Source organism: Maylandia zebra, unplaced genomic scaffold (assembly GCF_041146795.1).
Source record: "Maylandia zebra isolate NMK-2024a unplaced genomic scaffold, Mzebra_GT3a scaffold11, whole genome shotgun sequence".
Lineage (NCBI taxonomy): Eukaryota > Metazoa > Chordata > Actinopteri > Cichliformes > Cichlidae > Maylandia > Maylandia zebra.
The window spans coordinates 6,349,927-6,638,284 of NW_027490041.1; the positions used below are offsets into that span (position 1 = coordinate 6,349,927).

A 288,358-nucleotide genomic window follows, 5' to 3' on the forward strand; every position below is an offset into this window, starting at 1 on the left:
CTTAGCATTAATTCCTCACTTTGTTGTTACCCAACGGAAAAGAGTATTAGTATTAGCTACTATCATTTTTAATAAGTAAGAGAAAACAGTATTAGCAGTAGCGCATAATGCTAATTCACGTCAACGTAGTATTAGTTAATAATGGCAGCCTACTTAGCATTAACTGCTCAGTAATATAATGCTAATTCGCATCAAATTAGCATTAGCTGCTCAAGTTGTTATAAGGAAAAAGAGAAAACGGTATTAGTATTAGCTGCTAATAATTATTCACCCCTAATTAGAGTTAGCCCCTAATGGCAGTCTACTTAGCATTAACTCCTGACATTGTTATAATGCAGGGGAAAAGAGTTACCATTATCGGATAATGCTAATTCTCATCAAATTAGCATTAGTTAATAACGGTAGACTTCATATCATTAGCTGCTGTCATTCTTACAAAGCAAACAGTATGAGCATTAGCTGTTAATCCTTTTTCATCTAAAATTAGAATTAGCCACTAATGGCGTATTGTTAAAAAGTAAGAAAAAACATTGTTAGCATAAGCGGATAATGCTAATTCATCTCAAATTAGTATTAGCTAATAATGGCACCTGCTTAGCATTAGCTGGTCACATTGTTATAAGGCAAGAAAATATGGTATTAGCATTAGCTGCCAATTTCTATTTACCTAAAATTAGCATTAGCCACTAATGGTAGCCTATAGCAAAAACTCCTTAATGCTAAATGAAGTTAATTAATGCTAAGTAGGTTTAACTGAAATTAAAGTAGTGTTAGCATTAGCTGCTGATATTGTTAAAAGGTAAGATAAAACATTGCTAGCAGCAGCGGATAATGCTAACACACATAATAATTAGCATTACCTAATAATGGCAGCCTTCTTAGCATTAGCTGCTCATATTGTTATAATGCAAGGGAAAAGAGTTGGCAAAAACAGTGTTAGCATTAGTGGATAATGCTAATTCACCTAAATAAGCATTAGCTAATAATGGCTACGTACTTAGCATTACCTACTAATATTGATATAAAGCAAGAAAATATGGTATTAGCATTAGCTTCTAATGCTTTCTCATCTAAAATTAGAATTAGCCACTAATGGCATCCTATTTAGCATTAACTCTTCACATCGCAAGGGAAAAATTAGAATTCAATAAAAAAAAAAAGTGTTCACATTAGCTACTTGTATTGTTAAAAAGTAAGAAAAAACATTGTTAGCATAAGGGGATAATGCTAATTCACCTCAAATTAGTATTAGCTAATAACGGCAACCTACATAGCATTAGCTGGTCACATTGTTATAAAGCAAGAAAATATGGTATTAGCATTATCTGCCAATTCCTATTCACCTAAAATTAGCATTACCTGCTAATGGCAGTCTACTTAGCATTAACTCCTCACTAATGTGATGCTAATTCACATTAAATTAGCTTTAGCATTAGCTGCTAGCATCAGCCTACCTAGCACTAGCTGCTCACATTGTTAAAAGGGAAGAGAATACGATATTAGCATTAGCTGGTAATATTTATTCACCCCTAATTAGAATTAGCCACTAATGGCAGCATACTTAGCGTTAACTCCTCACATTGTTGTAATGCAAATGAGGCTAACTTGCATTAAATTAGACTGCTGTTATTAGCTAATGCTATTTAGCAGTAGCTGCTCACATTGTTATAAAGCAAAGGAAAACGATATGAGCATTAGGTTCTAATGTGTATTTGCCTTAAATTAGACGTAGGTGCTAATGGCAGCCTACTTAGCATTAGCAGCTCAGATGTTGTAATGCTAGGAAAAAGAGTGTTAGCATTAGCCGTTCACATTGTTATAAAGTTAAGGGAAATAGTGTTAGCATTAGCTACTCACATTGTTAAAAAAAGTAAGTGTTAGCATTAGTGCATAATGCTAATTCATGTCAAATTAGCATTAGTTAATAACGGCAGCCTATTTAGCATTAGCAGATAATGTTGACCTTGGCCCACTGGAAAAGTTAAGAACTCAAGATTTAGGAGTGTTTCTCGATAGCTCTTTCTCGTTTGAGAAACAAATGAATTCTGTTATTAAAACCAGCTGTAAGGTTTATATTGTTGATTGATGCTTAGAAATATTTACTCATATATGCTTAGAGTTGTATAATCGATTGCATAATGATAGAGGTTTGATCCTGAGTAGTCTGTAAAGACTCTGTGTGCCTTCCAGAGTGCTCTGGCATGCACACACCACTTGGGGCCATGAGAGAGGTCGTACCCTCTCTTACTGATTTATGGTGTAGGACAGGGGTCTCAAACTCAATTTAGCTGGGGGCCGCTGCAGGCAGAGTCTGGGTGAGGCTGGGCCGCATTAGGTTTTCCACAAGAAAGGCATGGTTAAAAAATTCCAATCTTCTCAAATCTCTTTATTTTTATTTTTTAACACAAAATATGAAAAATAAATAAACAAATTAAGAATTAATAAGAAAATAAATCAATCTGTAATACATAAATAAAATAATAATAAGATATTTTTAGTCAGTGAACTTGTGTGTTTCTTTCAGTCTTCTATATCTGCTGTATTTAGATTGAAATGTCTGTATTAACAGTTCTATAACCTTCTTCTGAACATGAATGGAACACTGTAGAAAATGAACTGTTCTTCTGAACATGGCTTCTCTTGCCTACTCCTTGCTGCTAGAGACCTGGCAGCGTTTCCTCTCGCATAGCCGAGCCAGATTTGGCCTGAGGGAGGAAGCAGTTGCGACCCTCAGTATGTCTTGAAGATGATCATCCGTAAGTCTGGACCTGTACTTGGACTTATTGAAGTTCAAAGTGGAGAAGAGCTTTTGGCACAAGTATGTGCTACCAAAAAGGCACATGGTCCGCTTGAACATTCGGGAAAGCCGAGGGAAACTAGGGCTCAAGTCTCTCAAAAATTGTCCAAGCTTGTCTGCTTTTCCACTCACCTCCCTGAACGTTGCTTTGAGTTCAGAGTTGCACTGCAGCTCAATGAGCTCCATTTGAAGCACAGAATCTTGCACATCAAAGGAGAAGGGGTCCGCAAAAATGTGAAAGGTGGCTCTGTGTGTCTTGAAGTCAGCAAATCTGTGATCAAATTCCTCCTGTAGCCTCAAAATGACATCAACATACTCGTCAGCACTGAATGGTGTGCCTGCATCCACGAGTGCCTTGCATGCTGGGAAATGGCAAAGGTTTGTCTGAGAGAGCTGAGCTTTCCAGAGCGCCAGTTTTGTGGAGAATGCTCTCACGTTGTCATAGGCAGCACTGACAAGTTGCCCCTGGCCTTGTAACGTCTTGTTCAGTACATTAAGCTCATGTGTCATATCAACAAGAAAAGCTGAGTCCATGAGCCATTTGGGATCAGTTAGCACAGGAACACTAACTCCATCCTTCTCCATGAAGGCTTCACTTCTGCTCTCAACTCAAAAAGTCTCTTTAATACATTTCCCCTGCTGAGCCAACGTACCTCAGTGAAGTCGAGCACATCCCCATATTCTGACTCCATTTCCTCTAAAAAAGCTCAGAACCTTCGGTGCTTTAAGCCCCTGGATCTGATTTGGTTGATGCATTTCACAACAATAGACATCACATTGTCAAACTTCAGGCATTTGCTGCAAAGGACCTGCTGATGGATGATGCAGTGCAGAGCAATGGCCTCCTCCACGCCTTCCTCTTCCAGTTTGTTTTGTGCCACCAGTCCATGTTTCCTCCCTGTCATTGATGGCGCTCCATCTGTTGTTATTCCAACAAACCTCTTCCATGGCAAACCAACATTCTCAATGGCATCACACAGCTTGTAAATATCTGCTGAGCGGTGGTCTGGCCATGCATTGGAATTACTGTGAGCAGCTCCTCCATCACTTCAAAACTGTCATCAACACCACGGACATACATTGGGAGCTGGGCAGTGTCGGTGATGTCTGTGGTCTCATCAAGAGCGACTGAGTATACACTGAAACATTTGGCTTTCTCACACAGTTGGTCATAAATGTCACTTGACAGGTCAGAAATGCGATCTGCTGCGGTGTTGGCAGAAAGGCTGATGTTGCTAAACTGACCTTTCTTTCCCGGACAGACTATATTTGCAGCCTGCAATATGCACTTTTAGACAAATGCACCTTCTGTGAATGGCTTCCCTGCTTTAGCAATCATCTCACTAACCACGTGGCTCCGACTGCTGCATTATTCTCTTTGGTTGCTTTCTTGGAGAAATCTTGCTGCCTCAGTAGATCTGTTTTAAGACTGGCAACCCGGTTCGCTCTCTCGTCTCCCTGGTATTTTGCATCCAGCTCAGCATGTCTAGTTGTGTAATGACGTTTCAAATTGTATTCCTTGTGCAGCGCAACTTTCTGTGTGCAAATAAGACAGGTCGGGGTGCCCCTGTGCTCAACAAAGAAATATTGCATTTCCCACTTTTCCTGAAATTGTCGGTGCTCATCACCAACCTTTCTCTTCACCGCAGGCTTTGAAAAAGACATGTTTGGGGCTATGTGACATTTATAATTCTACTTGGTGTCACTGTCGCATTGAAGTTTCAATCAAGCGTTTAGCCGACGGACGGGGAACGTCTCAACGCGTAGAGAACGTCATTTCTGCTTCTTTTTCTTGCAACCGTAGCACGGCGATCGGCAGATAAAAAGCCGGTAGCAGTCTCCTTTGTTTTTACGCTCGATGTTCATGTCTTTCATGACGACACGAACACCGTGGCGTTTGCAGATGGTAGAAAGTGCAGGGATAGCGAGCGCAAAAAAGGCGACTGCTCACGGCGCCGGGCTGTTGTTACAGGAGAAAGAAGCGGAAATGACACCGTGACATATAACAAATAACATCAGCTGTTTCTGATGTTAGTTGTTTTGACTGCTTTTACATTATATTGAAATATATGTAATGTTCATGTTTGCTGCAATGCAAACGCAGTGATGCAAATAAAAACATGGAGCCACAAATTACGGTGCGACCCTATAATTAGTCCAGGTTACCGGGGACTGTTGTTGCCGATGAACAGGTGTCGCTATGTGACTGCAGACTAAATTGGGCTGCATTGAGTTCATGACTTTTCTTTTATCCCGCCGCCTACGCATCACTGTGAGAGTTAATATGAGATCTCTCTCTGTGGAAAAATAACTTTAAATCCCACTGACGTGTGTATAAATCTATATACGTATAATGTCCCGCTGGGCAGCAACTTAAAAAAACAACTTTTTTTGAAGTGTTGTGAACGCAGCGCGCTGGGGCGAATGTCGGCGTTTGCCCAATAGAAAGGAGGAAGCCAGCCAGGCACAGGAAAGAAAGAAACACTCCAGGGCAACGCTGCTGGAACTTTGACTCATTGAGAAATGTTTCCCTGCTTGCATCAAGCCCGGCTGGTGTCCCCTGAGATCCATATCCCACCCTGATTGGTGGGTTAATTCAGCTCCGCCCACAACACTGTAAAGTGTCATACATTATCAAACTAACATTACATTTTCATATTAAGGTGGGGCCAAAAACTATCGTCCTGCGGGCCGCAATTGGCCCGCGGGCCGCGAGTTTGAGACCCCTGGTGTAGGAGGACACCTACTCTGTGTCTGGTTAAGTATAAGAGCCCTTTGTTAGGGGGACCGCTGGACTCTTAGCACCAGCTTTGGGGTCACAGGGTCACATCTGGAACACACACACACACACACACACACACACACACACACACACACACACACACACTATGCACAGACTGGTACTCTTTGTTCATACCTGTGTAAGACGTCATAATGAACTTGTGCATATTCATGTAAGCTCAATAAAGAGCAGTGTTACGAGGGAGCAGACGAGAGCGACTGAGGTCAAGTGAAGGAACGGCGCTGTCACAGTTCTCTCCCTCATCAATTGTCTGCTTCCAGCGGTGGGTCTGTGCTAGACGACCCATCACCAGCTTTTTCCACTGGTTACCAGTACGTGGTAGAATCCACTTCCAGATCTGGTTGTCTTTAAATCTGTGAATGGATTGGCTCCATCTTATCTCTCTTTAACAAAAGAATCCAAGTGGAGCCCTCAGGTCTGCAGATAAGCAGCTTCTGACCAGAACTAGACGTAAAAACAGAGGTGAGCTTTATCGATGGCTGCAGCCAAACTCTGGAACAGTCGCCCTTCACATCAGGTCGTCACCAACACTGGACATTTTTAAAAGCCGGTTGGAAACACATTTGTACTCTGTAGCTTTCAATCCTGACCAGTCTTTATAGTCATTACTGTGTATGTTTCCTATTTTCTCTCTACTCTGTGCAGCACTTTGGCTCAAGCTGTTTTTAAATGTGCTGATAAATAAATGTAGATTTCTTTGAATAAAACAGTGGAGCCGAGCTTTGAGCTCAGTGTGTAACAGTGTGTGTGTGAGAGCCATGTAATGTCCATGTGTGCATGCTGACTGTGCTGCTCTGACCCCCCTCCTCCTTTCAGGGTGGAGCCTGCTGGAGTCCGATGGTTGAGACCAGGTCTGAGGAAGTGTAAGTGTGTTTTTAATGGGATTCATGAAAACAAAGCAGCACACATTCAACCATCTTCATCATGTCAGGAGTCATCATCAAAGTGTCAATCAATGAACAGATGATGGATCAATAACTGCAGCTGGATTGTGTTTGTTCTCTCCATCAGATTCCTGTCAACTCACAATCGACACAAACACAGTGAACACAGAGCTCCAACTGTCTGACAACAACAGGAAGGTGACACGTGTGGAGGAGGTTCAGTCATATCCTGATCATCCAGACAGATTTGATGTTTATCAGCTGCTGTGTAGAAATGGTCTGACTGGTCGCTGTTACTGGGAGGTCGAGTGGAGAGGAACAGTTTTTATATCAGTGAGTTACAGAAGCATCAGAAGGAAAGGATACAGTGCTGACTGTGAGTTTGGATTCAATGATCAGTCCTGGAGTCTGAGCTGCTATGATGATGGTCCTCGTTCTGTCTGGCACAATAACAGAGTAACATACATCTCCTCCTCCTCCTCCTCCTCCTCTGTCTCTAACAGAGCAGCAGTGTATGTGGACTGTCCTGCTGGCACTCTGTCCTTCTACAGAGTCTCCTCTGACACTCTGATCCACCTCCACACCTTCAACACCACATTCACTCAAACTCTTTATCCTGGGTTTTGGTTCTGGTATCCTGGTTCCTCAGTGTCCCTGTGCTGAGTGGAGTGTAAAGAGTGTCTCCTGTTACAGAAACACTCTGACTGTTGAACAGATAGTTCAGTCTGTACATGTCTGTCTCTTTCACTCACAAACACGTTTTCAGATTCATGGATTCAATCAGTTGATGTTTGAAACTCTTCTAAATGATTCCTTGTAAACTTCTTCAGTCACAAACAAACAGGAAGTGATGTCACATGTGTTCCTGTCCACACAGCAGAATGAGTCTATTGCTGACAGTGATGTACAAACAGAGTGAGCATTTCTGAGGCCCAAAATAAACTGAGTAGTTCACTGAATGAACAATGGACTGTGAGCTCAGTTCCTTCATCATTAGTATGGATTATATATGTATATGTATTATATTAGTATCATATATATCAGGTGCTGCTGCTTTCAGTCATTGTGCAAATGTGCTGTTTGTAAGCTTGTAAAGCTGCAGTCAGCTGAGACTGAAGAAGTCACCTGATCAGTGAGCAAACGTTTCTGAAAACGTCCAGATGAACAGAATCAACCTTTTGGGATCAGCCAGCAATGCAGCATCATTGTTGTTCAGCTTCAGAGGTTTGCAGGAATGAACTGATGACCAGAAACGGCTGCAAAGTCCAAGAAAATACCAGCTGGAGTTCAGCTGCATTTGAAGAAGTCAAAGAAAAGTAAGGATGGCAAAGGGCGACGTTTTCTTCCAAAGAGCTGCAAACATGGTCGACGCCTCATTAGAAGAATCATCTGGACATTTGTGAGGAACTCTAACCAAGAAAGCAACGTCACACAGATCCAACAGACAGTTTCCATGACTGCAAGTGTTGAGTGGAAAAATGCTACATTGCATTATTGCATCCTCTCACCACAGGAGGCGCTGTTGGCACCACTGATTGCTGATCAGCTGTTCTCTGATGATCTGATTGATACTGTGAATAACGGGACTCACTGAACTCTGTGACACAGTGAAGATTACAGAGTTTAACTTCACCCTTTAAGACTGACCACAGAACCAAGTCCGCCAGAGCTTTTGTTATATTTTTACATGCTGTGGAGCCATTTGTGGGAGCATTTCAAGTTGCTATACATCAATACAACTGTTATAGCCCTAATTTTAATAATATGTATGCATTAAGTCCATAGTAACTACATAAACTGCAAAAAAAGCCTCTGCTCATCCATCTCTGTGTGTATCAGGATACATTTGGTTCATAATACACAGAAAAATCAGAGTTATTACCTGTAATAAATGTGAAAGATTCCTGCAGTGATAACCAGGCAGGACTGAAACACATCCAAGCTGTCGCCACGGTAACAGCACCGCCCATCCACAGGTGAGGGGAGGAGCAAAAAGAGGGACTTTGACCATTTTATACTAAAAACACTCAACTAATGTTTCTAATATGAAACAAATAAGCCCACATTAATGTGAGCGTTTATTAAATAATAATAATGATGATTTCCTCCTGATCTCATTTCCACAGCAGAGAAAACTGTGGTGTATATTGAGGTGGAGGGTGTGGTCTGTGGCTCAGGTGTAGAGTGAGGGTGGGGTGCACCACAGCAGCATGCTGGGACTGCTGAGGGTGGAGGAGGGAGTGATGATGACATCAGAGCTGCAGCACAGAGACCAGTGAACACACAGTCTGTTCATCTTTGCATAGATACAATATACAGCACAATATTGAATGACAGACACGCTGTGGGAGCTTCCACAGATACACTGACGTCAGCATCCAGAGTCCTCCTGCTGCTCCCCCCTCAGAGCCCCGTGATCAGCACCAACACATTCAGTTAGATGACAGAGTCCAGCTGCAGCTAGAATCAGCTCCCCTCTGTGAACAACAGCACAGCGTCAGTGTTTCACACTCAGTGAAAGGAGGAAACAGCAGAAGAACACCATGTGTGCTACGTTTCCCAGGACACACTACAAACTGCACAAATACAGAGCAGCACGTGGAAGGACCTGCAGCTGCATTTACAGAGCTGCAGACAGCGTGATGTCCTGTATGGACAGGTGGAAGGAACCAAGTCCTCAGCTGGAACACTCGTGTTTGTCCACAGACAGGAAACACAGCAGGAAACTTCCTCACAGAAGTGCAGCTCATGGATAACACACTTCCTGTCAGTCAGAATGAGGCTGCAGCCAAACACAGAAAGGTGTTTTTGTCCAGATGAGCCCAGAGAAGAAACACGAGTGTTCACAGACATCAGAAGCTCAGAGAGGTGAAACATGAGGTTGGAGTCCTCGTCAGCATCCAGAAGAGCTGCTGTGAAACCCTGAGTACTCATGACAGACTCTGATGGCACAAACACATCATGATTCAAACAGAAAGACAAACATGGAGCTCCTGATCCTCCTGCATGAGAACAAGCTGACATGAGCGCTGTGTCTGAGAGTGTCTCCCTGTCACAGTGACAATAACACAGCTGCTGCTCACAGTCATTAAACTGACCTGAGGTCAGCTGTGCTCCTTACATATGAACCATGTGACCTCACATCAGTGCTGTGGATGACTGTAGTCATAGAAGAGTAGAGCTGTAGCAGGTGGTGTGAGGAGGAGGTGGTGTATTCTAGTTAACGCAGTACTGAAACACTCCAGCAGAGGGCGCTGTTAAGTCCTTATTGTAACACAGTTACTGTGTGCAGTTAGACTTCATACATAATCTGCACTTATTTCCATCAGACATGCTGTCAGGAAATGATTGGTTTCTATTGATTCTACTTCCTGTTGACTCGTTTGATGACAGTGAAACAATCACAGCTGATTGTGTGATGATGTAAACTGTCACTGTTACATTCAGTGTGTGTGACATAATGTTAGTGCAGGCTGATAACAGCCTGGTTCTGTTAGAAACACATGAACGTGTCCATAGATCAGTGTGTGTTTAACATGAGAGCTTCAGCCCTGCTGATGTGTTAAATAAAGACATGCAGGAAAACTGATGAGACTCTGAAATAACTCTTTATATTTATAATGTAACTCTGCATCAAAAGAACAACAAAGGATCCCAGACAGGTTTCTGTGAACAAAGACCATTCTGATGTTTCTGTGTTTCTAACACTTTGACATTATTAGTAAACAGACTGCAGTGAGCAGCATTTATAAAGAGCTTCTATATAAAGATATGACAGCTGTTTGACAAGTTTATCACTCTGTGTTTGGACCTGATCAGTCCAGCTGTTTACTTGAAACATGTTCATTTACCTGTTCTGTTATATTCATGTTCTTGTCTCTGTTGAAAACACATTTTAATGTCCCTCACATTTTTCTCCCAGATGAATAAATATAAAAATGACACAAACTGACTGCAGCTACTTTTTGTCCTTTCTGTCAAAAACCTTCATGTGACTCATGAGAGACACGTTTCAGCTGTTTGTGACAGATCAGAGGCCAACAAGTCATTTATAACACTTTCCATCATTGTTTAAAGTTCTCAGTGTTTCTGTGTTGCTGCGTATAGGATCTCCCAGCATCATCACTGTGCTGTCCAATCATTGTGTGCGAGGTTACCCTTATAGTGCGATGTGTGTTTGCACAAAGAGAAGCATGTGTGTCAAATAGAAATAAGCACAGAACAGAAACAGCTGCTCGTTTCTTCTGTTTAGAGTCAAGTTAGTGTTTTGTGTCTTTGTTTGAGGCCTGATGTCGAGCAGAGGTGTGTGTAACTGCACTGCTCTGTTATATGTGTGAAGTGTGTGCTTCTCTTCAGCATCATCTTTGTCACTGCTGATTCCTTTGTGTCATCATGTGTTGAGAAGAGAGAACAGTTATAACGGAGGAGCAAAAGGAAGCCCTGAAATCTGCATCAACAAGGAAGTGTTGGCTCACCAGTGATCCCAGCAGAGCCACTGGTTTGGCTCCAGTTGTTCTAGATTCAATGATGTTGTTGCTACAGATACATGTCAGCATCTTTATTGAATTTTATATGAAGCAGAAATGGTGTCATTAGGAGAAGAAGAGGAGAACAAGTCCGGCGAGGAGGCAGCAGCTCTTAAAGATGAAACAGCAGCTCAGCCCTGAGCTCAGAGAGCTGCACATGAAAAAGCTCCTCAAGCAGATCCTGTCAGAGGTTTGTCATCAACAGGAGGAACTGTTCACATCATAGGATGAAGATGCTGTCAGCTGGATGAAGAAGGTTATTTAATGCAAACGTTCACACTGAAGTCAAATTGTTGTCGTGTTGAACAGATTCATGTACTGATCGTCTCCAGAATGTTAGAAGAGCTTCAATGAATCATTAGAAACAACTTACAGCTGCACAGCTGTGTCAAACACATCTGTGTGTCATTGTGGGATTGTTGTGTTTCTACATGTGACACACGTCTAAAACATGCACACAATCTGAACACAAACAGGGACTCATGTGTTCCCACAGCCAGATGCTGAGAGCCATTTCCTTGTAGTCCTGTGTCTACATACATGAACCATTAGATGTTATTGGAATGATTGTCAGCTCTGATAGTTTCATGTGTGTTTAGCTGGACGCTGTTTGATCCTCGACATGTTTAAAGGTGTCCAGTCCTGAGACACTGGGGCTGGAAACAGCTGTGATGTCATTGGACTGTCACACAGACAGAAGTGCATGAAGTGAGCAGCCGAGGAGCCGCTGATGTTTTGGATTCAACAGCATTTGAAAGGTCGACACAGACACATTTGCACACAGAAAGCTGAATCTGTCATATGCCACAGTGAACTCACTGTTCAGTGTTTTTCAGGAAGCTTCTTAACTGCCTCTGCTGCCAAACAAGCAGCTGATGTCCTCGAGAAGAAGCTGAAGAAGTCTTCAACAACAAATACAGGAAGTGGACTTTCAAATACTAGATTCACTTTAGACTCACAGAGAAATGACTCAACCAGCTGTGTTTGACTATATGAAAGGTCAGTGTGTGTCTGCACACAAACTGTTGTGTTGGACTGTTATTCAGTTGTCTGCTGAATGTTTTCAAATGTCTGCATCTCAGCTGTGATGAGGCTGGGGGTCATGGGAGGCCACCGTAGCAGCCTCTTCAACATCATGACATCATCATAAATGCTGCTGGACTGTCTGATGGGCTGACGGTGAAAAAGCCGTCGGGAAGGAAACAGAAGACATTTCAGAGGCTGCAGCAGATTTCTTTGATTCGGGGCCTTTTTCAGCTTTATTGGACAGAGCAGTGAAGATAAGTGACAGCAAAGCAGAGAGAAAGGGGGCGTGGCCCGGGTCAAAGCCAGGCCAGCTGCTCTCCACCTCGTGGTCACCTGCTCATCCTAGTGAGCTCCACCAGCAGCCCTTTCACACACTTTACACTGTCAAACACTGTGTGTGGACCTCAGCTAACAACAGGCTACATTTAAGTCTGGACTACATGCTTTTATATTGTTTTTATTCCATCAGCAGCTCAACATCATGAGCAGCTTTGACATAAAGACATCAAACTCAAGCTGACTTTAAACTACTTTTAATACAGGGGCTCAAAAACAACAACATCTTTATTATATATCAGGACACAAAGTCATTTCATCTCAAAGGGAAACAGCTTTATTTGGAATAACCAGCACTATCAACTGGTTTGGGATCTCCACCAGTTTCATGTCTTTGCAGCTTCTCCAACAAAGTTCCTGTAAAATCAGCATGTTTGTCTTTATTGGTTTGATAGTGATTGATTATTCAGTCCCAATCTGCTGTCATCGAAAGAACAAAATGATGTTTCTATGAGTCACAAAGCTCCAGATGTTGTCGGCTTCACAAAGAAAACAAAGAACTTAAACACAAAGTGTTTGGAGCCAAAATGTTCCCAAGCTGCTCTTTTTGAAATGGCAGAGGTACAGTGGTGTCTAACAGCACACTGTGGAAGGCAAACATGTTATTGTTGGATGAAACTTCATGAATCCTTTGTAGATTTGAGCTGTTGGAGCCTTTCTTTTCTCTTCAGGTGTACAGATGCTGAGGAGGCAGGTGAAGCAGGTGGAGCTGTTGTGATGCTGGCAGAGGGTGTGTCTTAGTAACTCTGTGAGGCAGAACTGGATCCAACATTGTGGATGTGTTGATGTTGGAGCCATTAAGAGTCTCTGGCCACACTGTAGGATTTCCCTTTGATCCACTGTGGGGGCATTTTGGAGTCTGTCAGTGAAACTCTTCATGTTTGTGTTTGACTCCAGTTTATAGAAACAGAGAAATGTGTCATGCTTTTGTTCGGCCTCCACAAATACACACATTTGTTCATTGGTTGGACTTTTTGGAAGGAGACACATTGAAAACCATGTTAATAAGATCTTGTTGTTTCCTGTGGATCCGACACAGAGAGTGGACTTCAGACAGAAAGCGTGGAAGAGATTTTAGAGGCCGTGTGTGGCAACAGGAAGTTTCTGTGTGTTTGCTGATCTTACATGTGGAAAACAACACGTGATGTTTGTGAAGTCCTACAATGATCATTGTTCTCACAGCATTTTGAGTGGGAACAGTTCAAACTGGGAGTAGTGGGAGTTATTTACTGATTGAAACAAGCTGAATGTTTCTGTGACGATGAAGATCAGCAGCTCAGCTGATCAATGAACTGACATCTATCAGTCGTTTCATGAGATGAAGTCATCAGCAGACATTTGTTCTGACTGTGTGATGAATGTCAGAAGGTCAGGGCTCTGCTTTAGTCACTGCTTGATGATCATTGGCTCATTGTTGAATCCAGGGCCCAGTCTGACCTCTGACCTTTGCTGCAGGTCTTCTGTGTTATCTCCACTTTCATGTCTGATCTTCTGCTGTATCGTCCAAAATAAACATCTGGATCATTTCCAACACTTCAGCAGATCTTTAGTTTGGGCAGTGCAGCACAGAATAACACATATTGTACTATACTGCCCACTTCCTGATCTTATTGGATCTGTGTGTGAGGTTGGTGAAGGAAACACATGTTTACTGAGTGAGTCGCTGCCATTAGGAACTAGTTTTTATATCACAGCCTGGAAATCACACAGGACCATTTCTGCAAGTGAAAAGTCGTCATTGGAGGAAAATGATTGTGTAGTTTGTGCGACTGAAGAATTGTCCCAACTACATGTGCTGCTGACCCTTGACCGTTCCTTTAGGTGCACAGAGGAGTCTGTGGGAACATCCAGAACTGAGGCATCTTGTGTACAAACGTGTTCAGACCAGATGTCAAATGATGTCAGATGTCATCCGTGAATGGATGCAACTGTGGATCGTTCCAATAAAATGAGGCAGTTTTGTAAGTACAAGCCCACTACAACCCATCATCAACATTTTAAATTACATTATACATCTTCACTGATATAAAGCACCACTATTTTAACCTGATTCACTTTTTCCACCCTAACAGTTCATTCCTCAAATCAAACAAGATATTTGACCCTAAAAAAATGCATCAAGAAATAATTTTGTAATAAAATATTTATTCTTCAACTTTTACAAGTGAAATCAAACAAGTGTGTTTAAGAGTGAAACCAGAGTGGAAGCTGCTCATATAGAGTCCAACCCAGGCTAAAGTAAGCTGAGTAGAGCAGCACCATCAAAGTGTCGGCTCTCTGAACACGGTGCAAGATCGCCATCTGCAGGACTAAACTAGTTTTTCTCGCCCTCCTCGTCAACATCAAGATGATGTCATCGTACAGCAACTGATTCCCTGACTGTCTGGAACAAAGCATTTACATTAAAAAAGACATTTACAGAAAATACAAACACCAACAACACATCTCATCATCACATGATATTTTATTATTTATTATATTATATATTTTTATTGTACCATCAACATCAACAAATACCAGCATATTTTCTTTGAGATTGAGTAGAGTGAACCTTTCCCTTGGTTCACTTCCTGCTCGCAGCATCAGCTGACCTCTGACTTCCTGGTTAAGGTCTCTCAGCGTTGACTGGAATATCAAATCGGACTCACACCATGTTCTTGTAATGTGGTCATGTCTGTCAGCTGTTTGAAGAGCATCTCTGGCCTAAACACAATAGGAAGAACAACAACACGGCAAAAAAAAACAACACATTTCCATATTAGATGAAGGACACCGTAACTGGAAATGGTAACATTCATCTGATGCTGCTTTGGATTTATCTTCTGTTTTAGACCAACTTTGATCACTTCGAGCCATCTTAAGTCCGTTTGTTCTAACTTCTCACTAACATCTCGTATGATTTCAGATCCCTGCTGTTCCCCAGCTGCCCTGTAGGTTTGTGCTTTGACCTCCAGAGGGCGACAAATCAGCACAGACAGAGAGCTCCATTCAAACTTTGCTGCCATCAGGAATAATTCTTCAAATATAATCATCAGTGTTTGAGCAGTTATGATATCAGGGACAATCTAGACATGTGTGACAATACTGAACATGTCACATGACACACCTCAAACATCATGTGATCCACTCTCAGTCTGCACTTTCATTCATGACTTCAACAGGTTGAAATGAGCTTTGAAGAAACATTCAGTGAAATGAATCTTTCATCACAGGATTCATGTGAGCAGCAGATGAACTTTACAAAGAATCAGTGGATTTATCTTCTGTTTTAGATCAACTTTGATCACTTCGAGCCATCTTAAGTCCGTTTGTTCTTCTCACTCACTAACGTCTCATATGATTTCAGATCCCTGCTGTTCCCCAGCTGCCCTGTAGGTGGCCTCAGTGTGTCTCACACCATTTACAGATGATTACAGGTCGTTTACAGTTCAAACAGGTCCAACATAAGAAATATGTAGAAAATATTCTGGCTATAACAGTTTGGGTCAAAGTGCAGATGTTCCAGATGTTCTGAGTCTGTCTGTGTTTCATGTTAACATGTAGATGTTGGACCAAAGTGAAGCTTTTTGATGTGACAGCAGGAATGTGAAGTGTAACTCTGAGCTGTAGGAAATGAAACTAAACGGACTTTTTCTCCTTTATTTATAGGAAAGTGTAGGAGAGCAACAGATGAACAAGCGTTACTGTAACAGGAAACATCAGAGGACCTTTATGTTCATCATCATCACTGTTTCCTTGTTCTGTCACAAACACACAACACTTCCTGCTCTCTCTCTGATGGATCTGATTGGCTGTTTCATTCACAGGAGGTCAGGGCATCACACAAACAGCTTTAACTGCACAACGACACACTTTAAATCATCTGCAGACAAACCTGTGTGTTTGATTTATGAAGAAATAATAAAGACGTGTGTACAGCTGTCCATGAAGCAGCTTCTCACACAAACTCTGACACTTCAGCCACTTTAATTCCTGCAAAGCTGCGTAATAAAGAGCTGTGACTGCTATGAGCTGCTGATGATGACTGCATGAAGCTCTCAGCCGAAGCTTCTTTCATTTATTTTAATGTTAATGTCGCCTTTTTAAGTCTGTGTGAGGATTTTAATGACACACATTAAAGCAGCTTCTTTGATTAGAACCAAATTCATGTTGATTTTCAGCCTGAAATGATAAAAACTTTAATAATTCTGTTTATAATCATCAACCTGGAGACTAATGAAAAGTATAATAGTGAAAAAAAGCCTTTATTATTTGAGTAATGCCTGAATCTGCTCAGAGACGGAGACAACACAGAGGTGTTGATGACAGTTTGACATTAACTGAATTAAAAACAAAGTGCTCTTATTGTGAAAATCTGCCTCCTACTTCTTTAAATCATTTTTATGTATTTTTTAACCTCACAGTGAAACATTGAGGCATTAATCTGACACAGTTTGATCAGCAGCTGTGTTTTCACTGACGTTTCACTTTGATTTGTTCAGACTGAGCAGAGAGGATCGGTTCTCTGTGTGCGCACTGCTGAGAAACACAAGCTCATTTCTGCTGTTTCATGAAAAGTGTTATGGAGGAACAAGAAGTTCAGCCTCTAAACTCTCAGCGTGAGGACTGAGTGAAGAGTTTCAGAGCAGAGAGTTTTGGCTCACAGCTTTTAGCGTCTACACAAAGAGACGATTACGCACTTGATCTGAGAACATCTCCACCTCCTACAAACAAACTCTCCTACGAGCAGCTGTCACAACCACAACAGGCAGAAGACTGGATTTCTTCAGGTCAGATTTCATGCAGTTTGCATAAATTGTGTGTCACAGACTTTGTAGTTCACATTTGTGTGACTCGTTTAAATCTTCTCCTCCTGAAAGTGAAACTCTTACAAACACATAAGGACACAAAAATCCTCGTGTCCACAGCTTTCAGTCCCAAACTGACTCTGAGCCTCGTCAGTAAACCCATCAGCTTTTTACCATCTAAAGAAGTATTTGTGCTGCTGCAGACGTTAGTAAATCTGACCCGAAATGTTCTTTTTTCTTTAAACTCACAGGCTGCTCTCCTTTAAATGACCTGCAGGAATCAGCAGGGTCAGAACATGTGTGTGTGGCAGAGTCTGAGCAGAAACCTGCTGCAGGTTGATCAAACTAAAGTCATATTAAGGAGCTACTGGCACAGAATTAAAGTTATAAATGAAGTTTACAGAACACTGTTTGCCTTTGATTCTCTAAGCACAGATAAATGAACACCATTGGACTTTATCAGAAATGAATGAAATATCACTGGGATCAGGTGTAAAGTGACACGTGGAAGACTGGGTTTGTTTTTTAATACTTAAAGTTATCAAACAGAAACAACAGAAGTCCAAATGTTGCACTTGAATACAGAGAGAAGAGAAATGATGGAGGAATCATTTAGTTCCACTCAGAAATATGAACGTCAGGTTAATCAGACGATGGACTGAAGAACAATCAGAGTGTTTCCATATAGAAACATCTGTTTGTTCTTAATCACTCACTCAAAAAAGAGAAACTGGATGCCTGTTACATTTACAGGAGTTTGAAGAAAACATGTTTCTGAAATGAACATAATTAAATCATACAGGGAGTGCAGAATTATTAGGCAAGTTGTATCTTTGAGGAATAATGTTATTATTGAACAACAACCATGTTCTCAATGAACCCAAAAAACTCATTAATATCAAAGCTGAATGTTTTTGGAAGTAGTTTTTAGTTTGTTTTTAGTTTTAGCTATTTTAGGGGGATATCTGTGTGTGCAGGTGACTATTACTGTGCAGAATTATTAGGCAACTTAACAAAAAACAAATATATACCCATTTCAATGATTTATTTTTACCAGTGAAACCAATATAACATCTCCACATTCACAAATATACATTTCTGACATTCAAAAACAAAACAAAAACAAATCAGCCACCAATATAGCCACCTTTCTTTGCAAGGACACTCAAAAGCCTGCCATCCATGGATCCTGTCAATGTTTTGATCTGTTCACCATCAACATTGTGTGCAGCAGCAACCACAGCCTCCCAGACACTGTTCAGAGAGGTGTACTGTTTTCCCTCCTTGTAAATCTCACATTTGATGATGGACCACAGGTTCTCAATGGGGTTCAGATCAGGTGAACAAGGAGGCCATGTCATTAGTTTTTCTTCTTTTATACCCTTTCTTGCCAGCCACGCTGTGGAGTACTTGGACGCGTGTGATGGAGCATTGTCCTGCATGAAAATCATGTTTTTCTTGAAGGATGCAGACTTCTTCCTGTACCACTGCTTGAAGAAGGTGTCTTCCAGAAACTGGCAGTAGGACTGGGAGTTGAGCTTGACTCCATCCTCAACCCGAAAAGGCCCCACAAGCTCATCTTTGATGATACCAGCCCAAACCAGTACTCCACCTCCACCTTGCTGGCGTCTGAGTGGGACTGGAGCTCTCTGCCCTTTACCAATCCAGCCACGGGCCCATCCATCTGGCCCATCAAGACTCACTCTCATTTCATCAGTCCATAAAACCATAGAAAAACCAGTCTTGAGATATTTCTTGGCCCAGTCTTGACGTTTCAGCTTGTGTGTCTTGTTCAGTGGTGGTCGTCTTTCAGCCTTTCTTACCTTGGCCATGTCTCTGAGTATTGCACACCTTGTGCTTTTGGGCACTCCAGTGATGTTGCAGCTCCAAAATATGGCCAAACTGGTGGCAAGTGGCATCTTGGCAGCTGCACACTTGACTTTTCTCAGTTCATGGGCAGTTATTTTGCGCCTTGGTTTTTCCACACGCTTCTTGCGACCCTGTTGACTATTTTGAATGAAACACTTGATTGTTCGATGATCACGCTTCAGAAGCTTTGCAATTTTGAGACTGCTGCATCCCTCTGCAAGATATCTCACTATTTTTTACTTTTCTGAGCCTGTCAAGTCCTTCTTTTGACCCATTTTGCCAAAGGAAAGGACGTTGCCTAATAATTATGCACACCTGATATAGGGTGTTGATGTCATTAGACCACACCCCTTCTCATTACAGAGATGCACATCACCTAATATGCTTAATTGGTAGTAGGCTTTCGAGCCTATACAGCTTGGAGTAAGACAACATGCATGAAGAGGATGAAGTGGACAAAATACTCATTTGCCTAATAATTCTGCACTCCCTGTATACGATCCGCATGAAACTTAACTACTTAACACGTCTCAGTTCTTATTGAGATGATGTGATACAGTCTAGTAAGAGTGGTTAGCTGCCAGATGACTCACAATTACACAAGATCAGGTGAGATTTCAGACCGAGGGAAAATCACTGGGGTGATCGCAGGAAGAGGCAGAAAAGCACAGACGTGCTGGACCTCACAGTCATTTGGAAAAGGTAAGAATGAATCTGTCTTCATTCATCTACATGGAAATATATCACCAACAAACAAACCAATAATACAACCAAATCACTCCCAGTTCAAGACTTTGGTTATTTACAACATTTGAAACATACTGTGTAGCTCAGTCGAAACAGCCCAAGGCCAAGTGAAAGTGCTGAGAGGGAAAAGATCATGATTAACGATTTATTTAAACTCATAACTGGGGGCAGCAGCTGAGCTTTGTGAGCTGCAGCTTAAAACATGTAACCATGCTTTCAGTGTTGCAAATTTCCTGTTACTAGCTAGGTCAAATCCAAATTTAGTGTGCAGGTCATAAGATCATATAGAGGCAAAATCCTGATACATCATGAATCATTTTTACGTTTTAGTTGTAATAATTATATATTTCTTGTTCATTTTAGTTCTCATGTGGTCAAAAAGTCTAAGTCAAAATTCTCAGCATTTTCAAATTACCGTATTTTCACGACCATAAGGCGCACTTAAAAGTCTTAGATTTTCTTCAAAAAGTGCGGCGCGCCCTATAGCGCAGTGCGCCCTATGTGTTGTAAGGAGGACGTAGTAGAGAACACCATGAGAACGTTAAAGGGTGAAGTGTGGGCGTTGATCGTATATACCGGGACAATCGCACATACCTGTATAAAAGAACAGGTATGTGCATTATGCAGGACATCGTTGTTTTAACAACCCTGAAAATGGCAAAGAGACACGCTTACGAAGCACAGTTTAAACTGAAGGCCATCAGCTACGCGGAGGAACATGGAAATCGAGCAGCGGCGAGAGAATTTAAGATTAATGAATCGATGGTTTGCAAGTGGAGGAAGCTGGAAAACAAGCTCCGACAGGTCAAGAAGACGCAGCTGAGTTTCCGCGGACATAAGGCGATCATCGAGCAAAGAGCGAGCGGGAGAAGCAGTTTCGACGGTCACCATTCGGCTAAAAGCAGTTTCACTTTCACTTTTTATGAAACGGTGCCATTTTTTCATCCGGACCAGGACTACGATAGCGCAGCAACTTCCAGCGGATTATAAGGAAAAGCTGGCCGTCTTCCGCTCCTACTGCAGCAAACACATCGGCGACAAACACATCCAGCCACATCACAAACATGGACGAGGTCCCGCTCACTTTTGACATCCCGGTGAGTCACACTGTGGAGAAGAAGGGGACCAGCACGGTAGCGATACGCACAACGGGGTATGAAAAGTCTTCTTTTACTGTTGTGCTTGGCTGCCATGCTAATGGACAGAAACTGCCGCCTATGGTGATTTTTAAGCGAAAGACTTTGCCTAAAGAGAAGTTTCCAGCAGAAATCATCATTAAGGCAAATGAAAAGGGCTGGATGGATGAGGAAATGATGAAAGAGTGGCTGAGGGAGGTGTATGTAAGGAGACCAGGTGGTTTTTTCCACGCATCACCATCGCTGTTGATCTGTGACTCTATGCGTGCCCATCTCACAGCCGATGTGAAAAAACTTGTGAAGCAAATGAACTGTGAGCTTGCTGTCATTCCGGGAGGCCTGACAAAGGAACTCCAACCACTGGACATCGGTGTGAACCGCCCGTTCAAAGTAAGGCTGCGAGCGGCCTGGGAACGATGGATGACCGGTGGAGACCACAGTTTCACCAAGAGTGGAAGGCAGCGCCGGGAGAGTTACGCCACAATTTGCCAATGGATTGTAGATGCTTGGGCTAACATGTCTGCTGGCACTGTTGTTCGAGCTTTCGCAAAAGCCGGCATCGTTTCCGAGGAGCCGCACGGCACGGAAAGTGACTCTGACGGTGAAGACAGTGAACCTGGCATGTTTGATGGAGATTTAGCGCAGCTGTTCAATTCAGACACAGAGGATGAGGACTTCCATGGGTTTGATTGATGATAAAAATGTGAGTACCAAACTTTGTTTTGCTCCTGCTTTATTTTTAAATACGCACACTTGTATGCTTGTGTGTTGTTGATGATGACGATTACCGGCAATAAAAATGTGAGTAAGGTACCGAATTCAGGTTTGCTCCCGCTTTATTTTTAAATACGCATACGGTACTTGTATGCGCCCTATGATCCAGTGCGCCTTATGTGTGTGTTAAATACAGTAAGGGCACACATAACTGAGACTGCGCCTTTTAGCACAGTGCGCCTTATGGTCGTGAAAATACGGTAGAGCTTCTTAATTTCTATAGATAATTTTAATATTCTACTGCTCAGAAATAATTTACAATTTCCAGCTGTGAATTCCATCTTATTTACAGTTTTTAACATTATATACTAGATGGGACTTGATGAAATGACCAATATAGATATATGCCCAGTAGCAGAATATCTTGTAATTATGTTTTACTCCCCTCTGGTGGCCAAATTAAACACGAGGCGATCGTGGCTCAAGAGTTGGCAGTTCGTCTTGTAATCGGAAGGTTGCCGGTTCGAGCCCGGCTCGGACAGTCTCGGTTGTTGTGTCCTTGGGCGAGACACTTCACCTACCGGTGTTGGCCAGAAGGGCCGATGGCGCGATATGGCAGCCTCGCTTATGTAAGTGCGCCCCAGGGCATCTGACAAGGATGCCTCCTTAATGATTTATTTTTAACTTAAATCACTGCAAATATTTGAGAATATTTTATCATTAACGATGCCATGATTGATTCTGTTAGATCTTTATTGACAGAATGTGTTTGGAAAGGAAAATCCCTTCACATGTTTTCCGCAGCAATAGCACTTATGTTAACTCTGAGTCTGAATAAAGTGCACAAACAGATTAGAAAAAATCGCTCTTATGAATCGGGTGTGCCAAGACTCCATTGTTTTACAGTCTGCAGCTTTCAGAAAAACACAATAGCTTTGATTGAAAGAATCTTGGAGTCCAAAGATTCCAAAGGACTGAACATTTCAGTTCACCCAGGTCACTTTCAACAGACAACCTCCTTATCCCAGCAGTGACCGGACATTTTGTTAAGAATACCAATAGGAATTCTTGATATGTTTGTCATTAATTCATGCAGTCATAAGCAGTCATGCATGACTTCAGCATGACTTAACTATATGATTTGCATTCTTAATATAAAGTGTTAATATTTCTCCATCCAGGGGAAAAGTTTGGGAAAACCATGGACAGGTCACCAGTCTATCACAGGGCAAACACAGAGATAACCATTCATACTCACATTCACAACCACAGGCAACTTAGAATAGCCAGTTAACTTATCACATATGTTTTTGGACAGAGGGAAGAAGAAGAAGCCAGAGTATCAAGAGAAAACATAGCTGCTTCACAGAGTAAGGCCCCAGCAGAGCAGTGGAGCACAGAGCACCTTTGTTTTTATAGACGGCAATTTCATTTTTATCAGTGTAGGAGGAACATAGGCATGCACACATGCACACGAAGGTGACATGATGTCCAGTAATAGAAATAGTTTCACATGACTGTATACCAGAGATTATTGGTGTCTGTAAGGCATTTAAATGTGCACCATTGTGTAACCAAGGGCTGAAGAAGATCACTAACTTGTAAATTTGGTTGTGAATGAAGCTGTTGAAACTGTGGAAAACCCCAAGGACAAAAAAAGTACATAATGGGAAGTTGACACTAAAAGTGATCTGTTAGGTAACTTTCTCGTACAACTAAACCCGCTTGTACAGATTTAATAACCTACCTTCTTTGAGTCATTTTCCTAAATGTGCTACTGCATGGTAGCCAACACTGGTAAACTACAGAGACACCTAATGCTAATTACTACTAAGTGGTCAGATTAGTTATGACAGAAGCAGAGATGAGGAAACGTAGTCAACGTTTTTCTAACACTGCTGTTACATAATATTAACCATGTCTTCAGTATTAAAACTAGATTCATGTTTGTCCCAGTGAAGGTCCTAAATATTCAGAGAGTAAGGCCAAATGACATGTATGTGGTCATTTAGGCTGGAAGACTTTTGTGTAACTTTAGTATGTAGATTTGTTTCATTTCACAAACTTATTTAATTTAGTGTTACAGAAACTTCACACTGTCATTTTCTAGCCTAATATTGTAGTTATTTTGGACCATTGTAACTTTCCATTTCTACAACCTTCAGCTGCTTAATTTTGTTTCTTCTTTTTAAATTCATTAAAGATGGGGTATAATCATTCCACCCTGGAAAAAGAAAAATGTAAAGAAATCATTAAAAACTCCAAATTACCACGATATTCATGCCCATTCATGCTGATGAGTTTAAATTTCAGACCACAACCATACCTCTTTGTCATGACTGTTGTCATGTTGTCATGTTTTGGAAAGCAGGACCCAATTGCAGGACCTTCTGAGTTGGCAACAATGAGTTTATTTACAGTCAAATAAAGAACAAGCAGTGCAAACAGTCCACGGTGTCTTATTTCTTCCTTGTCGATTTCCCAGAGCTCCCATGCACTGAATCCTTCCTGTGGTCCTTGGTGACCAACACTTTGAGAACAGATTCGCCTTGGAGTGCTGCAGTTACTGACTGTGTCCCCCAACAACCCAGCATTGACTGAAGCTCAGCTCAGCCACTCAGTTAAGCCTCTTTTGTGGTTCAGTGTTTAATGTTTAAACTGTTTATGGCTGCAGAGACGCCCACAGTCAGGCTGTTGTTGTGGAAGTTTTCCATTAAACAAAGCCTGAAGATGAGCGGTGAGCGGTAGCTAACATTCTTTAATCAAACACAAAGAAAAACCCAGCTTGTGAAGAGCCTGCATGATCGCAGGGCAGACAGGCAGCAGAGTCTCACCAGCCTAGCATGGCTCTCAGTTAAATACCTCCTTCAGAAACAAAAGGCAGTACACAGCTGTTTCACACCTTAAGGTTCACACTCCCTTGCTACCTCCCAGAGTCCTCGAAGAGACAAAAGACTCTTCCTGTGGAGTCGTCTGCTTCCCCCAACTTCCTTACTAGACCCCCACCATCTGTCTAACTGTATGAGTGTGAGACATGTTAAAATCCAGTGGCACCAAGGCATCATACAATAAAATAATGTGATTAATACATAAATAAAAGAAATTCCAATACACTGTCTACTGTTGAATTGTTATATACAGTGCAGCAGCTGACCGTTGACCTGAGAGCTTCAGACTCATTGCTGGTGTGAAGTGTTTAATGCTTATCTATTGAAGCTTGCAGACACACCCACATTATCTTATTCTTTCTCAGGGTTGTTTAGAGTGTTGGAGCAGAAACCTGCTGCAGGTTAATTATTGATCAAATTAATATCACATAAGGTGCAGCAGCTGACCTTTGACCTGTGAGCTTCAGAGTCTTTGCTGGTGTGAAGTGTTTAGTGTGACTTCAGCCTGCAGACACAGAGGACTGATGACGGAGAAGAAGCAGAGGATTTTCTCTGTTTCTACACAGACCTGGTCCAGACAGCAGAGAGCTGCAGAGTGAAGACGTTCATTGGAAGAAGCTGAGTAAGTTCAACGTCCTCTTTGAATCCTGGATCAGGAAGTGAAGCCGGTGAATGTTTGGTGTTTAAATAAGGTTTCTGTCTTTGACTCAGTCTGCTGTCACTTTGGTTTAGAGAGAAAAACAGGTTTCAGATTAACTGGTGTTCCTGCTGCTCCAGCACTAAAGGACAGTATAGGTGACCGCGCTGATGCCTGTTCATAATTTACCAAAGCTAATTGATTGATTGATGCCATGCCAGCGCCATCTTACCCTTCGGACCATACATACATTACACCAGGGGTGTCAAACTCAAATACACAAATACACACCCTCTGTGACTGGCTACACCCGACCTGTACACCACCCTCTGTGACTGGCAACGCTCGACCTGCACCCTCCACCCTCTGTGACTGGCTACACTCGTCCTGCACCCTCCACCCTCTGTGACTGGCTACACTCGACCTGCACCCTCCACCCTCTGTGACTGGCAACACTCGACCTGCACCCTTCACCCTCCACCCTCTGTAACTGGCTACACTCGTCCTGCACCCTCCACCCTCTGTGACTGGCTACACTCGACCTGCACCCTCCACCCTCTGTGACTGGCTACAGGACTGTTTGACTGGCAGACAAACACTGGCGTCCCACAGGGTTGCGTCCTCAGCCCCATCCTCTACACCCTGGTCACTCATTACTGTGTCACCTCCAACAAAGACAACATCATTTTGAAGTTCACGGATGACACTGCAGTGATCGGTCGCATCACTGGAGAGGACGACGTGGCTTATAGGAGAGAGGAGGCTGGTCTGGTGTCACGGTGTGAGGACAACAACCTCACCCTCAACACTGATAAGACAAAGGAGATGATAGTGGACACGAGGAAGAAGAAGAGGCCTCACCAGCCGCTGTTTACCCGGGAGCGTGAAGTGGAGAGGGTGAGCAGCAGTACCTGGGCGTCCACATCAGTGAGGACCTCACCTGGACACTGAACACCACACAGCTGGTCAAGAAGGCTCAGCAGCTGCTGTATTTCCTGAGGAGGCTGAGGAAATTTGGTATGTTGGCCAAGATCCTCAGCAGGTTCTACAGCTGCACTGTGGAGAGCAGCCTGACCAGCTGCATCACCTGTGTGTCCGTGTTTAGTGTCCAGGTGTGGAGTGGAGCTTGTTGTTGGTGTGTGAAGAAACTGTAAGTTTGCTTTGTTTCCTCCTTTAACAGTTTGTCTTTAGGAACTTTACTGTTTGTTCAGCTCGTGTTTGATTTCTTCACACAACAAACTGTGTGTGTTTGTATTTCCGGTCTCTCCATTAAAGTCAGTGTGTAATGTTTCCTGGCTAACATCAGCTGTGTGCAGCTTAGTTCAGCACAAATCTGCCGCTCCATAGTTCACGGTAACGGACTCACAGCTGGACCAACGAGGCCGAGTGTGTCCGCCACTCTGAGCTACGTTCGTGTTTGTGTACTTGTAGTTTGTACTTTGAGTTCACGCAGAGCCCACAGAGGACGCAGCGTACGTGATGACGTCACAGCCCTTTACCTCCTTTACTGTCACTGTGATTAATATTTACACACGAGACACCTGCAGAGCTCTGACGCTGAGCTAGCACACAGCATGCTAACGCTAAGCTAACACTAAGCTAAAGCTAAGCTAACACTAAGCTAACACTAAGAGTTCTTACAGACACGAGTTAAAAAGCTGCTTTTAGTGTGTGATCAGAGTCCAGGACTGAGAGCAGCAGCAGAGCTGATGGATGATGAATTACTGGATGGAAGAAGCTTCTCATTAGCAGTGAATCAGTGTGTGTGCAGTTCTCTGCAAACTCAGCAGGAAGAATTAGTGTGAAGCTTTAACTCTGCTGATCCTCTTTGAATCCTGGATCAGCTGAAATGTTTAAAATGTTGTTCACACGTGTTGGACTGACTGAAGCTTCCAGTCACAGTGACTCAGTGTGTGTCAGTGAATGCATCGTGTGTGCTTCAGGCTCCATCTAGTGGACTGATAGCAGAGCAGCTGATGGCAGCTTCCTCTGCCTCACACTGCTGTCTGACTGCATCCAGCTGACACTGAGATGAAGCAGGAAAGAAGCAGCTGATATTTGGACAGCACACATGATGAAAGGAGGATTTCAGCTGATGTGCACATGAATGATTTGTGTTTCCTCTGCAGGTAGAAAGTGTGTGTGAGCTGAATTGAGCAGCATGGATCAGTGTGAGGACAGAGAGGAGGGAGTCCCTCCCTCTAAAAGCACTCTGTGTGGGGAACATGAGAGCCAGACCAAAGCTCAGAGGTGAGATGACCATCTCTAACTGTCCATGACTCTTCTCCATGTCACAGCTCAGCACTCACATCACTGCTCCATCATTATTCACAGGAAGAAACAAGGAACTAAACGTAAACATGAACCTGAAGCCAGCTGTGTGTCCTTAAGGAGTGACTGGTCTAAAGGTGAAAGTAACTCAGTCAAAGATGTCATTAAGAGATTTGAGCAAAGACAGTCACCTGAGAAAAGGTAAGCTAACCCCAATAATATCAGCTGATATGTGATGAGAATTTTACTGAAGATTTATAACTTTTTCAGGATCCATCAGAGACTCAAACCTGGACCTCGACCCAGCTCTGTGTCCTTAAAGAGTGACGGGTCTAAACATCACCCCATTGAATTTAAAGTCCAGCCTGTGTCTGCTGCAGAGAGGTGAGCTGTTAGTAACATGAACTCTTTGATTAAACTGCTTGATGTTGTTGGATATAAACTACAAACACGTCGTTCCCTCAGTCCCATTTAAACTGTCTTTTAAAACAAGCCTTTGGTTTCTAAACAACTGAAAACCCACTTCAGCAAACAGGAAGTGATCAGAGCGTCCGTCCACTTCCTGTCAGGCCCTGCAAACATTTCATATTGAAGAAAAGTCGTTGATATCTCACATTTTTACTCCACCACATTCAACCATTTTGACATTTTACAGCATGAAACTCTTGTCACATGACTCCTGTTATGTTATAGAGTCATGTGACCACCAGGGAGGGATTTGTATGGATGAAACACATTCAAATCAATCTGATTCATCAATGGAAACATTTTTGGTGTAAATGCAGCAACACTGAAAACGCTGAAGATAAAAACACAACAGATGAAATATGAACAAATCGAGGCTTTGAATACACGTGTGTGTGTTTGAGACACAGAGATAAATGGATTGTGTGTCTGTCCTATTGCTGCGTGAGGGTTTTATTGTAGATTTTGTGCGTGTACACTTTTGACCACGAAGGTGTTGAAAGGGCGTAAAACAGTTGGAGGCACCAGAGTGAACACTAGTGCTGTCAGTAGATTAAAAATGACTAATTAATGACACAATCTTCTGTCATTAATCCTGATTAATCACAATTACTTGATCAATAGCTGCAGTTACATTTTTCCAACTTTATATTTAAGCCTGTAACAGACGTTTACACCATATAATGAAGTCAATGCAGAATAAACACAAAGAATGTTAAACGCTTCAATTCAAAGAGACTTTGAATAGTTTTCAGTCTTTAACTCAGCTTCTCTGCTGTAAATACAACTTTGTAACAAACATATATACTAAAAGCTAAGTGTGCACTAATATATAATAATATATAATCTATATTACTGCTGTTAATGAAAATGTTTAATCAGACTCATCACAGGGTTACTGTGGATTCATTTGGATTAATCACCATTAAACATCATTTTTAATGTAAACGAATCAAAGTTCATTTCATGAGCAAACAGACTCGAGAGAAAAGGGCAAATTTACACACTTAACATGTTTATTGAACATGTAAACATTGATTAACCTCCTGAATGAGCCGACCCCCCCAGGGACAGTCCTGCATGCTAATGATGGGCTCTGCTCTGTACCTGCAGGATTCTGTCAGCCACAAACTCCTCAGCTGATCCTGAATCTGAGCCCATCTGTCAAACAATCATTTTCTTCACAGGTCTGTGGAGGTGGCACTGATCCTGCAGCAGTCTAACACTCTCTGTCACTCTTCTTCAAGTCTTTGACACGAGGAACCAAAACTATGTTATTAACAACACTAACAGGTCTGCAGTTTGTCCACTTGGCAGTTGTGTCATCAGTGCTTTGCATCGTTGTGATATTTTAAGCTGGAAGTGCTTCGGTGAAAAGAAAATTCCTTCTGTCACGATGTGCAGAATCCTTCATGTTGGTCGGCTGGTCCGTCTTGTTATTTTTTTAATGCTCAAACTTTCCATCGAGAGGTCAGTGTGTGTTTGTCATCTTCCATATTGAGCTGATTGGTTCAGCTGCCGTCACTAACAGATGATCTGCACGTGTGCAAAGGTAACTCTACTCGGACAAACTGCCCGAAGTGCGTTGATAGAAACATTTCAGGGATTTTGAGTCGTTCTGCTCTCCAGATGTGTCGTGTTAAAGGTTTTTATCATGTTAATCATGATAACAGATGAACCCCTAACCCTACATGTTAATTTTGACAGCACTGGTAAATCCTTTTTAATGTTCTTCTGTCAGATCATTGATTAGACTCGACTCCAAATACGAGACTCAGAAAACTCAAATGAAAACTCAAATCAAAGCAATGAGAAAAGGACTTCTTGTGTTAGAATGAAAACATATGGAAGTGGTCAGGTTTCAAACACTCGATGAATCTACTGCACAGTTACATTCAGGGACCTTTGGCCTGCTGAGAGCATTAGTTGATGGTTCATCACAGTTTTCTCAAAGTTTCCTCTGAGCTTCTGCAGCATCATCACTTCCATCACTGATGAAAGAAAGTTCATAGAAAACAGAAAATATATCTTCAGAATCTGAGAGTTTAAAACTTGACAGGCTTGATTCAGATGAAGTTATTTGAGCAGAAACTCCTGGATCTTTATCCTGTGTTGATCTAATCCTTCATGGTTCCTCCACAGAGTGGAGCAGCAGAGCTCAGAGGGTCCCAGTGGTCAGTCTGCCCAGCAGCATCAAACACAGCTGGACTCCATATTTATGGTCTGTACATGTACAACAACTACTGTTACATCTGTTCTGTTCACAGTCATCTCCATGCTGCTCTTTGTAGACCAGTGGATCGTCAGTGTGTCCAACATGGATCTGATGTTTGGCTCCATGATTTCAGTCTGATTGGCTCATTCATAAATATTCTGTTCCAGCTGCTGGAGGACAACATCATCACTTTTGTGAAGAACGAGCTGAAGAAGATCCAGAAGGTTCTGAGTCCAGATTACCCAGAATGCTTAGAGAGTCAGAGGAGCAGCAGCAGAAAGGCATTTGTGAAGATCACAGTGGACTTTCTGAGGAGAATGAAGCAGGAGGAGCTGGCTGACCGTCTGCAGAGCAGTAAGAGGATTTATCTAAAGATTTAAGCTGCTGGATAAATGAACATTTTCCAGAGATGGAAGATGGAGCAACATGTTTTAAAGATTAGTTCTTTTTGGAATTGAGTGTTTATTTTTCTTCTCATTCAGAGCTTCAAGCTGCAGTTTGTCATCGTAACCTTAAATCCACCCTGAAGAAGAAGTTCCAGTGTGTGTTTGAGGGCATCGCTAAAGCAGGAAACCCAACCCTCCTGAATCAGATCTACACAGAGCTCTACATCACAGAGGGAGGGACTGCAGAGGTCAATGATGAACATGAGGTCAGACAGATTGAAACAGCATCCAGGAAACCAGACAGACCAGAAACAACCATCAGACAAGAAGACATCTTTAAAGCCTCACCTGGAAGAGATGAACCAATCAGAACAGTGCTGACAAAGGGAGTGGCTGGCATTGGGAAAACAGTCTTAACACAGAAATACAGCCTGGACTGGGCTGAAGACAAAGCCAACCAGGACATCCAGTTCATATTTCCATTCACTTTCAGAGAGCTGAATGTGCTGAAAGAGGAAAAGTTCAGCTTGGTGGGACTTGTTCATCACTTCTTTACTGAAACCAAAGAAGCAGGAATCTACAGCTTTGAAGACTTCCAGGTTGTGTTCATCTTTGATGGTCTGGATGAGTGTCGACTTCCTCTGGACTTCCACAAAACTACAATCCTAACTGACCCTAGAAAGTCCACCTCAGTGGATGTGCTGCTGATAAACCTCATCAGGGGGAAACTGCTTCCCTCTGCTCGCCTCTGGATAACCACACGACCTGCAGCAGCCAATCAGATCCCTCCTGACTGTGTTGGCATGGTGACAGAGGTCAGAGGGTTCACTGACCCACAGAAGGAGGAGTACTTCAGGAAGAGATTCAGAGATAAGAAGCAGGCCAGCAGCATCATCTCCCACATCAAGAAAGCTCGAAGCCTCCACATCATGTGCCACATCCCAGTCTTCTGCTGGATCACTGCTACAGTTCTGGAGGATGTGCTGGAAACCAGAGAGGGAGGACAGCTGCCCAATACCCTGACTGAGATGTACATCCACTTCCTGGTGGTTCAGGCCAAAGTGAAGAAGGTCAAGTATGATGGAGGAGCTGAGACAGATCCACACTGGAGTCCAGAGAGCAGGAAGATGATGGAGTCTCTGGGAAAACTGGCTTTTGATCAGCTGCAGAAAGGAAACCTGATCTTCTATGAATCAGACCTGACAGAGTGTGGCATCGATATCAGAGCAGCCTCAGTGTACTCAGGAGTGTTCACACAGATCTTTAAAGAGGAGAGAGGACTGTACCAGGACAAGGTGTTCTGCTTCATCCATCTGAGTGTTCAGGAGTTTCTGGCTGCTCTTCATGTCCATCTGACCTTCATCAACTCTGGACTCAATCTGCTGGAAGAACAACAAACAACCTCTACATGGTCTAAACTATTTAACAAACCAAACCTACAATCTCTCCACCAGAGTGCTGTGAACAAGGCCCTACAGAGTCCAAATGGACACCTGGACTTGTTCCTCCGCTTCCTCCTGGGTCTTTCACTGCAGACCAATCAGACTCTCCTACGAGGTCTGCTGACACAGACAGGAAGTAGCTCACAGACCAATCAGGAAACAGTTCAGTACATCAAGGAGAAGCTCAGTGAGAATCTGTCTGCAGAGAAAAGCATCAATCTGTTCCACTGTCTGAATGAACTGAATGATCGTTCTCTAGTGGAGGAGATCCAACAGTCCCTGAGATCAGGAAGTCTCTCCACAGGCAAACTGTCTCCTGCTCAGTGGTCAGCTCTGGTCTTCATCTTACTGTCATCAGAAGAAGATCTGGATGTGTTTGACCTGAAGAAATACTCTGCTTCAGAGGAGGCTCTTCTGAGGCTGCTGCCAGTGGTCAAAGCCTCCAACAAAGCTCTGTGAGTACATTTGTACTCATGTCTTTACTTTTAACATCCAACTGTGTCAGTAATTTATTTCACCAGGTTTTCTGTCTTTGTATGAATTTGTATCCTAAAGTTTTGGGATTTCTCCAATACAACTGTGACCTCTTTGATGCCTCCAGAACTCGAGACGCTGGATTCACCATAAACTCTGATCATCACTGCTGCTGTTATGTTATCAGTCTTTGTTTAAACACTTAGGCTGCATGTGCCTGATGTTGTGATACTTTATATTCACATGCATGCTCCTAGATACATTTCTACTGCAGGTCTATTTTAGTCACAAATGTTGGTGAAACACTTGCTTTTACATGCATGGTGGGTCCTGCATTAAAGAAAGCATTTGAATTACTCAGTGAATCCTGGCAGCCAGAGAAACATCCTTAGTTCCACTTTAAATTAAACTCTGCTTCGGTCTTCCACAGTGTGTTTGTTGTTTCTTTGTTGTTGTTGGCCTGCTCTCTCCTCTCACTCCAATCTGGTTGCAGCAGATGTTTGTCCCTCCCTGAACCTGCAGACTTGGGTGCAGCACCTCAGTTCATCTTCAGTCTGAAACCAGCTGTTGTAGCTATATCCCCTCAAGCACACCTTCCCTGGTCATCTCTGCTGTGGTTGCTATAAAATTTAATCTTGATTAAAAAAAAAAGAACAAAAACCTCAAGTCAGACTTGATGCCATTTGTTGGCAGCATGGTGCCTGTTTGTCTTTGATGATAAACTGCAGCACAGTCTAAAGCAAACCTTCGGACTTTATTGACTTTATGCATGTATATATTCTTCCTGTTCACCTTGGACACACAACAGCTCTCTGTTTGTTGTGATTGGATCTAGAACAGCCAACATATCCTAATCTAGATGATTTCTAAGGTGGTATCTGGGACGAAAAGTTAAAATCAGCTTGGATGGCCTGTACTGTATGATGGCCTTGGTTGCACCACATTGATGGCCATGCAGGGTGGTTCACTCCTTGGGCAAGAAGACCGAGGAGTGAGCCACCCTTGGTCAAAGCTTGGCCATTCAAGCTCACTGTTTTCCCCTTGTTGGTTGATGATAGTATTTTTTTTACCTGACTTATAGTCATCATTGTCTTCAAATTAACTCACACACTGCTGACTGCTGTAGCTTACCTGGCTGAGCAGGTGACCCATGTACTGAAGGTTAGAGTCGTGACTCCAGGGCCTGGTTTGAGTCTGCCCAAGACCATTTCCTGTGTGTTATTCTCCTCACTTCTCCCTCCCTTCCTGTCTTCTTTGTCCTGTACAGTGAAGACAAAAGGCCTCAAGTTGTGAAAACTCTTCCCCTTCATCATCTTCCATCTCTCTCATCTAAAATCTCCAGTATTCTCTGAGTAGAGAATCTTTTCACAATCTTGAATGATAAGGATCCAAGTGGGTAAAGTTATTTATTTGTTGTGTTCCTATTTGCAGCTGGGATAGATTAAGAAAACCTATCGGCTGCCCAAATTACATCCAGTTTAGAAGACAAACATTGAGTGAAGCGTTTGTTTCATCATCCTTCACAACTCATCAACCAGGTGTCACAAACTGCAGCAGGACAGTACAAAGCATGTCATACTGGATGGCTGCAACAACCAGAGTTTTACCTACCTTTGGTATTTCGTGACAGCATGAGCGTAATATTTACTGAACAGAGTCGTCTTCTGTAATCTTTTCAGATTCAGAACACTGTATTTAATTTCAAGGGGCAATTAGGATACTGAGCTTTCCAACCGTACATACAATACACAAACATCACATTGGGGAGACGGGTCAGGCTAGGTAGCTGGCCGGTCAGCCGCTAGAGCAGCGACCCGGAACCGAACAGCAGAAAATGCACAACATCAGGAAAGATGAGGAGAAAAAAGAACTCCTCCCAGACTGAGCTTCAACAGGGAGATCAGTTTGAGAACAGACAAAAAAAATGACCTTAGCGCAGAGCACATGAAAACTCTTAATGCGCCATAGAAACACATGACAAGCAACAGGGATGGGTAAAAGGTGAGAGACAGCCGGTGTAGACAGCGCACCCGGGCCTGCAGCATTTGCGCTGGTCCCCTCGACCCACCGTCTGCACCGGGAGGGGATAAGCATGCTTAGGATGGGAAGGAACAGTCTAAACACCGTCTGTTATCAGGGTGAGATTTGTTCAGCTCCAGCCTTGAGACCACAGCTCGTGCCGGTATGTTACCCGCATGAGCTGATGGTGGCTTTCTTTGGTGCGAACAACTGCATGTCAATTTCACAGCTGATCTAACAGTCCGTCACTCGTCTCTCAATCTCCCGTTGGAGAGCCACGAGCTTCTCCGAGAGGTTATCGGTTTTGCGCTCAAAGAGCAAAGTCTGTGAACTCACGGCCGCCATGAGCTTCTTCAAGATCTTATCCGTGCTGCGTTCAATGAGCCCATTTTGAGAAGTCACGACCCGTCCCATTGTTTCAGTCACAGCGGGCAGCCTTGTGGGGGTTTGAACAGCTGATTCCACTTTCTTTAATCTTCAATAAGCCAGTACCAAGCCAGCTCAGATCAGCAAGAACCCTTTGCTGCTGTGAATGTCCGTGCTGCTATATTTCAGGATCAGGCTCTAAATGTACAAATGGATCTGAGAAGATTTCCAATCATGTTTCTACTAGATTTACAGTTTGTTTTCATGTCTTCTGACTCAGATGGTGGAGCAGGTGGAGCTTGCAAGGAGTAAGTGCTGCTATAGAAGAAGAGTTGTGTTTTAATGAAGCTATTTAGTTAACCAATAATTGTATTGCATGCTGGCATTAAAAATGTTTCATTTGACTGATTTAATTGTTTGTTTGTTTGTTTTCTTCCAGACTGAGTGGCTGTAACCTCTCAGAGAGAAGCTGTGATGCTCTGTCCTCAGTTCTCAACTCCCAGTCCTCTAGTCTGAAAGAGCTGGACCTGAGTAACAATGACCTGCGGGATTCAGGGGTGAAGCTTCTGTCTGCTGCACTGCAGAGTCCACATTGTACACTGGAAACTCTCAGGTCAGGATCCAAACATATCATTAAATGATATTATTGTACAAACAACCAAGCTTTATAGAATTGGCAGGTGAACTTTTCTTTATCTTTGGATTGCTTAGGAGATTCTTAATTACTGTCTGAACATTTTTTACAGTCACATATTTTGTTTTAATGGTCAAACAGAATTATTGTTCAGTTCAATGAGCAGGTAGCTGTGAGAGTCATAATAATGAGGTATATTTGTATTAAAGATGACTAAACTTGAACAGTAGCTGTGAGTTACTTTGTTTACTCATGTGTGCTGATGTTGTGAGTAATTTAAAGCTGAAGTAAACTTGTAATGAGTTTAATAGAGTTTCTGAAGTAAGTGTACTTGGAGACATTTATGTGTTTACTAAAGTCCAGGAGCAGGAGGCTGTGTGTAGCATAGAGGAACCCAGACCTCAGCTTTGTCTCCTGGTTTCTGTTGCTGCAGTTACAGTTTCCCCTCATCGTTCCTTCAACAGTCTCCTCACTGTAACAAATCAAAGTGTTACTGTATAGATTCACGTCTGAATGTTGCCATGTGCTATTAAAACTGAAAGCGATGTTTCATACACCCACGTGGTTCAGTCACACAGTAACTGATGGTAAATAATGTTTGTGTTGAGCACATCGTACAGGTCAGCTGCTCCACACAGATCTCAGGTTTACATGCTGGAACAGTTTGTGATCATGAAGGATAAACCTCACTTCCTCTTTGTTTCATACAGATGTGACATGAACAATAACACATTCATGAAATCCTTTTAGGAACACAAACACTATTGTAGCTGGAGAATATATTTGAATGTAGGATAATGTAGGGGATCATAAACAACAGTAATAACTAACCACCACCTCACCATTTGGGTTGGTAGCTGCATGTTGATTGATGAAGTCATTTTCTTCTTCCTCCATTTCTACCTTATTAACATCAGATTAAAAGCTGCACAGAGACAGGCACTGGACATGTTTAGCCTAGCTTAGTACAAGGACTGGACATGGGGGAAACGGCTCTCATCACTGGATCAAAACATGAAAACAAATCTGAAGTAAAGTTTTGTTGAAGTGAACTGTGGTGGTGCCCAATGTTCCCTCTAAGCTGCGCTCGTGCAACTGCGCGCTGCTGGCACGTCTCTGCACACAGAAAATCTGTGTTGCACACAAAAAAAAAAAATCAAATCTCAATTGAAATAAAAATTAAATCTTCAACAATTCTGTTCTGCAGTGTTAGTCAGTGACTGGCTGCTCCCATATGGGATTAGAACGATGCCACCTTATCCCATAGTCCAGCCAATCACGCGATTCACATTCGTATATACGCAGATAATCAACGTCGCTGACAGGCTATGACAGCGTCCTTATGTGCCGACACCGGTGTTATAGCAAGCAAAGTGGCTGATGATGAGGTGAAGCCACATTAATGACAACGTATACAACCATTGGAGATGTGAGCAGGACAGACGGAGCAACTGAGGGAAAAAGTGTGGACTTTATACCAGTTTTTAAATTGTGTTGATCGGCCACGTAAAACCAGAGTTATGATAAAATATCTGCAATGTTTGGTTTTCTTCCTGAATAGTATTGTTGTTTATAACAACGATAGTATTCAGTATTTATTGCAACAAACTCTGTTGTTTGCAAAACTCAGTTACTTTTTTGAAGAAGTAACTATATAATTAATTGCTCAACATTGGTCATTATATCCTGTATGTTGCAGACAGAGTTACAGACTCTCTCCCAGACCACAGACTCATAATACAAGTCAGAGCTTTATAAAAATAGAAAAAATAAAGTTGTGTTTTCAAAATTGGAGTTCAAGTTATTTTTACTTCCAATAGTGTTAACATGCTACAGGTCATGAACAAGGTTGTTTTTAATTTTCATTGTAAGTGGGCTAAAGCAGTTAATTAAAAGTAGCCTAACATAAATGTAAATGCTGTAATTTGATTACTTTAATAAACCATGTAACTTGGATGGATAAGATGCTGGCGTGACCACAGTGCACACGTCTGCTGTTGCTCACAGAGGTCCAAGGGACGCTCAGGGAGTTTGTGTGTTCGCTCAGACACATGAAACATTAGAGGGAACATTGGCGGTGACTGGCAGGGAAAAGGGGAATGATAAGACTTACTGTAAATATAATTATGTATGTATGTATTGAAAAAGGAACAACTAAAATGTTCCAGCTGAAAAATGAAATCAGTTTCAGTTTATGAGCTCTGTTTGTTTTCTTTACAATTCCAACCTTTTATTTTGAAATGAGCTGCTCGTTCCTGTTTAGAGTTGATGAGCTGATGTGGGTGAGAGGACTCAGGCAGCCTGACAGAGTTGATGTCCAGGTCTTCCCTGCTTGTCCTGATATACATAAACATGAGTATCCTTGCAGGTCAGATCTCATCAGTCACACCTGGTAGTGCAGCTCTCCTCTAGATTGTAGTGCTTGTAAAACTAGGATGATTTTAGGAGCCTGGACCGCAGATCTAAGGGAAGATATGACTTGGAAAGACTAAACCAACCTATTAGAAGTGTTCGCACTAACATAGATAAATACTCAGATTTACACCTTTAGTGTCTCACAAAGGGTTGAAAAGTGAATGTGCACAGAGAGGTTGGTGGTGAGACGGGCACTTCCAGCACTGTAGATGTGATCCAGCTCAGTGTTCATGGAAATAATCCGGAGAGCAGGATTCCTTGATGAATGTCACATTTTCTTAAAGTTATAATCCACAGGGAAGACTGTGAAACTGTCGATCTGATATCTACTCAACCAATCAGGTGTTTACATGCCCTTCACTGATCTCCAGCCCCACCTTATTATCAGTTTCTCTCTCTTTTACATCTGAATTATCTTCACTTCACATTTCAGTCAGTTCAGATTTCATTAGCACGTTCACTTTAGCATAATCCATTTTAATCCAAACACCTTTCTCTTTAAACTCTGTTTGTCAGTCACAGTATATCCAGTACAATCCTCTTTTTCACTGCGTCACACACATTCAGAGATCAGAGTGTCCTGTGTGTGCTCTCATTCACTCACACTCACTCTCATATGGCTGAAGTCTGTTTGTACACAGGCTGTCAGCTGGCCTGAGTTAGGCCTGTCTCTAAAATCATTATTTTATTACTTTTATTCTGATTCATCAAAGCCAAACTCAAACATATTTATATTTACTGATTATGTTCTCATCAGTAATTAACAGTCAGTACATTCAGATATGAATCATAATTCAGTGTTTAACATATTATCACAGATGGACTGCACAGGAGATCTCCTTTATGAAGAAACTGTGAAAGTTTGTCCAACAGTGGGAAACATTTCAGAGAACATCTCAGAGAATATCTGTGAAGCAGAAACTAAACATAATAATAGAAGAAAAGCCAAATAATGATCCAAATCCTGCTCTGAGACTATCAGACAGTAAAGGCTTCCAAAGACTGCTCACCTCTCAGACTTACTTAAAGATGCTGGTGCTGTCCACAGATCAGCTGACCTGCTGGGTCTCCATGATCAGCTTTGTTTCTTGGAGATAAAGGCTGAAGCCTTTAGAGCTTCAGTTCTCCAGAGCAGCAGGATGTCTGAGGTCCGCAGAAACACAAAAACACAGCAGCTAAAAATAATTGTTCAAAGAAAACGAGGTGGGAGCTGCTGATTCCTGAGCTTTGATACTGGATTAGCTTCAGTAGTTATTCCAATCACTGCTGTAGGAGCTACATTTAGTCACAGCTGACTGTCTTCTTTGAACAATCACAATGACTACTGTTCTAAAAAACAAGCACACAAAGAACCAATGAGAGTGTAGAACATGATAAAGAGCTCCTGTGATGGTGGCAAAGAAATGAGCAGCAGACGGCCGTCTACATGTTGTAGTGGTTTACAGTCACCAGGGGGCGCCGTCACGGCCACGCAGTCAGTGGGCTGCTCTGCTTGTGCTGTTGTTGGTGAAGCTGAAGTGAAAGCGAATGTTAAAACAATGAAAAGTGTCCACTGCAGCCTCCATCTGAGCTTGTCATGTTCTTCTTCTTTGGTCCTTCGTGTTTGTGCTGAACACTGCTGTCGCTCTCTTCCCTGTTCCCGCCCACTTTCTAACCAATCAGCATTGGAGCGTGCACAGCGTCGTCCACACTGAGCTTTGTTGTGAGCGCATGGACTCGTCTGCAGAACATTTGTATGGGCTCAAAATGTGGTCATAAAGATTTTGTACTTGTAAATCAGGATTTGTATGTGTAAAAAGAATTTGTGTGTGTGTAAAAAAGATTTGTATGTGTAAAAAGAATTTGTGTGTGCGTGAAAAAAATTTGTATGTGTAAAAAGATTTGTGTGTGCGTGAAAAAAATTTGTGTGTGTGTGTAAAAAAGATTTGTGTGTGGACTTAGCCAAAAAAAAACCCTGCAAGTTACAGGTACGAATTTTGACCCTATTTTTCTTCCTTTCATCTGATTGGTCAATGTCATGTCAATCACAAATGTAACTATCCAATCAGAGAACAGATGGGTTTGGCTGTCGGAGGGGCACTTTTTTGACCTGACGTTCCCGTCACAAGTGTCTTCTAAGTGAAGCTACCAGGTTCAGGTCCAGCTCTGTTTATCTGGAGCTGCAGTAAATGATCCGTCCTCACAAAGCAACACAGACACCAGATATGCAAACACAGCATCATACAACACAACCAAGAGATCCAAAGAATTATCTCTGCATTTCTGTGGCTGATGCTGCTGGAACGAAGCTGTTTGAAACCTTGTTGTTCTGCACTTTGGGACCTGAAGAGAAACCTGAACCTCTGTGCAGAGGGTTCAACTCTGAGGATTCCTGTTCAGTTTTGTTATTTCACACGGCAAAACTTGACAACTTTATGATAAATGTACGACTTCAATTTGAAAAATTCATTTTTTTCTCTTGTTTGTTTGAAGCTGCTTCCTGTTGGCTTCAGCTGTTTGGAGTTTCCATTTTCTAAACTTCTACATTCTGAACCTTCTTCAGCTCTGAACAGATGATGAAACACTGAATGATTTCAAGCTCACACTTTGTCTAATAAACTTACATCTTTCAATTTTTTATTCAGATTGAAGGACTGTGATTTGTCAGAGATCAGCTGTGATTATCTGGCAGCAGCGCTGAAGTCCAACCCCTCGTATCCCAGAGTGCTGGACCTGAGTGTAGACTGCAACAACCTGCAGGATTCAGGAGTGAAGCAGCTGTGTGTTCTTCTGGAGAATCCACGATGTCGATTTGAAACTCTGAGGTCAGTCACATGTTTTAGTTGTGCTGAGATGAATATGATGTGAAAGTTGTGCTGACACTGTGGATCAGTAGGCCCACACACCTCTATACAGGAAGTCTGGTTCTACTCTTTGTAGAACTTCTGATCCCTGATCCTCTGAGTCTGACTCAGTAAATAATGCAGAGTTCTGAGCTGATGTGGGTGAGAGGACTCAGGCAGCCTGACAGAGTTGATGTCCAGGTCTTCCCTGCTTGTCCTGATATACATAAACATGAGTATCCTTGCAGGTCAGATCTCATCAGTCACACCTGTTAGTGCAGCTCTCCTCTAGATTGTAGTGCTTGTTAAACTAGGATGATTTTAGGAGCCTGGACCGCAGATCTAAGGGAAGATATGACTTGGAAAGACTAAACCAACCTATTAGAGGTGTTCGCACTGACATAGATAAATACTCAGATTTACACCTTTAGTGTCTCACAAAGGGTTGAAAAGTGAATGTGCACAGAGAGGTTGGTGGTGAGACGGGCACTTCCAGCACTGTAGATGTGATCCAGCTCAGTGTTCATGGAAATAATCCGGAGAGCAGGATTCCTTGATGAATGTCACATCTTCTTAAAGTTATAATCCACAGGGAAAACTGTGAAACTGTCGATCTGATATCTACTCAACCAATCAGGTGTTTACATGCCCTTCACTGATCTCCAGCCCCACCTTATTATCAGTTTCTCTCTTTTACATCTGAATTATCTTCACTTCATATTTCAGTCAGTTCAGATTTCATTAGCACGTTCACTTTAGCATAATCCATTTTAATCCAAACACCTTTCTCTTTAAACTCTGTTTGTCAGTCACAGTATATCCAGTACAATCCTCTTTTTCACTGCGTCACACACATTCAGAGATCAGAGTGTCCTGTGTGTGCTCTCATTCACTCACACTCACTCTCATATGGCTGAAGTCTGTTTGTACACAGGCTGTCAGCTGGCCTGAGTTCGGCCTGTCTCTAAAATCATTATTTTATTACTTTTATTCTGATTCATCAAAGCCAAACTCAAACATATTTATATTTACTGATTATGTTCTCATCAGTAATTAACAGTCAGTACATTCAGATATGAATCATAATTCAGTGTTTAACATATTATCACAGATGGACTGCACAGGAGATCTCCTTTATGAAGAAACTGTGAAAGTTTGTCCAACAGTGGGAAACATTTCAGAGAACATCTCAGAGAATATCTGTGAAGCAGAAACTAAACATAATAATAGAAGAAAAGCCAAATAATGATCCAAATCCTGCTCTGAGACTATCAGACAGTAAAGGCTTCCAAAGACTGCTCACCTCTCAGACTTACTTAAAGATGCTGGTGCTGTCCACAGATCAGCTGACCTGCTGGGTCTCCATGATCAGCTTTGTTTCTTGGAGATAAAGGCTGAAGCCTTTAGAGCTTCAGTTCTCCAGAGCAGCAGGATGTCTGAGGTCCGCAGAAACACAAAAACACAGCAGCTAAAAATAGTTGTTCAAAGAAAACGAGGTGGGAGCTGCTGATTCCTGAGCTTTGATACTGGATTAGCTTCAGTAGTTATTCCAATCACTGCTGTAGGAGCTACATTTAGTCACAGCTGACTGTCTTCTTTGAACAATCACAATGACTACTGTTGTAAAAAACAAGCACACAAAGAACCAATGAGAGTGTAGAACAGGATAAAGAGCTCCTGTGATGGTGGCAAAGAAATGAGCAGCAGACGGCCGTCTACATGTTGTAGTGGTTTACAGTCACCAGGGGGCGCCGTCACGGCCACGCAGTCAGTGGGCTGCTCTGCTTGTGCTGTTGTTGGTGAAGCTGAAGTGAAAGCAAATGTTAAAACAATGAAAAGTGTCCACTGCAGCCTCCATCTGAGCTTGTCATGTTCTTCTTCTTTGATCCTTCGTGTTTGTGCTGAACACTGCTGTCGCTCTCTTCCCTGTTCCCGCCCACTTTCTAACCAATCAGCATTGGAGCGTGCACAGCGTCGTCCACACTGAGCTTTGTTGTGAGCGCATGGACTCATCTGCAGAACATTTGTATGGGCTCAAAATGTGGTCATAAATATTTTGTACTTGTAAATCAGGATTTGTATGTGTAAAAAGAATTTGTGTGTGCGTGAAAAAAATTTGTATGTGTAAAAAAGATTTGTGTGTGCGTGAAAAAAACTTTGTATGTGTAAAAAAGATTTGTGTGTGTGTGTAAAAAAGATTTGTGTGTGTGTAAAAAAGATTTGTGTGTGGACTTAGCCAAAAAAAAACCCCTGCAAGTTACAAGTACGAATTTTGACCCTATTTGACCCTATTTTTCATTCACTCACACTCACTCTCATATGGCTGAAGTCTGTTTGTACACAGGCTAATCTGGGACTCTCCACCATTTGACCCTAGAAATAAAGAAGCTTCTTGGATGAGAGGTGAAAGGCGAAACGTCTTCAAAAAACTTAAAGAAGTCCAGATGCCTTTTTTTCTAAGCTCTTTAGATGACTGCGAACCTTCACAAACGCCTCATCAGTGGGACTCTCAGAGCTACCAGCCCTTTGCTACAATCACAAAGCTCTTCATTGAAATCAATGATATCAAAGCTGGAATCAAGCTATAGCCATATACACTGGTAAAGACTTCTTATCTCGAAATAATATACTGAAGTGGCAATGCAGAAATTGAAAATAGGCGGACGTGCTACCTATGCTATTAGTAGAATGGACATTGGCCTGCTGGCTAAGGAAGGCCCTGTCTCACATAGAGGTGAGAGAGGCCCCCCTCGAAGCCCCCTCTTTTATCGGGGCTTACTTAGGGTCATATCGGGGACCACACAGTTGGAAGTCTTTTTTTTTTTTTTCTTTGACCAAATAAAGCTTATTTGTGTAGCTGTTGTTTTATACAGCTTTAATGTTAATATTAATGTTTGCTTATGTATGTTTAGGGAGTGGTCTGATGGTACATGTCGTTGTTACATTAATAATATTCAAATAGTAAGGGTATGCTTAAAGATAAGGTAAAAATCATATCATATAATGTAAATGGCCTGTCGAATCCAATTAAACGTAATAAAATTTTAACTAAAATGAAGAAAGAACAAGTACAAATAGTGTATCTACAGGAAACCCATCTAGACTGTAAGGAGCATGAAAAACTGAAAAGAATGGGTTATACAACAGTTTCTCCTCTTCCTATAAAACTGGACGAAGGAGAGGAGTGGCTATCCTGTTATCAAGCAAATTACTCTTTGAAAAAATATCTGAGATAAGTGACAAAGAGGGACGTTATATTTTGGTAAGGGGAAACATTGAGGGGAACCCAGTCACGTTGTTAAATATATATGCACCCCCTGGAAGCGATATTTATTTCTTTAAGAAAATTATAGATGTGATGGTAACAGAGACAGTAGGTTTCCTAATTTGCGGAGGAGATTTAATTATACATCTACAACCAAAGCTAGATATTTCCAATAGAAAAGCACAGAATACTAAAACATTAATTAAGAATATAAATACATTGATGAAGGAGGTGGGACTAATTGATATATGGAGAGACTTGCATCCCTACCAAAGGGATTATACTTATTTTTCCTCACCGCACTCGTTATACACAAGAATAGTGTGCTGGCATTAGGCATTTTCTGTTCTGCAGCAGTTTGCCCTCTTGTGGTTGTTTTTGTGTAATTTTTTTACTCTGTAAGATCTAGCCAGAGGCAGTTTCACCTCCGTTAATCTGTTGCCATCCATGCCTTCACAAGTTGATAAACGGCATCATCTGTGAGTAATATTGTTTGTTATCACTGAGACAACTTGTGTGCATTATTATTTGTTGTGAAGGCGTGATATAGTTTGTAGTTAGAATTTAATTTGAATATGTATATAACCTAAGCTAGTAAGGTTAAGCTAGCTCACTTGCCATGTGGTTTCTTTAACGTTTTGATCATGAGTGTGATTTCATTTGATGTTTTATTCGGGCACTCACTAAGCAGATAAATATTGCGTTCATATTTTTGAATATGTGTTTGTTATACTGTATGTTGATGCAACATTTTTATTGGTTTATTTCTGGTTTTGTCAACAGTTTCACACTTTTTCCTTATTAAATCATCCAACTCAACACATTGGCCTGTTCCCTGGATTTTGATTAGGAGAGTGTTTAGCTGTCTGTATAGCTGAGTCTACGTTCACGAGGACAACGCTTAGTGAGGACAGAACAAATAGATTATTTCATAACTTTTGGGAAAAATAAAGATAAAATAAGCACTTGTGCAATTGGAGCAATAGAGTTAAGCGATCATGCACCAGTATACCTGTCTGTTGATTTAAACGTGCAACCAAAACTCAATAATTGGAAATTAAATTCAAGCTTACTGAATGATCCTCACTTTAAAGGACAAATTAAGAAAGAGATTCACTTCTATATGGAAACTAATGACAATGGTGAGGTGTCTCGTCCTATACTGTGGGATGCCTTAAAAGCTGTCCTGAGAGGGAAAATTATAGCAATATCCTCTTATAAGAAAAAGATGAGAAATAAGAAATTAGAAGAGCTACAAAATAAGAATTAGAGAAAAGGCATGAAAGAAAAACATCTCAGGATATATTGGAGGAAATTAGGAAAACAAGAAATGAAATAAATGATTTGACCACATATGAAATTTAAAAAAAATTAATGTTTCTTAAACAAAGGTATTATGAGGGAGGATCAAAAGCAAAGAATGTATTAGCCTGGAAACTAAAAAAGAAAATAGCAGATAATACAGTTCACAAAATTAAACATCCAGTGACAAAACTAATAAAAAATAAACCAATAGAAGTTCAGAGTGCATTTGAAACATTTTATAAGACTCTGTATGCTAATAACACAGAGAGTAGTATAGTTGAAATTAACAGTTTTTTAGATTCTCTTGATTTACCAGTACTGAATGAAGAACAGAATAAAACTTTGATTGAAGATATAACAGAAAAGGAACTAAGAATAGCAATAAGTAAAGTTAAAATAAATAAATCTCCAGGATCAGATGGATATACGGCAGAATGGTACAAGGAGCTAAAAGAAGAATTAATACCAGTGATGCTTCTAACAATGAATTGGATCCTAAAGAAGGCTCAAGTACCTTCTAGCTGGAAAGAAGCAATTATCTCTGCCATCCCAAAAGAAAACAAGGATAAATTAGAATGTGCGTCATATAGACCAATATCTGTTCTTAATACAGATTACAAGCTGTTTACATCTATCATGGCTCGACGATTAGAAAAGTTCTTACCTAATCTAATTCATAATGATCAAACAGGTTTTATTCGAGAGCGCCAAATACAAGATAATGTACGACGGACATTACAAATTATTAATCATATTCAAAAGAATAAAATAGAAGCAATGGTAATCAGTATCGATGCAGAAAAATCATTCGATTCAGTTAATTGGAACTTTCTTTACCGAGTCTTGCATACATTTGGCTTTCACGAATATATAATTAAGACAATACAGGCACTTTATGATAACCCTACGGCAAGGATTAAAATTAATGGCTACCTATCAAATAGTATTAAGCTGCAAAGAGGAACAAGGCAGGGCTGTGCGTGCTCACCATTATTATTTGCGTTATATCTGGAACCATTGGCTCAATATATAAGACAAAATAAAGAAGTAGAAGGTATTAATATCCATGAAAAGGAGCATAAATTAGCCTGCTATGCAGATAATATTTTAATATTTTTGGGTCAACCATCAAACTCTTTACCTAAATTAATGCAATCATTTGAATACTTTGGTCGACTATCTGGATATAGGGTTAATATGAGTGAAACACAATTGCTTAAGTACAACTATATTCCATCAGAAGAAATTAAAAATAAGTATCAATTAGCATGGCAAACAGAGTACTTTAAATATCTAGGAGTCATAATACCTAAGGATCTTACAGAACTATTAGAACGAAATTATTTACCAATACAAAAAAAAATTAAGGAACATATAGCGAGATGGAATCTAATTCCATATTTAAGTTTATATTCGAGAATAGACTCAATTAAAATTAATATTCTTCCTAAATTATTATATTTATTTCAAACATTACCAATAGAAATTAACCAGAAACAGTTTAATGAATGGGATAAAATTTTGTCAAGATACATATGGCAAGGAAAAAGGCCCCGAATTAGATTTAAAACCCTACAACTTAACAAAGGAAAAGGGGGTGGGGCTTACCTTCTCTTAGGGAATATTATTGGGCAGCACAATTAAGGCCTATGATATGCTGATGTAATCCTTCATATGACGCTCAATGGAAAGTTATTGAGGAGAGTCTGACCTCCATCCCCATACAAGCTATTATAGCAGACAGAAGCTTGCAAAATTTAATAAAAACTATTGAAAATCCATGGATCAAGTTGACTTTTAAAATTTGGGAAACAGTAATAAAAGAATATAAACTAGAAGAGGATATAGCAGTTCTTAAGTGGTGTGCATATGACACACATTTTGCTCCAAATAAATTGGACACCAGATTCAAAGATTGGACATATAAAGGATTAACAGCTTTATGTATGGTAATGGAGGAAGGCAGACTAATTAGTTTTTGCTTTTGCATTAGATTTTGACTTTGTTAACTACTAGAAGACTAGAGGAAAAATTAGTTACATTAATGGAAACAAAAACACACTCCCTATATTTATTTATTTATTTTTCTTTCCTTTTTCTTTTTCCTTATGTATTTTTTATTTATGTTGTTTCCTGTTTTGCTTCTTTTTCTTTTCTTCTTCTTCTTTCATTCTTATTGTATGGATATTTTAGTTGTTTAAATATAGAAAAAAAGAAAAAAATATATGTACTGAAAGATAGCTGAAGTTGATGGTATTGTATAGTGATTCTAAAATGTTAATAAAAAAAAAAGCTGGAATCCAATGAGTCCAAGTCTTCTGCTGATTCAGCATCACATTCATCTTTGCTCCTTGTTCTGCATCCCCACCATGGACTTCATTCCTTTCCAAGCCAGCCTTGAGTGTCCTTTATTCAGCTCATCCTCTGCTTTACTTTTACACCTGATTTTAGCTGCTTTTCTTCTCTCCCTCATAACAAGACAGCTTCTTCTGCCTGAGAACATGTTGGAGTGATTTACTAATCCAGGGCTGATTTTGGGGGAAAATAGTTCCTGTTTTCAAAGTAATCCCCATTTTTCCCAGAATGAAATGTAAGTAGAAATAAATAGAATAGAATTAGAATAGAATTCAACTTTATTGTCATTGCACATGCACAGGTACAGGGCAACGAAATGCAGTTTGCATCCATCCAGAAGTGCTTTAGTGATATAGATATATTACAATATATATTAGCAATAGTATAGATATGTAAGTATATTACAGAAATGGGTCTATTATGGTATGTTATAATGTACACGGTATGAAGTATGTTGTGAATATTCTATAACTAAGTATGTACAGGCTGTAGTGAGTACAAGCTATGTACAGGCTATGAACAGGATATAAATATGAAAAACTATACAGAATATGAAATAAATAACTTTACAGAAATTTGAGATGTACAGCTATAAAGTGATCTAAGTGAGAACATGAGCCTTTAAAAAGGCTCTTCTGAGGCTGCTGCCAGTGGTCAAAGCCTCCAACAAAGCTCTGTAAGTACATATGTGATCATAGCTTTAGTTTTTAAATGTTTATTCTAGTTAACACAGATCAGGTGGAACAACTCAAATAAAATATCAAAAATATTAAGTGGTCATCGGTACTCAGTTTGTTCAATACTGAATACAATGGAGCACAAATTGTCCACGTTTCTGAAATATTTCTGGGTGTAACTGTCACCAAAGTGCAATTTAGACCTGGCCTGTGGTTGTTATCTAAGTGATAATCATCAATTCTACTAAAACAAATACAAAATAAAGAAATTTGACACATTCTGTTGATATCAAAAGCACACTGAACAATTCAGTGTTGTTTTACTGCTGTTCTCTCTTCACTTCTTCTCCTCTGATTCTCTCCACATGTTGCTCTGCATCAGTGCTCAGTTTCCTGACAAAACAAGATGAAATATTGCTAAATATAATAGTATCTCATTACGCTTCAACAGAAGTGTTTTATTTTTGTAATTGTTTATCTGTTATTTTTCAGACTGAGTCACTGTGACCTGTCAGAGAGAAGCTGTGAAGCTCTGGCCTCAGGTCTCAGCTCTCAGACCTCTAATCTGAGACAGCTGGACCTGAGTAACATTAACCTGAAGGATTCAGGCGTGAAGCTTCTGTCTGAAGGACTGAAGAGTCCACGCTGTACACTGGAAACTCTCAGGTGAGATCAAGCATTTTTCTTTCATCAACTGACAGAATTAGCAGATTAATAATAAGGCAGCCCTCTAATAAGAGGAGAAGTGGAGGTGTTTTGAAGGGCAACGTACTCTTATGTTAACAAGACAGGAAGTAGTTCCTGGGAACTGCTTCCTTTGTTATTGTCTAAGTAGAAACATGATGGTGAAACAGTGATGAGTTTGCAGAGGTGAATCCACAGCACACAACACAACAATGCTGTTGCGTGCTGAAAGCAGACTTCTCACAGATTCTGAGGCTGCAGGTTTCATCACTGTCCAACCAAAATTCACTGAACCAGCAGTAAATGAACGTCCAAAACTACACTTCATGTTTAAAAAACAGATGATCAGGGGGATTTGTGTTTACATCTTTTTTGTGTGATCTGTTCACCTGCTGTTTCAGCTGTTTGGTGGTTGTTGAGATGGTTTTGTGAACTTTTAGCTGAGATTCTGACGTTTCTGTAGATACCACACATGTCTAATTACTTTGTACAGCATGAATGGCCATAACGAGGTTTTTAACAGTAAGAAAAGTTGTAAAACTTCAGAAAATATAGTTAAAAGTCCAAAACCTTCTACGTCTGGTGGCTTGTGGTAAGGAGCAGATCAAACGAGTAAAGAATTACGTTATAATTATAAATGGCTTCAACAGCACATTCAGGTCTGTGAGACTCATTCAGACACTGAGCCGTGGCTCTGTGCTACATGCACATATTTCTGCATCTCTGCCATTCAGACACACTTTATATATAGTTTGTTTTATGTAGTATTCAATACTGAACTGTACATTTAGTCTTTTTAAAGGCAGAAAGTTTTATTCAGTGTTTTCATAAAAGCCTTATTTCTATCCATTTACTGCTATTAGGAAGAACACGTGAGGTTTAAGACCTGGACCAGTTTGAAACCTTTTGTCCTCCACAATGGAAAATGGGTGGAAATAAAAATGGGTCTCACTTTAGCCAGCTCCTAATTTTATCAGTTCTGCTCTCAGCGTCTCCTGTATATCTCCTGTATAAATGTTGCACTCAGCTTTGTGGTCTCCAATATCACTGAAATGCAGCCAGATGCTGCTCATTTTGCCTTTTCACTCTTTCCTGACACGCTTGCATTTCAGTACAGCTCCCATTTCTCTGTGTACTGGTCTCTACCACTACCCTTGCTGTCTATGGGACATGTCCTCTTTCACATAATGGTATGATCCCAGTCTGTCTCTTAAAGTGTTTGGCCACATGGTTTGCTCATCAGTAGTGCATTGTGTACTTATTTTAATAGTCCTGCAGTATGAGAAGTGCAACATTCAGTGTGCAGAAACAGATCAGGTGCTTTCTAACAGCAGTGTTCCCTTTAACACAGCAGCAGTTCAAATATTTCTGTCAGTCTGAGCTGAAACATGAATCTAATCAAATATCAAATCAAAGTTCTTTGCCTCTGCCAGGACGTTAACATTTGATCTAGTTTTTTACAAAGTTCCCTCAGCGTCCAGAGCCACCAACATACCTTTGATCAACAGCAAGTGAACATTTATAAATGTGTGTTTGCAGAACAGGAAGCAGCAGAACTATTGTTCTGTTATCAGGCAGCAGCACAAACGCTCATCAGCTCATTTACTGTGCAGGACTTTGAGTGTGTGAAGTGTGTGTTTGTGCTGGATTTCCTTTGGAGAATCTCAGTCAGAAACCAGACAAAGAAAAACTCTTTCAACAGTCCAGGTTGAGTTGACAACATGAACTGCATTTATCTTCCTCTGACTGACATGTTCTTCCTCCTCTGCACCGAGCCAGCTGCTAAGACTCACAAGCTCATTGACATTTTCTGATGATAAAGAAACTCTCTTCTTCTGCACAATATGAGCAGCAACAGAGAAGAAGCTTTCACAGGTACAGATGTTGCAGCTGTGGCCAAGTACATGTGCTGCATGTTGGAGCAGCACTCTAATGGACAGGCCTCTGTACTGATGGTGGGCTCTGCTCTGTATCCACCACACTGTTCTCAGCTGAGTCTTCCTCCTGTTCACAATCACACTCTGATCAAGCATGTTCATGTTGTAACGCCGTGGCTTTCATAGCCTCTCCTTTTTCTACAGCTCATGTGTTCTTCTTGTGATGCTGCGTCTTGAGGCTCATACATGCCGTCATTTGTTGATCCTAAGAACGTTCCTCAGACCGACTTCTTCAACAACAGATAACTTTAGTTGTATCAACACTGCCTCCTGGAACAGTTTAAAATGAACATGTCAAAGATCTGTACCTGTCTCCATGTTTCTGTCCCCGCCCCTTTCTTTCTGTCCTGGGTCATGTGAGCGCTGCAGTAGTATTAGGCCCACCCTCAATGCTCCCATTGGCTGAGACGCATAATGACGCCCATTTCAAGCCAGCACTGATCAACATCCCTCCTGTGACCCATGGCTTTTATATTCAGAGCCAGTGAGCACTTTCACAATAATCATGATTTTAAAAACTGTGATTAAAATAATTGCTGACGTTAATCAGTTAATGAGTTAACGAGATAATAACAGGTTAAGTTGCCCTAATAATTAGACTTTGGTGACAAACTGATGTGATCTCCATGTTTCCTTTGTTGGACTGTGGGCGAGTGTCAGAACTGAATGTACTGAGTAACATGTAGAGTTTAAACATGTGTCAGTTCCAGTTTTAGAGCTCTAAAGTGCAGCTATCATGTTAGGAATATGTTAGGAATAGACAGGAACACTGAGCACACTGAGGTCAAATCTTTATTTTACCACTCGCTGCATTCTTGATGTTCATGAATTCAGCAGGTTCATGATTGTCTGCAGCATTAATCTCATATTTCCATTAAAGTGTTGAATTTGACTGTTTGATGTTCTTTATGATCTCTGGCACCAGTTCATCTGTAGGCTGAGCTCAGTCCATCCATTTAGTGAAATGATGTTTAAAGGTCTCCTTGTTCTGTGAGCGTGCACAGATCCTGAAGCAGAAAGCCTGGGTTACAGAGAAATGATCATCACTGTGATGATGCTCATCGTCTCTGACTGGGATTTGAGGTTTTGTCAAAGCAGCAAAGAAAGCCTGGCTATGTTGGACTGGGTGTGGCAGCAGCTCCCAGTTTGAGTTCAGGAGACAGACGCCCTCTCTACTTTGAAGATCAGCTTCAAACTTTCCTTTTTAATAAAGCTTATAGTTCGAGCTGGATCAGGTGACCCTGAACCATCCCTTAGTTATGCTGCTATAGGCTCAGGCTGTTGGTGGACTTCCCATGATGCTCTGCTTTCTTCTCCCCTCTTTTCACTCCTGATGCTTTTATATGTCACTACTGCATGTCCTTAACTTTTGTCTCTCTGTTTTGTTCTTGTCTCTCTGAGCTCATCTCTTCTCTTTCCCCTCACCCTGCAACCAGTCATGGTAGATGCTCCTCCTGGAGCCTGTTTTCACTGGGAGGATCTTTGTGTCAAAGGGAGATCTTCTTCCCACCATCACCAAGTGCTGCTCACACTGGTGGCGGTTACCTTACACTGTTAAACAGCTTCAGATGACTGTTGTTGTCTGTTGGGTATTGTCACTTATAAATAAAGTTACATTGAATGGATGTAAATGGATAGATGTTATTGTGACAAAGAGAAAACAACTGTTGACAGATAGATTGTTGTTTTGTGTGTCTGCAGTCTGTCAGGCTGTCTGATCACAGAGGAAGGCTGTACTTCTCTGGCCTCCGCTCTGACCTCCAACCCCTCCCATCTGAGAGAGCTGGACCTGAGCTACAATCATCCAGGTCCCTCAGGAATGAAGCTGCTGTCGGCTGGACTGAAGGATCCAGGCTGGAGACTGGACACTCTCAGGTATGGAGAGAAAATCTGATAGAGGAGGAAGAGCTGGAAACATTTCCCGTGTCTTTCACTCACTTCCTGTTTGTTTCCTGCAGATGACACATGAACAATCACACATGCAGGAATATTTTCAGGGACAGACACACTAGTCTAGCTGGATAGTTCATGGATATTTATGTAGGGGTCTCCAAGGAGTCTGTTTGCAGGAACATTTAGGTCACAGGTGTACCTGATATAGATACCAGTGTACCTAATAAAGTGTCAGCTAACATTTGGAAATGGAAGCTTAAATAATGACAAACTGTACATTCACAGCTGAATTCACAATAAATTTGTTCTGAAGTGCACATTTTTCTGTTATTGTTCTCAAACAACAGAATGAGAATGAAATATTGATTCTAACAGGGCCCATAAACAGCATTAGCTTAGCAGCATTAGCTTATCAGAGTTTCTATCATGGTCACAGAAATCTTTAGCAGAGAAAAGTGGCCTACTTAGCAATAGCTGCTCAAGTTGTATAAAGAAAGGGAAAACAGTATTAGCATTAGCTGCTAATGGCAGCTTACTTAGCATAAACTCTTCACATCTTTATAATGCAAGGGAAAGGAGTCACTCATGGAAGCCTATTTAGCATTAACGTCTCACATCATTATAAAACAAGAGAAAAGGGTATTAGCATAAGCTACTAATGCTTATTCACCTCAAATTAGCTTTAGCTGCTAATGGTAGCCTACTTAGCATTAACTCCTCACTAATATAATGCTAATTCATATCAAATTAGCATTAGCTGCTCATATTGTTATAAGGAAAGAGAAAACAATATTAGCATTAGCTACTAATAGTTATTCAGCCCTAATTAGAATAAGCCTCTAAAAGCAGCCTACTTAGCATTAACTCCTCACATCGTTGTTACCCAACGGGAAAGAGTATTAGTATTAGCTACTATCATTTTTAATAAGTAAGAGAAAACAGTGTTAGCATTATTGAATAATGCTAATTCACACTAAATTAGAATTACCTATTTACAAGAGCGTACTTAGAATTAGCTGCTCACATTGTTAAAAAGTAAGGGAAAACAGTATTAGTATTAGCACATAATGCTAATTCACGTCAAAGTAGCATTAGTTAATAATGGCAGCCTACTTAGCATTAACTGCTCACTAATATAATGCTAATTCACATCAAATTAGCATTAGCTGCTCACATTGTTAAAAGGGAAAACAATAATAGCATTAGCTGCTAATAATTATTCACCTAATTAGAGTTAGCCCCTAATGGCAGCCTAGTTAGCATTAACTCCTGACATCGTTATAATGCAGGGGAAAAGGGTTACCATTATCGGATAATGCTAATTTACATCAAATTAACAATAGTTAATAATGGTAGACTTCGTATCACTAGCTGCTGTCATTCTTACAAAGCAAAGGAAAACAATATGAGCATTAGCTGCTAATGCTTTTTCATCTAAAATTAGCATTAGCCACTAATGGCAGCCTACTTAGCATTAACTCCTCACTAATATAATGCTAATTCACGTCAAATTAGCATTAGCTGCTAGCATCAGCCTACCTAGCACTAGCTGTTCACATTGTTAAAAAGGAAGAGAAAACGATATTAGCATTAGCTACTAATAATTATTCACCCCTAATTAGAATTAGCCGCTAATGGCAGTATACTTAGCATTAACTCCTCACATTGTTATAATGTAAGGGAAAAGAATTAGCATTATCTAATAATGTTGACCTTGGCCCACTGGAAAAGTTCAGAACTAAAGATTTAGGAGTGTTTCTCGATAGCTCTTTCTCATTTGAGAAACAAATAAATTCTGTTATTAAAACCAGCTGTAAGGTTTATATTGTTGATTGTCATTTATGCTTAGAAATATTTACTCATATATGCTTAGAGTTGTATAATCGATTGCATAATGATAGAGGATTGATCCTTAGTAGTGTGTAAAGACTCTGTGTGCCTTCCAGAGTGCTCTGGCATGCACACACCACTTGGGGCCATGAGAGAGGTCGTACCCTCTCTTACTGATTTATGGTGTAGGACAGGGGTCTCAAACTCAATTTAGCTGGGGGCCGCTGCAGGCAGAGTCTGGGTGAGGCTGGGCCGCATTAGGTTTTCTACAAGAAAGGCATGGTTAAAAAATTCCAATCTTCTCAAATCTCTTTATTTTTATTTTTTAACACAAAATATGAAAAATAAATAAACAAATTAAGAATTAATAAGAAAATAAATCAATCTGTAATACATAAATAAAATAATAATAAGATGTTTTTAGTCAGTGAACTTGTGTGTATCTTTCAGTCTTCTATATCTGCTGTATTTAGATTGAAATGTCTGTATTAACAGTTCTATAACCTTCTTCTGAACATGAATGGAACACTGTAGAAAATGAACTGTTCTTCTGAACATGGCTTCTCTTGCCTACTCCTTGCTGCTAGAGACTAGAGATGGCACGATACCACTTTTTTATGTCCGATACCGATACCAATATCATAAATTTGGATATCTGCCGATACCGATATGAATCCGATATAGTGTTTTTTAATCAACAAAACTGTTTTTTAAAATATCTTGCTGCATTTTGTATAAGTTCATACTCAAGTTTAAAACAACAACTACACTAAAGCTATTCTGTTATACCTGTATACAAAAAAAACATTTCATAGTTCAGCAATACTGATCAATCTAATAAACTTAGACCTACACCATCCTCCCTATTCTGGTATTTTAAAGAGTACTTAGCGTAAATATTAAGCAACCTAACTAATAGGGTTCCAACTCCCAGCAACAACAAAAATAAATAAATAAAAAATAGGGAACCACCCCTCACGCTCCACCTCATGATGCTTAATCGAAGTAATCAACCTTAATTTGATGCAGTGTGAAAAAAAATGCACAGAAATCAATTACTTTTCAAGAAATATTAAATAGATTCAACATCTTTCTTCAACAAAATTGCAGACTGCACAGATGGTACCTTCCCAAAGGAAAAAGTACTATAGCTTACTAGGGTATATATATTAGACTTAATAGTCACTATATACAGTAATTGACTTCTATTCCTTTTACATCAAATTAAAACTATGGGTGTCAGATAATTATTTATTAAAAGCTCGACATTTGAAATGAGAATAAGAAAGAAAAGTATGTCTTTGTGCCCCCTTTTCCCTGTTAATGCCCTATCGGCCCCCCTGGCTAAGCTTTGCTAGATCCGCCCCTGCACAGTTACCAGCCGTCAGCTACGTAGAAAAAGATCCTGGTGTAGAAAGTAATATTAAATAAATTGTAACAGCAGCTTATCAAGTTTAAACGTGCTGCTGTTGTTCAGCCGCTGGTTTCCTCTTTCTGGTGCAAAGTGGACCAAAAACAAACAAGAGAGACGGACTCGCGACAGAAAAGCCGATCAGCTGATCATTAAGCAGTTTCATGATTGAAGTAGCAGCCGGAGAGCGAGAGGCAGTCGCTTGTTAAGCTTAACGTGGGAATGCTTTACAAACATTCAGAGATGGACTTACACACTTGCTTTACTTCTCTCGGGATAACTTTGTCGGAGATGAAATGCCGGGTTGCTAGCGAAGCTCCACATGCTATCCAGACCACCGACAGGTCCCGCATGCCACAGCCGCTCTATCACGTGATGCATACTGCTCCGACGTGCTAACGTTCTGAGGTGAGTTACGGCGTGTTGCAACTTTTGTGAGGTGCTTTCGTGATATTTAATGGATCGGATTACATTTTTTATTTTTCTCCGATATCCGATCCAGTAATTTAGGTCAGTATCGGACCGATACCGATACGTAATATCGGATCGGTCCATCTCTACTAGAGACCTGGCAGCGTTTCCTCTCGCATAGCCGAGCCAGATTTGGCCTGAGGGAGGAAGCAGTTGCGGCCCTCAGTATGTCTTGAAGATGATCATCCGTAAGTCTGGACCTGTACTTGGACTTATTGAAGTTCAAAGTGGAGAAGAGCTTTTGGCACAAGTATGTGCTACCAAAAAGGCACATGGTCCGCTTGAACATTCGGGAAAGCCGAGGGAAACTAGGGCTCAATTCTCTCAAAAATTGTCCAAGCTTGTCTGCTTTTCCACTCACCTCCCTGAACTTTGCTTTGAGTTCAGAGTTGCACTGCAGCTCAATGAGCTCCATTTGAAGCACAGAAGGGGCATCTTGCACATCAAAGGAGAAGGGGTCCGCAAAAATGTGAAAGGTGGCTCTGTGTGTCTTGAAGTCAGCAAATCTGTGATCAAATTCCTCCTGTAGCCTCAAAATGGCATCAACATACTCGTCAGCACTGAATGGTGTGCCTGCATCCACGAGTGCCTTGCATGCTGGGAAATGGCAAAGGTTTGTCTGAGAGAGCTGAGCTTTCCAGAGCGCCAGTTTTGTGGAGAATGCTCTCACATTGTCATAGGCAGCACTGACAAGTTGCCCCTGGCCTTGTAACGTCTTGTTCAGTACATTAAGCTCATGTGTCATATCAACAAGAAAAGCTGAGTCCATGAGCCATTTGGGATCAGTTAGCACAGGAACACTAACTCCATCCTTCTCCATGAAGGCTTCACTTCTGCTCTCAACTCAAAAAGTCTCTTTAATACATTTCCCCTGCTGAGCCAACGTACCTCAGTGAAGTCGAGCACATCCCCATATTCTGACTCCATTTCCTCTAAAAAAGCACAGAACCTTCGGTGCTTTAAGCCCCTGGATCTGATTTGGTTGATGCATTTCACAACAATAGACATCACATTGTCAAACTTCAGGCATTTGCTGCAAAGGACCTGCTGATGGATGATGCAGTGCAGAGCAATGGCCTCCTCCACGCCTTCCTCTTCCAGTTTGTTTTGTGCCACCAGTCCATTTTTCCTCCCTGTCATTGATGGCGCTCCATCTGTTGTTATTCCAACAAACCTCTTCCATGGCAAACCAACATTCTCAATGGCATCACACAGCTTGTAAATATCTGCTGAGCGGTGGTCTGGCCATGCATTGGAATTACTGTGAGCAGCTCCTCCATCACTTCAAAACTGTCATCAACACCACGGACATACATTGGGAGCTGGGCAGTGTCGGTGATGTCTGTGGTCTCATCAAGAGCGACTGAGTATACACTGAAACATTTGGCTTTCTCACACAGTTGGTCATAAATGTCACTTGACAGGTCAGAAATGCGATCTGCTGCGGTGTTGGCAGAAAGGCTGATGTTGCTAAACTGACCTTTCTTTCCCGGACAGACTATATTTGCAGCCTGCAATATGCACTTTTAGACAAATGCACCTTCTGTGAATGGCTTCCCTGCTTTAGCAATCATCTCACTAACCACGTGGCTCCGACTGCTGCATTATTCTCTTTGGTTGCTTTCTTGGAGAAATCTTGCTGCCTCAGTAGATCTGTTTTAAGACTGGCAACCCGGTTCGCTCTCTCGTCTCCCTGGTATTTTGCATCCAGCTCAGCATGTCTAGTTGTGTAATGACGTTTCAAATTGTATTCCTTGTGCAGCGCAACTTTCTCTGTGCAAATAAGACAGGTCGGGGTGCCCCTGTGCTCAACAAAGAAATATTGCATTTCCCACTTCCTGAAATTGTCGGTGCTCATCACCAACCTTTCTCTTCACCGCAGGCTTTGAAAAAGACATGTTTGGGGCTATGTGACATTTATAATTCTACTTGGTGTCACTGTCGCATTGAAGTTTCAATCAAGCGTTTAGCCGACGGACGGGGAACGTCTCAACGCGTAGAGAACGTCATTTCTGCTTCTTTTTCTTGCAACCGTAGCACGGCGATCGGCAGATAAAAAGCCGGTAGCAGTTGTTACGAAATCAGTTTTACCCCGGTTCTTTTTATTCCTCGAGCATCCAGAGATGGCACCGGACTCAGTAGTCATTTTTACAAAATCTTTATTCGTCTTTATTCATCTTCATTTAAGCATGCACTTCTAGAAGGGAAGATGAGGCCGGTGTCCCTCTGCAAAAATCTTCACCCCTTTGTTAGTTACAGCCAGCTTTATAGAAGTGACCCCCTACGGTGTGCTGCAAACTCTGTCTGTGTCTATGTGCACGAGCACGTGAATGCCTACATGTGCACGTTCCCACGTGTCTATGTGAGTGTAAAGTGTCATACATTATCAAACTAACATTACATTTTCATATTAAGGTGGGGCCAAAAACTATCGTCCTGTGGGCCACAATTGGCCCGCGGGCCGCGAGTTTGAGACCCCTGGTGTAGGAGGACACCTACTCTGTGTCTGGTTAAGTATAAGAGCCCTTTGTTAGGGGGACCGCTGGACTCTTAGCACCAGCTTTGGGGTCACAGGGTCACATCTGGAACACACACACACACAGACACACACACACACAGACACACACACACACAGACACACACACACACACACACAGACACACACACACACAGACACACACACACACACACACACACACACACACACACACTATGCACAGACTGGTACTCTTTGTTCATACCTGTGTAAGACGTCATAATGAACTTGTGCATATTCATGTAAGCTCAATAAAGAGCAGTGTTACGAGGGAGCAGACGAGAGCGACTGAGGTCAAGTGAAGGAACGGCGCTGTCACAGTTCTCTCCCTCATCAATTGTCTGGTTCCAGCGGTGGGTCTGTGCTAGACGACCCATCACCAGCTTTTTCCACTGGTTACCAGTACGTGGTAGAATCCACTTCCAGATCTGGTTGTCTTTAAATCTGTGAATGGATTGGCTCCATCTTATCTCTCTTTAACAAAAGAATCCAAGTGGAGCCCTCAGGTCTGCAGATAAGCAGCTTCTGACCAGAACTAGACGTAAAAACAGAGGTGAGCTTTATCGATGGCTGCAGCCAAACTCTGGAACAGTCGCCCTTCACATCAGGTCGTCACCAACACTGGACATTTTTAAAAGCCGGTTGGAAACACATTTGTACTCTGTAGCTTTCAATCCTGACCAGTCTTTATAGTCATTACTGTGTATGTTTCCTATTTTCTCTCTACTCTGTGCAGCACTTTGGCTCAAGCTGTTTTTAAATGTGCTGATAAATAAATGTAGATTTCTTTGAATAAAACAGTGGAGCCGAGCTTTGAGCTCAGTGTGTAACAGTGTGTGTGTGAGAGCCATGTAATGTCCATGTGTGCATGCTGACTGTGCTGCTCTGACCCCCCTCCTCCTTTCAGGGTGGAGCCTGCTGGAGTCCGATGGTTGAGACCAGGTCTGAGGAAGTGTAAGTGTGTTTTTAATGGGATTCATGAAAACAAAGCAGCACACATTCAACCATCTTCATCATGTCAGGAGTCATCATCAAAGTGTCAATCAATGAACAGATGATGGATCAATAACTGCAGCTGGATTGTGTTTGTTCTCTCCATCAGATTCCTGTCAACTCACAATCGACACAAACACAGTGAACACAAACCTCCAACTGTCTGACAACAACAAGAAGGTGACACGTGTGAGGAAGGTTCAGTCATATCCTGATCATCCAGACAGATTTGATGTTTGGGAACAGCTGCTGTGTAGAAATGGTCTGACTGGTCGCTGTTACTGGGAGGTCGAGTGGAGAGGAAACGTTTATATATCAGTGAGTTACAGAAGCATCAGAAGGAAAGGAGGCAGTGATGACTGTGTGTTTGGAGGAAATGATCAGTCCTGGAGTCTGGAGTGCACTGATGATGGTCCTCAGTCTGTCTGTCACAATAACAGCTACACATCCATCTCCTCCTCCTCCTCCTCCTCTGTCTCTAACAGAGCAGCAGTGTATGTGGACTGTCCTGCTGGCACTCTGTCCTTCTACAGAGTCTCCTCTGACACTCTGATCCACCTCCACACCTTCAACACCACATTCACTCAAACTCTTTATCCTGGGTTTTGGTTCTGGTCTCCTGGTTCCTCAGTGTCCCTGTGCTGATCCAACAGACAGTTTCCATGACTGCACGTGTTGAGTGGAAAAATGCTACATTGCATTATTGCATCCTCTCACCACAGGAGGCGCTGTTGGCACCACTGATTGCTGATCAGCTGTTCTCTGATGATCTGATTGATACTGTGAATAACGGGACTCACTGAACTCTGTGACACAGTGAAGATTACAGAGTTTAACTTCACCCTTTAAGACTGACCACAGAACCAAGTCCGCCAGAGCTTTTGTTATATTTTTACATGCTGTGGAGCCATTTGTGGGAGCATTTCAAGTTGCTATACATCAATACAACTGTTATAGCCCTAATTTTAATAATATGTATGCATTAAGTCCATAGTAACTACATAAACTGCAAAAAAAACCTCTGCTCATCCATCTCTGTGTGTATCAGGATACATTTGGTTCATAATACACAGAAAAATCAGAGTTATTACCTGTAATAAATGTGAAAGATTCCTGCAGTGATAACCAGGCAGGACTGAAACACATCCAAGCTGTCACCACGGTAACAGCACCGCCCATCCACAGGTGAGGGGAGGAGCAAAAAGAGGGACTTTGACCATTTTATACTAAAAACACTCAACTAATGTTTCTAATATGAAACAAATAAGCCCACATTAATGTGAGCGTTTATTAAATAATAATAATGATGATTTCCTCCTGATCTCATTTCCACAGCAGAGAAAACTGTGGTGTATATTGAGGTGGAGGGTGTGGTCTGTGGCTCAGGTGTAGAGTGAGGGTGGGGTGCACCACAGCAGCATGCTGGGACTGCTGAGGGTGGAGGAGGGAGTGATGATGACATCAGAGCTGCAGCACAGAGACCAGTGAACACACAGTCTGTTCATCTTTGCATAGATACAATATACAGCACAATATTGAATGACAGACACGCTGTGGGAGCTTCCACAGATACACTGACGTCAGCATCCAGAGTCCTCCTGCTGCTCCCCCCTCAGAGCCCCGTGATCAGCACCAACACATTCAGTTAGATGACAGAGTCCAGCTGCAGCTAGAATCAGCTCCCCTCTGTGAACAACAGCACAGCGTCAGTGTTTCACACTCAGTGAAAGGAGGAAACAGCAGAAGAACACCATGTGTGCTACGTTTCCCAGGACACACTACAAACTGCACAAATACAGAGCAGCACGTGGAAGGACCTGGAGCTGCATTTACAGAGCTGCAGACAGCGTGATGTCCTGTATGGACAGGTGGAAGGAACCAAGTCCTCAGCTGGAACACTCGTGTTTGTCCACAGACAGGAAACACAGCAGGAAACTTCCTCACAGAAGTGCAGCTCATGGATAACACACTTCCTGTCAGTCAGAATGAGGCTGCAGCCAAACACAGAAAGGTGTTTTTGTCCAGATGAGCCCAGAGAAGAAACACGAGTGTTCACAGACATCAGAAGCTCAGAGAGGTGAAACATGAGGTTGGAGTCCTCGTCAGCATCCAGAAGAGCTGCTGTGAAACCCTGAGTACTCATGACAGACTCTGATGGCACAAACACATCATGATTCAAACAGAAAGACAAACATGGAGCTCCTGATCCTCCTGCATGAGAACAAGCTGACATGAGCGCTGTGTCTGAGAGTGTCTCCCTGTCACAGTGACAATAACACAGCTGCTGCTCACAGTCATTAAACTGACCTGAGGTCAGCTGTGCTCCTTACATATGAACCATGTGACCTCACATCAGTGCTGTGGATGACTGTAGTCATAGAAGAGTAGAGCTGTAGCAGGTGGTGTGAGGAGGAGGTGGTGTATTCTAGTTAACGCAGTACTGAAACACTCCAGCAGAGGGCGCTGTTAAGTCCTTATTGTAACACAGTTACTGTGTGCAGTTAGACTTCATACATAATCTGCACTTATTTCCATCAGACATGCTGTCAGGAAATGATTGGTTTCTATTGATTCTACTTCCTGTTGACTCGTTTGATGACAGTGAAACAATCACAGCTGATTGTGTGATGATGTAAACTGTCACTGTTACATTCAGTGTGTGTGACATAATGTTAGTGCAGGCTGATAACAGCCTGGTTCTGTTAGAAACACATGAACGTGTCCATAGATCAGTGTGTGTTTAACATGAGAGCTTCAGCCCTGCTGATGTGTTAAATAAAGACATGCAGGAAAACTGATGAGACTCTGAAATAACTCTTTATATTTATAATGTAACTCTGCATCAAAAGAACAACAAAGGATCCCAGACAGGTTTCTGTGAACAAAGACCATTCTGATGTTTCTGTGTTTCTAACACTTTGACATTATTAGTAAACAGACTGCAGTGAGCAGCATTTATAAAGAGCTTCTATATAAAGATATGACAGCTGTTTGACAAGTTTATCACTCTGTGTTTGGACCTGATCAGTCCAGCTGTTTACTTGAAACATGTTCATTTACCTGTTCTGTTATATTCATGTTCTTGTCTCTGTTGAAAACACATTTTAATGTCCCTCAGATTTTTCTCCCAGATGAATAAATATAAAAATGACACAAACTGACTGCAGCTACTTTTTGTCCTTTCTGTCAAAAACCTTCATGTGACTCATGAGAGACACGTTTCAGCTGTTTGTGACAGATCAGAGGCCAACAAGTCATTTATAACACTTTCCATCATTGTTTAAAGTTCTCAGTGTTTCTGTGTTGCTGCGTATAGGATCTCCCAGCATCATCACTGTGCTGTCCAATCATTGTGTGCGAGGTTACCCTTATAGTGCGATGTGTGTTTGCACAAAGAGAAGCATGTGTGTCAAATATAAATAAGCACAGAACAGAAACAGCTGCTCGTTTCTTCTGTTTAGAGTCAAGTTAGTGTTTTGTGTCTTTGTTTGAGGCCTGATGTCGAGCAGAGGTGTGTGTAACTGCACTGGTCTGTTATATGTGTGAAGTGTGTGCTTCTCTTCAGCATCATCTTTGTCACTGCTGATTCCTTTGTGTCATCATGTGTTGAGAAGAGAGAACAGTTATAACGGAGGAGCAAAAGGAAGCCCTGAAATCTGCATCAACAAGGAAGTGTTGGCTCACCAGTGATCCCAGCAGAGCCACTGGTTTGGCTCCAGTTGTTCTAGATTCAATGATGTTGTTGCTACAGATACATGTCAGCATCTTTATTGAATTTAATATGAAGCAGAAATGGTGTCATTAGGAGAAGAAGAGGAGAACAAGTCCGGCGAGGAGGCAGCAGCTCTTAAAGATGAAACAGCAGCTCAGCCCTGAGCTCAGAGAGCTGCACATGAAAAAGCTCCTCAAGCAGATCCTGTCAGAGGTTTGTCATCAACAGGAGGAGCTGTTCACATCATAGGATGAAGATGCTGTCAGCTGGATGAAGAAGGTTATTTAATGCAAACGTTCACACTGAAGTCAAATTGTTGTCGTGTTGAACAGATTCATGTACTGATCGTCTCCAGAATGTTAGAAGAGCTTCAATGAATCATTAGAAACAACTTACAGCTGCACAGCTGTGTCAAACACATCTGTGTGTCATTGTGGGATTGTTGTGTTTCTACATGTGACACACGTCTAAAACATGCACACAATCTGAACACAAACAGGGACTCATGTGTTCCCACAGCCAGATGCTGAGAGCCATTTCCTTGTAGTCCTGTGTCTACATACATGAACCATTAGATGTTATTGGAATGATTGTCAGCTCTGATAGTTTCATGTGTGTTTAGCTGGACGCTGTTTGATCCTCGACATGTTTAAAGGTGTCCAGTCCTGAGACACTGGGGCTGGAAACAGCTGTGATGTCATTGGACTGTCACACAGACAGAAGTGCATGAAGTGAGCAGCCGAGGAGCCGCTGATGTTTTGGATTCAACAGCATTTGAAAGGTCGACACAGACACATTTGCACACAGAAAGCTGAATCTGTCATATGCCACAGTGAACTCACTGTTCAGTGTTTTTCAGGAAGCTTCTTAACTGCCTCTGCTGCCAAACAAGCAGCTGATGTCCTTGAGAAGAAGCTGAAGAAGTCTTCAACAACAAATACAGGAAGTGGACTTTCAAATACTAGATTCACTTTAGACTCACAGAGAAATGACTCAACCAGCTGTGTTTGACTATATGAAAGGTCAGTGTGTGTCTGCACACAGACTGTTGTGTTGGACTGTTATTCAGTTGTCTGCTGAATGTTTTCAAATGTCTGCATCTCAGCTGTGATGAGGCTGGGGGTCATGGGAGGCCACCGTAGCAGCCTCTTCAACATCATGACATCATCATAAATGCTGCTGGACTGTCTGATGGGCTGACGGTGAAAAAGCCGTCGGGAAGGAAACAGAAGACATTTCAGAGGCTGCAGCAGATTTCTTTGATTCGGGGCCTTTTTCAGCTTTATTGGACAGAGCAGTGAAGATAAGTGACAGCAAAGCAGAGAGAAAGGGGGCGTGGCCCGGGTCAAAGCCAGGCCAGCTGCTCTCCACCTCGTGGTCACCTGCTCATCCTAGTGAGCTCCACCAGCAGCCCTTTCACACACTTTACACTGTCAAACACTGTGTGTGGACCTCAGCTAACAACAGGCTACATTTAAGTCTGGACTACATGCTTTTATATTGTTTTTATTCCATCAGCAGCTCAACATCATGAGCAGCTTTGACATAAAGACATCAAACTCAAGCTGACTTTAAACTACTTTTAATACAGGGGCTCAAAAACAACAACATCTTTATTATATATCAGGACAGAAAGTCGTTTCATCTAAAAGGGAAACAGCTTTATTTGGAATAACCAGCACTATCAACTGGTTTGGGATCTCCACCAGTTTCATGTCTTTGCATCTTCTCCAACAAAGTTCCTGTAAAATCAGCATGTTTGTCTTTATTGGTTTGATAGTGATTGATTATTCAGTCCCAATCTGCTGTCATCTAAAGAACAAAATGATGTTTCTATGAGTCACAAAGCTCCAGATGTTGTCGGCTTCACAAAGAAAACAAAGAACTTAAACACAAAGTGTTTGGAGCCAAAATGTTCCCAAGCTGCTCTTTTTGAAATGGCAGAGGTACAGTGGTGTCTAACAGCACACTGTGGAAGGCAAACATGTTATTGTTGGATGAAACTTCATGAATCCTTTGTAGATTTGAGCTGTTGGAGCCTTTCTTTTCTCTTCAGGTGTACAGATGCTGAGGAGGCAGGTGAAGCAGGTGGAGCTGTTGTGATGCTGGCAGAGGGTGTGTCTTAGTAACTCTGTGAGGCAGAACTGGATCCAACATTGTGGATGTGTTGATGTTGGAGCCATTAAGAGTCTCTGGCCACACTGTAGGATTTCCCTTTGATCCACTGTGGGGGCATTTTGGAGTCTGTCAGTGAAACTCTTCATGTTTGTGTTTGACTCCAGTTTATAGAAACAGAGAAATGTGTCATGCTTTTGTTCGGCCTCCACAAATACACACATTTGTTCATTGGTTGGACTTTTTGGAAGGAGACACATTGAAAACCATGTTAATAAGATCTTGTTGTTTCCTGTGGATCCGACACAGAGAGTGGACTTCAGACAGAAAGCGTGGAAGAGATTTTAGAGGCCGTGTGTGGCAACAGGAAGTTTCTGTGTGTTTGCTGATCTTACATGTGGAAAACAACACGTGATGTTTGTGAAGTTCTACAATGATCATTGTTCTCACAGCATTTTGAGTGGGAACAGTTCAAACTGGGAGTAGTGGGAGTTATTTACTGATTGAAACAAGCTGAATGTTTCTGTGACGATGAAGATCAGCAGCTCAGCTGATCAATGAACTGACATCTATCAGTCGTTTCATGAGATGAAGTCATCAGCAGACATTTGTTCTGACTGTGTGATGAATGTCAGAACGTCAGGGCTCTGCTTTAGTCACTGCTTGATGATCATTGGCTCATTGTTGAATCCAGGGCCCAGTCTGACCTCTGACCTTTGCTGCAGGTCTTCTGTGTTATCTTTCATGTCTGATCTTCTGCTGTATCGTCCAAAATAAACATCTGGATCATTTCCAACACTTCAGCAGATCTTTAGTTTGGGCAGTGCAGCACAGAATAACACATATTGTACTATACTGCCCACTTCCTGATCTTATTGGATCTGTGTGTGAGGTTGGTGAAGGAAACACATGTTTACTGAGTGAGTCGCTGCCATTAGGAACTAGTTTTTATATCACAGCCTGGAAATCACACAGGACCATTTCTGCAAGTGAAAAGTCGTCATTGGAGGAAAATCATTGTGTAGTTTGTGCGACTGAAGAATTGTCCCAACTACATGTGCTGCTGACCCTTGACCTTTTCTTTAGGTGCACAGAGGAGTCTGTGGGAACATCCAGAACTGAGGCATCTTGTGTACAAACGTGTTCAGACCAGATGTCAAATGATGTCAGATGTCATCCGTGAATGGATGCAACTGTGGATCGTTCCAATAAAATGAGGCAGTTTTGTAAGTACAAGCCCACTACAACCCATCATCAACATTTTAAATTACATTATACATCTTCACTGATATAAAGCACCACTATTTTAACCTGATTCACTTTTTCCACCCTAACAGTTCATTCCTCAAATCAAACAAGATATTTGACCCTAAAAAAATGCATCAACAAACAATTTTGTAATAAAATATTTATTCTTCAGCTTTTACAAGTGAAATCAAACAAGTGTGTTTAAGAGTGAAACCAGAGTGGAAGCTGCTCATACAGAGTCCAACCCAGGCTAAAGTAAGCTGAGTAGAGCAGCACCATCAAAGTGTCGGCTCTCTGAACACGGTGCAAGATCGCCATCTGCAGGACAAAACTAGTTTTTCTCGCCCTCCTCGTCAACATCAAGATGATGTCATCGTACAGCAACTGATTCCCTGTCCGTCTGGAACAAAGCATTTACATTAAAAAGACATTTACAGAAAATACAAACACCAACAACACATCTCATCATCACATGATATTTTATTATTTATTATATTATATATTTTTATTGTACCATCAACATCAACAAATACCAGCATATTTTCTTTGAGATTGAGTAGAGTGGACCTTTCCCTTGGTTCACTTCCTGCTCGCAGCATCAGCTGACCTCTGACTTCCTGGTTAAGGTCTCTCAGCGTTGACTGGAATATCAAATCGGACTCACACCATGTTCTTGTAATGTGGTCATGTCTGTCCGCTGTTTGAAGAGCATCTCTGGCCTAAACACAATAGGAAGAACAACAACACGGCAAAAAAAAACAACACATTTCCATATTAGATGAAGGGCACCGTAACTGGAAATGGTAACATTCATCTGATGCTGCTTTGGATTTATCTTCTGTTTTAGACCAACTTTGATCACTTCGAGCCATCTTAAGTCCGTTTGTTCTTCTCACTCACTAACATCTCGTATGATTTCAGATCCCTGCTGTTCCCCAGCTGCCCTGTAGGTTTGTGCTTTGACCTCCAGAGGGCGACAAATCAGCACAGACAGAGAGCTCCATTCAAACTTTGCTGCCATCAGGAATAATTCTTCAAATATAATCATCAGTGTTTGAGCAGTTATGATATCAGGGACAATCTAGACATGTGTGACAATACTGAACATGTCACATGACACACCTCAAACATCATGTGATCCACTCTCAGTCTGCACTTTCATTCATGACTTCAACAGGTTGAAATGAGCTTTGAAGAAACATTCAGTGAAATAAATCTTTCATGGATTCATGTGAGCAGCAGATGAACTTTACAAAGAATCAGTGGATTTATCTTCTGTTTTAGATCAACTTTGATCACTTCGAGCCATCTTAAGTCCGTTTGTTCTTCTCACTCACTAACGTCTCGTATGATTTCAGATCCCTGCTGTTCCCCAGCTGCCCTGTAGGTGGCCTCAGTGTGTCTCACACCATTTACAGATGATTACAGGTCGTTTACAGTTCAAACAGGTCCAACATAAGAAATATGCAGAAAATATCCTGCTATAACAGTTTGGGTCAAAGTGCAGATGTTCCAGATGTTCTGAGTCTGTCTGTGTTTCATGTTAACATGTAGATGTTGGACCAAAGTGAAGCTTTTTGATGTGACAGCAGGAATGTGAAGTGTAACTCTGAGCTGTAGGAAATGAAACTAAACGGACTTTTCCTCCTTTATTTATAGGAAAGTGTAGGAGAGCAACAGATGAACAAGCGTTACTGTAACAGGAAACATCAGAGGACCTTTATGTTCATCATCATCACTGTTTCCTTGTTCTGTCACAAACACACACTTCCTGCTCTCTCTCTGATGGATCTGATTGGCTGTTTCATTCACAGGAGGTCAGGGCGTCACACAAACAGCTTTAACTGCACAACGACACACTTTAAATCATCTGCAGACAAACCTGTGTGTTTGATTTATGAAGAAATAATAAAGACGTGTGTACAGCTGTCCATGAAGCAGCTTCTCACACAAACTCTGACACTTCAGCCACTTTAATTCCTGCAAAGCTGCGTAATAAAGAGCTGTGACTGCTATGAGCTGCTGATGATGACTGCATGAAGCTCTCAGCTGAAGCTTCTTTCATTTATTTTAATGTTAATGTCGCCTTTTTAAGTCTGTGTGAGGATTTTAATGACACACATTAAAGGAGCTTCTTTGATTAAAACCAAATTCATGTTGATTTTCAGCCTGAAATGATAAAAACTTTAATAATTCTGTTTATAATCATCAACCTGGAGACTAATGAAAAGTATAATAGTGAAAAAAAAAGCCTTTATTATTTGAGTAATGCCTGAATCTGCTCAGAGACGGAGACAACACAGAGGTGTTGATGACAGTTTGACATTAACTGAATTAAAAACAAAGTGCTCTTATTGTGAAAATCTGCCTCCTACTTCTTTAAATCATTTTTATGTATTTTTTAACCTCACAGTGAAACATTGAGGCATTAATCTGACACAGTTTGATCAGCAGCTGTGTTTTCACTGATGTTTCACTTTGATTTGTTCAGACTGAGCAGAGAGGATCGGTTCTCTGTGTGCGCACTGCTGAGAAACACAAGCTCATTTCTGCTGTTTCATGAAAAGTGTTATGGAGGAACAAGAAGTTCAGCCTCTAAACTCTCAGCGTGAGGACTGAGTGAAGAGTTTCAGAGCAGAGAGTTTTGGCTCACAGCTTTTAGCGTCTACACAAAGAGACGATTACGCACTTGATCTGAGAACATCTCCACCTCCTACAAACAAACTCTCCTACGAGCAGCTGTCACAACCACAACAGGCAGAAGACTGGATCCTGCTGCAGGTTAATGATTGATCTAAAGGCAGCTGACCTTTGAGCAGGAACTTGTGAGTCTTTTATTGTGTTTAATGCTCACAGTGCTGAAGCCTGCAGACACACCCACATCATATTATTTGTTCTCAGGGTTGTTCGGCGTGGTGGAGTGGGAACAGAAACTTTCTGCAGGTTAATTATTGATCAAACTAAAGTCATATTAAGGAGCTACTGGCACGGAGTCAGAGCAGAGCTCAGAAATCTGAAATATATCAAAGTATATTAAAGTTAGAGTTTAGAGAACACTGTTTGGTTAGCTGCCTCAAAGGCAGATGACTCTCAATATCACAAGATCAGGTGAAATTTCAGACCAAGGGAAAATCACTGGGATTATCTGTGAAGAGGCAGAAAAGCATAGACCTCGTCTACCTTATAGACATTTTGAAAAGGTAAGAGTGAATCTGTCTTCATTCATCTACATGGAAACATAAAACCAAAAAACAAACCAATACAACAAAATCACACCCAGTAGGGCTGGGCGATATAAACAATAAACGACAGAATCGATTAAATTTGGTCAACGATAGAGATTTTGACTATACCGCTCTATCGCGACAGCGCATGTGATGATGTCATCAAACTGCACCTGTTTTGGTCGAAAGCATCGCAGCGGTTAAAACCATTATCCTCTGCAATTATGCTGGGTGACAGTCACAGCAAAGAGATGAAGCACTTTTGAAACGCGGGGAAAGCCAAAAACTGCGCTTCCTCCACTTCCGTAACATTGATTCAATAATGTTGAATTCTCTGCAGCTGCTCTATTCCCATGTTGTGGCAGTATATTAATAACTAGCCTCGTATTGTGGATGAATGATCTCAGTTGTTCTCGTGACTGAAGTTTGGCCCGTGTACAGCATCCTGCTATGCGACTGCATTTGTCCCTGACCACCAGAATCACTCACGTTAACTTTTATCGAGTGGAAAAAGAGTTGGGGTTCATCCTCCAGCTTCACTGTGCTAATGTTATGCTAACATAGCTGTGTCGCTAGCAATCACGTAGCACAACATTATATACCAGGTAGTCCAACTTCAGTAACCCTGCAAACGCCACTGCTGTTTAGTTTTCTGTCTTCATTTATGTTGGAAGTGGTAGCAGAGCTGTTTGAATTAGTTTCAAAAATCTCAGTCAGAACATGGTATGAAATGTTTAGGTGTAAACTAGCGCGCTAACTTCCTGTTAACTTCTAACTCCGTTAAATTTAATAAATTCTGTTTTCATGGATATTAAACTTAATTGTTACATCTGCTAAAGCAGCAACGCTGATGATTTTATTAAAGATGAAAGAATTTAGACTGTTTTTAACTCTCAGTGTTCGTTTGACTTTGGGACCTGAAGCTGTCGGAGTTTTGGACCCAGATTACTTCGCGAAGCTCCTCACTACGGCAGCCGTAATGCTCTGACGATCCATCAAGCAGTGCGGCTTACCAAAGTTGTGCTAAAACATTTTTAACAGATTTCTGCAGCCAAAATCGGTTCGAGGTCACGAAGCACAACCAGAATTCATACATAAGGCACACTCTTGACTTTTGAGAAAATTAAAGGATTGTAAGTCTGCCTTATAGTGTGGAAAATACGTTATACAGAAGAAAAGAATATATCGCGATATATATCGTTACCGCACATGCTTCAAATTATACCGCGATATGGATTTTAGGCCATATTGCCCAGCCCTAACTCCCAATTTATTTACAACATTTGAAACATACAGTGTAGCTCCGTCAAAACACTCCAAGGCCAAGTGAAAGTGCTGAGAGGGAAAAGATCATGATTAATGATTTATTTAAACTCATAACTGGGTGCAGCAGCTGAGCTTTGACCTGTGAGCTGCAGCTCAAGCTTCTTTTATGGTTCAGTGTTTAATGTGTAAACTGTTTATCACTGCAGAGACGCCTACAGGCTATCTACTGTTCAAAAGTGAATTGTTATACACAGTGCAGCAGCTGACCGTTGACCTGTGAGCTTCAGCCTCTTTGCTGGTGTGAAGTGTTTAATGTGACGCAGTCTGCAGACACAGACGACTGCTGACGGAGAAGAAGCAGAGGATTTTCTCTGTTTCTACACAGACCTGGTCCAGACAGCAGAGAGCTGCAGAGTGAAGACGTTCATTGGAAGAAGCTGAGTAAGTTCAACGTCCTCTTTGAATCCTGGATCAGGAAGTGAATATTTGGTGTTTAAATAAGGTTTCTGTCTTTGACTCAGTCTGCTGTCACTTTTTAGAGAGAAAAGGAGATTTTAGATTAACTGGTGTTCCTGCTGCTCCAGCATTAAAGCACAGTATAGGTGACTGCGCTGATGCCTGTTTATAATTTCACCAAAGCTAATAAACTGTTGGCTAAATTTTCTTGTTTTCAGATGTAAACAGAGGTGAGAGGAGCAGATAATAAGGATTAAATATTATGCTGAATAACTCAATTCTGCTAGTCTGTGACGTAACTCCCAGCAGCATCGCCTCATTTCTTTGACCTTGACCTAGCTAAGCTAACATGAGTTAGCTTAGCTAGCAGAGCAGCTATCTCTGCTGTCTGTCATGTGACCGAGTCAAGTGTGTGTAGTAGACTTGTTAGCATAGCTAGCAGGCTGAAAGAAGCTAGCAAACTGTGTGAACACTTTGTAAGAGGTGAGCAGTGAAGGATAAGGAGCTCCTCCAAATGCTGATAATGCACTTAACCTGAATTTACTGCTTGTTACATTATATGTGATGTTCAGTCAAAAACAATTACTTAAATTAACATTATTATTAGTAGTAGTATTAGTATTAGTATTTGTTTATTATTCATGACATGGCTCCCTACTGTAGTGGTTTGAACAACTGATCTGTGGTTATTGTGTCCCTGCAAATTCAACAATGCGCCTCAATGCAAAGCATCAAACAAATATTTTTATTATCAAGTCCTACTGGATGAATCACCGTAGCTCTGACAGTGAAGCACACTCATTTTTATTGGTAGTCACCTTGTAAGCAATGTTCCCTCTAAGCTGCGCACTGTTGGCACGGTCTCTGCGCAGAGAAAATCTGTATTGAGCACACAAAAAGAATTCTAACCTGAATTGAAATTAAAGTAAATATGTGCCGGTGTTTTAGCAAAGCGGCTGATGTGGAGTGAAGCCACGTTAATGACAACGTGTACAACCATTGGAGATGTGAGCAGGACAGACGAACAACTGATGGAAACAGTGTGGACTTTATACCAGTTTTTAAATTGTGTTGATCGACCACGTAAAACCAGAGTTATGATAAAAATATCTGCAATGTTTGGTTTTCTTCCTGAATACTGTCGTTGTTTATATTTACTGCAGGAAGAAACGGTAAAAACTGCGTTTTATAAGGAAAACGCTCGAAAGCCTGTGAGCAAAAGCAATACCAACCCCCAGCCTTTCCTATTGGTCGAAAAATGTACCATGTCGACCAATCAAAACATGGCATTTAGTTGTTAAGAAACGGAGTGACGGCGGTGTTTTGAGATGTGAGAGATTTGAGACGTTTAGAGCAAATCTTGTGTAGTTAGTGTGTAGTTAGTGTGTAGTGTAGTCAATAGTGTTGTTGTGTGTGTCAGAACAATGAGGCGACTGCTGAGTGTTACAGGTGTTACAGCAGTGACACATCTGCTGCTGTCAGGCCTGCAGGTATCAGGCTGTTGTTCTCCTTCATCTCATAGAGGACAGGAATTATTTTTTGGAGCGGCACAAATAATTTGTGTGGCATCAGATTTGATGCAGAACAGCTGATTGTTCTGTAAATAGTTTGAAATGTTTATTTTAAAAAAAACACCTTGGCTGTAGTTTTTTGCAGTAAACAGCTGCAAAAAACTCTGTTTGCAAAACTCAGTTACTTTTTTGAAGAAGTAACTATATAATTAACTGCCCAACATTGGTCATTATTTACTGTATGTTGCAGACAGAGTTACAGACTCTCTCCCAGACCACAGACTCATAATACAAGTCAGAGCTTTATTTAAAGAAAGTTGTGTTTTCAAAATTGAAGTTCAAGTTATTTTTCCTTCCAATAGTGTTAACATGCTGCAGGTCATGAACAAGATTTTCTTTTTTAACTTTCATTGTAAGTGGGCTAAAGCAGTTAATTAAAAGTAGTTTAACAGAAATGTAAATGCTGTAAATTGATTATTTTAATAAACATGTAACTTGGATGGATTCGACGCTGGCGTGACCACAGTGCACACGTCTAATGTCGCTCACAGTGGATCGCTCAGGGAGGTTGTGTGTTCGCTCAGACAAGTGAAACATTAGAGGGAACATTGCTTGTAAGTGCAAGCTTTAAACTCTCATGGATGAGTAAAACTCATTAGAAACACTGGCGAGCAGTGAGTGAATAACAGGTCTGACAGCAGCAGCAGGGACGGTGCTGTCATAGTTTAATGTGGAGTCTGTTTGAACTCAAACACTGAAGAGCAAAGAAAAGAACTTTAATGGTTCTGGGTCCCTTTGACCAAGCACTTTGCATTTTTTGTATTATGGTTTATGGTTCTGGTTCATTTACAGTCTTATTTATGCTTCTTTGAGTTTCTTATACTTCCTGTTTAGTTCCTTGATGATTAGATTCCCTCTGTGTCTCTGTGTGTCTCTGTGTGTGTTTGTGTGTGTTTGTGTGTGTTTGTGTGAGGCCTGGTGCTCCATTCTATATTTCCTCAGCCTGTCATGTCTCTCTTGTCTCCTCTTTCCCTCGCTCACTCTCGTCTGCCTTTCCTCCACTCCTCTGTCAAGCTCACGTGTCAGTGTTGTGTTCCTTTGTTTGCTGTTTTATTGTGAAAGTCTTGCATTCTTTGTTCAGTGTGTTTCATTTTTCCTGTGAAGGTTCTCAGTCATCCAGGTCATCATAGTTTAAGGAGCTTGGAAAGAAAAGCATCTGGACTTCTATAAGTTGCTTGAAGATGTTTCGCCGTTATATTTGGGTCCTACCCTGTCTGCATTATGCAGCTAGTTCAAGACCAACATTTTTCTAGTTTCCCAAACAGTGAATCAGTGTGTGTCAGTGAATGCATCGTGTGTGCTTCAGGCTCCATCTAGTGGACTGATAGCAGAGCAGCTGATGGCAGCTTCCTCTGCCTCACACTGCTGTCTGACTGCATCCAGCTGACACTGAGATGAAGCAGGAAAGAAGCAGCTGATATTTGGACAGCACACATGATGAAAGGAGGATTTCAGCTGATGTGCACATGAATGATTTGTGTTTCCTCTGCAGGTAGAAAGTGTGTGTGAGCTGATGTGAATTGAGCAGCATGGATCAGTGTGAGGACAGAGAGGAGGGAGTCCCTCCCTCTAAAAGCACTCTGTGTGGGGAACATGAGAGCCAGACCAAAGCTCAGAGGTGAGATGACCATCTCTAACTGTCCATGACTCTTCTCCATGTCACAGCTCAGCACTCACATCACTGCTGCATCATTATTCACAGGAACCAGCCTGGACCTCCACCCAGCTCTGTGTCCTTACAGAGTGACGCGTCTAAAGATCGTCCCATTTATTTTAAATCCCAGCCTGTGTCTGCTGCAGAGAGGTGAGCTGTTAGCAACATGAACTCTTTGATGTCAGTTTATCTGATTTAAATGAACTGTTTGATGTTTCCTGGTCTCTAAACTGCATCTCAAAGGAAGTCACTGAACCTTTATTCCTTATTTCTATCAAACATGTCCAACATTTAAACTCCTGCTGCTCACAGTGGGACCATCAATAGTCCTGCACAGTGTAAATGACCCCTGGGTGGCGCTCTGTTCTTACACTGTGAAACACTACTTTGGAGTTTCCTTCTGCTCATTCTCAAAACACATTTTTCTTCTCTGACAGGATCCATGGGAGACCTGCTGGGCCTGAACCTGGACCCAGCTGTGTGTCCTTAAGGAGTGACCGGTCTAAAGGTCGTCTCGTTGATTTTAAAGTCCAGCCTGTGTCTGCTGCAGAGAGGTGAGCTGTTAGTAACATGAACTCTTTGATTTAACTGCTTGATGTTGTTGGATATAAACTACAAACACGTCGTTCCCTCAGTCCCATTTAAACTGTCTTTTAAAACAAGCCTTTGGTTTCTAAACAACTGAAAACCCACTTCAGCAAACAGGAAGTGATCAGAGCGTCCGTCCACTTCCTGTCAGGCCCTGCAAACATTTCATATTGAAGAAAAGTAGTTGACATCTCACATTTTTACTCCACCACATTCAACCATTGTGACATTTTACAGCATGAAACTCTTGTCACATGACTCCTGTTATGTTATAGAGTCATGTGACCACCAGGGAGGGATTTGTATGGATGAAACACATTCAAATCAATCTGATTCATCAATGGAAACATTTTTGGTGTAAATGCAGCAACACTGAAAATGCTGAAGATAAAAACACAACAGATGAAATATGAACAAATCGAGGCTTTGAATACACGTGTGTGTGTTTGAGACACAGAGATAAATGGATTGTGTGTCTGTCCTATTGCTGCGTGAGGGTTTTATTGTAGATTTTGTGCGTGTACACTTTTGACCACGAAGGTGTTGAAAGGGCGTAAAACAGTTGGAGGCACAAGAGTGAACACTAGTGCTGTCAGTAGATTAAAAATGACTAATTAATGACACAATCTTCTGTCATTAATCCTGATTAATCACAATTACTTGATCAATAGCTGCAGTTACATTTTTCCAACTTTATATTTAAGCCTGTAACAGACGTTTACACCATATAATGAAGTCAATGCAGAATAAACACAAAGAATGTTAAACGCTTCAATTCAAAGAGACTTTGAATAGTTTTCAGTCTTTAACTCAGCTTCTCTGCTGTAAATACAACTTTGTAACAAACATATATACTAAAAGCTAAGTGTGCACTAATATATAATAATATATAATCTATATTACTGCTGTTAATGAAAATGTTTAATCAGACTCATCACAGGGTTACTGTGGATTCATTTGGATTAATCACCATTAAACATCATTTTTAATGTAAACGAATCAAAGTTCATTTCATGAGCAAACAGACTCGAGAGAAAAGGGCAAATTTACACACTTAACATGTTTATTGAACATGTAAACATTGATTAACCTCCTGAATGAGCCGACCCCCCCAGGGACAGTCCTGCATGCTAATGATGGGCTCTGCTCTGTACCTGCAGGATTCTGTCAGCCACAAACTCCTCAGCTGATCCTGAATCTGAGCCCATCTGTCAAACCATCATTTTCTTCACAGGTCTGTGGAGGTGGCACTGATCCTGCAGCAGTCTAACACTCTCTGTCACTCTTCTTCAAGTCTTTGACACGAGGAACCAAAACTATGTTATTAACAACACTAACAGGTCTGCAGTTTGTCCACTTGGCAGTTGTGTCATCAGTACTTTGCATTGTTGTGATATTTTAAGCTGGAAGTGCTTCGGTGAAAAGAAAATTCCTTCTGTCACAATGTGCAGAATCCTTCATGTTGGTCGGCTGGTCCGTCTTGTTATTTTTTTAATGCTCAAACTTTCCATCGGGAGGTCAGTGTGTGTTTGTCATCTTCCATATTGAGCTGATTGGTTCAGCTGCCGTCACTAACAGATGTGCTGCACATCTGCACGTGTGCAAAGGTAACTCTACTCGGACAAACTGCTCGAAGTGCGTTGATAGAAACATTTCAGGGATGTTGAGTCGTTCTGCTCTCCAGATGTGTCGTGTTAAAGGTTTTTATCATGTTAATCATGATAACAGATGAACCCCTAACCCTAACCCTACATGTTAATTTTGACAGCACTGGTAACTCCTTTTTAATGTTCTTCTGTCAGATCATTGATTAGACTCGACTCCAAATACGAGACTCAGAAAACTCAAATGAAAACTCAAATCAAAGCAATGAGAAAAGGACTTCTTGTGTTAGAATGAAAACATATGGAAGTGGTCAGGTTTCAAACACTCGATGAATCTACTGCACAGTTACATTCAGGGACCTTTGGCCTCCTGAGAGCATTAGTTGATGGTTCATCACAGTTTTCTCAAAGTTTCCTCTGAGCTTCTGCAGCATCATCACTTCCATCATTGATGAAAGAAAGTTCATAGAAAACAGAAAATATATCTTCAGAATCTGAGAGTCTAAAACTTGACAGACTTGATTCAGATGAAGTTATTTGAGCAGAAACTCCTGGATCGTTATCCTGTGTTGATCTAATCCTTCATGGTTCCTCCACAGAGTGGAGCAGCAGAGCTCAGAGGTTCCCAGTGGTCAGTCTGCCCAGCAGCATCAAACACAGCTGGACTCCATATTTATGGTCTGTACATGTACAACAACTACTTTATTATTAATAATAATGCATTTATTTATAGGTCCCTTTCAGAACACCAAGGACTCTGTGGACTAAATGACCAAAAGAAACAAACTTTGAAATCAGACGGTGCAAATGTGATCACAGGGAAACGTTTTAAACATCGAGGCTTTAAACAAAAACCAAAGTGAAACAGTTTGTAGTCGAGATCAGTGGGAATGAAGCTGAATAACTGTTTCTTCAATAACTTTGAGCTCTTAAAAAAACAAAAACTAGCTGAAAGTCTGGCTGCTCTTATGAAAAGTACAGAGAAATTATGGGTCGCTCAACACTTGTGCACAATATAGGAGTTTAAATAAATCTGAAGAATAACTCAAAGTCCTACAATCATACTGATAAAGTCATCTACAGCTAACTATCCAAGTGGATTTGTTTAAGACAGCTCCATCTGCTGGTGGCCCTCTGCAGGTGCATGAAAGGGGCGTGTTTATAGTGAAAGTAGTAGAGAAAGTAAACCCCACGGGAAGGAGGAGGACTCTCAGCAGCTTCCAGCTCATATTCAGACATTTGACTTCTCACTGAAAGCAGCAAGTTTGAGTGTCTGTACCTTAGTTAGAAGAGATAACATGTCAGTAGTAATTAGAGTTGATTGAGCAATGCTGTCCTTATAATGTAGTTTATGATTTTTATACATCTTTTTATGGACAAGTCCAGTTTTTCTGTAGAGCCTCTCAAGTTGGTGACAGCAGCAGTGGAAGTTCACGTGTAAACCAGAGCAGCAAATCAGGTCCAAATGTGTTGTTCACAGTGAGTGGGATCATCATTGGCTGCTATGTTAACCTCCTGCAGCAGGATGTCTTTGGTCAGAGAATGGATAGATCACTAAGTCATTGTTGAGTTTAGGGAGACAGTAGACAGTTGGAGGAGGTTCAGCCAGTTGACACACAGTAGATAAAATAACTGAAGGCAGGAGCAGACACCTGTATGACTTTCCACCTCTCACATAGATTATTTCCCTGGGCAGCGCCACAGGGCTGGTAGATGTAAACAAAGCTGGAGGAGAGGATTGATTCATCTGAGAAAAGTCACAGAGTTGTGTCTTGATGCTCAATCATCCAGGTACGTAAATCCCAAAAAGCTTGATTCTGTTCATCTGGATGTTTTCAGTGGGAGAAACGTTTCATCATCATCAGGTGACTTCTTCAGTCTCAGCTGACTGCAGGTTTCAATCTTATAAACAGGACATTTGTATGACTGAAACCAGCCCACTGAAGGAACAATGGGCTGGGAGGTCAGTTCATTGATCATTGGTACGCATATTGTCAGGACCATTGATCAATGGTTGTTGATCAATGGTCATGAGTCCAGTTCACAGAGAGCTGGGGAATGGCTGCAATCACAGCATGTAAGATGGTGACAGTTGTACCCTTAGGCCCCTCCTCCATTCAGAGATGGTCTTTCCTTTTCACATAAATGGCCTCCTTGACTCCGCCCTCAAACCAGCGTTCACATTTACTCAGGACCTTCTTGATGTGAAGTTCTTCTGCTTCGCTGGCTGCTGTGTCTGTGGGGATGGTGTTTGTTCTGTGTTGTAGTGTCCTGATGACGCCCAGTTTGTGCTCCAGTGGATGATGAGAGTCAAACCTTAAATACTGATCTGTATGCGTAAACAGAGTGAACCTTTAAGACCAGTTGTCTGTACGATCAACTCAGTCACCTGAAACATCTCCAAGTTTCTGGCTTTGATCATCAACCTGTTGGTAGTTCAGCTCTGAACACCAGTGAAATGTTTCTCCCACTGAAATCGCTGCATTCATATGAACAGCATCAACGTTTTGGGATCGTGGAGTTGTGGACAAAGTCTCAGTTAATCAGATAAAGTCAAACCTATAATTGGTAAAGAGTTCGCGGATGATATGCCCCTTGATCGTAAAGAAGTGGATGTTGTGTGGACTAAAGTTCAGAGTGGTGGGTCATTCATAAATATTCTGTTCCAGCTGCTGGAGGACAACATCATCACTTTTGTGAAGAACGAGCTGAAGAAGATCCAGAAGGCTCTGAATCCAAATAAGCCCCAGTGCTTGGAGTTTCAGAGGGAGGATGATGAGCAGAGGAGAAACAGCAGAGAGGCATTTGTGAAGATCACAGTGGACTTCCTGAGGAGAATGAAGCAGGAGGAGCTGGCTGACCGTCTGCAGAGACGTAAGAGGATTTATCTAAAGATTTAAGCTGCTGGATAAATGAGAGACTTGTGACACCAGTGTGTTCAGTCATTTCTCAGTGGGTCAGAAATTGTCATCAGCATTTTGTAAAATATGATTGTTAAAGTTGTATTTTTATTATTATTATTCATAACTTCCAGCTGCTGTTTGTCATCGTAACCTTAAATCCACCCTGAAGAAGAAGTTCCAGTGTGTGTTTGAGGGCATCGCTAAAGCAGGAAACCCAACCCTCCTGAATCAGATCTACACAGAGCTCTACATCACAGAGGGAGGGACTGCAGAGGTCAATGATGAACATGAGGTCAGACAGATTGAAACAGCATCCAGGAAACCAGACAGACCAGAAACAACCATCAGACAAGAAGACATCTTTAAAGACTCACCTGGAAGAGATGAACCAATCAGAACAGTGCTGACAAAGGGAGTGGCTGGCATTGGGAAAACAGTCTTAACACAGAAATACAGCCTGGACTGGGCTGAAGACAAAGCCAACCAGGACATCCAGTTCATATTTCCATTCACTTTCAGAGAGCTGAATGTGCTGAAAGAGGAAAAGTTCAGCTTGGTGGGACTTGTTCATCACTTCTTTACTGAAACCAAAGAAGCAGGAATCTGCAGCTTTGAAGACTTCCAGGTTGTGTTCATCTTTGATGGTCTGGATGAGTGTCGACTTCCTCTGGACTTCCACAAAACTACAATCCTAACTGACCCTAGAAAGTCCACCTCAGTGGATGTGCTGCTGATAAACCTCATCAGGGGGAAACTGCTTCCCTCTGCTCGCCTCTGGATAACCACACGACCTGCAGCAGCCAATCAGATCCCTCCTGACTGTGTTGGCATGGTGACAGAGGTCAGAGGGTTCACTGACCCACAGAAGGAGGAGTACTTCAGGAAGAGATTCAGAGATGAGGAGCAGGCCAGCAGCATCATCTCCCACATCAAGACATCACGAAGCCTCCACATCATGTGTCACATCCCAGTCTTCTGCTGGATCACTGCTACAGTTCTGGAGGATGTGCTGGAAACCAGAGAGGGAGGACAGCTGCCCAAGACCCTGACTGAGATGTACATCCACTTCCTGGTGGTTCAGGCCAAAGTGAAGAAGGTCAAGTATGATGGAGGAACTGAGACAGATCCACACTGGAATAAAAAGAACAGGAAGATGATTAAGTCTCTGGGAAAACTGGCTTTTGATCAGCTGGAGAAAGGAAACCTGATCTTCTATGAATCAGATCTGACAGAGTGTGGCATCGATATCAGAGCAGCCTCAGTGTACTCAGGAGTGTTCACACAGATCTTTAAAGAGGAGAGAGGACTGTACCAGGACAAGGTGTTCTGCTTCATCCATCTGAGTGTTCAGGAGTTGCTGGCTGCTCTTCATGTCCATCTGACCTTCAGCAACTCTGGACTCAATCTGCTGGAACAACAACAAACAACATCCAAGAAGTCTGAAACAGGAGAATCTGCAAAGAAACACTTCTACCAGAGTGCTGTGGACAAGGCCTTACAGAGTCCAAATGGACACCTGGACTTGTTCCTCCGCTTCCTCCTGGGTCTTTCCCTGCAGACCAATCAGACTCTCCTACGAGCCCTGATGACACAGACAGGAAGTAGCTCACTGACCAATCAGGAAACAGTCCAGTACATCAAGAAGAAGCTCAGTGAGAATCTGTCTGCAGAGAAAAGCATCAATCTGATCCACTGTCTGAATGAACTGAATGATCGTTCTCTAGTGGAGGAGATCCAACAATACAGGACTTCAGGAAGTCTCTCCACAGGTAAACTGTCTCCTGCTCAGTGCTCAGCTCTGACCTTCATCTTACTGTCATCAGAAGAAGATCTGGATGAGTTTGACTTCAAGAAATACTCTGCTTCAGAGGAGGCTCTTCTGAGAATGCTGCCAGTGGTCAAAGCCTCCAACAAAGCTCTGTGAGTAAATCTGTTGTCATCGCTTCATTGTTAAAATCATGGGAAATAAATCAGAAATGCTGAGTTCAAAGAGCACTGTAACATTTTTTTAAAATAGTAAATTAAATGATCATCAGTCACTCGGTAAATATATAGTAGTTTTAATGTTTCACTCCAGCATTTCTAAAACACACTTTGTTCTGTAACTCTTATCAAAGGACAATCCAGACCCAGCCTATAAGAACATGAGCTCTGATGCTTCAGCCCCTCTGACAGGTTTATTATCCTCAGCTTGTTCACTTGTCTCCAACTCCAGGAGTTTGGTTGTTTTATTCTAAAGCACAAACTTAACCTGCCAGACTTCACCTACATCTTTTTCTGATGTTCATAATTTAAGTTCAAGTTTGTATCTCACTTTCAGTGCACACCCTCCCTTTTTAAATATAAATCTCTGCTGTGCTGTCATGTTTTCATCCTGTATGGAGGGAGAAACTCGGTCTTCATTACTGAAATTGCCTCTAAGGTCGTGTTTCTTGTCAGTAACCATATGTAACTGTAAGGCTTCCATAACCAGTGTTATCACAGAATTACAGTGGGTTCACTCTGGGTCCTCTACAGTTTCCTCCCACTGTCCACAGACATGCAGTTAGGTTACCTGGTGATCTAAACTTCATGCAGGTGTGAGTGAGAGTGGTTGTCTGTCCCTCTGTGGGTTTAGTGGAAGAGACTGGATGGATCTCTGCTTTGTCTTTGATATATGCTGACAGCAAACATTCTCCATGAAGTCTGCATTTCAGCTCATCTCCTTTATACACACCTTTAACAGGAAGAGTTTTATACAGCTAGTGTTTAAAATCAAGTGTTATTCACAATACACAGGTAATGAGCATGATTATTGAATTACTAAAATTTTCTAAAATAATTGTTTTAGTTAATATTGTATGACAGTGTACACAGAATTATTAGCTCAGTAGGCAGAGTGGTCGCCCCATGATCATAAGGTCAGGGGTCGAATCCACCGAATAGCTACCTTGTGGTACCCCTGAGCAAGGTACCATCAAGGTACCAATCATGTGCACTGGACTGGTAGCACTCATAGTCTCATAGGTTTAAATAAATTTTAAAAAAAAAGGGTTCAACATATAAACAAATTTAATTTGATCACATATATTGTTTGTTTTTTTTTGTTTTTGTTTTTTCCCTTTCTCTCTCAGACTGAGCAGCTGTAACGTCTCAGAGAAAGGCTGTGAAAATCTGTTGTCAGTGGTCAGCTCCCAGTCCTGTAGTCTGAGAGAGCTGGACCTGAGTACCAACAGCCTGAAGGCTTCAGCAGTAAAGCTTCTGTCTGCTGCAGTGGAGAGTCCACATGCCAAACTGAATGTTCTGAGGTCAGATCAATTTGTATTCTGTTTAGTTCTGTTTGTTTATGTGTTTGATGTTTGTTTTTGTTTATGTCTTTATCCAGTTATCCTTGTTTCATAGCATTTTTATTCATTTCAAAGTTAAACAGAAGTTTTACTAACCTGCTCAGCACAAGTCAATAAGCTATTGCACCTTGATTACACTTTAACAACAATCTTTATTCATGTTTTTATCTTCAGACTTAACATCTGTGAACTCTCAGAGGAAAACTGTGAAGCTCTGTCCTCAGTTCTCAGCTCGCAGTCCTCTAGTCTGACAGAGCTGGACCTGAGTATCAGAATGCTACAGGATTCAGGAGTGAAGCTTCTGTCTGCTGGACTACAACGTTTAAACTGTAAACTGAATACTCTGAGGTCAGATCAGAAAACATTTAGTTTTTAGAATTATTAATTAAAGTTCATACATATGATGTTGTATCTTAGTATGTTTATGTTTCCTTTAAAAAATAGAAAGTCAACATTTAATGTTGTGAAATGTATTAACAAACTCTACATGAGTACTTGTTTTATAGATTGTCTTTTATTTTTCAGACTGGGTGGCTGTAACCTGTCAGAGAGAAGCTGTGAAGCTCTGTCCTCAGTCCTCAGCTCCCAGTCCTCCAGTCTGAGAGAGCTGGACCTGAGTAACTCTGACCTGCAGGATTCAGGAGTGAAGCTTCTGTCCGCTGGACTAAAGAGTTCACAGTGTGCAGTGGAAACTCTCAGGTCAGGATTCAAACTTTTCCACAGATGATCATTTGAAATGTGAATTATATTATTGTATAAACAGGTAACTTTTACAGCTGTCAAGTGAACTTTTATTTACATTTGAGTGGATAATTGGACTCTGAATTACTAAAAGTTGTTATAGTCATGTCTTTGTTTATTTAAAAAAATACTTCATGTACTGCCTAATTTAAAGATTTATGCACCTTAGGGCCCATAATATATATATTTGATTTCTTTGTGAATGAAATTAGGAGGATATTGGCGACTGCTGATTGGCTCGCTGTTTGTTTTTTATTCACAGTACTTAATTTTAAAGGCTGATTTCTCAAAATGAGATGTTTATCTTTTCTTCTACAACACGTGGAGCCACCAAATCTTCTTGCTTGATTTATTCATTACAGTTTGATTTAAAGAATATTAGACTCGTAACATAATAAATATATTTATTTCACTTCTTCTTGAGAGAAAGAAAGGGATGACTGGGTGAGCTCCAGTGGTTCATCCCAGCAGAGAGAGCGGCACACTGGGCTGCAAATGATCACAGTAGTAATGGCCATAGTTTGATAAAACAGGCAGTCTTACCCTGTAGATAATACAGGGTTCTGGTGCCGATGTGGGGGAGGGGAGTCGCCCGGTACTAACTACATACTACTAACTACCTCATCCAGATGTCTTCCCTACTAAACCTGATAAGAAGTAACTGCAGTAGCCTTATAGGTCAAATCAGTTTCACCTGTTAAAGTTAGCTCCACTATTAATTAGGGGTGGGGGAAAAAATCGATACTGTGTAGTATCGTGATATTTTGTTTGCTAATAATGTATCGATACAGGGACAGCAGAAATCGATATTTTGTTACAAACAATTTTTTCTCTGAAGTCAACATGCTCTGGAGTCAGAGCATGTTGACTTCAGAGCATGTTGATCCTTTTTCTGAGCAACAATCCTGACATTCCTTCACTGTCCAAATGTGTTTAACTTTTTTTTTGGCAGCAATAAACATGACAGTTTACTTATTTTAATTTAAGACATGTTTAATTTTAATTAAGTTTGAAACTTTTTTATTTAATGTAAAATTATATATTTTTTTAAATTTACTTTCAAATTCTTCAGTTGCTGAAGGGGCTGCATAGTTTTCATAAATTGCATAGTTCAGAATAGCTATAATTGTACCAGATGGTTGCATTCAGTTAAGTTGGACTAGACTGTAATACAAACCGTTCAGTTTGTCAACAATAAAACTGACTGAAATGAGAGAAAGACTGAGTGTGAGACTTTGATATTAGATAAAATGAATATTGATAAAGTTTACCTTTATGTGCAGAATTTAAATATCGCAAAATATTTTAAAAAATCGCAATAATATCGTATCGTGCGTTAAGTATTGTGATAATATCGTATCGCGAGTTGTATGGTGATTCCCACCTCTACTATTAATGGTGTCACTTGTTATTTCTGGGATGAGTTTAGTAGCCTGAACAGCTGCTTAAAGGAAAGTAATTAAATAATAAAAATAACCTAAGTCCGGGGGAACCTGCAAGAGCTGTTTGCACAAAGAATAATGCTCAGACTTTGAGGTTTTATCGTTTTACACAAGGTTTAAAAATGAATGTCCACAATTGAATTGCAGAAATTGTTATTGAGCTAATACTGATGTAGTTGTTATCTTTGGTAAGGAGAGGTTGGAGGAAGGATGAGCACAGTCAGGCCTAAAGATGCTCTTAATAATAATAATGGATTGCATTTATATAGCGCTTTTCGAGACCCTCAAAGACCCTTTACAATCCCACTACAGGGAGTGCAGAATTATTAGGCAAGTTGTATTTTTGAGGAATAATTTTATTATTGAACAACAACCATGTTCTCAATGAACCCAAAAAACTCATTAATATCAAAGCTGAATGTTTTTGGAAGTAGTTTTTAGTTTGTTTTTAGTTTTAGCTATTTTAGGGGGATATCTGTGTGTGCAGGTGACTATTACTGTGCAGAATTATTAGGCAACTTAACAAAAAACAAATATATACCCATTTCAATTATTTATTTTTACCAGTGACACCAATATAACATCTCCACATTCACAAATATACATTTCTGACATTCAAAAACAAAACAAAAACAAATCAGCGACCAATATAGCCACCTTTCTTTGCAAGGACACTCAAAAGCCTGCCATCCATGGATTCTGTCAGTGTTTTGATCTGTTCACCATCAACATTGCGTGCAGCAGCAACCACAGCCTCCCAGACACTGTTCAGAGAGGTGTACTGTTTTCCCTCCTTGTAAATCTCACATTTGATGATGGACCACAGGTTCTCAATGGGGTTCAGATCAGGTGAACAAGGAGGCCATGTCATTAGTTTTTCTTCTTTTATACCCTTTCTTGCCAGCCACGCTGTGGAGTACTTGGACGCGTGTGATGGAGCATTGTCCTGCATGAAAATCATGTTTTTCTTGAAGGATGCAGACTTCTTCCTGTACCACTGCTTGAAGAAGGTGTCTTCCAGAAACTGGCAGTAGGACTGGGAGTTGAGCTTGACTCCATCCTCAACCCGAAAAGGCCCCACAAGCTCATCTTTGATGATACCAGCCCAAACCAGTACTCCACCTCCACCTTGCTGGCGTCTGAGTGGGACTGGAGCTCTCTGCCCTTTACCAATCCAGCCACGGGCCCATCCATCTGGCCCATCAAGACTCACTCTCATTTCATCAGTCCATAAAACCTTAGAAAAACCAGTCTTGAGATATTTCTTGGCCCAGTCTTGACGTTTCAACTTGTGTGTCTTGTTCAGTGGTGGTCGTCTTTCAGCCTTTCTTACCTTGGCCATGTCTCTGAGTATTGCACACCTTGTGCTCTTGGGCACTCCAGTGATGTTGCAGCTCCAAAATATGGCCAAACTGGTGGCAAGTGGCATCTTGGCAGCTGCACGCTTGACTTTTCTCAGTTCATGGGCAGTTATTTTGCGCCTTGGTTTTTCCACACGCTTCTTGCGACCCTGTTGACTATTTTGAATGAAACGCTTGATTGTTCGATGATCACGCTTCAGAAGCTTTGCAATTTTGAGACTGCTGCATCCCTCTGCAAGATATCTCACTGTTTTTGACTTTTCTGAGCCTGTCAAGTCCTTCTTTTGACCCATTTTGCCAAAGGAAAGGACGTTGCCTAATAATTATGCACACCTGATATAGGGTGTTGATGTCATTAGACCACACCCCTTCTCATTACAGAGATGCACATCACCTAATATGCTTAATTGGTAGTAGGCTTTCGAGCCTATACAGCTTGGAGTAAGACAACATGCATGAAGAGGATGATGTGGACAAAATACTCATTTGCCTAATAATTCTGCACTCCCTGTATTCATTCACTCTCACATTCACACACTGGTGGAGGTAAGCTACAGTTGTAGTGGTAGGTTAGGTTTTGCCCAAGGACAAAATGACCAAGACAGAGAGAGCTGGCTCATCAGACAGACAAGCTCATCTTGTAACCTACTGGTTCGCTGGTCAGCACACCAGCTGACTAGCGAACCGGCTATCTAGCACACCAGCTAACTAGCACACCGGCTAAATAGCAAATCAGCTAACTAGCAGACCAGCTAACGGCAGCCACAAGCTGAAGGACGATTAAATGTAGTGGAGATATCAGAGATGACACTGGTGTGTCCGATTCACTCTTTAGCACTCTGGTCACTCCGGTGTGTCAGCCAGAACACCACTGAAGGCCAAATGATCCCAGCATGTGGAATAAAGAGCTTAAGGTTTGGTTTGAGACACTTTATTCTTTCACTGATTGATTCTTGCGGCTGTGATCATGTGTGTGGTTTCTTACAAAAAGGAAGTACACAATACAAATACATGACAAATAAGATGAATAGATAAGTTACATATCCAGTTATATGTACGTACATCAGTATAGCTAATATAACCATATATAAGGTCAAAGATCACAGTACTATAATGCAGTAATGTTAAACACAAAGGTGTATATCTACATAAATCTGTCCTATCAGTGATCAGGGTACTGTAGTATACTTCCACTACATAAACTATAGAAACTAAACGACATTAGTGTGACTTTAAGTTACCATCAGTACAGACGAACTGATGGTAGCTGTACAAAATAAAGGCATTGCAATTATTGTGAAGGGCTTCCGGTTAAACTAAGATCAGCTGATCACCTCATAACAAATTGTTTGCTATAGAACGCAGCTCCCACTCTTCATTAATATCATGTACTGTAACTCCCAAGTAACCATGGTTACCCAGCCACGCCCAGTAGTCTCCAGAGAGACCAACAGCTGGTGCACGTTGTAACGCCGTGGCTTTCATAGTCTCTCCTTTTTCTACAGCTCATGTGTTCTTCTTGTGATGGTGCGTCTTGAGGGAGGCTCATACATGCCGTCATTTGTTGATCCTAAGAACGTTCCTCAGACCGACTTCTTCAACAACACTAATCGGCCTGCAGTTTGTAGCTACTCACTTCACTGTGGTGTTTGTTAGCTTGTCTTTCTTTGGTTTTATCCTGACTCCTCCCACAAGCTGATCCTACGTAGTCTGCCCAAGCCTCCCACCTCTGTTTGTTTGGGTGGTTTGTTTGCTGCCATCAACAGCGTGTAATGCATTTAAGTGATACTTCAGACATGAAGTACTGCGACAATAAAAAACTCAACTTTGCTTAAAAATAACTTTAGTTGTATCAACACTGCCCTCTGGAATAATTAGACTTTGGTGACAAACTGATGTGATCTCCATGTTTCCTTTGTTGGACTGTGGGCGAGTGTCAGAACTGAATGTACTGAGTAACATGTGGAGTTTAAATATGTGTCAGTTCCAGTTTTAGAGCTCTAAAGTGCAGCTATCATGTTAGGAATATGTTAGGAATAGACAGGAACACTGAGCACACTGAGGTCAAATCTTTATTTATCCAGTTCATCTGTAGGCTGAGCTCAGTCCATCCATTTAGTGAAATGATGTTTAAAGGTCTCCTTGTTCTGTGAGCGTGCACAGATCCTGAAGCAGAAAGCCTGGGTTAACAGAGAAATGATCATCACTGTGATGATGCTCACCATCTCTGACTGGGATTTGAGGTTTTGTCAAAGCAGCAAAGAAAGCCTGGCTATGTTGGACTGGGTGTGGAAGCAGCTCCCAGTTTGAGTTCAGGAGACAGACACCCTCTCTACTTTGACGATCAGCTTCAAACTTTCCTTTTTGATAAAACTTATAGTTAGAGCTGGATCAGGTGACCCTGAACCATCACTTAGTTATGCTGCTATAGAGATGGATAACAGATGGATTGTTGTTTTGTGTGTCTGCAGTCTGTCAGGCTGTCTGATCACAGAGGAAGGCTGTACTTCTCTGGCCTCAGCTCTGACCTCCAACCCCTCCCATCTGAGAGAGCTGGACCTGAGCTACAATCATCCAGGTCCCTCAGGAATGAAGCTTCTGTCGGCTGGACTGAAGGATCCAGGCTGGAGACTGGACACTCTCAGGTATGGAGAGAATGTCTGATATAGGAGGAAGAGCTGGAATCATTTCCTGTGTCTTTCACTCACTTCCTGTTTGTTTCCTGCAGATGAGACATGAACAATCACACATGCAGGAATATTTTCAGGGACAGACACACTAGTCTAGCTGGATAGTACATGGATATTTATGTAGGGGGTCTTCAAGGAGTCTGTTTGCAGGAACATTAATGATAACTGATAAGTCATGTTGAGAGTTTCATTAAAAGTACAGTTAGGTAATATTTGGACAGAGACAACATTTTGTAACTTTAGATACAAGTATCAGCCATGTGTGTGTTTCCCATGCTGTATGTCCACAGTCACAGTGACAGTCAGTGACACTGACAGAAGGATGAAACAAGGCTGTGAATCATTTCAGTCTGTGTGTGTGACAAAGAGGCAGACAGGAGCAGCTAACATTTGGAAATGGAAGCTTACTGGAAACACTACATTCACAGCTGAATTCACAATAGATTTGTTCTCAAGTGCACATTTAGCAGCTAATGCTAATACTGTTTTCCCTTTGCTTTCTACAGCAGCTATTGCTAAGTAGGCCACTTTGCTCCGCTAAGGATTTGTGTGACCATGATGGAGACTCTGATAAGCTAATGCTGCTAAGCTAATGCTGTTTATGGGCCCTGTTAGAATCAATATTTCATTCTCATTCTGTTGTTTGAGAACAATATTAACGTTTCACATCATTATAACACAAGAGAAAAGGGTATTGGCATTAGCTACTAGTGCTTATTCACCTCAAATTACCTTTAGCTGCTAATGGCAGCCTACTTAGCATTAACTCCTCACTAATATAATGCTAATTTACATCAAATTAGCATTAACTGCTCATATTGTTATAAGGAAAGAGAAAACGGTATTAGCATTTGCTGCTAATAATTATTCACCCCTAATTAGAATAAGCCGCTAAAAGCAGCCAACTTAGCATTAATTCCTCACTTTGTTGTTACCCAACGGAAAAGAGTATTAGTATTAGCTACTATCATTTTTAATAAGTAAGAGAAAACAGTATTAGCAGTAGCGCATAATGCTAATTCACGTCAACGTAGTATTAGTTAATAATGGCAGCCTACTTAGCATTAACTGCTCACTAATATAATGCTAATTCGCATCAAATTAGCATTAGCTGCTCAAGTTGTTATAAGGAAAAAGAGAAAACGGTATTAGTATTAGCTGCTAATAATTATTCACCCCTAATTAGAGTTAGCCCCTAATGGCAGTCTACTTAGCATTAACTCCTGACATTGTTATAATGCAGGGGAAAAGAGTTACCATTATCGGATAATGCTAATTCTCATCAAATTAGCATTAGTTAATAACGGTAGACTTCATATCATTAGCTGCTGTCATTCTTACAAAGCAAACAGTATGAGCATTAGCTGTTAATCCTTTTTCATCTAAAATTAGAATTAGCCACTAATGGCGTATTGTTAAAAAGTAAGAAAAAACATTGTTAGCATAAGCGGATAATGCTAATTCATCTCAAATTAGTATTAGCTAATAATGGCACCTGCTTAGCATTAGCTGGTCACATTGTTATAAGGCAAGAAAATATGGTATTAGCATTAGCTGCCAATTTCTATTTACCTAAAATTAGCATTAGCCACTAATGGTAGCCTATAGCAAAAACTTCTTAATGCTAAATGAAGTTAATTAATGCTAAGTAGGTTTAACTGAAATTAAAGTAGTGTTAGCATTAGCTGCTGATATTGTTAAAAGGTAAGATAAAACATTGCTAGCAGCAGCGGATAATGCTAACACACATAATAATTAGCATTACCTAATAATGGCAGCCTTCTTAGCATTAGCTGCTCATATTGTTATAATGCAAGGGAAAAGAGTTGGCAAAAACAGTGTTAGCATTAGTGGATAATGCTAATTCACCTAAATTAGCATTAGCTAATAATGGCTACGTACTTAGCATTACCTACTAATATTGATATAAAGCAAGAAAATATGGTATTAGCATTAGCTTCTAATGCTTTCTCATCTAAAATTAGAATTAGCCACTAATGGCATCCTATTTAGCATTAACTCTTCACATCGCAAGGGAAAAATTAGAATTCAATAAAAAAAAAAAAAAAGTGTTCACATTAGCTACTTGTATTGTTAAAAAGTAAGAAAAAACATTGTTAGCATAAGGGGATAATGCTAATTCACCTCAAATTAGTATTAGCTAACAACGGCAACCTACATAGCATTAGCTGGTCACATTGTTATAAAGCAAGAAAATATGGTATTAGCATTATCTGCCAATTCCTATTCACCTAAAATTAGCATTACCTGCTAATGGCAGTCTACTTAGCATTAACTCCTCACTAATGTGATGCTAATTCACATTAAATTAGCTTTAGCATTAGCTGCTAGCATCAGCCTACCTAGCACTAGCTGCTCACATTGTTAAAAGGGAAGAGAATACGATATTAGCATTAGCTGGTAATATTTATTCACCCCTAATTAGAATTAGCCACTAATGGCAGCATACTTAGCGTTAACTCCTCACATCGTTGTAATGCAAATGAGGCTAACTTGCATTAAATTAGACTGCTGTTATTAGTTAATGCTATTTAGCAGTAGCTGCTCACATTGTTATAAAGCAAAGGAAAACGATATGAGCATTAGGTTCTAATGCGTATTTGCCTTAAATTAGACGTAGGTGCTAATGGCAGCCTACTTAGCATTAGCAGCTCAGATGTTATAATGCTAGGAAAAAGAGTGTTAGCATTAGCCGTTCACATTGTTATAAAGTTAAGGGAAATAGTGTTAGCATTAGCTACTCACATTTTTAAAAAAAGAGTAAGTGTTAGCATTAGTGCATGATGCTAATTCATGTCAAATTAGCATTAGTTAATAACGGCAGCCTATTTAGCATTAACAGATAATGTTGACCTTGGCCCACTGGAAAAGTTAAGAACTAAAGATTTAGGAGTGTTTCTCGATAGCTCTTTCTCGTTTGAGAAACAAATGAATTCTGTTATTAAAACCAGCTGTAAGGTTTATATTGTTGATTGATGCTTAGAAATATTTACTCATATATGCTTAGAGTTGTATAATCGATTGCATGATGATAGAGGTTTGATCCTGAGTAGTCTGTAAAGACTCTGTGTGCCTTCCAGAGTGCTCTGGCATGCACACACCACTTGGGGCCATGAGAGAGGTCGTACCCTCTCTTACTGATTTATGGTGTAGGACAGGGGTCTCAAACTCAATTTAGCTGGGGGCCGCTGCAGGCAGAGTCTGGGTGAGGCTGGGCCGCATTAGGTTTTCCACAAGAAAGGCATGGTTAAAAAATTCCAATCTTCTCAAATCTCTTTATTTTTATTTTTTAATACAAAATATGAAAAATGAATAAACAAATTAAGAATTAATAAGAAAAAAAATCAATCTGTAATACATAAATAAAATAATAATAAGATATTTTTAGTCAGTGAACTTGTGTGTTTCTTTCAGTCTTCTATATCTGCTGTATTTAGATTGAAATGTCTGTATTAACAGTTCTATAACCTTCTTCTGAACATGAATGGAACACTGTAGAAAATGAACTGTTCTTCTGAACATGGCTTCTCTTGCCTACTCCTTGCTGCTAGAGACCTGGCAGCGTTTCCTCTCACATAGCCGAGCCAGATTTGGCCTGAGGGAGGAAGCAGTTGCGACCCTCAGTATGTCTTGAAGATGATCATCCGTAAGTCTGGACCTGTACTTGGACTTATTGAAGTTCAAAGTGGAGAAGAGCTTTTGGCACAAGTATGTGCTACCAAAAAGGCACATGGTCCGCTTGAACATTCGGGAAAGCCGAGGGAAACTAGGGCTCAATCCTCTCAAAAATTGTCCAAGCTTGTCTGCTTTTCCACTCACCTCCCTGAACTTTGCTTTGAGTTCAGAGTTGCACTGCAGCTCAATGAGCTCCATTTGAAGCACAGAAGGGGCATCTTGCACATCAAAGGAGAAGGGGTCCGCAAAAATGTGAAAGGTGGCTCTGTGTGTCTTGAAGTCAGCAAATCTGTGATCAAATTCCTCCTGTAGCCTCAAAATGACATCAACATACTCGTCAGCACTGAATGGTGTGCCTGCATCCACGAGTGCCTTGCATGCTGGGAAATGGCAAAGGTTTGTCTGAGAGAGCTGAGCTTTCCAGAGCGCCAGTTTTGTGGAGAATGCTCTCACGTTGTCATAGGCAGCACTGACAAGTTGCCCCTGGCCTTGTAACGTCTTGTTCAGTACATTAAGCTCATGTGTCATATCAACAAGAAAAGCTGAGTCCATGAGCCATTTGGGATCAGTTAGCACAGGAACACTAACTCCATCCTTCTCCATGAAGGCTTCACTTCTGCTCTCAACTCAAAAAGTCTCTTTAATACATTTCCCCTGCTGAGCCAACGTACCTCAGTGAAGTCGAGCACATCCCCATATTCTGACTCCATTTCCTCTAAAAAAGCACAGAACCTTCGGTGCTTTAAGCCCCTGGATCTGATTTGGTTGATGCATTTCACAACAATAGACATCACATTGTCAAACTTCAGGCATTTGCTGCAAAGGACCTGCTGATGGATGATGCAGTGCAGAGCAATGGCCTCCTCCACGCCTTCCTCTTCCAGTTTGTTTTGTGCCACCAGTCCATTTTCCCTCCCTGTCATTGATGGCGCTCCATCTGTTGTTATTCCAACAAACCTCTTCCATGGCAAACCAACATTCTCAATGGCATCACACAGCTTGTAAATATCTGCTGAGCGGTGGTCTGGCCATGCATTGGAATTACTGTGAGCAGCTCCTCCATCACTTCAAAACTGTCATCAACACCACGGACATACATTGGGAGCTGGGCAGTGTCGGTGATGTCTGTGGTCTCATCAAGAGCGACTGAGTATACACTGAAACATTTGGCTTTCTCACACAGTTGGTCATAAATGTCACTTGACAGGTCAGAAATGCGATCTGCTGCGGTGTTGGCAGAAAGGCTGATGTTGCTAAACTGACCTTTCTTTCCCGGACAGACTATATTTGCAGCCTGCAATATGCACTTTTAGACAAATGCACCTTCTGTGAATGGCTTCCCTGCTTTAGCAATCATCTCACTAACCACGTGGCTCCGACTGCTGCATTATTCTCTTTGGTTGCTTTCTTGGAGAAATCTTGCTGCCTCAGTAGATCTGTTTTAAGACTGGCAACCCGGTTCGCTCTCTCGTCTCCCTGGTATTTTGCATCCAGCTCAGCATGTCTAGTTGTGTAATGACGTTTCAAATTGTATTCCTTGTGCAGCGCAACTTTCTCTGTGCAAATAAGACAGGTCGGGGTGCCCCTGTGCTCAACAAAGAAATATTGCATTTCCCACTTTTCCTGAAATTGTCGGTGCTCATCACCAACCTTTCTCTTCACCGCAGGCTTTGAAAAAGACATGTTTGGGGCTATGTGACATTTATAATTCTACTTGGTGTCACTGTCGCATTGAAGTTTCAATCAAGCGTTTAGCCGACGGACGGGGAACGTCTCAACGCGTAGAGAACGTCATTTCTGCTTCTTTTTCTTGCAACCGTAGCACGGCGATCGGCAGATAAAAAGCCGGTAGCAGTCTCCTTTGTTTTTACGCTCGATGTTCATGTCTTTCATGACGACACGAACACCGTGGCGTTTGCAGATGGTAGAAAGTGCAGGGATAGCGAGCGCAAAACAGGCGACTGCTCACGGCGCCGGGCTGTTGTTACAGGAGAAAGAAGCGGAAATGACACCGTGACATATAACAAATAACATCAGCTGTTTCTGATGTTAGTTGTTTTGACTGCTTTTACATTATATTGAAATATATGTAATGTTCATGTTTGCTGCAATGCAAACGCAGTGATGCAAATAAAAACATGGAGCCACAAATTACGGTGCGACCCTATAATTAGTCCGGGTTACCGGGGACTGTTGTTGCCGATGAACAGGTGTCGCTATGTGACTGCAGACTAAATTGGGCTGCATTGAGTTCATGACTTTTCTTTTATCCCGCCGCCTACGCATCACTGTGAGAGTTAATATGAGATCTCTCTCTGTGGAAAAATAACTTTAAATCCCACTGACGTGTGTATAAATCTATATACGTATAATGTCCCGCTGGGCAGCAACTTAAAAAAACAACTTTTTTTGAAGTGTTGTGAACGCAGCGCGCTGGGGCGAATGTCGGCGTTTGCCCAATAGAAAGGAGGAAGCCAGCCAGGCACAGGAAAGAAAGAAACACTCCAGGGCAACGCTGCTGGAACTTTGACTCATTGAGAAATGTTTCCCTGCTTGCATCAAGCCCGGCTGGTGTCCCCTGAGATCCATATCCCACCCTGATTGGTGGGTTAATTCAGCTCCGCCCACAACACTGTAAAGTGTCATACATTATCAAACTAACATTACATTTTCATATTAAGGTGGGGCCAAAAACTATCGTCCTGCGGGCCGCAATTGGCCCGCGGGCCGCGAGTTTGAGACCCCTGGTGTAGGAGGACACCTACTCTGTGTCTGGTTAAGTATAAGAGCCCTTTGTTAGGGGGACCGCTGGACTCTTAGCACCAGCTTTGGGGTCACAGGGTCACATCTGGAACACACACACACACACACACACACACAGACACACACACAGACACACACACACACAGACACACACACAGACACACACACACAGACACACACACACAGACACACACAGACACACACACACACAGACACACACACACAGACACACACACAGACACACACACACACAGACACACACACACACAGACACACACACAGACACACACACACAGACACACACACACACACACACACACACACAGACACACACACAGACACACACACACACACAGACACAGACACACACACACACACACACACACACACAGACACACACACACACACAGACACACACACACAGACACACACACACAGACACACACACACAGACACACACACACACACAGACACAGACACACACACACACACAGACACACACACACACACAGACACACACACACACACACAGACACACACACACACACACTATGCACAGACTGGTACTCTTTGTTCATACCTGTGTAAGACGTCATAATGAACTTGTGCATATTCATGTAAGCTCAATAAAGAGCAGTGTTACGAGGGAGCAGACGAGAGCGACTGAGGTCAAGTGAAGGAACGGCGCTGTCACAGTTCTCTCCCTCATCAATTGTCTGCTTCCAGCGGTGGGTCTGTGCTAGACGACCCATCACCAGCTTTTTCCACTGGTTACCAGTACGTGGTAGAATCCACTTCCAGATCTGGTTGTCTTTAAATCTGTGAATGGATTGGCTCCATCTTATCTCTCTTTAACAAAAGAATCCAAGTGGAGCCCTCAGGTCTGCAGATAAGCAGCTTCTGACCAGAACTAGACGTAAAAACAGAGGTGAGCTTTATCGATGGCTGCAGCCAAACTCTGGAACAGTCGCCCTTCACATCAGGTCGTCACCAACACTGGACATTTTTAAAAGCCGGTTGGAAACACATTTGTACTCTGTAGCTTTCAATCCTGACCAGTCTTTATAGTCATTACTGTGTATGTTTCCTATTTTCTCTCTACTCTGTGCAGCACTTTGGCTCAAGCTGTTTTTAAATGTGCTGATAAATAAATGTAGATTTCTTTGAATAAAACAGTGGAGCCGAGCTTTGAGCTCAGTGTGTAACAGTGTGTGTGTGAGAGCCATGTAATGTCCATGTGTGCATGCTGACTGTGCTGCTCTGACCCCCCTCCTCCTTTCAGGGTGGAGCCTGCTGGAGTCCGATGGTTGAGACCAGGTCTGAGGAAGTGTAAGTGTGTTTTTAATGGGATTCATGAAAACAAAGCAGCACACATTCAACCATCTTCATCATGTCAGGAGTCATCATCAAAGTGTCAATCAATGAACAGATGATGGATCAATAACTGCAGCTGGATTGTGTTTGTTCTCTCCATCAGATTCCTGTCAACTCACAATCGACACAAACACAGTGAACACAAAGCTCCAACTGTCTGACAACAACAGGAAGGTGACACGTGTGGAGGAGGTTCAGTCATATCCTGATCATCCAGACAGATTTGATGTTTATCCTCAGCTGCTGTGTAGAAATGGTCTGACTGGTCGCTGTTACTGGGAGGTCGAGTGGAGAGGAAGAGTTGATATATCAGTGAGTTACAGAAGCATCAGAAGGAAAGGAGGCAGTGATGACTGTGTGTTTGGATTCAATGATCAGTCCTGGAGTCTGTACTGCTCTGATGATGGTCCTGATTCTGTCTGGCACAATAGCAGATCAACACCCATCTCCTCCTCCTCCTCCTCCTCCTCCTCTGTCTCTAACAGAGCAGCAGTGTATGTGGACTGTCCTGCTGGCACTCTGTCCTTCTACAGAGTCTCCTCTGACACTCTGATCCACCTCCACACCTTCAACACCACATTCACTCAAACTCTTTATCCTGGGTTTAGGTTCTATCCTGGTGCCTCAGTGTCCCTGTGCTGAGTGGAGTGTAAAGAGTGTCTCCTGTTACAGAAACACTCTGACTGTTGAACAGATAGTTCAGTCTGTACATGTCTGTCTCTTTCACTCACAAACACGTTTTCAGATTCATGGATTCAATCAGTTGATGTTTGAAACTCTTCTAAATGATTCCTTGTAAACTTCTTCCTCTTCAGTCACAAACAAACAGGAAGTGATGTCACATGTGTTCCTGTCCACACAGCAGAATGAGTCTATTGCTGACAGTGATGTACAAACAGAGTGAGCATTTCTGAGGCCCAAAATAAACTGAGTAGTTCACTGAATGAACAATGGACTGTGAGCTCAGTTCCTTCATCATTAGTATGGATTATATATGTATATGTATTATATTAGTATCATATATATCAGGTGCTGCTGCTTTCAGTCATTGTGCAAATGTGCTGTTTGTAAGCTTGTAAAGCTGCAGTCAGCTGAGACTGAAGAAGTCACCTGATCAGTGAGCAAACGTTTCTGAAAACGTCCAGATGAACAGAATCAACCTTTGGGATAATCTGTTCCACACATCCATGTTTCACTTACTGCATTATATTTCCTCATTGCTGTGCACACAGGCCTGTGGCTTATAACCAACTCCAAGTTCAGACTCAGAGGCTGCTGAAGCTGTTTTCTGGAACAGAGACGTGTTGGATATAAAACCAACTCTTCTTTATGTGTCAGCACTGAGGAAAGGAGCAGCTTCGTTTCTAAGTGTATGAAGGACTGTAGCAGTGTGTGTGTGAGCTTTATTTCACAGACAGAACCATGTCAAAAACACAACTTCAGGTAAAAACAATACAAAATCAAAGAGTCTGATCAGAAGGATTAAACAGAGGAGTGTGGGACTGTTTTTAACAGACAGCAGGTTAAGCCAGGCTGGAGGAGTAAACTGAGCCTCGGTGTGAGCAGCAGTGTGTTTGACAGGAAGCTGAGATAAACAGTCTGGAGCCCATTTAGTGCTTCATATGAAAGTGTGAGGATTTGAAAGCAAATCTAAAATCAAGCAGGAGTCAGTGTGAGAATGATTTGTGCTTTTCCTCAGTCAGATGCTGGGAGTTTCAGTTCATCCATGTTCAGCGTGCTGTGCTTTGTGTAACAGGAGAATATGACAGTATAAATCAAGTCTTCATGTCACTGAAAGCCTCCACAGTCTGCTATGGAGGTGCATCAGTTTGGATTTACAAGAAGAACATTTCTTAAACCTGCCACAAGATGGCGCTCCAACAGAAGGGATGTCCACAGTGTAACACAGACACACACATACTGTGTGAATGTGTGAGTGAATGGGCTTTCAACACAAGGCTTCCTCTGCTACCTTTAATGACATAATTAGCTAACAAGAACAAACTGTTAATTACCACCAAAGAACGGCTCCAGATTTTAGCTGCTGACCATTTTGTGAAACGTTGATTACATCAGCTTATTGTTGATTTTTCAACCTTAATATCAGCTGCTTTAAAGGAGCCTCGTTCTCTGGCAGTAACACTTTTCTTCACTAGATGCAGTGCAGGCACAGTCTGTGTTTCTAAACTACACACTAATGTTCATTGTTGTGCAGCTAAATCCTCCCTCTGGATGGGAAGAATCCCTGTCAGGCTTCAAACACCTGGCTTGGTGTTCTGGAGCTAATGTGTCACCTGTGAGGACTCTGAGATGAACACACAGCAGACACTTCAGTTCTCCGTCTGTGTGTCCTCAGTTTCCCAGCATGCCTTGGCTGTGGTGGTGGAGGTGAATGAGGGGGAACATGCTGCTCTGTCAGCACTCAGGTTTCATACCTGGTGATCTCAGAGGACAAAGCGGCGTTACAGCAGCGCACGTTGATGAGACCTGATGCTCTGAACAGTTCAGACTTCAGCCTCACTCTGAGAAAACAAACGACTGACTGTCAGCAGCAACTACACCTGCTCCATCAGTGACGGAGAGAAGGACTGAGACTGAGAGACATACAGCTGCAGGTCAAAGGTCAGAAACGCCCGCTCTTTGTACGGGTCAGGAGTTAGTACTGCAGAGGTCAGAGGTCAGCTTGCTGACAAACCATTTGAAACAGTTTGGAGCTAAAAGCACAACAGCAGAGGAAAGAAGAGACACTGCAGAGATGATGCAAAATATTGTGTTTTGTTCTCAGCTGTCAAAAAGTGTAACACACGTGTTCCAGCACAGCCTTTGTGTACTTTCACTTCTCCATACTGTCCATTGGAAATCCTGTTTGTTCCTTTTTGATTTCAGTCCATGTGTCCAAAGCAAACTTCTGTCCCACACTTTCTCTGCTGACTCTTCACCGATGCTCAGATGATCTCAGATGATTTCACCAGAACTCATCAAAATTCGGGCTCCACAGAAACCCAGACGTCACTAAACAAGCGTAACAAGCAAAGTGAAAACTGGTCGTTCAGCTTTATTGACCAAAGATAAGCTCACATGTCACCTCATGACACAGACACTTATTTCCACAGCATGCACGAGGACTGACAATAAGTGTCTATAAAGCCACTTCTATCTGCCACACCTGTGCTTCTGTCATGGTTGCTCTCCTCTCACTCTGTCATTTATCCACAGTCTGCCTCCCTCTGCTCCGTCAGCTGACGTCCTCTCTACACCACCTGCTGTGTTTTATCCTGCAAAAACACATTTAAGAAGCGTTGCACCGAGTAACGGGAGGAACTGCTATAAAATCCATTTAAAGGAGGTGGTGCTGAGTGCTGTGACTGGGGTCCCACCACTGACATCACGGGTGGAGGACATGTTGGAAAACTGCTACAAAGTGCTGTGCAGCCAGCAGAGCTTACAGTCTGTCCTGTGTGTCATACAGGCTCTCACACTTAGTGTTTCTGTGACACATTGAAGAGAAGTTTGTGTTGTTCACAGTTGTGCTTGTACTGAGTGACAGCTGACATGACCTAACAGGAATAATGTGTCTGTGCTGAATGAGAAGTAACACACAATGAAGTCTTGATGCATCTCAATCATCCAGGAAAGTGAGTCTGTTGCTTCTGTTCATCTGGACGCAGCGTTTTGTGGGAGAAACGTGTCGTCATCATCAGGTGACGTCTTCAGTCTCAGCTGCAGGTTTCAGTCTTACAAACAGGACATTTGCATAAAGACTGAAAGCAGCTGCAGGAACGATGGGCTGGGAGCTCCGTTCCTTCATCTTAATTATGCAGATTCTCAGGACCATTGATCAACAACCACTGATCCATGTCCATGAGTCCCATTCACAGAGATGTGGGAATGGCTGCAGTCACAGCATGTAAGATGGAAATAAATGAGAAGTATTTAGCTGAAGTGGATTTGATTTATGTTACTTCTTTTTTAACTTGTAGTTCTACATTGGAAGATTATTGTGATATTGAAATATAAAAATACATTTATATTCTATTATTTTCTCAAAATAAGCGTCACACTCGTGGAAGCCGGTGTAGCCGCCGAAACGCCTGCATTTATGGAGACTTTCAGCCCCAGGTAGGCCAGTTATGGATCTTGGATCCACATTATGTCAGCAGCTGTTCTCCACCGTGAACTGTGTTCAAACAAACACGCTCACGCCTCACAGACGACAGCTTACAGTCTGTAGAGATAAAGTGACTTCGTACAGCCCCGTCTTCAGTCTTGTGGAGATGATCTCGACGCTTTGGTGGATGTTACTAGCTCCTGTGCAGTATTTTGTAAAGACATGATTATACCCCGTAAGCGCGTTAAAATTTACGCTAACAATAAGCCATGGGTCACTAAAAGTGTCAAATCCTGTTTAAGGAAAAAGAGACAGGCCTTTAAAGAGGGGCTGTTACCGATTTTCAGACAGCTACCAAGGAAATGAAAATCGAGATCTTGAAAGCAAAACAGACAAAAACCTTCTTGAAAGCAAATTTGCTGCAAAAACTTTTGGGTCTGCCTGGACTTGTATGAAAACCATAGCAGGGTTTCAAAATCCCCAGAGCAGCAGTCAGGTCATTTTAGATGTTTTAATTCAGACAGAGATTTTCAAATGCTTTAAACATGTTTTATGCTCGTTTTAGTTCTTCTGATTTCAGCGAGGATATTTGGGAACTGAAACAGAAACTGAGAGATACTCAGCACTTTATCATTGAACTCAGCGATGTTAAAAAGGCCTTTCATACAGTCAATGTGAACAAGAGCCAGGTCCTGATAATATTAGTGGCCGCCTAATTAAATCTTGTGCTGATGAACTCAGGCCTATATTTCAGGTTATTTTTAACAAATCCTTGCAAACACAACATGTGCCCTCTCTTTGCAAAGAAGCAGTCGTGGTTCCTGTCCCTAAATCTAAACGACTTCAGGCCTGTTGCCTCACTTCAGTTGTCATGAAAGTCTTTGAAAAAATCATCAGAAATGTGATTATGAAGAGACTGAAGGTCAGCTGGATCCAATGCAGTTTGCATACAGGCCCAACAGAGGAGTGGAGGACGCACTTTTGACTTTACTAAATCTGATTCTTAAACATGTAGAGAGTAAAGGGACTTTTGCAAGACTTCTTTTCATTGATTTTTCTTCGGCTTTTAATACAACACAGCCCCATATTTTAATTAAAAGACTTTTAGAACAGTTTGAAATCAGGAAAAACCTGCTGGGCTGGATTTTAGATTTTCTAACTGACAGGTCACAAAGAGTGAGAATAAATGGGGTTCTGTCTGACCCAGTGTTCTCCTCCACAGGTTCTCCTCAAGGCTGCGTCCTATCGCCCTTATTATTCACTCTCTATACAAACATGTGTCAGGGCAGACATGAAAACAGGGTCATTATTAAATATGCAGATGACTCTGTTATTGTCAGCTTACTGAAAGAGGGTGAAACTAACCACGGCCCAGTCATTGATGACTTTGTTCAGTGGTGGGAGGAGTCTTATCTCCAGCTGAACTTATCTAAAACAAAAGACATGGTTGTTGATTTTAGGAAACAACAAAATGGGCACGGAGTCACTTTAATTAAAGGTCAGAAAATAGAGCAAGTACAATCATATAAATATCTTGGGACCATAATCAATGAAAAACTGAACTTTGATCAAAATTGCAAATCAGTTTGTAAAAAGGGTCACCAGCACCTTTATTGCCTTAGGAAACTTGTTCATTTCCACATTGACCAAAACATTTTAACTTTGTTTATCGTTCTTTTATTGAGTCTGTTTTATCCTTTTGTTTGGTGGCATGGTTCGGTCAGACCTCTGTCACAGAGAAAAACTCTCTGAATCAGATAGTGAGATGGTCCAGTCGTCTGATAGCTGAGCCACAGTCTTGTTTAGCCTCCCTGTACTCTGAGCAGGTACAGAGGATGGCTTTATCAATCCTTAAAAATGGTTCCCATCCTCTAAGGGGTGAATTTCAGCTTCTTCCCTCAGGACGGAGGTTTCTATTTCCGAGATGCAGGACAAAACGTTATAAAAACAGCTTTGTCCCCGTTGCTGTCACTGAATTAAATAAGAACTGTTTTTGATTCGAAATATTAAAGTATGTGTCACAGTGAGTTTTATATATTTACTAGGTATGTGTGTTTTTAAAGGGATGTCAAATGCTGCCATTTTTCTGTAAAGCAAATTTACCTTGCCTTTGGGTATAAATAAAGTTACCTTACCTGCAGATGCTGTGCGCAGAGGTTCAGGAGCAGAAGTCCCGTTGTAAACATATCACGGCAGACCCGACGATGTTTGCATGAACGCGCTTTTTTTAAAAGTCAGGTCAAGGCTCCAAAAGCCCAAAGGCGATATAACAGTTTGTGTTTGCTACATGGATCATTGTAGTTCAGCTTTCCTTTGTTATATTTCTTTAAGAGCTCAAAATGTGTTCATTACATAAATCAAATGTAATTTTCTCTGTAGCACTTCATGGATTTCATAAGCAACACACTGTAGTTGTTCACACAAAGCATAAAGGTAAAAACAATATACACAGTGTTATCTTCATTTTAGATGTCACAAAGTATTTGCGGCTCCCAGTGTTTTCCCGAACCCTGACCCTTTGCGTGGAAACCGGGTCCAAAAGTCTCTTTGGGTGTTAAAGGTTGCTGACCCCTGCACTAGGCCCAACTGACACATATATTTGATTCCAAATACAAAAAATAATGTGTAACCTGCTGGAAGAATGTAGGAGGTTGAGACAGGATCTCAACACTTGGTGTCTGCAACAAAAGACAACAATATGTGGGCCGATCGTGGCTCAAGAGTTGGCAGCTCGTCTTGTAATCGGAAGGTTGCCGGTTCGAGCCCCGGCTTGGACAGTCTCGGTCGTTGTGTCCTTGGGCAAAAAAGCACTTTGGGGTCCTTAGGGACGAGTAAAGCGCTCTACAAATACAGGCCATGTAATGGCAGAAACATTCTCTAGTGTAAATCCTGACTAGTTCATTAACTACAGATCAGTTTCAGTGAACATTATTCACAGAGGGATCTGAGTTCCTTATACCAGACTCTACAGAAACTGTAACACTGTACAGCTCTGCGACTCAACAATATGACAACAATGTAACACACACTAGAATCATCAAATAAAGCCCCACTAACCACTAGAACTAGAACTAACTAACTAGCACTGGACACTTGCATATTAGAGATTTCTACCACCATAGGAGGCGAGATATCATCCTTGAACCAGAGCATCCAGCCCTCAATTTCGGACATAAAAAGCGACGTGGCCAGGCATGATAACACTTTGACTGAACTGCAGGACTGTGCCTCGAACCACTCTGACACCATCGCCACTCTCCAGGCCACTGTGGAGCGTTTGTCTGCGGAGGTAAAGAAGTTAGATGAGAGATGTGGAGCTCTTGAGGCACTCCAGGAGGAATAATTTAAGAACTGCAGGAATACCAGAAGGCACAGAGGGACCCAAGATGACTGAGTTGGTTCACACCTGTTGGCGGAGGCGCTATCTCTCGAGGAGAAGCCACTCATCGATCGAGCACATAGAGCGAATCGCCAGCGTCCCAAACAAAGTCATCTTCCTCGGCCCATCATCTTGAGATTGCACTACTACCACATTGGTGAGGAAATTCTGCTGAAAGCTGCAGAGAACAAGAACCTGATGTATAAGGGTTTTTAAAATAAACATCCTCCCAGATTTCCCTCCCTCTGTTGGAAACGCAGAGCCGCATTTGCAAATATGAGAGGAAGACTACGTGGGATGACCGGCGTCAGGTACAGACTGCTATACCCTGCAAAGCTGTTAGTGACCCATGGTGATGTGAGGAAAAGCTTTAGCGATCCCAAAGAGACCGTAGACTACGCGGAGAAGCACCTCTCCCACCCACCTTCAAATGTATTAAAAGCAAGGATATATCTATATGTCTAACGCTGACACAGCACTGTGTTTCTTCTTTTCCCTTTATATTCCATGTAAAGGTGAATATGGAGCGTTTATGGAGCTCGTTTATTGACCAGCTGTCAGTTAGAAGGTAAGAGTTACTAGGTTAACAGAGGTTAGCAGTAACAGTACGGGGAAGTATATTGTGTTGTTCTTTTGTTGGTTTTTATTTTATCGTACTTTACTTTGTTATTTTGATTTTACCTGTTGTGAGTGCTTCCCGTAATTCTCCTTTTTCTTGCGCCGCTGCGGCCAGAGTTCACAACATTACATATTTTTGTATCTATAAACAGGAAGCTGACACTCTCCAGACTTTATCAAAGGTGTGAGCGTCACAGCAGAGGCCTTTGTGTCAACGTAGCTGAAGACAAAACACAGAAACACATGAAGGAGATTTTCCTGGCCTGGATTTTATACAAATATTCTGCAGTACATCAAAAATGAAAGAAAACCATTAGTCAACATATGAACATCACCTCTGAAGTTACAGAGCTTTGATTGGAGACACAGCTGAGCGTTTTGCATTTTGCATAATTAATTACATAATTAATTATGTAACCATAATTAAATGGTTACATCATCTTTAAAGTCCCCAGAGATCAGGAAAAGGGCCTGAGGGTGCTGTGTTTGGAGTCTGCTGGTTACAGTGTGCAGGACCTCACAGGCTGCTGCAGCGTTAGCAGAGGGCGGGACATACACAGCTATCATAATCACGTGTGTAAACTCTCGTGGTAGATAGTACGGTCTCATGCTAACCGCTAGCAGCTCAATGTCCTTACAGCGTAGCGTCTCTTTGATAGAGAAATGCCCAGAGTTACACCATCTATCGTTCACAAACACAGCCAGACCCCCTCCTCCCTTCTTACCACTCTCCGCTGTTCTGTCATAAGAGGCTCAGCAGCTAAAGCAGCACACCTGGGTCTCCCAGCCTATTAAAAGCAGCCCTTTGCTTCACCTGCTTCACTAAACATTATTATTTTAAGCAGAGTGGTGTGATTTATGTAGGCATTGCTGTGTGACAGGATGACTTTTCTTGCACACCCACCAAATGAGGGCGCACATGCTTCCACGCCCACTGGTGACTGCACACATCCTTTCAAGGAAGCATTTCATTCATCCCTAACAAATGGAAGAAAACACTGTGCAGCGTGTTCAGGTTTGAACGTGGCCCTGGCCTCTCTCTGCATCCACCTGGCACATGCAACACACATCCACTCCCTGCTGAACTGCTTGTATTTGATGTGTTGAAGTTTTGGTAAAGTTTGAATAAATTCCACTTTATTTATAGGAACATTTCATCTGTGGACTCCTGCTTCCCCTCTCCTTGAGCCAGTTTGTGACGGGAACATGACATAAGAAAACTCATTTATCCCTTTTTGATTCTGTGTATCTGGCGCTCATCCAGTGAGTTCACACTTGGCAGAAACAGACTGAATTTGTCTGGAGAACTTTGGCTTCAGCCAAGTTAGATAAACACACTGTGTCTCTGTCAAAACAGCAGTGTAGTTGTGGCACCCCTGTGAGGGAATGATCACATGAATATTATTTTGTGTAAAACACTCATGTAACGGGACATTTTTCATTGCTATATGTATTTATTTTCAGTTTCTTTAAGAGGATAGAAAATCCATGTAACAGGGATTCATTTTATGTTAGAAAGCAGTGAGGGCGGAACTTTGGTGCTTGCTCCGGGGTTTCGGGGTGCAGTAAGTGGAGCCCACCTTCCGCTGCTTCCTCAGACACGTTCTGGAGGAAAGCAGAGACGCATCGTGTCTTCCTTACTCTGCTCTTCACCTGCTTTTACAGGTCGGTACACGGTGCTCGCACCGAAAATGTTGTTTATTGTCACCATGGTTACCCACGTTAATGTGAATGGGAGAGTTAAGGCGGTCCGCCAAAGTTATTTATATGTAAACACGGGAGAAAACCAGAGGAGTGTCCCGCGCGACCGCACCGCGAGCCCGCTCGTTAGGTGGAGCGCTCGTGAAGCAGAGTCAGTGCGCTCCTATGCTCTGTGCAAACGTGTTGTAATGCTCCAATCAAATCAGTTCTGTGAGATGTGAATGTTAATAGTTCTGTTAAAGTGACTGAGTAGATTAGCTAGTGTAACACAAGCACTCTGAGCAACTCTGTGTAGCTAACAGAGGCATTCATGGGTTGATTCAACAAGCTGTGTTTCATGATGCACTAAATAGTGATTTTGCCAGTAAATTACTGGAGGGAACAAATGTAATGTATTTACCAATGCTGTTATTGAATAGAACTGTTTAGCCAGTAAGACACTGCAGAAGACAATGTGATGTGTTTATTGATATGATAAAAGGATGTAGCTGTTATGGAAAGAAGTGTGAACTTGAGAAACTGAACCAGTTAAAAAGAGTATATTTCACTGATGTTGTGAAATAAGTAAATGTAATTGATGTGAATGAGGAACCAGCTGAACAGTATATTGAAAGCTCATGTTTAGTGTTTTATAGCATTTATTTGTGAAATAAATCAGACTCAGACACGTTCTGGAGGAAAGCAGAGACGCATCGTGTCTTCCTTACTCTGCTCTTCACCTGCTTTTACAGGTAACATATTTGTCATCGAGGTCTTCATCCTTGGGACCCGTAACATAGTAACTTCTTCATTGTTATACTTCTATAGTTTTCCCATTTTGTGAGCTGTGGATGTGGAAAGTGTCTCAGTGACACATCCACATGAAAACGGCGTTACCTTCGTTCATTTGCACGTCAAATGAACGAGCTGTTTGGACTTTAACGTCACAGCTGATGCTTCGATACTCGAACTCAAGAGTTCAGCTTCCACTCAGAGGTACAAGTACACACAGCAAAGATAAACGTGTACACAAGGTTGAACCCACAAGTGCACAGCTCCGACCAGAGATGGGCAGTAATCCGATTACTTTTTTCAAGAAACGAGTAAAGTGAGGGATTACTATTGCAAAAAAGGTAATTAGATTACTGTTACTTTCCCGTAAGCACGCTGCGTTACTGCGTTACTAAAACCGCAGCTGTGTGCAGATGAACAATGGATAATCTATCGAGTGTGGAGAGAGTGTGAGCGTGCAGCGTTTAAAGCGTGGAAGCACTGACCTTACTTTGAGTTTGACTCTGTAAAAAGTGACAAAAACATTAGCGTCCGCTGTTCACTGCGTGGGAAGACAACATGCTCACTCACTATGTGTTAATGGGCATGCTTATTTATAACTTTGATAAAATGTCATAAAAATAATTCCATGCCAGCTCACCATTGGTGATCAGGTAGTTTCTGTTCCAGTTCCAGTCCCATAAATCATGAAGCTTGCTGCCAGAAAAGCTTCAAATCTCCTTTGAAAGCTGTTTGTGGTCTTGATTGTGGGAGCTTCAGTTGTCTGACTCCAGCTGCCACACAGTGCTCACTGATATCATTTGCAAAAACCCCAGTGTGACAATATTTATCAGTGAAGCAGAAATCAGGAAGTGACGACTTTTCTTTGAACATTTGCTAAGGCTAAGCTGTGCTTTCTACCACAGTTGGGAATTTCCTGGTTTACAACAAATTATTGTGTCAACACCGCATAAGATTTCAAACTACAGGAAAATCACTGGAGTTATAAGAGGCAGACAACGACACACACACCACATGCATGCTGTTGCTATTTATTGTGGATTAACCTGTCAAGGGCAAGAACAAAATAATTCTGCCTCAAATACAGGAAATCATAGCTTTCCTGTATTTCCTCCATTGTTGGCATGCTGGTTAGTGCTGTTGCTCCACAGTAAGAAGGTCCTGGGCTAAATTATCCATGAATGTAAACGGCTGTGTGTTTCTATCTGATAGACTGGTGAGCTGTCCAGGGTGTACCCTGCCTGGTAACCTATCACTTCAGGGTTATTTCCCAGCCCTGCTGCAACCAGGATAGAGATAGGAGGATGGTAGTTGTTGTAGACCCATTCAATTTCAATTGAAGGATTAAAATGTTCCAGGAGCTCAACTTACTCCATCTGAACATGTTTCAATCGTGTTTTATGAACACAACATGCAGCTTTACTGAATATGAAAAGGTTGTGTTGATTTAACTCAGTTGTTTAAGTTTCTGCCAAAGCAAAACCTTTGTGTGCAACCAGTGTCCACTATTGAATCAAGTCAATCCAACATGTTTTTGTCAGTGCAAGAAGGAGTTACGGTGCCTGTATTCCTGCACAATATTGTCCCGGGAGGGAGGAAAACTTTCTGGTGAAGTTTTGGTTGATTTTTGGGTTTTGCTTGACACTAGGTTGATTTTATCAGTGAGGTTTGGATTGTTTTCTTTCTCTAAGAGAGAGAAAGATGGTTTTATGCTTGGACATGTTTGCAATGGGCCCCAGTATTTGTTACTTTATTAGTATTTTATTGGTTGCGTTTGTTTGTGCTTTTGTTACAGTGCACTGAGATAAGAACATCTGAGAGGTGTGATCCACCGGTGGTGATATTTTGGTATTTTGTGAGTTCCCGATTTAACAAATCAGCTCTTTAATCCAGACCTGAGAGGTTGAACTTTAAAGCTCTATAAAATATTCTTACTGGAAACAGTGGCAAAGTGTTTTTCTCCATGATTATAATGGGCTTGGGAGAAATTCACTTATATGTGACATTGATCACATGAGAAGTCCTGAGCCTAAAAGGATTGCAGCGAGTCAATCCAGTCCAAAAACAAGGAGCTGTTTTCTTTTAAAATGATGACGTCATCCTGCTGGTGATGGAGGCTCGAATAGGCTGCGCGTGAGACTCCATTATCAGCAATATCTGGTATGAATGTGTGTGGATGTATGCATGTGACTGGACTGTGACGGACTGACGACTAAAAGTTTAACTGACTTGATACTGAGACAAAAACGGTGCCGACTTTAGGATTAGTGAATGTCCACAACAATTCACCCAGCCTGTAGAAGAAGGGTGGAGGTTTTGTCTTGCTTTGTTTGTGCAGGAGCAGAAGGATGACAGAGACTAAAGGGGGAGGCTGTAGCTTCACATGAGTGTGAGCTGCAGACTGAACCCTTTGGTTGCTAATGTTGAGTCACTGATGTTTGCATTAAGAAAATTGTGTTTTATTAGCTGTGCTTTAATTAAGGTATCACATTATATTGTTGGGAATGTTAAATGCTAAAGTGAAGAAAAGCTTTGATTTCACTCATGACTGAACATGTTATTATTAACCATAGCAGGCCACTGTAAAGAGTCAATTAACTGTTATAGAGGAAAAAAAGGCCAAAAACTCTGTTAATACCTATGAATAACAGGCAATGATAGACTTGTCACATTCAAAATAGAGATATGTAATAACAAACACGGGTCCGTGTCATTTAGGTTCTCCATTGAAATAGTCAATCATTTAGAAAAGTAGAATATATATATATATGTCTCAACGCTGTTTTTCAATAATATTAAAAACCTAAAAACTATTGTTGTGGAAGATAGAAGTCACTGTGACAGCCCTCTGACTGTGGAGGACGTTTGTAATCCTATTTCTGCACTTAAGGCCAACAAATCTCCCGGCACAGATGGTTTAACTGCAGAGTTTTATGAATCATTTTCTAATCTCCTGGCTCCGTTCTTACTGCAGCTTTTCATAGGAAGTGTAGAGAATAACATCCTCCCTCCTACTCTTACTCAGGGTCTCATAACACTTATTCCAAAGCCAAACAAAGACTTACTTCTTATTGATAATTGGAGACCCATCTGTCTGCTCAATGATGAATATGAGATTATGGCTTTAGTACTTGCTAACAGAATGAAAGAGTTCTTGGACACAATTATCGATGAGACACAATCAGGCTTTATGAGAAACAGACACCTTTCTAAGAACATGAGACTGGTTTTAGATCTACTTGATTACTCTGATTTGGTATCTGACTATAGCTTCATTCTCTTCCTGGATTTTTAAAAGGCTTTTGATACAATTGAACATCAATTTATTTTCCACTCTTTGGAAAAATTTGGCATTTTTCTGTAAAGCTATCAAAACCTTGTACACGAATGGCAATAGCTCAATTAAAATGATTAAGACTCCACCCCGAGATTTGACCTGTTATACAAGGAATCAGCACAGCTGATAAGGAGCTCATCATCAGCCAGCTAGCTGATGACACCACACTCTTCTTGAAGAATGCAAATCAAATCCGTCCAGCCCTTAGTGTTATTAGTGATTTCTCTGAGGCATGTTAATACTTTTAGCTATTTTATATCCATAAATCAATGGCGTGTCCAGCGGGGTGGCCTGGGGGGGCACAGGCCACCCCCCAACCAGACTGGCCACCCCAGGTGCCACCCCAAAGGTAAAACAATAAAATTCAATCAAATATCAAATGTACGATTATGTTTTCACGCTGAAGCTCAGATATCCGAGTGTAAGTGAATGCAGCATCGGCTTCTGCGCTATGCAAAGGTAGGCGAGCCAAGCACGAAGGACAGCACTGCAGGAAACAATTTTTCGGTGAAAGAAAATGAGGACAGAATAAATGTCCCGGTAAGTAATAAGTTTGTTGAGTTTAGTAAACTTCAGTGAAATTAGAATCCCAAGGAAAAAAATAACACTTAAAGAATTTTTGCAGCCGTCGAATATTTCAGACAGTATGCTACTGAGGGCAGCTAACATAAGAGTTATGAGTTATAAGATGCAGGTCGATGTGTAAAAATAACTCAGTTGTTTGGTGGTGGCTATGGCGGGGCTTCCACAGAGGCCAGCAGGTGGATGAGGGAAGGAGAGGCAGGAGGAGAGACCCGAGGCAGCCGCCAGTCCGAGTGTCAGGTGAACTGAACTTCAGGTAAGAAGTTATGACCTGCAGTCTATCTGGGTCAGATATAAACTAAGTTTAGGTGTAGTTTATTTTCGTTGTGCTGACTTTTTACCCTCAGTTGCAATAACTCATACTGCGTTCTAGCCAGCTTGATGGAGTTTTTATACAGCTGGGTGGTGCTATGATGTTACTGATAGTGAACTTTATTTTATTCATAAGGTTAGTTAGTAGAGTTGCCACGGCTCCTTAAAAAAATGGAATGGTCCCTCATTCAGAGAAAATATTACACGTTTCGTATTGAGCTGAGAAGAGACGCAGTTTGTCCCGGACTTTAGCTAGAATGGAAAAAGACACAAAGCTGGAGTTATTCTGTCGTTACGCTGCACAGCTGCCTCTTCTTCTCTCATTCTCTCACCCTCTCTCTCCTGTTGCTACTTCAATCATGAAACTGATCAATGATCAGCTGATCGGCTTTTCTCTCTCATTTATTTATCGCCCACTTTGCTGGGTGATGTCGGTTTGTATATGTGGTGAGAGGGAAACATGCAGATGAAACCAGGAGATGTCCTTACTGAATCATCAGAGCTGAACAGGTGATGGAGAAACAGGTTTACCTTTTAGGTGACATGAATGAGTTGAAGGGAAGTTATGAACTGTTTCTGAGAGACAAACAACACCAGGATCCTTTTCTATGTAGCTGACAGCTGGTAACTGTGCAGGGGTGGATCTAGCAAATTTTTGCCAGGGGGCCAGGTAGGGCATTAACAGGGAGAGGGGGGCAGAAAGAAATACTTTTCTTTCTTATTCTCATTTAAAATACCTAGCTTTTATTAAATAATTATCTAAATCTTACAACCAAAGTTTTTATCTGACGTAAAATGTATAGAAATCATACATATACCAACAAAACTGTACATCACTGTCACAACAGCATTTGTTTTCATTCAAAGGCTTTAATACCTGGTGGGCCGGTGTCTAGTCAAAATGCCCGATTTTCTGTACCGGTCCAGCCCTGCAGGTTAATACTGGCAGTGTCACCATGCCAGCTGACTGTATTTCATCATCAGCCAGTGTTGTTCTTTATCAATATTACCAAAGTTTACCATAAGGAAGCAAAGAAAGTATTTACTTGCTTTCAGGTTTTATTCAAATATTAGTCTTTTCATTTGTTTCCCCACTTTTTCCCTGTTTCAAAATCAAACACCAGTTTGTGAGAAGATTATCTTCTTTTTTTAATAGGCAGATAAAGTTTTGCATTGGCATTGGCTAATTTGTCAATTGTTTGCTACAAATGTTCATATTTTTATATTAAAAAATGTTTTTGCCCAAAACATATGTGCACTATATGTCAGTAAAAACACTATGCAAATATTGCTGTCCTTGAATGCTGAGTAAACACTGACAAAGCACTGATTGTATCTCTTGTACTTTATCAATGCAGTATCTAAAAACTTTGCACCGGAGTGGTTAAAATCTCATTCTAATAAGAGTTAAAAGCGCATTCGGTTATTAGGTTTACAGGATTATTGAATTATGGTTAATGGTTGGTAGAATTTTTTTTAAACATTATCTGCCAATTACATCTGCCACCCTTCTCCAAATCTGTGCCCCTACCTGCCCCCCCCCAACAAAAATTTTCTAGACACGCCACTGCCATAAATGTAAGTTTATTAATAAAACACCATATTTCTGCCGTTCTATAAGGATATGAATTGTACATACAATCAATTTCAGACTCAACCAACAAAAAGCCTCTCAGAACAATATTTATATTGTAACAGTTGCTATTGTAATGCAGTGTATCACCACATGGCGGCGCCTCCTGTCTCACGACTGGTGTCACCCCCTTTTTGTTCTTCTTCGCACTCCTCCTGTAATGGATGCTCCCGTGTGTACGCGGACTAGTGTGCTCTTTAGTAATGTGTGGTAGAGGTAGCACTTTTATTTTTGATATTGTAAATAAATGAGTACTTTTTGGAAAGTCAGAAGCTGTTGCTCATTCGCTATCCACCTGCACACCTCCGCGGCTGGCTTCATCTCCACTGCACGTTACAACTGGCGCCTGAACTTTTTCCCCTTGGACTTCAGACGATTTTTGCATCCCGCCGAGGATTCTTCTCTTCTAGCACGTGAACTGTCTCGGAAACCCCCCCAGTTTTGCGGACGCTCAGACGTTTTCTCCAGCCATGGCCGCAGCCTCAGCTCAGGTGGGACCCGAATAATTTCTGGATACCGTGGTGTACCGCTGCTCCGCTTGGGAGAAAGAAAAAGAGAGAAGCTGACTCCGCGACGCGAATGGACTCCGTGGATTTGTTATTTGTTGTTGGTTTCGTCTTCTAAGGATTAATTCTTCTGTGGAGAGCCTGGACATGAACATTTCTGCTGGCTTTTCATTCCCCTTTCCCTCTGCTGAGACTGACTGTAGCACATGTAAGTGATAGCTTGGCCGACTACAACCGTTGGTGCTGGTCTTCGGCTCAGTATAACGAAACGACTTAAAACTAATCTTGCATTGAGCTCTAGTGTTGCAGATATGCTATTGTAATAACATGGTTCTGATCACTCCAGTCTAATTTCAGTTGTTGGGCGAAATTTTATATGTGGTTTTTCTAAATTTAATCTTGAACGCATTTTTGCAGTTTTGTCTTTCTAGTCTGACCTAACTGACTCTTTTACTGCTAAATCAATAACTGCGCTGTGCCCTGGAGCGGCTTAATTTTTTTGAAATCGCAATGGCACACTGCCCAGACGACTCTGACTCAGACATGGAACTTACCTCGTTACCTATGTGCTAGATAGTTGAAAATGTGACTCCTAGCCTTAGCCAACAAGTGGTGGAGTTAAGAACTGAGGTGAATAAGCTTAGTGATTGTTTACGTGACTCACTGAACATACAGCAGAGTTTACTAAGGCAGTGGGACCAACTCACAATGGGGAACTCTCCCCCTCCTGCAGTCCCACAGTCTCCTGTTTTCCCAATGGCCACATCGACACCTCATGTTCATGTGATGGACAAAACTGAACCCACCAACAGTACCAATCCGTTCCTGCCCAGCAACCCATTTCAACCTACAAATCCTTTCCTCCCATCTCACTCACTTGAACTCAGCAGCACTTCCAGAGTGATTGCGGCAGCTTTACATCACGCAAAGCTGGAGCCTCCTGTGTATGCTGGGGACGGAAAAGTGCAACCTGAGGACTGGTTAAATGGCACATACAAAGCCTCATTGAACCTAACTGATGGGCAATTGCTAAATGAACTGCCACACTTTCTTGCAAAAGAGCCCGGGAAATGGTTCAAGGCACTGAGCTCCCACATCACATCATGGGCTAAATTCTGTCAACTGTTTAAGACAGTTTTTCTGCCCTCCGACAACCAAGAACGCATCCTGAGAGGAATTTTGGATCGTGTTCAGGCTCAGGACGAGCCGCTCCCAACCTTTGTCGCCCACATGTTGAGTGAGTTTGACAAACTGAAGAGGCCCCCACCTGAAAAAGACAGAATTGACCTAATTAGTAAACATGCTCTCGAAAAATACAGAGTTGCCCTGTATGGCGCTAATGTCACTTCTGTAATGGACCTGCTGCTACGCGCTCATGAGCTTCACTCAGTGCTTGGACCACAAAGACCACAGCCTGCTTTATGTAGCAAAGACAACTATAAGCCTGAACCTTACTGCTTCAAATGCTCTCAGCCAGGGTTCACTACACGCACCTGCCCAAACTGTAACACCCAACCTCATTTGCCACAACAAGCCTCGAACACCGCTAGGCATGGCCCAGTCCAGCCATTGCCAGCACCTGGCACCTCTGACCCTGGCCATGAAAAGGTGGAATTAAGCAGCACCACATCCCAGCCACAATACAGGCAGTCGGGAAACTACAGGGGGGGGAGGACATTTCACAGAGGCCAACCTTCCCCCAGTTACTAACGGAGCCTCACACGCCCGATTCACTACAGGGTGGACACAGTCTTGGACACTTGGAAGACAATTTTTCACAAGTCCACTGGAATACCCCACTAAGAACGAAAGTGAACTTCAATGCTTCATCTGTGGATGCTACCCTCGACACGGGTGCTTCCCTCTCGGCTGTACGAGCAGATCTCATTCAAGTAAATGACTCTTACCCTAGAAACACAAGTGAGTGGAATGGTCCTGCAGTTAACCTCGCCAATAATGCTCCCTGTATCCCTGTTGGTGTTATTTGGCTCAATATTGGATTCATGAACAAGAACTTTTACCAGCGTTTTGCCATAATACCAGATTTGTCCTCTCCTTTCATTCTGGGAATGGATTTTATGGCAAGAGCTTCTGTTTCTATTCACATTCCCACTAGAACAGTCTACATTGAGGACATCCCCTGCCCACTCGCAGACAATGAAGAGGACCTTCAAAATGATTACTCACATTCACCTGGAACACTGATGTCTTTGGACTTGGTTCGCTCAGACTTAACAGCCAAACTGTCTGAAGCAAGTCTCTCAGAGAACAACAAGGATGCTTTACTAAATCTGCTCAGCAAGTTTAGCTCCTTGTTTGATGGTCAACTTGGTCGAACGGCTCTCACTGAGCACGCCATAGAGACTGGCAATGCAACACCTGTCAAACTCCCACCCTATCGCACGTCACCTGCTAAGAAACGTGTGATTGAAGAACAAGTGCAACAAATGTTGAAGGACAACATCACTGAACCTTCCACAAGCCCTTGGGCAGCTCCTGTAGTCATTGTAAATAGAGCGGCCACGGAACCAAGGTTTTGTGTGGACTTTCGAGGGCTCAACCAAGTTACCCGAAAAGACTCTTATCCCCTGCCTCGTGTAGATGAGTCTTTGGACTTTCTGGCAAGAGGAAAGTTTGTCTCGACATTGGACTTAGCGCGAGGCTATTGGCAGGTTGCTGTAGCAGAGGACTCGAAGCCTAAAACTTCCTTCATCTCTCACTGCGGTCTCTTCCAGTTTCGGGTGCTGCCCTTTGGGCTCTGCAACGCACCTGCAACTTTTCAGAGACTCATGAACTCTGTGCTTGCTGGCCTCATTTGCAAAACGTGCGCAGTCTACCTGGATGACATTGTTATCGCCTCACCTACCTTTGAACAGCACTTAGTGGATCTTGAGGAGGTGCTGGGCAGACTCCAGGCTGCTGGCTTGTCATTGAAGCTCAAAAAGTGCCAATTCTGCCTCGATGAATTCACCTTTCTCGGGTACCGCATCACATCATCAGGTGTTAAGCCCGATCCGGACAAAGTAAAGGCGGTTAAGGAGTTTGATACCCCAACCTCAGTGAAACACGTCCGTCAGTTCCTTGGCTTGACTGGCTATTATCGACGCTTCATTCAGAATTATGCCCACCATGCCGAACCTCTTCACGCCATCACCAGAAAGGACAATGCTTTCCACTGGGACGACAGCTGTCGAAGGGCCATGGACACTTTGAAGGATCATGTCACATCAGCCCCGATCCTGTCATTTCCAGACTTCAACCGTCCCTTTTCCATTCACGCCGATGCATGTGACATTGGTCTTGGGGCAGTGTTGATGCAAAAGGATGACAAGGGTCGTGAGTACGTTGTGGCTTTTGCTAGTCGCTCCCTTCACAAAGCTGAACTCCCCTACTGCACTTCAGAGAAGGAGTACCTCGCTGTGATATGGGCTCTGGAACACTTCCGCCCATATGTTGAAGGTGTTCATGTTACTATCTTCACTGACCACAACAGTCTCAGGTGGCTCATGTCTCGTCAAAACCCAACGGGCCGACTCGCCCGCTGGTCACTTCGTTTGCAGGACTTTGATTTCACAATAGTGCACAAACCTGGTGCACAGAACAAAGTTCCCGACGCACTGTCACGCAACCCTTTGCCTCTGACCTGTGACAGGCCGACTGATCTTTTACCAGATCATGCTGTTATGGGCAGCCTGGACATTCGTACTCTGCCCCCCGTCATTCTGGCTGACCGTTCACAATTCAGACAGCTGCAGTTAGACGATCATGTCACAGGTCCACTGCTCAGAGACATTGAAGCAGACTCTCTGAACAGCTCGGACAACGCCACCTTGTTACAGTATGTTGTGTATGACTCTCTTTTGTATCACAGAGAACCCAAGTCCACATGTGCTTTGCACCCTTTGAAAGAGCTGAAACTGTTTGCCCCTACTGCCATGAGAGGCACCTTGCTGGACTATTACCATGACCACCCCACAGCAGGTCACTTGGGTGTTTCTAAGACATTGGCTAGACTGCGTTTTAGGTTTTTCTGGCCCAAAATGGCAGCTGATGTGAAACGCTATGTGATTTCATGCTCAGTGTGCCAACTCACCAAGCCAAGTCAGAAAAAAGCAGCCGGTCTTATGGTTCCCATTGTCCCCCAGAAACCCTGGGAGTATGTGGGTGTGGATTTTGTTGGGCCACTTCCCCGCACCCCCACTGGTAATGCTTATTTGATCCTTTTGTGAGTGAGCTTTTTGAACATGTTGTTTCTGCCTTAGGCTCGGTGCACAGACTCACTACGGCATATCACCCTCAGACAAATGCTACTGAACGCGTCAACCGGACTCTGAAAACTGCAATCCGCGCTTATGTAGGTGATAAGCACACATCATGGGACAAGTTTCTCCCTCAGATTTGCTTTGCTCTGCGCACCGCCCCCCCATGACAGTACAGGTATGACTCCTGCCATGATGCTTTATGGTCGTGAGTTAGACACCCCGCTTGACCTTATCACTCAGCCTTCTACAGCAGGTGTTGATGAACCGGGTGTGCCTTACCCCGAGACTCTGAGAGCCTCCCTGCAGGAAGCTCACGGCCACGCCAAAGTAGCTTTGGACTATAGCCATGACAGACAAAAACATTACTATGACTTGAGACATCGACATGCCACGTTTCGTGTTGGTGACCTTGTGAGAGTTAAGACGCACCCCAGGTCAGACGCTCAGTCTAACTTTACTGCTAAACTTGCACCACTGTTTCAGGGACCATTGTGTGTATCTCAGAGACTCAGTGATGTTAATTACAGGCTCACTTGGGTGGACTCCGGTGTGGATGCAGGTGTTTATCATGTTGTGAACATGCAACCGTTCCATACCTGGGACTCTCTCACTTCCAAAGAACATTCTGTTTCATTGCCTGCTGAGAGAGAGACCGCAGAGGGTCTGAACTCTGACTCTCAGGCCCACCCTAGCCCCCCTGCAGACACTGACATTGACTCTGAGCCATTCCCCTTTGATTTACCGGACATTGACTCTTCTTCTGGTGTGGGCGCTGTTCCAGAGAGTGTTTCACCCAGATCTGTCCAGCACCCAGCTGCTGGTGGACATTACAATCTCAGGCCCAGACGTTTCCCCAGAGTTACGTCTGGCTGGAGCAACAAAAGATGGACTAATGATTTTCACACAACCAGGCTTGATTTGAAGTGAAATGTTTTGGTTAAACCTGTTTGATGCTGTCTTGTTGCATTGCTACTTTGAGTCATGATATGTAGATGTTTCTGTTTGCTCTACTTAATCCAGTTTTATGGCTCTTTCGTGCGTTAAGGTTCATTCTTGGCATTTACTTAGAAAAAAAAAGAACAAAAGAAAAAAGTGAAAAAAACTAAGAAAACTGATTTTCCACTGTACATATTCGTCTTATTTTCACCAATTTCATTTTTAAATTGTCTTTTGCCCTGTGTGTGTGCACCAATCTTAGCTGTAACCTCTATGTATAGGGTACTGTTAGGTGTGGTGTGTGCTTTTTCAGCTGTGTACGGCTGAGGACAGCCTTTTTCTCACCAGGGGGGGACTATGTAACAGTTGCTATTGTAATGCAGTGTATCACCACATGGCGGCGCCTCCTGTCTCACGACTGGTGTCACCCCCTTTTTGTTCTTCTTCGCGCTCCTCCTGTAATGGATGCTCCCGTGTGTACGCGGACTAGTGTACTCTTTAGTAATGTGTGGTAGAGGTAGCACTTTTATTTTTGATATTGTAAATAAATGAGTACTTTTTGGAAAGTCAGAAGCTGTTGCTCATTCGCTATCCACCTGCACACCTCCGCGGCTGGCTTCATCTCCACTGCACGTTACAATATGTTGATTTTTTTCGCCTACTCATATCATCATTTTTTTACTCCTGGTTCTGTATGTTCATGTTCTGTTCTTTTGTAAACTTCATCTGTTTGTATGTTGTATACTCATTGTGTTTCAATAAAGTTCGATTTAAAAAAAGGTACGTTCTAAACGAAGCTTCAGACGTCACTGATCACGTGACTCTGGCCAAACGAATCAAGCCTCGACACGGTGCTTCTGAAGCAGCGCGTTGATCTTTCTGACACACGCACCGGAGCGTCAGCTTCAAGCGGACCATCACTACGTCTCACATCTAAAGGTGTCAAGGTAACTTTGAACTGAGTTCAGTCAATCTGGAGTTTTTCCAAGTTTTCTGTTGCTCTCTGTGAGAGAAGAGCGTTAAAGGCGGGGCTCTCCAGAGTCCAGCAAAACAGGAAACCAAAGCTGGGTGTGTGTAAGTGTGCAAACCAATAGAATGCATCGTGGTGGGGGGGGGCATCACGGGCAAGAAAAAAATAAAATAATCGGTCGTACCCATGCTTCCCCGACGTCATGCCAGCGCATATTGGGAAATTCATAGGCACCGATCGGTTTTCTATCAGCCATTTGCTGGGAGTAAGGGCGCCCTCCGTTTGCGAGGTGCGCCTGCTGCTGGCGGCACAGGGAGGAGAGGGCGGGGCGGCGGGGAGTCTCTGGCTGGCTGGAGCGGCATCTAATAACCAACTCGCAAAACAAAATAAAAACAACAAACAGATATTATGATACAGACTTATAATCTGCACCGATGTTTTTTCTAAATTCTATAAAGTGAGCGCGAGAGCCCTCGGTGCGCCTGCGCGCTGCTGAAGTCAAAGTAAACTTTATTGTCATCTCCGCTACAGACAGTCCAGCATATAGAGAGACGAGACGACGAGGCTGCAGTTACAGCGGTGCAAGTAAACAAACAATAAATATAAGAAGAGTAAGAAAATAAATCTACACTTTAGGACTCGGGGTAAAGGATCAATAACAATTTAAATTTATAATTTACAGTTTGATGATTTAAAGTCTCACACAACCCGTCAAAAGGGGCGGGGCCGGCTGCTTCCAAGTAGAGCACATTTCATTTATAATGATGTAAATCCAAGCCCATCATGGATTCACGATCTGAATCCTGGGTTGTGTGAAATCCCAGAAATCAACCTTAGACAAAGTGAGTCTGTGAACTAAGGTGTAGGTCTGTTAGGTTAATTGTGCTGATCCTCGGGTTGGGGGATTTGTGTTTGTACTGGAGCGCAAAATTCAAACCAATGGAAGATGGACAACAAAAGTTCAAAGCCATCAGGTGCTCAGGTTAGAAAAAAGAGAAAAGATGCAGGTAAGCAGACGTGTGATTGGATAATGGCAGCTCATCCTGAACCAATCAGACTAAACTCCAAACAATACATTATGTTACAGATTTTAATATTAATTAGTCATTGTTACTTGTTGATTTGTCCTTTTCTCATTGTGTGACGAATTATGACGACTGTTTGGTAGCTGTTATTGTCTCTCTCTCTCTCTTCATGTGTGTTTCTCTGGTGAAACAATAGTTTTGTGTTAATGTTAGGGCTGCACGATTTTGCATAAAATGAGAATCACGATTTTTTGGCTTAGAATTGAGATCATGATTCTCTCATAACAATAAATAAACATAAAACAACAAATGTCTCACGTTTTGTTGTTGCAGCAAAATGTTGTCCTGCTTGAAATTCCGTCTCCACCGTTGCTCGACGCTGCGTGTACAGAGCAGGTAGTGCAACAATAGAAAAATAGTTGCAGGACGGCACTGTGTAGCGTTTGTCTAGGGTGTTGATCGTTTTCCTAAATCCCTCGTTTTGCACAGTGTTGATGGAGCCATATCTTTGGTCAGGTGATAAGTGATAGCCTCCGTGATGTCTTTGTGCCTGCGGGAGTTCGACGTGTATAGGGAAGCGCTGTATAAGGTTCCCGTTATTGATGTTTGGGTGGTTGACCGGGACGGATTTTCTCCTGTCACTTTCTCGTCATCCCTGACGTGCTCTCCGTTGTTGTTTCCCTGCTAATTTTAGCATCACACGGCACAGCTTCTGTATCACGTGGTATAAGGCTCCGCCCTTATCATTTGTTGAGCAGGAAGAGTGAGCGCTTGTTTTCATGCAGAGTACGTCCCGGATCAAAATGTGAAGTTTTACAAATCACCACTTCTTTAGTGAATATCATTTCAGTCTCAGACAACCTCGTTTCTCTTACAGAGGTTGAATGCACCTTCTGCGGATGGCGGTACCACACAGTGTGCGTGGACTTCCCCTGCACAGAAGGCAACTACAAATGCTGTGAATGCTAAATAAACAGAAACAAATGATCCCTGTTGTCTTTGCTTGATGATTGGTTTGAGTCTTGACAATCCACATTGCTGGCGTTGCATCTTTCAATGGCAGCAATGGCAGGTATCAGTGCTCAAACCTTTTGTGTTTGTTTCCAACAAGTTGCCCACCTCGGGAAACAAAAATGTGTTCTTTTACTTGTCAGATGAACATATGAGACACTTTGACTCTTCAGTGCAGTGTGGAGCCTAACAAAGATCTGTTTTGTGTCCCAGCTGATCAGCAGGAGGAGGAGAGTCTGACGGAGCAGCAGAGGAACATTTTCAGCTACTTGGACTCAGCTCAGCCACTACAGAGGAAACAATGAGCTCAACACAGAAGGTGACAGACAGAGCAGGACCATATGACCAAAGATATTTATCACCATATACATTTGAACATTTGCCATAACGATGTAGCTGACGATAGAATTGACACCAGACAAAATACTTTACAGCTGCACAACTTTATTAAAAACCCATCAATGTATTTTCACTGAAACAAGCAGCTGTTGTTTATGTGCATTAAAGTTATATAAAAATGTAACAGTGCAAATGCAAATTCCTCGCTGACAGTTTAACCAAAAGGCGTTTCCAGTGGAAACTGGCCGACACATCCTGAGCATAACCATGTATAATATCCACTAAACTTCAGAAGAGGTTATACAGTCGTGGCCAAAAGGTTTGAGAATTGCATAAATATTGGAACCTGGAGAAGTTGCTGCTTAAGTTTTCATAATACAGATTTGTACTTTATTTCAAATTGAACCTTTAAAGGGGCATTTCTGGACTTTTAAAGACCAGTATGTTCCTATAGACCAAATATTTAAAGACCAAAAATGTTCTTCTCTCTTCTCTCTCCTTGTTCTCTCTCTATTTCTGAGAGTGTATCATGTAACACTATAGATCAACTTAGCTCAGAATATATAAAGCATATAAACAGTTACAGCAATATGATGCAACAAACACAGCAGCTACTGATCCGAAATACTCAAAGCTTCATAGAACTGAAACAAACATTTATTTTTAGCTCCATCCTGCTGCTGATACAGACTTTAGGTTTCTGAACATTAAACTTGTTGCTGCCTTTCATAGTGTGTAACTTGAAGGCCCTGAGTACTTTCTCCCACACTGGAAACACTGGGATGATCACATTATTTGAACATTACCTAATAAGACTGATTCAGCACAGACAGTTATGTTAAACTTTCCTAGCAGTCCTTCACAAACAGGGAACAGTCTGTCTATTCTCTCCATCTGTCAGCTGCTGCTGGCTCTTCCTCCTCCTCTTCCTCACACACTGCTGAGTTTGTCCTGGTGGATCATCAGGGCTGCAAAGCCTCACAGATGATGTGCAGCAGTGGGTCCCTCTGTCTGTCCTCACTCTGGACACTTGCAGTCGTCACACATGGAAATCAAATGTGTGATAAGCTGCAGGATTCAAACACAAGTGTAACTTATAAATACATGTTCATACTTTTATTCCACAATCAGAGAGAAAGAAACAGAGAGAGAGTGCAGGACAGACAGACAGGTGACAGTCTCAGGTGTACACACTGCTACACAACAGCACCAGAGAAGCAGGATTTAGTGTTTGTGTTATTACGAGTGTAAACAAGAAGAGTTCCAGATGGTGCAGTGGACACATGTGTGACTGCTGTGATTAAAGCATCTTTCTTTCAGCTTAACGAGTGAACCGTCAGCTCGTTCAAACACACGTTAAAGTGCGTTTGGCTCGACACCACCGAACAGAGGCAGCAATATAACACAGCTAACATTAACAGTGCAGTGAATCCTGCTTGTGCCGTGATGTTCAGGGCTGCAAACCGAGCAGCATCACTGACTTTCAGCTTGTTGTGTTTGTGGATATATGACTGACTTTAATTATCCACAAAATCATCACATTCTCTGTCAGATTAAGGTCGACTATTGAACGGCGTATATTTTAAAGGCTTTAAAACCAAGTTAACGCTGAAAGTACAAACATCACTAATGTCACATAACTCTGCCGACAAGGCATAGCTATGGCTATGAAATGCTCTTTGTGTATCACTTCTTCATTATGAAAGATGTCATTAATGCACTAGTAATGTCTCATCTGGAGTATTGTTCAATCATTTGGTCAGCAGCTAATAAGACAGATCTTAACAGACTTCAGTTAGTCCAGAATAAGGCGTCCAGATTAGTGTGAAGATGTTCATACTATACTAATATTGATAAAATGCATAATAACCTTTCTTGGCTTCCTGTACAGGCTAAAATATTCTATGGCTTACTTGTAGTTCTAAAGAAAGCAATTCTGTTAAACACACCACATTTATTCTGCTCAGCTGCAGTATCCAGATGAAATACATCATCATATTACACAGTTTTCAACAAACTGCAATTTAGTAAATGCTCGAGTTAAAAGTAACGTTTTGTAAAACTGTTACATTTAGAGCAACTTTTAAGTGGAATAAGTTGCCTTAAAAAATTAGAGAATTATTCAAAACTTCAATGAACACTTAAAAGCCGATTTACAGAGCTTTTAGTTGTTGTAAATATTGTAAGACATGATTTGTTTTTGAAATTTGTGTAATGTGCCTCAATGTTATTGATATTATTATTATTGATTGCTTATATTTGAACAATTGTGAAACCTCACTGTGGATGTAAGAGTGAAATTATGTGGATATCTTGAATCCACTTTATTGTGTAATATTTTATGTGAGTATTTGACGGAAGACGAGCAACATCTGTTGTGGAAGCTAACGGGGTTCCTTTAGAATAAACAAACATAGGATTTATTATCACTGAATAATTCTGTATAAATCTATACAAATTATAGAAATATGTAATAGGAAACAACAAAATAATCTAAATTATAAAAGTGTGTGTGTGTGTGTGTGTGTGTGTGTGTGTGTGTGTGTGCATGATTTTAGTGTTTGAACAGTCATGAATTATCTTTAACAGCAGGTTGGATGTAATGTGTTAGAACTACCAGCAGGTGGGGATAAGAGACCTTTAAGGTGTTTGGTGCCACGCTCCACCTTCAGGTTTAAAACTAGTGTTAATGGAGTTTGAAGGTTGAGTTTGTTCCACGACTGCATTTCACTCACTGCCACTGTTTGTATCTCTGTCACTGCAGGACCAACATGGAGCCAGAAGTCAGCGCTCTCAGGAGGCCGACAAACCTCACAGAAGAAAGGGAGAGAAAAAACACACCTGTGACGAGTGTGGGAAGGGTTTTACTGTGAGGGCTAAACTAAAACGGCATCAGGTCATCCACACTGGAGAGAGACCGTTCAGCTGTGACTTGTGTGGAAAGTCTTTTTCCTTCAAGGGTCACCTAAAAACACACCAACTCATCCACAGTGGAGTTAAAGCGTACAGCTGTGATCAGTGTGGGAAGGGTTTTACTCTGAAGGCTTCACTAAAACAGCATCAGGTCATCCACACTGGAGAGAGACCGTTCAGCTGTGACTTGTGTGGAAAGTCTTTTTCCTTGAAGGGTTCCCTAAAAACACACCAACTCATCCACAGTGGAGTTAAAGCGTACAGCTGTGATCAGTGTGGCAGAGCTTTTACTCAAAGTAGCCACTTACAGAGGCATCTAGTTACCCACTCTGGAATTAAGCCATACAGCTGTGACGAGTGTGGGAAGGGTTTTACTGTGAGGGCTTCACTAAAACAGCATCAGGTCATCCACACTGGAGAGAGACCGTTCAGCTGTGACTTGTGTGGAAAGTCTTTTTCCTTGAAGCGTTCCCTAAAACAACACCAACTCATCCACAGTGGAGTTAAAGCGTACAGCTGTGATCAGTGTGGCAGAGCTTTTACTCAAAGTAGCCACTTACAGAGGCATCTAGTTACCCACTCTGGAATTAAGCCATACAGCTGTGACATCTGTGGAAAAACTTTCAGCCAGAGAGGGAGACGAAATGAACACCTACGCATTCACACCAGACATGATGTGTACTGCTGTGAACAGTGTGGCAAATACTTTACAACTCACACACACTTACAAGAACACATGTTTACCCACACTGAGGAGAGACCTTATCAATGTGACCTGTGTGAGAAGACTTTTAAATCTCCACATGACCTGAGACGACACCAACAGATCCACACCAGAAAGAGACTCTACAAGTGCAGCTACTGTGAGGTATGTATTTATATTGTTATCTTGTCATTTTAGCCTGACTGTTTGGAACAACTCTGCTCATTAAACTGTGTTAGCATGTTAGCAATTCTACTGCATGGAAAAGCAGCTCTGAGTGATTATTCAGATTTTCCTTTCAGTTATGATTTTAGTATTACTGTAGTATTATGGTGGTAGTATTGTAGTTATTGCAGCCCAGTAAACTGAGTGTGTTAACTGAAACAGTGAAATGTAGTTGGACGTCTGCAGAGATGCTCTTTATTTCAGGCGACGTTCAGGATACAAATGTTGAAGGACTGACTTACACTGTCTTTGTGTCTTTGTTTAGAAGCAGAGCGACACAGATGGATCCAGTTCTCAACCCTGTCATGACTGTGGTGGTGGGAAAGACTTTCATTGTGACCTCTGTGGAAAAACTTTCAGTTGGCAAAAGGCCCTAAAAAGACATCAACGTAGACACACTGGAGACAAACTGAAATACTGCAAAGAATGTGGGAGAAGCTTCACCACATCAAGTGAGTTAAAACAACATGAACTGATTCACAGTGGGGTTAAAAAGCACCTCTGTGATCAGTGTGGGTCATCCTTCACCACTGCAAGTCAGCTTAAAACACACAAAGGAGTCCACACAGGAGAGAAACCACACAAGTGCAGACACTGTGAGAGAAGCTTCTCACAGTCAGGTAGTCGTAACATTCATGAACGTGGACACATGGAAGGAAACTACAGCTGTGACCAGTGTGACAAGAGCTTCAGGAATCTCAGTTCATACTCTGCACACAAACGATCCCACGTTACTAATAAACTGTTTCACTGTTACCAATGTGCCCAAACATTCACCTCATTGTCTGCTCTGTGCAAACATCAGCGCGATCACTCAGGGCTGAAATCACTCCCATGACTGGATCACAGTAAATCTGAAGACACAGAAAGATCCTCTGGTTTCTGTGTCAGACTCAAAAAGCTTGAGATCAGGCTCCACAGAGTTCAGATAGAATCATTTAAACTTGTGTTGAACTGAACTGGTTGCTGGGCTGAACTTCTACATAATACAGATCTACATGGGATCTTCTTTTCTGTGTTTTACTGAGTCAGTTTTGTCCTTTTTTCTCTGTCCTGGTTTTGCTCGTCTGTAAATGATTGAAACTCAGTCAAATAGTTCATTGTTCTCCAGCAAAACGTTTTGGAAACTCATGTTTAACCTTTAAAACTCTGACATGTTTTAGCACACAAGGCTTCATCGGGGAGTTCACTCATGATTGGACCATGAGAACAAAGGTTTTTAGTTCTTTCAAAGAGAGTCTTGGAGATGTTTGATGTTTCTGTTTTTCTGAAACCACCTGAAAGAAAAACTATTTTTCTTGCTTTATGTAGTGTGGAAGTTTTTAATGTTTCTTCATCTGTGATGTTCTTGAATGTGTTCACGTGAAGATGGTACAAATAAACTGTCCTTTCAGCTTTAGCTCCTAATTTATTCATTATTTATGGATGTAGCACAGGACTAATTTGCCCACTCAGTAAATCTCACTCATGGTCAAGAAATTGAAATAAACCTTGTTTCCCTGCTGGATAGTGATCCACTGTAACTCTGCTGCTCCTTCCTGTTTAGGATTTCTGTGGCTGAAGTAAAATTCCCTCCATCCATCACTTATCCCAGCTAACCCAAAGCGGGAACGTAACAAGTGGGGGCTCGTCCGGGATCTTTGAAAAGGGAGTTCTGTGTTGGATTTGGTTTTCTTTTTGATTATCTCGCTTTGGCACCTTTTAGAGATTAATAACTTCCCAGTTAAGGTAGGTGAGTACCCAGCTGAGCTTTTTAAGTTCCTCCTTCGGGCACTCTTTTGTTATTTTGCCTTTGTTGTTTTAGGAGTAATCCTGGGTGGGGATTAATTCTCTGTTGGGGGTAAGCAATTCAGGGCTGCGGTCGCTGAAGTTCTGCCTTTAAAGTTGCCTCGAGCCCAGCACGCTCCGGAAGATAGACAGGGCAAGGTTTTGGAACTGGGTAAGTTGTTTTGTTAACGTGTGTGTTGCGGAAGGTACGTTGGTCAGCTAAAGTAAGTTGTGTAGTGGTCTGTTAACTGTCTTAATTAGGTTGCGTTTTGCTAACTCTTCACCATCCCCAAAATGGTTGACACAGCTGCTAGTGTACAGGTGTCTAGAGGCTTGTTTGTGAGCAATAACATTCACCTGGTTCCAGACTTCTGTGAATCCAGTGTTCACAGCTTTTTCAGTGTGTTCGAACGCTTGGCAACTGCACTGCAGTGGCCTCAAGATGTGTGGGGGGTGATGTTGCTGTGTCGGTTGACAGGTAAGGCTCAAGAAGCGTGTTCTTGTCTGTCTAGGCAGGACGGCCTGGTTTATGGAAAGATCAAAAGTGCCGTCCTCCAAGCCTATGAACTGGTACCTGAGGCCTATAGGCAGAGGGTTGGAGTTGGCACAGGGACAGTCTTGACTTCGCCAGGGAGAAGGCGAGGCTCTTTGATAGGTGGTGTGCGGCAAGCCAGGTTAATGATGTGGGGTCCATACGTGAGCTTATGCTGGTGGAGGATTTTAAAATCTCTGTTCCTAAGTCTGTGGCCCTTTATTTAAGTGAACAGAGGGTTACAACTCTACAGCAAGCTGCCACCCTGGCAGATGAGTTTAAGCTGACTCATACAGCAAGTGCGGTAGGACAGGATATCCCTCTGCACTATAGCGCAGCCTGGACAGGTAAAAGTGGGCCAGCTAAGAAGGAAAATGCAGTTATGGTGTTAAGACCTAGGCCCAAACTGTGTTTTTTCTGTCACAAGCCTGGCCATGTGGTTGCCAATTGTGTCAAAGTGGCACTCAAACAGAAAGCCCACTCAACACAAAAGGGGCCTGTTTTGAGAAAAGTCAGTCGTGGCTCTCAAACTGACAAGCTTGCCAGGCCTACGGAAAGGCTAAACCTGGAGCATAATTGCTCGGTAGCACCCCGTAATCAGTGTACCCTGAGCTGCCGTTGGTTGACCCTTTCTCCGGTTCATGTTCAAAACCACCCTTCAGATCTGCACCCCTTGCTAACAAGTATGTCTGTGTTTCAGCGAAGCCTGCTAGCTGCCTGCTGGGTTCTCCACACGTGATAGTTCGAAGCCCTGGCTATCCCATGGGACACTGTTTCGAGGGTTTGGGGCCACTCTCTGGGAATGTTGTGAACCCACTGAGATGGGATTGGCAGCTCCCGCAGGTAATGCCTAACCGGTGCTATGGGGTTTGGTAGGTGGAAACCCTGCAATTTCTTCATGAAACGGCTATGGACTCACTTTGTGTTATCGTAAATTTGACAAACCATGGGTTTGCATTTATGGGAGGGGGTGTTACGGCCCTAGCAGGGCCTCTCTCTCTCCTGAGGATGCCTGTGTGGGAGTGTCCCACTACTTCCTGCCCGAAGTGCCACCTTTCCCTCCTGTACAGCTGACTCCCATCAGCAATTAAAGGTATTTAAGCCCAGAGCAGGGTGAGCTCTGGGCCAGAGTGCCATTTGTGTGGGTACAGCTAGTGAGCTGAGTGTTTTTGCGGTGTTTCCAGCTGGTGAGCTGTGTTTTGTGGTTTTCAGCTAGTGAGCTGCGTTTTCCTTTTGACATTTTGCATTACTGACCAACGCCTGAGTTTTGTTTGTGTTACTCTTATGGTCTCTTATGGTGATAGCGGCTTGTCCGTCTCTTTTAGTTTAATTACTTCAATAAAACTGTTTTATTTAACTGTTTCGCCTCCTTGATTCCTTTTTCTGACCCGGTCACTTTTGTTACTTCCCCCTCCCCGCCTAGACCCCAGGGGAACGTAACACAAATGGAAGCATGTTTAAAAAACACAATGTGAGAGAGACGTTGAGGTCCTTAGAAGTTACCCTGGGTTTTTCTGTCACCCTGCTAGATGTTACACACCTTGTTATTGGACTGATTTCTACTGCTGGACTACTCCTGCGGAGAGTAACAATACTCTTACTAATTAGCTCCCTTTCACACCTTTGGGGATATTTATTTTTGTGTTTGCAGCGCTGTGAGCCAGAACAGCGAGAGAAAAATCTGCAACAGCGACGAGCCGAATGCTTACGTGAATCGCAGCAGCTGCACATGTGCTACGCTGAATTAGAGGATATCTTTGCTCTGGATTTCTATTTCTACTTTTTCATTTCTATATGATTCTTCTTGCATCTAAACAAAGATGATTCAATTTGCTAAATGTTGATGGCTCTTCGTGCTCAGGTGTAAATGAGACGTAATATTTGCTCTTGGTTTGGTTCTCCTGTACAGAACCTTGCAGTACAACAGAAACCTAAAAACATTATTAGGGCCCGAGCACTGATAGTGCGAAGGCCCTATTGTAATTGCTCTGTTTATTATTAGGGCCCGAGCACCGAGAGTGCGAAGGCCCTATTGTATCTGCTCCGTTTCTTATTAGGGCCCGAGCACTGACAGTGCGAAGGCCCTATTGTAATTGCTCTGTTTATTATTATTATTATTATTATTATTAGGGCCCGAGCACTGACAGTGCGAAGGCCCTATTGTATCTGCTCCGTTTCTTATTATTATTATTATTATTATTATTCAGGCGAAACAAGGGCCTTTTTGAGGGCCTAAACATGCTCAAAAACTCATGAAATTTTGCACACATGCCAGGTCTGGTGAAAAATTTTGTATTTTAATGGTTTTACATATGAGCACTGGGAAATGGCTCTAGAGCGCCACCTATGCCTTGTTAAATGCAGCCCTACGACCACATCGTTTGAGCTACATGTATGAAATTTGGCACACATGTGTATCATGCCAAGACGAACAAAAAAGTCAGTGGGCCCATTGACGCAAACCCAACAGGAAGTCCGCCATTTGGAAGAGAAGGTGACATTTTGGCTCTAATTTTGCCATTTCCATGCCTCGAACTTTTGCGAACTCCTCCTTGGGGTTTGATTTCATAACCTTCATATTTGGTCAGTGTCAACTACACCCTTGTGCCATGTTAAATTGCGGAGCTTTTGAGTTTTCACAATACGGTGAGGCCGTGGCGCCATGGCGAATTTCGATGACTCGCCATGAAAATCTTATTGCCTCTCATTTTGTCATACATTTTCTGACCTTGACCAAAGTGAACACATATGATAAGGCTCCACCCCTGAACATATTTCAACTGCCATATTTGACACCAGGGACAGCGCCACCTAGTGGGAACAGGAAATGTCATGTTTTACACTTTGGGGTACAGTATTGTGATGGGTGACATCTGCAGCCTCAAAATTCTCCAGGAAAGCCTTAAGGAGTTGGTCTTGGGTTACAGTGAAAACTGTGACTTTTCACGAAAGGGTGTGACCCCAGCAGCATGGCGAACTTTGATGTCACGCCATGAAGAAACAAATTAGTATAACTCAATGAAATCCAGTCTGATCAGTACCAGACTTTACAGGCATGATGTCAGACCCGCCCTGAACAAATTGATATGCCCATTGTCGGAAATACGGACAGTGCCACCTAGTGGCAACAGGAAATGTCATGGCTTTAACTTTGTTGTACTGATTTTCACAGGTTGATCGTGGCCACCTCAAAAGCGGTGAATATCACCATCAGTCCCTCGTGATGCTTCAGTGCAAAAATTGTGACTTTAAACTGAACGGCGCACCCTGGTGGCAACGCAGTTCATCATGAAAGATGAAGTGGCTTTTGAGGGGCTTGGAAAGTTTATAGAGGCTTGAAATTTGGCACACACCTCCAAATGGATGAAAGCATTGTTGTTATGTAACCATTTTCCTTGAATAGCGCAAAATGGCTCCACAGCGCCCCCTACAATATTTCAAAACATCAGCCCCTGCTCTGTGTTTCATCTATGAGTCTGACACTTGGTAAGCTTGTGTAAGATATCAAGATGTACAAAAAAGTCTCTTGGAGCAATATCCCAAATCCAACAGGAAGTCAGCCATTTTAAAATTAATGTGTAATTTTGATGACATTTTCCCCTCTTTTCAGGCTTCATACTTTGACGAACTCCTCCAAGGGATTTCATCATATTGAAGCATTCTTCAGTGTGTAGAATCTAAAGACCTTTGTGATGTTAAATTGCGAAGCTTTTTCCGTTCAGGGAAACGGGGTGGTCATGGCGGCACGTAGAGTTTCAATCACTCGCAAAAAGCAGTAATCTGCTGTCACTAAAAAACACAATGTCCAATCTCTCCCAAAGGTCGCAGGTGTGATGAGACTCGAGCTTGGAAATGTTTGTTATGCTATTTGTCAATAATGGTTAGAGCGCCACCTAGTGGCATGACTATAATCCTGGTTGAATAAGATGAAATGTTAGCTGGTGATTAAAAGCATGAAATCCATCAATGTGACATCACATCGGACGTGCCGGTTTGAGGTGTTGGCAGTGGCTCGACGTGCCGGGGGTGCGAGGGCCCTCATAACGCTGCTTGCAGCTTTAATTATTATTATTATTATTATTATTATTCCGGCAAATGAATCGGCCTTTTGAGGGCCTAAACATGCTCGAAAACTCATGAAATTTTGCACACGCGTCAGGTCTGGTGAAAATTTACGTATTTTAATGTTCTCAGACATGGCCAGGGAAAATTAGCTCAGTAGCGCCACCTAGAAAAATGAAAAACGCGAGCACTCGGTATGGGTATGACCTACATGTTTGAAAGTCGGTACACCTATATAACGTTCAGAGTCGAACAAAAAAGTCTATTATGGCAATGTCCTAAACCCAACAGGAAGTCCGCCATTTTGGATTGAAGGTGACATTTTGGGTCTGATTTTACCGTTTCCATGCCTTGTACTTTAACGAACTCCTCCTTGGGATTTGGTCCTATAAACTTGAAATTTGGACAGTGTCAACTACACCCTTGTGCCATGTTAAATTGCGGAGCTTTTGAGTTTTCACAATACTATGAGGCCGTGGCGCCATGGCGAATTTCGATGACTCGCCATGAAAATCTTATTGCCTCTCATTCTGTCATACATGTTCCGATCTGGACCAAAGAGCACACATATGATAGGGCTCCATCCCTGAACATATTTCAACTGCCATATTTGACATCAAGGACAGCGCCACCTAGTGGGAACAGGAAATGTCATGTTTTACACTTTGGGGTACAGTATAGTGATGGGTGACATCTGCAGCCTCAAATTTCTCCAGGAAAGCCTTAAGGAGTTGGTCTTGGGTTACAGTGAAAACTGTGACTTTTCGCGAAAGGGTGTGACCCCAGCAGCATGGCGAACTTTGATGTCACGCCATGAAGAAACAAATTAGTATAACTCAATGAAATCCAGTCTGATCAGTACCAGACTTTACAGGCATGATGTCAGACCAGCCCTGAACAGATTGACGTGCCCATTGTCGGAAATACGGACAGCGCCACCTAGTGGCAACAGGAAATGTCATGGCTTTCATTTTGTTGTACTGATTTTCACAGGTTCATCGTGGCCACCTCAAAAGCGGTGAATATCACCATCAGTCCCTTGTGATGCTTCAGTGCAAAAATTGTGACTTTAAACTGAACGGCGCACCCTGGTGGCAACGCTGTTCAACATGAAAGATGAAGTGGCTTTTGAGGGGCTTGGAAAGAATATAGAGGCTTTAAATTTAGCACAAACCTCCAAATGGATGAAGGCTTTGTTGTCATGTGATCATTTTCATTAAATAGTGCCAAGTGGCTCCACAGCGCCCCCTACAAACTTTCAAAACCACAGCCCCTGCTCTGTGTTTTATGTATGAGTCTGAAACCTGGTAAGCTTATAGGAGATATCAAGATGTACAAAAAAGTCTCTTGGAGCAATATCCCAAATACAACAGGAAGTCAGCCATTTTAAAATGAATGTGCAATTTTGGCAACATTTTGCCCTCTTTCCAGGCACCCTTCTTTGACGAACTCCTCCAAGGGATTTCATCAGATTGAACCAATCTCCAGTGTGAGGAATCTAAAGACCTTTGTGATGTTAAATTGCGAAGGTTTTTACGTTCAGGGAAACGGGGTTGTCATGGCGGCACGTGGAGTTTCAATCACTCGCCAAAAAGCAGTAATCTGCTGTCACTCAAAGACACAATGTCCAATCTCTCCAAAAGCTCATAGGAGTGATGAGACTCGAGCTCAGAAATGTTTATTATGTCATTTGTACATAATGGTTAGAGCGCCACCTAGTGGAACGACTAACTAATCATGAATGAATGAGTTGAAATGTTAGCTGGTGGTTAAATGCATGAATTCCATCAATGTGACATCAGATCCGAGGTGCTGGTTGTAGGTGTTGGGCGTAGCTCGACGCGATGGGGTGCGAGGGCCCTCATAACGCTGCTTGCAGCTTTAATTATTATTATTATTATTATTATTATTATTATTATTCAGGCGAAACAAGGGCCTTTTTGAGGGCCTAAACATGCTCAAAAACTCATGAAATTTTGCACACATGCCAGGTCTGGTGAAAAATTTTGTATTTTAATGGTTTTACATATGAGCACTGGGAAATGGCTCTAGAGCGCCACCTATGCCTTGTTAAATGCAGCCCTACGACCACATCGTTTGAGCTACATGTATGAAATTTGGCACACATGTGTATCATGCCAAGACGAACAAAAAAGTCAGTGGGCCCATTGACGCAAACCCAACAGGAAGTCCGCCATTTGGAAGAGAAGGTGACATTTTGGCTCTAATTTTGCCATTTCCATGTCTCGAACTTTTGCGAACTCCTCCTTGGGGTTTGATTTCATAACCTTCATATTTGGTCAGTGTCAACTACACCCTTGTGCCATGTTAAATTGCGGAGCTTTTGAGTTTTCACAATACTATGAGGCCGTGGCGCCATGGCGAATTTCGATGACTCGCCATGAAAATCTTATTGCCTCTCATTTTGTCATACATTTTCTGACCTTGACCAAAGTGAACACATATGATAAGGCTCCACCCCTGAACATATTTCAACTGCCATATTTGACACCAGGGACAGCGCCACCTAGTGGGAACAGGAAATGTCATGTTTTACACTTTGGGGTACAGTATTGTTATGGGTGACATCTGCAGCCTCAAATTTCTCCAGGAAAGCCTTAAGGAGTTGGTCTTGGGTTACAGTGAAAACTGTGACTTTTCGCAAAAGGGTGTGACACCAGCGGCATGGCGAACTTTGATGTCACGCCATGAAGAAACAAATTAGTATAACTCAATGAAATCCAGTCTGATCAGTACCAGACTTTACAGGCATGATGTCAGACCCGCCCTGAACAGATTGATGTGCCCATTGTCGGAAATACGCACAGCGCCACCTACTGGCAACAGGAAATGTCATGGCTTTAATTTTGTTGTACTGATTTTCACAGGTTCATCGTGGCCACCTCAAAAGCGGTGAATATCACCATCAGTCCCTTGTGATGCTTCAGTGCAAAAATTGTGACTTTAAACTGAACGCCGCACCCTGGTGGCAACGCGGTTCACCATGAAAGATGAAGTGGCTTTTGAGGGGCTTGGAAAGTTTAAAAAGTCTTGAAATTTGGCGCACACCTCCAATGTGGTTAAGGCTTTGTTGTTATGTGATCATTTTCATTGAATATCCCAAAATGGCTCCACAGCGCCCCCTACAAAATTTCAAAATCACAGCCCCTGCTCTGTGTTTTATGTATGAATCTGAAACCTGGTAAGCTTATAGGAGATATCAAGATGTACAAAAAAGTCTCTTGGAGCAATATCCCAAATCCAACAGGAAGTCAGCCATTTTAAAATTAATGTGCAATTTTGGCAACATTTTCCCCTCTTTTCAGGCATCGTTCTTTGACGAACTCCTCCAAGGGATTTCATCAGATTGGACCGATCTGCAGTTTGTGGAATCTAAAGACCTTTGTGATGTTAAATTGCGAAGCTTTTTACGTCCAGGGAAACGGGGTGGTTATGGCGGCACGTGGAGTTTCAATCACTCGCCAAAAAGCAGTAATCTGCTGTCACTCAAAAACACAATGTCCAATCTCTCCCAAAGCTCATAGGCGTGATGAGACTCGAGCTAGGAAATGTTTGTTATGCCATTTGTCAGTAAATGTTAGAGCACCACCTAGTGGGACAACTATAATCATGATTGAATGAGATGAATTGTTAGCTGGTGGTTAAATGCATGAATTCCATCAATGTGACATCAGATCGGAGGTGCTGGTTTTAGGTGTTGGGCGTGGCTCGACGCGCCGGGGGTGCGAGGGCCCTCATAACGCTGCTTGCAGCTTTAATTATTATTATTATTATTAGGGCCCGAGCACTGACAGTGCGAAGGCCCTATTGTAATTGCTCTGTTTATTAGGGCCCGAGCACTGAGAGTGCGAAGGCCCTATTGTATCTGCTCCGTTTCTTATTATTATTAGGGCCCGAGCACCGAGAGTGCGAAGGCCCTATTGTATCTGCTCCGTTTCTTATTATTATTATTATTATTATTATTATTATTATTATTATTATTATTATTATTATTCACCCCAAACAAGGGCCTTTTTGAGGGCCTAAACATGCTCAAAAACTCATGAAATTTTGCACACATGCCAGGTCTGGTGAAAAATTTTGTATTTTAATGGTTTTACATATGAGCACTGGGAAATGGCTCTACAGCGCCACCTATGCCTTGTTAAATGCAGCCCTACGACCACATGGTTTGAGCTACATGTATGAAATTTGGCACACATGTGTATCATGCCAAGACGAACAAAAAAGTCAGTGGGCCCATTGACGCAAACCCAACAGGAAGTCCGCCATTTGGAAGAGAAGGTGACATTTTGGCTCTAATTTTGCCATTTCCATGCCTCGAACTTTTGCGAACTCCTCCTTGGGGTTTCATTTCATAACCTTCAAATTTGGACAGTGTCAACTACACCCTTGTGCCATGTTAAATTGCGGAGCTTTTGAGTTTTCACAATACTATGAGGCCGTGGCGCCATGGCGAATTTCGATGACTCGCCATGAAAATCTTATTGCCTCTCATTTTGTCATACATTTTCTGACCTTGACCAAAGTGAACACATATGATAAGGCTCCACCCCTAAACATATTTCAACTGCCATATTTGACATGAAGGACAGCGCCACCTAGTGGGAACAGGAAATGTCATGTTTTACACTTTGGGGTACAGTATAGTGATGGGTGACATCTGCAGCCTCAAATTTCTCCAGAAAACCCTTAAGGAGTTGGTCTTGGGTTACAGTGAAAACTGTGACTTTTCGCAAAAGGGTGTGACCCCAGCAGCATGGCGAACTTTGATGTCACGCCATGAAGAAACAAATTAGTATAACTCCATGAAATCCAGTCTGATCAGTACCAGACTTTACAGGCATGAAGTCAGACCCGCCCTGAACAGATTGATGTGCCCATTGTCGGGAATACGGACAGCGCCACCTAGTGGGAACAGGAAATGTCATGGCTTTAATTTTGTTGTACTGATTTTCACAGGTTCATCGTGGCCACCTCAAAAGCGGTGAATATCACCATCAGTCCCTTGTGATGCTTCAGTGCAAAAATTGTGACTTTAAACTGAACGCCGCACCCTGGTGGCAACGCAGTTCACCATGAAAGATGAAGTGGCTTTTGAGGGGCTTGGAAAGTTTAAAAAGTCTTGAAATTTGGCGCACACCTCCAATGTGGTTAAGGCTTTGTTGTTATGTGATCATTTTCATTGAATATCCCAAAATGGCTCCTCAGCGCCCCCTACAAAATTTCAAAATCACAGCCCCTGCTCTGTGTTTTATGTATGATTCTGAAACCTGGTAAGCTTATAGGAGATATCAAGATGTACAAAAAAGTCTCTTGGAGCAATATCCCAAATCCAACAGGAAGTCAGCCATTTTAAAATTAATGTGCAATTTTGGCAACATTTTCCCCTCTTTTCAGGCATCGTTCTTTGACGAACTCCTCCAAGGGATTTCATCATATTGCACTATTCTTCAGTGTGTGGAATCCAAAGACCTTTGTGTTGTTAAATTGCGAAGCTTTTTACGTTCAGGGAAACGGGGTGGTTATGGCGGCACGTAGACTCTCAATCACTCGCCAAAACGCAGTAATCTGCTGTTACTCAAAAACACAATGTCCAATCTCACCCAAAGGTCGCAGGCATAATGAGACTCGAGTTCGGAAATGTTTGTTATGCCATTTGTACATAATGGTTAGAGTGCCACCTAGTGGAATGACTAGCTAATCATGAATGAATGAGTTGAAATGTTAGCTGGTGATTAAATGCATGAATTCCATCAATGTGACATCACATCGGACGTGCTGGTTTTAGGTGTTGGGCGTGGCTCGACGCGCCGGGGGTGCGAGGGCCCTCATAACGCTGCTTGCAGCTTTAATTATTATTATTATTATTATTATTATTATTATTATTATTCACCCCAAACAAGGGCCTTTTTGAGGGCCTAAACATGCTCAAAAACTCATGAAATTTTGCACACATGCCAGGTCTGGTGAAAAATTTTGTATTTTAATGGTTTTACATATGAGCACTGGGAAATGGCTCTACAGCGCCACCTATGCCTTGTTAAATGCAGCCCTACGACCACATCGTTTGAGCTACATGTATGAAATTTGGCACACATGTGTATCATGCCAAGACGAACAAAAAAGTCAGTGGGCCCATTGACGCAAACCCAACAGGAAGTCCGCCATTTGGAAGTGAAGCTGACATTTTGGCTCTAATTTTGCCATTTCCATGCCTTGAACTTTAACGAACTCCTCCTTGGGATTTGGTCGTATAAGCTTCATATTTGGTCAGTGCCAACTACACCCTTGTGCCATGTTAAATTGCGGAGCTTTTGAGTTTTCACAATACTATGAGGCCGTGGCGCCATGGCGAATTTCGATGACTCGCCATGAAAATCTTATTGCCTCTCATTCTGTCATACATGTTCCGATCTGGACCAAAGAGCACACATATGATAAGGCTCCATCCCTGAACATATTTCAACTGCCATATTTGACATCAAGGACAGCGCCACCTAGTGGGAACAGGAAATGTCATGTTTTACACTTTGGGGTACAGTATAGTGATGGGTGACATCTGCAGCCTCAAATTTCTCCAGGAAAGCCTTAAGGAGTTGGTCTTGGGTTACAGTGAAAACTGTGAGTTTTCGCGAAAGGGTGTGACCCCAGCAGCATGGCGAACTTTGATGTCACGCCATGAAGAAACAAATTAGTATAACTCAATGAAATCCAGTCTGATCAGTACCAGACTTTACAGGCATGATGTCAGACCCACCCTGAACAGATTGATGTGCCCATTGTCAGGAATATGAAGAGCGCCACCTAGTGGGAACAGGAAATGTCATGTCTTACACTTTGTTGTACTGATTTTCACAGGTTCATTGTGGACACCTCAAAAGCGGTGAATATCACCATCAGTCCCTCGTGATGCTTCAGTGCGAATATTGTGACTTTATACTGAACGGCGCACCCTGGTGGCAACGCTGTTCACCATGAAAAATGAAGTGGCTTTTGAGGGGCTTGGAAAGTTTAAAAAGTCTTGAAATTTGGCGCACACCTCCAATGTGCATAAGGCTTTGTTGTTATGTGATCATTTTCATTGAATAGCGCAAAATGGCTCCACAGCGCCCCCTACGAAATTTCAAAACATCAGCCCCAGCGCTGTGTTTTATGTATGAGTCTTAAACCTGGTAAGCTTATAGGAGATATCAAGATGTACAAAAAAGTCTCTTGGAGCAATATCCCAAATCCAACAGGAAGTCAGCCATTTTAAAATTAATGTGTAATTTTGATGACATTTTCCCCCCTTTTCAGGCCTCATACTTTGACGAACTCCTCCAAGGGATTTCATCAGATTGGACCGATCTGCAGTTTGTGGAATCTAAAGACCTTTGTGATGTTAAATTGCGAAGCTTTTTACGTCCAGGGAAACGGGGTGGTTATGGCGGCACTTAGAGTTTGAATCACTCGCCAAAAAGCAGTAATCTGCTGTCACTCAAAAACACAATGTCCAATCTCTCCCAAACGTCTCAGGTGTGATGAGACTCGAGCTTGGAAGTGTTTGTTATGCCATTTGTACATAATGGTTAGAGCGCCACCTAGTGGAACGACTAACTAATCATGAATGAATGAGTTGAAATGTTAGCTGGTGGTTAAATGCATGAATTCCATCAATGTGACATCAGATCGGACGTGCTGGTTTTAGGTGTTGGGCGTGGCTCGACGCGCCGGGGGTGCGAGGGCCCTCATAACGCTGCTTGCAGCTTTAATTATTATTATTATTAGGGCCCGAGCACTGAGAGTGCGAAGGCCCTATTGTATCTGCTCCGTTTCTTATTATTATTATTATTAGGGCCCGAGCACTGAGAGTGCGAAGGCCCTATTGTATCTGCTCCGTTTCTTATTAGGGCCCGAGCACTGACTGTGCGAAGGCCCTATTGTATCTGCTCCGTTTCTTATTATTATTATTATTCACCCCAAACAAGGGCCTTTTTGAGGGCCTAAACATGCTCAAAAACTCATGAAATTTTGCACACATGCCAGGTCTGGTGAAAAATTTTGTATTTTAATGGTTTTACTTATGAGCACTGGGAAATGGCTCTAGAGCGCCACCTATGCCTTGTTAAATGCAGCCCTACGACCACATCGTTTCAGCTACATGTATGAAATTTGGCACACATGTGTATCATGACGAGCCGAACAAAAAAGTCAGTGGGCCCATTGATGCAAACCCAACAGGAAGTCCGCAATTTAGAAGTGAAGGTGACATTTTGGCTCTAATTTTGTCGTTTCCATGCCTCGAACTTTTGCGAACTCCTCCTTGGAAATTGGTCGTATAAGCTTCATATTTGGTCAGTGCCAACTACACCCTTGTGCCATGTTAAATTGCGGAGCTTTTGAGTTTTCACAATACCATGAGGCCGTGGCGCCACGGCGAATTTCGATGACTCGCCATGAAAATCTTATTGCCTCTCATTCTGTCATACATTGTCCGATCTGGACCAAAGAGCACACATTTGATAAGGCTCCAGCCCTGAACATATTTCAACTGCCATATGTGACGTCAGCGACAGCGCCACCTAGTGGGAACAGGAAATGTCATGTTTTACACTTTGGGGTACAGTATAGTGATGGGTGACATCTGCAGCCTCAAATTTCTCCAGGAAAGGCGTAAGGAGTTGGTCTTGGGGTACAGTGAAAACTGTGAATTTTCACGAAAGGGTGTGACCTCAGCAGCATGGCGAACTTTGATGTCACGCCATGAAGAAACAAATTAGTATAACTCAATGAAATCCAGTCTGATCAGTACCAGACTTTACAGGCATGATGTCAGACCCGCCCTGAACAGATTGATGTGCCCATTGTCGGAAATACGGACAGCGCCACCTAGTGGCAACAGGAAATGTCATGGCTTTAATTTTGTTGTACTGATTTTCACAGGTTCATCGTGGCCACCTCAAAAGCGGTGAATATCACCATCAGTCCCTCGTGATGCTTCAGTGCAAAAATTGTGACTTTAAACTGAATGGCGCACCCTGGTGGCAACACTGTTCACCATGAAATATGAAGTGGCTTTTGAGGGGCTTGGAAAGTTTAAAAAGTCTTGAAATTTGGCGCACACCTCCATTGTGCTTAAGGCTTTGTTGTTATGTGATCATTTTCATTGAATAGCGCAAATTGGCTCCACAGCGCCCCCTACAAAATTTCAAAACCACAGCCCCTGCTCTGTGTTCTATGTATGAGTCTGAAACCTGGTAAGCTTATGGAAAATATCAAGATGTACAAAAAAGTCTCTTGGAGCAATATCCCAAATCCAACAGGAAGTCAGCCATTTTAAAATTAATGTGTAATTTTGGCGACATTTTCCCCTCTTTTCAGGCTTCATACTTTGACGAACTCCTCCAAGGGATTTCATCATATTGATCCATTCTCCAGTGTGTGGAATCTAAAGACCTTTGTGATGTTAAATTGCGAAGCTTTTTACGTTCAAGGAAACGGGGTGGTCATAGCGGCACGTGGAGTTTCAATCACTGGCCAAAAAGCAGTAATATGCTGTCACTCAAAAACACAATGTCCAATCTCTCCCAAAGCTCATAGGCGTGATGAGACTCGAGCTGGCAAATGTTTGTTATGCCATTTGTCAGTAATGGTTAGAGCGCCACCTAGTGGGACAACTATAATCATGATTGAATGAGATGAATTGTTAGCTGGTGGTTAAATGCATGAATTACATCAATGTGACATCAGATCGGAGGTGCTGGTTTTAGGTGTTAAGCTTGGCTCGACGCGCCGGGGGTGCGAGGGCCCTCATAACGCTGCTTGCAGCTTTAATTATTATTATTATTATTATTATTATTCACCCCAAACAAGGGCCTTTTTGAGGGCCTAAACATGCTCAAAAACTCATGAAATTTTGCACACATGCCAGGTCTGGTGAAAAATTTTGTATTTTAATGGTTTTACATATGAGCACTGGGAAATGGCTCTACAGCGCCACCTATGCCTTGTTAAATGCAGCCCTACGACCACATCGTTTGAGCTACATGTATGAAATTTGGCACACATGTGTATCATGCCAAGACGAACAAAAAAGTCTGTGGGCCCATTGACGCAAACCCAACAGGAAGTCCGCCATTTGGAAGAGAATGTGACATTTTGGCTCTAATTTTGCCATTTCCATGCCTCGAACTTTTGCGAACTCCTCCTTGGGGTTTCATTTCTTAACCTTCAAATTTGGACAGTGTCAACTACACCCTTGTGCCATGTTAAATTGCGGAGCTTTTGAGTTTTCACAATACTATGAGGCCGTGGCGCCATGGCGAATTTCGATGACTCGCCATGAAAATCTTATTGCCTCTCATTTTGTCATACATTTTCTGACCTTGACCAAAGTGAACACATATGATAAGGCTCCACCCCTGAACATATTTCAACTGCCATATTTGACATGAAGGACAGCGCCACCTAGTGGGAACAGGAAATGTCATGTTTTACACTTTGGGGTACAGTATAGTGATGGGTGACATCTGCAGCCTCAAATTTCTCCAGGAAAGCCTTAAGGAGTTGGTCTTGGGTTACAGTGAAAACTGTGAGTTTTCGCGAAAGGGTGTGACCCCAGCAGCATGGCGAACTTTGATGTCACGCCATGAAGAAACAAATTAGTATAACTCAATGAAATCCAGTCTGATCAGTACCAGACTTTACAGGCATGATGTCAGACGCGCCCTGAACAGATTGATGTGCCCATTGTCGGAAATACGGACAGCGCCACCTAGTGGCAACAGGAAATGTCATGGCTTTAATTTTGTTGTACTGATTTTCACAGGTTCATCGTGGCCACCTCAAAAGCGGTGAATATCACCATCAGTCCCTCGTGATGCTTCAGTGCAAAAATTGTGACTTTAAACTGAACGGCGCACCCTGGTGGCAACGCTGTTCACCATGAAAGATGAAGTGGCTTTTGAGGGTCTTGGCAAGTTTATAGAGGCTTGAAATTTGGCCCACACCTCTAAATGGATGAAGGCTTTGTTGTTATGTGATCATTTTCATTGAATATCCCAAAATGGCTCCACAGCGCCCCCTACAAAATTTCAAAACCACAGCCCCAGCTCTGTGTTTTATGTATGAATCTGAAACCTGGTAGGCTTATAGGAGATATCAAGATGTACAAAAAAGTCTCTTGGAGCAATATCCCAAATCCAACAGGAAGTCAGCCATTTTAAAATTAATGTGCAATTTTGGCGACATTTTCTCCTCTTTTCAGGCTTCATACTTTGACGAACTCCTCCAAGAGATTTCATCATATTGAACCATTCTCCAGTGTGTGGAATCTAAAGACCTTTGTGATGTTAAATTGCGAAGCTTTTTACGTCCAGGGAAACGGGGTGGTTATGGCGGCACTTAGAGTTTGAATCACTCGCCAAAAAGCAGTAATCTGCTGTCACTCAAAAACACAATGTCCAATCTCTCCCAAACGTCTCAGGTGTGATGAGACTCGAGCTTGGAAGTGTTTGTTATGCCATTTGTACATAATGGTTAGAGCGCCACCTAGTGGAACGACTAACTAATCATGAATGAATGAGTTGAAATGTTAGCTGGTGGTTAAATGCATGAATTCCATCAATGTGACATCAGATCGGACGTGCTGGTTTTAGGTGTTGGGTGTGGCTCGACGTGCCGGGGGTGCGAGGGCCCTCATAACGCTGCTTGCAGCTTTAATTATTATTATTATTCACCCCAAACAAGGGCCTTTTTGAGGGCCTAAACATGCTCAAAAACTCATGAAATTTTGCACACATGCCAGGTCTGGTGAAAAATTTTGTATTTTAATGGTTTTACATATGAGCACTGGGAAATGGCTCTACAGCGCCACCTATGCCTTGTTAAATGCAGCCCTACGACCACATCGTTTGAGCTACATGTATGAAATTTGGCACACATGTGTATCATGCCAAGACGAACAAAAAAGTCTGTGGGCCCATTGACGCAAACCCAACAGGAAGTCCGCCATTTGGAAGAGAAGGTGACATTTTGGCTCTAATTTTGCCATTTCCATGCCTCGAACTTTTGCGAACTCCTCCTTGGGGTTTGATTTCATAACCTTCAAATTTGGACAGTGTCAACTACACCCTTGTGCCATGTTAAATTGCGGAGCTTTTGAGTTTTCACAATACCATGAGGCCGTGGCGCCACGGCGAATTTCGATGACTCGCCATGAAAATCTTATTGCCTCTCATTCTGTCATACATTGTCCGATCTGGACCAAAGAGCACACATATGATAAGGCTCCACCCCTGAACATATTTCAACTGCCATATTTGACGTCAGCGACAGCGCCACCTAGTGGGAACAGGAAATGTCATGTTTTACACTTTGGGGTACAGTATTGTGATGGGTGACATCTGCAGCCTCAAATTTCTCCAGGAAAGGCGTAAGGAGTTGGTCTTGGGGTACAGTGAAAACTGTGACTTTTCACGAAAGGGTGTGACCTCAGCAGCATGGCGAACTTTGATATGTCGCCATGAAGAAACAAATTAGTATAACTCCATGAAATCCAGTCTGATTAGTACCAGACTTTACAGGCATGATATCAGACCCGCCCTGAACAAATTGATGTGCCCATTGTCAGGAATATGAAGAGCGCCACCTAGTGGGAACAGGAAATGTCATGTCTTACACTTTGTTGTACTGATTTTCACAGGTTCATTGTGGATACCTCAAAAGCGGTGAATGTCACCGTCAGTCCTTCATGATGCTGCAGTGCGAAAATTGTGACTTTATACTGAACGGTGCACCCTGGTGGCAACGCTGTTCACCATGAAAAATGAAGTGGTTTTTGAGGGGCTTGGAAAGTTTAAAAAGTCTTGAAATTTGGCCCACACCTCCAATGTGCTTAAGGCTTTGTTGTTATGTGATCATTTTCATTGAATATCCCAAAATGGCTCCACAGCGCCCCCTACAAAATTTCAAAACCACAGCCCCAGCTCTGTGTTTTATGTATGAGTCTGAAACCTGGTAAGCTTATAGGAGATATCAAGATGTACAAAAAAGTCTCTTGGAGCAATATCCCAAATCCAACAGGAAGTCAGCCATTTTAAAATTAATGTGCAATTTTGGCGACATTTTCCCCTCTTTCCAGGCACCGTTCTTTGACGAACTCCTCCAAGGGATTTCATCATATTGAACCATTCTCCAGTGTGTGGAATCTAAAGACCTTTGTGATGTTAAATTGCGAAGCTTTTTACGTTCAGGGAAACGGGATGGTCATGGCGCCACGTGGAGTCTGAATCACTCGCCAAAAAGCAGTAATCTGCTGTCACTCAAAAACACAATGTCCAATCTCTCCCAAAGGTCGCAGGCATGATGAGACTCAAGCTCGGAAATGTTTGTTATGCCATTTGTCATTAATGGTTAGAGCGCCACCTAGTGGGACGACTATAATCATGATTGAATGAGATGAAATGTTAGCTGTTGGTTAAATGCATGAATTCCATCAATGTGACATCAGATCGGACGTGCTGGTTTTAGGTGTTGGGTGTGGCTCGACACGCCGGGGTGCGAGGGCCCTCATAACGCTGCTTGCAGCTTTAATTATTATTATTATTATTATTTCGGCAAATGAATTGGCCGTTTGAGGGCCTAAACATGCTCGAAAACTCATGAAATTTTGCACACGCGTCAGGTCTGGTGAAAATTTACGTATTTTAATGTTCTCAGACATGGCCTGGGAAAATTAGCTCAGTAGCGCCACCTAGAAAAATGAAAAACGCGAGCCCCCGGTATGGGTATGACCTACATGTTTGAAAGTCGGTACACCTATATAACGTTCAGAGTCGAACAAAAAAGTCTATTATGGCAATGTCCTAAACCCAACAGGAAGTCCGCCATTTTGGATTGAAGGTGACATTTTGGCTCTGATTTTACCATTTCCATGCCTCAAACTTTAACGAACTCCTCCTTGGGGTTTGATTTCATAACCTTCATATTTGGTCAGTGCCAACTACACCCTTATGCCATGTTAAATTGCGGAGCTTTTGAGTTTTCACAATACCATGAGACCGTGGCGCCACGGCGAATTTCGATGACTCGCCATGAAAATCTTATTGCCTCTCATTCTGTCATACATGTTCCGATCTGGACCAAAGAGCTCACATATGATAAGGCTCCACCCCTGAACATATTTCAACTGCCATATTTGACATCAAGGACAGCGCCACCTAGTGGGAACAGGAAATGTCATGTTTTACACTTTGGGGTACAGTATAGTGATGGGTGACATCTGCAGCCTCAAATTTCTCCAGGAAAGCCTTAAGGACTTGGTCTTTGGTTACAGTGAAAACTGTGAGTTTTCGCGAAAGGGTGTGACCCCAGCAGCATGGCGAACTTTGATGTCACGCCATGAAGAAACAAATTAGTATAACTCAATGAAATCCAGTCTGATCAGTACCAGACTTTACAGGCATGATGTCAGACCCGCCCTGAACAGATTGATGTGCCCATTGTCGGAAATACGGACAGCGCCACCTAGTGGCAACAGGAAATGTCATGGCTTTAATTTTGTTGTACTGATTTTCACAGGTTCATCTTGGCCACCTCAAAAGCGGTGAATATCACCATCAGTCCCTCGTGATGCTTCAGTGCAAAAATTGTGAGTTTAAACTGAACGGCGCACCCTGGTGGCAACGCTGTTCAACATGAAAGATGAAGTGGCTTTTGAGGGTCTTGGCAAGTTTATAGAGGCTTGAAATTTGGCACACACCTCCAAATGGATGAAGGCTTTGTTGGCATGTGATCATTTTCATTGAATAGCGCGAAATTGCTCCACAGCGCCCCCTACAAAATTTCAAAACCACAGCCCCTGCTCTGTGTTCTATGTATGATTCTGAAACCTGGTAAGCTTATAGGAGATATCAAGATGTACAAAAAAGTCTCTTGGTGCAATATCCCAAATCCAACAGGAAGTCAGCCATTTTAATATTAATGTGTAATTTTGGCAACATTTTCCCCTCTTTCCAGGCACCGTTCTTTGACGAACTCCTCCAAGGGATTTCATCATATTGAACCAATCTCCAGTGTGTGGAATCTAAAGACCTTTGTGATGTTAAATTGCGAAGCTTTTTACGTTCAGTGAAACGGGGTGGTTATGGTGGCACTTAGAGTTTGAATCACTCGCCAAAAAGCAGTAATCTGCTGTCACTCAAAAACACAATGTTCAATCTCTCCCAAAGGTCACAGCCGTGATGAGACTCGAGTTAGGAAATGTTTGTTATGCCATTTGTCAGTAATGGTTAGAGCTCCACCTAGTGGGACAACTATAATCATGATTGAATGAGATGAATTGTTAGCTGGTGGTTAAATGCATGAATTCCATCAATGTGACATCAGATCGGAGGTGCTGGTTTTAGGTGTTGGGCGTGGCTCGACGCGCTGGGGGTGCGAGGGCCCTCATAACGCTGCTTGCAGCTTTAATTATTATTATTATTATTATTATTATTATTAGGGCCCGAGCACTGATAGTGCGAAGGCCCTATTGTAATTGCTCTGTTTATTATTATTATTATTATTATTATTATTAGGGCCCGAGCACTGAGAGTGCGAAGGCCCTATTGTATCTGCTCCGTTTCTTATTATTATTATTAGGGCCCGAGCACTGACAGTGCGAAGGCCCTATTGTAATTGCTCTGTTTATTATTATTATTATTATTATTATTATTATTATTATTATTATTATTATTATTATTATTTCGGCAAATGAATTGGCCGTTTGAGGGCCTAAACATGCTCGAAAACTCATGAAATTTTGCACACGCGTCAGGTCTGGTGAAAATTTACGTATTTTAATGTTCTCAGACATGGCCAGGGAAAATTAGCTCAGTAGCGCCACCTAGAAAAATGAAAAACGCGAGCCCCCGGTATGGGTATGACCTACACGTTTGAAAGTCGGTACACCTATATAACGTTCAGAGTCGAACAAAAAAGTCTATTATGGCAATGTCCTAAACCCAACAGGAAGTCCGCCATTTTGGATTGAAGGTGACATTTTGGGTCTGATTTTACCGTTTCCATGCCTTGTACTTTAACGAACTCCTCCTTGGGATTTGGTCGTATAAGCTTCAAATTTGGACAGTGTCAACTACACCCTTGTGCCATGTTAAATTGCGGAGCTTTTGAGTTTTCACAATACTATGAGGCCGTGGCGCCATGGCGAATTTCGATGACTCGCCATGAAAATCTTATTGCCTCTCATTCTGTCATACATGTTCCGATCTGGACCAAAGAGCACACATATGATAAGGCTCCACCCCTGAACATATTTCAACTGCCATATTTGACATCAAGGACAGCGCCACCTAGTGGGAACAGGAAATGTCATGTTTTACACTTTGGGGTACAGTATAGTGAAGGGTGACATCTGCAGCCTCAAATTTCTCCAGGAAAGGCGTAAGGAGTTGGTCTTGGGTTACAGTGAAAACTGTGAGTTTTCGCGAAAGGGTGTGACCCCAGCAGCATGGCGAACTTTGATGTCACGCCATGAAGAAACAAATTAGTATAACTCAATGAAATCCAGTCTGATCAGTACCAGACTTTACAGGCATGATGTCAGACCCGCCCTGAACAGATTGATGTGCCCATTGTCGGAAATACGGACAGCGCCACCTAGTGGCAACAGGAAATGTCATGGCTTTAATTTTGTTGTACTGATTTTCACAGGTTCATCGTGGCCACCTCAAAAGCGGTGAATATCACCATCAGTCCCTCGTGATGCTTCAGTGCAGAAATTGTGAGTTTAAACTGAACGGCGCACCCTGGTGGCAACGCGGTCCACCATGAAAGATGAAGTGGCTTTTGAGGGGCTTGGAAAGTTTATAGAGGCTTGAAATTTGGCACACACCTCCAATGTGATGAAGACTTTGTTGTCATGTCATCATTTTCCTTGAATAGCGCAAAATGGCTCCACAGCGCCCCCTACAATATTTCAAAATATCAGCCCCTGCTCTGTGGTTTATGTATGAATCTGAAACCTGGTAGGCTTATAGGAGATATCAAGATGTACAAAAAAGTCTCTTGGAGCAATATCCCAAATCCAACAGGAAGTCAGCCATTTTAAAATTAATGTGCAATTTTGGCGACATTTTCCCCTCTTTTCAGGCTTCATACTTTGACGAACTCCTCCAAGGGATTTCATCATATTGAACCATTCTCCAGTGTGTGGAATCTAAAGACCTTTGTGATGTTAAATTGCGAAGCTTTTTACGTCCAGGGAAACGGGGTGGTTATGGCGGCACTTAGAGTTTGAATCACTCGCCAAAAAGCAGTAATCTGCTGTCACTCAAAAACACAATGTCCAATCTCTCCCAAACGTCTCAGGTGTGATTAGACTCGAGCTCGGAAGTGTTTGTTATGCCATTTGTACATAATGGTTAGAGCGCCACCTAGTGGAACGACTAACTAATCATGAATGAATGAGTTGAAATGTTAGCTGGTGGTTAAATGCATGAATTCCATCAATGTGACATCAGATCGGACGTGCTGGTTTTAGGTGTTGGGCGTGGCTCGACGCGCCGGGGGTGCGAGGGCCCTCATAACGCTGCTTGCAGCTTTAATTATTATTATTATTATTATTCACCCCAAACAAGGGCCTTTTTGAGGGCCTAAACATGCTCAAAAACTCATGAAATTTTGCAGACATGCCAGGTCTGGTGAAAAATTTTGTATTTTATTGGTTTTACATATGAGCACTGGGAAATGGCTCTACAGCGCCACCTATGCCTTGTTAAATGCAGCCCTACGACCACATCGTTTGAGCTACATGTATGAAATTTGGCACACATGTGTATCATGCCAAGACGAACAAAAAAGTCTGTGGGCCCATTGACGCAAACCCAACAGGAAGTCCGCCATTTGGAAGAGAAGGTGACATTTTGGCTCTAATTTTGCCATTTCCATGCCTCGAACTTTTGCGAACTCCTCCTTGGGGTTTCATTTCATAACCTTCAAATTTGGACAGTGTCAACTACACCCTTGTGCCATGTTAAATTGCGGAGCTTTTGAGTTTTCACAATACTATGAGGCCGTGGCGCCATGGCGAATTTCGATGACTCGCCATGAAAATCTTATTGCCTCTCATTTTGTCATACATTTTCTGACCTTGACCAAAGTGAACACATATGATAAGGCTCCACCCCTGAACATATTTCAACTGCCATATTTGACACCAGGGACAGCGCCACCTAGTGGGAACAGGAAATGTCATGTTTTACACTTTGGGGTACAGTATTGTGATGGGTGACATCTGCAGCCTCAAATTTCTCCAGGAAAGCCTTAAGGAGTTGGTCTTGGGTTACAGTGAAAACTGTGAGTTTTCACGAAAGGGTGTGACCCCAGCAGCATGGCGAACTTTGATGTCACGCCATGAAGAAACAAATTAGTATAACTCAATGAAATCCAGTCTGATCAGTACCAGACTTTACAGGCATGATGTCAGACCCGCCCTGAACAGATTGATATGCCCATTGTCGGAAATACGGACAGCGCCACCTAGTGGCAACAGGAAATGTCATGGCTTTAACTTTGTTGTACTGATTTTCACAGGTTGATCGTGGCCACCTCAAAAGCGGTGAATATCACCATCAGTCCCTCGTGATGCTTCAGTGCAAAAATTGTGACTTTAAACTGAACGGCGCACCCTGGTGGCAACGCGGTTCATCATGAAAGATGAAGTGGCTTTTGAGGGGCTTGGAAAGTTTATAGAGGCTTGAAATTTGGCACACACCTCCAAATGGATGAAGGCATTGTTGTTATGTAACCATTTTCCTTGAATAGCGCAAAATGGCTCCACAGCGCCCCCTACAATATTTCAAAACATCAGCCCCTGCTCTGTGTTTCATCTATGAGTCTGACACTTGGTAAGCTTGTGTAAGATATCAAGATGTACAAAAAAGTCTCTTGGAGCAATATCCCAAATCCAACAGGAAGTCAGCCATTTTAAAATTAATGTGTAATTTTGATGACATTTTCCCCCCTTTTCAGGCCTCATACTTTGACGAACTCCTCCAAGGGATTTCATCATATTGAAGCATTCTTCAGTGTGTAGAATCTAAAGACCTTTGTGATGTTAAATTGCGAAGCTTTTTCCGTTCAGGGAAACGGGGTGGTCATGGCGGCACGTAGAGTTTCAATCACTCGCAAAAAGCAGTAATCTGTTGTCACTAAAAAACACAATGTCCAATCTCTCCCAAAGGTCGCAGGTGTGATGAGACTCGAGCTTGGAAATGTTTGTTATGCTATTTGTCAATAATGGTTAGAGCGCCACCTAGTGGCATGACTATAATCCTGGTTGAATAAGATGAAATGTTAGCTGGTGATTAAAAGCATGAAATCCATCAATGTGACATCACATCGGACGTGCCGGTTTGAGGTGTTGGCAGTGGCTCGACGTGCCGGGGGTGCGAGGGCCCTCATAACGCTGCTTGCAGCTTTAATTATTATTATTATTATTCACCCCAAACAAGGGCCTTTTTGAGGGCCTAAACATGCTCAAAAACTCATGAAATTTTGCACACATGCCAGGTTTGGTGAAAAATTTTGTATTTTAATGGTTTTACATATGAGCACTGGGAAATGGCTCTACAGCGCCACCTATGCCTTGTTAAATGCAGCCCTACGACCACATCGTTTGGGCTACATGTATGAAATTTGGCACACATGTGTATCATGCCGAGTCGAACAAAAAAGTCTGTGGGCCCATTGACGCAAACCCAACAGGAAGTCCGCCATTTGGAAGAGAAGGTGACATTTTGGCTCTAATTTTGCCATTTCCATGCCTCGAACTTTAACGAACTCCTCCTTGGGATTTGGTCCTATAAGCTTCAAATTTGGACAGTGTCAACTACACCCTTGTGCCATGTTAAATTGCGGAGCTTTTGAGTTTTCACAATAGTATGAGGCCGTGGCGCCATGGCGAATTTTGATGACTCGCCATGAAAATCTTATTGCCTCTCATTCTGTCATACATGTTCCGATCTGGACCAAAGAGCACACATATGATAAGGCTCCACCCCTGAACATATTTCAACTGCCATATTTGACATCAAGGACAGCGCCACCTAGTGGGAACAGGAAATGTCATGTTTTACACTTTGGGGTACAGTATTGTGATGGGTGACATCTGCAGCCTCAAATTTCTCCAGGAAAGCCTTAAGGAGTTGGTCTTGGGTTACAGTGAAAACTGTGACTTTTCACGAAAGGGTGTGACCCCAGCAGCATGGCGAACTTTGATGTCACGCCATGAAGAAACAAATTAGTATAACTCAATGAAATCCAGTCTGATCAGTACCAGACTTTACAGGCATGATGTCAGACCCGCCCTGAACAGATTGATATGCCCATTGTCGGAAATACGGACAGCGCCACCTAGTGGCAACAGGAAATGTCATGGCTTTAACTTTGTTGTACTGATTTTCACAGGTTGATCGTGGCCACCTCAAAAGCGGTGAATATCACCATCAGTCCCTCATGATGCTTCAGTGCAAAAATTGTGACTTTAAACTGAACGGCGCACCCTGGTGGCAACGCGGTTCATCATGAAAGATGAAGTGGCTTTTGAGGGGCTTGGAAAGTTTATAGAGGCTTGAAATTTGGCACACATCTCCAAATGGATGAAGGCATTGTTGTTATGTAACCATTTTCCTTGAATAGCGCAAAATGGCTCCACATCGCCCCCTACAATATTTCAAAACATCAGCCCCTGCTCTGTGTTTCATCTATGAGTCTGACACTTGGTAAGCTAGTGTAAGATATCAAGGTGTACAAAAAAGTCTCTTGGAGCAATATCCCAAATCCAACAGGAAGTCAGCCATTTTAAAATTAATGTGTAATTTTGATGACATTTTCCCCCCTTTTCAGGCCTCATACTTTGACGAACTCCTCCAAGGGATTTCATCATATTGAAGCATTCTTCAGTGTGTAGAATCTAAAGACCTTTGTGATGTTAAATTGCGAAGCTTTTTCCGTTCAGGGAAACGGGGTGGTCATGGCGGCACGTAGAGTTTCAATCACTTTCAAAAAGCAGTAATCTGCTGTCACTAAAAAACACAATGTCCAATCTCTCCCAAAGGTCGCAGGTGTGATGAGACTCGAGCTTGGAAATGTTTGTTATGCTATTTGTCAATAATGGTTAGAGCGCCACCTAGTGGCATGACTATAATCCTGGTTGAATAAGATGAAATGTTAGCTGGTGATTAAAAGCATGAAATCCATCAATGTGACATCACATCGGACGTGCCGGTTTGAGGTGTTGGCAGTGGCTCGACGTGCCGGGGGTGCGAGGGCCCTCATAACGCTGCTTGCAGCTTTAATTATTAGGGCCCGAGCACCGAGAGTGCGAAGGCCCTATTGTATCTGCTCCGTTTCTTATTATTATTATTATTATTATTATTATTATTATTATTATTCACCCCAAACAAGGGCCTTTTTGAGGGCCTAAACATGCTCAAAAACTCATGAAATTTTGCACACATGCCAGGTCTGGTGAAAAATTTTGTATTTTAATGGTTTTACATATGAGCACTGGGAAATGGCTCTACAGCGCCACCTATGCCTTGTTAAATGCAGCCCTACGACCACATCGTTTGAGCTACATGTATGAAATTTGGCACACATGTGTATCATGCCAAGACGAACAAAAAAGTCTGTGGGCCCATTGACACAAACCCAACAGGAAGTCCGCCATTTGGAAGAGAAGGTGACATTTTGGCTCTAATTTTGCCATTTCCATGCCTCGAACTTTTGCGAACTCCTCCTTGGGGTTTCATTTCATAACCTTCAAATTTGGACAGTGTCAACTACACCCTTGTGCCATGTTAAATTGCGGAGCTTTTGAGTTTTCACAATACTATGAGGCCGTGGCGCCATGGCGAATTTCGATGACTCGCCATGAAAATCTTATTGCCTCTCATTTTGTCATACATTTTCTGACCTTGACCAAAGTGAACACATATGATAAGGCTCCACCCCTAAACATATTTCAACTGCCATATTTTACATCAAGGACAGCGCCACCTAGTGGGAACAGGAAATGTCATGTTTTACACTTTGGGGTACAGTATAGTGATGGGTGACATCTGCAGCCTCAAATTTCTCCAGAAAACCCTTAAGGAGTTGGTCTTGGGTTACAGTGAAAACTGTGACTTTTCGCAAAAGGGTGTGACCCCAGCAGCATGGCGAACTTTGATGTCACGCCATGAAGAAACAAATTAGTATAACTCAATGAAATCCAGTCTGATCAGTACCAGACTTTACAGGCATGATGACAGACCCGCCCTGAACAGATTGATGTGCCCATTGTCGGGAATACGGACAGCGCCACCTAGTGGGAACAGGAAATGTCATGGCTTTAATTTTGTTGTACTGATTTTCACAGGTTCATCGTGGCCACCTCAAAAGCGGTGAATATCACCATCAGTCCCTTGTGATGCTTCAGTGCAAAAATTGTGACTTTAAACTGAACGCCGCACCCTGGTGGCAACGCGGTTCACCATGAAAGATGAAGTGGCTTTTGAGGGGCTTGGAAAGTTTAAAAAGTCTTGAAATTTGGCGCACACCTCCAATGTGGTTAAGGCTTTGTTGTTATGTGATCATTTTCATTGAATATCCCAAAATGGCTCCACAGCGCCCCCTACAAAATTTCAAAACCACAGCCCCTGCTCTGTGTTTTATGTATGAGTCTGAAACCTGGTAAGCTTATAGGAGATATCAAGATGTACAAAAAAGTCTCTTGGAGCAATATCCCAAATCCAACAGGAAGTCAGCCATTTTAAAATTAATGTGCAATTTTGGCAACATTTTCCCCTCTTTTCAGGCATCGTTCTTTGCCGAACTCCTCCAAGGGATTTCATCAGATTGCACTATTCTTCAGTGTGTGGAATCCAAAGACCTTTGTGTTGTTAAATTGCGAAGCTTTTTACGTTCAGGGAAACGGGGTGGTTATGGCGGCACGTAGACTCTCAATCACTCGCCAAAACGCAGTAATCTGCTGTTACTCAAAAACACAATGTCCAATCTCACCCAAAGGTCGCAGGCATAATGAGACTCGAGTTCGGAAATGTTTGTTATGCCATTTGTACATAATGGTTAGAGTGCCACCTAGTGGAACGACTAGCTAATCATGAATGAATGAGTTGAAATGTTAGCTGGTGGTTAAATGCATGAATTCCATCAATGTGACATCGATCGGACGTGCTGGTTTTAGGTGTTGGGCGTGGCTCGACGCGCCGGGGGTGCGAGGGCCCTCATAACGCTGCTTGCAGCTTTAATTATTATTATTATTATTCCGGCAAATGAATCGGCCTTTTGAGGGCCTAAACATGCTCGAAAACTCATGAAATTTTGCGCACGCGTCAGGTCTGGTGAAAATTTACGTATTTTAATGTTCTCAGACATGGCCAGGGAAAATTAGCTCAGTAGCGCCACCTAGAAAAATGAAAAACGCGAGCCCCCGGTATGGGTATGGCCTACAAGTTTGAAAGTCGGTACACCTATATAACGTTCAGAGTCAAACAAAAAAGTCTATTATGGCAATGTCGTAAACCCAACAGGAAGTCCGCCATTTTGGATTGAAGGTGACATTTTGGCTATGATTTTACCGTTTCCATGCCTTGTACTTTAACGAACTCCTCCTTGGGATTTGGTCCTATAAACTTCAAATTTGGACAGTGTCAACTACACCCTTGTGCCATGTTAAATTGCGGAGCTTTTGAGTTTTCACAATACTATGAGGCCGTGGCGCCATGGCGAATTTCGATGACTCGCCATGAAAATCTTATTGCCTCTCATTCTGTCATACATGTTCCGATCTGGACCAAAGAGAACACATATGATAAGGCTCCACCCCTGAACATATTTCAACTGCCATATTTGACATCAAGGACAGCGCCACCTAGTGGGAACAGGAAATGTCATGTTTTACACTTTGGGGTACAGTATAGTGATGGGTGACATCTGCAGCCTCAAATTTCTCCAGGAGAGCCTTAAGGAGTTGGTCTTGGGTTACAGTGAAAACTGTGACTTTTCGCAAAAGGGTGTGACCCCAGCAGCATGGCGAACTTTGATGTCACGCCATGAAGAAATAAATTAGTATAACTCAATGAAATCCAGTCTGATCAGTACCAGACTTTACAGGCATGATGTCAGACGCGCCCTGAACAGATTGATGTGCCCATTGTCGGGAATACGGACAGCGCCACCTAGTGGCAACAGGAAATGTCATGGCTTTAATTTTGTTGTACTGATTTTCACAGGTTCATCTTGGCCACCTCAAAAGCAGTGAATATCACCATCAGTCCCTCGTGATGCTTCAGTGCAAAAATTGTGAGTTTAAACTGAACGGCGCACCCTGGTGGCAACGCTGTTCAACATGAAAGATGAAGTGGCTTTTGAGGGTCTTGGCAAGTTTATAGAGTCTTGAAATTTGGCACACACCTCCAAATGGATGAACGCTTTGTTGGCATGTGATCATTTTCATTGAATAGCGCGAAGTGGCTCCACAGCGCCCCCTACAAAATTTCAAAACCACAGCCCCTGCTCTGTGTTCTATGTATGATTCTGAAACCTGGTAAGCTTATAGGAGATATCAAGATGTACAAAAAAGTCTCTTGGTGCAATATCCCAAATCCAACAGGAAGTCAGCCATTTTAAAATTAATGTGTAATTTTGGCAACATTTTCCCCTCTTTCCAGGCACCGTTCTTTGACGAACTCCTCCAAGGGATTTCATCATATTGAACCAATCTCCAGTGTGTGGAATCTAAAGACCTTTGTGATGTTAAATTGCGAAGCTTTTTACGTTCAGTGAAACGGGGTGGTTATGGTGGCACTTAGAGTTTGAATCACTCGCCAAAAAGCAGTAATCTGCTGTCACTCAAAAACACAATGTCCAATCTATCCCAAACGTCTCAGGCGTGATGAGACTCGAGCTCGGAAGTGTTTGTTATGCCATTTGTACATAATGGTTAGAGCGCCAGCTAGTGGAACGACTAACTAATCATGAATGAATGAGTTGAAATGTTAGCTGGTGGTTAAATGCATGAATTCCATCAATGTGACATCAGATCGGACGTGCTGGTTTTAGGTGTTGGGCGTGGCTCGACGCGCTGGGGGTGCGAGGGCCCTCATAACGCTGCTTGCAGCTTTAATTAGGGCCCGAGCACTGAGAGTGCGAAGGCCCTATTGTATCTGCTCCGTTTCTTATTATTATTATTAGGGCCCGAGCACCGAGAGTGCGAAGGCCCTATTGTATCTGCTCCGTTTCTTATTATTATTATTATTATTAGGGCCCGAGCACTGACAGTGCGAAGGCCCTATTGTATCTGCTCCGTTTCTTATTATTATTATTATTATTATTATTATTATTATTATTATTATTATTATTATTATTATTATTATTATTATTCACCCCAAACAAGGGCCTTTTTGAGGGCCTAAACATGCTCAAAAACTCATGAAATTTTGCACACATGCCAGGTCTGGTGAAAAATTTTGTATTTTAATGGTTTTATATATGAGCACTGGGAAATGGCTCTACAGCGCCACCTATGCCTTGTTAAATGCAGCCCTACGACCACATCGTTTGAGCTACATGTATGAAATTTGGCACACATGTGTATCATTCCAAGACGAACAAAAAAGTCTGTGGGCCCACTGACGCAAACCCAACAGGAAGTCCGCCATTTGGAAGAGAAGGTGACATTTTGGCTCTAATTTTGCCATTTCCATGCCTCGAACTTTAACGAACTCCTCCTTGGGGTTTCATTTCATAACCTTCAAATTTGGACAGTGTCAACTACACCCTTGTGCCATGTTAAATTGCGGAGCTTTTGAGTTTTCACAATACTATGAGGCCGTGGCGCCATGGCGAATTTCGATGACTCGCCATGAAAATCTTATTGCCTCTCATTTTGTCATACATTTTCTGACCTTGACCAAAGTGAACACATATGATAAGGCTCCACCCCTAAACATATTTCAACTGCCATATTTGACATGAAGGACAGCGCCACCTAGTGGGAACAGGAAATGTCATGTTTTACACTTTGGGGTACAGTATAGTGATGGGTGACATCTGCAGCCTCAAATTTCTCCAGAAAACCCTTAAGGAGTTGGTCTTGGGTTACAGTGAAAACTGTGAGTTTTCGCAAAAGGGTGTGACCCCAGCAGCATGGCGAACTTTGATGTCACGCCATGAAGAAACAAATTAGTATAACTCCATGAAATCCAGTCTGATCAGTACCAGACTTTACAGGCATGAAGTCAGACCCGCCCTGAACAGATTGATGTGCCCATTGTCGGGAATACGGACAGCGCCACCTAGTGGGAACAGGAAATGTCATGGCTTTAATTTTGTTGTACTGATTTTCACAGGTTCATCGTGGCCACCTCAAAAGCGGTGAATATCACCATCAGTCCCTTGTGATGCTTCAGTGCAAAAATTGTGACTTTAAACTGAACGCCGCACCCTGGTGGCAACGCAGTTCACCATGAAAGATGAAGTGGCTTTTGAGGGGCTTGGAAAGTTTATAGAGGCTTGAAATTTGGCGCACACCTCCAATGTGGTTAAGACTTTGTTGTTATTTGATCATTTTCATTGAATATCCCAAAATGGCTCCACAGCGCCCCCTACAAAATTTCAAAATCACAGCCCCTGCTCTGTGTTTTATGTATGAGTCTGAAACCTGGTAAGCTTATAGGAGATATCAAGATGTACAAAAAAGTCTCTTGGAGCAATATCCCAAATCCAACAGGAAGTCAGCCATTTTAAAATTAATGTGCAATTTTGGCAACATTTTCCCCTCTTTTCAGGCATCGTTCTTTGACGAACTCCTCCAAGGGATTTCATCATATTGAAGCATTCTTCAGTGTGTGGAATCCAAAGACCTTTGTGTTGTTAAATTGCGAAGCTTTTTACGTTCAGGGAAACGGGGTGGTTATGGCGGCACGTAGACTCTCAATCACTCGCCAAAACGCAGTAATCTGCTGTTACTCAAAAACACAATGTCCAATCTCACCCAAAGGTCGCAGGCATAATGAGACTCGAGTTCGGAAATGTTTGTTATGCCATTTGTACATAATGGTTAGAGTGCCACCTAGTGGAACGACTAGCTAATCATGAATGAATGAGTTGAAATGTTAGCTGGTGGTTAAATGCATGAATTCCATCAATGTGACATCGATCGGACGTGCTGGTTGTAGGTGTTGGGCGTGGCTCGACGCGCCGGGGGTGCGAGGGCCCTCATAACGCTGCTTGCAGCTTTAATTATTATTATTAGGGCCCGAGCACCGAGAGTGCGAAGGCCCTATTGTATCTGCTCCGTTTCTTATTATTATTATTATTATTAGGGCCCGAGCACCGAGAGTGCGAAGGCCCTATTGTATCTGCTCCGTTTCTTATTAGGGCCCGAGCACCGAGAGTGCGAAGGCCCTATTGTATCTGCTCCGTTTCTTATTATTATTATTATTATTATTATTATTATTATTATTATTATTATTATTATTATTCACCCCAAACAAGGGCCTTTTTGAGGGCCTAAACATGCTCAAAAACTCATGAAATTTTGCACACATGCCAGGTCTGGTGAAAAATTTTGTATTTTAATGGTTTTACATATGAGCACTGGGAAATGGCTCTAGAGCGCCACCTATGCCTTGTTAAATGCAGCCCTACGACCACATGGTTTGAGCTACATGTATGAAATTTGGCACACATGTGTATCATGCCAAGACGAACAAAAAAGTCTGTGGGCCCATTGACGCAAACCCAACAGGAAGTCCGCCATTTGGAAGAGAAGGTGACATTTTGGCTCAAATTTTGCCATTTCCATGCCTCGAACTTTTGCGAACTCCTCCTTGGGGTTTCATTTCATAACCTTCAAATTTGGACAGTGTCAACTACACCCTTGTGCCATGTTAAATTGCGGAGCTTTTGAGTTTTCACAATACTATGAGGCCGTGGCGCCATGGCGAAGTTCGATGACTCGCCATGAAAATCTTATTGCCTCTCATTTTGTCATACATTTTCTGACCTTGACCAAAGTGAACACATATGATAAGGCTCCACCCCTAAACATATTTCAACTGCCATATTTGACATGAAGGACAGCGCCACCTAGTGGGAACAGGAAATGTCATGTTTTACACTTTGGGGTACAGTATAGTGATGGGTGACATCTGCAGCCTCAAATTTCTCCAGAAAAGCCTTAAGGAGTTGGTCTTGGGTTACAGTGAAAACTGTGACTTTTCGCAAAAGGGTGTGACCCCAGCAGCATGGCGAACTTTGATGTCACGCCATGAAGAAACAAATTAGTATAACTCCATGAAATCCAGTCTGATCAGTACCAGACTTTACAGGCATGAAGTCAGACCCGCCCTGAACAGATTGATGTGCCCATTGTCGGGAATACGGACAGCGCCACCTAGTGGGAACAGGAAATGTCATGGCTTTAATTTTGTTGTACTGATTTTCACAGGTTCATCGTGGCCACCTCAAAAGCGGTGAATATCACCATCAGTCCCTTGTGATGCTTCAGTGCAAAAATTGTGACTTTAAACTGAACGCCGCACCCTGGTGGCAACGCAGTTCACCATGAAAGATGAAGTGGCTTTTGAGGGGCTTGGAAAGTTTAAAAAGTCTTGAAATTTGGCGCACACCTCCAATGTGGTTAAGGCTTTGTTGTTATGTGATCATTTTCATTGAATATCCCAAAATGGCTCCACAGCGCCCCCTACAAAATTTCAAAATCACAGCCCCTGCTCTGTGTTTTATGTATGAGTCTGAAACCTGGTAAGCTTATAGGAGATATCAAGATGTACAAAAAAGTCTCTTGGAGCAATATCCCAAATCCAACAGGAAGTCAGCCATTTTAAAATTAATGTGCAATTTTGGCAACATTTTCCCCTCTTTTCAGGCATCGTTCTTTGACGAACTCCTCCAAGGGATTTCATCATATTGCACTATTCTTCAGTGTGTGGAATCCAAAGACCTTTGTGTTGTTAAATTGCGAAGCTTTTTACGTTCAGGGAAACGGGGTGGTTATGGCGGCATGTAGACTCTCAATCACTCGCCAAAACGCAGTAATCTGCTGTTACTCAAAAACACAATGTCCAATCTCACCCAAAGGTCGCAGGCATAATGAGACTCGAGTTCGGAAATGTTTGTTATGCCATTTGTACATAATGGTTAGAGTGCCACCTAGTGGAACGACTAGCTAATCATGAATGAATGAGTTGAAATGTTAGCTGGTGGTTAAATGCATGAATTCCATCAATGTGACATCGATCGGACATGCTGGTTTTAGGTGTTGGGCGTGGCTCGACGCGCCGGGGGTGCGAGGGCCCTCATAACGCTGCTTGCAGCTTTAATTATTATTATTATTATTATTCAGGCGAAACAAGGGCCTTTTTGAGGGCCTAAACATGCTCAAAAACTCATGAAATTTTGCACACATGCCAGGTCTGGTGAAAAATTTTGTATTTTAATGGTTTTACATATGAGCACTGGGAAATGGCTCTAGAGCGCCACCTATGCCTTGTTAAATGCAGCCCTACGACCACATCGTTTGAGCTACATGTATGAAATTTGGCACACATATGTATCATGCCAAGACGAACAAAAAAGTCTGTGGGCCCATTGACGCAAACCCAACAGGAAGTCCGCCATTTGGAAGAGAAGGTGACATTTTGGCTCAAATTTTGCCATTTCCATGCCTCGAACTTTTGCGAACTCCTCCTTGGGGTTTGATTTCATAACCTTCATATTTGGTCAGTGTCAACTACACCCTTGTGCCATGTTAAATTGCGGAGCTTTTGAGTTTTCACAATACTATGAGGCCGTGGCGCCATGGCGAATTTCGATGACTCGCCATGAAAATCTTATTGCCTCTCATTTTGTCATACATTTTCTGACCTTGACCAAAGTGAACACATATGATAAGGCTCCACCCCTGAACATATTTCAACTGCCATATTTGACACCAGGTACAGCGCCACCTAGTGGGAACAGGAAATGTCATGTTTTACACTTTGGGGTACAGTATTGTGATGGGTGACATCTGCAGCCTCAAATTTCTCCAGGAAAGCCTTAAGGAGTTGGTCTTGGGTTACAGTGAAAACTGTGACTTTTCACGAAAGGGTGTGACCCCAGCAGCATGGCGAACTTTGATGTCACGCCATGAAGAAACAAATTAGTATAACTCAATGAAATCCAGTCTGATCAGTACCAGACTTTACAGGCATGATGTCAGACCCGCCCTGAACAGATTGATGTGCCCATTGTCGGAAATACGGACAGCGCCACCTAGTGGCAACAGGAAATGTCATGGCTTTAATTTTGTTGTACTGATTTTCACAGGTTCATCGTGGCCACCTCAAAAGCGGTGAATATCAACATCAGTCCCTCGTGATGCTTCAGTGCAAAAATTGTGACTTTAAACTGAACGGCGCACCCTGGTGGTAACGCGGTTCACCATGAAAGATGAAGTGGCTTTTGAGGGGCTTGGAAAGTTTATAGAGGCTTGAAATTTGGCACACACCTCCAAATGGATGAAGGCTTTGTTGTCATGTGATCATTTTCATTGAATAGCGCGAAATGGCTCCACAGCGCCCCCTACAATATTTCAAAACATCAGCCCCTGCTCTGTGTTTCATCTATGAGTCTGACACTTGGTAAGCTTGTGTAAGATATCAAGATGTACAAAAAAGTCTCTTGGAGCAATATCCCAAATCCAACAGGAAGTCAGCCATTTTAAAATTAATGTGTAATTTTGATGACATTTTCCCCCCTTTTCAGGCCTCATACTTTGACGAACTCCTCCAAGGGATTTCATCATATTGAAGCATTCTTCAGGGTGTAGAATCTAAAGACCTTTGTGATGTTAAATTGCGAAGCTTTTTCCGTTCAGGGAAACGGGGTGGTCATGGCGGCACGTAGAGTTTCAATCACTCGCAAAAAGCAGTAATCTGCTGTCACTAAAAAACACAATGTCCAATCTCTCCCAAAGGTCGCAGGTGTGATGAGACTCGAGCTTGGAAATGTTTGTTATGCTATTTGTCAATAATGGTTAGAGCGCCACCTAGTGGCATGACTATAATCCTGGTTGAATAAGATGAAATGTTAGCTGGTGATTAAAAGCATGAAATCCATCAATGTGACATCACATCGGACGTGCCGGTTTGAGGTGTTGGCAGTGGCTCGACATGCCGGGGGTGCGAGGGCCCTCATAACGCTGCTTGCAGCTTTAATTATTATTATTATTATTATTCACCCCAAACAAGGGCCTTTTTGAGGGCCTAAACATGCTCAAAAACTCATGAAATTTTGCACACATGCCAGGTCTGGTGAAAAATTTTGTATTTTAATGGTTTTACATATGAGCACTGGGAAATGGCTCTAGAGCGCCACCTATGCCTTGTTAAATGCAGCCCTACGACCACATGGTTTGAGCTACATGTATGAAATTTGGCACACATGTGTATCATGCCAAGACGAACAAAAAAGTCTGTGGGCCCATTGACGCAAACCCAACAGGAAGTCCGCCATTTGGAAGAGAAGGTGACATTTTGGCTCTAATTTTGCCATTTCCATGCCTCGAACTTTTGCGAACTCCTCCTTGGGGTTTCATTTCATAACCTTCAAATTTGGACAGTGTCAACTACACCCTTGTGCCATGTTAAATTGCGGAGCTTTTGAGTTTTCACAATACTATGAGGCCGTGGCGCCATGGCGAATTTCGATGACTCGCCATGAAAATCTTATTGCCTCTCATTTTGTCATACATTTTCTGACCTTGACCAAAGTGAACACATATGATAAGGCTCCACCCCTAAACATATTTCAACTGCCATATTTGACATGAAGGACAGCGCCACCTAGTGGGAACAGGAAATGTCATGTTTTACACTTTGGGGTACAGTATAGTGATGGGTGACATCTGCAGCCTCAAATTTCTCCAGAAAAGCCTTAAGGAGTTGGTCTTGGGTTACAGTGAAAACTGTGACTTTTCGCAAAAGGGTGTGACCCCAGCAGCATGGCGAACTTTGATGTCACGCCATGAAGAAACAAATTAGTATAACTCCATGAAATCCAGTCTGATCAGTACCAGACTTTACAGGCATGAAGTCAGACCCGCCCTGAACAGATTGATGTGCCCATTGTCGGGAATACGGACAGCGCCACCTAGTGGGAACAGGAAATGTCATGGCTTTAATTTTGTTGTACTGATTTTCACAGGTTCATCGTGGCCACCTCAAAAGCGGTGAATATCACCATCAGTCCCTTGTGATGCTTCAGTGCAAAAATTGTGACTTTAAACTGAACGCCGCACCCTGGTGGCAACGCAGTTCACCATGAAAGATGAAGTGGCTTTTGAGGGGCTTGGAAAGTTTAAAAAGTCTTGAAATTTGGCGCACACCTCCAATGTGGTTAAGGCTTTGTTGTTATGTGATCATTTTCATTGAATATCCCAAAATGGCTCCACAGCGCCCCCTACAAAATTTCAAAATCACAGCCCCTGCTCTGTGTTTTATGTATGAGTCTGAAACCTGGTAAGCTTATAGGAGATATCAAGATGTACAAAAAAGTCTCTTGGAGCAATATCCCAAATCCAACAGGAAGTCAGCCATTTTAAAATTAATGTGCAATTTTGGCAACATTTTCCCCTCTTTTCAGGCATCGTTCTTTGACGAACTCCTCCAAGGGATTTCATCAGATTGCACTATTCTTCAGTGTGTGGAATCCAAAGACCTTTGTGTTGTTAAATTGCGAAGCTTTTTACGTTCAGGGAAACGGGGTGGTTATGGCGGCACGTAGACTCTCAATCACTCGCCAAAACGCAGTAATCTGCTGTTACTCAAAAACACAATGTCCAATCTCACCCAAAGGTCGCAGGCATAATGAGACTCGAGTTCGGAAATGTTTGTTATGCCATTTGTACATAATGGTTAGAGCGCCACCTAGTGGAACGACTAGCTAATCATGAATGAATGAGTTGAAATGTTAGCTGGTGGTTAAATGCATGAATTCCATCAATGTGACATCGATCGGACATGCTGGTTTTAGGTGTTGGGCGTGGCTCGACGCGCCGGGGGTGCGCGGGCCCTCATAACGCTGCTTGCAGCTTTAATTATTATTATTATTATTATTCACCCCAAACAAGGGCCTTTTTGAGGGCCTAAACATGCTCAAAAACTCATGAAATTTTGCACACATGCCAGGTCTGGTGAAAAATTTTGTATTTTAATGGTTTTACTTATGAGCACTGGGAAATGGCTCTAGAGCGCCACCTATGCCTTGTTAAATGCAGCCCTACGACCACATGGTTTGAGCTACATGTATGAAATTTGGCACACATGTGTATCATTCCAAGACGAACAAAAAAGTCTTTGGGCCCATTGACGCAAACCCAACAGGAAGTCCGCCATTTGGAAGAGAAGGTGACATTTTGGCTCTAATTTTGCCATTTCCATGCCTCGAACTTTTGCGAACTCCTCCTTGGGATTTGGGCGTATAAGCTTCAAATTTGGACAGTGTCAACTACACCCTTGTGCCATGTTAAATTGCGGAGCTTTTGAGTTTTCACAATACCATGAGGCCGTGGCGCCATGGCGAATTTCGATGACTCGCCAAGAAAATCTTATTGCCTCTCATTTTGTCATACATTTTCTGACCTTGACCAAAGTGAACACATATGATAAGGCTCCACCCCTGAACATATTACAACTGCCATATTTTACATCAGGGACAGCGCCACCTAGTGGGAACAGGAAATGTTATGTTTTACACTTTGGGGTACAGTATTGTGATGGGTGACATCTGCAGCCTCAAATTTCTCCAGGAAAGCCTTAAGGAGTTGGTCTTGGGTTACAGTGAAAACTGTGACTTTTCGCAAAAGGGTGTGACCCCAGCAGCATGGCGAACTTTGATGTCACGCCATGAAGAAAGAAATTAGTATAACTCAATGAAATCCAGTCTGATCAGTACCAGACTTTACAGGCATGATGTCAGACTCGCCCTGAACAGATTGATGTGCCCATTGTCAGAAATACGGACAGCGCCACCTAGTGGCAACAGGAAATGTCATGGCTTTAATTTTGTTGTACTGATTTTCACAGGTTCATCGTGGCCACCTCAAAAGCGGTGAATATCACCATCAGTCCCTCGTGATGCTTCAGTGCAAAAATTGTGACTTTAAACTGAACGGCGCACCCTGGTGGCAACGCTGTTCACCATGAAAGATGAAGTGGCTTTTGAGGGTCTTGGCAAGTTTATAGAGGCTTGAAATTTGGCGCACACCTCCAATGTGGTTAAGGCTTTGTTGTTATGTGATCATTTTCATTGAATATCCCAAAATGGCTCCACAGCGCCCCCTACAAAATTTCAAAATCACAGCCCCTGCTCTGTGTTTTATGTATGAGTCTGAAACCTGGTAGGCTTATAGGAGATATCAAGATGTACAAAAAAGTCTCTTGGAGCAATATCCCAAATCCAACAGGAAGTCAGCCATTTTAAAATTAATGTGCAATTTTGGCAACATTTTCCCCTCTTTTCAGGCATCGTTCTTTGACGAACTCCTCCAAGGGATTTCATCAGATTGCACTATTCTTCAGTGTGTGGAATCCAAAGACCTTTGTGTTGTTAAATTGCGAAGCTTTTTACGTTCAGGGAAACGGGGTGGTTATGGCGGCACGTAGGCTCTCAATCACTCGCCAAAACGCAGTAATCTGCTGTTACTCAAAAACACAATGTCCAATCTCACCCAAAGGTCGCAGGCATAATGAGACTCGAGTTCAGAAATGTTTGTTATGCCATTTGTACATAATGGTTAGAGTGCCACCTAGTGGAATGACTAGCTAATCATGAATGAATGAGTTGAAATGTTAGCTGGTGGTTAAATGCATGAATTCCATCAATGTGACATCGATCGGACGTGCTGGTTTTAGGTGTTGGGCGTGGCTCGACGCGCCGGGGGTGCGAGGGCCCTCATAACGCTGCTTGCAGCTTTAATTATTATTATTATTATTATTATTCAGGCGAAACAAGGGCCTTTTTGAGGGCCTAAACATGCTCAAAAACTCATGAAATTTTGCACACATGCCAGGTCTGGTGAAAAATTTTGTATTTTAATGGTTTTACATATGAGCACTGGGAAATGGCTCTAGAGCGCCACCTATGCCTTGTTAAATGCAGCCCTACGACCACATCGTTTGAGCTACATGTATGAAATTTGGCACACATGTGTATCATGCCAAGTCGAACAAAAAAGTCTATGGGCCCATTGACGCAAACCCAACAGGAAGTCCGCCATTTGGAAGAGAAGGTGACATTTTGGCTCTAATTTTGCCATTTCCATGCCTCGAACTTTTGCGAACTCCTCCTTGGGGTTTCATTTCATAACCTTCAAATTTGGACAGTGTCAATTACACCCTTGTGCCATGTTAAATTGCGGAGCTTTTGAGTTTTCACAGTACTATGAGGCCGTGGCGCCATGGCGAATTTCGATGACTCGCCATGAAAATCTTATTGCCTCTCATTTTGTCATACATTTTCTGACCTTGACCAAAGTGAACACATATGATAAGGCTCCACCCCTGAACATATTTCAACTGCCATATTTGACATCAAGGACAGCGCCACCTAGTGGGAACAGGAAATGTCATGTTTTACACTTTGGGGTACAGTATAGTGATGGGTGACATCTGCAGCCTCAAATTTCTCCAGGAAAGCCTTAAGGAGTTGGTCTTGGGTTACAGTGAAAACTGTGAGTTTTCACGAAAGGGTGTGACCCCAGCAGCATGGCGAACTTTGATGTCACGCCATGAAGAAACAAATTAGTATAACTCAATGAAATCCAGTCTGATCAGTACCAGACTTTACAGGCATGATGTCAGACGCGCCCTGAACAGATTGATGTGCCCATTGTCGGAAATACGGACAGCGCCACCTAGTGGCAACAGGAAATGTCATGGCTTTAATTTTGTTGTACTGATTTTCACAGGTTCATCGTGGCCACCTCAAAAGCGGTGAATATCAACATCAGTCCCTCGTGATGTTTCAGTGCAAAAATTGTGACTTTAAACTGAACGGCGCACCCTGGTGGCAACGCTGTTCACCATGAAAGATGAAGTGGCTTTTGAGGGTCTTGGCAAGTTTATAGAGGCTTGAAATTTGGCACACACCTCCAATGTGATGAAGGCTTTGTTGTCATGTGATCATTTTCATTGAATAGCGCGAAATGGCTCCACAGCGCCCCCTACAATATTTCAAAACATCAGCCCCAGCTCTGTGTTTTATGTATGAGTCTGAAACCTGGTAAGCTTATAGGAGATAATAAGATGTACAAAAAAGTCTCTTGGAGCAATATCCCAAATCCAACAGGAAGTCAGCCATTTTAAAATTAATGTGTAATTTTGGTGACATTTTCCCCTCTTTTCAGGCTTCATACTTTGACGAACTCCTCCAAGGGATTTCATCAGATTGGACCGATCTGAAGTTTGTGGAATCTAAAGACCTTTGTGATGTTAAATTGCGAAGCTTTTTACATTCAGGGAAACGGGGTTGTCATGGCGGCACGTGGAGTTTCAATCACTCGCCAAAAAGCAGTAATCTGCTGTCACTCAAAAACACAATATCCAATCTCTCCCAAACGTCGCAGGTGTGATGAGACTCGAGCTCGGAAATGTTTGTTATGCCATTTGTCAGTAATAGTTAGAGCGCCACCTAGTGGCATGACTATAATCCTGGTTGAATAAGATGAAATGTTAGCTGGTGATTAAAAGCATGAAATCCATCAATGTGACATCACATCGGACGTGCCGGTTTGAGGTGTTGGCAGTGGCTCGACGTGCCGGGGGTGCGAGGGCCCTCATAACGCTGCTTGCAGCTTTAATTAGGGCCCGAGCACTGACTGTGCGAAGGCCCTATTGTATCTGCTCTGTTTCTTATTAGGGCCCGAGCACTGACAGTGCGAAGGCCCTATTGTAATTGCTCTGTTTATTATTAGGGCCCGAGCACCGAGAGTGCGAAGGCCCTATTGTATCTGCTCCGTTTCTTATTATTATTATTATTATTATTATTATTATTATTATTATTATTATTATTATTATTCACCCCAAACAAGGGCCTTTTTGAGGGCCTAAACATGCTCAAAAACTCATGAAATTTTGCACACATGCCAGGTCTGGTGAAAAATTTTGTATTTTAATGGTTTTATATATGAGCACTGGGAAATGGCTCTAGAGCGCCACCTATGCCTTGTTAAATGCAGCCCTACGACCACATGGTTTGAGCTACATGTATGAAATTTGGCACACATGTGTATCATGCCAAGACGAACAAAAAAGTCTGTGGGCCCACTGACGCAAACCCAACAGGAAGTCCGCCATTTGGAAGAGAAGGTGACATTTTGGCTCTAATTTTGCCATTTCCATGCCTCGAACTTTAACGAACTCCTCCTTGGGGTTTCATTTCATAACCTTCAAATTTGGACAGTGTCAACTACACCCTTGTGCCATGTTAAATTGCGGAGCTTTTGAGTTTTCACAATACTATGAGGCCGTGGCGCCATGGCGAATTTCGATGACTCGCCATGAAAATCTTATTGCCTCTCATTTTGTCATAGATTTTCTGACCTTGACCAAAGTGAACACATATGATAAGGCTCCACCCCTAAACATATTTCAACTGCCATATTTGACATGAAGGACAGCGCCACCTAGTGGGAACAGGAAATGTCATGTTTTACACTTTGGGGTACAGTATAGTGATGGGTGACATCTGCAGCCTCAAATTTCTCCAGAAAACCCTTAAGGAGTTGGTCTTGGGTTACAGTGAAAACTGTGACTTTTCGCAAAAGGGTGTGACCCCAGCAGCATGGCGAACTTTGATGTCACGCCATGAAGAAACAAATTAGTATAACTCCATGAAATCCAGTCTGATCAGTACCAGACTTTACAGGCATGAAGTCAGACCCGCCCTGAACAGATTGATGTGCCCATTGTCGGGAATACGGACAGCGCCACCTAGTGGGAACAGGAAATGTCATGGCTTTAATTTTGTTGTACTGATTTTCACAGGTTCATCGTGGCCACCTCAAAAGCGGTGAATATCACCATCAGTCCCTTGTGATGCTTCAGTGCAAGAATTGTGACTTTAAACTGAACGCCGCACCCTGGTGGCAACGCAGTTCACCATGAAAGATGAAGTGGCTTTTGAGGGGCTTGGAAAGTTTAAAAAGTCTTGAAATTTGGCGCACACCTCCAATGCGGTTAAGGCTTTGTTGTTATGTGATCATTTTCATTGAATATCCCAAAATGGCTCCACAGCGCCCCCTACAAAATTTCAAAATCACAGCCCCTGCTCTGTGTTTTATGTATGAGTCTGAAACCTGGTAAGCTTATAGGAGATATCAAGATGTACAAAAAAGTCTCTTGGAGCAATATCCCAAATCCAACAGGAAGTCAGCCATTTTAAAATTAATGTGCAATTTTGGCAACATTTTCCCCTCTTTTCAGGCATCGTTCTTTGACGAACTCCTCCAAGGGATTTCATCATATTGCACTATTCTTCAGTGTGTGGAATCCAAAGACCTTTGTGTTGTTAAATTGCGAAGCTTTTTACGTTCAGGGAAACGGGGTGGTTATGGCGGCACGTAGACTCTCAATCACTCGCCAAAACGCAGTAATCTGCTGTTACTCAAAAACACAATGTCCAATCTCACCCAAAGGTCGCAGGCATAATGAGACTCGAGTTCGGAAATGTTTGTTATGCCATTTGTACATAATGGTTAGAGTGCCACCTAGTGGAACGACTAGCTAATCATGAATGAATGAGTTGAAATGTTAGCTGGTGGTTAAATGCATGAATTCCATCAATGTGACATCGATCGGACGTGCTGGTTTTAGGTGTTGGGCGTGGCTCGACGCGCTGGGGGTGCGAGGGCCCTCATAACGCTGCTTGCAGCTTTAATTATTATTATTATTATTATTATTATTATTTCGGCAAATGAATTGGCCGTTTGAGGGCCTAAACATGCTCGAAAACTCATGAAATTTTGCACACGCGTCAGGTCTGGTGAAAATTTACGTATTTTAATGTTCTCAGACATGGCCAGGGAAAATTAGCTCAGTAGCGCCACCTAGAAAAATGAAAAACGCGAGCCCCCGGTATGGGTATGACCTACATGTTTGAAAGTCGGTACACCTATATAACGTTCAGAGTCGAACAAAAAAGTCTATTATGGCAATGTCCTAAACCCAACAGAAAGTCCGCCATTTGGAAGAGAAGGTGACATTTTGGCTCTGATTTTACCGTTTCCATGCCTCGAACTTTAACGAACTCCTCCTTGGGGTTTGATTTCATAACCTTCATATTTGGTCAGTGCCAACTACACCCTTATGCCATGTTAAATTGCGGAGCTTTTGAGTTTTCACAATACCATGAGGCCGTGGCGCCACGGCGAATTTCGATGACTCGCCATGAAAATCTTATTGCCTCTCATTTTGTCATACATTTTTTGACCTTGACCAAAGTGAACACATATGATAAGGCTCCACCCCTGAACATATTTCAACTGCCATATTTGACATCAAGGACAGCGCCACCTAGTGGGAACAGGAAATGTCATGTTTTACACTTTGGGGTACAGTATAGTGATGGGTGACATCTGCAGCCTCAAATTCCTCCAGGAAAGCCTTAAGGAGTTGGTCTTGGGTTACAGTGAAAACTGTGAGTTTTCGCGAAAGGGTGTGACCCCAGCAGCATGGCGAACTTTGATGTCACGCCATGAAGAAACAAATTAGTATAACTCAATGAAATCCAGTCTGATCAGTACCAGACTTTACAGGCATGATGTCAGACCCGCCCTGAACAAATTGATGTGCCCATTGTCGGAAATACGGACAGCGCCACCTAGTGGCAACACGAAATGTCATGGCTTTAACTTTGTTGTACTGATTTTCACAGGTTCATCGTGGCCACCTCAAAAGCGGTGAATATCACCATCAGTCCCTCGTGATGCTTCAGTGCAAAAATTGTGACTTTAAATTGAACGGCGCACCCTGGTGGCAACGCGGTTCATCATGAAAGATGAAGTGGCTTTTGAGGGGCTTGGAAAGTTTATAGAGGCTTGAAATTTGGCACACACCTCCAAATGGATGAAGGCATTGTTGTTATGTAACCATTTTCCTTGAATAGCGCAAAATGGCTCCACAGCGCCCCCTACAATATTTCAAAACATCAGCCCCTGCTCTGTGTTTTATGTATGATTCTGAAACCTGGTAAGCTTATAGGAGATATCAAGATGTACAAAAAAGTCTCTTGGAGCAATATCCCAAATTCAACAGGAAGTCAGCCATTTTAAAATTAATGTGTAATTTTGATGACATTTTCCCCCCTTTTCAGGCCTCATACTTTGACGAACTCCTCCAAGGGATTTCATCATATTGAAGCATTCTTCAGTGTGTAGAATCTAAAGACCTTTGTGATGTTAAATTGCGAAGCTTTTTCCGTTCAGGGAAACGGGGTGGTCATGGCGGCACGTAGAGTTTCAATCACTCGCAAAAAGCAGTAATCTGTTGTCACTAAAAAACACAATGTCCAATCTCTCCCAAAGGTCGCAGGTGTGATGAGACTCGAGCTTGGAAATGTTTGTTATGCTATTTGTCAATAATGGTTAGAGCGCCACCTAGTGGCATGACTATAATCCTGGTTGAATAAGATGAAATGTTAGCTGGTGATTAAAAGCATGAAATCCATCAATGTGACATCACATCGGACGTGCCGGTTTGAGGTGTTGGCAGTGGCTCGACGTGCCGGGGGTGCGAGGGCCCTCATAACGCTGCTTGCAGCTTTAATTATTATTATTATTATTCAGGCAAAACAAGGGCCTTTTTGAGGGCCTAAACATGCTCAAAAACTCATGAAATTTTGCACACGCGTCAGGTCTGGTGAAAAATTTTGTATTTTACTGGTTTTACATATGAGCACTGGGAAATGGCTCTACAGCGCCACCTATGCCTTGTTAAATGCAGCCCTACGACCACATCGTTTGAGCTACATGTATGAAATTTGGCACACATGTGTATCATGCCAAGACGAACAAAAAAGTCTGGGGGCCCATTGACGCAAACCCAACAGGAAGTCCGCCATTTGGAAGAGAAGGTGACATTTTGGCTCTAATTTTGCCATTTCCATGCCTCGAACTTTTTCGAACTCCTCCTTGGGATTTGGGCGTATAAGCTTCAAATTTGGACAGTGTCAACTACACCCTTGTGCCATGTTAAATTGCGGAGCTTTTGAGTTTTCACAATACTATGAGGCCGTGGCGCCATGGCGAATTTCGATGACTCGCCATGAAAATCTTATTGCCTCTCATTTTGTCATACATTTTCTGACCTTGACCAAAGTGAACACATATGATAAGGCTCCACCCCTGAACATATTTCAACTGCCATATTTGACACCAGGGACAGCGCCACCTAGTGGGAACAGGAAATGTCATGTTTTACACTTTGGGGTACAGTATTGTGATGGGTAACATCTGCAGCCTCAAATTTCTCCAGGAAAGCCTTAAGGAGTTGGTCTTGGGTTACAGTGAAAACTGTGACTTTTCACGAAAGGGTGTGACCCCAGCAGCATGGCGAACTTTGATGTCACGCCATGAAGAAACAAATTAGTATAACTCAATGAAATCCAGTCTGATCAGTACCAGACTTTACAGGCATGATGTCAGACCCGCCCTGAACAGATTGATATGCCCATTGTCGGAAATACGGACAGCGCCACCTAGTGGGAACAGGAAATGTCATGGCTTTAATTTTGTTGTACTGATTTTCACAGGTTGATCGTGGCCACCTCAAAAGCGGTGAATATCACCATCAGTCCCTCGTGATGCTTCAGTGCAAAAATTGTGACTTTAAACTGAACGGCGCACCCTGGTGGCAACGCGGTTCATCATGAAAGATGAAGTGGCTTTTGAGGGGCTTGGAAAGTTTATAGAGGCTTGAAATTTGGCACACACCTCCAAATGGATGAAGGCATTGTTGTTATGTAACCATTTTCCTTGAATAGCGCAAAATGGCTCCACAGCGCCCCCTACAATATTTCAAAACATCAGCCCCTGCTCTGTGTTTCATCTATGAGTCTGACACTTGGTAAGCTTGTGTAAGATATCAAGATGTACAAAAAAGTCTCTTGGAGCAATATCCCAAATCCAACAGGAAGTCAGCCATTTTAAAATTAATGTGTAATTTTGATGACATTTTCCCCCCTTTTCAGGCCTCATACTTTGACGAACTCCTCCAAGGGATTTCATCATATTGAAGCATTCTTCAGTGTGTAGAATCTAAAGACCTTTGTGATGTTAAATTGCGAAGCTTTTTCCGTTCAGGGAAACGGGGTGGTCATGGCGGCACGTAGAGTTTCAATCACTCGCAAAAAGCAGTAATCTGTTGTCACTAAAAAACACAATGTCCAATCTCTCCCAAAGGTCGCAGGTGTGATGAGACTCGAGCTTGGAAATGTTTGTTATGCTATTTGTCAATAATGGTTAGAGCGCCACCTAGTGGCATGACTATAATCCTGGTTGAATAAGATGAAATGTCAGCTGGTGATTAAAAGCATGAAATCCATCAATGTGACATCACATCGGACGTGCCGGTTTGAGGTGTTGGCAGTGGCTCGACGTGCCGGGGGTGCGAGGGCCCTCATAACGCTGCTTGCAGCTTTAATTAGGGCCCGAGCACTGAGAGTGCGAAGGCCCTATTGTATCTGCTCCGTTTCTTATTATTATTATTATTATTATTATTATTATTATTATTCACCCCAAACAAGGGCCTTTTTGAGGGCCTAAACATGCTCAAAAACTCATGAAATTTTGCACACATGCCAGGTCTGGTGAAAAATTTTGTATTTTAATGGTTTTACATATGAGCACTGGGAAATGGCTCTACAGCGCCACCTATGCCTTGTTAAATGCAGCCCTACGACCACATCGTTTCAGCTACATGTATGAAATTTGGCACACATGTGTATCATGCCAAGACGAACAAAAAAGTCTGTGGGCCCATTGACGCAAACCTAACAGGAAGTCCGCCATTTTGGATTGAAGGTGACATTTTGGCTCTGATTTTACCGTTTCCATGCCTTGTACTTTAACGAACTCCTCCTTGGGACTTGGTCGTATAAGCTTCAAATTTGGACAGTGTCAACTACACCCTTGTGCCATGTTAAATTGCGGAGCTTTTGAGTTTTCACAATACTATGAGGCCGTGGCGCCATGGCGAATTTCGATGACTCGCCATGAAAATCTTATTGCCTCTCATTCTGTCATACATGTTCCGATCTGGACCAAAGAGCACACATATGATAAGGCTCCACCCCTGAACATATTTCAACTGCCATATTTGACATCAAGGACAGTGCCACCTAGTGGGAACAGGAAATGTCATGTTTTACACTTTGGGGTATAGTATAGTGAAGGGTGACATCTGCAGCCTCAAATTTCTCCAGGAAAGCCTTAAGGAGTTGGTCTTGGGTTACAGTGAAAACTGTGACTTTTCGCCAAAGGGTGTGACCCCAGCAGCATGGCGAACTTTGATGTCACGCCATGAAGAAACAAATTAGTATAACTCAATGAAATCCAGTCTGATCAGTACCAGACTTTACAGGCATGATGTCAGACCCGCCCTGAACAGATTGATGTGCCCATTGTCGGAAATACGGACAGCGCCACCTAGTGGCAACAGGAAATGTCATGGCTTTAATTTTGTTGTACTGATTTTCACAGGTTCATCGTGGCCACCTCAAAAGCGGTGAATATCACCATCAGTCCCTCGTGATGCTTCAGTGCAGAAATTGTGACTTTAAACTGAACGGCGCACCCTGGTGGCAACGCGGTCCACCATGAAAGATGAAGTGGCTTTTGAGGGGCTTGGAAAGTTTATAGAGGCTTGAAATTTGGCACACACCTCCAATGTGATGAAGACTTTGTTGTCATGTCATCATTATCATTGAATAGCGCAAAATGGCTCCACAGCGCCCCCTACAATATTTCAAAATATCAGCCCCTGCTCTGTGTTCTATGTATGAATCTGAAACCTGGTAGGCTTATAGGAGATATCAAGATGTACAAAAAAGTCTCTTGGAGCAATATCCCAAATCCAACAGGAAGTCAGCCATTTTAAAATTAATGTGCAATTTTGGCGACATTTTCCCCTCTTTTCAGGCTTCATACTTTGACGAACTCCTCCAAGGGATTTAATCATATTGAACCATTCTCCAGTGTGTGGAATCTAAAGACCTTTGTGATGTTAAATTGCGAAGCTTTTTACGTCCAGGGAAACGGGGTGGTTATGGCGGCACTTAGAGTTTGAATCACTCGCCAAAAAGCAGTAATCTGCTGTCACTCAAAAACACAATGTCCAATCTCTCCCAAACGTCTCAGGTGTGATTAGACTCGAGCTCGGAAGTGTTTGTTATGCCATTTGTACATAATGGTTAGAGCGCCACCTAGTGGAACGACTAACTAATCATGAATGAATGAGTTGAAATGTTAGCTGGTGGTTAAATGCATGAATTCCATCAATGTGACATCAGATCGGACGTGCTGGTTTTAGGTGTTGGGCGTGGCTCGACGCGCCGGGGGTGCGAGGGCCCTCATAACGCTGCTTGCAGCTTTAATTAGGGCCCGAGCACTGACAGTGCGAAGGCCCTATTGTAATTGCTCTGTTTATTATTATTATTATTATTATTATTATTATTATTATTATTATTATTTCGGCAAATGAATTGGCCGTTTGAGGGCCTAAACATGCTCGAAAACTCATGAAATTTTGCACACGCGTCAGGTCTGGTGAAAATTTACGTATTTTAATGTTCTCAGACATGGCCTGGGAAAATTAGCTCAGTAGCGCCACCTAGAAAAATGAAAAACGCGAGCCCCCGGTATGGGTATGACCTACATGTTTGAAAGTCGGTACACCTATATAACGTTCAGAGTCGAACAAAAAAGTCTATTATGGCAATGTCCTAAACCCAACAGGAAGTCCGCCATTTTGGATTGAAGGTGACATTTTGGCTCTGATTTTACCATTTCCATGCCTCGAACTTTAACGAACTCCTCCTTGGGATTTGGTCCTATAAGCTTCAAATTTGGACAGTGTCAACTACACCCTTGTGCCATGTTAAATTGCGGAGCTTTTGAGTTTTCACAATACTATGAGGCCGTGGCGCCATGGCGAATTTTGATGACTCGCCATGAAAATCTTATTGCCTCTCATTCTGTCATACATGTTCCGATCTGGACCAAAGAGCACACATATGATAAGGCTCCACCCCTGAACATATTTCAACTGCCATATTTGACATCAAGGACAGCGCCACCTAGTGGGAACAGGAAATGTCATGTTTTACACTTTGGGGTACAGTATTGTGATGGGTGACATCTGCAGCCTCAAATTTCTCCAGGAAAGCCTTAAGGAGTTGGTCTTGGGTTACAGTGAAAACTGTGAGTTTTCGCGAAAGGGTGTGACCCCAGCAGCATGGCGAACTTTGATGTCACGCCATGAAGAAACAAATTAGTATAACTCAATGAAATCCAGTCTGATCAGTACCAGACTTTACAGGCATGATGTCAGACCCGCCCTGAACAGATTGATATGCCCATTGTCGGAAATACGGACAGCGCCACCTAGTGGCAACAGGAAATGTCATGGCTTTAACTTTGTTGTACTGATTTTCACAGGTTGATCGTGGCCACCTCAAAAGCGGTGAATATCACCATCAGTCCCTCGTGATGCTTCAGTGCAAAAATTGTGACTTTAAACTGAACGGCGCACCCTGGTGGCAACGCGGTTCATCATGAAAGATGAAGTGGCTTTTGAGGGGCTTGGAAAGTTTATAGAGGCTTGAAATTTGGCACACACCTCCAAATGGATGAAGGCATTGTTGTTATGTAACCATTTTCCTTGAATAGCACAAAATGGCTCCACAGCGCCCCCTACAATATTTCAAAACATCAGCCCCTGCTCTGTGTTTCATCTATGAGTCTGACACTTGGTAAGCTTGTGTAAGATATCAAGGTGTACAAAAAAGTCTCTTGGAGCAATATCCCAAATCCAACAGGAAGTCAGCCATTTTAAAATTAATGTGTAATTTTGATGACATTTTCCCCCCTTTTCAGGCCTCATACTTTGACGAACTCCTCCAAGGGATTTCATCATATTGAAGCATTCTTCAGTGTGTAGAATCTAAAGACCTTTGTGATGTTAAATTGCGAAGCTTTTTCCGTTCAGGGAAACGGGGTGGTCATGGCGGCACGTAGAGTTTCAATCACTCGCAAAAAGCAGTAATCTGCTGTCACTAAAAAACACAATGTCCAATCTCTCCCAAAGGTCGCAGGTGTGATGAGACTCGAGCTTGGAAATGTTTGTTATGCTATTTGTCAATAATGGTTAGAGCGCCACCTAGTGGCATGACTATAATCCTGGTTGAATAAGATGAAATGTTAGCTGGTGATTAAAAGCATGAAATCCATCAATGTGACATCACATTGGACGTGCCGGTTTGAGGTGTTGGCAGTGGCTCGACGTGCCGGGGGTGCGAGGGCCCTCATAACGCTGCTTGCAGCTTTAATTAGGGCCCGAGCACCGAGAGTGCGAAGGCCCTATTGTATCTGCTCCGTTTCTTATTATTATTATTATTATTATTATTATTATTCAGGCGAAACAAGGGCCTTTTTGAGGGCCTAAACATGCTCAAAAACTCATGAAATTTTGCACACATGCCAGGTCTGGTGAAAAATTTTGTATTTTAATGGTTTTACATATGAGCACTGGGAAATGGCTCTAGAGCGCCACCTATGCCTTGTTAAATGCAGCCCTACGACCACATGGTTTGAGCTACATGTATGAAATTTGGCACACATGTGTATCATGCCAAGACGAACAAAAAAGTCTGTGGGCCCATTGACGCAAACCCAACAGGAAGTCCGCCATTTGGAAGAGAAGGTGACATTTTGGCTCTAATTTTGCCATTTCCATGCCTCGAACTTTTGCGAACTCCTCCTTGGGGTTTCATTTCATAACCTTCAAATTTGGACAGTGTCAACTACACCCTTGTGCCATGTTAAATTGCGGAGCTTTTGAGTTTTCACAATACTATGAGGCCGTGGCGCCATGGCGAATTTCGATGACTCGCCATGAAAATCTTATTGCCTCTCATTTTGTCATACATTTTCTGACCTTGACCAAAGTGAACACATATGATAAGGCTCCACCCCTAAACATATTTCAACTGCCATATTTGACATGAAGGACAGCGCCACCTAGTGGGAACAGGAAATGTCATGTTTTACACTTTGGGGTACAGTATAGTGATGGGTGACATCTGCAGCCTCAAATTTCTCCAGAAAACCCTTAAGGAGTTGGTCTTGGGTTACAGGGAAAACTGTGACTTTTCGCAAAAGGGTGTGACCCCAGCAGCATGGCGAACTTTGATGTCACGCCATGAAGAAACAAATTAGTATAACTCCATGAAATCCAGTCTGATCAGTACCAGACTTTACAGGCATGAAGTCAGACCCGCCCTGAACAGATTGATGTGCCCATTGTCGGGAATACGGACAGCGCCACCTAGTGGGAACAGGAAATGTCATGGCTTTAATTTTGTTGTACTGATTTTCACAGGTTCATCGTGGCCACCTCAAAAGCGGTGAATATCACCATCAGTCCCTTGTGATGCTTCAGTGCAAAAATTGTGACTTTAAACTGAACGGCGCACCCTGGTGGCAACGCAGTTCACCATGAAAGATGAAGTGGCTTTTGAGGGGCTTGGAAAGTTTAAAAAGTCTTGAAATTTGGCGCACACCTCCAATGTGGTTAAGGCTTTGTTGTTATGTGATCATTTTCATTGAATATCCCAAAATGGCTCCACAGCGCCCCCTACAATATTTCAAAATCACAGCCCCTGCTCTGTGTTTTATGTATGAGTCTGAAACCTGGTAAGCTTATAGGAGATATCAAGATGTACAAAAAAGTCTCTTGGAGCAATATCCCAAATCCAACAGGAAGTCAGCCATTTTAAAATTAATGTGCAATTTTGGCAACATTTTCCCCTCTTTTCAGGCATCGTTCTTTGACGAACTCCTCCAAGGGATTTCATCATATTGCACTATTCTTCAGTGTGTGGAATCCAAAGACCTTTGTGTTGTTAAATTGCGAAGCTTTTTACGTTCAGGGAAACGGGGTGGTTATGGCGGCACGTAGACTCTCAATCACTCGCCAAAACGCAGTAATCTGCTGTTACTCAAAAACACAATGTCCAATCTCACCCAAAGGTCGCAGGCATAATGAGACTCGAGTTCGGAAATGTTTGTTATGCCATTTGTACATAATGGTTAGAGTGCCACCTAGTGGAACGACTAGCTAATCATGAATGAATGAGTTGAAATGTTAGCTGGTGGTTAAATGCATGAATTCCATCAATGTGACATCGATCGGACGTGCTAGTTTTAGGTGTTGGGCGTGACTCGACGCGCCGGGGGTGCGAGGGCCCTCATAACGCTGCTTGCAGCTTTAATTATTATTATTATTATTATTTCGGCAAATGAATTGGCCGTTTGAGGGCCTAAACATGCTCGAAAACTCATGAAATTTTGCACACGCATCAGGTCTGGTGAAAATTTACGTATTTTAATGTTCTCAGACATGGCCAGGGAAAATTAGCTCAGTAGCGCCACCTAGAAAAATGAAAAACGCGAGCCCCCGGTATGGGTATGGCCTACAAGTTTGAAAGTCGGTACACCTATATAACGTTCAGAGTCGAACAAAAAAGTCTATTATGGCAATGTCCTAAACCCAACAGGAAGTCCGCCATTTTGGATTGAAGGTGACATTTTGGCTCTGATTTTACCGTTTCCATGCCTTGTACTTTAACGAACTCCTCCTTGGGATTTGGTCCTATAAACTTCAAATTTGGACAGTGTCAACTACACCCTTGTGCCATGTTAAATTGCGGAGCTTTTGAGTTTTCACAATACTATGAGGCCGTGGCGCCATGGCGAATTTCGATGACTCGCCATGAAAATCTTATTGCCTCTCATTTTGTCATACATGTTCCGATCTGGACCAAAGAGCACACATATGATAAGGCTCCACCCCTGAACATATTTCAACTGCCATATTTGACATCAAGGACAGCGCCACCTAGTGGGAACAGGAAATGTCATGTTTTACACTTTGGGGTACAGTATTGTGATGGGTGACATCTGCAGCCTCAAATTTCTCCAGGAAAGCCTTAAGGAGTTGGTCTTGGGTTACAGTGAAAACTGTGACTTTTCACGAAAGGGTGTGACCCCAGCAGCATGGCGAACTTTGATGTCACGCCATGAAGAAACAAATTAGTATAACTCAATGAAATCCAGTCTGATCAGTACCAGACTTTACAGGCATGATGTCAGACCCGCCCTGAACAGATTGATATGCCCATTGTCGGAAATACGGACAGCGCCACCTAGTGGCAACAGGAAATGTCATGGCTTTAACTTTGTTGTACTGATTTTCACAGGTTGATCGTGACCACCTCAAAAGCGGTGAATATCACCATCAGTCCCTCGTGATGCTTCAGTGCAAAAATTGTGACTTTAAACTGAACGGCGCACCCTGGTGGCAACGCGGTTCATCATGAAAGATGAAGTGGCTTTTGAGGGGCTTGGAAAGTTTATAGAGGCTTGAAATTTGGCACACACCTCCAAATGGATGAAGGCATTGTTGTTATGTAACCATTTTCCTTGAATAGCGCAAAATGGCTCCACAGCGCCCCCTACAATATTTCAAAACATCAGCCCCTGCTCTGTGTTTCATCTATGAGTCTGACACTTGGTAAGCTTGTGTAAGATATCAAGGTGTACAAAAAAGTCTCTTGGAGCAATATCCCAAATCCAACAGGAAGTCAGCCATTTTAAAATTAATGTGTAATTTTGATGACATTTTCCCCCCTTTTCAGGCCTCATACTTTGACGAACTCCTCCAAGGGATTTCATCATATTGAAGCATTCTTCAGTGTGTAGAATCTAAAGACCTTTGTGATGTTAAATTGCGAAGCTTTTTCCGTTCAGGGAAACGGGGTGGTCATGGCGGCACGTAGAGTTTCAATCACTCGCAAAAAGCAGTAATCTGCTGTCACTAAAAAACACAATGTCCAATCTCTCCCAAAAGTCGCAGGTGTGATGAGACTCGAGCTTGGAAATGTTTGTTATGCTATTTGTCAATAATGGTTAGAGCGCCACCTAGTGGCATGACTATAATCCTGGTTGAATAAGATGAAATGTCAGCTGGTGATTAAAAGCATGAAATCCATCAATGTGACATCACATCGGACGTGCCGGTTTGAGGTGTTGGCAGTGGCTCGACGTGCCGGGGGTGCGAGGGCCCTCATAACGCTGCTTGCAGCTTTAATTTGTAGTTGTTATTCTTAGTTGTTCTGCTGCCTAAATACCACAGGGTCTGATTATGAAGTTATTGAGCTGCACATACTTTACGACCTGCTTAAGTTCGAGGTCACAGCGTCTGTAGAGCAGCTGGAACATAATGAAGTCTACAAGGTTAAAGTTTTCTCTTCAGTTATTGTTCTTTCTGCTGCTTGGTTTGATGGATCTGAGAGCTTTTGTTTTTATTATTGTTATTATAATTATCATTAATATTTTACTCTCTAGAAGCTTTAAAATAGTGTTTGTGTTTGAAAAAATTGATTTAAGAATTGAACAGAAACATCTGTCCTTCTGAAAATGGCCCAAAGGCACGGAGACAAAGTCAAAGGATGCAACCTGTAACTTTCTCTTCCTTCATGTCAGGACCATCATCCATGATTTATATAAAATGCATATAGCAACAGTAGCACTTTAGTTTGGACTTTATGATTTCTGTAACTGGAAAATATTATTTTGTTTAAAGACAGAAGTGACCGCATAGTTGCAACATCAAAGGGAAATATTAATTAATTAGCATCAAGTATATTTGTTGCTTAAGCGTTTGCACTATAACTTAAGTAGGATTATAACTTTTAAGGAAGGAAAGATTTCAGATATTTAGTTCACTGTTTCAGTTATTTTATATGAAATTAAAACATTTACGTTGGTCAAATATGATGCTCTAAATCAAATAAAAGTTTGAAAATAAATGATGTATTTTTAAATGCTGCAACAAATGTTCACAAAAAGTAACTATAATTAAAACCAGTTAAACAAAATCAAATGTTTGAATCATGCTTAACCAAATGCCAGGCTGGAGAGCTGAACCTAAAGTATACGTAGAAAGATTTCAACATCTGAGCAGTTTTTAATGTTTTTATCACATATAAATGTCACAGCAGTGGGTCCTGGCCCAATGCTTTGTGTTTTTGGTTTTCTTTGACTCTTGTTTTTCTTGGTTTTTGTTCTTCTTATTTATCAGGCTCTCAGTAATCTTAGTTCTCCCTCCCTCAGTGTTCATTTCAGCCTGTGTTTAGTTTCTGTTCCCGTGTCCCACGTTTCATCGTTTCATGTCGAGTCAGCCCTGTCTCTCTGTTTCCTGTGTCTCCCCAGTCAGCCCCGCCTCCCTCGGGCACTCATGTGTGATACAGAGTAATAAACTTAAATACTTATTTTCCACCCTGATTTACAAATAAATTCTTTACAAATCCTACCATGTGAATTCATGGATTTTTTTTTCACATTCTGTCTCTCACAGTTGAAGTGTACCTCTGGTGCAAATTACTGACCTCTGTCATCATTTTAAGTGGGGGAACTTGCACAATCGGTGGCTGACTAAATACTTTTTTGCCCCACTGTACAGCTGATTATGATGCATGTTTTACTATTGCTATGTTCACATCATCTGCTTGGCTTTATTACTGAAAGCCTGGAGATCCTCTGACGTGTGCATGGCTGATGTGAAGTATGATTAGTCCTACATGACATCAACAACAGAGGCAATGAAAGCTTTGTTGTTAACAGGTTGTAGGTAAAGTCAAATGTCTACTTCTACACTTGTGTTGGGTAAAGTTCTTCTCACTGCAGCAGATTTATATCTGTGCTTTCACAGGGCGTGATGTGGAGCTCAGCGCTGAGGTGCAGGTCTCCTTGGAGATGGCATCCTGGCTGAAATATTATCATGCTTCCAAAACATTTCAGCTTTTATTTTGAAAGAAACAAGACTTGAAAACGAATCCCCTTCTTCCTCTTTGTCTTTGTTCTTCAGAGGAGTGTCACCTGGACAAACTCAGGGCTGTTCTAGAGCCTTTCTTATTATTTGACTCCATAGAAATAAAACTGAATGGAATCAAACAAAAGCTCCCAAACAGCTAAAACACTTTGCTTTATTCTCTTTTTTAACAAATACGTTGAAGTCCATCCATAACAACACAGCTGAGATCTCCTTTGTAATCAAGTGTTTACATCCTTTGTACAGATCTGCATACAAAACAATCATTTACGTCCCACAGAAGTCTAGTTACACGTAACTATACAAGAACTGGTGAATGACAGAAACATGAGACACATGATCACAGGTGATAACAAAAAGAGAAAGAATTCATGTGTTAGTGATGTTTTTCAGCCCTGATGGCTCATGTTGGAGAAACAAGCTGAGGTACGTGGAAAGTTCACACACACAAGTGGGCGTGAGCGCACACACAGAGAGAAACACAACTGAAGCATCTGTTTGCTGTTTCTGCTTTCATCATCTCTGCTGCTGTGTCAGGCTGGGGTCTCTCAGTGACGTGGTTGAGGTGAAGTATGACGAGTATCCCTGATTCAGTCCATCGAGACAAAGGGCAAAGAAAGCTGTTGTTAACAAACTCTATGGTGATGTGGCATTTAGCTCTGACTCTACGCTCTGCTGAATCCTTTGAACCTGCTGATCAGTAAAGCTCTACGTGCTGCAGCAGATTGACCTCATCTGTGTTCACAGGTGTGGACCTCAGCGCTGAGGTGCAGGAGACTTTCATTCAGTTCTCCCTGCAAACAGCATCCAGCCTGGAAATACTGTCATCTTTCCCACAAATGGTGCTCTTATCTCAGAGAAGAAGTCTGATGTAAATAACTGCAATCAACAGTGATGTTCTGCACAGATCACTTTTCCATTTTGCTCTCTAGATGAGTCCCAGCTGCCTGACCTTGTGTCCAGGTGATCGTCTCACTGAGGAGCTTTTGTTCTGAAAATCTCACGTCCATCACCTGTTTCCTTTTTACTATCTCTGCTCTTTCTTTATTCACAATGCTCATAATATCACACAATTATATTCATCACCTGCATGTTTTTATCCAGCTGCTGTTAGAACCAAACAAATAAAAAGGATGAAAAGCCTGAAATCCTTTGATTTATTACATTTGAAACAAATATGAGAGCATCCCTAACAGCACAGCTGAGACCTTTGTTTTAATCAAGCCTTTGTATCGACACACTTGTAAAGATTCATATACAAAACATAATAGAATAAATCAATATAAAATACACATAATCACAAAAATGCAGCCATGTTGTGAGTTTGCATCTAAAACATGCATGTTTCCCTTTGTACAGGCAGATTTACAGCAGACAAAGCAACACGCTGATCGACTTTGACCGCTGCAAAAACAAAATACCCACCAAGTCTGAAGTCGATCAGAGGAACTGTTGACAGACTGACAGACAAACAGATGCTTGATTCATTAGTGCGATTAAATGTTCTTCTTTAGCAGCATCACTTCATGTGTTTGTGTTCCAGGAATAAAGGTCTGTTTAAACTGGACGTCTCCTCAGCATCACTCGTGCTGTCATGGTTTCAAAGCTGTGCAGAAAGAATCTGAGGGATGATACAGAGGTGACCAAAGTTACAAACATCCAGCTGTGCTGCAAATGTTTGCAGAGCTCCAAACTCTTTGGCTTTCTGCAGAGCAAGTATGGAAGAAGCACCTGAGCTAACTTCAGTTTAGACGATATGAGGAAAAATGCTGCTTCCCAAAGTTTCCTACAAGTATCCAGTTTATATTTAGAGAAGCGAAGGCTCTTTATCCTGACAACTACTCCCTGGTGGATCCCTGTCCTGTGACAGCAGCAAAGACTGTGTATCAGTATCATCAAAGCCACTTCAATAACCAGTGTTTAAAGCTCTCTAGCAGATGGACTTCAGTGGCAGCAGCCTCTGTCTGCTGTGTACAGAAGGTTCTCTGATGAAGCACACAGCAGATGCTGCACTACAACAGCAGCAGCAGCTAAGCTTCAGTTTGCTTCGACGCCCTTTTTGACCTGTGAAACAGCAGAAAATGAAACATTTCAACACCCGTTTGTTAGCGTGAGCTATTCTGCTGTTTTTCATCATTTCACAGGTGAAATAAAATCACATTTACTTCCTGTAGGAGTGATCGTGTCCAGCCTGACTGAGACCATGTGCTCCATCCTGCACAGGTAATAAACCTCTGACATGAAGGGCTGTCAAGTAGTTTTAGACAAATGGGGGTAAAAGAGACGTTAAAAGCTTAAAGAGAAACTACATTTTCTAAGAACTGTCTGACGTTCACCTCTCACACAGTGGATACGATTCTGCCGCTGCAGGAATAATCTTTGTGGTTATGAAACTGTCCATGTGTGTTACGGGAGTGATGAGTAAGAGAACCCAGACGCGGATCGCTCGTTAAGATTGAACAGTGTCTTTATTTACAGTGAAGCAAATCCAAAGTAATCCATAGTGCTAAGTCCCTTCCGTGCTCCCCTCGTGTGTCCATACGGCTTTCGTAAACAGTGACGTCTCTCCTCTCGTATATCCGTCTCACTCGTAGCCTGGAAAAAAGGCAAACAGATGCGGTTAGCCTCCCTCCGCTATCAAACGTTTGTCTAACACTCGCTGAATTCGAGTCACTACCCGGCTTGGTGGAATACTCCAGCGCTGTCTGTCACTCAGCCACATCATTAAATAGTTCTGTCACAATGGTGGATGATTGGCAGCAGCTGGCGAGGAATCAGTTGCAGGTGGGACCACTCAGAGTGGCGGAACTTCCGGGTCGGACATCTCCCGTTGCTACGCAACCGCGTAACAACTACAACGGAGACAAAAACAGAGCGGGAGAACAAACACACACACACACACACACAGGTCGCCGGTCGGGGCACCGTCGAACCTGACAGTACCCCCCCTCTAATGGGAGCCTCCCGGCGACCCAGCAAACTTATCAGGGTGCCTGCGGCGGAAGTCTCTCACCATGGCAGCATCGAGAACCGCGGACCGCGGCACCCAAGAACGCTCTTCCGGACCGTACCCCTCCCAGTCCACCAAAAACTGAAAGCCCCTACCGCGGTGCCGGGCATCCAATATCCGCGATACGGAATACGCCGGCGAGCCGTCGATAATCCGGGCGGGTGGCGGTGGCCCGGAGGGCGGGCACAAAGGGCTGGTCCGGACAGGCCTCACCTGGGACACATGAAAGACATTGTGAATTCTCATGGAACGGGGAAGAGACAAACGTACAGTCACAGGATTCAACACGGCCAGGATGGGGAAGGGCCCGATAAAGCGTGGAGCCAGTTTCCTAGACTCGACCCTCAGAGGAACATATTTCGCAGACAGCCATACCTGTTGCCCGACCTGGTATGCAGGGGCCGGAGCACGGCGGCGATCCGCAAGTCTCTTGTTCTGCTCAGCGGTCCTCAAGAGGGCGGCCCGGGTGGCGCGCCATGCCCGCCGGCAGCGCCGCAGGTGGTGCTGGACTGAAGGAACCGACAATTCCCCCTCCGACACAGAGAGAAGCGGGGGCTGATACCCCAGGGAGGCCTCAAACGGGGAAACCCCAGTAGCCGCCGACGTGCTAGCATTATGGGCATATTCGACCCACGCCAGTTGATCGCTCCATGATGACTGGTTCGAAGAGACCACACAACGCAGCATCGCTTCGAGCTCTTGATTAGCCCGTTCCGCTTGCCCGTTGGTTTGAGGGTGGAAGCCGGACGACAAGCTGGCCTGGGCCCCCAGTTCCTTACAAAACTCCTTCCACACTCGCGACGTGAATTGGGGACCCCGATCGGACACGATATCTTGGGGAACCCCATGGAGACGGAACACCTGCTGCGTGAGAATCTTGGCAGTATCCAGGGCCGAAGGGAGTTTCGGCAGAGCAACGAAATGAACAGCCTTTGAGAAGCGATCGATCACGGTCAAGATGACTGTGTGACCCGAGGAGGGGGGAAGACCGGTAACAAAGTCCAGTGCAATATGAGACCACGGGCGGCTGGGCACAGGCAATGGACGAAGGAGGCCAGCAGGGGGTGAACAGGAGACCTTGTTTCGGGCACAAACGGGGCAAGCGGCCACATACTCCCGAGCGTCCTTCCCTAGAGTCGGCCACCAAAACAAACGTTGCAGAAAGGCGATAGTGCGGTTTTTACCCGGGTGGCAGGCAAACTTGGCCGTATGGACCCAGTGAAGGACCTTACTTCGGACCGCCGCGGGAACAAACATCCTCCCATCGGGCCCAGTGCCCGGATCAGGTTCCGACCGCTGGGCAGCCTTAATAACCCGCTCTATGTCCCAGGTCAGAGCCCCCACGAAGCACGAGGATGGCAGAATGGGTCTCTCCTTCTCGTCTGGGTCGAGATCCGGGGAAAATTGGCGCGATAAAGCATCTGCTTTAAGATTGCGGGAGCCAGGTCTGTAAGAGATGGTCAAGTTAAACCGAGTGAAAAACAGAGCCCACCTGGCCTGCCGGGCATTCAGTCTTTTGGCCGCTTGGAGGTAGGTCAAGTTCTTGTGGTCTGTCCAGATAACCACCGGATGCTCGCTGCCTTCGAGCCAATGTCGCCACTCTTCAAGCGCCAACTTAATGGCGAGGAGCTCCCGGTCTCCAACGTCGTAATTGCACTCTGCAGGAGATAAGCGACGTGAGAAAAAGGCACATGGGTGTAATTTTGCATTCACTCGTTGGGATAGTATTGCCCCCACACCTGCGTCCGAAGCATCCACCTCCACAAAAAAAGGTTGACTGATGTCTGCCTGTACCAACACCGGAGCTGAGGAAAAGAGGTGCTTGAGTCTCACAAAAGCCCGTTCAGCGCTGGGAGACCACTGGAATGGCTGCTTAGGAGAGGTTAGGTTGGTGAGAGGCAAGGCGACCTGACTGAAATTGCGGATAAACCGTCGATAGAAGTTGGCAAATCCCAGAAACTTCTGCAGCTGCTTACGGTTCTTGGGTTCAGGCCATTCCACCACTGCCCTCACTTTGGCCGGATCTGCCCGCAGCCGTCCCTCCTCGATGATGAACCCCAAAAAGGAGACTGTCTGCACGTGAAACTCACACTTCTCTGCCTTTACAAACAGCCGGTTCTCCAACAGGCGCTGCAACACCATTCTCACGTGCTTGACATGGTCAGCTGGGTTCCGAGAAAACACAAGGATGTCGTCTAGATAAACGAAAACACAATGATTAATGAAGTCCCGTAAAACATCATTTATCATGGCTTGGAAGACCGCCGGAGCATTCGTGAGCCCGAAAGGCATCACCAAATATTCAAAGTGCCCACGATGCGTGTTGAACGCCGTCTTCCACTCATCCCCCTGGCGGATTCTCACCAGATGATAAGCACTGCGGAGGTCCAGTTTAGAAAAGATGGCAGCCCCCTGAAGGAGTTCAAAAGCAGAGGTGAGTAAAGGAAGCGGATATTTGTTCTTAATGGTTATCTTGTTAAGACCTCGAAAGTCAATGCAGGGGCGGAGCGTTTTGTCTTTCTTCTCAACGAAGAAGAAACCTGCCGCGAGAGGAGAGGTGGACTGCCGAATTATCCCGGCCGCCAGCGAGTCGGTGATGTAGCCCTCCATTACCTCTCGCTCTGATTTCGAAATACTGTATAGACGGCTTGTGGGCAAGGGAGCGCCGGGTAGCAAGTCTATCCCACAATCGTACGGACGATGGGGGGGAAGAGACTGGGCCTTTTCTTTACTGAACACCTGGGCTAGGTCATGATATTCAGCTGGAACTGCAGTCAAATCGGGAGGAGCGTCAGGTGAAGATGGGCTAGTGGACGTCTGGCTAACTGTAGCAGAACGTAAACACTGTTCATGACACTTAGGACTCCACCCAGTTATCCTGCTGTTCTCCCAATCGATCTGCGGGTTATGGCGTTCGAGCCAGGGGTAGCCCAAAACTAGCGGAGTGTGAGGAGCCTTGAACAGAAACAGGCTGATTTGTTCAACATGGTTTCCGGAAAGAGAAAGAGTCAAATCAGTAGTGCGATGTGTTATACTGGCCAAGGGGGCACCATTCAGCGCCGCCACCTGGAGGACCTCAGGTAAGGGTTCAACAGGTATGCCCAACGTCTGGGCCAGGGCTTTGTCAATAAAACTTTGTTCGGCCCCCGAATCGATTAAAGCACTACATGGGTGAATACAGGACTGGAAAATCAATTTGGCAGGACAGCTGAGGTGGGGCAAGATGTTTGCGGTAACGCCCGTCAGTATGCCCACGGCTACTGACGAGCAGCGTCTTTTCCCGACTCTGGGCATTTATCAGAAAAGTGTCCTCTCTTTCCGCAAGTGAAACACTCACCCCCCTGAGGTCTTCTCCGTCGGGCCACAGACCTAAAGCTGGCTCGACCGATCTGCATGGGCTGCTCCTCCTCCAACGGCTGTTCCTCCCACTCCCGTCTCCACTCGAGAGGGCCCTGCCGAGGTCGCCGTCCAAACTCACGCCTATGCTCATCCAACTGAATGCACACATTCACCAAAGCACTGAGCGACTTAGGCAGTTCTCTTGAGGCCAACTCACGTTTTAGATTTTCGTTCAGGCCGTTTATGAAAGCCCCTCGTAGTGCATTTTCTTGCCAGCCGGTCTCCTCGGCCAAAATCCAGAAGTCAATCGAGAAGTCCGCTACACTCCTCCATCCTTGTTTCAGGGAAAACATGCGATGTGCTGCGCTGTCGGCGCTGGAGCCTTTGTCAAAAACACAACGAAATTTGCACAAAAAATCTTCATAAGAGATAGCAGGTTGCATGCTTACCACGGCCTGGGCCCATTGTAAAGCGCGTCCAGTCATTGATTCCACCATTAACCCCACCTTGGCTCCATCTGAGAAATAAGACCGAGGCTGTTCTCTAAAAATGAACGAACATTGTGTTAAGAACCCGCGGCTCTTATCCAGATCCCCACTAAACTTCTCAGGGGCCGGCAGCGGGTGCTCGCGCTGCAGTGTGGGAGGGGAAGGAGGCAGAGGAGTAGCCGCGGCTGTGCTGAGAGACGGCCCGGGCGACGGAGCATTAGCTGCCGCCCCAGGGGGAGTTAGCAAAATCCCTTTTAATTCAGCAACCAGCTGCCGTAACACAGTTTGTTCTTCAACAACATGTTTCATCATTTTTTCATGGCGTTCCAACATCTCACCTTGAATCGAGAGTTCTCGCAGAACCGGAGCGGCGTCCGCTGGGTCCATGTAAGTGGCTGGAGTATTCTGTTACGGGAGTGATGAGTAAGAGAACCCAGACGCGGATCGCTCGTTAAGATTGAACAGTGTCTTTATTTACAGTGAAGCAAATCCAAAGTAATCCATAGTGCTAAGTCCCTTCCGTGCTCCCCTCGTGTGTCCATACGACTTTCGTAAACAGTGACGTCTCTCCTCTCGTATCTCCGTCTCACTCGTAGCCTGGAAAAAAGGGCAAACAGATGCGGTTAGCCTCCCTCCGCTATCAAACGTTTGTCTAACACTCGCTGAATTCGAGTCACTACCCGGCTTGGTGGAATACTCCAGCGCTGTCTGTCACTCAGCCACATCATTAAATAGTTCTGTCACAATGGTGGATGATTGGCAGCAGCTGGCGAGGAATCAGTTGCAGGTGGGACCACTCAGAGTGGCAGAACTTCCGGGTCGGACATCTCCCGTTGCTACGCAACCGCGTAACAACTACAACGGAGACAAAAACAGAGCGGGAGAACAAACACACACACACACACACACACACACACAGGTCGCCGGTCGGGGCACCGTCGAACCTGACAATGTGTTTGCAGAAAATGTCACATGTTCAAAGCCATCCCAGCACCTGGGGTTTGTATAAGTGCAGCTGTTGGTGGGGAGATAGTCTCACTCTTCTATATAAAGAGTCAGCAGGCAGCAGATCTTCATCTGTGATCTCCTCCATCATCACGTCTTCACTCTTCAGCAGCTATGGCTTCACTTCGTGCCCTTCTGGGAGTGGTGCTGTGCTCCTCATGGTTTCTGCTTCTGCCTCAGGCGGACTTTGATTTACAGAGTCATCCATAATATTTTTTATTTTTTATTTTACTGCCCATCTATTTTCATACAAATGTCTCCGTCTTATGGAAAAGGGGTGGAGCTTATCCAACGAGGACAGGCAGGGCCCCCCCAGACAGTTTAGCAGTCTATACAGGAGGCCGACCTTTGCAACATGTACTTCTATAATGACTTCACCATTTAGGTTATTTGGTTATGTTTCACCCTGGATTTTGTGTGATAATATTTATTTTGTCCACTGATTTAAAAACAACAAACTATATGAATATAAAACAGAGTGAACAACAAAACATCAGCTTTGGAAACTTTGATGTAAAATTCTGCAGTTGTTTTCTCAGATATAGCATAAATCAAACTAACATACATCAGTGTGTTATTAATGTGCACACACACACACACACACACACACACACACACACACACACACACACACACACACACACACACACACACACACACGTGTTACAATAAACAGCTCTTATGCTTCTGTATGATTCTCAGTGCTTTCCATTTGCGTGTCCACAGGTTGCTGTAAGTGGTGCTTGACTGCAGTTTGCTCTCATTTCAAGTGGTTTGCTGTCACAAAGCCAACAGGAAGTCCGGCCATGGTTGAGCCAACTGAAGATGGGTTGAAGGTGGCGTCCTCGTTTCCTCTGTGAGTGCGAGAGGACAGACAAAGCAAACACCGTTTGGACAGCATTAAAATATTTACACTGATGATTAATGTTGTGTCTTTGCACCTGTAGCGATACATGTTGGAAAATGGAGACTTTAGCCACCAAGACTGACGTGCCTGGAAACTTCCCTGTGAGTACGCCCACAAAGACAGGAAACAGTTTAGCCACCGCGGTTAATCCTCCATCATCATCATCCAGTATTTTTCACATCTTTTCTTCTGCTGTTTCCCTTGTTGTCAGTCACGGGGTTTGTGACTGAAATGCGTGTGGTCGACGGGAAGCCTGACGAGTACGGCCTGAATCATTCCATCAACACCGGACGGAGTGAAACCTTTGTTGAAAACAGATTATATGGTAACGTTGCATTTAGCTTCAGTAAACTGTGAAGTTACAGCAGCAGATTTACATCACGTGGCTTCACAGGAAGTAGTCTGGACCTCAGCGCTGAGGTTCAAGCAGCTCTGCTTGCAGACGGCATCCTTCCTGAAAATGTTCTTCATCTTCCTAAAACCAGAACTTTTACATTGGTGCTGAAGTTCTATATAAAAACAGCCTGAAATACAAAGTGATGTTGTGCACTGATTACCTCACACTTTCCATGTTTCCTTCTACAGAGGAGTGTCCGCCTGAGTGTTTTGTCTGATCTGTTGTTGATCGTCTCATTGACACTGCATGCAGATCTGACACCAGGGCTGGACTGGGACAAAAAATGGTCCCGGGCATTTTGACTGGAGACCGGCCCCCCAGGTATTAAAGGAAAAACCATAAAGCCTTTGAATGAAAACAAACGCTGTTGTCACAGTGATGGACGCTGTCTTGTTGGTATACATGCATCAGTCTAATAAACTTAAACCTACACCATCCTCCCTGTCCTGGTATTCTAAACAGGAAGTAGACTGTTGCTCGAGTTAACCTCCTGAACATCTACAACACACGGTGGAAACCTGACATTAAGACAGAGACTAGAGGTGAGACATGATCATTGCTGATTACTGATGACAGATTTAGATATGTTTTCATAAACCTTTCATTTGCCACATCAATAAACAGCACGGCAGGGCAAAATATGTTTTCTAACATGGCAACCTTTAAAAAGTGAAAGGAGACAGAAAGACAGGTGAGAAAGAATCAAACTGACTTTTTGATGCATTTTACACACAGTACTGGTGCAGAATCTAGAAAATGTGGGAAACACTGGCATCATATGCAGTACTTACTTCTGAAGAAATTATGATGGGACCCTAAAAAATGACTATGTACAATAATGGATTTCTATACATTTTACATCAGATGAAAACGTTTGTTGTAAGATTCAGATAATTATTTATTAAAAGTGAGACATTTTAAATGAGAACAAGAAAGAAAAGTATGTCTTTGTGCCCCCCTCTCCCTGTTAATGCCCTACCTGGCCCCCTGGCAACACTTTGCTAGACCCGCCCCTGCACAGTTACCAGCTGTCAGCTACACAAAAAGGATCCTGGTGTTATTTGTCTCTCAGAAACAGTTCATAACTTCAACTCATTTTTGTTTTGTCATGTTTTGTTCTTTACATTGTCTTTCTTCTATATAATTGTTAAACATTTAATAAATATGTCTACAAAAAGATTTTAAAAATCAGACATTTCACACAGACACCCAAATGATTTCTGACTGATGAAGGGGGCTGAAGGTGCCCTGCTCTTGCCCAGCTTCTGCTGCTCTCTCCCTGCTCACTGTCAGCAGCTGGCAGCCTCGGTCCTGCCTGAGACTCTTCATCTATCAGTGCCAAAGAATATGGGAAATAGCAACGCACAACATGCACATTACAAAACAAGCACATGAATCAGCATTACATTCATTAGTGAAGTGCTGACGTTCGTTCCTAAACTTTGGGCCTTAATTAACATCACTGTGAACTAATGTTTGCTTTGCTTCTTAACCAGTGAAGCAGCGAGGGGCTTTCTGAGGTTCCTGCTCGTAAATGCCCAAAATGAGTCGAGTATTTCTCTGCAACTACAAACTCTGCTTTCATCAGAGGTGTAAATATTACAGCACTGTGTCAGAGTCACTGAGGCTGGAACACAGAAAAAGGAAGTAGATGTATTTATTTTTAGGCTTTATTGCCTGGAACCACTTTAAAAATACGCTTTGGGTCACAATTAACTGCAGAAAACCAGGAATCCACATATGAACATTATCTGTGCAGAGATTTATGCTTCTGAAGGTAAACAGTGAAAACCTGCAGCACTAAATGCACAGATAGCCAGGCGTTTCACATTTTGGGACCATCTGCCAGTTTTCATTTCTTAGGTATTGAAGAGCAGAAATGATTGAATTTTATTTACATGCTTAAAAATGTTTGCTTTTGAATATTATTTGAAGAATTACCCACACACTCAGGCACTGTGGGCCTGTTTCCCTTTGCACAACCGAGTGTTGGAAACGGGCCTTTTCTCTTTAAACTCTGAGGGGCTGTAACTTTGGCTTCTATTGGCAGATTTGCATGATTGACCCTCTTTTTAAAATAGTTTTAGCCAAGAGAATCAAGCTAACATCACTGTTTTTACGTCAGCTCACGTCACACGAGCTGTTTCAAGAAAAGTCCTCCTGTCACACAGCAATGCCTACATGAATCACACCACTCTGCTTAAATAATAATAATAATGTTTAGTGAAGCAGGTGAAGCAAAGGGCTGCTTTTAATAGGCTGGGAGACCCAGGTGTGCTGCTTTAGCTGCTGAGCCTCTCATGCTAGCCTCCATCTATAAGCTGGGATCACAGGAGCACTGCAGTCCTGACTAGATCAAGGATTGTTATTCATGCAGGTGACAAAAGTTTACATTCACAGAGTCATAGGATTGAGCCTGGTTTGAAAAGCAGCTGTTTAATGCAGCTGCTTAGAGTTCACACACAGTAGAAGAATCAGACTTGAGTCACATTTCAAACACTGGAAAAATACTCAGCAAGTAACAATGAAAACAGCACAGACTCAGTATATCCTGTTCAGTCCTGTGTTTGATATGAATGCGCTGTTCAGAGAGGATCTCATGTCCTCTTTTACAAAGCCTTTGTTTCATGATGTTTGTGTATAAATGAATGTAGGTGTGTTTCTAAGTGTGAAGGAGCCCTGGGAGAAAAGACTGAAGCTTGTGCCAAAGAACAAACAGGAAAGAAAGATCAGCATTAATGAAGACGAGCACAGAAGGAGCCCAAGCACGTGTTGCTTTTTCAGATTTCTCTAAAAGTGTGTGTTCATTTGTTCCATCCTTCACAATAAACAACAGCTGACAGACACACATGCACTCTGTGTCACTTCACAGGGGCTGATGAAAGTGGACACAGTAAAGGGAGAGCTGGACCTGCTCTACACATCCTGCACTCTGTTAACAGACTTTATTCTGCAGCATCAACAGATAAAAATATATGAAGATATAGAAACGTTTAACATTGTGACTGTTCACATTAGTGAAGCTGTTACTTTGCTGCCAGGTGGGAAAAGAAGCCTAAAGCTGAGTCTGATTAAACATCTGCTGCACCAGAGAGTTTCATGGCCCTGCTTTATCCTGTGCTTGCTGACCACCTCGTCCTGAAACCTCTTCATCATCCTCACAGTTGTGTGAAGAAAGAGGGAAGCAGGTGGGAACCATCTGTGCTGCTGTGTTCACTTGTGTGTGTGCGTCTATGGTCATATCTAATGTGTACCTACAGACAAATACAAACACCTGGCATTGCACAAGAGTCTCTATGGAGCAACCTGCAGATGTCAGAGATGTGATTAGAGGGTAAAGTGGACTAGTGAGAGCATCTATGTTGTTGTTGTCTGCTGGGGGACAGCATCAGCTGCAGAGATGCATCAGGATCAGCAAACTAATCTGCAAGGCTGCAAGTGTCACTGAAGGAGTTTGAGTCAGTGAGGGACTCAAACTCACACAGCTGGTCAAGAAGGCTCAGCAGCTGCTGTATTTCCTGAGGAGGCTGAGGAAATTTGGTATGTTGGCCAAGATCCTCAGCAGGTTCTACAGCTGCACTGTGGAGAGCAGCCTGACAGCTGCATCACTGCATGGTACGGCAGCACTACTGCAAACCGCAAACGCCTGCAGAGAGTGATAACAACTGTGGAGAAGATCATCAGGACCCCGCTGCCCTCTCTGCAGAGCAGCTACCATCACAGAGTCCAGAGGAGAGACACACCTCTGCCCTCGAGACGAAGGTTCAGAAGTGTGAAATGTAGAACATCCAGACTCAACAACTCCATCTTCCCCACTGCTATCAGACTCCTGAACAGCTGACCGACCTCAAACTGCAGTTTGCACATCAGGTCACTTTGCACACTAAGTTCATTTTGCACATTAAACTCCATGTACATCCATGTACATCGACATCTGCAGACCACACGTGTCTTCAGTTACTTATTTATACTTATTTGCTTTTCTTTCCAAGCTCCTTCAACAACATCATTCATAGAACAGCTTCCAGCTTCTTTTGCTCGGCTACAGTTTGGATGGATTTGCATTTAAAGATGCAACAAGACTAAAATGGTTAGGGTCAGGAGGTCAAAGGTCAGAGCTCCTGTGGGTCTGAGGGCGGCCTCACGCTGGAGAAGGATGAAGGAGTCTGACCTGAGCCAGTGTTTGACATGAACACATCAGCACTGCTGTCAGTGAGCCTAACGACAGCCGTTAGCATCATTTCAGTGTTTCAGTCATAAAAACACTTCCTGTCTCTGTGGTGGTTACAGTGACATCATGCAGTTTGTGCTTTGACCTCCAGAGGGCGACAAATCAGCACAGACAGAGAGCTCCATTCAAACTTTGCTGCCATCAGGAATAATTCTTCAAATATAATCATCAGTGTTTGAGCAGTTATGATATCAGGGACAATCTAGACATGTGTGACAATACTGAACATGTCACATGACACACCTCAAACATCATGTGATCCACTCTCAGTCTGCACTTTCATTCATGACTTCAACAGGTTGAAATGAGCTTTGAAGAAACATTCAGTGAAATAAATCTTTCATGGATTCATGTGAGCAGCAGATGAACTTTGTACCAACAACATCTTCAATAACAGAGTCTGAATGAAGCTCAGGTGTTGATGCTGCTCCCTGATTGGACGCTTGCTTTCAGCTCTGCTCTCAGTCTTTACTGCACAGGTGAAGGTAGAAAGTGTGACTGGATCTATAGACTGGAAACAGAGAAACATGCTGAACATTTGAAGCTTTGCAGCAGAAATGTTCATGTTACAAATACAGCAGAGCTGATCTGGGATCAGTGTGTTCACACCTGCAGCTACAACAAGGTTTCATGTCTCCACACGTCAGCATGTGAACTTTACTCTGACTCAGTCTGAGCAGTCAGACGGCATATTTTTAAAGTTAACACATCAGCACACACAGAGCTGAGCCCCTCCCACCTGTGCTGAGTTTCAGGTGGAGCCCCGCCTCCTTCCAGGAAGCAGCTCACCTGTGTGTCCGTGTTTAGTGTCCAGGTGTGGAGTGGAGCTTGTTGTTGGTGTGTGAAGAAACTGTAAGTTTGCTTTGTTTCCTCCTTTAACAGTTTGTCTTTAGGAACTTTACTGTTTGTTCAGCTCGTGTTTGATTTCTTCACACAACAAACTGTGTGTGTTTGTATTTCCGGTCTCTCCATTAAAGTCAGTGTGTAATGTTTCCTGGCTAACATCAGCTGTGTGCAGCTTAGTTCAGCACAAATCTGCCGCTCCATAGTTCACGGTAACGGACTCACAGCTGGACCAACGAGGCCGAGTGTGTCCGCCACTCTGAGCTACGTTCGTGTTTGTGTACTTGTAGTTTGTACTTTGAGTTCACTCAGAGCCCACAGAGGACGCAGCGTACGTGATGACGTCACAGCCCTTTACCTCCTTTACTGTCACTGTGATTAATATTTACACACGAGACACCTGCAGAGCTCTGACGCTAAGCTAGCACACAGCATGCTAACGCTAAGCTAACGCTAGGCTAGCCAAGAACCCAGAGTGAGGTTAAAGCTGAGTAAACACTGACCCCAGACCAGCACCGTGATAAAGTGAGCTGCTGCTGCTGAACTTGAACAGGTAACAAAGTGATGAGCAGTCAGGCTGCAGGTTTCTACCTGTTCATGTTTCTACAGTAGAATCACTTTGAAGTGTCTTTGTGCTGTTTCATCTTTGATTTGTGTTCATAAACACTCAGAGAAACATCACGTGACCTCATCAGGATCTGTGTTGGTGTGTGGGGCTGTACCTCAGCTTCATGTTGTTACATGCTCATTTGTTCATTTTAACATCAAAGTAATGTTATGAGGAGTAATGAAGTAACGTACTCCATTACTTTTAATTAAAGTGTTCTGTGTAATATGTGTAATAATGACTGTTTTGAGTAATGACCAACACTGATCACAACAAAGAGGAAATGCCTCCAACATGCACAAACATTTGAGCCACAACATGCAGTTAATGTGCACAAATGTCTTTGATATGCTGCTCAGTGATGGTGGTGACTGTCAGAGCAGAGCTACTGAGAATCAATAAGTAATATCAATGATGGGATCAGAATCACTAAATTCTTCTCATCCCTGTCAGTATCATACATGTGCTGTATAATGTGATAAATGTAGAGGTGCTGGCTGTTCTCTCACTCTGCTGTTTAGCTGTAAAGGACGCCTCCCTGCCTTTGTCTCATTCATGACCTTTAATAGTCTCTTCTAACATGCAGAGATCTGTATGATCTGTTTCATAGAGTCTAACCAGCCTGTACAGGTAACAACAACAGTCACTGCATCACTGACACACAAACGTCATCTCTGTCAATAACAACATTCATACATGGAATAAAAACACATCAGTGGATCATTGCTGGAGCTGATGTTTGTGCTCCTGGTGCAAAGGCTCTCAGTTTCCTCCTTGAAATAACATCAGTGGTGGGTCAGCGACATGCTTTCTTTCCCTCTCAGGTTTAAATATCTGGGACTCTCCACCGTTTGGTTTTAGAGCTGAAGAAGCTTCTCAGATGAAACGTCTTCCAGAAACTTAAAGACGTCTCTTTTCTCTCCAAGCTCCTTAGATCACATGACCTGGATGACTGAACCTACAGACATATTGACCTGGTTTCATGGTCACATGACAGGTCAGAGGTCAGTTCCTCCTGTTAATGTGAACTCACTGAGTGTTTGTGGTTTACCTCTCAGACTGACTGAAGATGATGATGGAGGAAGAGGAGGACAGAGCAGAGTCTGCAAGGTCCAGCTGTCCATCTGTGAGGAGTGACCGGTCCAAAGGTCATAATCCAAACTTCAGTGGTGAACCTGGAGCAACGAGGTCAGAGAGCTGAACTCACTGAGTAACAGAAATAATTCTGCACTGACATTATAATCAGTGTTGACTCTGGTTGATTGTCTGACTGTGTTTGTGAGCTGAGAGGAAATGAAAATGAGTTTGTAACAAAAATCAGTTTTGTCCAGTTTTCCTGTAAAAAGCTGAACTCTAATCTAAGAGGATGTTACTGACAGGAAACAGCTGCATTATCTGCAGTCTGTGTGATCACAGCTGCTTCAATCATGTTTGTGTCTGCAGAGGTCAGAGGTCACAGTCTGCAGGGTCCAGCTGTCCGTCTGTGAGGAGTGACCGGTCCAAAGGTCAAAATCCATACTTCAGTGGTGAACCTGGAGCAACGAGGTCAGAGAGCTGTGATGACTCCTTTACATGTTTGTGTTTCCTGGATAAATATGACCTGAAACATCCTCAGATTGTTACAAAGATTCATTAAAAAGAAAACAATGAAAGAGAAAAGATCCAAATGTTCGACTTGGTCATTTGCTGTTTGAGGACAGTGATGCTCATATCTGTGGGGAAAGTGTGACCTGAGTGGGTTCATGTTTGTCTTTAAAGAACAGAGCTGCTCTGATTCTCTTTGTGTCTGATCTGTTAAACAGTCTGAGAGGTCACACAGAGACCCAGCAGCTAAAGCCTGGATCATACTGGCTGCTGTTACTCCATCAGGACAACACTGAACCACAGTGGTGTGGATGTAGTGGATAAATCCCACCATACTGATGCTCAGAGTTAACCACAGGGAACAAAACCAGATGTTACCTTCAGATTGTGACCTTTGGAGTGGACGATGCAGATTTCAATAGAGAATAAATGTTGTTGTTTTTCAGCTGTGAAGAAAGAATCTAATTTTCTGAACTTAAGAATTTATGATGCTGGAAACAACATGGAGACTATAACACAACATTTCCACTGTGTTCATAGAATGAATGTAAAACTGTCAGACATTCATTAAATATGCAAAATGTCTACAGAAGCATCAGAGGGTCAGACGTGAAGCACTCAGTGATTTTGATCAAATGACTCATCAGTTATTGATCTGTACTACACTGATCTACCACGTTAGTAAAGCTGGTGTTCTGGTGGTGGAGGGAGACTCGGATCATGTTCTGGTTTTGGAGCAGTGATCTGCTGATGGTTCAGTTTGATGAGCTTCTTCAAAATCATCCCTGACATCACCACTGAAAGGACGTCCATGAAAACAGACTGAAAATTACTGATATGTTCACAATCTGAGAGTTTAAAACTTGACAGACTTGATTCAGATGAAGTTATTTGAGCAGAAACTCCTGGATCTTTATCCTGTGTTGATCTAATCCTTCATGGTTCCTCCACAGAGTGGAGCAGCAGAGCTCAGAGGTTCCCAGTGGTCAGTCTGCCCAGCAGCATCAAACACAGCTGGACTCCATATTTATGGTCTGTACATGTACAACAACTACTTTATTATTAATATTAATAATAATGCATTTATTTATAGGTCCCTTTCAGAACACCAAGGACTCTGTGGACTAAATGACCAAAAGAAACAAACTTTGAAATCAGACGGTGCAAATGTGATCACAGGGAAACGTTTTAAACATCGAGGCTTTAAACAGAAACCAAAGTGAAACAGTTTGTAGTCGAGATCAGTGGGAATGAAGCTGAATAACTGTTTCTTCAATAACTTTGAGCAATAAATGACAAATATGATGGAAATTAGCAGCATTAGCACTTACTAATGATGTGAGCTGACACTCGGCTGTATTGAGACAACCACATTAGGTGGTCCTCAACTGTAATGGAAACCAGTGGATCCAGTCCAGTCGTGGCGACCTGTGGTGAGTCGATCTGAGCAGCTACTAATGGAAACAGGGCCACAGATGTGTTTGTGCTTAATAACAGTGAATCACAGGATTTTTACATTACAGTTAAAATCTCATGTTGTTTGTTAAAGTGTGCAGTTCAGGGTGTGTTACTAAAACACTTTCCAAAGACCCAGCCCCCATAAAAAGCAGCCAATCAGCTCCTAAGAGTTACACACCCACACATATCTATCAGGTTAACTCTGGTCTAGGACACTTGGATTTAGCTTGAAGAGTGTTTCTGTACGAGGACTGAAAATGATTTAAAAAGCAGCCAATGTCCAAAGAACAACTTTGACACACCTTCATAAAACCTGCAGAGCAAAGAAAAACCAGCTGAAAGTCTGGCTGCTCTTATGAAAAGTACAGAGAAATTATGGGTCGCTCAACGCTTGTGCACAATATAAGAGTTTAAATAAATCTAAAGAATAACTCAAAGTCCTACAATCATACTGAGAAAATCATCTACAGCTAACTATCCAAGTGGATTTGTTTAAGACAGCTCCATCTGCTGGTGGCCCTCTGCAGGTGCATGAAAGGGGCGTGTTTATAGTGAAAGTAGTAGAGAAAGTAAACCCCACGGGAAGGAGGAGGACTCTCAGCAGCTTCCAGCTCATATTCAGACATTTGACTTCTCACTGAAAGCAGCAAGTTTGAGTGTCTGTACCTTAGTTAGAAGAGATAACATGTCAGTAGTAATTAGAGTTGATTGAGCAATGCTGTCCTTGTAATGTAGTTTATGATTTTTATGGACAAGTCCAGTTTTTCTGTAGAGCCTCTCAAGTTGGTGACAGCAGCAGTGGAAGTTCACGTGTAAACCAGAGCAGCAAATCAGGTCCAAATGTGTTGTTCACAGTGAGTGGGATCATCATTGGCTGCTATGTTAACCTCCTGCAGCAGGATGTGTTTGGTCAGAGAATGGATAGATCACTAAGTCATTGTTGAGTTTAGGGAGACAGTAGACAGTTGGAGGAGGTTCAGCCAGTTGACACACAGTAGATAAAATAACTGATTTATTCATCTGAGAAAAGTCACAGAGTTGTGTCTTGATGCTCAATCATCCAGGTACGTAAATCCCAAAAGCTTGATTCTGTTCATCTGGATGTTTTCAGTGGGAGAAACGTTTCATCATCATCAGGTGACTTCTTCAGTCTCAGCTGACTGCAGGTTTCAATCTTATAAACAGGACATTTGTATGACTGAAACCAGCCCACTGAAGGAACAATGGGCTGGGAGGTCAGTTCATTGATCATTGGTACGCATATTGTCATGACCATTGATCAATGGTTGTTGATCAATGGTCATGAGTCCAGTTCACAGAGAGCTGGGGAATGGCTGCAATCACAGCATTGTAAGATGGTGACAAATGTACCCTTAGGCCCCTCCTCCATTCAGAGATGGTCTTTCCTTTTCACATAAATGGCCTCCTTGACTCCGCCCTCAAACCAGCGTTCACATTTACTCAGGACCTTCTTGATGTGAAGTTCTTCTGCTTCGCTGGCTGCTGTGTCTGTGGGGATGGTGTTTGTTCTGTGTTGTAGTGTCCTGATGACGCCCAGTTTGTGCCCCAGTGGATGATGAGAGTCAAACCTTAAATACTGATCTGTATGCGTAAACAGAGTGAACCTTTAAGACCAGTTGTCTGTACGATCAACTCAGTCACCTGAAACATCTCCAAGTTTCTGGCTTTGATCATCAACCTGTTGGTAGTTCAGCTCTGAACACCAGTGAAATGTTTCTCCCACTGAAATCGCTGCATTCATATGAACAGAATCAACGCTTTGGGATCATGGAGTTGTGGACAAAGTCTCAGTTAATCAGATAAAGCCAAACTTATAATTGGTAAAGAGTTCGTGGATGATATGCCCCTTGATGGTAAAGAAGTGGATGTTGTGTAGACTAAAGATCAGAGTGGTGGGTCATTCATAAATATTCTGTTCCAGCTGCTGGAGGACAACATCATCACTTTTGTGAAGAACGAGCTGAAGAAGATCCAGAAGGCTCTGAATCCAAATAAGCCCCAGTGCTTGAAGTTTCAGAGGGAGGATGATGAGCAGAGGAGAAACAGCAGAGAGGCATTTGTGAAGATCACAGTGGACTTCCTGAGGAGAATGAAGCAGGAGGAGCTGGCTGACCGTCTGCAGAGACGTAAGAGGATTTATCTAAAGATTTAAGCTGCTGGATAAATGAGAGACTTGTGACACCAGTGTGTTCAGTCATTTCTCAGTGGGTCAGAAATTGTCATCAGCATTTTGTAAAATATGATTGTTAAAGTTGTATTTTTATTATTATTATTCAGAACTTCCAGCTGCTGTTTGTCATCGTAAACTTAAGTCTAAGCTGAAGAAGAAGTTCCAGTGTGTGTTTGAGGGCATCGCTAAAGCAGGAAACCCAACCCTCCTGAATCAGATCTACACAGAGCTCTACATCACAGAGGGAGGGACTGCAGAGGTCAATGATGAACATGAGGTCAGACAGATTGAAACAGCATCCAGGAAACCAGACAGACCAGAAACAACCATCAGACAAGAAGACATCTTTAAAGCCTCACCTGGAAGAGTTGAACCAATCAGAACAGTGCTGACAAAGGGAGTGGCTGGCATTGGGAAAACAGTCTTAACACAGAAATACAGCCTGGACTGGGCTGAAGACAAAGCCAACCAGGACATCCAGTTCATATTTCCATTCACTTTCAGAGAGCTGAATGTGCTGAAAGAGGAAAAGTTCAGCTTGGTGGGACTTGTTCATCACTTCTTTACTGAAACCAAAGAAGCAGGAATCTGCAGCTTTGAAGACTTCCAGGTTGTGTTCATCTTTGATGGTCTGGATGAGTGTCGACTTCCTCTGGACTTCCACAAAACTACAATCCTAACTGACCCTAGAAAGTCCACCTCAGTGGATGTGCTGCTGATAAACCTCATCAAGGGGAAACTGCTTCCCTCTGCTCACCTCTGGATAACCACACGACCTGCAGCAGCCAATCAGATCCCTCCTGACTGTGTTGGCATGGTGACAGAGGTCAGAGGGTTCACTGACCCACAGAAGGAGGAGTACTTCAGGAAGAGATTCAGAAATGAGGAGCAGGCCAGCAGGATCATCTCCCACATCAAGACATCACGAAGCCTCCACATCATGTGTCACATCCCAGTCTTCTGCTGGATCACTGCTACAGTTCTGGAGGATGTGCTGGAAACCAGAGAGGGAGGACAGCTGCCCAACACCCTGACTGAGATGTACATCCACTTCCTGGTGGTTCAGGCCAAAGTGAAGAAGGTCAAGTATGATGGAGGAACTGAGACAGATCCACACTGGAGTCCAGAGAGCAGGAAGATGATGGAGTCTCTGGGAAAACTGGCTTTTGATCAGCTGCAGAAAGGAAACCTGATCTTCTATGAATCAGACCTGACAGAGTGTGGCATCGATATCAGAGCAGCCTCAGTGTACTCAGGAGTGTTCACACAGATCTTTAAAGAGGAGAGAGGACTGTACCAGGACAAGGTGTTCTGCTTCATCCATCTGAGTGTTCAGGAGTTTCTGGCTGCTCTTCATGTCCATCTGACCTTCATCAACTCTGGACTCAATCTGCTGGAACAACAACAAACAACCTCCAAGAAATCTAAATTATTTAACAAACCAAACCTACAATCTCTCCACCAGAGTGCTGTGAACAAGGCCTTACAGAGTCCAAATGGACACCTGGACTTGTTCCTCCGCTTCCTCCTGGGTCTTTCACTGCAGACCAATCAGACTCTCCTACGAGGTCTGCTGACACAGACAGGAAGTAACTGGCAGACCAATCAGGAAACAGTCCAGTATATCAAGAAGAACCTCAGTAAGAATCTGTCTGCAGAGAAAAGCATCAATCTGATCCACTGTCTGAATGAACTGAATGATCGTTCTCTAGTGGAGGAGATCCAACAGTCCCTGAGATCAGGAAGTCTCTCCACAGGTAAACTGTCTCCTGCTCAGTGGTCAGCTCTGGTCTTCATCTTACTGTCATCAGAAGAAGATCTGGATGTGTTTGACCTGAAGAAATACTCTGCTTCAGAGGAGGCTCTTCTGAGGCTGCTGCCAGTGGTCAAAGCCTCCAACAAAGCTCTGTGAGTACATTTGTACTCATGTCTTTACTTTTAACATCCAACTGTGTCAGTAATTTATTTCACCAGGCTTTCTGTCTTTGTATGAATTTGTAAAGTTTTGGGATTTCTCCAATACAACTGTAACCTCTTTGATGCCTCCAGAACTCGGTGAACTCGAGACGCTGGATTCACCATAAACTCTGATCATCACTGCTGCTGTTATGTTATCAGTCTTTGTTTAAACACTTAGGCTGCATGTGCCTGATGTTGTGATACTTTATATTCACATGCATGCTCCTAGATACATTTCTACTGCAGGTCTATTTTAGTCACAAATGTTGGTGAAACACTTGCTTTTACATGCATGGTGGGTCCTGCATTAAAGAAAGCATTTGAATTACTCAGTGAATCCTGGCAGCCAGAGAAACATCCTTAGTTCCACTTTAAACTAAACTCTGCTTCGGTCTTCCACACTGTGTTTGTTGTTTCTTTGTTGTTGTTGGCCTGCTCTCTCCTCTCACTCCAATCTGGTTGCAGCAGATGTTTGTCCCTCCCTGAACCTGCAGACTTGGGTGCAGCACCTCAGTTCATCTTCAGTCTGAAACCAGCTGTTGTAGCTATATCCCCTCAAGCACACCTTCCCTGGTTATCTCTGCTGTGGTTGCTATAAAATTTAATCTTGATTTAAAAAAAAAAAAGAACAAAAAAAGTCAGACTTGATGCCATTTGTTGGCAGCATGGTGCCTGTTTGTCTTTGATGATAAACTGCAGCACAGTCTAAAGCAAACCTTCTGACTTTATTGACTTTATGCATGTATATATTCTTCCTGTTCACCTTGGACACACAACAGCTCTCTGTTTGTTGTGATTGGATCTAGAACAGCCAACATATCCTAATCTAGATGATTTCTAAGGTGGTATCTGGGATGAAAAGTTAAAATCAGCTTGGATGGCCTGTACTGTATGATGGCCTTGGTTGCACCACATTGATAGCCATGCAGGGTGGTTCACTCCTTGGGCAAGAAGACCGAGGAGTGAGCCACCCTTGGTCAAAGCTTGGCCATTCAAGCTCACTGTTTTCCCCTTGTTGGTTGATGATAGTATTTTTTTTTTTTACCTGACTTATAGTCATCATTGTCTTCAAATTAACTCACACACTGCTGACTGCTGTAGCTTACCTGGCTGAGCAGGTGACCCATGCACTGAAGGTTAGAGTCGTGACTCCAGGGCCTGGTTTGAGTCTGCCCAAGACCATTTCCTGTGTGTTATTCTCCTCACTTCTCCCTCCCTTCCTGTCTTCTTTGTCCTGTACAGTGAAGACAAAAGGCCTCAAGTTCTGAAAACTCTTCCCCTTCATCATCTTCCATCTCTCTCATCTAACATCACCAGTATTCTCTGAGTAGAGAATCTTTTCACAATCTTGAATGATAAGGATCCAAGTGGGTAAAGTTATTTATTTGTTGTGTTCCTATTTGCAGCTGGGATAGATTAAGAAAAACTATCGGCTGCCCAAATTACATCCAGTTTAGAAGACAAACATTGAGTGAAGTGTTTTTTCATCATCCTTCACAACTCATCAACCAGGTACCACAAACTGCAGCAGGACAGTACAAAGCATGTCATACTGGATGGCTGCAACAACCAGAGTTTTACCTACCTTTGGTATTTCTTGACAGCATGAGCGTAATATTTACTGAACAGAGTCGTCTTCTGTAATCTTCTCAGATTCAGAACACTGTATTTATTTTCAAGGGGCAGTTAGGATACTGAGCTTTCCAACCATACATACAATACACAAACATCACATTGGAGAGACGGGTCAGGCTAGGTAGCTGGCCGGTCAGCCGCTAGAGCAGCGACCCGGAACCAAACAGCAGAAAATGCACAACATCAGGAAAGATGAGGAGAAAAAAGAACTCCTCCCAGACTGAGCTCCAACAGGGAGATCAGTTTGAGAACAGACAAAAAATGACCTTAGCGCAGAGCACATGAAAACTCTTAATGCACCATAGAAACACATGACAAGCAACAGGGATGGGTAAAAGGTGAGAGACAGCCGGTGTAGACAGCGCACCCGGGCCTGCAGCATTTGCGCTGGTCCCCTCGACCCACCGTCTGCACCGGGAGGGGATAAGCATGCTTAGGATGGGAAGGAACAGTCTAAACACCGTCTGTTATCAGGGTGAGATTTGTTATGTTCAGCTCCAGCCTTGAGACCACAGCTCGCGCCGGTATGTTAGCCGCATGAGATGATGGTGGCTTTCTTTGGTGCGAACAACTGCATGTCAATTTCACAGCTGATCTAACAGTCCGTCACTCGTCTCTCAATCTCCCGTTGGAGAGCCACGAGCTTCTCCGAGAGGTTATCAGTTTTGCGCTCAAAGAGCAAAGTCTGAGAACTCACGACCGCCATGAGCTTCTTCAAGATCTTATCCGTGCTGCGTTCAATGAGCCCATTTTGAGAAGTCACGACCCGTCCCATTGTTTCAGTCACAGCGGGCAGCCTTGTGGGGTTTGAACAGCTGATTCTGCTTTCTTTAATCTTCAATAAGCCAGGGCCAAGCCAGCTCAGATCAGCAAGAACCCTTTGCTGCTGTGAATGTCCGTGCTGCTATATTTCAGGATCAGGCTCTAAATGTACAAATGGATCTGAGAAGATTTCCAATCATGTTTCTACTAGATTTACAGTTTGTTTTCATGTCTTCTGACTCAGATGGTGGAGCAGGTGGAGCTTACAAGGAGTAAGTGCTGCTATAGAAGAAGAGTTGTGTTTTAATGAGGCTATTTAGTTAACCAATAATTGTATTGCATGCTGGCATTAAAAATGTTTCATTTGACTGATTTAATTGTTTGTTTGTTTTCTTCCAGACTGAGTGGCTGTAACCTCTCAGAGAGAAGCTGTGATGCTCTGTCCTCAGTTCTCAACTCCCAGTCCTCTAGTCTGAAAGAGCTGGACCTGAGTAACAATGACCTGCAGGATTCAGGGGTGAAGCTTCTGTCTGCTGCACTGCAGAGTCCACATTGTACACTGGAAACTCTCAGGTCAGGATCCAAACATATCATTAAATGATATTATTGTACAAACAACCAAGCTTTATAGAATTGGCAAGTGAACTTTTCTTTATCTTTGGATTGCTTAGGAGATTCTTAATTACTGTCTGAAGATTTTTTTACAGTCACATATTTTGTTTTAATGGTCAAACAGAATTATTGTTCAGTTCAATGAGCAGGTAGCTGTGAGATTCATAATAATGAGGTATATTTGTATTAAAGATGACTAAACTTGAACAGTAGCTGTGAGTTACTTTGTTTACTCGTGTGTGCTGATGTTGTGAGTAATTTAAAGCTGAAGTAAACTTGTAATGAGTTTAATAGAGTTTCTGAAGTAAGTGTACTTGCAGACATTTATGTGTTTTCTAAAGTCCAGGAGCAGGAGGCTGTGTGTAGCATAGAGGAACCCAGACCTCAGCTTTGTCTCCTGGTTTCTGTTGCTGCTGTTACAGTTTCCCCTCATCGTTCCTTCAACAGTCTCCTCACTATAACAAATCAAAGTGTTACTGTATAGATTCACGTCTGAATGTTGCCATGTGCTATCAAAACTGAAAGCGATGTTTCATACACCCACGTGGTTCAGTCACACAGTAACTGATGGTAAATAATGTTTGTGTTGAGCACATCGTACAGGTCAGCTGCTCCACACAGATCTCAGGTTTACATGGAACAGTTTGTGATCATGAAGGATAAACCTCACTTCCTCTTTGTTTCATACAGATGTGACATGAACAATAACACATTCATGAAATCCTTTTAGGAACACAAACACTATTGTAGCTGGAGAATATATTTGAATGTAGGATAATGTAGGGGATCAGAAACAACAGTAATAACTAACCACCACCTCACCATTTGGGTTGGTAGCTGCATGTTGATTGATGAAGTCATTTTCTTCTTCCTCCATTTCTACCTTATTAACATCAGATTAAAAGCTGCACAGAGACAGGCCCTGGACATGTTTAGCCTAGCTTAGTACAAGGACTGGACATGGGGGAAACGGCTCTCATCACTGAATCAAAACATGAAAACAAATCTGAAGTAAAGTCTTGTTGAAGTGAACTGTGGTGGTGCCCAATGTTCCCTCTAAGCTGCTGGCACGTCTTTGCGCACTGAAAATCTGTGTTGCACACAACAACAAAAAAATCAAATCTCAATTGAAATTAAAATTAAATCTTCAACAATTCTGTTCTGCAGTGTTAGTCAGTGACTGGCTGCTCCCATATGGGATTAGAACGATGCCACCTTATCCCATAGTCCAGCCAATCACGCGATTCACATTCGTATATACGCAGCTAATCAACGTCGCTGACAGGCTATGACAGCGTCCTTATGTGCCAACACCGGTGTTATAGCGAGCAAAGTGGCTGATGATGAGGTGAAGCCACGTTAATGACAACGTGTACAACCATTGGAGATGTGAGCAGGACAGACGGAGCAACTGACGGACAAAGTGTGGACTTTATACCAGTTTTTAAATTGTGTTGATCGGCCACGTAAAACCAGAGTTATGATAAAATATCTGCAATGTTTGGTTTTCTTCCTGAATAGTATTGTTGTTTATAACAATGATAGTATTCAGTGTTTATTGCAACAAACTTTGTTGTTTGCAAAACTCAGTTACTTTTTTGAAGAAGTAACTATATAATTAATTGCCCAACATTGGTCATTATATCCTGTATGTTGCAGACAGAGTTACAGACTCTCTCCCAGACCACAGACTCATAATACAAGTCAGAGCTTTATAAAAATAGAAAAAATAAAGTTGTGTTTTCAAAATTGGAGTTCAAGTTATTTTTACTTCCAATAGTGTTAACATGCTACAGGTCATGAACAAGGTTGTTTTTAATTTTCATTGTAAGTGGGCTAAAGCAGTTAATTAAAAGTAGTCTAACATAAATGTAAATGCTGTAATTTGATTACTTTAATAAACCATGTAACTTGGATGGATAAGATGCTGGCGTGACCACAGTGCACACGTCTGCTGTTGCTCACAGTGGTCCAAGTGTCCGCTCAGGGAGTTTTTGTGTTCGCTCAGACACGTGAAACATTAGAGGGAACATTGGCGGTGACTGGCAGGGAAAAGGGGATTGATAAGACTTACTGTAAATATAATTATGTATGTATTGAAAAAGGAACAACTAAAATGTTCCAGCTGAAAAAATGAAATCAGTTTCAGTTTATGAGCTCTGTTTGTTTTCTTTACAATTCCAACCTTTTATTTTGAAATGAGATGCTCGTTCCTGTTTAGGGTTGATGAGCTGATGTGGGTGAGAGGACTCAGGCAGCCTGACAGAGTTGATGTCCAGGTCTTCCCTGCTTGTCCTGATACACATAAACATGAGTATCCTTGCAGGTCAGATCTCATCAGTCACACCTGTTAGTGCAGCTCTCCTCTACATTGTAGTGTTTGTTAAACTAGGATGATTTTAGGAGCCTGGACTGCAGATCTAAGGGAAGATATGACTTGGAAAGACTAAACCAACCTATTAGAGGTGTTCGCACTAACATAGATAAATACTCAGATTTACACCTTTAGTGTCTCACAAAGGGTTGAAAAGTGAATGTGCACAGAGAGGTTGGTGGTGAGACGGGCACTTCCAGCACTGTAGATGTGATCCAGCTCAGTGTTCATGGAAATAATCCGGAGAGCAGGATTCCTTGATGAATGTCACATCTTCTTAAAGTTATAATCCACAGGGAAAACTGTGAAACTGTCGATCTGATATCTAGTCAACCAATCAGGTGTTTACATGCCCTTCACTGATCTCCAGCCCCACCTTATTATCAGTTTCTCTCTCTTTTACATCTGAATTATCTTCACTTCACATTTCAGTCAGTTCAGATTTCATTAGCACGTTCACTTTAGCATAATCCATTTTAATCCAAACACCTTTCTCTTTAAACTCTGTTTGTCAGTCACAGTATATCCAGTACAATCCTCTTTTTCACTGCGTCACACACATTCAGAGATCAGAGTGTCCTGTGTGTGCTCTCATTCACTCACACTCACTCTCATATGGCTGAAGTCTGTTTGTACACAGGCTAATCTGGGACTCTTCAACATTTGACCCTAGAAATAAAGAAGCTTCTTGGATGAGAGGTGAAAGGCGAAACGACTTCAAGAAACTTAAAGATGTCCAGATGCCTTTTTTTCTAAGCTCTTTAGATAACTGCGAACCTTCACAAACGCCTCATCAGTGGGACTCTCAGAGCTACCAGCCCTTTGCTACAATCACAAAGCTCTTCATTGAAATCAATGATATCAAAGCTGGAATCAAGCTATAGCCATATACACTGGTAAAGACTTCTTATCTCGAAATAATATACTGAAGTGGCAATGCAGAAATTGAAAATAGGCGGACGTGCTACCTATGCTATTAGTAGAATGGACATTGGCCTGCTGGCTAAGGAAGGCCCTGTCTCACATAGAGGTGAGAGAGGCCCCCCTCGAAGCCCCCTCTTTTATCGGGGCTTACTTAGGGTCATATCGGGGACCCCACAGTTGGAAGTCTTTTTTTTTTTTTTTCTTTGACCAAATAAAGCTTATTTCTGTAGCTGTTGTTTTATACAGCTTTAATGTTAATATTAATGTTTGCTTATGTATGTTTAGGGAGTGGTCTGATGGTACATGTCGTTGTTACATTAATAATATTCAAATAGTAAGGGTATGCTTAAAGATAAGGTAAAAATCATATCATATAATGTAAATGGCCTGTCGAATCCAATTAAACGTAATAAAATTTTAACTAAAATGAAGAAAGAACAAGTACAAATAGTGTATCTACAGGAAACCCATCTAGACTGTAAGGAGCATGAAAAACTGAAAAGAATGGGTTATACAACAGTTTCTCCTCTTCCTATAAAACTGGACGAAGGAGAGGAGTGGCTATCCTGTTATCAAGCAAATTACTCTTTGAAAAAATATCTGAGATAAGTGATAAAGAGGGACGTTATATTTTGGTAAGGGGAAACATTGAGGGGAACCCAGTCACGTTGTTAAATATATATGCACCCCCTGGAAGCGATATTTATTTCTTTAAGAAGATTATAGATGTGATGGTAACAGAGACAGTAGGTTTCCTAATTTGCGGAGGAGATTTAAATATACATCTACAACCAAAGCTAGATATTTCCAATAGAAAAGCACAGAATACTAAAACATTAATTAAGAATATAAATACATTGATGAAGGAGGTGGGACTAATTGATATATGGAGAGACTTGCATCCCTACCAAAGGGATTATACTTATTTTTCCTCACCGCACTCGTTATACACAAGAATAGTGTGCTGGCATTAGGCATTTTCTGTTCTGCAGCAGTTTGCCCTCTTGTGGTTGTTTTTGTGTATTTTTTTTACTCTGTAAGATCTAGCCAGAGGCAGTTTCACCTCCGTTAATCTGTTGCCATCCATGCCTTCACAAGTTGATAAACGGCATCATCTGTGAGTAATATTGTTTGTTATCACTGAGACAACTTGTGTGCATTATTATTTGTTGTGAAGGCGTGATATAGTTTGTAGTTAGAATTTAATTTGAATATGTATATAACCTAAGCTAGTAAGGTTAAGCTAGCTCACTTGCCATGTGGTTTCTTTAACGTTTTGATCATGAGTGTGATTTCATTTGATGTTTTATTCGGGCACTCACTAAGCAGATAAATATTGCGTTCATATTTTTGAATATGTGTTTGTTATACTGTATGTTGATGCAACATTTTTATTGGTTTATTTCTGGTTTTGTCAACAGTTTCACACTTTTTCCTTATTAAATCATCCAACTCAACACATTGGCCTGTTCCCTGGATTTTGATTAGGAGAGTGTTTAGCTGTCTGTATAGCTGAGTCTACGTTCACGAGGACAACGCTTAGTGAGGACAGAACAAATAGATTATTTCATAACTTTTGGGAAAAATAAAGATAAAATAAACACTTGTGCAATTGGAGCAATAGAGTTAAGCGATCATGCACCAGTATACCTGTCTGTTGATTTAAACGTGCAACCAAAACTCAATAATTGGAAATTAAATTCAAGCTTACTGAATGATCCTCACTTTAAAGGACAAATTAAGAAAGAGATTCACTTCTATATGGAAACTAATGACAATGGTGAGGTGTCTCGTCCTATACTGTGGGATGCCTTAAAAGCTGTCCTGAGAGGGAAAATTATAGCAATATCCTCTTATAAGAAAAAGATGAGAAATAAGAAATTAGAAGAGCTACAAAATAAGAATTAGAGAAAAGGCATGAAAGAAAAACATCTCAGGATATATTGGAGGAAATTAGGAAAACAAGAAATGAAATAAATGATTTGACCACATATGAAATTTAAAAAAAATTAATGTTTCTTAAACAAAGGTATTATGAGGGAGGATCAAAAGCAAAGAATGTATTAGCCTGGAAACTAAAAAAGAAAATAGCAGATAATACAGTTCACAAAATTAAACATCCAGTGACAAAACTAATAAAAAAATAAACCAATAGAAGTTCAGAGTGCATTTGAAACATTTTATAAGACTCTGTATGCTAATAACACAGAGAGTAGTATAGTTGAAATTAACAGTTTTTTAGATTCTCTTGATTTACCAGTACTGAATGAAGAACAGAATAAAACTTTGATTGAAGATATAACAGAAAAGGAACTAAGAATAGCAATAAGTAAAGTTAAAATAAATAAATCTCCAGGATCAGATGGATATACGGCAGAATGGTACAAGGAGCTAAAAGAAGAATTAATACCAGTGATGCTTCTAACAATGAATTGGATCCTAAAGAAGGCTCAAGTACCTTCCAGCTGGAAAGAAGCAATTATCTCTGCCATCCCAAACGAAAACAAGGATAAATTAGAATGTGCGTCATATAGACCAATATGTGTTCTTAATACAGATTACAAGCTGTTTACATCTATCATGGCTCGACGATTAGAAAAGTTCTTACCTAATCTAATTCATAATGATCAAACAGGTTTTATTCGAGAGCGCCAAATACAAGATAATGTACGACGGACATTACAAATTATTAATCATATTCAAAAGAATAAAATAGAAGCAATGGTAATCAGTATCGATGCAGAAAAATCATTCGATTCAGTTAATTGGAACTTTCTTTACCGAGTCTTGCATACATTTGGCTTTCACGAAAATATAATTAAGACAATACAGGCACTTTATGATAACCCTACGGCAAGGATTAAAATTAATGGCTACCTATCAAATAGTATTAAGCTGCAAAGAGGAACAAGGCAGGGCTGTGCGTGCTCACCATTATTATTTGTGTTATATCTGGAACCATTGGCTCAATATATAAGACAAAATAAAGAAGTAGAAGGTATTAATATCCATGAAAAGGAGCATAAATTAGCCTGCTATGCAGATGATATTTTAATATTTTTGGGTCAACCATCAAACTCTTTACCTAAATTAATGCAATCATTTGAATACTTTGGTCGACTATCTGGATATAGGGTTAATATGAGTGAAACACAATTGCTTAAGTACAATTATATTCCATCAGAAGAAGTTAAAAATAAGTATCAATTAGCATGGCAAACAGAGTACTTTAAATATCTAGGAGTCATAATACCTAAGGGTCTTACAGAACTATTAGAACGAAATTATTTACCAATACAGAAAAAAATTAAGGAACATATAGCGAGATGGAATCTAATTCCATATTTAAGTTTATATTCGAGAATAGACTCAATTAAAATTAATATTCTTCCTAAATTATTATATTTATTTCAAACATTACCAATAGAAATTAACCAGAAACAGTTTAATGAATGGGATAAAATTTTGTCAAGATACATATGGCAAGGAAAAAGGCCCCGAATTAGATTTAAAACCCTACAACTTAACAAAGGAAAAGGGGGTGGGGCTTACCTTCTCTTAGGGAATATTATTGGGCAGCACAATTAAGGCCTATGATATGCTGATGTAATCCTTCATATGACGCTCAATGGAAAGTTATTGAGGAGAGTCTGACCTCCATCCCCATACAAGCTATTATAGCAGACAGAAGCTTGCAAAATTTAATAAAAACTATTGAAAATCCATGGATCAAGTTGACTTTTAAAATTTGGGAAACAGTAATAAAAGAATATAAACTAGAAGAGGATATAGCAGTTCTTAAGTGGTGTGCATATGACACACATTTTGCTCCAAATAAATTGGACACCAGATTCAAAGATTGGACATATAAAGGATTAACAGCTTTATGTGTGGTAATGGAGGAAGGCAGACTAATTAGTTTTTGCTTTTGCATTAGATTTTGACTTTGTTAACTACTAGAAGACTAGAGGAAAAATTAGTTACATTAATGGAAACAAAAACACACTCCCTATATTTATTTATTTATTTTTCTTTCCTTTTTCTTTTTCCTTATGTATTTTTTATTTATGTTGTTTCCTGTTTTGCTTCTTTTTCTTTTCTTCTTCTTCTTTCATTCTTATTGTATGGATATTTTAGTTGTTTAAATATAGAAAAAAAGAAAAAAATATATGTACTGAAAGATAGCTGAAGTTGATGGTATTGTATAGTGATTCTAAAATGTCAATAAAAAAAAAGCTGGAATCCAATGAGTCCAAGTCTTCTGCTGATTCAGCATCACATTCATCTTTGCTCCTTGTTCTGCATCCCCACCATGGACTTCATTCCTTTCCAAGCCAGCCTTGAGTGTCCTTTATTCAGCTCATCCTCTGCTTTACTTTTACACCTGATTTTAGCTGCTTTTCTTCTCTCCCTCATAACAAGACAGCTTCTTCTGCCTGAGAACATGTTGGAGTGATTTACTAATCCAGGGCTGATTTTGGGGGAAAATAGTTCCTGTTTTCAAAGTAATCCCCATTTTCCCCAGAATGAAATGTAAGTAGAAATAAATAGAATAGAATTAGAATAGAATTCAACTTTATTGTCATTGCACATGCACAGGTACAGGGCAACGAAATGCAGTTTGCATCCATCCAGAAGTGCTTTAGTGATATAGATATATTACAATATATATTAGCAATAGTATAGATATGTAAGTATATTACAGAAATGGGTCTATTATGGTATGTTATAATGTACACGGTATGAAGTATGTTGTGAATATTCTATAACTAAGTATGTACAGGCTGTAGTGAGTAAAAGCTATGTACAGGCTATGAACAGGATATAAATATGAAAAACTATACAGAATATGAAATAAATAACTTTACAGAAATTTGAGATATACAGCTATAAAGTGATCTAAGTGAGAACATGAGCCTTTAAAAAGGCTCTTCTGAGGCTGCTGCCAGTGGTCAAAGCCTCCAACAAAGCTCTGTAAGTACATATGTGATCATAGCTTTAGCTTTTAAATGTTTATTCTAGTTAACACAGATCAGGTGGAACAACTCAAATAAAATATCAAAAATATTAAGTGGTCATCGGTACTCAGTTTGTTCAATACTGAATACAATGGAGCACAAATTGTCCACGTTTCTGAAATATTTCTGGGTGTAACTGTCACCAAAGTGCAATTTAGACCTGGCCTGTGGTTGTTATCTAAGTGATAATCATCAATTCTACTAAAACAAATACAAAATAAAGAAGTTTGACACATTCTGTTGATATCAAAAGCACACTGAACAATTCAGTGTTGTTTTACTGCTGTTCTCTCTTCACTTCTTCTCCTCTGATTCTCTCCACATGTTGCTCTGCATCAGTGCTCAGTTTCCTGACAAAACAAGATGAAATATTGCTAAATATAATAGTATCTCATTACGCTTCAACATAAGTGTTTTATTTTTGTAATTGTTTATCTGTTATTTTTCAGACTGAGTCACTGTGACCTGTCAGAGAGAAGCTGTGAAGCTCTGGCCTCAGGTCTCAGCTCTCAGACCTCTAATCTGAGACAGCTGGACCTGAGTAACAGTAACCTGAAGGATTCAGGCGTGAAGCTTCTGTCTGAAGGACTGAAGAGTCCACGCTGTACACTGGAAACTCTCAGGTGAGATCAAGCATTTTTCTTTCATCAACTGACAGAATTAGCAGATTAATAATAAGGCAGTCCTCTAATAAGAGGAGAAGTGGAGGTGTTTTGAAGGGCAACGTACTCTTATGTTAACAAGACAGGAAGTAGTTCCTGGGAACTGCTTCCTTTGTTGTTGTCTAAGTAGAAACATGATGGTGAAACAGTGATGAGTTTGCAGAGGTGAATCCACACAACACAACAATGCTGTTGCGTGCTGAAAGCAGACTTCTCACAGATTCTGAGGCTGCAGGTTTCATCACTGTCCAACCAAAATTCACTGAACCAGCAGTAAATGAACGTCCAAAACTACACTTCATGTTTAAAAAACAGATGATCAGGGGGATTTGTGTTTACATCTTTTTTGTGTGATCTGTTCACCTGCTGTTTCAGCTGTTTGGTGGTTGTTGAGATGGTTTTGTGAACCTTTAGCTGAGATTCTGACGTTTCTGTAGATACCACACATGTCTAATTACTTTGTACAGCATGAATGGCCATAACGAGGTTTTTAACAGTAAGAAAAGTTGTAAAACTTCAGAAAATATAGTTAAAAGTCCAAAACTTTCTACGTCTGGTGGCTTGTGGTAAGGAGCAGATCAAACGAGTAAAGAATTACGTTATAATTATAAATGGCTTCAACAGCACATTCAGGTCTGTGAGACTCATTCAGACACTGAGCCGTGGCTCTGTGCTACATGCACATATTTCTGCATCTCTGCCATTCAGACACACTTTATATATAGTTTATTTTATGTAGTATTCAATACTGAACTGTACATTTAGTCTTTTTAAAGGCAGCAAGTTTTATTCAGTGTTTTCATAAAAGCCTTATTTCTATCCATTTACTGCTATTAGGAAGAACACGTGAGGTTTAAGACCTGGACCAGTTTGAAACCTTTTGTCCTCCACAGTGGAAAATGGGTGGAAATAAAAATGGGTCTCACTTTAGCCAGCTCCTAATTTTATCAGTTCTACTCTCAGCGTCTCCTGTATATCTCCTGTATAAATGTTGCACTCAGCTTTGTGGTCTCCAATATCACTGAAATGCAGCCAGATGCTGCTCATTTTGCCTTTTCACTCTTTCCTGACACGCTTGCATTTCAGTACAGCTCCCATTTCTCTGTGTACTGGTCTCTACCACTACCCTTGCTGTCTATGGGACATTTCCGTCCTCTTTCACATAATGGTATGATCCCAGTCTTTCTCTGAAAGTGTTTGGCCACATGGTTTGCTCATCAGAATAACATCTCAGCCGTGCTCACATTGATTATCAACAAGCCTGAAAATTCATCAATATTTGACATATGAAATTATCTCAAGGGCTGGATTTGGCCCACGGGCCATATGTTTGACACCCCTGGTTTACACAGTTTGGTATTCAATGTACAAGTGAGTTAGCTCTCAGCTAACTAGCAGACAAGCTAACTGCTGGGACTGCGTCTTTCTAACAAGAGCGTCAGACACTCAGACTGGTTTCCTTTGTGGATGATGATGTGTTCTCACACTGATCCTTCATGCTGATGCTGCCATCCACCCACTGCTCCTGGATTCCTCATCATCATCTCCATCAGCCCTCACAATACTCCACCTTCTTCAGCTTCATGTTCAGCAGCCTGGATGGACAGTAATTCTTTCCATGGGTTATGGTGGGACATTGAGAGCTGAAGTCAAACAGCAGTGAGAATGAAAGACTGATTCATTTCTATTTAGTCTTGTGATGTGCAGCTTTGTTCAGAGCATTAAGGCCCAGCAAAGATTACTGAGGTCATAGAGTCCTGATGAAACCTGTGTGCTTATAGAAACTGAGACCAGATGAACCAGAATAGAAGGACATTAAAATGAAGTGTCAGCTACACAAAGGCAAAGCTATTCAGTTGTTGCTGTGAGTTATTTAAATGGAGGATGGAGTCAGACTTTAAGCTGCTGGACTCAGTCACTATATCCTGTTGTCCTCATAGAACCTGGACACACAGACTCACCTGTGACACAGTGACACACAGTGTGGGCTACACACACATTAGAAAGTGGATCAGTCACACTTGTGCAATCATTTGTTGTGCTGGGAAACCATGAACACTTTGAATCACATTAATGGCTTTGTTACAGCAACATTCAATCATGAGTTCAAAAGTAGTGCATTGTGTACTTATTGTAATAGTACTGCAGTATGAGAAGTGCAACATTCAGTGTGCAGAAACAGATCAGGTGCTTTCTAACAGCAGTGTTCCCTTTAACACAGCAGCAGTTCAAATATTTCTGTCAGTCTGAGCTGAAACATGAATCTAATCAAATATCAAATCAAAGTTCTTTGCCTCTGCCAGGACGTTAACATTTGATCTAGTTTTTTACAAAGTTCCCTCAGCGTCCAGAGCCACCAACATACCTTTGATCAACAGCAAGTGAACATTTATAAATGTGTGTTTGCAGAACAGGAAGCAGCAGAACTATTGTTCTGTTATCAGGCAGCAGCACAAACGCTCATCAGCTCATTTACTGTGCAGGACTTTGAGTGTGTGAAGTGTGTGTTTGTGCTGGATTTCCTTTGGAGAATCTCAGTCAGAAACCAGACAAAGAAAAACTCTTTCAACAGTCCAGGTTGAGTTGACAACATGAACTGCATTTATCTTCCTCTGACTTGACATGTTCTTCCTCCTCTGCACCGAGCCAGCTGCTAAGACTCACAAGCTCATTGACATTTTCTGATGATAAAGAAACTCTCTTCTTCTGCACAATATGAGCAGCAACAGAGAAGAAGCTTTCACAGGTACAGATGTTGCAGCTGTGGCCAAGTACATGTGCTGCATGTTGGAGCAGCACTCTAATGGACAGGCCTCTGTACTGATGGTGGGCTCTGCTCTGTGTCCACCACACTGTTCTCAGCTGAGTCTTCCTCCTGTTCACAATCACACTCTGATCAAGCATGTTCATGTTGTAACGCCGTGGCTTTCGTAGTCTCTCCTTTTTCTACAGCTCATGTGTTCTTCTTGTGATGCTGCGTCTTGAGGCTCATACATGCCGTCATTTGTTGATCCTAAGAACGTTCCTCAGACCGACTTCTTCAACAACAGATAACTTTAGTTGTATCAACACTGCCTCCTGGAACAGTTTAAAATGAACATGTCAAAGATCTGTACCTGTCTCCATGTTTCTGTCCCCGCCCCTTTCTTTCTGTCCTGGGTCATGTGAGCGCTGCAGTAGTATTAGGCCCACCCTCAATGCTCCCATTGGCTGAGACGCATAATGACGCCCATTTCAAGCCAGCACTGATCAACATCCCTCCTGTGACCCATGGCTTTTATATTCAGAGCCAGTGAGCACTTTCACAATAATCATGATTTTAAAAACTGTGATTAAAATAATTGCTGACGTTAATCAATTAATGAGTTAACGAGATAACAGGTTAAGTTGCCCTAATAATTAGACTTTGATGACAAACTGATGTGATCTCCATGTTTCCTTTGTTGGACTGTGGGCGAGTGTCAGAACTGAATGTACTGAGTAACATGTAGAGTTTAAACATGTGTCAGTTCCAGTTTTAGAGCTCTAAAGTGCAGCTATCATGTTAGGAATAGAGATGGCACGATACCACTTTTTTATGTCCGATACCAATATCATAAATTTGGATATCTGCCGATACCGATATGAATCCGATATAGTGTTTTTTAATCAACAAAACTGTTTTTTAAAATATCTTGCTGCATTTTGCAAGTCTGCAAGTTCATACTCAAGTTTAAAACAACAACTACACTAAAGCTATTCTGTTATACCTGTATACAAAAAAAATATTTCATAGTTCAGCAATACTGATCAATCTAATAAACTTAGACCTACACCATCCTCCCTATTCTGGTATTTTAAAGAGTACTTAGCGTAAATATTAAGCAACCTAACTAATAGGGTTCCAACTCCCAGCAACAACAAAAATAAATAAATAAAAAATAGGGAACCACCCCTCACGCTCCACCTCATGATGCTTAATCGACGTAATCAACCTTAATTTGATGCAGTGTGAAAAAAAATGCACAGAAATCAATTATTTTTCAAGAAATATTAAATAGATTCAACATCTTTCTTCAACAAAATTGCAGACTGCACAGATGGTACCTTCCCAAAGGAAAAAGTACTATAGCTTACTAGGGTATATATATTAGACTTAATAGTCACTATATACAGTAATGGACTTCTATTCATTTTACATCAAATTAAAACTTTGTGTGTCAGATAATTATTTATTAAAAGCTCGACATTTTAAATGAGAATAAGAAAGAAAAGTCTGTCTTTGTGCCCCCTTTTCCCAGTTAATGCCCTATCGGCCCCCCTGGCTAAACTTTGCTAGATCCGCCCCTGCACAGTTACCAGCCGTCAGCTACGTAGAAAAAGAGCCTGGTGTAGAAAGTAATATTAAATACATTCTAACAACAGCTGATCAAGCTTAAACGTGCTGCTGTTGTTCAGCCGCTGGTTTCCTCTTTCTGGTGCAAAGTGGGCCAAAAACAAAGAAGAGAGACGGACTCGCGACAGAAAAGCCGATCAGCTGATTTAAGCAGTTTCACGATTGAAGTAGCAGCCGGAGAGCGAGAGGCAGTCGCTTGTTAAGCTTAACGTGGGAATGCTTTACAAACATTCAGAGATGGACTTACACACTTGCTTTACTTCTCTCGGGGATAACTTTGTCGGAGATGAAATGCCAGGTTGCTAGCGAAGCTCCACATGCTATCCAGACCACCGACAGGTCCTGCATGCCACAGCTGCTCTATCACGTGATGCATACGTTCTGAGGTGAGTTACGGCGTGTTGCAAGTTTTGTGAGGTGCTTTCGTGATATTTAATGGATCGGATTACATTTTTTATTTTTCTCCGATATCCGATCCAGTAATTTAGGTCAGTATCGGACCGATACCGATACGTAATATCGGATCGGTCCATCTCTAGTTAGGAATATGTTAGGAATAGACAGGAACACTGAGCACACTGAGGTCAGATCTTTATTTTACCACTCGCTGCATTCTTGATGTTCATGAATTCAGCAGGTTCATGATTGTCTGCAGCATTAATCTCATATTTCCATTAAAAGTGTTGAATTTGACTGTTTGATGTTCTTTATGATCTCTGGCACCAGTTCATCTGTAGGCTGAGCTCAGTCCATCCATTTAGTGAAATGATGTTTAAAGGTCTCCTTGTTCTGTGAGCGTGCACAGATCCTGAAGCAGAAAGCCTGGGTTACAGAGAAATGATCATCACTGTGATGATGCTCATCATCGCTGACTGGGATTTGAGGTTTTGTCAAAGCAGCAAAGAAAGCCTGGCTATGTTGGACTGGGTGTGGCAGCAGCTCCCAGTTTGAGTTCAGGAGACAGACACTCTCTCTACTTTGAAGATCAGCTTCAAACTTTCCTTTTTGATAAAGCTTATAGTTCGAGCTGGATCAGGTGACCCTGAACCATCCCTTAGTTATGCTGCTATAGGCGCAGGCTGTTGGTGGACTTCCCATGATGCTCTGCTTTCTTCTCCCCTCTTTTCACTCCTGATGCTTTTATATGTCACTACTGCATGTCCTTAACTTTTGTCTCTCTGTTTTGTTCTTGTCTCTCTGAGCTCATCTCTTCCCTTTCCCCTCACCCTGCAACCAGTCATGGTAGATGCTCCTCCTGGAGCCTGTTTTCACTGGGAGGATCTTTGTGTCAAAGGGAGTTCTTCTTCCCACCATCACCAAGTGCTGCTCACAGTGGAGGCGGTTACCTTACACTGTTAAACAGCTTCAGATGACTGTTGTTGTCTGTTGGGTATTGTCACTTATAAATAAAGTTACAATGGATGGATAGATGTTATTGTGACAAAGAGAAAACAACTGTTGACAGATAGATTGTTGTTTTGTGTGTTTGCAGTCTGTCAGGATGTCTGATCACAGAGGAAGGCTGTACTTCTCTGGCCTCCGCTCTGAGCTCCAACCCCTCCCATCTGAGAGAGCTGGACCTGAGCTACAATCATCCAGGTGACTCAGTAATGAAGCTGCTGTCGGCTGGACTGAAGGATCCAGGCTGGAGACTGGACACTCTCAGGTATGGAGAGAAAATCTGATAGAGGAGGAAGAGCTGGAAACATTTCCCGTGTCTTTCACTCACTTCCTGTTTGTTTCCTGCAGATGAGACATGAACAATCACACATGCAGGAATATTTTCAGGGACAGACACACTAGTCTAGCTGGATAGTTCATGGATATTTATGTAGGGGTCTCCAAGGAGTCTGTTTGCAGGAACATTTAGGTCACAGGTGTACCTGATATAGATACCAGTGTACCTAATAAAGTGTCAGCTAACATTTGGAAATGGAAGCTTAAATAATGACAAACTGTACATTCACAGCTGAAGTCACAATAAATTTGTTCTCAAGTGCACATTTTTCTGTTATTGTTCTCAAACAACAGAATGAGAATGAAATATTGATTCTAACAGGGCCCATAAACAGCATTAGCTTAGCAGCATGAGCTTATCAGTTTCCATCATGGTCACACAAATCCTTAGCAGAGAAAAGTGGCCTACTTAGCAATAGCTGCTCAAGTTGTATAAAGAAAGGGAAAACAGTATTAGCATTAGCTGCTAATGGCAGCTTACTTAGCATAAACTCTTCACATTTTATAATGCAAGGGAAAGGAGTCACTCATGGAAGCCTATTTAGCATTAACGTCTCACATCATTATAACACAAGAGAAAAGGGTATTAGCGTTAGCTACTAATGCTTATTCACCTCAAATTAGCTTTAGCTGCTAATGGTAGCCTACTTAGCATTAACTCCTCACTAATATAATGCTAATTCACATCAAATTAGCATTAGCTGCTCATATTGTTATAAGGAAAGAGAAAACGGTATTAGCATTAGCTACTAATAATTATTCAGCCCTAATTAGAATAAGCCTCTAAAAGCAGCCTACTTAGCATTAACTCCTCACATCGTTGTTACCCAACGGAAAAGAGTATTAGTATTAGCTACTATCATTTTTAATAAGTAAGAGAAAACAGTGTTAGCATTATTGAATAATGCTAATTCACACTAAATTAGAATTAGCTATTTACAAGAGCGTACTTAGAATTAGCCGCTCACATTGTTAAAAAGTAAGGGGAAACAGTATTAGTATTAGCACATAATGCTAATTCACGTCAAAGTAGCATTAGTTAATAATGGCAGCCTACTTAGCATTAACTGCTCACTAATATAATGCTAATTCACATCAAATTAGAATTAGCTGCTCACATTGTTAAAAGGGAAGGGAAAACAATATTAGCATTAGCTGCTAATAATTATTCACCTAATTAGAGTTAGCCCCTAATGGAAGCCTAGTTAGCATTAACTCCTGACATAGTTATAATGCAGGGGAAAAGGGTTACCATTATCAGATAATGCTAATTTACATCAAATTAACAATAGTTAATAATGGTAGACTTCGTATCATTAGCTGCTGTCGTTCTTACAAAGCAAAGGAAAACAATATGAGCATTAGCTGCTAATGCTTTTTCATCTAAAATTAGCATTAGCCACTAATGGCAGCCTACTTAGCATTAACTCCTCACTAATATAATGCTAATTCACGTCAAATTAGCATTAGCTGCTAGCATCAGCCTACCTAGCACTAGTTGTTCACATTGTTAAAAGGGAAGAGAAAACGATATTAGCATTAGCTACTAATAATTATTCACCCCTAATTAGAATTAGCCGCTAATGGCAGTATACTTAGCATTAACTCCTCACATTGTTATAATGTAAGGGAAAAGAACTAGCATTATCTAATAATGTTGACCTTGGCCCACTGGAAAAGTTCAGAACTAAAGATTTAGGAGTGTTTCTCGATAGCTCTTTCTCATTTGAGAAACAAATGAACTCTGTTATTAAAACCAGCTGTAAGGTTTATATTGTTGATTGATGCTTAGAAATATTTACTCATATATGCTTAGAGTTTTATAATCGATTGGATGATGATAGAGGTTTGATCCTCAGTAGTCTGTAAAGACTCTGTGTGCCTTCCAGAGTGCTCTGGCATTGGGGCATGCACTTGGGGCCATGAGAGAGGTCGTACCCTCTCTTACTGATTTATGGTGTAGGACAGGGGTCTCAAACTCAATTTAGCTGGGGGCCGCTGCAGGCAGAGTCTGGGTGAGGCTGGGCCGCATTAGGTTTTCCACAAGAAAGACATGGTTAAAAAATTCCAATCTTCTCAAATCTCTTTATTTTTATTTTTTAACACAAAATATGAAAAATAAATAAACAAATTAAGAATTAATAAGAAAATGAATCAATCTGTAATACATAAATAAAATAATAATAAGATATTTTTCAGTCTTCTATATCTGCTGTGTTTAGATTGAAATGTCTGTATTAACAGTTCTATAACCTTCTTCTGAACATGAATGGAACACTGTAGAAAATGAACTGTTCTTCTGAACATGGCTTCTCTTGCCTACTCCTTGCTGCTAGAGACCTGGCAGCGTTTCCTCTCGCATAGCCGAGCCAGATTTGGCCTGAGGGAGGAAGCAGTTGCGACCCTCAGTATGTCTTGAAGATGATCATCTGTAAGTCTGGACCTGTACTTGGACTTATTGAAGTTCAAAGTGGAGAAGAGCTTTTGGCACAAGTATGTGCTACCAAAAAGGCACATGGTCCGCTTGAACATTCGGGAAAGCCGAGGGAAACTAGGGCTCAATTCTCTCAAAAATTGTCCAAGCTTGTCTGCTTTTCCACTCACCTCCCTGAACTTTGCTTTGAGTTCAGAGTTGCACTGCAGCTCAATGAGCTCCATTTGAAGCACAGAAGGGGCATCTTGCACATCAAAGGAGAAGGGGTCCGCAAAAATGTGAAAGGTGGCTCTGTGTGTCTTGAAGTCAGCAAATCTGTGATCAAATTCCTCCTGTAGCATCAAAATGACATCAACATACTCGTCAGCACTGAATGGTGTGCCTGCATCCACGAGTGCCTTGCATGCTGGGAAATGGCAAAGGTTTGTCTGAGAGAGCTGAGCTTTCCAGAGCGCCAGTTTTGTGGAGAATGCTCTCACGTTGTCATAGGCAGCACTGACAAGTTGCCCCTGGCCTTGTAACGTCTTGTTCAGTACATTAAGCTCATGTGTCATATCAACAAGAAAAGCTGAGTCCATGAGCCATTTGGGATCAGTTAGCACAGGAACACTAACTCCATCCTTCTCCATGAAGGCTTCACTTCTGCTCTCAACTCAAAAAGTCTCTTTAATACATTTCCCCTGCTGAGCCAACGTACCTCAGTGAAGTCGAGCACATCCCCATATTCTGACTCCATTTCCTCTAAAAAAGCACAGAACCTTCGGTGCTTTAAGCCCCTGGATCTGATTTGGTTGATGCATTTCACAACAATAGACATCACATTGTCAAACTTCAGGCATTTGCTGCAAAGGACCTGCTGATGGATGATGCAGTGCAGAGCAATGGCCTCCTCCACGCCTTCCTCTTCCAGTTTGTTTTGTGCCACCAGTCCATGTTTCCTCCCTGTCATTGATGGCGCTCCATCTGTTGTTATTCCAACAAACCTCTTCCATGGCAAACCAACATTCTCAATGGCATCACACAGCTTGTAAATATCTGCTGAGCGGTGGTCTGGCCATGCATTGGAATTACTGTGAGCAGCTCCTCCATCACTTCAAAACTGTCATCAACACCACGGACATACATTGGGAGCTGGGCAGTGTCGGTGATGTCTGTGGTCTCATCAAGAGCGACTGAGTATACACTGAAACATTTGGCTTTCTCACACAGTTGGTCATAAATGTCACTTGACAGGTCAGAAATGCGATCTGCTGCGGTGTTGGCAGAAAGGCTGATGTTGCTAAACTGACCTTTCTTTCCCGGACAGACTATATTTGCAGCCTGCAATATGCACTTTTAGACAAATGCACCTTCTGTGAATGGCTTCCCTGCTTTAGCAATCATCTCACTAACCACGTGGCTCCGACTGCTGCATTATTCTCTTTGGTTGCTTTCTTGGAGAAATCTTGCTGCCTCAGTAGATCTGTTTTAAGACTGGCAACCCGGTTCGCTCTCTCGTCTCCCTGGTATTTTGCATCCAGCTCAGCATGTCTAGTTGTGTAATGACGTTTCAAATTGTATTCCTTGTGCAGCGCAACTTTCTCTGTGCAAATAAGACAGGTCGGGGTGCCCCTGTGCTCAACAAAGAAATATTGCATTTCCCACTTTTCCTGAAATTGTCGGTGCTCATCACCAACCTTTCTCTTCACCGCAGGCTTTGAAAAAGACATGTTTGGGGCTATGTGACATTTATAATTCTACTTGGTGTCACTGTCGCATTGAAGTTTCAATCAAGCGTTTAGCCGACGGACGGGGAACGTCTCAACGCGTAGAGAACGTCATTTCTGCTTCTTTTTCTTGCAACCGTAGCACGGCGATCGGCAGATAAAAAGCCGGTAGCAGTCTCCTTTGTTTTTACGCTCGATGTTCATGTCTTTCATGATGACACGAACACCGTGGCGTTTGCAGATGGTAGAAAGTGCAGGGATAGCGAACGCAAAAAAGGCGACTGCTCACGGCGCCGGGCTGTTGTTACAGGAGAAAGAAGCGGAAATGACACCATGACATATAACAAATAACATCAGCTGTTTCTGATGTTAGTTGTTTTGACTGCTTTTACATTATATTGAAATATATGTAATGTTCATGTTTGCTGCAATGCAAACGCAGTGATGCAAATAAAAACATGGAGCCACAAATTACGGTGCGACCCTATAATTAGTCCGGGTTACCGGGGACTGTTGTTGCCGATGAACAGGTGTCGCTATGTGACTGCAGACTAAATTGGGCTGCATTGAGTTCATGACTTTTCTTTTATCCCGCCGCCTACGCATCACTGTGAGAGTTAATCTGAGATCTCTCTCTGTGGAAAAATAACTTTAAATCCCACTGACGTGTGTATAAATCTATATACGTATAATGTCCCGCTGGGCAGCAACTTAAAAAAACAACTTTTTTTGAAGTGTTGTGAACGCAGCGCGCTGGGGCGAATGTCGGCGTTTGCCCAATAGAAAGGAGGAAGCCAGCCAGGCACAGGAAAGAAAGAAACACTCCAGGGCAACGCTGCTGGAACTTTGACTCATTGAGAAATGTTTCCCTGCTTGCATCAAGCCCGGCTGGTGTCCCCTGAGATCCATATCCCACCCTGATTGGTGGGTTAATTCAGCTCCGCCCACAACACTGTAAAGTGTCATACATTATCAAACTAACATTACATTTTCATATTAAGGTGGGGCCAAAAACTATCGTCCTGCGGGCTGCAATTGGCCCGCAGGCCGCGAGTTTGAGACCCCTGGTGTAGGAGGACACCTACTCTGTGTCTGGTTAAGTATAAGAGCCCTTTGTTAGGGGGACCGCTGGACTCTTAGCACCAGCTTTGGGGTCACAGGGTCACATCTGGAACACACACACACACACAGACACACACAGACACACACACACACACAGACACACAGACACACACACACACACAGACACACAGACACACACACACACACACAGACACACAGACACACACACACACACACAGACACACAGACACACACACAGACACAGACACACACACACACACACACACAGACACACACACACAGACACACACACACACACACAGACACACAGACACACACACACACACAGACACACACACACACACACACACAGACACACACACACAGACACACAGACACACACACACACACAGACACACAGACACACACACACACACACACACAGACACACACACATACACACACAGACACACACACACACACACACACACACAGACACACACACACACACACACACACACACACACACACTATGCACAGACTGGTACTCTTTGTTCATACCTGTGTAAGACGTCATAATGAACTTGTGCATATTCATGTAAGCTCAATAAAGAGCAGTGTTACGAGGGAGCAGACGAGAGCGACTGAGGTCAAGTGAAGGAACGGCGCTGTCACAGTTCTCTCCCTCATCAATTGTCTGGTTCCAGCGGTGGGTCTGTGCTAGACGACCCATCACCAGCTTTTTCCACTGGTTACCAGTACGTGGTAGAATCCACTTCCAGATCTGGTTGTCTTTAAATCTGTGAATGGATTGGCTCCATCTTATCTCTCTTTAACAAAAGAATCCAAGTGGAGCCCTCAGGTCTGCAGATAAGCAGCTTCTGACCAGAACTAGACGTAAAAACAGAGGTGAGCTTTATCGATGGCTGCAGCCAAACTCTGGAACAGTCGCCCTTCACATCAGGTCGTCACCAACACTGGACATTTTTAAAAGCCGGTTGGAAACACATTTGTACTCTGTAGCTTTCAATCCTGACCAGTCTTTATAGTCATTACTGTGTATGTTTCCTATTTTCTCTCTACTCTGTGCAGCACTTTGGCTCAAGCTGTTTTTAAATGTGCTGATAAATAAATGTAGATTTCTTTGAATAAAACAGTGGAGCCGAGCTTTGAGCTCAGTGTGTAACAGTGTGTGTGTGAGAGCCATGTAATGTCCATGTGTGCATGCTGACTGTGCTGCTCTGACCCCCCTCCTCCTTTCAGGGTGGAGCCTGCTGGAGTCCGATGGTTGAGACCAGGTCTGAGGAAGTGTAAGTGTGTTTTTAATGGGATTCATGAAAACAAAGCAGCACACATTCAACCATCTTCATCATGTCAGGAGTCATCATCAAAGTGTCAATCAATGAACAGATGATGGATCAATAACTGCAGCTGGATTGTGTTTGTTCTCTCCATCAGATTCCTGTCAACTCACAATCGACACAAACACAGTGAACACAAAGCTCCAACTGTCTGACAACAACAGGAAGGTGACACATGTGGAGGAGGTTCAGTCATATCCTGATCATCCAGACAGATTTGATGTTTGTGAACAGCTGCTGTGTAGAAATGGTCTGACTGGTCGCTGTTACTGGGAGGTCGAGTGGAGAGGAAGCGTTTATATATCAGTGAGTTACAGAAGCATCAGAAGGAAAGGAGTCAGTGCTGACTGTGTGTTTGGAGGAAATGATCAGTCCTGGAGTCTGATCTGCTCTGATGATGGTCCTCGTTATGTCAGACACAATAACAGACAAACATCCATCTCCTCCTCCTCCTCCTCCTCTGTCTCTAACAGAGCAGCAGTGTATGTGGACTGTCCTGCTGGCACTCTGTCCTTCTACAGAGTCTCCTCTGACACTCTGATCCACCTCCACACCTTCAACACCACATTCACTCAAACTCTTTATCCTGGGTTTAGGTTCTGGTATCCTGGTGACTCAGTGTCCCTGTGCTGAGTGGAGTGTAAAGAGTGTCTCCTGTTACAGAAACACTCTGACTGTTGAACAGATAGTTCAGTCTGTACATGTCTGTCTCTTTCACTCACAAACACGTTTTCAGATTCATGGATTCAATCAGTTGATGTTTGAAACTCTTCTAAATGATTCCTTGTAAACTTCTTCAGTCACAAACAAACAGGAAGTGATGTCACATGTGTTCCTGTCCACACAGCAGAATGAGTCTATTGCTGACAGTGATGTACAAACAGAGTGAGCATTTCTGAGGCCCAAAATAAACTGAGTAGTTCACTGAATGAACAATGGACTGTGAGCTCAGTTCCTTCATCATTAGTATGGATTATATATGTATATGTATTATATTAGTATCATATATATCAGGTGCTGCTGCTTTCAGTCATTGTGCAAATGTGCTGTTTGTAAGCTTGTAAAGCTGCAGTCAGCTGAGACTGAAGAAGTCACCTGATCAGTGAGCAAACGTTTCTGAAAACGTCCAGATGAACAGAATCAACCTTTTGGGATCAGCCAGCAATGCAGCATCATTGTTGTTCAGCTTCAGAGGTTTGCAGGAATGAACTGATGACCAGAAACAGCTGCAAAGTCCAAGAAAATACCAGCTGGAGTTCAGCTGCATTTGAAGAAGTCAAAGAAAAGTAAGGATGGCAAAGGGCGACGTTTTCTTCCAAAGAGCTGCAAACATGGTCGACGCCTCATTAGAAGAATCATCTGGACATTTGTGAGGAACTCTAACCAAGAAAGCAACGTCACACAGATCCAACAGACAGTTTCCATGACTGCAAGTGTTGAGTGGAAAAATGCTACATTGCATTATTGCATCCTCTCACCACAGGAGGCGCTGTTGGCACCACTGATTGCTGATCAGCTGTTCTCTGATGATCTGATTGATACTGTGAATAACGGGACTCACTGAACTCTGTGACACAGTGAAGATTACAGAGTTTAACTTCACCCTTTAAGACTGACCACAGAACCAAGTCCGCCAGAGCTTTTGTTATATTTTTACATGCTGTGGAGCCATTTGTGGGAGCATTTCAAGTTGCTATACATCAATACAACTGTTATAGCCCTAATTTTAATAATATGTATGCATTAAGTCCATAGTAACTACATAAACTGCAAAAAAAAACCTCTGCTCATCCATCTCTGTGTGTATCAGGATACTGTGACCAGGAGATATTTTATTTTGTATTCTTATGATCACAGTTATAATCAGAAGTATCAATCATTAATCATTTACAATTGTTGAACCAGTTGACAGAATAATCTTTGAACCACATCTATGTTAACATTAATCTACACAGATTATCAGTACTTTAATCAGTCTATTGTTGTTCTGTACTATTCATGTTATTTGCTTAAAGCTGTTTCACAGTTCTGTAACCACTCAGAAGCCTGTGGGTCCTGCTGGACCCTGCCTTAGTTCTATGTTCAGTTCTGCACGTACACAGGCCTTTAAAGTACGTGCACGCTCTTATATAACACATGCATGTGTACACACACACTTAGTAAGAATAGGAGGGTCGTCTGAGGACAGTTTTCTGATAGATATACTTTCACAAAAGGCACGAATGTAATACACACTTGTTTTTCTCTAAAAACTAGCAGTTGATGTCCATATTAGGTAAACTCTCTGAACAGGCCCAAACTGTTATCATTTCCAGTAAGGTCTGACTGTGTGACGTCATCATGGGTTATATAAGGATGGGGAGCTGTCCACTCTTTGGAGATCTGTGGCTGTACGCTTGTCTTCCCATGCTTCTGTCTTAGAAGAAGTGTGTAATAAAATCACTATTTTTGACACCTACATGGACTCGGCTGTTTTTCCTTCTTACCCAAACTGAACCAGACGTAACAATACATTTGGTTCATAATACACAGAAAAATCAGAGTTATTACCTGTAATAAATGTGAAAGATTCCTGCAGTGATAACCAGGCAGGACTGAAACACATCCAAGCTGTCACCACGGTAACAGCACCGCCCATCCACAGGTGAGGGGAGGAGCAAAAAGAGGGACTTTGACCATTTTATACTAAAAACACTCAACTAATGTTTCTAATATGAAACAAATAAGCCCACATTAATGTGAGCGTTTATTAAATAATAATAATGATGATTTCCTCCTGATCTCATTTCCACAGCAGAGAAAACTGTGGTGTATATTGAGGTGGAGGGTGTGGTCTGTGGCTCAGGTGTAGAGTGAGGGTGGGGTGCACCACAGCAGCATGCTGGGACTGCTGAGGGTGGAGGAGGGAGTGATGATGACATCAGAGCTGCAGCACAGAGACCAGTGAACACACAGTCTGTTCATCTTTGCATAGATACAATATACAGCACAATATTGAATGACAGACACGCTGTGGGAGCTTCCACAGATACACTGACGTCAGCATCCAGAGTCCTCCTGCTGCTCCCCCCTCAGAGCCCCGTGATCAGCACCAACACATTCAGTTAGATGACAGAGTCCAGCTGCAGCTAGAATCAGCTCCCCTCTGTGAACAACAGCACAGCGTCAGTGTTTCACACTCAGTGAAAGGAGGAAACAGCAGAAGAACACCATGTGTGCTACGTTTCCCAGGACACACTACAAACTGCACAAATACAGAGCAGCACGTGGAAGGACCTGGAGCTGCATTTACAGAGCTGCAGACAGCGTGATGTCCTGTATGGACAGGTGGAAGGAACCAAGTCCTCAGCTGGAACACTCGTGTTTGTCCACAGACAGGAAACACAGCAGGAAACTTCCTCACAGAAGTGCAGCTCATGGATAACACACTTCCTGTCAGTCAGAATGAGGCTGCAGCCAAACACAGAAAGGTGTTTTTGTCCAGATGAGCCCAGAGAAGAAACACGAGTGTTCACAGACATCAGAAGCTCAGAGAGGTGAAACATGAGGTTGGAGTCCTCGTCAGCATCCAGAAGAGCTGCTGTGAAACCCTGAGTACTCATGACAGACTCTGATGGCACAAACACATCATGATTCAAACAGAAAGACAAACATGGAGCTCCTGATCCTCCTGCATGAGAACAAGCTGACATGAGCGCTGTGTCTGAGAGTGTCTCCCTGTCACAGTGACAATAACACAGCTGCTGCTCACAGTCATTAAACTGACCTGAGGTCAGCTGTGCTCCTTACATATGAACCATGTGACCTCACATCAGTGCTGTGGATGACTGTAGTCATAGAAGAGTAGAGCTGTAGCAGGTGGTGTGAGGAGGAGGTGGTGTATTCTAGTTAACGCAGTACTGAAACACTCCAGCAGAGGGCGCTGTTAAGTCCTTATTGTAACACAGTTACTGTGTGCAGTTAGACTTCATACATAATCTGCACTTATTTCCATCAGACATGCTGTCAGTAAATGATTGGTTTCTATTGATTCTACTTCCTGTTGACTCGTTTGATGACAGTGAAACAATCACAGCTGATTGTGTGATGATGTAAACTGTCACTGTTACATTCAGTGTGTGTGACATAATGTTAGTGCAGGCTGATAACAGCCTGGTTCTGTTAGAAACACATGAACGTGTCCATAGATCAGTGTGTGTTTAACATGAGAGCTTCAGCCCTGCTGATGTGTTAAATAAAGACATGCAGGAAAACTGATGAGACTCTGAAATAACTCTTTATATTTATAATGTAACTCTGCATCAAAAGAACAACAAAGGATCCCAGACAGGTTTCTGTGAACAAAGACCATTCTGATGTTTCTGTGTTTCTAACACTTTGACATTATTAGTAAACAGACTGCAGTGAGCAGCATTTATAAAGAGCTTCTATATAAAGATATGACAGCTGTTTGACAAGTTTATCACTCTGTGTTTGGACCTGATCAGTCCAGCTGTTTACTTGAAACATGTTCATTTACCTGTTCTGTTATATTCATGTTCTTGTCTCTGTTGAAAACACATTTTAATGTCCCTCAGATTTTTCTCCCAGATGAATAAATATAAAAATGACACAAACTGACTGCAGCTACTTTTTGTCCTTTCTGTCAAAAACCTTCATGTGACTCATGAGAGACACGTTTCAGCTGTTTGTGACAGATCAGAGGCCAACAAGTCATTTATAACACTTTCCATCATTGTTTAAAGTTCTCAGTGTTTCTGTGTTGCTGCGTATAGGATCTCCCAGCATCATCACTGTGCTGTCCAATCATTGTGTGCGAGGTTACCCTTATAGTGCGATGTGTGTTTGCACAAAGAGAAGCATGTGTGTCAAATATAAATAAGCACAGAACAGAAACAGCTGCTCGTTTCTTCTGTTTAGAGTCAAGTTAGTGTTTTGTGTCTTTGTTTGAGGCCTGATGTCGAGCAGAGGTGTGTGTAACTGCACTGCTCTGTTATATGTGTGAAGTGTGTGCTTCTCTTCAGCATCATCTTTGTCACTGCTGATTCCTTTGTGTCATCATGTGTTGAGAAGAGAGAACAGTTATAACGGAGGAGCAAAAGGAAGCCCTGAAATCTGCATCAACAAGGAAGTGTTGGCTCACCAGTGATCCCAGCAGAGCCACTGGTTTGGCTCCAGTTGTTCTAGATTCAATGATGTTGTTGCTACAGATACATGTCAGCATCTTTATTGAATTTTATATGAAGCAGAAATGGTGTCATTAGGAGAAGAAGAGGAGAACAAGTCCGGCGAGGAGGCAGCAGCTCTTAAAGATGAAACAGCAGCTCAGCCCTGAGCTCAGAGAGCTGCACATGAAAAAGCTCCTCAAGCAGATCCTGTCAGAGGTTTGTCATCAACAGGAGGAACTGTTCACATCATAGGATGAAGATGCTGTCAGCTGGATGAAGAAGGTTATTTAATGCAAACGTTCACACTGAAGTCAAATTGTTGTCGTGTTGAACAGATTCATGTACTGATCGTCTCCAGAATGTTAGAAGAGCTTCAATGAATCATTAGAAACAACTTACAGCTGCACAGCTGTGTCAAACACATCTGTGTGTCATTGTGGGATTGTTGTGTTTCTACATGTGACACACGTCTAAAACATGCACACAATCTGAACACAAACAGGGACTCATGTGTTCCCACAGCCAGATGCTGAGAGCCATTTCCTTGTAGTCCTGTGTCTACATACATGAACCATTAGATGTTATTGGAATGATTGTCAGCTCTGATAGTTTCATGTGTGTTTAGCTGGACGCTGTTTGATCCTCGACATGTTTAAAGGTGTCCAGTCCTGAGACACTGGGGCTGGAAACAGCTGTGATGTCATTGGACTGTCACACAGACAGAAGTGCATGAAGTGAGCAGCCGAGGAGCCGCTGATGTTTTGGATTCAACAGCATTTGAAAGGTCGACACAGACACATTTGCACACAGAAAGCTGAATCTGTCATATGCCACAGTGAACTCACTGTTCAGTGTTTTTCAGGAAGCTTCTTAACTGCCTCTGCTGCCAAACAAGCAGCTGATGTCCTTGAGAAGAAGCTGAAGAAGTCTTCAACAACAAATACAGGAAGTGGACTTTCAAATACTAGATTCACTTTAGACTCACAGAGAAATGACTCAACCAGCTGTGTTTGACTCTATGAAAGGTCAGTGTGTGTCTGCACACAGACTGTTGTGTTGGACTGTTATTCAGTTGTCTGCTGAATGTTTTCAAATGTCTGCATCTCAGCTGTGATGAGGCTGGGGGTCATGGGAGGCCACCGTAGCAGCCTCTTCAACATCATGACATCATCATAAATGCTGCTGGACTGTCTGATGGGCTGACGGTGAAAAAGCCGTCGGGAAGGAAACAGAAGACATTTCAGAGGCTGCAGCAGATTTCTTTGATTCGGGGCCTTTTTCAGCTTTATTGGACAGAGCAGTGAAGATAAGTGACAGCAAAGCAGAGAGAAAGGGGGCGTGGCCCGGGTCAAAGCCAGGTCAGCTGCTCTCCACCTCGTGGCACATGGTCACCTGCTCATCCTAGTGAGCTCCACCAGCAGCCCTTTCACACACTTTACACTGTCAAACACTGTGTGTGGACCTCAGCTAACAACAGGCTGCATTTAAGTCTGGACTACATGCTTTTATATTGTTTTTATTCCATCAGCAGCTCAACATCATGAGCAGCTTTGACATAAAGACATCAAACTCAAGCTGACTTTAAACTACTTTTAATACAGGGGCTCAAAAACAACAACATCTTTATTATATATCAGGACACAAAGTCATTTCATCTCAAAGGGAAACAGCTTTATTTGGAATAACCAGCACTATCAACTGGTTTGGGATCTCCACCAGTTTCATGTCTTTGCAGCTTCTCCAACAAAGTTCCTGTAAAATCAGCATGTTTGTCTTTATTGGTTTGATAGTGATTGATTATTCAGTCCCAATCTGCTGTCATCTAAAGAACAAAATGATGTTTCTATGAGTCACAAAGCTCCAGATGTTGTCGGCTTCACAAAGAAAACAAAGAACTTAAACACAAAGTGTTTGGAGCCAAAATGTTCCCAAGCTGCTCTTTTTGAAATGGCAGAGGTACAGTGGTGTCTAACAGCACACTGTGGAAGGCAAACATGTTATTGTTGGATGAAACTTCATGAATCCTTTGTAGATTTGAGCTGTTGGAGCCTTTCTTTTCTCTTCAGGTGTACAGATGCTGAGGAGGCAGGTGAAGCAGGTGGAGCTGTTGTGATGCTGGCAGAGGGTGTGTCTTAGTAACTCTGTGAGGCAGAACTGGATCCAACATTGTGGATGTGTTGATGTTGGAGCCATTAAGAGTCTCTGGCCACACTGTAGGATTTCCCTTTGATCCACTGTGGGGGCATTTTGGAGTCTGTCAGTGAAACTCTTCATGTTTGTGTTTGACTCCAGTTTATAGAAACAGAGAAATGTGTCATGCTTTTGTTCGGCCTCCACAAATACACACATTTGTTCATTGGTTGGACTTTTTGGAAGGAGACACATTGAAAACCATGTTAATAAGATCTTGTTGTTTCCTGTGGATCCGACACAGAGAGTGGACTTCAGACAGAAAGCGTGGAAGAGATTTTAGAGGCCGTGTGTGGCAACAGGAAGTTTCTGTGTGTTTGCTGATCTTACATGTGGAAAACAACACGTGATGTTTGTGAAGTTCTACAATGATCATTGTTCTCACAGCATTTTGAGTGGGAACAGTTCAAACTGGGAGTAGTGGGAGTTATTTACTGATTGAAACAAGCTGAATGTTTCTGTGACGATGAAGATCAGCAGCTCAGCTGATCAATGAACTGACATCTATCAGTCGTTTCATGAGATGAAGTCATCAGCAGACATTTGTTCTGACTGTGTGATGAATGTCAGAACGTCAGGGCTCTGCTTTAGTCACTGCTTGATGATCATTGGCTCATTGTTGAATCCAGGGCCCAGTCTGACCTCTGACCTTTGCTGCAGGTCTTCTGTGTTATCTCCACTTTCATGTCTGATCTTCTGCTGTATCGTCCAAAATAAACATCTGGATCATTTCCAACACTTCAGCAGATCTTTAGTTTGGGCAGTGCAGCACAGAATAACACATATTGTACTATACTGCCCACTTCCTGATCTTATTGGATCTGTGTGTGAGGTTGGTGAAGGAAACACATGTTTACTGAGTGAGTCGCTGCCATTAGGAACTAGTTTTTATATCACAGCCTGGAAATCACACAGGACCATTTCTGCAAGTGAAAAGTCGTCATTGGAGGAAAATCATTGTGTAGTTTGTGCGACTGAAGAATTGTCCCAACTACATGTGCTGCTGACCTTTGACCTTTTCTTTAGGTGCACAGAGGAGTCTGTGGGAACATCCAGAACTGAGGCATCTTGTGTACAAACGTGTTCAGACCAGATGTCAAATGATGTCAGATGTCATCCGTGAATGGATGCAACTGTGGATCGTTCCAATAAAATGAGGCAGTTTTGTAAGTACAAGCCCACTACAACCCATCATCAACATTTTAAATTACATTATACATCTTCACTGATATAAAGCACCACTATTTTAACCTGATTCACTTTTTCCACCCTAACAGTTCATTCCTCAAATCAAACAAGATATTTGACCCTAAAAAATGCATCAACAAATAATTTTGTAATAAAATATTTATTCTTCAACTTTTACAAGTGAAATCAAACAAGTGTGTTTAAGAGTGAAACCAGAGTGGAAGCTGCTCATATAGAGTCCAACCCAGGCTAAAGTAAGCTGAGTAGAGCAGCACCATCAAAGTGTCGGCTCTCTGAACACGGTGCAAGATCGCCATCTGCAGGACAAAACTAGTTTTTCTCGCCCTCCTCGTCAACATCAAGATGATGTCATCGTACAGCAACTGATTCCCTGTCCGTCTGGAACAAAGCATTTACATTAAAAAAGACATTTACAGAAAATACAAACACCAACAACACATCTCATCATCACATGATATTTTATTATTTATTATATTATGTATTTTTATTGTACCATCAACATCAACAAATACCAGCATATTTTCTTTGAGATTGAGTAGAGTGGACCTTTCCCTTGGTTCACTTCCTGCTCGCAGCATCAGCTGACCTCTGACTTCCTGGTTAAGGTCTCTCAGCGTTGACTGGAATATCAAATCGGACTCACACCATGTTCTTGTAATGTGGTCATGTCTGTCAGCTGTTTGAAGAGCATCTCTGGCCTAAACACAATAGGAAGAACAACAACACGGCAAAAAAAAAACAACACATTTCCATATTAGATGAAGGGCACCGTAACTGGAAATGGTAACATTCATCTGATGCTGCTTTGGATTTATCTTCTGTTTTAGACCAACTTTGATCACTTCGAGCCATCTTAAGTCCGTTTGTTCTAACTTCTCACTAACATCTCGTATGATTTCAGATCCCTGCTGTTCCTCACCTGCCCTGTAGGTTTGTGCTTTGACCTCCAGAGGGCGACAAATCAGCACAGACAGAGAGCTCCATTCAAACTTTGCTGCCATCAGGAATAATTCTTCAAATATAATCATCAGTGTTTGAGCAGTTATGATATCAGGGACAATCTAGACATGTGTGACAATACTGAACATGTCACATGACACACCTCAAACATCATGTGATCCACTCTCAGTCTGCACTTTCATTCATGACTTCAACAGGTTGAAATGAGCTTTGAAGAAACATTCAGTGAAATAAATCTTTCATGGATTCATGTGAGCAGCAGATGAACTTTACAAAGAATCAGTGGATTTATCTTCTGTTTTAGACCAACTTTGATCACTTCGAGCCATCTTAAGTCCGTTTGTTCTTCTCACTCACTAACGTCTCGTATGATTTCAGATCCCTGCTGTTCCCCAGCTGCCCTGTAGGTGGCCTCAGTGTGTCTCACACCATTTACAGATGATTACAGGTCGTTTACGGTTCAAACAGGTCCAACATAAGAAATATGCAGAAAATATCCTGCTATAACAGTTTGGGTCAAATTGCAGATGTTCCAGATGTTCTGAGTCTGTCTGTGTTTCATGTTAACATGTAGATGTTGGACCAAAGTGAAGCTTTTTGATGTGACAGCAGGAATGTGAAGTGTAACTCTGAGCTGTAGGAAATGAAACTAAACGGACTTTTTCTCCTTTATTTATAGGAAAGTGTAGGAGAGCAACAGATGAACAAGCGTTACTGTAACAGGAAACATCAGAGGACCTTTATGTTCATCATCATCACTGTTTCCTTGTTCTGTCACAAACACACACTTCCTGCTCTCTCTCTGATGGATCTGATTGGCTGTTTCATTCACAGGAGGTCAGGGCGTCACACAAACAGCTTTAACTGCACAACGACACACTTTAAATCATCTGCAGACAAACCTGTGTGTTTGATTTATGAAGAAATAATAAAGACGTGTGTACAGCTGTCCATGAAGCAGCTTCTCACACAAACTCTGACACTTCAGCCACTTTAATTCCTGCAAAGCTGCGTAATAAAGAGCTGTGACTGCTATGAGCTGCTGATGATGACTGCATGAAGCTCTCAGCTGAAGCTTCTTTCATTTATTTTAATGTTAATGTCGCCCTTTTAAACAAAATAATATTTTCCAGTTACAGAAATCATAAAGTCCAAACTAAAGTGCTACTGTTGCTATATGCATTTTATATAAATCATGGATGATGGTCCTGACATGAAGGAAGAGAAAGTTACAGGTTGCATCCTTTGACTTTGTCTCCGTGCCTTTGGGCGATTTTCAGAAGGACAGATGTTTCTGTTCAATTCTTAAATCAATTTTTTCAAACACAAACACTATTTTAAAGCTTCTAGAGAGTAAAATATTCATGATAATTATAATAACAATAATAAAAACAAAAGCTCTCAGATCCATCAAACCAAGCAGCAGAAAGAACAATAACTGAAGAGAAAACTTTAACCTTGTAGACTTCATTATGTTCCAGCTGCTCTACAGACGCTGTGACCTCGAACTTAAGCAGGTCGTAAAGTATGTGCAGCTCAATAACTTCATAATCAGACCCTGTGGTATTTAGGCAGCAGAACAACTAAGAATAACAACTACAAATAATGTTTTTAGGTTTCTGTTGTACTGCAAGGTTCTGTACAGGAGAACCAAACCAAGAGCAAATATTACGTCTCATTTACACCTGAGCACGAAGAGCCATCAACATTTAGCAAATTGAATCATCTTTGTTTAGATGCAAGAAGAATCATATAGAAATGAAAAAGTAGAAATAGAAATCCAGAGCAAAGATATCCTCTAATTCAGCGTAGCACATGTGCAGCTGCTGCGATTCACGTAAGCATTCGGCTCGTCGCTGTTGCAGATTTTTCTCTCGCTGTTCTGGCTCACAGCGCTGCAAACACAAAAATAAATATCCCCAAAGGTGTGAAAGGGAGCTAATTAGTAAGAGTATTGTTACTCTCCGCAGGAGTAGTCCAGCAGTAGAAATCAGTCCAATAACAAGGTGTGTAACATCTAGCAGGGTGACAGAAAAACCCAGGGTAACTTCTAAGGACCTCAACGTCTCTCTCACATTGTGTTTTTTAAACATGCTTCCATTTGTCACTTCAGTCTTTACTATGAAATACAGGAAGAGAAATCATGGCTGAAACAATTTCTCATGAAACCAGGGGTGTGGTCCAACAGTCAGTTTGGTGAGGAAGGTTCCTAACTGAGAGAAGTGACCCAGAAGTATCTGTGTAGCAGCCACAATGAATCAAGATCATGAGCTTTATTAACTGATCAAAGTCTCTTCTTTCATCTTCTGTATCATTCAGTTTGCATTGGTAATGCCCATTATTGTAATGCTTTTTTAAGACCAGCAAAACTTTATTTCACTTTGGGTTAGCTGGGATAAGTGATGGATGGAGGGAATTTTACTTCAGCCACAGAAATCCTAAACAGGAAGGAGGAGCAGAGTTACAGTGGATCACTATCCAGCAGGGAAACAAGGTTTATTTCAATTTCTTGGCCATGAGTGAGATTTACTGAGTGGGCAAATTAGGGAGACGACACCATCAGATCCCGAGCCCTCCATGTGTTAATCAAGAGACGGCTGCTGTGCTACATCCATAAATAATGAATAAATTAGGAGCTAAAGCTGAAAGGACAGTTTATTTGTACCATCTTCACGTGAACACATTCAAGAACATCACAGATGAAGAAACATTAAAAACTTCCACACTACATGAAGCAAGAAAAATAGTTTTTCTTTCAGGTGGTTTCAGAAAAACAGAAACATCAAACATCTCCAAGACTCTCTTTGAAAGAACTAAAAACCTTTGTTCTCATGGTCCAATCATGAGTGAACTCCCCGATGAAGCCTTGTGTGCTAAAACATGTCAGAGTTTTAAAGGTTAAACATGAGTTTCCAAAACGTTTTGCTGGAGAACAATGAACTATTTGACTGAGTTTCAATCATTTACAGACGAGCAAAACCAGGACAGAGAAAAAAGGACAAAACTGACTCAGTAAAACAACAGAAAAGAAGATCCCATGTAGATCTGTATTATGTAGAAGTTCAGCCCAGCAACCAGTTCAGTTCAACACAAGTTTAAATGATTCTATCTGAACTCTGTGGAGCCTGATCTCAAGCTTTTTGAGTCTGACACAGAAACCAGAGGATCTTTCTGTGTCTTCAGATTCACTGTGATCCAGTGATGGGAGTGATTTCAGCCCTGAGTGATCGCGCTGATGTTTGCACAGAGCAGACAATGAGGTGAATGTTTGGGCACATTGGTAACAGTGAAACAGTTTATTAGTAACGTGGGATCGTTTGTGTGCAGAGTATGAACTGAGATTCCTGAAGCTCTTGTCACACTGGTCACAGCTGTAGTTTCCTTCCATGTGTGCACGTTCATGCCTGTTACGATTACCTGACTGTGAGAAGCTTCTGTCACAGTGTCTGCACTTGTGTGGTTTCTCTCCTGTGTGGACTCGTTTGTGTGATTCAAGCTTCCATGCAGTGGTGAAGGATGACCCACACTGATCACAGAGGTGCTTTTTAACCCCACTGTGAATCAGTTCATGTTGTTTTAACTCACTTGGTGTGGTGAAGCTTCTCCCACATTCTTTGCAGTATTTCAGTTTGTCTCCAGTGTGTCTACGTTGATGTACTTTTAGGGTCTTTTGCCGACTGAAAGTTTTTCCACAGAGGTCACAATGAAAGTCTTTCCCACCACCACAGTGATGACAGGGTTGAGAACTGGATCCATCTGTGTCGCTCTGCTTCTAAACAAAGACACAAAGACAGTGTAAGTCAGTCCTTCAACATTTGTATCCTGAACGTCGCCTGAAATAAAGAGCATCTCTGCAGACGTCCAACTACATTTGACTGTTTCAGTTAACACACTCAGTTTACTGGGCTGCAATAACTACAATACTACCACCATAATACTACAGCAATACTAAAATCATAACTGAAAGGAAAATCTGAATAATCACTCAGAGCTGCTTTTCCATGCAGTAGAATTGCTAACATGCTAACACAGTTTAATGAGCAGACTTGTTCCAAACAGTCAGGCTAAAATGACAAGATAACAATATAAATACATACCTCACAGTAGCTGCACTTGTAGAGTCTCTTTCTGGTGTGGATCTGTTGGTGTCGTCTCAGGTGACGTGGAGTTTTAAAAGTCTTCTCACACAGGTCACATTGATAAGGTCTCTCCTCAGTGTGGGTAAACATGTGTCGTTGTAACTGTGCGTCTGTTGTAAAGTATTTGCCACACTGTTCACAGCAGTACACATCATGTCTGGTGTGAATGCGTAGGTGTCTATTTCGGCTCTCTCTCTGGCTGAAAGTTTTTCCACAGATGTCACAGCTGTATGGCTTAATTCCAGAGTGGGTAACTAGATGACTCTGTAAGCTGCTACTACGAGTAAAAGCTCTGCCACACTGATCACAGCTGTACGCTTTAACTCCACTGTGGATGAGTTGGTGTTTTTTTAGGGAACGCTTCAAGGAAAAAGACTTTCCACACAAGTCACAGCTGAACGGTCTCTCTCCAGTGTGGATGACCTGATGTTGTTTTAGTGAAGCCTTCAGAGTAAACTCCATCCCACACTCGTCACAGCTGTATGCCTTAATTCCAGAGTGGGTAACTAGATGACTCTGTAAGCTACTACTGTGAGTAAAAGCTCTGCCACACTGATCACAGGTGTATGCCTTAATTCCAGAGTGGGTAACTAGATGACTCTGTAAGTGACTACTGTGAGTAAAAGCTCTGCCACACTGATCACAGGTGTATGCCTTAATTCCAGAGTGGGTAACTTGATGCCTCTGTAAGTGGCTACTGTGAGTAAAAGCTCTGCCACACTGATCACAGCTGTACTTTTTAACTCCACTGTGGATGAGTTGGTGTTGTTTTAGGCAACGCTTCCAGGAAAAAGACTTTCCACACAAGTCACAGCTGAACGGTCTCTCTCCAGTGTGGATGACCTGATGCTGTTTTAGTGAAGCCTTCAGAGTAAACTCCATCCCACACTCATCACAGCTGTATGCATTAATTCCAGAGTGGGTAACTAGATGCTTCTGTAAGCTGCCACTGTGAGTAAAAGCTCTGCCACACTGATCACAGCTGTATGCCTTAATTCCAGAGTGGGTAACTAGATGCCTCTGTAAGCTGCTACTGTGAGTAAAAGCTCTGCCACACTGATCACAGCTGTACGCTTTAACTCCACTGTGGATGAGTTGGTGTTTTTTTAGGGAACCCTTGAAGGAAAAAGACTTTCCACACAAGTCACAGCTGAACGGTCTCTCTCCAGTGTGGATGACCTGATGCTGTTTTAGTTTAGCCCTCACAGTAAAACCCTTCCCACACTCGTCACAGGTGTGTTTTTTCTCTCCCTTTCTTCTGTGAGGTTTGTCGGCCTCCTGAGAGCGCTGACTTCTGGCTCCATGTTGGTCCTGCAGTGACAGAGATACAAACAGAGGCAGTGAGTGAAATGCAGTCGTGGAACAAACTCAACCTTCAAACTCCATTAACACTAGTTTTAAACCTGAAGGTGGAGCGTGGCACCAAACACCTTAAAGGTCTCTTATCCCCACCTGCTGGTAGTTCTAACACATTACATCCAACCTGCTGTTAAAGATAATTCATGACTGTTCAAACACTAAAATCATGCCCATCCCTCCTGATTGTACACACACACACACACACACACACACACACACACACACACACACACACACACACACACACACACACACACAATTTTATAATTTAGATTATTTTGTTGTTTCCTATTACATATTTCTATAATTTGTATAGATTTATACATAATTATTCAGTGATAATAAATCCTATGTTTGTTTATTCTAAAGGAACCCCGTTAGCTTCCACAACAGATGTTGCTCGTCTTCCGTCAAATACTCACATAAAATATTACACAATAAAGTGGATTCAAGATATCCACATAATTTCACTCTTACATCCACAGTGAGGTTTCACAATTGTTAAAATATAAGCAATCAATAATAATAATAATAATAATAATAATAATAATAATATTTCTCTGTCAGCCTTCTCGGTTACGAATCGTCTTCTGCTCCTCTGTCATGCAGCGTGCCACAGGGCTCAATTTTAGGGCCACTGCTCTTTTCACTGTATCTATTGCCTCTGGGTTCTATCCTTAGAAGGCATGGGATCTCATTTCATTGTTATGCCGATGCCAAATTTATTTGCCACTAAAACACAAGGATGGCATCTCCATAAAACCTCTATTTATATATACACATCACTCTATTTATATATACACATCACTCTATTTATATATACACATCACTCTATTTATATAAAACCTCTATATATTTCATATATCAGTCTACTCTTCATTCTATCAGACACAGTTATCACAGCTCCTACATTTGCTTTTTACACATATATGTAAGCATTGAGCCAAATGTAATAATGCCAACATACTGAAGGAACAATATTTGTCTCTTATATATGATACATCTATATACACACTGTCACAGATACTTGTCTGTGAGTGAAGTGATTAATATAATAACTATAATATTGGCCATATTATATTTACATTACCACAGTGAGATGACTTTAGTCTCATGAACAACATCAGCTAATTGTTATTTACAGCTAATCTTAAACGACTGTTCAGCACAGAAATGAAGCCCAACAATCATGTTTCACAGTCCTGTGGTCTCAGCCTCAGATACTCATCAAATCACACAGAGCTCATGTAGAAACAAATGAGTGAGGTCTTCACTCACCCCGGTTCTGTTAGCCGTCAGGGCTGGCTTTCAGACTGGGGTCTGGGATGCGGGGCCTCCCTGCTACTGCAGATAAGGAGGTGGTCCGCTTGCCTCCACCCCAGAGAGAAGGGTTACATCTCCTGGGTCTAGGTGCGGCTTGCCCCTCTGAGGGTGGGGGTACCTGGACCTGGGATATAGAGTATGTTTGGGGAGTGCGACTGTCTGTGCAGTGTCTATTTGTGTCTGTCTACACGTTGGGTGAGTGCCGAGTATTTGGTGGTGCATATGGGGTGGGAATGCACGTCTGTGTCTATATGTCAGGTTGGGTCTTAGACTCCACCTCTCTGGGTTCATCTCAGGCCCTCTAAAGTACGGAGGCCTATCTCCCCTCACCACACTCCCTGCCGGTGGCTGATGCCCTCAGACATTGGTGTGTTAGTGGTTCTTGTCCACTAGGGTTAGGGCTGGGCGCTCATGTATGTACCGGCTCACTCCTGGTGGCCGATTGGCGGGGCCTGGTGCCTGTGGCCCGGCTGGGCTCCTTCCCGGGGGTTGGGATGCCCTCAGGCCTCTGGGCCTGAAGCTCGGTCCTCTCTGGCACAGCTGGCTGCCGGCAGAGCCCGCGGGCACGCCACTGCAACCCCCTCTGGCCTCTGCTCCGTAGCTGCGGGGTGACCTCTCCTTTGGGGCTCTACTCAGCTCTTCCCAGGAGGGTGGCACGGTTCCTCCCCCCTTTGGTGGTCCTCCTCGGGTCCTTGTACTCTGGGACCTCTTGATATCTGGGGCCTGGATCTCCTCCATACCTGCTTCATACCCTGGTGGACGGGGCTGTGGCTCCCCACACTCCCTAGCAGATCGTTACATGGAGAAACCTTTGGAATACAAGCATGCTGATCCACACAGGTATGCACACAGGTGTACACACAGGTGTTCACAGACGCGGACTACAGCTTTCTTGGCTGCTGCCTCAAAGCACACTGTGCGCTGTCTATCTTGCGTGCTGCACAATATCGTTTATTATTTAGTATCTACTGTTATCTACTGTTAGCTAGTTTATTGTGATGGTGCTGTTTTTATTATGTTGCTCTTTGTTGTTTGCTTTCTCTTCTGTTTTTTTTCTCCATACAGGTGACCCAGGAGTTTTGTTTGTGTTTTTTTTTTTTTCTTCCCCCCTTTCTCACCGTCTCTTCTCCCCTTTGGTTTTCTTTCTCTCCCTCTCTTTCTTTCATTCTTTCCCCCTGTCCTATCCCACAGTCATGTCTGTCCCGTTTGTAGCAACTGAAAATAAAATAAATTCATAATTATAATAAAGGTCAATCAAATGGACCAATATGGCAAGGCCATGATGATCCACTTGGTAAAATAAATCCGCTTGGCATCTTTCTTGGCCTCAAGACAACAATTCTGATGGCTAAAGATCCAAACGGGACACAAAAAGTAAAATAAAAAGAAACAAATGAACTAAATATGTTCTCCTTCATTTCTGTCAAACAAAGCTGTATGAAACGTTTCCAGCTGTTAGTATCATGGTTGCTAGGCAACCTGGGCAGCGCGACGGAGGCTAGACGTCCCATTTCACGAGCCTACGAGCCTCGCACTTCGGCCTTAGCGGTCTTTGAGTACGCGGCCCTTGAGGACTTTAAAGCTGCAGAACCTGAATCGGGATACAGCCATGATGATCTCCAGCCTCGTGCTCGCCAACATTCTCACCTGAGTTAAGAAGACGATCACTGAAATGGTCTCAGCAGGTCCTTTGATGACAGCAATGAAATGCAGTGGTAAGGCTTTTTGGGGATTAAGTTCGTTTTCATGGCAAATAAGGACGATGCAGTTCATCTGATCACTCCTCATAACATTCTGGAGTGCAGGCAAAATGCTATTATAAAAACTTAAGCAGCAACTTCTCCAGGTTCCAATATTTATGCAATTCTCAAACCTTTTGGCCACGACTGTATAACCTCTTCTGAAGTTTAGTGGATATTATACATGGTTATGCTCAGGATGTGTCGGCCAGTTTCCACTGGAAACGCCTTTTGGTTAAACTGTCAGCGAGGAATTTGCATTTGCACTGTTACATTTTTATATAACTTTAATGCACATAAACAACAGCTGCTTGTTTCAGTGAAAATACATTGATGGGTTTTGTGGAGCAGGGAAATTATTTTACTGCTATTGTTGAATAATTGTCATCATTACCATTGCATTAATAATATAATCTGGAGTTTATATTGCATTCAGATGTTGAAACAGTGTGTGTCTTTCAGAAAGACTAAGTTGCAGGCTGACAGGAAGTTGCAGGTTTGCAGAGTGTGCCTTTTGCAGAACTGAAACCGAAAGCAGAGTCTAAGTGCAGGTTATTTTGAGGAGCATTTGAGGACGAGACACAGACAGTAGGAGGTGAAGAGGTGACACAAAGAGCATGTGAGGTCAACACATACACACATATTAGTTAGACTTATTTAGAGGAGAGATCAGTTATGTCTCGACAAGAAAGAGGAACAATTCACTTTGAGACAAGAACGGAAAGTACCAGCCATAAAAATAGAAGATGATTTTCTGGGTGAAAAGTCATGGTGATGTTGATCTGATCTATGTATAAAATGTACCGGTGATGCATGAAGGGGCGTCAGTAAACAAACCCTGATGCTATAAAATATCTGTTCATGCTTTGATTAAGTCGAGGACTACTGGCTGTCTGCGTACAGAGTGTCTTCCCACACGTGTGTTCATTAAAATCATTGTTTGACCAAGACCTTCTGGACCAAGGCTGGTTTGTACTCTCCTTCCTCAATTTTGAACCTTAACAGTTTTTAATAAAGTTGTGCAGCTGTAAAGTATTTTGTCTGGTGTCAATTCTATCGTCAGCTACATCGTTATGGCAAATGTTCCAATGTATATGGTGATAAATATCTTTGGTCATATGGTCCTGCTCTGTCTGTCACCTTCTGTGTTGAGCTCATTGTTTCCTCTGTAGTGGCTGAGCTGAGTCCAAGTAGCTGAAAATGTTCCTCTGCTGCTCCGTCAGACTCTTCTCCTCCTGCTGATCAGCTGGGACACAAAACAGATCTTTGTTAGGCTCCACACTGCACTGAAGAGTCAAAGTGTCTCATATGTTCATCTGACAAGTAAAAGAACACATTTTTGTTTCCCGAGGTGGGCAACTTGTTGGAAACAAACACAAAAGCTTTGAGCACTGATACCTGCCATTGCTGGCATTGAAAGATGCAACGCCAGCAATGTGGATTGTCAAGACTCAAACCAATCATCAAGCAAAGACAACAGGGATCAAATGTACCGCATTTTGATCCCTGTTGTCTTAGCTATTTTATATCCATGAATGTAAGTTTATTAATAAAACACCATATTTCTGCCGTTTTATAAGGATATGAATTGTACATACAATCAATTTCAGACTCAACCAACAAAAAGCCTCTCAGAACAATATTTATATGTTGATTTTTTTCGCCTACTCATATCATCATTTTTTTACTCCTGGTTCTGTATGTTCATGTTCTGTTCTTTTGTAAACTTCATCTGTTTGTATGTTGTATACTCATTGTGTTTCAATAAAGTTCGATTTAAAAAAAAGGTACGTTCTAAACGAAGCTTCAGACGTCACTGATCACGTGACTCTGGCCAAACGAATCAAGCCTCGACACGGTGCTTCTGAAGCAGCGCGTTGATCTTTCTGACACACGCACCGGAGCGTCAGCTTCAAGCGGACCATCGCTACGTCTCACATCTAAAGGTGTCAAGGTAACTTTGAACTGAGTTCAGTCAATCTGGAGTTTTTCCAAGTTTTCTGTTGCTCTCTGTGAGAGAAGAGCGTTAAAGGCGGGGCTCTCCAGAGTCCAGCAAAACAGGAAACCACAGCTGGGTGTGTGTAAGTGTGCAAACCAATAGAATGCATCGTGGTGGGGGGGGCATCACGGGCAAGAAAAAAATAAAATAATCGGTCGTACCCATGCTTCCCCGACGTCATGCCAGCGCATATTGGGAAATTCGTAGGCACCGATCGGTTTTCTATCAGCCATTTGCTGGGAGTAAGGGTGCCCTCCGTTTGCGAGGTGCGCCTGCTGCTGGCGGCACAGGGAGGAGAGGGCGGGGCGGCGGGGAGTCTCTGGCTGGCTGGAGCGGCATCTAATAACCAACTCGCAAAACAAAATAAAAACAACAAACAGATATTATGATACAGACTTATAATCTGCACCCATGTTTTTTCTAAATTCTATAAAGTGAGCGCGAGAGCCCTCGGTGCGCCTGCGCGCTGCTGAAGTCAAAGTAAACTTTATTGTCATCTCCGCTACAGACAGTCCAGCATATAGAGAGACGAGACGACGAGGCTGCAGTTACAGCGGTGCAAGTAAACAAACAATAAATATAAGAAGAGTAAGAAAATAAATCTACACTTTAGGACTCGGGGTAAAGGATCAATAACAATTTAAATTTATAATTTACAGTTTGATGATTTAAAGTCTCACACAACCCGTCAAAAGGGGCGGGGCCGGCTGCTTCCAAGTAGAGCACATTTCATTGATAATGATGTAAATCCAAGCCCATCATGGATTCACGATCTGAATCCTGGGTTGTGTGAAATCCCAGAAATCAACCTTAGACAAAGTGAATCTGTGAACTAAGGTGTAGGTCTGTTAGGCAGGGCTGTGCAGAGAGGTTTAAAGGGGCGGGTGCTCAAAGTTAAAAAGGGGCACATTGAACCAGGCTGGATAACAACAACACACTTTCATCAAGAATCTAATATGGGCAACAAGGCAAAGCAAACGTAGCCGATGCTTTACCTGATGGGTACAATGTTGCTGTTGAGGGGTTGCTGTGGATAGTGCTGGAGGGCAGGCAGGGCTGGACTGGGACAAAAAATCGGCCCGGGCATTTTGACTGGAGACCGGCCCACCAAAAATGTGACGTCATTCATGGATAAAACCGCAAAGGATTCTGGGAACTTTTGGCAAGCGGTACTAGCGCATGCAGGCTGTCAATTGAACTCAGTTACACAGCGATAAAAAGAAACACAAAAAATGGCAAGAAGCTGCTGTATTATTAACTGCAATAGCCGGTGTTGTGCCAAAAACTGATTTATTTGCAAAGAAACTGATTGCTCGTATTTAAATTGCTATAAGTAACTTGCTGGGCTATAATATGTGAAACATATGTCAAATGCATCCCTCATGGATGACATTAAGTCATACTGAGCTACAAACAACATTAGTGTAACAAGGTAGAAGCCGCAATCAGTCTTTGGCAGTGACTTTTATATAACCTTTATTTATGCCGTAAAAAAAAAAATCTAATTAACATTAAAAATGTATTTTGTAAGAAGTAGTTGGACAGCAGAAATGGCTCAAATATTACAATTATTTTTCAACTACTAATTAATTACCGTTGAGCTCAAAGGTTATATTAATACACGGTTAACGAATGTGTATTTATGACGACGATTTGTGAGACGAACAAAGGTAAACTTACCTTTGTTCGTACGATGGTCTTTCGGTGCATTTCAAGGTCCTGCACCCATCCGTCGGTAAACTGTACCTGGGCTTGTTGCAGTGACCTGAAGTTACTAAACTTCATGAGTGTATGCACTCACTCCAAGAACCGTATAATTATAAATCTGAGCGTGGTGAAAGTTGGGCAGCACGCTAACGTCTTTTGTCCCTCTGTGTGCTCGTAAGGGTCTGACCCTTTCACTCCTTTGATTTTTCCTCGTATCTTTTCTTTGTCTTTTCATCGAGTCTGTCTTTGTACGGACCGGCATTGTTCTCCGTCGTTTTGTACATACCTTTTTTGTGCAGCAAAGAAAAAACAAGAAGGTATTGGAACCGGAGAATGAACGTTTTGTGGTGCTGCAATTGCAAATGCTTGTATTTGATGCGGTACTTGGATTGTTTTGCCAGGAGTTCCCGGCATGCAATGCGCAAAGTCACGTGGTCTGTCAATCGCTATAGGAAAAACCATAAAGCCTTTGCATGAAAACAACTGCTTTGATGTACACTGCCTTGTTGGTATATATGTATCAATCTAATAAAGTTAAACCTACACCATTCTCCCTATTCGGGATTTTAAACAGTACATAGCGGAAACAAAAAGACTGCTTGGTAGAGTTAACCTCCTGAACTATCTACAACACATGGTAGAAACCTGAAATTAAGACCAAGAACACTAGAGGTGAGACATGATCATTAATTAATATTAAAATTAATAAATGACAGATTTAGGGATATTTTCATAAAGTATTTATTTACCAAAACAATAGAAAACAGCATGGTAGTACAATATATTTTGTTAACACAGCAACCTTTAAATATGAAAGGAGACAGAGAAAGAAAGGTGAGAAAGAAGAATAAGAATAACACTTAATTGAGTTTTTGATGGCATTTTACACACAGTACTAATACAGTATCTAGAAAATATGGGAAAATACTGGCATCATATACAGTACTTACTTCTGAAGAAATTATATGGGATCCTGAAAAACAGGACACAAGTGAAAGGACAAAGAACTGTGAATGGCAATTGATGGACTTGCTCAGATGATCACAGTACTGGCATCTTTATTCCAGAAAGGAATTAGAGGAATCATATACACTAGTACTTACGTTGATGAACTTAAAAAGTTGAATGGTCTCGAACCTCTTAAACAAACAATGTATGATCAGACCCTGACAAACAGGACAGAAAGGAATAAAGATTAGATGAATATTAAAATCTATAAAGGACAGATTATGATTGAATTGTATCACCAAAGACTATTCACTCATCAATAAAAGGTCACCTACAACACTTCCACAGCAGCAACACTGAACATATCTTAAGACATGGAAACCTTTATGAAGTGAAAGGACAGACAGTGAAGGTTGAGAAAGAATTGTACTTAATAGATTTTTTCAGACGATGACAGTACTGGTATGCTTACTCTAGAAAAATGGTTGACTCATATTCCATATAGTACTTACTTAAAATGAACACACTTCAGTCCTCCTAAAATGACTGACAGCATCTGAAATGAAACACTGACAGATTAAGACTGTAAGAATATATGTTTATAAATGCCTAATACTCCAATCTCATATTTATTCTATCAAAAAAAAGTACTTACCGTATTTTCACGACCATAAGGCGCACTTAAAAGTCTTAGATTTTCTTCAAAAAGTGCGGTGCGCCCTATAGCGCAGTGCGCCCTATGTGTTGTAAGGAGGACGTAGTTGAGAACACCATGACAACGTTAAAGGGTGAAGTGTGGGCGTCACCATTCGGCTAAAAGCAGTTTCACTTTCACTTTTTATGAAACGGTGCCATTTTTCCATCCGGACCAGGACTACGGTAGCGCAGCAACTTCCAGCGGATTATAAGGAAAAGCTGGCCATCTTCCGCTCCTACTGCAGCAAACACATCGGCGACAAACACATCCAGCGATGGATGACCGATGGAGACCACAGTTTCACCAAGAGTGGAAGGTAGCGCCGGGCGAGTTACGCCACAATTTGCCAATGGATTGTAGATGCTTGGGCTAACATGGCTGCTGGCACTGTTGTTCGAGCTTTCACAAAAGCCGGCATCATTTCCGAGGAGCCGCATGGCACGGAAAGTGACTCTGACAGTGAAGACAGTGAACCTGGCATGTTTGATGGAGATTTAGCGCAGCTGTTCAATTCAGACACAGAGGATGAGGACTTCGATGGGTTTGATTGATGATAAAAATGTGAGTACCAAACTTTGTTTTGCTCCTGCTTTATTTTTAAATATGCACACTTGTATGCTTGTGTGTTGTTGATGATGACGATTATTGGTAACAAAAATGTGAGTAAGGTACCGAACTCAGGTTTGCTCCCGCTTTATTTTTAAATACGCATACGGTACTTGTATGCGCCCTATGGTCCAGTGCGCCTTATGTGTGTGTTAAATACAGTAAGGGCACACATAACTGAGACTGCGCCTTTTAGCAGAGTGCGTCTTATGGTCGTGAAAATACGGTAAGTACTATATGGAATATGATTCAACCATTTTTCTAGAGTAAGCATACCAGTACTGTCATCGTCTGAAAAAATCTATTAAGTACAATTCTTTCTCAACCTTCTCAACCTCAACCTACTTAAAATGAACACACTTCAGTCCTCCTAAAATGACTGACAGCATCTGAAATGAAACAATGACAGATTAAGACTGTAAGAATATATGTTTATAAATGCCTAATACTCCAATCTCATATTTATTCTGTCTATTAAGATGGACAAATTCTAAGCATTTACCAATCACTTGACTTGTTTGAAGTGAAGGTAGATACTAAACGTATTCATTTAGGCAATAACAATAAAGCTGAATCTAATATTAACAATAGATAATTAGGAATGTTTTGCTCATTTTTATTTCACCTCACCAGGTTACAAAAGGAGCTTTCTCAGCAGGTCACTCTTCTCAGCTACCCTGTCAATGACCATGTCAGAGTCCAATGACATGAGAATGTCCTTTTCAGTGGCCATCAGCATAAACATCTGCAGCTTGTTTGCAGACAGGCTGCTTCGGAGTCTGCTTTTAATGAACTTGAGTGTAGAGAATGTTCTTTCACAGGCAACCTGAGTGAGGGAGAGGGTCAGCAGGTACTTGTATGCCAGCCCAAGGAGACGATAGGCATCAGACAGCATGTTGAACCGCCTGAGTATTTGATAGCAGCACAGTGGGCAATTTTTGCAAGAACCACAGCTTTCGGTCACAATTTCACTTTCTTCGTCCCATTCTTCAGATCTGTCCTTTGCTGTTCTGGTCGTGTACTCATCTACATGTGATGTCTTAAGCCTTTCCCACTGTTCAGCAAAACGTTTCAGTTCTGACTGAAGGTTATTAACTGTAGCCCTGCTGTCAAATTTAAGTAGACAGGCGCTGAGGTTCTGAAATGCATTACTTGGAAGAGAAACTGTTCTGACCTGGCTAAACTTCCTGGGGTCCAACCATGCCAAATCGGCAAGAAGAGGGCCATGTATGACAAATCGTCTGTGGATTGCTTCAATAACTGTGTCCAGGATGATGTTGTGCACTTTCACCTCATATGATTTCTCAGCATTGATTTGCAACTCATCTTCAGGCATCTCTCCAGCCATGCCTTTTCTCTTTTTGGCTCTCTTTTTAGGTAGTTCAGCCTCCACTTCCATGTCTGTGTTGTTCTCCCTCTCCTCTAGTTTTTGATTTGTCTGTTTCACAAATGTGTCTGCAGCTGTCTTCACAGTTGGAAAGTCCCTGGCAATACTTTTGAGGCCATCTTGTGTGGCAGTCACCATATGATGGGCAGAGAGAATGTCCATCCCCTTTGACTGGAGGTACTTTGACAGAGAAGTTGTTTGCTCAAACACTCTAAGAAATATCTGTGCTGTTAACACAGTTTCATGCTTCAAGAGACTCTTTAAAGCCTCGTGCTTTGGCACAAACAGCTGGCTTTTCTTTTTCCCTCTTTTCAATGGCTTCCATCGTCAGCACTACATCAACGAAGAGGCCATCATCTGGTTTTCCAAAATGTCCAAAGATTTTCTGGAGGGCATCATGCTTGGCCCACCACCGTGTCTCACCTATTGGACTGAGGCGTCTGTGTCTTGTGTTTTCGGTTTTTTTCTCCCACAGATTAACCCTGTGATAGGACTCCTTGATGAACACAGCTATGTCATTAAGTAAATTAAAGAGTGATCCACTTTCAATGACACTTTGTGTTGTGTCAGCAATCACAAGATTAAGTATGTGTGCATAGCACCACACATGCACATGAGTTGGAGACTGGGCAGTCATAAGTGCTGAAAAGCCTTTGTACTGGCCCTGCATATTTGAAGCACCATCTGTTGCATTCCCAGTGCACATGGCCTTGTCTAGATTCAGATGCTCTAAAACTCCGGAAAGCAAGTTTACAAAGTACTGCCCCGTGGATGCTTCGCACCTCACTATGGAGACAAGCCTCTCCTGCACAGACTCAGTAACATACCTGATGATTACTGAACACTGATCATAACCTGTGATGTCTTGGGTTGTGTCTAGCTGAACAGAAAACATCCCAGCTTTCTGGACATCACTGGCGATGCTCTCTTGAAGGAGATGGCCAAGTGCATCAATCACTGAGTTGACAGTTGTTTTGGAGAGTAGGGTGATGAGAGATCCTCTACCTCTTGATCCACTGGTCTGATGCAACTTCTTGCTTTTTTCAATGCAGTCATTCAAATGTTCTCCAAGGCACATATCATACTTGCCTAATAACACAATCAGTTCCAGAAAGTTACCATGATCAATGGTGTTATCACCTAAAGTGTATGCAGCCTCATTCTCCACATGCCTATAGCTGAGTCCCCTCTTCCCAAGTACTTTGATCACATCCACTATACGCTCTAAAACTTGCCGTCTCTTTTTCACTTGTGCTCTGTGAGCTGACAACTGACTGCCAGCAAACAAGCTCCTGATGTTGCCTTTTGAGCACCTTAAGAAAAAAGCTTCAGCACAGGTCTGGTGTGTAGTGCTCTTTTCATGCTCCTCTGTGCGCAGATGTATATGTCGCCAGTCACTCATGCCTGTTATAAATGTGCTGGTGTCAGTCAGCCTTGCAAATGCCAGACACACAAAGCAGAACAATAAATGGTGTTCTTTGCAATAAGTAAGCCACTTCCTGTTGGTGCCATCTTTACAGCTGAACACCCTCATCACAACTGCACTGCTACTGTTCTGCTGTGGGTGGTAATCTAAGAAGGCCTGTAATATGGCAGGTTCAGGGCGAGCAAAGTAATCGATGCCCTGGCTCTCACTCTCCTGCTCTTCCATCTCTCTCTCTCCTGCTCTTCCATCTCTCTCTCCTGCTCTTCCATCTCTCTCTCTTGCTCTTCCATCTCTCTCTCTTGCACTTCCATCTCTCTCTCTTGCTCTTCCATCTCTCTCTCCTGCTCTTCCATCTCTCTCTCCTGCTCTTCCATCTCTCTCTCTTGCTCTTCCATCTCTCTCTCTTGCACTTCCATCTCTCTCTCCTGCTCTTCCATCTCTCTCTCCTGCTCTTCCATCTCTCTCTCTTGCTCTTCCATCTCTCTCTCCTGCTCTTCCATCTCTCTCTCTTGCTCTTCCATCTCTCTCTCCTGCTCTTCCATCTCTCTCTCTTGCTCTTCCATCTCTCTCTCTTGCACTTCCATCTCTCTCTCCTGCTCTTCCATCTCTCTCTCCTGCTCTTCCATCTCTCTCTCCTGCTCTTCCATCTCTCTCTCCTGCTCTTCCATCTCTCTCTCTTGCTCTTCCATCTCTCTCTCCTGCTCTTCCATCTCTCTCTCTTGCTCCATCTCTCTCTCCTGCTCTTCCATCTCTCTCTCTTGCTCTTCCATCTCTCTCTCTTGCTCTTCCATCTCTCTCTCCTGCTCTTCCATCTCTCTCTCTCTTGCTCCATCTCTCTCTCTTGCTCTTCCATCTCTCTCTCTTGCTCTTCCATCTCTCTCACCTGCTCTTCCATCTCTCTCTCTCTTGCTCCATCTCTCTCTCTTGCTCTTCCATCTCTCTCTCTTGCTCTTCCATCTCTCTCTCTTGCTCTTCCATCTCTCTCCCTTGCTCTTCCATCTCTCTCTCTTGCTCTTCCATCTCTCTCTCTTGCTCTTCCATCTCTCTCCCTTGCTCTTCCATCTCTCTCTCTTGCTCTTCCATCTCTCTCTCTCTTGCTCCATCTCTCTCTCTTGCTCTTCCATCTCTCTCTCTTGCTCTTCCATCTCTCTCTCCTGCTCTTCCATCTCACTCTCTTGCTCCATCTCTCTCTCTTGCTCTTCCATCTCTCTCTCTTGCTCTTCCATCTCTCTCTCTTGCTCTTCCATCTCTCTCTCTTGCTGCTCCATCTCTCTCTCCTGCTCTTCCATCTCTCTCTCTTGCTCTTCCATCTCTCTCTCCTGCTCTTCCATCTCTCTCTCTCTCGCTCTTCCATCTCTCTCTCTCGCTCTTCCATCTCTCTCTCCTGCTCTTCCATCTCTCTCTCTTGCACTTCCATCTCTCTCTCTTGCTCTTCCATCTCTCTCTCTTGCACTTCCATCTCTCTCTCTTGCTCTTCCATCTCTCTCTCCTGCTCTTCCATCTCACTCTCTTGCTCTTCCATCTCTCTCTCTTGCTCTTCCATCTCTCTCTCCTGCTCTTCCATCTCTCTCTCTTGCTCTTCCATCTCTCTCTCCTGCTCCATCTCTCTCTCTTGCTCTTCCATCTCTCTCTCTTGCTCCATCTCTCTCTCTTGCTCTTCCATCTCTCTCTCTTGCTGCTCCATCTCTCTCTCCTGCTCTTCCATCTCTCTCTCCTGCTCTTCCATCTCTCTCTCTCTCGCTCTTCCATCTCTCTCTCTCGCTCTTCCATCTCTCTCTCCTGCTCTTCCATCTCTCTCTCTTGCACTTCCATCTCTCTCTCTTGCTCTTCCATCTCTCTCTCCTGCTCTTCCATCTCTCTCTCTTGCTCTTCCATCTCTCTCTCCTGCTCCATCTCTCTCTCTTGCTCCATCTCTCTCTCTTGCTCCATCTCTCTCTCCTGCTCTTCCATCTCTCTCTCCTGCTCTTCCATCTCTCTCTCCTGCTCTTCCATCTCTCTCTCTCGCTCTTCCATCTCTCTCTCTCGCTCTTCCATCTCTCTCTCTTGCTCTTCCATCTCTCTCTCTCGCTCTTCCATCTCTCTCTCTTGCTCTTCCATCTCTCTCTCTTGCACTTCCATCTCTCTCTCTTGCTCTTCCATCTCTCTCTCTTGCACTTCCATCTCTCTCTCTTGCTCTTCCATCTCTCTCTCCTGCTCTTCCATCTCACTCTCTTGCTCTTCCATCTCTCTCTCTTGCTCTTCCATCTCTCTCTCCTGCTCTTCCATCTCTCTCTCTTGCTCTTCCATCTCTCTCTCCTGCTCCATCTCTCTCTCTTGCTCCATCTCTCTCTCTTGCTCTTCCATCTCTCTCTCCTGCTCTTCCATCTCTCTCTCCTGCTCTTCCATCTCTCTCTCTCGCTCTTCCATCTCTCTCTCTTGCTCTTCCATCTCTCTCTCTTGCTCTTCCATCTCTCTCTGCTGCTCTTCTGTCTCCTCTGTCACAGACTTCTCCACTTTTGATGATAAATCAGCTGGTGCAACATGTAAGGATTGGCACAATTTGTTAAGATTTTGAGAAGTTTGAGAAACTAACCTTAAGCATAAAATAAAATTTACTATCAGTAACTTCATAGCACCCGCCCAGCAGTATATAAACTCCGTCATGCTAGTTACGCTGTACGAGTTATTAACCTGTGCAGTTAATAAAAGGACAGGTAATGTTTGTCGCGCTGTTGCACACACAGCACGCTCGTTTGTTTCAGTTTGTCAGTAGCAACAAGACAGCTTACCAACGTGTACGTAATAAGCTAATACTCCTGGGTGCTACACACTACAGTGTACGCTGTACACCTACTTACTGGTTGTGTCGCATCAGTCTGTGTCTCTGAGTTAACTTGTGTTTCTCCTGCAGCTCCGGACCGCAACAAATGCGCGTGCTCTTTGTGAGCTCGTTCCCGGCTCGTAACCAGCGCGTTCTGCTGTCAAGGGTGATCATTGGTTAAATGTGATCATGTGACTGATGCAAGCCAGATCCTTTTATTTAGCGAAACTGTGATTAATAGTTAAATATTATTGTTGAGGGGCACAGACAGGACTCCGCACCCACACACACATTAAAAAAATAATAATAATATTTTAAAAAAAAAAAGTTGCCTCAACAAAAGGGCACCTTGGGCACCCATCAGGAAAGGGGCGGGTGCTCAAGCCCCTCTAACCCCCCCCTCTGCACGTGCCTGCTGTTAGGTTAATTGTGCTGATCCTCAGGTTGGGGGATTTGCGTTTGTACTGGAGCGCAAAATTCAATCCAATGACAACAGCAGAGGAAAGAAGAGACACTGCAGAGATGATGCAAAATATTGTGTTTTGTTCTCAGCTGTCAAAAAGTGTAACACACGTGTTCCAGCACAGCCTTTGTGTACTTTCACTTCTCCATACTGTCCATTGGAAATCCTGTTTGTTACTTTTTGATTTCAGTCCATGTGTCCAAAGCAAACTTCTGTCCCACACTTTCTCTGCTGACTCTTCACCGATGCTCAGATGATCTCAGATGATTTCACCAGAACTCATCAAAATTCGGGCTCCACAGAAACCCAGACGTCACTAAACAAGCGTAACAAGCAAAGTGAAAACTGGTCATTCAGCTTTATTGACCAAAGATAAGCTCACATGTCACCTCATGACACAGACACTTATTTCCACAGCATGCACGAGGACTGACAATAAGTGTCTATAAAGCCACTTCTATCTGCCACACCTGTGCTTCTGTCATGGTTGCTCTCCTCTCACTCTGTCATTTATCCACAGTCTGCCTCCCTCTGCTCCGTCAGCTGACGTCCTCTCTACACCACCTGCTGTGTTTTATCCTGCAAAAACACATTTAAGAAGCGTTGCACCGAGTAACGGGAGGAACTGGTGTAAAATACATTTAAAGGAGGTGGTGCTGAGTGCTGTGACTGGGGTCCCACCACTGACATCACGGGTGGAGGACATGTTGGAAAACTGCTACAAAGTGCTGTGCAGCCAGCAGAGCTTACAGTCTGTCCTGTGTGTCATACAGGCTCTCACACTTAGTGTTTCTGTGACACATTGAAGAGAAGTTTGTGTTGTTCACAGTTGTGCTTGTACTGAGTGACAGCTGACATGACCTAACAGGAATAATGTGTCTGTGCTGAATGAGAAGTAACACACAATGAAGTCTTGATGCATCTCAATCATCCAGGAAAGTGAGTCTGTTGCTTCTGTTCATCTGGACGCAGCGTTTTGTGGGAGAAACGTGTCGTCATCATCAGGTGACGTCTTCAGTCTCAGCTGCAGGTTTCAGTCTTACAAACAGGACACTTCATGGATTTCATAAGCAACACACTGTAGTTGTTCACACAAAGCATAAAGGTAAAAACAATATACACAGTGTTATCTTCATTTTAGATGTCACAAAGTATTTGCGGCTCCCAGTGTTTTCCCGAACCCTGACCCTTTGCGTGGAAACCGGGTCCAAAAGGCTCTTTGGGTGTTAAAGGTTGCTGACCCCTGCACTAGGCCCAACTGACACATATATTTGATTCCAAATACAAAAAATAATGTGTAACCTGCTGGAAGAATGTAGGAGGTTGAGACAGGATCTCAACACTTGGTGTCTGCAACAAAAGACAACAATATGTGGGGCGATCGTGGCTCAAGAGTTGGCAGCTCGTCTTGTAATCGGAAGGTTGCCGGTTCGAGCCCCGGCTTGGACAGTCTCGGTCGTTGTGTCCTTGGGCAAAAAAGCACTTTGGGGTCCTTAGGGACGAGTAAAGCGCTCTACAAATACAGGCCATGTAATGGCAGAAACATTCTCTAGTGTAAATCCTGACTAGTTCATTAACTACAGATCAGTTTCAGTGAACATTATTCACAGAGGGATCTGAGTTCCTTATACCAGACTCTACAGAAACTGTAACACTGTACAGCTCTGCGACTCAACAATATGACAACAATGTAACACACACTAGAATCATCAAATAAAGCCCCACTAACCACTAGAACTAGAACTAACTAACTAGCACTGGACACTTGCATATTAGAGATTTCTACCACCATAGGAGGCGAGATATCATCCTTGAACCAGAGCATCCAGCCCTCAATTTCGGACATAAAAAGCGACGTGGCCAGGCATGATAACACTTTGACTGAACTGCAGGACTGTGCCTCGAACCACTCTGACACCATCGCCACTCTCCAGGCCACTGTGGAGCGTTTGTCTGCGGAGGTAAAGAAGTTAGATGAGAGATGTGGAGCTCTTGAGGCACTCCAGGAGGAATAATTTAAGAACTGCAGGAATACCAGAAGGCACAGAGGGACCCAAGATGACTGAGTTGGTTCACACCTGTTGGCGGAGGCGCTATCTCTCGAGGAGAAGCCACTCATCGATCGAGCACATAGAGCGAATCGCCAGCGTCCCAAACAAAGTCATCTTCCTCGGCCCATCATCTTGAGATTGCACTACTACCACATTGGTGAGGAAATTCTGCTGAAAGCTGCAGAGAACAAGAACCTGATGTATAAGGGTTTTTAAAATAAACATCCTCCCAGATTTCCCTCCCTCTGTTGGAAACGCAGAGCCGCATTTGCAAATATGAGAGGAAGACTACGTGGGATGACCGGCGTCAGGTACAGACTGCTATACCCTGCAAAGCTGTTAGTGACCCATGGTGATGTGAGGAAAAGCTTTACCGATCCCAAAGAGACCGTAGACTACTCGGAGAAGCACCTCTCCCACCCACCTTCAAATGTATTAAAAGCAAGGATATATCTATATGTCTAACGCTGACACAGCACTGTGTTTCTTCTTTTCCCTTTATATTCCATGTAAAGGTGAATATGGAGCGTTTATGGCAATTTTCTGAATGTCGGGCAGATGAACTTCCCTGAAGTGTTTCCAGCTGGGCGTCGAGTGTTTGACCGACGCATGAAACGACACGTTTGTGAGTCTTTGTGAGTATTTATCACACGGCGTGCTGCGGGGAAAAGCCTGTTGTAACATTCATGTTTTAGCCCCTGACGGCTCTTTTTGGCTTTTCATCCCTAAACTCTCTGCATGCTCTTTCATGTGATTCCTTTTATTTTGAAAAGTCTCAATAGGATCTTGAGCTTTATTGTGAAAGGTTTATGTGGAAAATAAAGAAGCGGACGGCGGAGCCACGAGATGGTTTTGCCGGCGTTGTTGCTAACGAGCGTCCGTAGTGTGGTTATATTAAATATAAGAGAAAGAGAGAACTTTAATACAGACACTACAGTGAGCATCACAACCATGTAACATATTTTACACCATGAAACAAACGATGTTTCATATCATCATCTCATATATATGTTATATGGAACAGGCCCAGCTCAGGCTGCCTGTGATGCAGCACAGCGCCACCCTGTGGTCATCACTGCACTGGTGACACTACAAACAACAAGTATACAGGATGGACGGTGGCCCTGAGAGCTCACATACACTGCTGCTTCTAAAACACCATGAAACAGGAAAATGCTGTGAAAGCACAAAATAATCACAGTTCAAAGAGACAATAGTGACAGAAACAGAGGCTTCACTGGTGCTGAGGGAGAAATCCCAGAGAAGCTTCCTTCCTGCCAGTATACGAGCCCACCAACAGAGACAGGACCAGTTCATCCTCCATCACTTACTGTGGCTCACGTTGCTCTTCTGTTGCTTTGCATCACAGACGCGTCTTTACTGGCTTCTTCTTCTAATTGCACTTAGAAACATGTTGTCTTTAACCTGTCACAGCTGCCCAGATGTTGCTGCTGAGAACGTGGAGCTGATTCATGTAGCCATGTGTCTGTGAACAGCCAATCACAGGAAGACTTTCAGAAGAAACTCAGAGGAACAGCTGAGATGTGCTGAGTGACACAAGAACTGACAACAAATGTTAAAGTTCAAATGGTGGTTTTGTTTGCAGGGACTGTGAGTGGATGGAGATCCTGGTCCTCCTCAGCTGTGAGTTCTTCCTCTGTCGTGAGAACCTCAGGGGGAGAACATGTGCTCACTCTCAGCTGCTTTAACAGGAAAGAAGCTCTTTTAGATCAAAGCTGAGAAACTGTTTGTAACAGCGAACTCTGTCACCTTTCTCTCCTCAGCCTGCTGCTGGACAGGCCCATGAAGCTCTGCTGTAAAGGCTTCCATGTCCCAGGCTTCACCTTTACCTGCTGACCAACGGGAGGCGTGGCCAAAACAGCGATGGGGAGTGGAGCAGCAGGTAGCAGAGGTGAGCCTCTTGTATGCAGCCTGTTATCTGTGGGACCAGGGAGGACGTGACAGCAGATGTTGCTGATTCAACATCTGTGTGACAGCTGGAGCAGCACAGTCTGCAGGAAACATCTGTGCATGTAGGAGACACCAAGGTTTACATGGTGGAAGCAGACGACTGACTCAAGCAGCCTCACATCACAGGCTGCTGGCTACAAGCACATGACCACAGTGACTGGTTTCACTGGTGTCTGTCCCAGTCTGTGGCAGAGACACAGGAAGTCACAGACAGCCTGCACACAGCGTTTCCTCTGGAGTGTGTTTCACACCCTGTTTGTGTTTCTCACTAACATGTTGTAGTTCTTCCTGCACACAGCAGCACTTTGATCATTTCTCCTGCTTTTCTTCCTTTTCTAGCTTTTATACACTGACAGTAACACAAAACTCCAAAGTCATCATTTGAGGAGCTTCTTAAGAGTTTCTGTGAGTTTAGTGAAGTCAGCCTCTCAACAACAAGTGTGTGTGTGTTGATTATCTAATGTTCAGAGAGGACTGCACTGATGTAGCATCCAGGTGAGCAGCTTATGAGCCAACAGGGGAAATTTAGCTGTATTATTGTTGTTTAAATGTAATAATTTATGATTTCATGTTCCAATATTTCACTTTTCCCAACGTTTTGTTATCATTTGGTCTGAAAACCATGACAAACAGCAGTGTTACAGTTGTTAGCATTAGCTGCTATAGAGCACTCAGTCACTGTATTGGTGTTAGCGACATGAACATATCTGAGCTAACTGTGTGTTCCAGATGTGCAGCAAACCCAACTGTCCCTTTGTTTTCCTGCTGTAGACATTATCCCCATGATGCTGACGTCCTCTGGTGGGACGAGCTCACACGTTTATGGATTCAGATGCTAACTGGACCAGACTGGTGTCAACCTTTGTGCTATAGAAGCAAATCAAAGAAGAACCAGTTGAACCTGAGCTGTCTGTAGTGGTGACACCAACACCATGTCACCTGCACATGCTGACCCAGGGTCAGTGTTGAACCTATAAGCTGTGTCCTCACAGTTCAATATGTCCTCACTGCACAGGTCAATGACATCAGAGCTGTAATGTTGTTCCCGTCTCACTAAAACTTCTGGCATAAGGTGACTTTTCTGGCTGATTCCTACTCCAGGGTCACCAGTTTGAATCCCTCTGTTACTGCTGGGAACGTGCTGCTAAAGTGCCCTTGAGCAAGGCCACGTCCAGCTTCTGAAGCCAACCCTGGGCTCTGCTTGCTGGCAGTGACAGAGTAGATGAAACAGCTCAGTGGATGCTAACTCACAGCTAACAGCGCTCTGTCATGGATAAGTGAAATAAAGCTGACTGACCCACAGCTGCACACAAACACCTCCAACACCTACAGGTCAGCAGGTCCACTGCTGTCTCTGATGGGCCCAAACTTTGCTTGTTCAGCGTTTGCTGCTGCTGACTTTGAAAATCACACCAAACATGGAATCAAATATATCGACTCAGCTTAGACTACAGAGAAGCTCGGCACTGCTCACAAAACTCAACACAAAAGGCTTTTTAAAGACAACAATCACTTTGACAGACACACAAACACGACTGAGTACAGAGCAGCTGCTGGTTTGAAGCCACAGAAATGTTCAAATGTTTAAACACACTGCAGCGTTGCAGCCGTGATGCATTTGTGCTGCTAAGGCCACACACATCAGCTGCCTTACATTTTAGTACCAGTTCATCTCTGACCATGGCAGCACAGTCTTTCCAGTACAGTGATGTTGGTGGGGACAGTGGGGACTGATTGTTCATTGGCTGTAAGCCGGTCACATGGACGTTTAACTGGTGCTTTGATTGCTCTGTAGTCTGTTGTGCCTGTGAGCTGCTCCTAAAATGAGACAGATTATAATTGTCACCATTCTGTTAATGACTCTTATTATGTGCGCTCTCCTCCACTGTCACACTAAACACATTAAACCTTTATTTTGGTGTAAAGTCAGGATTTATTGGCTCTTCTTAAAAGCGTCATGAAGTGCAAAACTCAGCAAACATTATACAAAAGTAGATTTAGAAGCTGAACAGAACTGAAAACATTTAAAGTGACAGTCAGCACAAATCCAGCTGACATCTCCATCCAACCCAAGTCTTCATTTAAAGTCATTATAACTGTGACACACGTTTGTTACAGTATTAATCCTGCCTGATGCTGCAGGGCCAACATCATGAAACAGGCTCAGCATTTATTTCCATTATGAAACTTTATCATTAAAAACAAACCATTGTTCTGCAGTCGTCCCAGGACTGTCGGTCAAACGTTCTCTCCACATGTTTAAGGCTGAGCTCACTTTATCGTCTGCCTGAAGGAGGAAAGCAGATGTTACTAAACATCACAATAAAACATATGAAATGGGTGCACATGAGGAACGTCTGCACTGTTAAAGCCATGCAAACATCTTCACACATGAAGCAGCAACACCTCTCAGTTTAGCAGCAGCTGGTAAAAGCCACAGTGATCCTGGAGCCTCCCTGAAGGACTCGTTCATCAGTAACTGTCAGGAGGACGATTAAACCTTCTGCACACGTCCTGTAGTTACACACTCGGGAGGAAAGACGACGTCCTCGCTCTGCAACATGATCTGTGTTTCATCCAGGACGCTCAAACACAGACTGGTTTCCAAATATTAGACGCACTGGTTCTTCATGCGTTTCTACCTGAGCACTCAGAGTCATTTCTACAACAGGCCTCCTTCACCTGCTGGTGCCTCTGTTTCTGTGTTTGGCTGTTTCCATCAGTGCCTGATGTTTGTGATCTTTGATCTGTTCTGAAGTCTCTCTTTGTAACACAAATGTTGTTTGGCTTCTTTTGCAAACAAGGCAAAAGAACTTTAATGGATTCATTTGCTGATCTTACTTTTCTGATGCAAAGCCGTCCTTTCAACGCTTTAGAAAGAAAACCAAACAATGTTTTTAAAACTTTCCCAAAATGTAAAAGCTATTAAAACCATAAACTTCTGCTCCTTGATCATGTGATTCTTCTTCTAGACTGTCTGTAATTGTTATTGCTGATTGTCAATAAAGTTGTTTTTTATAAGTTATGTTGTAAAGGAAGCTTGTGGCGAGGGAGGAGGGGCGACTAAAAGCAGGTTCATATAGTGGGAAAGTCCTCAGGTCATGTGAGGATATTTACTGATGCGTCAACACTGTCAGATAAAAGAACGGCTGCTGCATTTGTTCTCCCACAAATAAGTTTGGTGATGAGTAAAAGAATTACAGATGATGTGGCAGTTTATACTGGGAGCTGGTAGTGATGTTACTGGCTTGAACTGGGTGGAGGACGCACTAATATGGAGGTATGTGGTTTGCTGGGACTCTAGCAGCGTGCTAGTGAGCACAGGTGATATGTCTTCAGACTCTAGGCAACATATTGTTTTTGATATACTTCATTTACTGTATAGAATCAAACACAGAGGGATAGAAGTGGATTTCTTATGGCTCCCTGTGAATATCGGTGTTGATGCAATGAACAGGACGATAAGTTTAAAAAGGTGCAGCAAGAAGAAGTCGTGCAGGTTTGACTATAAAATACAGTAAAAGTGAGGTGAAGAGTATAATGAAGGTAAAGATGAAGGACGAGTGGCAGGCACACTGGGACAGAGACGGGAAAGGCAGATATTATTATACAGAAAACAGTCGTGTAGAAGAAGCTGCAGCAGAGACCAGGATGGAATCTGGAGAGTCAGAGTTGGTCACACAGGCTTGAACAGCACACTTAAAAAGGTAAACATGACACAGGAAGTGTGACTTCTGTGGACCAGAGGAGACGTTTGACGGGTTGTTAGCGTCGTCAGGATGCTGGATGGAAACGCTGTGCCTGATAGGATGATTACAGGCTGGACTTTGTCTTCCTGTTACAGATGGATCCAGGCCCTGGATGACTGCTGGACACACATGACCCACACTAGGCTGCCTTCATCCATCCTTTCCTCCTTCACTGAGACTCAGAGTCAGCATGTATGTATTTATCAGGGATTTGAATCCTTTCATTACAGAGTGAAGTTAAAGTAGACGTGTGAACACACTAATAAACACAAAGGGACACAACTACTACTCCATGATGGAAAGCTGAAGTATGACACAGCTTTATGAACCTCCTGTTATCCTGGTAGACGAGTACAGCAATAAATCTTTTACTTGAACATCTTCTGGCTCCAATAAGCTTTGAAATGTGACCATGAAGTTAGAGACACACTGACTGAAACCCACAGCTGTGACTGTGGATCACATCCACACACAGTGTAGCTGCTGTCTCTGTGTGAGGTCTGTGTATATATGTATATATTTATGCTTATATTCATATTCTCTTATTCCCCTTTATTTGATATCCTAATTCTGTGCTGTGTAAAAGTTTGTCGGTGTTCTGCTGCTACAAACTGGATTTCCTGGAGGATAAACATGAGGGATTCATAAAGTTCTATCTCTCTGTTAAAATCCCCCAAAATAAATGAAATGTGAATTTCAGACAGACGTGTTTTTAAAAGAGTCTCTTTAATGGAAAAATGTGTTTTTAAAACCAGCCAATAGGAGCGTCTGTGGATATCAGCTGAGGCTGAACTCAGGAACACCATCACATATAAATACACAGAATTAAATCACTAGATAAAAGACGTCATTAAATAAGGATCAAATCAACATGTCAGAGGTCAAAGGTCAGTCAGAAGAGGTGTGGTTAAACACTGGCAGTGCAGTGACCTAATGCAGTTTGGTTACTGCCACGGGAAAAGCCCCGCCCCCTCTGAGCCTCCGCTGTGTCCTCAGCACATCCAGGAGCAGCAGGTCAGAGGGGGCGGGGCCATGTCAGGACTTATTTTAAGTAAAATTTAAAGTGGAGCGACGGCAGGAGTCACACAGCAGTAACCAGCTCTGTCTGCCAGGGTCAAAGGTCAAACAAGTCCTGCAGCTGACCCACACACAGACTTACACTGATCCACAGAGAGTGATGAATCCACACATCACTCGGCTGGAGGAAGCTGGGGTTCCACACCGTCCAATCAGAAACCAGTGTTGACGCTGAGACCCGTCTCTGTAACAGGAAGTCCATGAACAGGCAGACCCTCTGCAGCAGGCTGACCTGTGACCTCTGAGACAGAGGGAGGAGTTTGTGTCAGCAGGGGGCGCTGCAGCATCGCCTGAGAGCTTTAAGAACAACAGCAATAAACAGGAAGTGAAAGTCACACTTCTGTTGTTGTGCGTTATCAGCAGACCTCCACCCTCTGCAGGAAGCTGAGATAAGAAGCAGCCAATCACAGAGCAGAGAGCATGTGACTTCCTGTTCCTGCTGTTACTGTGACAACAGCTCCTGGGACAGAGAGCAGCTTTCTAAAGAGGAAAGATGTTGCTGTCACCCCCGGGTGTCATGTGACCCGCCTGATGTACCGATTTAAGACTGTAAGAACAATAATAACAACATGTTTTAGTCAGGTGATCCATGCAGAGCAGATCCATGTGACCAAACACAGCTGGATCACATGTTTCCTCTCCTGGAAACAGAAAGCCTTCATGTATAAAGGCTCATGTACCCACTGAGCCCTGCTCTCAGATCTGTGAGGCTTTAACAAACAACAGTTTAAAGTCATGTTTAGCATCTTCTGTCAGTGTGGAAGGTCACACACTTTCCTGAGTGTTGAACCCTGAACTACTAGCTGTTCATGTCAGCCTGGACATAAATACAGACCTGCCTGCTGTCATAGACCCCAGCACTCACATGTTACTTATAAGTGACTCATATGTATGCATGTATATATTGTGTATATTGTGCTATTTCTTACTTAGTGTGTTGTGTCTTTGTTCCTGTTTGTGCTGCAGCACTGTAACCTAAATAATTTCCCCTGGGGATCAAAAAAGTATTCTGATTGTGATTAAATGAAAGCAGTCAGAGCAGAGGACGGTGATGTAAGGAATGGGATTTTAATCAGCCAGTCTCCTTTAACTCTCAGCATCACAAAGTAATGTGGTAACATCTGGACTGATGTGTTTACTGTCAGCTAGTTTAAATGCTGTAGGCTGCAGCCGCTGCTCTAACACTATAACTGTAACAGGGCTCAGTGCTGCTTCTAACAGTCTGAGCTGCTTCAGGCTTTATTTGTGAGGAGCACAGCAGCTTACAAACACGTGGCTGGGCCTGGACCCAAAGGAGTGTTTGTTAAAGCCTGCAGTGAATCCAGCAGCAGAATGATGGAAATGCAACACAGCAATGATGAAGAGGAGCAGCATTAAAGCCAAAGTCCAGTTCATACAGTTAGGTCCATAAATCAAATAAGGGAAAATAAAATGTTGTTGGATGCACCTGTCTGCACCCTTAATGCTCTCTGGTCGCTATGGTAACGCGTAAACATTTCTTTCAAAATAAGACACACGACTACAACACGGGAAAAGACCCAGGGAAACGAAGTTAACGATAAAAACCCTGAAAACCATTGTTGGATTTATATTTTATCATTGTCATTGTTATTGGGGAATATCTAACCATATATGCTCAGAGGTGTAGAACCAATTGTGTAATGATAGTAGTCTTTAAAGACTTTGTGTGACTCCAGAGTGTTCTGGCATTCACACCCACGTCCTGGGATCATGGGAGAGGTGCTACCTTCTTATTGTTTTGTGGTAGGATGTCTGTTTTAGTCTAAGTGCCTTTTGTTTAGATGAACTGCTGGACTTCCAGACCAGCAGGTTTAGGGAAGTCGTTTATGGGTCACACTCTGACTCCACACACACACACACACACACACACACACACACACACACACACACACACACACACACACACACACACACACCTACATAACATACAGACTGGTACCTTTGTTCACGTGTATGTTAATGAACCTATGTATATTCATGTAACCTCAATAAAAGAACAGTGTTACGAGGGAACGGACGAGAGCAACTGTGGTCAAGCGAAGGAACGGCATTGGTCCAGTTCTCTCCCGTGCACGAGAAACATAAAGAACTACTCGTGTCTTGGGTGAACCCATTGTGAGATCTAGCCCCACGCTATCATGTGATTTCCTGTGATCAAATGTCCCAGGATGTGAGTGGGCGTTAAGACGTCCATGTCCCTCATCAAGCAACTTAAAGAAGTCCAGACGCTTTTCTTTCCAAGCTCCTTCAACAACATCATTCATAGAACAGCTTCCAGCTTCTTTTGCTCGGCTACAGTTTGGATGGATTTGCATTTAAAGATGCAACAAGAAAAAATGGTTAGGGTCAGGAGGTCAAAGGTCAGAGCTCCTGTGGGTCTGAGGGCGGCCTCACGCTGGAGAAGGATGAAGGAGTCTGACCTGAGCCAGTGTTTGACATGAACACATCAGCACTGCTGTCAGTGAGCCTAACGACAGCCGTTAGCATCATTTCAGTGTTTCAGTCATAAAAACACTTCCGGTCACTGTGGTGGTTACAGTGACATCATGCAGTTTGTGCTTTGACCTCCAGAGGGCGACAAATCAGCACAGACAGAGAGCTCCATTCAAACTTTGCTGCCATCAGGAATAATTCTTCAAATATAATCATCAGTGTTTGAGCAGCTATGATATCAGGGACAATCTAGACATGTGTGACAATACTGAACATGTCACATGACACACCTCAAACATCATGTGATCCACTCTCAGTCTGCACTTTCATTCATGACTTCAACAGGTTGAAATGAGCTTTGAAGAAACATTCAGTGAAATAAATCTTTCATGGATTCATGTGAGCAGCAGATGAACTTTGTACCAACAACATCTTCAATAACAGAGTCTGAATGAAGCTCAGGTGTTGATGCTGCTCACTGATTGGACGCTTGCTTTCAGCTCTGCTCTCAGTCTTTACTGCACAGGTGAAGGTAGAAAGTGTGACTGGATCTATAGACTGGAAACAGAGAAACATGCTGAACATTTGAAGCTTTGCAGCAGAAATGTTCATGTTACAAATACAGCAGAGCTGATCTGGGATCAGTGTGTTCACACCTGCAGCTACAACAAGGTTTCATGTCTCCACACGTCAGCATGTGAACTTTACTCTGACTCAGTCTGAGCAGTCAGACGGCATATTTTTAAAGTTAACACATCAGCACACACAGAGCTGAGCCCCTCCCACCTGTGCTGAGTTTCAGGTGGAGTCCCCCCTCCTTCCAGGAAGCAGCTCACCTGTGTGTCCGTGTTTAGTGTCCAGGTGTGGAGTGGAGCTTGTTGTTGGTGTGTGAAGAAACTGTAAGTTTGCTTTGTTTCCTCCTTTAACAGTTTGTCTTTAGGAACTTTACTGTTTGTTCAGCTCGTGTTTGATTTCTTCACACAACAAACTGTGTGTGTTTGTATTTCCGGTCTCTCCATTAAAGTCAGTGTGTAATGTTTCCTGGCTAACATCAGCTGTGTGCAGCTTAGTTCAGCACAAATCTGCCGCTCCATAGTTCACGGTAACGGACTCACAGCTGGACCAACGAGGCCGAGTGTGTCCGCCACTCTGAGCTACGTTCGTGTTTGTGTACTTGTAGTTTGTACTTTGAGTTCACTCAGAGCCCACAGAGGACGCAGCGTACGTGATGACGTCACAGCCCTTTACCTCCTTTACTGTCACTGTGATTAATATTTACACATGAGACACCTGCAGAGCTCTGACGCTGAGCTAGCACACAGCATGCTAACACTAAGCTAACACTAAGAGTTGTTACAGACACGAGTTAAAAAGCTGCTTTTAGTTTGTGATCAGAGTCCAGGACTGAGAGCAGCAGCAGAGCTGATGGATGATGAATTACTGGATGGAAGAAGCTTCTCATTAGCAGTGAATCAGTGTGTGTGCAGTTCTCTGCAAACTCAGCAGCAAGAATTAGTGTGAAGCTTTAACTCTGCTGATCCTCTTTGAATCCTGGATCAGCTGAAATGTTTAAAATGTTGTTCACACGTGTTGGACTGACTGAAGCTTCCAGTCACAGTGAATCAGTGTGTGTCAGTGAATGCATCGTGTGTGCTTCAGGCTCCATCTAGTGGACTGATAGCAGAGCAGCTGATGGCAGCTTCCTCTGCCTCACACTGCTGTCTGACTGCATCCAGCTGACACTGAGATGAAGCAGGAAAGAAGCAGCTGATATTTGGACAGCACACATGATGAAAGGAGGATTTCAGCTGATGTGCACATGAATGATTTGTGTTTCCTCTGCAGGTAGAAAGTGTGTGTGAGCTGATGTGAATTGATCAGCATGGATCAGTGTGAGGACAGAGAGGAGGGAGTCCCTCCCTCTAAAAGCACTCTGTGTGGGGAACATGAGAGCCAGACCAAAGCTCAGAGGTGAGATGACCATCTCTAACTGTCCATGACTCTTCTCCATGTCACAGCTCAGCACTCACATCACTGCTGCATCATTATTCACAGGAACCCGCCTGGACCTCCACCCAGCTCTGTGTCCTGTGAAAGTAACTCAGTCAAAGATGCCATTAAGAGATTTGAGCAAAGACAGTCAGCTGAGAAAAGGTAAGCTAACACCAATAATATCAGCTGATATGTGATGAGAATTTTACTGAAGATTTATAACTTTTTCAGGATCCATCAGAGACTCAAAGCTGGACCTCCACCCAGCTCTGTGTCCTTACAGAGTGACGGGTCTAAAGATCACCCCATTGATTTTAAAGTGCAGCCTGTGTCTGCTACAGAGAGGTGAGCTGTTAGTAACATGAACTCTTTGATTTAACTGCTTGATGTTGTTGGATATAAACTACAAACACGTCGTTCCCTCAGTCCCATTTAAACTGTCTTTTAAAACAAGCCTTTGGTTTCTAAACAACTGAAAACCCACTTCAGCAAACAGGAAGTGATCAGAGCGTCCGTCCACTTCCTGTCAGGCCCTGCAAACATTTCATATTGAAGAAAAGTCGTTGACATCTCACATTTTTACTCCACCACATTCAACCATTTTGACATTTTACAGCATGAAACTCTTGTCACATGACTCCTGTTATGTTATAGAGTCATGTGACCACCAGGGAGGGATTTGTATGGATGAAACACATTCAAATCAATCTGATTCATCAATGGAAACATTTTTGGTGTAAATGCAGCAACATTGAAAACGCTGAAGATAAAAACACAACAGATGAAATATGAACAAATCGAGGCTTTGAATACACGTGTGTGTGTTTGAGACACAGAGATAAATGGATTGTGTGTCTGTCCTATTGCTGCGTGAGGATTTTATTGTAGATTTTGTGCGTGTACACTTTTGACCACGAAGGTGTTGAAAGGGCGTAAAACAGTTGGAGGCACCAGAGTGAACACTAGTGCTGTCAGTAGATTAAAACATGACTAATTAATGACACAATCTTCTGTCATTAATCCTGATTAATCACAATTACTTGATCAATAGCTGCAGTTACATTTTTCCAACTTTATATTTAAGCCTGTAACAGACGTTTACACCATATAATGAAGTCAATGCAGAATAAACACAAAGAATGTTAAACGCTTCAATTCAAAGAGACTTTGAATAGTTTTCAGTCTTTAACTCAGCTTCTCTGCTGTAAATACAACTTTGTAACAAACATATATACTAAAAGCTAAGTGTGCACTAATATATAATAATATATCATCTATATTACTGCTGTTAATGAAAATGTTTAATCAGACTCATCACAGGGTTACTGTGGATTAATTTGGATTAATCACCATTAAACATCATTTTTAATGTAAACGAATCAAATTTCATTTCATGAGCAAACAGACTCGAGAGAAAAGGGCAAATTTACACACTTAACATGTTTATTGAACATGTAAACATTGATTAACCTCCTGAATGAGCCGACCCCCCAGGGACAGTCCTGCATGCTAATGATGGGCTCTGCTCTGTACCTGCAGGATTCTGTCAGCCACAAACTCCTCAGCTGATCCTGAATCTGAGCCCATCTGTCAAACAATCATTTTCTTCACAGGTCTGTGGAGGTGGCACTGATCCTGCAGCAGTCTAACACTCTCTGTCACTCTTCTTCAAGTCTTTGACACGAGGAACCAAAACTATGTTATTAACAACACTAACAGGTCTGCAGTTTGTCCACTTGGCAGTTGTGTCATCAGTGCTTTGCATCGTTGTGATATTTTAAGCTGGAAGTGCTTCGGTGAAAAGAAAATTCCTTCTGTCACGATGTGCAGAATCCTTCATGTTGGTCGGCTGGTCCGCCTTGTTATTTTTTTAATGCTCAAACTTTTCATCGAGAGGTCAGTGTGTGTTTGTCATCTTCCATATTGAGCTGATTGGTTCAGCTTCCGTCACTAACAGATGTGCTGCACATCTGCACGTGTGCAAAGGTAACTCTACTCGGACAAACTGCTCGAAGTGCGTTGATAGAAACATTTCAGGGATTTTGAGTCGTTCTGCTCTCCAGATGTGTCGTGTTAAAGGTTTTTATCATGTTAATCATGATAACAGATGAACCCCTAACCCTACATGTTAATTTTGACAGCACTGGTAAATCCTTTTTAATGTTCTTCTGTCAGATCATTGATTAGACTCGACTCCAAATACGAGACTCGGAAAACTCAAATGAAAACTCAAATCAAAGCAATGAGAAAAGGACTTCTTGTGTTAGAATGAAAACATATCAATCAATCAATCAATCTTTATTTATAAAGCACTTTTCATACAGAGAAAATGTAGCACAAAGTGCTTTACATAGTTAAAAGCAGCCCACCCCACCCTCCAACTCACTCCCCACACTCTCAATACACATATATCCCCCCACCCACACACACATACACACACGCGCACACTTAAAGAGTAAAAATTGGGCTGGGCTCGCATGAGCCAAGTGAGGAAACACTATAACAGGGAGCCGTCTGCACCGGGAGCCGGTCACAGACCGCAGCCTCCAGGCTGGGCACACAGCAGGAGGGAGGCAAAGGAGCCCCCCAGCCAGGCTGAGAGGACCCCAGAGACCCAGCAGCCACGGTCAATAACAGCCCCGGTGCAGAGAGCGCCCTCCGAGGAAACACTGGAGATATGACGCAATACAATATATATAGGGTAAAATGATAAAATAAATAAGAACAGGATATAATATAAATATAAATAGAATAAGAAGATTAAAAAATGAATAAGAATAAAATCAAACAAATATTAGGTAAATCCTAAATTAATAATAGAATAACAGGATAGAATAAATAAGCATAAAATAAATAAACGCTAAGTAAAAGCTAAATTAAAAAGGTGGGTCTTGAGCCTGTTCTTGAAAACATGTACGTTCTCTGCGGCCCTGAGCTCCTCCGGCAGGCTGTTCCACAGACGAGGACCATACCACTGAAACGCTGCCTCTCCGTGAGTATGTGTCCTGACTTTAGGGACAATCAAAAGGCCAGTACCAGAGGACCTCAGGGTCCGCGAGGGTTCGTATGGTAAAAGCAGATCTGAGAGATAAGAAGGCCCGAGACCATTAAGACATTTAAAAACCAATAAAAGAACTTTAAAATCGATCCTGAAACACACGGGGAGCCAGTGCAGCGATTCTAAAACCGGTGTAATGTGGGCCCGCCCTCTGGTCTTCGTCAGCACACGAGCTGCTGAGTTTTGCAAGAGTTGTAAAGTTGAAATATTCTTCTTAGGAAGACCAGAGAGCAGGGCATTACAGTAATCAATGCGACTGGTAATAAAAGCATGCATCAGCATCTCCGTGTTGGCCCGAGAGAGAATAGGGCGGACTCTGGCTATATTTTTTAGATGATAAAATCCAATTTTAGTTACATGTTTAATATGTGGGATAAAACCAAGCTCAGAGTCAAAAATAACACTCAGGTTTTTCACTTGTAGCGAAGGACATAGTGAAAATGCCTCTAATTTAGACAAGAGTTTCTCTCTCTGAGCCTCAGGACCGACAATTAAAACTTCAGTTTTGTCCTGGTTAAGTTGTAAAAAGTTTTCTGCCATCCAAGATCTTATATCCAAGATACAGTTAAAGAGGGCATCCATTGGAAGTGGTCAGGTTTCAAACACTCGTTGAATCTACTGCACAGTTACATTCAGGGACCTTTGGCCTCCTGAGAGCATTAGTTGATGGTTCATCACAGTTTTCTCAAAGTTTCCTCTGAGCTTCTGCAGCATCATCACTTCCATCACTGATGAAAGAAAGTTCATAGAAAACAGAAAATATATCTTCAGAATCTGAGAGTCTAAAACTTGACAGACTTGATTCAGATGAAGTTATTTGAGCAGAAACTCCTGGATCTTTATCCTGTGTTGATCTAATCCTTCATGGTTCCTCCACAGAGTGGACCAGCAGAGCTCAGAGGTTCCCAGTGGTCAGTCTGCCCAGCAGCATCAAACACAGCTGGACTCCATATTTATGGTCTGTACATGTACAACAACTACTTTATTATTAATAATAATGCATTTATTTATAGGTCCCTTTCAGAACACCAAGGACTCTGTGGACTAAATGACCAAAAGAAACAAACTTTGAAATCAGACGGTGCAAATGTGATCACAGGGAAACGTTTTAAACATCGAGGCTTTAAACAGAAACCAAAGTGAAACAGTTTGTAGTCGAGATCAGTGGGAATGAAGCTGAATAACTGTTTCTTCAATATCTTTGAGCTCTTAAAAAAGAAAAACTAGCTGAAAGTCTGGCTGCTCTTATGAAAAGTACAGAGAAATTATGGGTCGCTCAACACTTGTGCACAATATAAGAGTTTAAATAAATCTGAAGAATAACTCAAAATCCTACAATCATACTGATAAAGTCATCTACAGCTAACTATCCAAGTGGATTTGTTTAAGACAGCTCCATCTGCTGGTGGCCCTCTGCAGGTGCATGAAAGGGGCGTGTTTATATTGAAAGTAGTAGAGAAAGTAAACCCCACGGGAAGGAGGGAGGACTCTCAGCAGCTTCCAGCTCATATTCAGACATTTGACTTCTCACTGAAAGCAGCAAGTTTGAGTGTCTGTACCTTAGTTAGAAGAGATAACATGGTCATAGTAATTAGAGTTGATTGAGCAATGCTGTCCTTATAATGTAGTTTATGATTTTTATGGACAAGTCCAGTTTTTCTGTAGAGCCTCTCAAGTTGGTGACAGCAGTCAAAGTTCACGTGTAAACCAGAGCAGCAAATCAGGTCCAAATGTGTTGTTCACAGTGAGTGGGATCATCATTGGCTGCTATGTTAACCTCCTGCAGCAGGATGTCTTTGGTCAGAGAATGGATAGATCACGAAGTCATTGTTGAGTTTAGGGAGACAGTAGACAGTTGGAGGAGGTTCAGCCAGTTGACACACAGTAGATAAAATAACTGAAGGCAGGAGCAGACACCTGTATGACTTTCCACCTCTCACATAGATTATTTCCCTGGGCAGCGCCACAGGGCTGGTAGATGTAAACAAAGCTGGAGGAGAGGATTGATTCATCTGAGAAAAGTCACAGAGTTGTGTCTTGATGCTCAATCATCCAGGTACGTAAATCCCAAAAAGCTTGATTCTGTTCATCTGGATGTTTTCAGTGGGAGAAACGTTTCATCATCATCAGGTGACTTCTTCAGTCTCAGCTGACTGCAGGTTTCAATCTTATAAACAGGACATTTGTATGACTGAAACCAGCCCACTGAAGGAACAATGGGCTGGGAGGTCAGTTCATTGATCATTGGTACGCATATTGTCAGGACCATTGATCAATGGTTGTTGATCAATGGTCATGAGTCCAGTTCACAGAGAGCTGGGGAATGGCTGCAATCACAGCATGTAAGATGGTGACAGTTGTACCCTTAGGCCCCTCCTCCATTCAGAGATGGTCTTTCCTTTTCACATAAATGACCTCCTTGACTCCGCCCTCAAACCAGTGTTCACATTTACTCAGGACCTTCTTGATGTGAAGTTCTTCTGCTTCGCTGGCTGCTGTGTCTGTGGGGATGGTGTTTGTTCTGTGTTGTAGCGTCCTGATGACGCCCAGTTTGTGCCCCAGTGGATGATGAGAGTCAAACCTTAAATACTGATCTGTATGCGTAAACAGAGTGAACCTTTAAGACCAGTTGTCTGTATGATCAACTCAGTCACCTGAAACATCTCCAAGTTTCTGGCTTCGATCATCAACCCGTTGGTAGTTCAGCAGAATCAACGCTTTGGGATCATGGAGTTGTGGACAAAGTCTCAGTTAATCAGATGAAGTCAAACCTATAATTGGTAAAGAGGTCGTGGATGATATGCCCCTATGATCGTAAAGAAGTGGATGTTGTGTGGACTAAAGTTCAGAGTGGTGGGTCATTCATAAAGTATTCTGTTCCAGCTGCTGGAGGACAACATCATCACTTTTGTGAAGAACGAGCTGAAGAAGATCCAGAAGGCTCTGAATCCAAATAAGCCCCAGTGCTTGGAGTTTCAGAGGGAGGATGATGAGCAGAGGAGCAGCAGAGAGGCATTTGTGAAGATCACAGTGGACTTCCTGAGGAGAATGAAGCAGGAGGAGCTGGCTGACCGTCTGCAGAGACGTAAGAGGATTTATCTAAAGATTTAAGCTGCTGGATAAATGAGAGACTTGTGACACCAGTGTGTTCGGTCATTTCTCAGTGGGTCAGAAATTGTCATCAGCATTTTGTAAAATATGATTGTTAAAGTTGTATTTTTATTATTATTATTCAGAACTTCAAGCTCCAGTTTGTCATCGTAACCCTAAATCCACCCTGAAGAAGAAGTTCCAGTGTGTGTTTGAGGGCATCGCTAAAGCAGGAAACCCAACCCTCCTGAATCAGATCTACACAGAGCTCTACATCACAGAGGGAGGGACTGCAGAGGTCAATGATGAACATGAGGTCAGACAGATTGAAACAGCATCCAGGAAACCAGACAGACCAGAAACAACCATCAGACAAGAAGACATCTTTAAAGCCTCACCTAGAAGAGATGAACCAATCAGAACAGTGCTGACAAAGGGAGTGGCTGGCATTGGGAAAACAGTCTTAACACAGAAATACAGCCTGGACTGGGCTGAAGACAAAGCCAACCAGGACATCCAGTTCATATTTCCATTCACTTTCAGAGAGCTGAATGTGCTGAAAGAGGAAAAGTTCAGCTTGGTGGGACTTGTTCATCACTTCTTTACTGAAACCAAAGAAGCAGGAATCTGCAGCTTTGAAGACTTCCAGGTTGTGTTCATCTTTGATGGTCTGGATGAGTGTCGACTTCCTCTGGACTTCCACAAAACTACAATCCTAACTGACCCTAGAAAGTCCACCTCAGTGGATGTGCTGCTGATAAACCTCATCAGGGGGAAACTGCTTCCCTCTGCTCGCCTCTGGATAACCACACGACCTGCAGCAGCCAATCAGATCCCTTCTAACTGTGTTGACATGGTGACAGAGGTCAGAGGGTTCACTGACCCACAGAAGGAGGAGTACTTCAGGAAGAGGTTCAGAGATGAGGAGCAGGCCAGCAGGATCATCTCCCACATCAAGACATCACGAAGCCTCCACATCATGTGCCACATCCCAGTCTTCTGCTGGATCACTGCTACAGTTCTGGAGGATGTGCTGGAAACCAGAGAGGGAGGACAGCTGCCCAAGACCCTGACTGAGATGTACATCCACTTCCTGGTGGTTCAGGCCAAAGTGAAGAAGGTCAAGTATGATGGAGGAGCTGAGACAGATCCACACTGGAGTCCAGAGAGCAGAAAGATGATGGAGTCTCTGGGAAAACTGGCTTTTGATCAGCTGCAGAAAGGAAACCTGATCTTCTATGAATCAGACCTGACAGAGTGTGGCATCGATATCAAAGCAGCCTCAGTGTACTCAGGAGTGTTCACACAGATCTTTAAAGAGGAGAGAGGACTGTACCAGGACAAGGTGTTCTGCTTCATCCATCTGAGTGTTCAGGAGTTTCTGGCTGCTCTTCATGTCCATCTGACCTTCAGCAACTCTGGACTCAATCTGCTGGAACAAAAACAAACAACCTCCCAGAAGTCTGAAACAGGAGAATCTGCAAAGAAACACTTCTACCGGAGTGCTGTGGACAAGGCCTTGCAGAGTCCAAATGGACACCTGGACTTGTTCCTCCGCTTCCTCCTGGGTCTTTCACTGCAGACCAATCAGACTCTCCTACGAGCCCTGATGACACAGACAGGAAGTAGCTCACAGACCAATCAGGAAACAGTCCAGTACATCAAGGAGAAGCTCAGTGAGAATCTGTCTGCAGAGAAAAGCATCAATCTGATCCACTGTCTGAATGAACTGAATGATCGTTCTCTAGTGGAGGAGATCCAACAATACAGGACTTCAGGAAGTCTCTCCACAGGTAAACTGTCTCCTGCTCAGTGCTCAGCTCTGACCTTCATCTTACTGTCATCAGAAGATCTGGATGTGTTTGACTTCAAGAAATACTCTGCTTCAGAGAAGGCTCTTCTGAGAATGCTGCCAGTGGTCAAAGCCTCCAACAAAGCTCTGTGAGTAAACATGTTTTCATCGCTTCATTGTTAAAATCATGGGAAATAAATCAGAAATGCTGAGTTCAAAGAGCACTGTAACATTTTCTTAAAATAGTAAATTAAATGATCATCATTCACTCAGTAAATATATGGTAGTTTTAATGTTTCACTCCAGCATTTCTAAAACACACTTTGTTCTGTAACTCTTATCAAAGGACAATCCAGACCCAGCCTATAAGAACATGAGCTCTGATGCTTCAGCCCCTCTGACAGGTTTATTATCCTCAGCTTGTTCACTTGTCTCCAACTCCAGGAGTTTGGTTGTTTTATTCTAAAGCACAAACTTCACCTGCCAGACTTCACCTACATCTTTTTCTGATGTTCATAATTTAAGTTCAAGTTTGTATCTCACTTTCAGTGCACACTCTCCCTTTTTAAATATAAATCTCTGCTGTGCTGTCATGTTTTCATCCTGTATGGAGGGAGAACTTCGGTCTTCATTACTGAAATTGCCTCTAAGGTCGTGTTTCTTGTCAGTAACCATATGTAACTGTAAGGCTTCCATAACCAGTGTTATCACAGAATTACAGTGGGTTCACTCTGGGTCCTCTACAGTTTCTTCCCACTGTCCACAGACATGCAGTTAGGTTACCTGGTGATCTAAACTTCATGCAGGTGTGAGTGAGAGTGGTTGTCTGTCCCTCTGTGGGCTTAGTGGAAGAGACTGGATCGATCTCTGCTTTGTCTTTGATATATCCTGACAGCAAACATTCTCCATGAAGTCTGCATTTTCAATTCAATTCAATTCAATTTTATTTATATAGCTCCAAATCACAACAAAAGTCGCCTCAAGGCACCTCATAGATACAGAGAAAAACCCAACAGTCATATGACCCCCTATGAGCAAGCATTTTGGCGACAGAGGGAAGGAAAAACTCCCTTTAACAGGAAGAAACCTCCAGCAGAACCAGGCTCAGGGAGGGGCGGGGCCATCTGATGCGACCGGTTGGGTTGAGAGAAAGAAGACAGCATTTCAGCTCATTTCCTTTATACACACCTTTAACAGGAAGAGTTTTATACAGCTAGTGTTTAAAATACAGTGTTCTTCACAATACACAGGTAATGAGCATAATGATTATTGAATTAGTAAAATTTTCTAAAATAATTGTTTTAGTTAATATTGTATGATAGTGTACACAGAATTATTAGCTCAGTAGGCAGAGTGGTCGCCCCATGATCATAAGGTCAGGGGTCGAATCCACCGAATAGCTACCTTGTGGTACCCCTGAGCAAGGTACCATCAAGGTACCAATCGTGTGCACTGGATTGGTAGCACTCATAGTCTCAAAGGTTTAAAATAAAAAAAATTAAAAAAGGTTCAACATATAAACAAATTTAATTTGATCACATATATTCTTTGTTTTTTTTTGTTTTGGTTTTTTTCCCTTTCTCTCACAGACTGAGCAGCTGTAACGTCTCAGAGGAAGGCTGTGAAAATTTGCTGTCAGTGGTCAGCTCCCAGTCCTGTAGTCTGAGAGAGCTGGACCTGAGTACCAACAGCCTGAAGGCTTCAGCAGTAAAGCTTCTGTCTGCTGCAGTGGAGAGTCCACACGCCAAACTGAATGTTCTGAGGTCAGATCAATTTGTATTCTGCTTAGTTCTGTTTGTTTATGTGTTTGATGTTTGTTTTTGTTTATGTCTTTATCCAGTTATCCTTGTTTCATAGCATTTTTATTCATTTCCAAGTTAAAGTGAAGTTTTACTAACCTGCTCAGCACAAGACAATAAGCTATTGCACTCTGATTACACTTTAACAACAATCTTTATTCATGTTTTTATCTTCAGACTTAACATCTGTGAACTCTCAGAGGAAAACTGTGAAGCTCTGTCCTCAGTTCTCAGCTCGCAGTCCTCTAGTCTGACAGAGCTGGACCTGAGTATCAGAATGCTGCAGGATTCAGGAGTGAAGCTTCTGTCTGCTGGACTACAACGTTTGAACTGTAAACTGAATACTCTGAGGTCAGATCAGAAAACATTTAGTTTTTAGAATTATTAATTAAAGTTCATACATATGATGTTGTATCTTAGTATGTTTATGTTTCCTTTAAAAATAGAAAGTCAACATTTAATGTTGTGAAATGTATTAACAAACTCTACATGAGTATTTGTTGTATAGACTGTCTTTTATTTTTCAGACTGAGTGGCTGTAACCTGTCAGAGAGAAGCTGTGAAGCTCTGTCCTCAGTCCTCAGCTCCCAGTCCTCCAGTCTGAGAGAGCTGGACCTGAGTAACTCTGACCTGCAGGATTCAGGAGTGAAGCTTCTGTCTGCTGGACTAAAGAGTTCACAGTGTGCAGTGGAAACTCTCAGGTCAGATTTCAAACTTTTCCACAGATGATCATTTGAAATGTGATTTATATTATTGTATAAACAGGTAACTTTTACAGCTGTCAAGTGAACTTTTATTCACATTTGAGTGGATAATTGGACTCTGAATTACTAAAAGTTGTTATAGTCATGTCTTTGTTTATTTAAAAAAATACTTCATGAACTGCCTAATTTAAAGATTTAGGCTCCTTTGTGCCCATAATATATATATTTGATTTCTTTTTGAATGAAATTAGGAGGATATTGGCGACTACTGATTGGCTCGCTGTTTGTTTGTTATTCACAGTACTTACTTAATTTTAAAGGCTGATTTCTCAAAATGAGATGTTTATCTTTTCTTCTACAACACGTGGAGCCACCAAATCTTCTTGCTTGATTTATTCATTACAGTTTGATTTAAAGAATATTAGACTCGTAACATAATAAATATATTTATTTCACTTCTTCTTGAGAGAAAGAAAGGGATGACTGGGTGAGCTCCAGTGGTTCATCCCAGCAGAGAGAGCGGCACACTGGGCTGCAAATGATCACAGTAGTAATGGCCATAGTTTGATAAAACAGGCCGTCTTACCCTGTAGAAAATACAGGGTTCTGGTGCCGATGTGGGGGAGGGGACTCGCCCGGTACTAACTACATACTACTAACTACCTCATCCAGATGTCTTCCCTACTAAACCTGATAAGAAGTAACTGCAGTAGACTTATAGGTCAAATCAGTTTCACCTGTTAAATGTAGCTCCACTATTAATGGTGTCACTTGTTATTTCTGGGATGAGTTTAGTAGCCTGAACAGCTGCTTAAAGGAAAGGTTATTTTTATTATTATTATTATTTAATTATTAAGTCCGGGGGAACCTGCAAGAGCTGTTTGCACAAAGAATAATACTCAGACTTTTAGGCTTTATCGTTTTACACAAGGTTTAAAAATGAATGTCCACAATTGAATTGCAGAAATTGATATTGAGCTAATACTGATGTAGTTGTTATCTTTGGTAAGGAGAGGTTGGAGGAAGAATGAGCACAGTCAGGCCTAAAGATGCTCTTAATAATAATAATAATGGATTGCATTTATATAGTGCTTTTCGAGACCCTCAAGGACCCTTTACAATTCCACTATTCATTCACTCTCACATTCACACACTGGTGTAGGTAAGCTACAGTTGTAGCTTCCATATCGCGCCATCGGCCCCTCTGGCCATCACCAGTAAGCGGTAGGTGAAGTGTCTTGCCCAAGGATAAAATGACCAAGACAGAGAGAGCTGGCTCATCAGACAGACAAGCTCATCTTGTAACCTACTGGTTCGCTGGTCAGCACACCAGCTGACTAGCGAACCGGCTAACTAGCACACTGGCTAACTAGCACACCGGCTAACTAGCAGATCAGCTAACGGCAGCCACAAGCTGAAGGACGATTAAATGTAGTGGAGATATCAGGGATGACACTGGTGTGTCCGATTCACTCTTTAGCACTCTGTTCACTCCGGTGTGTCAGCCAGAACACCACTGAAGGCCAAATGATCCCAGCGTGTGGAATAAGGAGCTTAAGGTTCGGTTTGAGACACTTTATTCTTTCACTGATTGATTCTTGTGGCTGTGATCACGTGTGTGGTTTCTTACAAAAAGGAAGTACACAATACAAATACATGACAAATAAGATGAATAGATAAGTTACATATCCAGTTATATGTACGTACATATATGTACATACATCAGTATAGCTAATATAGCCATATATAAGGACAAAGATCACAGTACTATAATGCAGTAATGTTAAACACAAAGGTGTATATCTACATAAATCTATCCTATCAGTGATCAGGGTACTGTAGTATACTTCCACTACATAAACTATAGAAACTAAACTACATTAGTGTGACTTTAAGTTACCATCAGTACAGACGAACTGATGGTAGTTGTACAAAATAAAGGCATTGCAATTATTGTGAAGGGCTTCCGGTTAAAGTAAGATCAGCTGATTACCTCATAACAAATTGTTTGCTATAGAACGCAGCTCCCACTCTTCATTAATATCATGTACTGTAACTTCCAAGTAACCATGGTTACCCAGCCACGGCCAGTAGTCTCCAGAGAGACCAACAGCTGGTGCACGTTGTAACGCTGTGG

The 288,358-nt window shown here is 42.5% G+C and overlaps 3 protein-coding genes and 6 long non-coding RNA genes across 10 annotated transcripts; all 9 read left to right on the forward strand.

Annotated features, from left to right (window-relative positions):
- The first annotated feature begins 25,050 nt into the window (after positions 1–25,050).
- LOC143415933 (uncharacterized) lies at positions 25,051–27,561 on the forward strand. Its single transcript, XR_013096363.1, has 3 exons — positions 25,051–25,135; positions 27,280–27,400; positions 27,485–27,561. It is a non-coding gene; the product is annotated as an uncharacterized LOC143415933 (long non-coding RNA).
- Positions 27,562–30,591: 3,030 nt separating this feature from the next.
- On the forward strand, positions 30,592–54,641 carry LOC143415996 (NACHT, LRR and PYD domains-containing protein 3-like). The gene is made up of 5 exons (XM_076881358.1): positions 30,592–32,384; positions 35,228–35,401; positions 40,462–40,641; positions 48,754–48,927; positions 52,584–54,641. The coding sequence occupies exons 1-5, from the start codon at positions 31,291–31,293 to the stop codon at positions 52,774–52,776; spliced, it is 1,815 nt and encodes a 604-aa protein (XP_076737473.1). The 5' UTR covers positions 30,592–31,290; the 3' UTR covers positions 52,777–54,641.
- Positions 54,642–71,792: 17,151 nt separating this feature from the next.
- Positions 71,793–202,171, forward strand: LOC143415920 (uncharacterized). 2 transcript variants are annotated; one of them, XR_013096348.1, is made up of 4 exons: positions 71,793–72,022; positions 75,101–75,226; positions 75,311–75,412; positions 201,954–202,171. It is a non-coding gene; the product is annotated as an uncharacterized LOC143415920 (long non-coding RNA). The 2 variants fall into 2 exon arrangements; XR_013096349.1 differs by lacking the exon at positions 201,954–202,171 and adding an exon at positions 75,700–75,789.
- LOC143416060 (protein NLRC3-like) lies at positions 80,969–84,059 on the forward strand. Its single transcript, XM_076881429.1, has 3 exons — positions 80,969–82,277; positions 83,471–83,644; positions 83,858–84,059. The coding sequence occupies exons 1-3, from the start codon at positions 81,187–81,189 to the stop codon at positions 84,057–84,059; spliced, it is 1,467 nt and encodes a 488-aa protein (XP_076737544.1). The 5' UTR covers positions 80,969–81,186.
- On the forward strand, positions 97,660–98,180 carry LOC143416039 (uncharacterized). The gene is made up of 2 exons (XR_013096465.1): positions 97,660–97,705; positions 97,854–98,180. It is a non-coding gene; the product is annotated as an uncharacterized LOC143416039 (long non-coding RNA).
- On the forward strand, positions 108,056–130,661 carry LOC143416006 (uncharacterized). The gene is made up of 5 exons (XR_013096428.1): positions 108,056–108,287; positions 112,416–112,502; positions 123,115–123,220; positions 126,005–127,021; positions 127,347–130,661. It is a non-coding gene; the product is annotated as an uncharacterized LOC143416006 (long non-coding RNA).
- A 62,964-nt stretch (positions 202,172–265,135) lies between the features above and the next one.
- On the forward strand, positions 265,136–270,438 carry LOC143416028 (uncharacterized). The gene is made up of 3 exons (XR_013096454.1): positions 265,136–265,170; positions 266,320–266,447; positions 270,351–270,438. It is a non-coding gene; the product is annotated as an uncharacterized LOC143416028 (long non-coding RNA).
- A 5,227-nt stretch (positions 270,439–275,665) lies between these two features.
- Positions 275,666–276,104, forward strand: LOC143415930 (uncharacterized). The gene is made up of 3 exons (XR_013096359.1): positions 275,666–275,757; positions 275,842–275,940; positions 276,010–276,104. It is a non-coding gene; the product is annotated as an uncharacterized LOC143415930 (long non-coding RNA).
- Positions 276,105–279,669: 3,565 nt separating this feature from the next.
- LOC143416095 (protein NLRC3-like) lies at positions 279,670–283,871 on the forward strand. The gene is made up of 3 exons (XM_076881475.1): positions 279,670–279,794; positions 281,720–281,921; positions 282,073–283,871. Exons 1-3 carry the CDS (start codon positions 279,792–279,794, stop codon positions 283,869–283,871), a joined length of 2,004 nt encoding a protein of 667 aa, XP_076737590.1. The 5' UTR covers positions 279,670–279,791.
- The last annotated feature ends 4,487 nt before the right edge of the window (positions 283,872–288,358 follow it).

Excerpts from the sequence above, each read along its gene's own strand:
- LOC143415996 (XM_076881358.1), top strand. The coding sequence starts at position 31,291 with ATGGTGACAGAGGTCAGAGGGTTCACTGACCCACAGAAGGAGGAGTAC. Across the intron at positions 32,385-35,227 it reads AAAGCCTCCAACAAAGCTCT|ACTGAGTGGCTGTAACCTCT; the intron begins GTGAGTACATTT and ends GTTTTCTTCCAG. Across the intron at positions 40,642-48,753 it reads TGTCGATTTGAAACTCTGAG|ACTGAGTCACTGTGACCTGT; the intron begins GTCAGTCACATG and ends GTTATTTTTCAG.
- LOC143416060 (XM_076881429.1), top strand. The coding sequence starts at position 81,187 with ATGGTGACAGAGGTCAGAGGGTTCACTGACCCACAGAAGGAGGAGTAC. Across the intron at positions 82,278-83,470 it reads AAAGCCTCCAACAAAGCTCT|ACTGAGCAGCTGTAACGTCT; the intron begins GTGAGTAAATCT and ends TTTCTCTCTCAG. Across the intron at positions 83,645-83,857 it reads GCCAAACTGAATGTTCTGAG|ACTTAACATCTGTGAACTCT; the intron begins GTCAGATCAATT and ends TTTTATCTTCAG.
- LOC143416095 (XM_076881475.1), top strand. Across the intron at positions 281,922-282,072 it reads GGCTGACCGTCTGCAGAGAC|AACTTCAAGCTCCAGTTTGT; the intron begins GTAAGAGGATTT and ends ATTATTATTCAG.